At 48.1% G+C, this 244,214-nt stretch overlaps 4 protein-coding genes and 1 long non-coding RNA gene across 7 annotated transcripts; all 5 read right to left on the reverse strand.

Annotated features, from left to right (window-relative positions):
• Positions 1-4,205: 4,205 nt before the first annotated feature.
• Positions 4,206-10,930, reverse strand: LOC146041685 (uncharacterized). 2 transcript variants are annotated; one of them, XR_014463544.1, is made up of 5 exons: positions 10,861-10,930; positions 8,245-8,288; positions 5,548-5,580; positions 4,757-4,930; positions 4,206-4,448 (listed from the first exon to the last, which is right to left on the reverse strand). It is a non-coding gene; the product is annotated as an uncharacterized LOC146041685 (long non-coding RNA). The 2 variants fall into 2 exon arrangements; XR_014463543.1 differs by lacking the exon at positions 10,861-10,930 and having other exon boundaries at positions 8,245-8,407.
• Positions 10,931-16,592: 5,662 nt separating this feature from the next.
• On the reverse strand, positions 16,593-26,264 carry PSMC4 (proteasome 26S subunit, ATPase 4). The gene is made up of 11 exons (XM_083162056.1): positions 26,109-26,264; positions 25,155-25,253; positions 24,789-24,975; positions 24,344-24,490; positions 23,942-24,051; positions 23,747-23,840; positions 22,522-22,689; positions 21,520-21,596; positions 19,004-19,172; positions 18,348-18,403; positions 16,593-16,804 (listed from the first exon to the last, which is right to left on the reverse strand). Exons 1-11 carry the CDS (start codon positions 26,148-26,150, stop codon positions 16,691-16,693), a joined length of 1,263 nt encoding a protein of 420 aa, XP_083018182.1. The 5' UTR covers positions 26,151-26,264; the 3' UTR covers positions 16,593-16,690.
• Positions 26,265-31,953: 5,689 nt separating this feature from the next.
• Positions 31,954-39,706, reverse strand: TRNAU1AP (tRNA selenocysteine 1 associated protein 1). 2 transcript variants are annotated; one of them, XM_083162057.1, is made up of 8 exons: positions 39,554-39,706; positions 38,096-38,193; positions 36,349-36,448; positions 35,467-35,519; positions 35,274-35,330; positions 34,765-34,915; positions 32,534-32,567; positions 31,954-32,390 (listed from the first exon to the last, which is right to left on the reverse strand). In XM_083162057.1, exons 1-8 carry the CDS (start codon positions 39,575-39,577, stop codon positions 32,254-32,256), a joined length of 654 nt encoding a protein of 217 aa, XP_083018183.1. In that variant the 5' UTR covers positions 39,578-39,706; the 3' UTR covers positions 31,954-32,253. The 2 variants fall into 2 exon arrangements, with proteins under 2 accessions (XP_083018183.1, XP_083018184.1); XM_083162058.1 differs by lacking the exon at positions 35,274-35,330.
• A 10,414-nt stretch (positions 39,707-50,120) lies between these two features.
• LOC146041446 (zonadhesin-like) lies at positions 50,121-205,903 on the reverse strand. The gene is made up of 14 exons (XM_083161426.1): positions 205,873-205,903; positions 204,926-204,970; positions 201,906-202,094; positions 201,019-201,204; positions 198,970-199,155; positions 196,717-196,902; positions 194,596-194,781; positions 192,391-192,576; positions 189,942-190,130; positions 188,329-188,514; positions 182,820-183,005; positions 180,823-181,011; positions 55,574-55,762; positions 50,121-50,308 (listed from the first exon to the last, which is right to left on the reverse strand). Exons 1-14 carry the CDS (start codon positions 205,901-205,903, stop codon positions 50,121-50,123), a joined length of 2,322 nt encoding a protein of 773 aa, XP_083017552.1.
• On the reverse strand, positions 91,410-107,163 carry LOC146042134 (serine protease inhibitor swm-1-like). Its single transcript, XM_083162059.1, has 6 exons — positions 106,982-107,163; positions 101,561-101,606; positions 100,583-100,627; positions 98,125-98,313; positions 94,663-94,851; positions 91,410-91,832 (listed from the first exon to the last, which is right to left on the reverse strand). Exons 2-6 carry the CDS (start codon positions 101,589-101,591, stop codon positions 91,711-91,713), a joined length of 576 nt encoding a protein of 191 aa, XP_083018185.1. The 5' UTR covers positions 101,592-101,606; positions 106,982-107,163; the 3' UTR covers positions 91,410-91,710.
• Positions 205,904-244,214: the final 38,311 nt, after the last annotated feature.

Below are 244,214 nucleotides of genomic sequence, written 5' to 3' on the forward strand. Positions count from 1 at the left end.
AGGATTAAATGGCACATGCAAAACACTGACATGGCTATGGTCGACAATGAAAAAGGTTGACATGAGTTTTTGAAGATTTATTTTTAATTTTTTTAATTTTTTCATATTCATTGTCATGTGTCGACATGGACACCAATAAAGTGGCACACTTATGTCAACATTTACATGTGTTGACCTTTCTGTGTTGATTTTTTCTTGTGGCGATTCGCGTCACACCCCCCGCAACACCCCCTCCCGCGATTCGCGGCACCCCCCCGTGACCCCCCACCTCCCGCAATTCGCGGCAACCCCCCACCGGAACCCCTGTGAACCCCGCCCTCCCGCGATTCGCGGCACCCACCCCCGCGACCCCCCCTCCCGCAATTCGCGGCACCCCCCCCCCGTGATTCGCGGCAGCTCCAGAATTAAATTGCACATGGAAAACACTGACATGGCTATGGTCGACAATGAAAAAGGTTGACATGAGTTTTTGAAGTTTTTTTGTCATTTTTTGAATATTTTCATATTCATTCTCATGTGTCGACATGGACACCAATGAAGTGCCACACTTATGTCAACATTTACATGTGTTGACCTTTCTGTGTTGATTTTTTTCTTGTGACGATTCGCGTCACACCCCCCGCAACCCCCCCTCCGGCGATTCGCGGCACCCCGGCACCCCCCCGCAATTCGCGGCAACCCCCCGCCGGAACCCCCATGAACCCCGCTCTCCCGCGATTCGCGGCACCCACCCCCCGCAACCCCCCCCCTCCCGCAAATCGCGGCACCCCCCGCGATTCGCGGCAGCCCCAGGATTAAATGGCACATGCAAAACACTGGCACGGCTATGGTCGACAATGAAAAAGGTTGACATGAGTTTTTGAAGATTTATTTTATTTTTTGAATGTTTTCATATTCATTCTCATGTGTCAACATGGACACCAATGAAGTGGCACACTTATGTCAACATTTATATGTGTTGACCTTTCTGTGTTGATTTTTTCTTGTGGCGATTCGCGTCACACCCCCCCCACCCCCCCCCCGCAACCCCCACTCCCGCGATTCACGGCACACACACACCCCCCCACGATTCTCGGCACCCCACCCCGTGACCCCCCCTCCCGTGATTCACGGCACACCCCCTGCGACCCCCCCTACCATGATTCGCCGCAACCCCCGCCCCCGTAACCCCCCTCCCGCGATTTGCGGCAACCCACCCCGCGACCCCCCTCCCGCGATTCTCTGCAATCCCTCCCCTCCCGCGATTCGCAGCATCCACCCCCCCACAACCCCCCCTCCTGCAATTAGCGGCACCCCCCGCGACCCCCCCTCCTGCAATTCGCGGCACCCTCCGCGACCCCCCCTCCCGCGATTCGCGGACACCTAAGTTGCAATACAGGGCATCTTTCATACAATTCTAACCATATTTCTCATATACAAACGTTCACAAATTAAGGGGGCGCAGCCCCTTACGACGGTGTGAAGAGCGCCCGTAGGGCGCGATGAATCACCTAGTGTGTTATATATATATAGGGCATATATATAGGGCAGTACAGATGGTGTAATGGTTACATTACTGCCTTACAGCGCTGAGGTCATGGGTTCTATCCCCACCATGTGTTATATATACGGGGCAGTACGGATGGTGTAATGCAGTGGTCTCCAACCTTTTTCGGGGTGCGAGCTACTCGCGGCAAACTGAACCACCCGAAGAGCTACTAAAATTAAAAAATCTGCCTAATAACCAAATAATGCCCTTTACACATTATGCCACACACTGTAATGGCCCTGACACACTATGCCGCATACATAACTGTGCGCGCCAAAAATTGGTGTAGCCACATAGGGTGCATCCAATGAAAATGGGGTGATACACATTTGCCCCCAATAGTGCAATGCCATATACACATATGCCCAAATAGTGCCAGATACACATTTGCCCCCAATAGTGCCAGATACACATATGCTCCCGCGGTGCCAGGTATGCCCCCACAGTGCCAGAAAAAATAATACCCCCACAGTGCCATCTGTGCCCCTATGGTGCCGGATATGCCCCCACAGTGCCAGCAAGTAGTATGCCCCCACAGTGCCAACAAGTAGTATGCCCCCAGTGCCAGCAAGTAGTACAGTATGCCCCCACAGTGCCAACAAGTAGTATGCCCCCAGTGCCAACAAGTAGTATGCCCCCAGTGCCAACAAGTAGTATGCCCACAGTGCCAACAAGTAGTATGCCCCCACAGTGCCAGCAAGTAATACAGTATGCCCCCAGTGCCAACAAGTAGTATGCCCCCAGTGCCAACAAGTAGTATGCCCCCAGTGCCAACAAGTAGTATGCCCCCAGTGCCAACAAGTAGTATGCCCCCAGTGCCAACAAGTAGTATGCCCCCACAGTGCCAAGTAGTATGCCCCCACAGTGCCAGCAAGTAATACAGTATGCCCCCAGTGCCAACAAGTAGTATGCCCCCAGTGCCAACAAGTAGTATGCCCCCAGTGCCAACAAGTAGTATGCCCCCAGTGCCAACAAGTAGTATGCCCCCAGTGCCAACAAGTAGTATGCCCCCAGTGCCAACAAGTAGTATGCCCCCAGTGCCAACAAGTAGTATGCCCCCAGTGCCAACAAGTAGTATGCCCCCAGTGCCAACAAGTAATATGCCCCCACAGTTCCAGCAAGTGGTATGCACACACTCTCTCACACACAGCACACACACAGCACACTCACACACACACAGCACACTCACCATTGTGTCCGGTGTCGTCCTGCAGTGACTGTCAGTGTCTCCGCTGCCGCAGCTTCTCCTCTTCTCGGGGAAGGTGAGCACAGCGCACAACGTACATCTCTCCTACCCTTCACTTCCTTGTGACTGGGCCGTCCGTCGGCGTCAATCAAAGCTCGCGGGCCGGCTCCTGATTGGCTGCCGACCCGCGAGCTCTGATTGGCGGATAGGCGGCCAAGTGACAGGGATGCTCAGTGAGGGGAGGGATAGACGCGCAATGCGCTGCGCTCTCCTCCCCTCCCCTCCGGCTCATACTATCGTCAGCGCAGGCGGCCGCGGCAGGGAGAGACAGACAGGCGGGCGGGCGGGCAGCAGAGTGGTCGAGCCACCCGATTCGCTGCCGCGAGCTACCGGTAGCTCGCGAGCGACGGGTTGGCGACCACTGGTGTAATGGTTAGCATTACTGCCTCACAGCGCTGAGGTTATGGGTTCTATCCTCACCATGTGTTATATATACGGCGCAGTACGGACGGTGTAATGGTTAGCATTACTGCCTCACAGCGCTGAGGTCATGGGTTCTATCCTCACCATGTGTTATATATACGGGGCAGTACGGATGGTGTAATGGTTAGTATTAATACCTCACAGCACTGAGGTCATGGGTTCTATCCCCACCATGTGTTATATATACGGGGCAGTACGGACGGTGTAATGGTTACATTACTGCCTCACAGCGCTGAGGTCATGGGTTCTATCCCCACCATGTGTTATATATACGGGGCAGTACGGATGGTGTAATGGTTATAGCATTACTGCCTCACAGTGCTGAGGTCATGGGTTCTATCTCCACCATGTGTTATATATACGGGGCAGTACGGATGGTGTAATGGTTATAGCATTACTGCCTCACAGCGCTGAGGTCATGGGTTTTATTCCCACCATGTGTTATATATACAGGGCAGTACGGATGGTGTAGTGGTTACATTACTGCCTCACAGCACTGAGGTCATGGGTTCTATTCCCACCATGGCCCTAACTGTGCGGAGTTTGTATATTCTCCCCCCTACCTGCGTGGGTTTACTCCGGGTACTCCGGTTTCCTCCCTCAATCCAAAAATATACTGGTAGGCTAATTGGCTTCCAACAAATTAATACAGTATCTGCTTGTACATGTGGAAGGGAATTTAGATTGTAAGCTCCACTGGGGCAGGGACTGATGTGAACGTTCGACTATACTCTGTACAGCGCTGCAGAATAGAGATTGATACGAAATCCACATAAAACCAATCACTGCGCGTTGCTCTTCTTTCGTGCTAATCACAAGTGGGGCAGCCATTTTTTCTTACTCCACAGTCCCAAATGAACTGACGTAACAAATTCAAACCTACACAAAAGTGACTGGGAGACAGCAACCCATACAGACAGCATAGATAAGACTGGACTGTGACTGGAAATGATTGGTATTGAGGTGAATAATACTGTAGGGACAAAAACAGGTCCAAATTTCCGGATATAAACAGCAATGATCACAACTTTATTAGAACAGACAGAGAACATACATCATATGGCAGCAAGTTGTACATCTGTATCATGACGTGTGTGTCCTAGGCAGAACATTATTTAGAAATGTGCAGAGTGTATTGTTCTGTATATATGGGATTGTGCGGGAGAGGAGACATCATGGAACCTTTGTTCTCACAAGTAGGTTCACAACCGGAACATTCCTTATACTCCTTGCTGGATCGAGATCAAGTTCCTGAATGTAAGGAAGAAAAAACAAGAAGATCACAAATCCACAGTGGGCAGTTGTATATTGCAGATTGTGAACAATCGACGGAACCAACAGATTGTAAAGTAACAGTAAACATTGGGGGGCGGCACATGTAGCCACAGAATTGTCTTCTCAGCATCTGTGCTGCCCCCCAGAGGTGCGCTCAGCATGGAGGAGACCTTCTGAGCATATGAACACCATTGGCTACACCCTTCCTTCCCACTAGCCCCACAGCAACCACAACAGCAGTGACATCAATGGTTACACTACCAGCTCACGGCCGTCTTCCTTACATTAATGGCATTCTTTGGGATGAACGCAGTTTCCATTCCTGTGGCGGACATATCCATCAATGCACTGACACGCTCCAGGTCCTCTGCAAACAAAACGGCACCTCGGTTCTCGTTCACAGCGAGGTGGACAGTCCTTAGGGCAAGGCCTAAACACCTCATTAGCACCACAGTGACCTAAATTAAAACATGGGGGGGAAAAATGAGTAACCCCCGTGTCCTCTGGAGACGATTGCTTATATGTTATGCAGCAGCCTAGAGCGTAACATATTCAGTCATCTATAGTTACAAAAGGCTAACTACTCACCTCTATGAGGTGAAGAACTGCCAGTGACCACTAGGGGCCACTAAACGGACCAAATTACTCCTTTGTGTGCTAAAAGATGTCACCACAGAAAGTGAAAGCAACTTTTTCAGGGACACTGATCTGTTTCAAACTTGCTGGATTTAGGAGGTTATTCTTGTTGATTCGCAAGGCTGCGACGGTGTCCCTGCCCATCTCCCCCCCCCACATGCCTTCATGGGTGCGTGCAAAAGTGCGTCCAAAAGTTCGCTGTGGAATGCACAGTGGACTGAATGGATTTGAATAACCCCACAGAGAGAGGGAGCTGTGAAGACAGAGATTGGAGGTAGGAGCAGATAGGGACTGGGGTAGAGGTGGAGAGTTTGTGGGCCAAAAACTGTCACAGCTCAAAGTGAAAGTAAAAACTGTTGCAGCTCAAAGTGAAAGTACACTGCAGAAGGACTTTAACTAGTAATACAAGATTGTAAATGAAAAAAACTATTTTACAGACCTGGATTCCCTTCCACCAATGCCAAGCACAGAACTATAAGGTAAAAGAGTAAGAAGTTAACATTCAATAAATAGAATAATACAAACATAAACTAAATCTTTCAAACCTGCAGCAACTAAACACAGATATGGGGATCACATTTAAGCAGCCTATACCTGAATTGGCTGATGGTGGATCTGATCACCCAATCGGTTATCCGGGGCCGGACTGGGACCAGAAATCGGCCCTGGCATTTTGAGCACACAGGCCCACCTTTAGTAGGTGGGACCCTTGCACGGTGGAAAGGGGTTGTGGCCTCATGGAAGGGAGGCGTGGCATCACAAAAAGAAGGCATTACAAAATAGCTGAATTGCAAACCCCTGTCATTTAGCTGAGGACCAGGGCTTTCCAACGAACCCAGCCCTGTGTCTCTAGCCCCCCGGGAACCGGAGATATCGCCTGGCAAACCTGTAACGTTTTTTCCCCATAGGATAATATGGGACCCGTCAATTCCGACCCCCACCCGGTTCCGACGGTTGCCAGTTCCCGCCCTGGCATCACATAAGCTTATGGTTGATATCATTCAATTCCAAATCGCTGGGCCTTCAATATGATACCAAGCTGGTCCAAATCGGTCAATCGGTTCCAGAAATATTGTGTATAAACCGATTTTTTTATTTTTGAAATGTAATTTCATGGATGTTCATGATTTTGAGGGCAGATTACTCTGGAACCAAACGTTCCAGTTTCACTGGACCAAAATCATTCAAAGCCCACTCAAAAGTTCTTCAATATAATACTTGTCTCATGTAAATGGGTCAGTTGGTTCCGAAGATATAGCCGGTTAAATTAGATAACTGGTTAAAGGGGGGAGGGGTGGTTTTCTCTCCCCCTCACACCAGAAAATGCAGGGACTAGGCTGATGTAAAAGGGGCCAACCTGGGAATGCATTTTCTGGTGTGAAAGGGGTATTATTTCAAATAGCCGGGACCTGCAGTGCTCTGAATACAGCCAGGCTCTGCCACTGTCAGTGGCTATCACTTCTGCCTGGCGGCGGCTGTCCCCCATTTACCACGAGCATGTATTCCCCCTTGGCAATGAGCATGTAATCCCACATGGCAACGAGCATGGAACCTCTGGCAATGAGCATGGAACCCTTGGCAATGAGCATGTAGAGAAGCAGCACTTATGTAGCATAATTTTTAATAGGCATTATGGTGTTTGGCATAACACATAATGGACATAATGGCGTGTAACTTAACGTATAATGGACATTATGGTGTAAATGTTTAATGCGCGCCTTTGGTGGACAATGTCCCTGTTTATGAAGTGTATTGGGAATTTTGGCTTAATCTGTGTGGCATTATGTGAATTCTGGCTCAATCCATGTGGCATTATGTAAATTTTGGCTCAATCCGTGTGGCATTATGTGAATTTTGGCTCAATCCATGTGGCATTATGTGAATTTTGGCTCAATCCGTATGGCATTTTATGCATTTGGCTCAATCCGTGTGGCATTATGTGAATTTTGACACAATCCATTTGGCATTATGTGAATTTTGGCTCAATCCGTGTGTGTTATTATATAAATTGTGGCTCAATCCATGTGGCATTATGTGAATTTTGACACAATCCATGTGGCATTATTTGAATTTTGGCTCAATCCATGTGGCATTATGTCAATTTTGGCTCATTCCATTTGGCATCATGTGTAAGGTGCAAGTATAATGGGGTCTAGTATTTTGTTGCATAATGTGTAGAAGTTGTATATGGTGTTGACACGCCCCCTGTTGAGTGGCCACACACCCTTTTCTGGAACGCGCCTTTGGCGCGCGCACAACTACATCCTTCACTTTTGTCGCCATGGTGGGCCTGCGTACTTTAAATGCCAGGGCCTATTTTTAATTCCATTCCCACCCTCTCCTGCCGCTCTCTTAGCATGTACACTGGCACCACTAACACCGCCCCTCCCCCACCCAAACCCTTTTTTATCATGGTGCACCCCCTGTCATTTTATCCTGGATCCGCCCCTGGGTAACACCAAGAGAAAGCTTTGTCATTCAGTAATGACTCGAAATATACAAACCTATCAATGACTCAGGTCCATTATAAATCATCGCCAGCTTGTTGCAGTAAAAATAGTTAGGCCTGATTCATGTTTGTAAGATCTAAATCTCTCTGCACATTTACTGTTACATCTGCCCCACCGCAGTGCAGCGTAGGGGTGTTCAGTTGATTTTTTCCCTTTCCTTAAAGAGACGTGAATCAGGCCCAGTGTATGTATATAAATCTTAATTTATGCAAGAGGATTCAATGTTGCCATCTTACAAAGTGGGTGATTCAGGCTGGTGTGCAAAGCACATTTGAGGCCTGATTTTGGTTCACTTACAAAAGGAAACTCTCTCTCTAATGGACAAAACCATGCTGCACTGCAGGTGCGGCAGATGTAACGTGCAGAGATAGTTCGATTTTGGATACTGGCTGCTTTATTCTTACAACGCAATATAGATCTCACGTTGAAGTAATACCCCACTTAAATATAACTCTCTCTGCACATGTTACATCTGCCCCACCTGCAGTGCACATGGTTTTGTCCATTAACATACCAAATGTGCTTTGCAAACCAACCTGAATCACCCCAAAAATTCAATAAGAACATGTCAATGGTTCACACACTGCGGATAGTTACAATATACTATATATATACCACGGACTCACCTACGCCCACCAACAGAAGCAGAGTCTTCATTGTCTCCTCGTCGCTGGAAGTAAATTAGGCCGTGAGTGGTATTTGTTAATCAGAGAAATATACAGATAACAGGAGAATCGCAGAGACAATGGGGTATATTCATAGAACTGGAGATTGTGCCCATAGCAACCAATCAGATACAAGCTTTTGTCTTCTAGAATAGGCTAGATAAATAATATGTAGAGTCTGGTTGGTTGCTATGGGCAACATCTGCACTGCTAAAAACCTGCCCCTCAGTGACAGAGAGAGGAAATGGAGACAGAGGTAGTATGACAGACAGACAGAGAGAGACAGCAACAGAGGCAGCGTGAGAGAGAGAGCAGCAGAGAGAGACAGAGGTAGTATGACAGACAGAGAGAGACAGCAACAGAGGCAGCGTGAGAGAGAGCAGCAGAGAGAGACAGAGGTAGTATGACAGACAGAGAGAGACAGCAACAGAGGCAGCGTGAGAGAGAGCAGCAGAGAGAGACAGAGGTAGTATGACAGACAGAGAGAGACAGCAACAGAGGCAGCGTGAGAGAGAGCAGCAGAGAGAGACAGAGGTAGTATGACAGACAGAGAGAGACAGCAACAGAGGCAGCGTGAGAGAGAGCAGCAGAGAGAGACAGAGGTAGTATGACAGACAGAGAGAGACAGCAACAGAGGCAGCGTGAGAGAGAGCAGCAGAGAGAGACAGAGGTAGTATGACAGACAGAGAGAGACAGCAACAGAGGCAGCGTGAGAGAGAGCAGCAGAGAGAGACAGAGGTAGTATGACAGACAGAGAGAGACAGCAACAGAGGCAGCGTGAGAGAGAGCAGCAGAGAGAGACAGAGGTAGTATGACAGACAGAGAGAGACAGCAACAGAGGCAGCGTGAGAGAGAGCAGCAGAGAGAGACAGAGGTAGTATGACAGACAGAGAGAGACAGCAACAGAGGCAGCGTGAGAGAGAGCAGCAGAGAGAGACAGAGGTAGTATGACAGACAGAGAGAGACAGCAACAGAGGCAGCGTGAGAGAGAGCAGCAGAGAGAGACAGAGGTAGTATGACAGACAGAGAGAGACAGCAACAGAGGCAGCGTGAGAGAGAGCAGCAGAGAGAGACAGAGGTAGTATGACAGACAGAGAGAGACAGCAACAGAGGCAGCGTGAGAGAGAGCAGCAGAGAGAGACAGAGGTAGTATGACAGAGACAGCAACAGAGACAGCGTGAGAGAGAGCAGCAGAGAGAGACAGAGCAACAGAGACAGAGACAGAGCAACAGAGAGAGCGTGAGAGAGACAGAGCAACAGAGAGTGTGAGAGAGCAACAGAGACAGAATGAACACGTGACAGAGACAGAGCAAAAAGAGAGCACTACAGTGTTAAAGAGAAAGAGAGAGTGCAATAAAGAGAAAGACAAGAGAGCATGACAGAAATAAAGACAAAGCAACAGAGAGAGTGATAAAGAGGTAGAGAAAGGTTAGAGCAAAAGAGTGTCATAGGGCAGGATGTATTAATATACATCGCCGCCCTTCACCTAACAACCGCCGCGATGCTGCCGCATATGTACTAACATATGCGGCTAGCATCGGGTTGCGGTGACGGAGACCCCCGCGATACCTGTGATGTGGTCTGCGGGGGTCTCCGGCGGCCGCCAGTGTCTCCTTCTCCCCCCTGAAGGCGGATGTCCTCCCGGCTGTGACACCTGGGGGAGGAGGAGATCAAAGGAGGGGGGGGGGGGCATGCGGACGGACGGCGAAAGAAGCCCATAGGCTTCTATAGGGTATCGCCACCCAGAGGTTAAAGCGGCAATCATTTACACTGCAAAACCAGTTTGAGTGTAAAGCCGTGTACACACGGGGGCGATAGGGGCCGAAATCGCTGGAAATATGGTCGCTGGTGACCATATTGCCAGTGATGGGAGTGTGCCCCAGTGATAAATCGCCGGGTGCGTGCTCCCGTTTTCAGCCCCTTTCTAATCGCTGTTCGCAGGAGCTTGCTCCTGTGACCAGCTGATTACCTCTGCGGCACTGCCGGCAGAGGTTCCCTTTCATCAGCACTGCCGGCAGAGGTTCCCTTTCATCAGCGACCATCTCTGGTCGCTGATGAAAAGGAGAAATTGAGCAATATATCTCCCCCGTGTGTACAGGGCTTGAATGATTGCCGCTTTAAAAAAAAAAAAAAAACCTGGAAATTTCTTACCAAATCTCTCACTTTCTGAATCTCTCATCCTATTAAATTTCCCCCAGAGAGTGCACAACAGAGTAACAGTCAGGGTGAGATGTACTAAGCCATGAAAAGTGATAAAATGGAGAGTGATAAACCACCAACCAATCAGCTCCTGCCTGTTATTTTTTAAAACACAGCCTGTGACATGGCAGGTAGGAGCTGATTGGCTGGTGGTTTATCACTCTCCATTTTATCACTTTTCAAGCTTAGTGCATCTGCCCCCTGAGAGAGCTACAGAGTGTCGGAGATAACTACAGAAATAGGGCGACAGGGAGCGTGTCAGAGAGAGAGTGACAGAGAACATCGGTGAGAGTGCACACCAGAGTTAGAGACCGCGTCAGAGAGAGAGCAAGAGAGAAAGACAGTGACAGCGAGAGTAGGAGTTTGTATGTAATGTACCTCTAAGTCTTCAGCAGAATACGTCGGTCAGTGTCTGCGTTCTCCTTATCTCTGTTCGTGGCATTATATATACCAACGGAGGCGGCTGTTTTTCTTTGCTAATGTTTAATTGTAGTTCATAACGTGGGCGTTACTCTAATTATAAGTTATATTCAAAAGTCCTCTACACAGAGTCTCGCAATTGAAAAAACTAAATCACAAAATAAAATCACAATTGTAATTATTTACCCAAACTAATAATAAACATAATTGCATGTGTCATGTGTTCAGTGTCATATTCCGGTTCCCGGCGGTCATGTCACATCACCTCTGGGTCACGCAATATGAGCTTCACCCTTCTACATCACCAAAGCCCTTTCCCTGTGTGCTTTCTGGCTTAGGGATAACCATCGGTGGGGTATCCATTGATAGGTCATCTCGATGGTGTGAAACCACCGATGGTCATCCCAGGATTTCCAATTCAGTAGGCTATGGGCCAATAAGAGACCAGAGATGGGGCTATGTGGTAGGGTCCGGGGCGGAGCTAAGCACAGCTCCATATATATTCATTGCTGGTACATCATCGATGGTGAAAAACCTCCTGGTTTTCCCCCCATCGATGGCAAAAATTCAACATTGTTCATAGACCATCAATGTTTTTGAATTCTCTATGCCAGATGCCTATGGATGGCATGTGCAGTGTTTTCATCTGAGTGTGGCCTTCTATGTGGGCATTATTGTGCCTGTGTCAGGCCATACCGGCCCCCTGGCAAATACCAGTAAGGCTGGTTTGACCACACAGGGAGCCAGGCTGAGCTTCTAAGCACCGTGGCAGGTACACCCAGTGGCATATTTATAATGGTTGCAGTGACCAGTGCAAGCGCACCGGACCGCGCCTCGCCATCGCTGCTGGCCATCAGTGCTCCATTTCTAACCGACTCCGTCAGATCGCTAGAAATGAGGCTGAGATTGCCCATGTGTATGCCCCTTTAGATTTTGGGTGGGGTGTGTCCAATCTAAATTGCAGTGTAAAATAAAGCTGTGTAACATCTGCAGGTTACATGCAAAAGCAGCCAGTATTTACCCTGCACAGAGCAAATGTACGTGCTCCCCGTCACCAGGCGAATAGGTAGCAGCGTCAGATTTCCAGGTTATGCTAATCGGATTCTCCCCCCACCAAATTTATACCAGAGTTGCTAACCCGGGTTATAAGAAGTGGGTGAGGCCGAGGGGCTGACTGACTGGTGCCACCACCTGCGTATTCTGCAACTTTATGCAAAAGCTGCTACAAAGTCCCTCTCTGATGTACCTGTGCATATATATATATGGTCATGGGCTGAAACATCCACCATCAGCGTCTGTAGATGTAGAAATACCATTTGATCATGCCACCTAAACTGGCACTAGCCCCATGGCAGGTAGCTTCTGTACCCAGTTATGGCCTCCGGGAATGGCTGAGCGCCTCTGCATGTATCTTTTAGTGACACGCCCATATCTTACCAGTAACACAGACCATTGACATACATGCTACCCTGTTTCCCTGATAATAAGACCTACCCAGAGGCGCTGGAACGTTTTTAGGTTGGGGGGGGGCAAGATATAATCTCATTTTGGCGCCCCCTAAATTGCTATATGTTACCCCCGGGCACTATACACACTGGCAGCGGCATATATGCATGGGCATTATACACAGGGCAGCGGCATATATGCGTGGGCATTATACACAAGGCAGCGGCATTTACGCATGGGCATTATACACAGGGCAGCGGCATATACACGTGGGCATTATACACCGGGCAGCGGCATATACATGTGGCCAGAGACACCAGGACTGACATTAATCCAGGGGTTGTCATTTACTCGTAAAAAGTGGAAAAAGTGGCAGTGTCACCCCCAAACAGATTTATGTGATTATGTCTGATTATGATAATCAGACATAATTACATAAACCTGTTTGGGTGTGAATCCAGGGGTAAATGACAACCCCTGGATGTGTCAGTCACTGTGGAAGGGAGGGTGAGAGAAGCAGCATTGGCGGGCGCACATCTTCCCTGCCACCCGCCCGGCTATATTACTGATTAATCAGCTGCCCACCCGCCCGCCAGGCTATATAACTGATTTATTATCAGCCGCCCGCCCGCCCCTATATTACTTATGTATTATCCAGTGGTGTAGCTAGGTGCCACGGTGCCCGGAGCAAGGGCATGTTTCGCGCCCCCCCCCCCCAATTTGTAGTAGGTGAGGCTCCTGCTCCGTGAAAAGTGGGCACGGCCCAACATTATACCACACACCGTAATGCCCATTGCACATTTTAGCAAACTTTGTAATACCAATTACACATAAAGCCACATGCCATAATGACAATTACACATAAGGCCACACATGATGCCAATTGCATACTATAGAACACACCGTAATGCCCGTCGCATACTAACACACCGCAATGCCCGTCGCATACTAACACACCGCAATGCCCATCGCACACTATTTAACAAATCGTAATGTCCATTACACATTTAGCACATAAGTGCCACTTACCTACATGCTCGGTGCCAGGGGCTTCATGCTCGATGCCATGGGCTTCATGCTCGATGCCAAGGGGGACTGAAATTGCTCGTTGCCAAGGGGGACTGAAATTTGCTCGCAGGGCGGGAAGGTGTGAGTAAATGATAGTGCAGAGCAGGGAGGGTGGGAGTGATAGTGCACAGCAGGGTGGGTGGGTGAGTGAGGATAGAGTGCACAGCAGGGTGGGTGGGTGAGGATAGTGCACAGCAGGGTGGGTGAGGATAGTGATAGTGCACAGCAGGGTGAGTGAGGATAGTACACAGCAGGGTAGGTGGGTGAGGATAGTGCACAGGTGGGTGAGGATAGTGCACAGCAGGGTGGGTGGGTGAGGATAGTGCATGGGTGGGTGGGTGTTGGAGGATAGTGCACAGCAGGGTGGGTGGGCGAGTGCAGAGATTAGTGCACCCCACCCCACCCACAGTCGGCAAAGCAGCAGCGGTGCTTTCCGCGCACCCCCTCCCCCCTGTCGCCGGGGTTGCCCGCTCCCGGCTCCCTGCTGTGCACAGTGCTGCTATTCAAAAGTCACTCACATCTCCCGCTGGACCGCGCTAGCCAATAGGCGCTTGCGGTCCAGCAGGCAATCAACTGGTGGCTACTGGACCGCGAGCGCCTATTGGCTAGCGCGGTCCAGCGGGAGATGTGAGTGACTTTTAAATATACCACGTCTCCTGGGGGCAGCGGGCAGCGGGCAGCCGGCGGGGGAGCCGCACTGACTTGGGCACCTGAGCGGGCGTGATGGCTACGCCTCTGGTATTATCATCCGCCCGCCCTCCTATATTACATACCAGGCGCCGTGGATGGCTGCTGCTGCTGCCGCCGGGGAGATGTGTAGAAGACGCGCCCGCCAATCACAGTGTATGTGGAGGGGATGCGCCGGCAGTGATTGGCTGGCGCGTCTTATGCACATCTCCCCGGCGGCAGCAGCAGCAGCCATCCCCGGCGCCTGGTATGAAATATAGGCGGCCGGGCGGATAATACTTCTTTAATATAGGCGGCTTTAATATAGGCGGGCGGGCGGGCCGGACATACTGGCGCCTCAGTAATTTTGGGGGGGGCAAGCTGCCCCCTCGCCCCCCCCGTTCCGGCGCCACTGGACCTACCCCAATAATAAGCCCTACCCTTATTTCTGGACAACGGTCCAAAATAAGCCCTACCCCGAAAATAAGCCCTAGCTTAATCCCCATTTTGCCCAGTCCCTGTGCTAAACTCCCAGCTCCGCTAAACCCCCCCCACCCACCCGCATGAAATGGATGCTGCTGCTACAGTAGCAGCCCTGGTACCGCTGAAGCCTCTGCTGGCATCAGCGGTCCCAAGGATGCATTGTGCATGTGACGTCACTGCGCACCTCAAGGACTGAGTGGCGTCTGTTCACAGACGGGAGCGGAATGACTGAGCGGCTGCGGAGGAAAGGCTGAAAAATGCAGAAGGAAAGGAAAGCGGCAGTTGTGCTTAAAGTATAAGGAGATTGAGGGGCATGATGTAGCTAAAAGAAGGACTGAGGAGCTAAAATAAGCCCTACCCCAAAAATAAGCCCTCTGGTGTTTTTGGACTGAAAAAAAAAAATAAGACAGTGTCTTATTATCGGGGAAACACGGTACTGCCCAGGAATACCTACTACACAATACTGAAACCGTGCGCAGTGTGCACCTCAGCCAGTGGCTTAGCTATTGTGGCCGCAGCTCTGGAATGGGATCATTGGACACATTAGGTCTCCAAGCATTAGGTCAACAGTACTGAAAGTCGACATATCATTGCCTCGTCTGATGGGCTGGAGACGAGATCAGCACCCCCTGCTTGTTACCATGCAGGGCCACCCAGGTGACCTTCCACCCAGAGAGAGAGAGGACGGCTGATGCTGGAGATCTGTACCACCCCCCTCCCCCCACGTTGGTGACATAGGGCTAACCAGGAACCCCCTGTCACCGACCTCACCATCAGTAGAAAACAAAGGCAGCTCCAGAACAGAAGAGAGCTGTGGGTGCCTGTACTTGCGCCTGTCTCCCTTACTGACACCCTGCAGCGCGCCCCAGGTAAATTGGTGCATAAAGCAGCAAGTGTTGATAGATAGATATCCATCTATCATACACGAACCCTATGACCCCTGTATGTGTTTGTGAATCTTTGTACCCCCACTCTAAGCATGTCACCCTGTACTCTATATATATATATATATATCAATCACTCAGTAGCGCTGGCTGTTTACACCAGGGGATCAGATTCCACACTTAATTAGTATATACAATTTGAGTGGGGCTGCTGCCACCTACACAGAGAGATTGTGTATCTCTGAACAAAAACCTAAAAAAAAGGGTGTAAGTGGAGATGATATATCCCCACCAGGTGGCGCTGCTCCACTCAATAAGAGTAACAATAAGACACAATTAATCTTTTCTTTTAATAAAAGACCATATCATACATCAATAAACAATGCGCATTTTACATATGAATAATTACACTCAAAAAGGACATACAACATATAAGGCGTGGGCTGGCTCCAGGTACTGGTTCCACGCTTTTTGGATTACAAATACCCCACTGTGGAGCTGGACATATCTTGGGGTGGAACCAGTACCTGGAGCTGACCTCCCATAGCAGGGAGTAAACACCACACTGCAATACAACAGCAGCTAATGCTCAGATATAGGACCTGGTCACCTGCTTACATATCCATGTGGGACTGGTAACTATTTGCTCATTGAAAAAGGTTGATATTGCCTCATGATAATATATATGCAGGCTTAAGCCTCATAGCCAGCCCATTCCTTATATGTTGTATGTCCTTTTTGAGTGTAATTATTCATATGTAAAACGTGCATTGTTTATTGATGGATGATATGGTCTTTTATTAAAAGAAAAGATTAATTGTATCTTTCTAACAGTGTCTTATTGTTACGCTTATTGAGTGGAGCAGCGCCACCTGGTGGGGATATATCATCTCCACTTACACCCTTTTTTTTGCTCTGTGTAGAAGGGTGCCCTTTAATTGAGTCTGTCCGTCCGCCCCCCCTTCCCCTCCTATCTTAGGACTGTTATTCTATACTCACTTTATAAAATAAGCACGCACACACACATACACACACACACACGCACACACACACACAACAGAGTAGTACCCTCTACTACTAAGCTAAGGAGCGTTTACAACCATTTATGTGGTCACCAACAAAAACCTGCGCACTCGAACACAGAACCTTTCTAGAGCCTTTTATTCAATACAATGTCCAAATGTACTACGATAATGTGAGGAGACGGGAAAGGCGGGGATGCTGTAAGTTACGGCAGCCGGTTACTTGTAGAATTCGTGTTCTTGTTCATCCTTCTTGATGACGGTTTTGTACGCTTTCTCAAAGTCCTTGGCCAACACTATGTACCGATTCTCCCGCACCGCCAGCATGCCGGCCTGAGAAAGAAATGTGCCAAGGGAAACGTCAGATACCGATACAAGAGGATTCATCACTCACATCCTTAATATAGGGATGTTCCCAAGGTTGACAGTATACAGAAACGGTATATCCTTTTTTTTTTTTTAGTATGGGATTTAACCACCAGAAAAGTTCCTCTTGTGACCATTGTAGCACCACCCCTGCACCTTACAAAACCCATGTAGTTCCTCTTTCCTGCCGGGGGTATCACTCTCTGTTGTGCTGCCTCTAGCACAGTCTGGTCTGTATTTCAATGCTGATGTTGAGACCAGAGTGTGCAGAAAGCGCCAAAGCAAAGAGAGCCACACCAGGCTGGAAAGAGGAACTACATGTACAGGGCACTAGACTGAGCACTAATCCTCGGATCACTCTTTATTGCTTTGTTTCCTTCCTCTTAATGAGCGGATGTGATGTATAAATGTGGACAGGGCAGCAGGGTGAGCGGACAGGACAGCAGCAGGGTGAGCGGACAGGACAGCAGCAGGGTGAGCGGACAGGACAGCAGCAGGGTGAGCGGACAGGACAGCAGCAGGGTGAGCGGACAGGACAGCAGCAGGGTGAGCGGACAGGACAGCAGCAGGGTGAGCGGACAGGACAGCAGCAGGGTGAGCGGACAGGACAGCAGCAGGGTGAGCGGACAGGACAGCAGCAGGGTGAGCGGACAGGACAGCAGCAGGGTGAGCGGACAGGACAGCAGCAGGGTGAGCGGACAGGACAGCAGCAGGGTGAGCGGACAGGACAGCAGCAGGGTGAGCGGACAGGACAGCAGCAGGGTGAGCGGACAGGACAGCAGCAGGGTGAGCGGACAGGACAGCAGCAGGGTGAGCGGACAGGACAGCAGCAGGGTGAGCGGACAGGACAGCAGCAGGGTGAGCGGACAGGACAGCAGCAGGGTGAGCGGACAGGACAGCAGCAGGGTGAGCGGACAGGACAGCAGCAGGGTTAGCGGACAGGACAGCAGCAGGGTTAGCGGACAGGACAGCAGCAGGGTGAGCGGACAGGGCAGCAGGGTGAGCGGACAGGGCAGCAGCAGGGTGAGCGGACAGGACAGCAGCAGGGTTAGCGGACAGGACAGCAGCAGGGTTAGCGGACAGGACAGCAGCAGGGTTAGCGGACAGGACAGCAGCAGGGTTAGCGGACAGGACAGCAGCAGGGTTAGCGGACAGGACAGCAGCAGGGTTAGCGGACAGGACAGCAGCAGGGTTAGCGGACAGGACAGCAGCAGGGTTAGCGGACAGGACAGCAGGGTGAGCGGACAGGGCAGCAGGGTGAGCGGACAGGGCAGCAGCAGGGTGAGCGGACAGGACAGCAGCAGGGTTAGCGGACAGGACAGCAGCAGGGTTAGCGGACAGGACAGCAGCAGGGTTAGCGGACAGGACAGCAGCAGGGTTAGCGGACAGGACAGCAGCAGGGTTAGCGGACAGGACAGCAGCAGGGTTAGCGGACAGGACAGCAGCAGGGTTAGCGGACAGGACAGCAGCAGGGTTAGCGGACAGGACAGCAGGGACTCTGAAGCCTTACCTCTTGGCAGATGGAGTTAATATCTGCTCCAGAGATCTTATCAGGACGTGCGACATCTGCGTTCAAGTGGTCAAGGGTCCAAACATTCACCAGTTCTGAAGCCGAACCCTCCGTGTAACCACAGCAGCCATTACACAGCCCCAACCTCGCCACCAGGGCATCCAGGCACAATAGTGACCAGAGCTATTCAACAATAAGAAGGTGTGTACACCCGGTTGACATGCCGTGCGATTCGAGTCCCGATTAAAGTGAAGGTTGACCCGGACATTCTGCGGTGATGCAGTACGTTTAGTTGTAGCCTAACACTAAAATCATGTTAAAAAATAAATTGACTAAGTTGTAATATTAAATATACGGGTCACACATTAACCCTCTCAGTGCCAGCATCGCTGTGAAAACATCTGCTAAAAATGCCGGCGCCGCTCCCAGCGACTGTGCTTCTTTTGGGTGCAATATTTAACTAAATTTCCATGAATTGACTCGTCTGTATCTGTATTTATTTATACTAAAAGAACAGTCGCTGTGAGTGCCGCCGGCATTTTTAGCTGATATGTTGAGGATTGATTGACACTCCGAGGGTTAACCACCCCTGTGGATTTGGGGATGCCATGTGGTGAGCCCGGTCCCTAAGAGATTTGCAATGTAAGAAAGGATACAGTCTTCTAGGTCCACCTCCTCAGACAGGTTCATCTTGCTGCTGATGGTGGACAGGATGAGACGTTTCTGCCTGCGGTCCGGCAGGGGGAATTCTATTTTACGGTCCAGGCGGCCGGGGCGCAGGAGAGCTGGATCCAGGGTGTCCGCTCTGTTTGTGGCCATGATGACCTAGAAGAACACGAAGAATAAAACAAATGGAAGTGGGACTTATTACCCCCTTATCCTGCTGTGTCCTAGCACACAAGTCTGACTGCTGCAGATGACACGTAACCCTTAATGTTCTCCTCCTGACTACTTATCACAGGTTCTCAAAGTCGGCCCTCAGGACCCCACACAGTGCATGTTTTGTAGGTCTCCCCACAGAATGGCAATATTTCATGAAAAAGTCAATGAGTCAATGGGTATGGATCATTAGGTTACCAGCATTATGGTCGACATGAGTTTAGGTCGACATGGGTAAGGTCGACATTGAAAAAGTCAAAACATTTTTTTTGGTACTTGTTTCCTAGCACGGCCACAATCTTATGGATCGTGTACCTTTAAGTTAAGGTACACGATCCACACGATGGACCCGATTTCCTTTGAAATCAGGTCCATTTTGCCGGCTAAGGCACAATATCGGGGGCATCGCGTCGGTCGGGACCATTAACATTGGTCCCGACGCGACCGACGCGATGCCCCCGATTTTTCCATAGGCTTCAATGTTAAAAAATATTTTAACATTGAAATCGTGTCGGGAAAGGTAAAATATCGGGGGCATCGCGTCGGTCGGGACCATTAACATTGGTCCCGACGCGATGCCCCCGATTTTTCCATAGGCTTCAATGTTAAAAAATATTTTAACATTGAAATCGTGTCGGGAAAGGTAAAATATCGGGGGCATCGCGTCGGTCGGGACCATTAACATTGGTCCCGACGCGATGCCCCCGATTTTTCCATAGGCTTCAATGTTAAAATATTTTTTAACATTGAAATCGTGAGAAAATGTGAAAAATGTGAAATGGGCCAATATGACCCATTTCACATTATAGATGTCCCCGTCGTCACCCCACGATAGACGCCAACCCGAAGCGTGGCGAGCGCAGCGGTGCGCGTCCTCCGACCTTTTCATTCCCCTACTATCCACGTCGGCGTGGAGTTGAGAATAGAATAGTGTGGCGAGCGCAGCGAGCCACCGAGCCCGAAGCGTGGCGAGCGCAGCGAGCCCCGCGAGGGGACGCGTATAACTTCACAGGTATACGCGTCCCCTCGCCACGCTTCGGGCTCGGTGGCTCGCTGCGCTCGCCACACTATTCTATTCTCAACTCCACGCTGACGTGGATAGTAGGGGAATGAAAAGGTCGGAGGACGCGCACCGCCGCCCCTCGCGGGCTCGCTGCGCTCGCCACGCTTCGGGTTGGCGTCTATCGTGGGGTGGGGTTTACGCCGTTAAATTTGGGGGGGTTGGGAATATTTTACATTGAATCCAATGTAAAATCGGGTCCCAGGGACCCGATTTACATTTCATTCAATCAAAAAATCGGGTCGAAAATCGGTCGGTCGCGTCGATCGCATCGCATGCGATGCAATCGACCCGATTTTTCCGACACGGCCACCCCGATGTAAATCGGTGTGGCCGTGCTAGGAAACAAGTACCTTTTTTTTTACCGGAATTTCAACACAGTCGACAAACGCTATAACAAAGCAACGCGTGCACTCGCCATGCTTCTGGGCACGGTGCCTTGCTACCCGCAGCACACTATTTATTCTCCCGCCACGCCCTAGTGGATGGCAGGGCATGAAATACCGACTGTCAGCACATTTTTGCTCAAAAAAAACCATGTCGACCTTAAGTCATGTTGACTTTCCTGCATGTTGACCATCATGCTGGTGACCCAATGACCATATCCCGAGTCAACAATGGTATAGCTGGGAGCTCACCTGAACATGAGGGAAAGCAGACACTGGGGGAAATTTACTAAGATGTGTATTCTACTTCACATGTGATGTCGCTATGGGAAACCAATCAGATCCTGTCTACTATCTTCTAGAGCAGGGCTGGGCAACACCGGCCCTTCAGATGCGAATGAACTACACATCCAAGGATGCTTTGCATTAGTTTTGCTATGTGGCCATGTTGAAACTGATGCAAGGCATGCTGGGATGTGTAGTTCAACATCTGGAGGGCTGGTGTTGCCCAGCCCTGTTCTAGAGGGTGCTAAATAAACAAGTCGATTCTGATTGGTTGAACATAGCGACATCACATGTGAAGTAGAATACACATCTTAGTAAGTTTCCCACACTATGTTCCTCTAAAGCTAGGCGTTGCTGCATCTCATGTGTATACAGTAAGCTAGGTTTGCTCTGACATGGTCTCAGTGGCGCCTGCAGCAGCTGATGGAAGCCAATCCTCCAAGCACTGGTAACCACAGCCTTCCCCCCAGGATTACTGCTATGCAGAATATAGCCTGTTTCCAGCCCACGCTGACGGGTGGGATGAGGGATCAGGAATATACCTATATCTGGGTTCTCTCACCTTCACATTGACATTCTGATCAAACCCATCCATCTGGTTTAGGAGTTCCAGCAGAATCCTCTGCACCTCGCGGTCAGCTGTATAAACACATAAACCACAGATCAGTCCAAAGAATAACTGCGCAAGTATCGAAACTTATAGGACACGTTATACAGGGAGTATAATGTAGGAACCAAAATCCCATTACTAAGGAGGTGGTGCTGGCAAAAACATCTCCTGAAACCAGATGACAATCGCTGAGAATAAGCAACCGATACATTTCAGAGAGGAATCTATAGTCTTCACTGAGAAAACAGAGGCTTCCTTTTACGAACGATTCTAAATGGCAGATCTTAATCTGTAGCGAAATCGGTCAACCATGGGTTAGTAAAACAACCCCTAAATATATTCTGTATTTCTTGCGATAATGAGTGAACATAACCGGCGGTCACACATACAGAGAAGACAAAATACATTATCACACAGTTTTAAAACTATAGTACCATAGGGAACAAAAAAAAATAAAAAAAAATAATGGTTTTCTATTGGGGGAATTGATGAGTTTGCAATCAATTAAAGATCATTACAGCCAGACTAGATTAGAGCAGTTTATCCCCAATTTCCTAAATTACAACTCTTGGGGTCATTATGCCAAGTGTTGCTCTACACCTACAGTGGCCAAACCTGTCCTCAAGATCTACCAACGGTGCATGTTTTCCAGGCAACCTGTGGATCTATAGTAGGAATGAATGCAGCAGGTTTTAAAATGTGACAGTTAGTAATGACTACAGCTGTGCACCAGCTAGGTAACTTGGAAAACGTGGACCGTTGGTAGATCTCGAGGACCGGTTTGGTCTACACTGTACATTGATTTACTTTTACAATGACTGTTTCTATGTGATGGTGTGAGATAAAGGTTAAGTACACAAGGGCGGCTTACTACATGTGTTGTGGTCAAGTTATTGTGTAATTAAACAAACGGCACTTAGAATTAGCGTGAATATTAGAACACATTGCACTCACCTCCCGTCTGTGCGTCAAATCTCTTTGTGGCAATGGCATCAATTTCATCGATAAATATGATGGCGGGAGCATTCTCTTTGGCGAGTCGGAAAACATCTCTTACCATGCGAGGACCCTCACCCAGATACTTCTGGACAAACTCCGAACCCACCACACGAATGAAAGCAGCTGTGAATAGGGAAGAATGAGGCATGGTTGGTGAGGGGCATGGTCATAACCCCAAGACTCATCATAACTGGTCACATAGGTCAGCAACAGAGATAAACAGCAGAACCTCGAAGGTCCCCAAAACCCAGGCTCCAGTCATTTTTTTGTTCGTACATTACAGTTTACTCCGTGGACAGACTCTGCTTCCCCTACATAAGATTATGTTCCTTTAATAACTATTGTAATTGATCAGAACTGTACAGCCCAATGGACAATGCTGGCCTTATATAAATAACAGTAAATAAACCATTCCTAATAAAATTTCAGTGGTTCCAACTGAAATTATATTGCCCTGTCTTTCCATCCACATGATTTTAGTGGAACAATTGAGTCCCCGTCTCTCAGATTTAACCACCAAGCATCCCCTCTCTCGCTACTTCCTTACATAGTAACATACAAAAGAGTCCCCATCTAATAGTGATTGTCACAGTGTTTATATGATAACACAATCAGGGGTAAATATAACAGCTTGAGTTATACAGCCGTCGGCGAGATCATGGTGAGATTGCCCAAGGTTTTAAAGGGTCAATCATTTAAAAGGCAAAACCAACCTGGCTAGATGCTTTCCCTTTACAAACATCAGACTCATTGGAAAACTAGCATTTATCACCTCGGTGTATGAATGTCCCAATACAATGGGGTCTGGCATTCTAAAGCTGCAGAGCAGAACTAGAAAGCACTTCTATCCCAATTGTCTTCCCCACCCTTCAGCATATATAAGCTCTCAGGAGCAGGGCTCTCTGCCCTTGTGTGCTTTGCCTCTATTCTACAATTTTCGAAACTATACTTCCTATGACGGCACCTGAACCTTGATTTCTGCACCCCCCACATATGGCTATTTAAGTGCCCGGGCCTCTGATGCAGCTATGTTTATATACCATGCCATTACCCTACATTGTCTTGTATTGTATATCATTTTCTGGTCTCGCTTATTTGTTTACGTTCTCTACTAGGCGCCGCAGAACCCTTTTGGCACCATGTAAATAAAAGCAAATAAAAACAACAAGAAGTCTCACACCTGTTGTGTGATGGGCGACAGCTTTGGCCAGCATGGTCTTGCCGCAACCAGGAGGGCCGTACATCAGCACTCCTCGGGGAGGATCAATACCGATCTAGATAAGTGGAGAAGATATAAGCGTTCTAGTTCTCTGCTTCCATTTAGCACATACATGGCGCATATGCTGCATCAGTGTAAGTGCCGAGTCTCACACACCTGCTTATAGAGCTCAAAGTGCGTCAGCGGCAGCTCCACGGCCTCTCTGACCTCCTGCTTTTGGATGTCCATGCCTCCAATGTCCGAATATAACACGTCCGGTTTCTGGTCTGAAAGGACAAGACTGTGAATGAGATACTGATCTGGGTGAGTCACATTGGGGAGTGGGATTCTCTCATGTTTAATGGCTGCAGCCTGAAATCTGTGGGAGACTTGAATGTAAAAACCTGAAAGCTGGAGGAATCAGATTGCAAAAACTTAGTTGGCATTTTAAATCCAGCCCTATCACAATGCAAAAGCAACCTCGGTTACATTTTGTACACAGTGGTACAGTGATGAACAGTTCCCAATGTGCAGGGAGGGAGGACAATTACTGCCAGGAGACGAGCGACGGATCATTACCTGATGTGAGCATCATGATACTACTGTCGGCCTCTGGGGGGAGCACATCTACCAGTGCATTGCTGTGTTTGTGGAGAGCAACTGAGGCGTTTGGCTTCAGCAGTTCCCGGTCAATAGTGCTCAGTATCCGCACATAGTAATTCGATCCTAAAGAAATGGTTTAAACAGACAAATGTTAATACAGAAAACAATGTCAACTGCCTTTGAATCTAAGGGTTAATTTACAATAGTTTCTACCAATAAAAAAAACTAGGTGTTGTCTGTAGAAACTAATCAGTTTCTATAATTTTATAGGATGCAATAGAGAAATGATGGCCGTCACCGTAGTTGCTCTAGGCAACAACACTTAATATAGTATATATTATAGTTATAGTATAGTTATAGTAGCCACATAACCCCGTAAGCAGTCAGACTGCAAACAGCCTATCTCTGGGGCATTTCCTACCAGTTGTGGAGCCGACAATCGCAGTATTCTGGTCCACTGCCTCCAGGAACTGCCCGATGACCAGCGGGATACTCTGAATGCGCTTCACCTCCTCCTGGGCATGCAAAAACTCCTTTTTCAGGTTCTTCTGCTCATCCTTAATATATTCCTCCTGAACCTCTAGGAACTCCAACTCCTGCTGTAGTTTCTGTGACACAGAAAGAATCATCAGAAAGAGACACACGGCGGCTGTCTGATATCAATGAGACAGGCAGAGGTGGTAGCGGAGACAGATACAATGCATCGGTCAGAACTATTGCATCAGGTGCCTTCAGGAGCAGCAGAACGTCTGGAAAACCGTATGAGGGGTCTAAAGAGAGGGCTCACCTTATACCGGCTGTATAAATCCTCAAGATCTTCAGGCTCTGGACCAAGGAAAGAGAGCGCCGTAACTGGACGTGAAGCCACAAGGGAGGGGGCTTCATCCTGGGATGGACAAAACATTAATACATTTGAAAACTGCACCAATAATATAATAATCTGCACATTCTATGGCATTGTATTACAAAAATATGACGCTCGCCTATTGCTGGGAGAGCAGTGAATGGCTACCATTGGAAGTAGGGCTGGCCATCGAATAGTAAGTGATGCAGACACTGCTTCTAGGTAGTGGTGACTGATCATTGATGGCCTATAGCAGGCCTGGCCAACCTATGGCTCTGCAGCTGATGATAAACTACAAGTCCCAGCATGCCCTGCCATAGTTTTGCTATTATACCATGCTAAACTGTGGCAGTGCATGCTGGGAAGTGTAGTCCTTCAGCTAGAAATTAGCAAGACTGGGTCTATGGGTTTGATCCTGTCCGGCACATATATGGTCTGTGCAAAACATAGTTTCACCATCTGCGTCAGCCATCGCTAATATAACAACAGAGAGTGGCCATCGATGGTGAAACCATTACACTGCAGGTCCCTGACCATCGATGGTAGCTTGATGATTGAGGTCATCCCTACTTCTTGACTTCTGCAGGTGAAGGGGCTAAGATACACATCGGACACCCATTGGATACCAATGGGAAATCCATTTCGTTGGTGCTGAGAGCCCTGATGGCTGTCACCATTGCCCATCCTCATTAGGACGGTGAGTGGGGCCCCAGCAGCATACACAGCTGCACTGATACATGAGGGCCGGGGGGCTGCCAGGCGGGTACCCCATGATAGCTGCGGGGCATGTGCTTCCCCTGTGCCGCAGATCCGTGTTATCCCCAATCCCCCCTGAGCCGGCGGTCAGCTGCTCACAGCGGGGACCCCGGAGCTACATCCCGGGGGGGCGGCAAGTACCTGTGCGCCGGTCTTCTCTGTCACCACTCCGATCTCCTCCATTATCCGCCGATTCTCTGTGTCACTGCGGCGCTCACTGACACGCGTCACTTCCGGCGCCGGCCTGACGTCACTAGGAGGGCGGGGACACCGGCTACAGTCAGGGAGACAGTGGGTAAGCTACTGTCTGTCTTCTGCTTAGTGCTTACACTCAGTACTAGCACTCATCTCTCTTACCAAGTGGTGATCATAGGCACCCATAATGCAGGGGTTCCCACATGCCTAGCACCCTGGGATGCCTCAGTATGGGATATGGTCATTAGGGCAACACCTATTGTGTCGACATGCATTAGGTCAACACATGAAATAGGTCAAAATGGTTGGAAGGTTGACACATGAGATCGACAATGGCAAAATCGACAGACAAAAGGTCGATATGAGTTTTTCACTTTTTGTTTAAGCCGACATGTGACGACAAGCGGTAGTTCATGCATACCTCCCAACTTTGTAGCTGCAGAAATAGGGACACTCGTGCGGCGAAGCCACGCGAGCGTCCAAAAAGGGGGTGCGGCTTATGTAAATGAGTGGTGTGGCTTATGCAAATGAGCCGCGTCCCCGTTTTCAGCCGGGAATAGACGCTGTGCGCATGCGCACAGCGTCTATTCTGTTAAATTGGGGGGGGGGCTCCCAACTGCCCCCCCGCAGCGGGACACCTCCGGCCGCGGGCGGGACAGCGGGACAGGACCCGGTAATCGGGACTGTCCCGCTGAAATCGTGAGTGTTGGGAGGTATGGTTCATGCCCTACGATCCACAACGGTGTGGTGTGAGAATAAAGTAGCGCGCTCTGCCCTCTGCCCAAAGCATGGCAGGTGTACCTGAAAGACTCATGTCTACACTAATAATACCCACTGAGCCCCTATTATCACTGCAGTGTATACAATAATCGGTACTTGTTTCCTAGCACGGCCACAATCTTGTCCATCGTGTATCTTTAAGTTAAGGTACACGATGGATGCGATGGACCCGATTTCCTTTGAAATCAGGTCCATTTTGCCGGCAAAGGCAAAATCGGGTCCATCGCGTCGGTCGTGTGCATTAACATGGCACGCGACGCGACCGACGCGATGGACCCGATTTTGCCATAGGCTTCAATGTTAAAATAAGGCAATTTTGAAGTCTAGATTTAGACGTCTAAATTCAGACTCCCTGCAGTCCTGCGCACCGCTGACAACCCGGCAATTTACACTCCTCCGGCAATTTAGAAGTCTAGATTTAGACGTCTAAATTCAGACTCCCTGCAAACCGCTAAGATGGGGGCATCTAAATTTAGTAGGGTCTAGGGGTACACTATTAAACCTGTTCACAATGACACTAGTCGAGGTAACAGCTGTCGACCTTGATAATTCCACTATCCACGCCAACCCGAAGCGTGGCGAGCGCAGGGAGTCTGGATTTAGACGTCTAAATCTAGACTTCTAAATTGCCGGAGGAGTGTAAATTGTAAATAATCAATGTGAAAATCGGGTCCATCGCGTCGGTCGCATTGCTTGCGATTTGGTCAAAATCAGTGTCGCCGTGCTAGGAAACAAGTACCCAATAATCACCTATATTACCACTCTAATAATACCCACTGAGCCCCTATTATCACTGCAGTGTATACAATAATCACCTGTATTACCACTCTAATAATACCCACTGTGCCCCTATTATCACTGCAGTGTATACAATAATCACCTGTATCACCACTCTAATAATACCCACTGAGCCCCTATTATCACTGCAGTGTATACAATAATCACCTGTATTACCACTCTAATAATACCCACTGAGCCCCTATTATCACTGCAGTGTATACAATAATCACCTATATCACCACTCTAATAATACCCACTGAGCCCCTATTATCACTGCAGTGTATACAATAATCACCTGTATCACCACTCTAATAATACCCACTGAGCCCCTATTATCACTGCAGTGTATACTATACTCACACCATAATTGTTTCTCTGTAGCAATAGCTACTGAGCCATCTGGACCCATTTTTGTGCATTGAATATTAACTTCTTGTCTGTCTGAGACGATGACCTTCAACCCTTTCAGTGTACATATAGGGGTGTATTCAATGCACCCCGCCCACCTGATCTGAATATTATTTCACCAGCTTGGTCCCTGGTAGCCACAGACTGCAAACTGTAGGCACAATGAAGGTAAGACCTAAAAATTGACACTTATTGCTAGTCTTGGGGATGGATTTGGGGTGCGGCTCCCCTTGGGTTGGTGTAACCGAGTTGCTTTCGGGGTGGCACACCCTAACATTTATTTAGCACTATTTAATTTTCACTAATATTATACTTTCTCTAGCACTACACATTTTAACCTCTAGCTCCTGCTACTTTCTTATTAACACACTTCTAGCTTAGTTTTTTCACTTGTGTGCTGCCCTGGGGTGACTTGCTTATGCTGGCCTTTTTGGGGTTCCGCGCCCCAGATACAAACTTAGTATTAGGGACCCACCAGAATTGAGGTTACCGTGAAGCTGGTTGGTGGGCAAATATTTCTTGGCCAATTGATATACCAAGAACCTCTGTTATTGATTGATTGATTGATTAATAATATGGAGTGTGCATCTGCACCACGTGTTTTTCTTTGCAGAACTACAAGTCCCAGCATGATAGCACCTCCTGTATATTGGGTGTGCATTCTAAGATTCCCCCCCCCTATAAGTGTATTCAATGCAGCCGGCGAGGGGGTCAAATGGCGGGGATCGCCAAAAAACAAGCAATCCTCGCCGTTTAACTCCTGCACCGGATGCTCGCCCTATTCAACGTTCTGGAGGAATCCTTGCTGTCAGAGGACGGCGAGGTTTCCCCCAAACAGCTAGGCTCACGGCAAATACAGGTTGCCCGCATACCCCATTTCCCCCTCGCTCCAAAAAACGGAGCGAAGGGGAAACAGCGTATGCAGGAGGTTCAGATGAATACTGACTGTGCGAGTCCATAGCCAATCAGCACATCAGAACATTCACAGCAGCACAGAGAATCTCAGGAAACACACAAATCCTCAGGGGAAGATGCATTAAGCCTGGAGAAGTGATAAAATAGTGATAACGCACCAGTCAATCAGCTCCTAACTGTCAAGTTACAGGACTGGTTCAAAAGAATAACAGGAGCGAAGTGGCTACATCGTTATCACTAGAGACAGGATTATATGCATTTTGCCTATTCTCACTGGTTATTGCATATTTTACCTAAAATCTAGTATTGGTGCATATTTTAGGCCCCGTTCTCTTACCACCCGTGAGTCACAGCACTGCTTTGCCCTGCTGCTGCTGGCCAGGTAGTGGTAGAGTGTGCAGGCTGGTGCAATATGTGCGCAGTGTGGGGGACCTTGGATGTACGCGATGTCTGACACTGCTCTAGGCTGCCAATCCATGTTGATAAAAGTCAGTCGGGGCGGATGCCATTACGAAGCTCCTGAACCTTTGCCTGCCCCTGGCCTGGGACTTTACACCAAGAGACAGACTTCTGCAGCAGAGGAGGTGGGTGGAAGGGTTGTGACATCACGCGGCACGGAGAAAATGCCGTGACACAGTGAGTATGCGGAGGAGGGAGGATGCCTTCCACTGAGCTGCCCTCACACGCTATGCTGACATTTGACCCATCGGCGCTGGAGATGAGGGTCCGTGTAGTTGATGCAAGAAGAGCCTAGGACGCTGCAGTCTGCTGTAGCAGCCAAGAAGAACAAAAATTCTGTGTAAGGCACTAGACATCTGCAGATGCTGTGAGCCTATTTTTGAGGGTTATTTGCAACAAATTTTATGCTGATTTTTAAATAAATAAGTAAAAAAATACTTTTTATTATTTAATGTAGCATATTTTAACACTTTTTAATGCATATTTTAAGTATTTTTCATGCATATTTCAAGCTTTTTATATTGCATATAATCCTGTCTCTAGTTATCACCTTCCACTTTATTACATCTGCCCCTGAGTTACACATCCATGTGCTCTCCAGTCTGCACCCTTCTGTACCACGCTCATGCTGGGGTATAGATCATAGGGTCAAAAGGGTCTAGATCAGGGGTAGCCAACTCCAGTCCTCGAGAGCTACCAACAGTTCACATTTTCCAGACAACCTCACAGGTGCACTCATTACTGACTGACACATAAATGATCCACAGCTGGAGCCAATTATTTCTCCTGTGATTCTGTTGGTAGCTCTCGAGGACCGGTGTTGGCTGCCCCTGCACTAGATACACCAAAAGCTCAGCATGCACAAACTCGACAAGTGAAAAAGGTTGACACAAAAATAGTTAACACATGAAAATGTTGAAGTTTTTCCCATTTTTTTGTCAATTTGTACATTTCAGCACATTGTCCCCCAATAAGTGTACCACCTGGCATGCGTTGGGGCAGTTGCCTCGCTGTGATTGGCACACTTTACCATTACTATAGTCCACGTAGATTGTAAACTATCAAGAAGTAAAAATAAATGTAAAAAAGTATGTCAACCTTTTGTTTGTGTCGACCTACAGGGGTCAACCCTAAAGTCCCGTACACACGGGGGAGATATATTGCTCAGTTTCTCCTTTTCATTAGCGACCAGAGATGGTCGCTGATGAAAGGGAACCTCTGCCAGCAGTGCCGCAGAGGTAATCAGCTGGTCGCAGGAGCAAGCTCCTGCGACCAGCGATTAGAATGGGGCTGAAAACGGGAGCTCGCACCCGGCGATTTATCGCTGGGGCACACTCCCATCACTGGGAATATGGTCGCCAGCGACCATATTTCCAGCGATTTCAGCCCCTATCGCCCCTCTAAAGTCTATATCCCGTCCTGCTGCTACTTGCTCTTGATTGACAGATCACAGACGGACACCTGCACTCCACCTAGTATTTGCTGGCTACTTGAAGGGTGATTGACATCCTGCCACCACGAGGGGGTGGTAATAGAAAACGCAGGTGTTCACTGACATCAGCAACCGCATCCCACTTATATTACACAAAATGTGGCCATCCACTGTGGGGATAAAAGTGGAAGTTATAAAAATAAGGTATATTTTCTCAATCAGCATTGTGATCAATTCCTTAAGGAAGAAGCTATAGGACCACACACTGCCGAGACTGAATGAAATGGCGCTGCCTCACGCTCAGCTCCTGGACATCACAGAAATCCAAGTGGCCGGGCCGGTGACTGAAATCCAAGTGGCCGGGCCGGTGACTGGCCATGGTACCAACGAAAAACCCAAATTGGGAATGTAGTAGTAGGGTTATAATGTACAACTGGATAGGAAAATGATCATTGGGGTGGAGGTAAAGGCGTTTTCCTGTACCCCTATGGACCAGTCCAATCCTGCACATCAGCGCCCCTGATGTCTCTACCCCCTATCCTCCGACATTGACACAGTGAGACACTCAATTCAGGTCTTACAGCATCTTTCTACCTTTTATCTCCCCCTATTGTCTCATCACCTACATTTTGAATTTTGTATGGATTTGGTCCTATATCTTGCGTTTTGTGCGCTATTACCGTTGTATTGTATTACTGTTCCATTAGGTCGCTGGATATTTGCTATTTGATGTGTGTTTCATAACTTGTATCCCCATTGTTCACATTTTCGGTTATACAAAATACTTATTAAAAATTATTGATGTTATAATAGATTTAAAGAAAATGCCACACCATCCTTGTGTTACTCGAGGACTGAAGCTAACACCCCACTGGCCTATACCATTCTCAATAATCCCAGTAGTGTCTGTATAACTCTCACAGATGCCTGAACACACAGCAACAGAATCATCGGGGAGTAATGGATATAAACATTGAACTATAATCATCATCAAACCCCCCAAAATACAGACAGTCAGAAAATGAAAAATACAACTTTAATGACTTTCTCCCAACTGGCCTTGAATACGTCTCTCACAGAAAAGAGATTGATGGCTGGAAATAATCTTGGCTCTGTTGCGTTACTGTCAGAGGTTGTGTCCCAGTCACAGAGTCCATTACCAGTAACCACGGATACCTGGTAATGTCACACTCTAATCCGGTGCATCGCTCCGGCCTTTGTGCTGACATCGAGTTCTATCTAACAAACGTCTGATCAATGTGCGTCGATAAACCCAGCGATAGGACTCTTCGGACAGACAGTCTCTGTGACGGTGGTTCACAATTCTGATGGGAGTTTGGAGGTGACAGAATCCAGTGGCTGCCACTGACAGTTCATTAGAGCGTCGTACAGCTCCTCACTCTGCTCCATGAACTCTCTGTTGGCCTCATTCACATCCACCGGCGGATTAGGATCTGGGGGAAAGACAGACTTAACTATAATACCTTTATTACATGTCACCCTACTATTTATACAGAGGTGTAACTGTATGTACATAATGTTTGATGGCGGCACAACCGTATTACTGCTACTTATTGCTGGCCCTTTAATACTCTACCTTCCGAAGCCTCCTCTGCAAATCCATCGGGTGCCTAGAACAAAGCAGAGGGACTAGTAAGAGGTGATGAACAGTACATTCTAATAGCCAGAAAGGGCTTTCCAGGCTCTACATGGTAACTGTGAACTTATTAGGTCATTCTGATTATGGGACAACCGTATTGTTCTGCCGAGAACCATTTAAAAGGCCGACATTTGTCAAATCTGATTGGTTGCTGCCGGTTGAGCCTCCCATATCAGAAATACTTGGGAGCAGAAATAATTTGGCTTTTTCCGTATGTTGGGATATTGTATATCATAAGGAGAAATCGGGGCCGATTCACGATCATTCGCAGTGATCCGATGGTCGAGGTTTGCGCATGTATGTCTTCGTCCCGGTGCTCGCAAAAAAAAAGTCAGTTGAGTGACTTATTTGCGATGTTCACAGCTTACATAGCCAACCTGAATGAGGGCCATCGTGCCAATGGGACCCAAATATTTTTGCAATATTATTAATCATTTTTGTGAATGAACATTAGACAAATTCATTTTATAATTTGATTCCAGAGTATTTAATATGAGAGACTCAACCTGTGTAGGACAGTTCCTAGTTACCGTGCCAGCAATGTCCTTAACATGTAGTAAACTGGGGAACAGCACCACCCAGTGGCCAAATGTTTATGAGACACGACAAACACTACACCAAGCGGGAAATGTACTAGATGCGAGTCCTATGTCACCTGGGATGTTTCTAGCATCAACCAATCAGATACTATCAATTATCTCCTAAATAAATAAGTAGATTCTAATTGGTTGCCCAAAGCAACCTCCTATGTGAAACAGAACTCTATATTCGTAAATATCCCCCAAAGAGTGTTTTAAATGAAGGCCTCCAGCTGCAACTACATATCCCAGCATGCCCTAACAGCAAAGCTGTGGCAGGGCATGCTGGGATGTGTAGTACACTGAAGGTTATTTCCGTACTTTATCACATCAACCAATCAGCTTACAAGGTTGTTTCAAATATTCACTTCTACTAGAAATACAGTTGTAGCCCAGCAGTTAAGGTGCCCATACACTAGTAAGATTTATCTTCAGATCTGGCTGGTTGGAACAAAGACATGGTTATGGACGAGTGACAGTTTGTCAGTTCTCCAGCATTTCCAAGAAATGGTCAACTGTCATTTGCTCTCATCCATAACCATGTTATTGTTCCAACCAGACAGATCTGAAGATAAATCTGCGTGTGTATGGCCACCTTAACACTATACCGACTGAGGGGCAGATTTATTAAGCTAGGAGAAGTGATAAAGTGTCTGGTTTTTATCACCGGCCAATCAATTCTTACCTGTCATTTTTCAAACCAAGCCTGTAACTTCCAGGTAGGAGCTGATTGGCCGGTGATAAAAACCAGACACTTTATCACTTCACCGAGCTTAATAAATCTGCCCCTAGAGTCTCCCTACTTTGGAATTTTCTGGCTTTAAGAATATTTGCAAAATACAAAATGCATGTGTGTCATATACACAGTTTGTGTACATTGTACCATCAGAAAATAAAGAGGTGTCACTACGTCATGCTCAACAATGATTTGGATATTAGATTTCCGGATATGGGAGACAACCTTTACTACTAAATATGTACAAGATAAACAGAATTCTGCTGCCTTCCTGTATCGGGCAGGCATTTGTGTTTTCAACAGCCTCTCTTTGTGGCTTAATGGGATGTACAGGTGGGAGGGGCATTGACAACACTGCTAGTTTGAACAACATGAAATGCTTGATACAGAACCAGATGGGCATTAGTAACCCTACACACATCACTGCCCCCCCCCCCCCCCCCCCCCCCCCCCCCCCCATGGCATATGAGCACCAAACCCCATTAGGTATATCAGGTCTGAGATACAGAACACTGTCTTAGCAACATAAATGGCTTATAAAAAGAACAGCTTCCTTTATTCATTGTGATCCTGCACAGGGCTCTTGATACATAGGGGGGTATTCAATATCCGCCGCTATTTCCGACGGGGGGAAATAACGGCGGGCTCTTATAGTCAAACCCATTTTGTCGATAATGGACGAATCTCAACAATCCACGCCTGTTTTCGCCAATCGCCAGGAGGGACATTGCATCCCGCCTGGCGAGCAAAATGAAAACGGGCCAGGGTCAAGGCTGTCGGGAGGGATTGACAGTCCTGACCCGGGATTGAATACCCCCCCCTCCCCCATAGTCTCAACTCCCCGCCAGCCGTACCTGCCAGTCGTTTGCCGTGTAGCCGTACTGCTGGAAGCTGTAGCTGTTATTCTTCTCGTCGTACTTCCAGTTGGAGAACATCTGCTGGAATTGCTGAGTGTAGTAATTGAACGCCTGCACGTAGTCGGTGGCTGGGTTGCTCACTAGAGGACTGGTAGCAAATCAAACAAACAGAAAGGGGGATTTAAGACTATGACATTATGACACAGCTCGCGATGACATGAATGGCCCCAGAACTGTGTGTGCCACAGCATATATAAGACCTAGCACTTATTATACAGCTGCACGCACCTACACCCCCTGCGGTAACAATCTACACGGTATACTTTCAAAATATGCTGTTAGGATTTATTTTGGGGCTTCTTAAGGGCCATTTCCAGAAACAGTAAAGTTGCCTTTAAACAGAGGACAATGAATGGCCCCTTTAAACCCACGATCTAGAACTGGATGTTAGAGGCATGACTCCATGTAAAATGAAAGGGATAAATTGGTATGGTACACCAACTTACAGCTGTGCTACAGCCTCCGCTTCCGCTGAATGGGTGCTGCCAGGGTCATCGCTCTTACTGTTTAAAAAAAACTTATTGTGAAGTTGGAAGCCCCCAAAGAAAGCTCACAGTACTGTTATATCATCATCTCTCCTACATTCTCACACAACTCTAATAGGGTCACACAACAAAACGAGCTGGAATCGCCATTTACCTCTGGTCGGTCGGCTTTGTGTAAAGTGCGCGCTTCAGCTTAAATCTCTTTGGCTGCAAAAATAAAACACAGACGTTTAATACAGAAGTAACTTTAAAACGGTATACAATGAATTTGTGATTATCGTATGACTATAGTCATCGATAGATGGACAAAATGCCCATGAGAAGGGCATCAAATGCTGGTACTGAGTGGAGCAATCGGTGCTGGGTTATATGGAAACAAAGTTACTGCTTGGTTAAAAAAAAAAAAATAATAATAATAATAATAATAATAATTTAAGGCCCTTATTCAGATCTGATCTCAGTACAAATTTGTTCTCAAAATGGGCAAAACCATGTACACTGCAGGTGGGGCAGATGTAACATGTGCAGCAAGAGTAAGATTTGTTTGAATTATTTTGTTTCTGTGCAGGGTAAATACTGGCTGCATTATTTTTACACTGCAATTTAGATTTCAGCTTCAACACACCACACCCAAATGTAACTCTCTCTGCACATGTTACATCTGCCCCACCTGCAGCGCACATGGTTTTGCCCATTTTGAGAACAAATTTGTACTGCGATCAGATCTGAATAAGGGTCTAAATGAACAAGCTTATCCACATCTTTCTACTGAAGTAGTATGTAACGGTAGAAGCAGATGCTGGGCTACGATTATACGGTTTGCCCCCCCAAAAAGAAACCATTCGGCCCATCTAGTCTGCCACTTTCATTAAATTATTTCTATCTGCCGTCAAATGTTTCTAAGTATGTAATGGTTCAGCCAGATGTTTTATGCATATGAAAACCCAGCAGTATTGAGAAAATTACGGCTGAGATATAGGACGGGTGAAATATTATTATAAGTGAGGCACCATGCTATTAAGGTTTATGTACTCACGGGATTAGAGCCGGGAATCAATTTTCCATTCACGTTCACAAGACACCTTGAGGCGGCAGCTTGGTCGGGAAATTCCACGAAGCAATAACCAGACAACGCGCTGTGAAAGAGACGGAAGAAAGCGCGGTGATGCACATTTCACAGAGAACAGGAACCATCACAAACCAAAATATACATTTTGGGGGGATACATTTTCAAAGACATTTACGTATGACGGTGTTTTAGTGTGGCGTTTCCTTCATTTAGTGCCGTGGAATAAACCCTTAATCTATGCCCAATGTTTGGTGTAAAATCCTGCATTGTAGTCTCGTTCTATGTGACATCGCTATTTTCTTAACAGGAGCTTAAAATGTAGATATTTTCAATAAAATCTGTCATTGTTTTAGTTACTTAGGGCAGTATTCATTGAGAATATTCTCCGTGCATGGCGAGGTTTTTTTTTTCTCTCGCCATGCTCGCCGTGTTTTTGCAGAGATTCTCCATGTTTGGAGATTCTCCGTCACGGGACTTAAGAGAGTATTCAATGTGACTGAGACTCGCCACCCCTCGCGGCAGGTCTCAGCCAATCCGGCATCATGAGGTGACTGCCGCAGGGAGCCTGAGGACGGCGGCAGGCAGGGAGATGGAAGTCTCCCTGCCTGCCCCAGAACGTATGTGGGGGGGGGGGGGAGGCAGGCCCCCCGGGAGAGCCAGGCAGCACAGGCTGCCCCCCGGGAGAGCCAACAGGGGACCGGGTATTCACTGCACCCGATCGTGCATATGTAATGATCGGGTGCAGTGAATATATGAATATCTAATGAGTGGCTCTCGGCCCCCTGCTGGCTGTTATGTGTAAAATATATATATATATATATATATATATATATATATATATATATATATATATATATATATTTTTTTTTTTATTAAATATATATTCATGTGCTATAAGCACATGAATAAAAATAGCATGCCCCTTCTCAGAATAAAATTCCTGATTTTTTTACACCAAAATTAAAACAAGAAAACTTTTATTTTAAAAGTTCACATTCCACTTCTCCATGAAAAGATGGAGAATTGCTACACGGAGAGACACAGCGAAAATCACTTAGAAAGACGGCGAGAAGTGCACGTTGAATAGGGTTGTTCGCTTTTTGAGACCAAAATTCTCCGTCCAACGCGAGAAAAGCACAAACTCGCCATAAAACACAGAGAATTTTTCTCATTGAATACTGCACTAAGACATCAAGATAAAAAATAAGCTGTGTGATGAAATACTGAATCCCCACATCATTAATCTTTTGCAGTGCCACAGACTGCAGCAGTTTAGAGTTGGATACACACCAGGCAATTCGCTCCTTGACCATTATCATCAGCGATTTCCCTTAAACTTCCATAGAGCACACATGGAACAATATTGTTCAGTGGTGTCATTGGGTCTCCGCTCCGTACACGTTATAAATTGTGTGTGTGTGTGTGTAAAAAGACTTTCAGGGATGTGCAGCATTTATAGCAAGGTATGGGAACCAACACTGGAGCGTGAATTTAATTGGACGATAGTCTGTCATGTAATCAGGTGAAGAGTATGTACAGGGTATGACTGATTTCAATGGTGTTACCGCATACCGCTGTCACTGCAGGTATCCGAGTGCTGTGGATTTAAGCCTTTTATATCTAGATCACAATAAAGCATGATCTTGACATTTTTTTTTTATAAAAAATATTATTTTATGGAATGTGCAAATGGAAAACGCAAAAAAAGTGTTACCCAGTGAACCGATTCCGGATAATCTTTATACTCTGGGCCGACTCCCCCATCACTTGGAGAGCCTGCATAATGAAACTCTCGCTCATGTTCTCATCCACCTGTCAATCGTTAAAGAGAAGATCACATTATATATTAATTAGACAGACGTGGCCGATTTGTTAACAATTTGCCCTCTAATTCCACTGATTGAGCCCAGATTTACCATCACGTAGCGAGGTCACAAAACACACGTGAGACCAGGAGTGTCAAATAATAATAATAATAAAAGTGAAGCATAAAATAGTAATAATAAAACATATACAACCAAATACAATGAAAACTGCATGTAACACGTGCATAGATAATAACACTAGGAAGTGCCTTCACATCTTATACAAATTATATATTTATATTTATTGGCTGTTTACATTGGTGCATCCATAGTTATTTATTACCCACTTCATTTGAATTGATGCGTTTTGTGATTGTTTATATTTATTTACAAATGGGGTACAAAGTACACACTCACCTGCGAGGAGTATCCTGCTTACAGACACCTATGGATGGGGTAACCAGATATATACAGTAACCTATGATATTAAATTGGGTAACAGACACGGGATACAGACTTATGTGGAAGATCTACGTCAGAGGTATCCAAACTACGGCCTGCAGAACAAAGCACTCCACATATTCTCAAATAAGGCCCATGATACTCAGGCCCGCGGGGTGAGGCGGGTGATACGCAGGCATGTGGGATGAGGCTGGTGATACTCAGGTCTGCGGGGTGAGGCGGGAGATACGCAGGCATGTGGGGTGAGGTGAGACATACGATAAACAGACATATAGTGGTCATGCATCAGAACAGCCTGCATACGACCTGACCTTATGCAGGTCGTAATAGCGGTCAAACAAGCAACATGTGCTTTGAAAGCACATACGAGGTGGACCGCACACCGTACAGATATTCCTCACAATGTGCACATGATCCAAAGTACGACCCCTCAAAATTGTATGTTTGGGCCTGATAACGTTAAGGTGTATGGCCAGCAATACGGGTGAGGCGGGCGATATGCAGGCACACTTAAGGGTAAGGCGAGTGATATGCAGGCAAATGGGATGAGGTGGGCGATAAGCGACCCCTGGGTGATATGCAGAAATGCAGGGTGAGGCATATAATAAGCAGATATACGGGGTGAGACGGGTGATATGTGTTTATTCTAACACCTTCCAAAAGCCACGCAGTTCCCCCTTTCTGTCTGGGGGTGACGCTCTCAGCTGTGGTGCTTCTAGCACAGTGTGGTCTGTATTTCAGCACTGATATGCAGACCAGCCCTGTGCTAGAAGCACCAAGGAAGAGAGGCAGGGAAGGGGAACTGCACGGGTTTTGGAGGATGCAGGGTACTAGAATGAACACATGGGTAACACACAGATATACGTGTGTGTATATATAGCTGTAGGTTGCTGGGGCACACTCACATCCCCCATCCACAGGCTGGCCATCTCCGCTCCGGGACCCCGAACACCCGGCCGCCGGTCTCTCTTCTACACCGCACGGAAACTTCACACACCGCCGCGGCTGCCGCCTGCTGATTGGTTACCAGGCACTTCCGGAGTTGTGACGCTTTGAGCAGAAGGGGATTTAGGGGCTAAGCCTGTGCACAGAATGTGTCTGCAGTGCCGGAGGTGGTGGCCGCCATCTTCCCGGAGACCACAGGACAATATGACAGCTGTATACAACCAGGGCACATGTATTATGTATACACAGACATTTGGAGCAGTGGGTATAAAATAACATACCCTGACATTACTTATTGTTAGTATTACACAGATGTCCTATATTGGAGCCTTATTGTATTCACAGGACTGTGTATATTTTCCTTTGCACTACTACCTGTTGCCAGTGTGATTAAACAGAACAGCAGGGATTTATGGGTTTCACATTCTCTGCAAATATATACTGGATTATTTTCACCTAATATTACACTTATTTTTATTAGTTATGTTTTTTTTGTGTGTATGTTGTGTGAGTGCAAGGTTAAGATATTAAAAGTTACGTTTTAACTACCAATAGGAATACCCCAACTGAAACTTTGCTTTCCTCTTGTTTTCCTATTGTTCTTTCACCTAACTCTCGGGAGCATCACCGGAGCTTTATGTTATATATATGTGACTATTGCTGTTACACTATTATACAGGAAATATTAAAGATTATTTATTGAGTGTTTAGTATACTGGCTACTCACTTTATTAACCTCTCAACCTTCATTTTTTGGGTTGTAATCAGTGCACTCGCCAACCCCCAAGTTCTTGTTCCCCTTTTTGCAGGGGTGGGACTGGTCACAGTATCCCTTGTGCCCCCCCCCCCCCCCCCCCCCTCCCCAAAAGAAAAATAAAAAAATCTGTCTATGCTGTATTCTTCACATCCCCCATCTGTAAATCCTTTTTAATACTTTTCACCCCTCCCCCCATCCAGTTTGTTCTATAACTTGTCTAAATATATGTTCTATATTACACCCCAGACTTATTTATTTGCTGTACTTATTTCCCACGCTATGTTTGTCTCTTCATCCCCCCACCTATAAGCTATTTCATGTGTGCACCCCTTCTGTAAGTTTTTCACGTGCCTTCTCCCCACCCTCTTTCTCTAAGTTATTTCTTGTTCTCCACAGGAACATCAAAGATCCCGGCAGATCTAAGTGGGCAGCAACAGGTAACACTGAGCTGACCGTGGCGTAGCAATGCCACCGCAGCCCAAGAAATGGGGGGAACCAGCGCTGCAGTGGCACAGGTTTTCTGCAGATTCCATGCGGGTTGGAATCTGCTAATAAAAAAATCCTGATCCTCTAAAAATGGCCGGGAATCACACTGGACAACGAGCATGAAACCCCTGGCAACAAGCAAGAAACCCCAGGCAATCAGCATGTTAGGTAACAAATGAAAGTGAATGTATGGGGGGGGAGACTTTTCTTGGCGTGGTGGAGGGGTGCAACATTTCAACACATCTGTGAGCAGCTGTGAGTGGCAGCAAGCAGAGCCGGCCTTAAGCTGGGTACACATATATACAATTGTCGGGCTGTTCTTCCGTTCTGGGTCGGACGGCCGTTCAATTGTATATGTGTGTACGCTGTCCTGTACGAGCGATAAATGGCAAAAAACTGTCTTGACCGTCCATACTCGGTCGGTCGATGGTTCTTTGCTGTTTAATTTTCATCCGACAGGACGGCCCCATATCGGAACAAAAGTGCAGTGTGTACGCACGTTCGACCGATATGCTGCCGTCCTTGAGACTATACTGCCGTAACCAGCACCAGGCTGAAAGAGCCGGGGCTGGTATTAAAAAATCAGGAAACCCGACAAATAGGGCTTCGATGATTTTTTAAAACCAGCCCCAGGCCGCAGGTCCGGGGCTGGTTCCCAAAATACGGGGCACAAAATGACTAGGGGTTCCCCATATTTTAAGAAACAGCTCCAGGCCAAACCAGCCAGCAGGGTAATGCCACAGCCGGGGGACACTTATTATATAAGGTCCCGCGGCCAAAGCATTCAGCCCTCTGACCGGTCAGCCTGGCCAGGGGTCCTGGGGAAGTGGGGTCCCCCCCCCCAATAAAGGGGTCCCCCCTCCAGGACTTACCTGACCAGGCTGAAGCCTGGTGCTGTCCCCGGTGACCCTGTGCGGTGGTCACCGGGCTGATTGAAGTGTAAAAAAAATAGAATAAAAACTATTGTCTTTTATTGTAGAACTATGAGTCCCAGCAAGCCTCCCCTGCATGGAGAACCACAAGTCCCAGCATGCGGGGCATTAAAGGGCCCCGCTGGCACTTATAGTTCCACAGAAAAAAAAAAGTCAAATAAACACACTGACACACAATAAAAATAAAACTTTATTACATCCAAAGCCCATACATACTGATACTTACCTATCTTGAGCCCGTTGGTAGGTCCCTGGGTCCGGTGCCTTGGTTCCGGGGCTCCAGGGCTGAAGAGTCCGGGGTCCTGGATCCGAAGAAATCCATGGGGGACCTGTGGAAGGAAATCCTACTCACCCAGGTCCTCTGGCGATGATCTCCTCATCTTCTCCATCTTCTCTGTCTCCGCTGTCTCCGCCGTCGGTACACGATTGGAATGAAAGGCGCAGAGATGTTTCATCTTCCGCGCCTCTCATCCAAATGATTCTATTGGCCACCTAGCGGCCAATCAGGAGCCGAGAAAGTCGTAATAGAATCATTCGGATGAGAGGCGCTGAAGATGAAACAACTCTGCGCCTCTCAAAGTCCATCGGGTACCGGCGGCTGATGCGGCGGAGATGGAGAAGATGGAGAAGATGAGGAGATCGTCGCCAGAGGACCTGGGTGAGTAGGATTTCCTTCCACAGGTCCCCCATGGATTTCTTCGGATCCAGGACCCCGGACTCTTCAGCCCTGGAGCCTCGGACCAGCCCCGGAACCAAGGCACCAAACCGGACCCAGGGACCTACCGATGGGCTCAAGATAGGTAAGTATCAGTATGTATGGGCTTTGGATGTAATAAAGTTTTATTTTTATTGTGTGTCAGTGTGTTTATTTGACTTTTTTTTTCTGTGGAACTACAAGTGCCAGCGGGCCCTTTAATGCCCCGCATGCTGGGACTTGTGGTTCTCCAAGTCCCAGCTTGCGGGGGAGGCTTGCTGGGACTCATAGTTCCACAGTAAAAGACAATAGTTTTTATTCTATTTTTTTTACACTTCAATCAGCCCGGTGACCACCGCACAGGGTCACCGGGGACAGCACCAGGCTTCAGCCTGGTCAGGTAAGTCCTGGAGGGGGACACCTTCATTGGGGGGGGGGGGGTCCCCACTCCCCCAGGACCCCTGGCCAGGCTGACCGGTCAGAGGGCAGAATGCTTTGGCCGGGAGGACTTGTATAAAAAGCCCCCCCCGGCTGTGGCATTACCCTGCTGGCTGGTTTGGCCTGGGGCTGGTTCTTAAAATACGGGGGACCCCTAGTCATTTTGTCCCCAATATTTTGGGAACCAGCCCCGGACCTGGAGCCTGGGTCTGGTTTTAAAAAATCAGCGAAGCCCTATTTGTCTGGTTTCCTGATTTTTTAATACCAGAGCCGGCTCTTCAGCCTGGTGCTGGTTACAGCCGTGGGGGGGGGGGGGACCCCACGTCGTTTTTTTTTAATGGGTAAAAGGGTGACTAAAATGTAGACGCATAACCCATCTATATAGAAGTTCAGTCACCCTGCCGGCTGACTAAAGTTCTATATAGACGGGTTTGCGTCTAAACTTTAGTCACCCTGCCGGCTGACTAATTTTGCGTATATAGCGGTTTGCTATAATTATGCCCTAACCCAGCCCATTATCAAAATCCCGACGCCGGAATCCCGACTGCCGAAATCCCGACAAGGGGGGAACGTGGATCGCCCCCCCTTGCGGGCTCGCTGTGCTCGCCACGCAGCGGGCCCGGTGCCTCGCTACGGTCGGCACACTAATTTATTCCACGACACCCTCGAAGGGAGAAAGTGTCGGGATTCCGGCGTCGGGATTTTGAACGCGGGGTTCCTGACCACCGGGATTTACACTGCATCCCGTCCAAACTATGGCCCTCCAGCTGTTGTGAAATTACAAGTCCCATCATGCCTTGCTACAGTTTTGCTATTAGGGAATGCTAAAACTATGGCAAGGCATGCTGGGATGTGTAGTTTCACAACAGCTGGAGGGCCACAGTTTGGACATGCCTGGCATAATGTGTAAGGGTGGGGCATTATGGTTATAAGGACATTAATAATGTGTGTCATGTGTAAGGGGCATTACTGTGTGGTATTATCAGGGGTGCCAAGAGAAAGGGGTAGGGGCTACAAATTACCCTGGCCAAAGTCTGATGGAAGGGCCCAGTGGGGCCCCGGACCCCTCCCCTTAAGTGACAGCAGCAGCTGCAGCTCTTTTCCTCTGCCCAGCACACACTGCTTTGTGCTGGGTTGCAGTGTGGCCATGGAGGTGCTTAAAATACAATATTTTATCAGGATTTTTTTCTAAGAGTATAATGTGAATAATGTGAGGAGTAATGTATATAAGGTAAAGTGGTACTACTGTGTGATGTAACGTGAATAAGGGACACCATCGCATGATATAATGTGAATAATGTGAGGAGTAATGTACATAAGGTAAAGTGGTACTACTGTGTGATGTAACGTGAATAAGGGACACCATCGCATGATATAATGTGAATAAAGTGAGGAGTAATGTATATAAGGTAAAGTGGTACTACTGTGTGATGTAACGTGAATAAGGGACACCATCGCATGATATAATGTGAATAATGTGAGGAGTAATGTACATAAGGTAAAGTGGTACTACTGTGTGATGTAACGTGAATAAGGGACACCATCGCATGATATAATGTGAATAATGTGAGGAGTAATGTATATAAGGTAAAGTGGTACTACTGTGTGATGTAACGTGAATAAGGGACACTATCGCATGATATAATGTGAATAAAGTTGCACTACTGTGTGGCATAATGTGACTTGGGGGTACTATTGTGTGGCCATGTCCCTTCCCAGCAAGAACACACCCCTGTTTGGGCTGCGCACCGAATGTGTGCACTGTTTCTATTTAAAATATTGCGGGTAGAAGCACCAAAATGATGACTGATATGATGAGGGTTGATGGTGCTGGGAAAGGGGAGCAGGGTCAGAGGCGGAACTAGTGGCGGTGCTAGGGGGCACCAGGGCCGGATTAACAATGGGCCTGATGGAGCTACAGCTCCAGGCCCACTCTCTAAATAGGCCCATTTTGTAGCTGAGGGCCAGAGCTTTCCAACGAGCCTGGCACTGCGTTGCTAGCCTCCCGGGAACCAGAGATACCGCCAGGCAAAGCTGGAACGTTTTGCCCATAGGATAACATGGAACCCGCTAATTCCAAACCCACACGGTTCCAATGTCTGACAGTTTCCCCCTCCGGCATCACAGAAGCTTGAGGTTGATCTCAAATTGCTGGGCCTTCAATATGATACCAGGCTGGTCCATATGGGTTCATTGGTTCTAGAGATATTGCGGGTAAACCGATTTTTTTAATTTCTGAAATGTGATTTCATGGCTGTTTATGTTGTTTGAGGGCAGATTTCTCTGGAACCAAATGGCCCAGATTCACAGAACCAAAATTATTTGAAGCCCACATGAAAACGGGTCAGTTGGTTCTGAATATATAGCTGGTTGTTTAAAGGGGGGGGGGGGGGGTTATCTCCCCCTCAAACCAGAAAATGCAGGGACTAGGCTGGTATAAAAGGGGCCAGCCCGGGAATGGCCCTGCATGATTGTGGGACCATATTATTGGGTAAGTCCCTGCATTTTATGGTGTGAAAGGGGTATTATTTCAAATAGCCGGGACCTGCAGTGCTCTGAATACAGCCGGGCAGCCCCCTGTTCTCTGCCCAGCTGTCCTTTCTGCCCGGCGGCGGCTGTCCCCCAGTTACTGCGAGCATGTATTCCCCTTTGGTAATGAGCATGTAATCCCACATGGCAATGAGCATGGAACCCCTGGCAATGAGCATGGAACCCCTGGCAATGAGCATGTAGGTAAGCAGCACTTATGTAGCATAATTTTTAATAGGCATTATGGTGTTTGGCATAATACGTAATGGACATTATGGTGTGTGGCTTTAACATGTAATGGGCATTATGGTGTAAATTTTTAGTGCGCGCCTTCGCCGCGCAATGCCCCAGTGCTTCATTGCTCAATTTGTTTTGTATAGTGTTTATTTTGGGTCAATCCATGTGGCAAAATGTGAATTTTGCCTTAATCTGTGTAACATAACATGAATTATGACTCAATCCATGTGCCATAGTGTGAATTTTGGCTCAGTCCGTGTGAATTTTGGCTCATTCCATGTGGCATATTGTGTAAGAGGCAAGTACAGTATAAGGGGGTTACTATTGTGTTGCATGATTTGTATAAGGGGTATATGGTGTGGTAAACAGAGGTGAACACATAAAAGGTGCTGAAATGTTGTCTACCAAGTTTCGGCTTTCAGTATTTTTTTATGACTGGAGTGCCGCCTCACCCCGCAAGTATCTTAGGGCATCGGCATCCTGCAGGTGCACCTTTGGAGGGCACTCGCCAATATATCTCCCTGCATTTTTCCTATGCCAGCCCCCTGCCTTTTCCAGGCATATATAATTTGTTGAAAGTATTTAGACAAATAGAGACACACCCATGAGCAGACCACCCAAACAGAACACTGGTCACGCCCCCCACATTATTAGGTGCTGGCCACAACCCCTATCATTGCGCATAATAGGCCCTTGATAATTTTCAGCTCCAGGCCCATTTAGACCTTAATCTGGCTCTGGGGGGCACCAGCCAAAATCTTGCCTAGGGCATCATTTAGGCTAGGGCCGGCTCTGGCAGTAAGGATCTTGGGCCGCTGGGCAAGGGGTCACTTAGCGGAGGCTACAGGCGCCATCATGTGCCACTGAAGGAGGAGTTTGCAGAGGAACTGTAACATAATTTTTACTCAATAAAGACCATTTTATCTAGTGAACTTTATGAATGTGCGTAATTGAAGTGTTCCAGTTTAGTAACTGGCTGTATTTTAGACGGTGCCAGGGATATATATTTTTTAATCCATAATGTAACATGTTGTGTTATAGGGTGCTGTTGGTGGCACTTTTTAATTTTTTTTTTTTAATTATTGACACTTGCAGCTTCCCTCCTCCACAATTTAATAGGCCACATGACCACACATATAATGCAGAAAATAGTTAAAAAAGGTCCATTGGTGCAGATGAGCAGAAATCGGATATGGCTTAGTACACTGTCCGTTCCTAAGGTGCCTGTTAGTTTTAGAATAGGACCGCCTCTGTAAACAGTGAAAAAAAAATCACATTGCAGCTGAGCAGATCTATGTAGTGTGTGGCTGCACAGGATTGGATGTGTGGCTGCACACTTCATTGATGCAGCGTTGATTATTTTTTAACAAAGTAAAAGTAGCTTCATATAGTTAGAATTCTCATTGTTTTATTATGCAAGATCAAATAGCTCATTGCATAAGGTGTTTCACTGAAAAGCAACAGGTTATGGGTTTGAATCCTACGGTAGGTATGGCATTATATTGAAACGTGTAAAGGGTATTATAACTAAATAGCAAAAAGCTGTAAGGTTATATGCATGAATGTGGTATAAATATGTGTGTGCCAATACATCTTCTTGCTGTGTTGTATAAATGTGTCTGTATAATAGATAAATAATATCAGTTTAGTCATACCCCACCCCCACAAGGGCATGTCCCTAGTGGACAAATGGGTGGGTGGGGAGGAGGATTCTATCCCTGATAGGAGGACATCAGAGTTTATTTTGTTCAACTTGTTGTAAGTACTTTTATGCAGGGCTGCCACTAGTAATGTTGGGGCCCATGACTGACCTTCAGCCCGGGCCCCCAGCGGCACCCCCCCCCTCGCACGCGCTGGCACACCACCTCCCCCCCCTCCCCAATTACTTACCAGCGGTGGTGTCAGCGGCACAGCAGCATCTTCTCCCTCTGGGACTCGGAGCACTCACTGCACAGTGCAGCCTGCAGAGCCCCTCTGTATCCTAGGCTCGGCGATCTGCAGGCTGCACTGTGTATTGTGCACACCTGCCCACCGGGTGAGGGGGATTTGTGTGTGGGGGACCCCCAGAGGCCAGGGCCCGGGACAGCTGTACCCCTGGCACCCCCCTGTCAGCAGCCCTGCTTTTATACACCCAGTGCTTCCATTGAACCCATACTTATGGGTTCCTCCCAGTTGTATAGTCAAAAAATCAAGACAGCAAGGGTCCAAACTTTATTACAATGTGCAGAGAACATACATATGCAGGGCTGTTTCTATAGGTGGACAAGCCGCATGGCTTGTCAGCTACTGCTATAGCTGCCAGGCTCCATGCCAGCTCCACATAAACCCAGAGCGTTCTCATTAGCTCAGTTTTCAGGCTGTATGTATGTATGTATGTAAACACAAAAGACTAATTAAGTAATGTTTAATTGTAGTTAATAATGTTCTCTTAAATGTGGGTGCAAGTGTGGCACCCTATATTTTGCCAACATAAAAAGTGCCATACCTAGGACCCACAATTAGCAAATTCACTGCCATTAACAGTAATCTACATTAATGTCATGGAGAGAAGAACCTTGGAGAAATAAATTGAGGGGGAGAATGCACCAGCCAATCAGCTTCTAACTGCCATGTTACAGGCTGTGTTTGAAAAATGACAGTTTGGTTGATATTTCATCTCTGTCCATTGTATCACTCTCCAAAGCTAAGTACATTTTCCCTGGGTGAGTTGCATTCACCAAACATATTAATCTTGTCCGGACTAGGCAACGTTCCTAATGATCATAATGGTTAGGATTACTGCGCGCTGAAGTCATGGGTTCCATTCCCACCATGGCCCTAACTGTGTGGCGTTACCACCACCACCAGAGAGGCATGATTTATACAACCACTCTCCATTAAAGTTTATACCCCAAAAAGTCACCTCCTGTCAATCGCCCGGCGGCACCTTGACGCACACGCACAATGTGAGCGCAGTCTGCTGATAATCGCTGAGTTCCCTGGAACTATTCTGAATTAGACTCTTAAGTTGGGTACACACTGTGCGATTTTCACAATAAGGAGGGTTAGGGTTAGACTGCAGGGGGAGGTTAGGGTTAGGCTGCAGGGGAGAGGGTTAGGGTTAGGCTGCAAGGGGAGAGGGTTAGGGTTAGGCTGCAAGGGGAGAGGGTTGGGCTGCAGGGGGAGAGGGTTAGGCTGCAGGGGAGAGGGTTAGGCTGCAGGGGAGAGGGTTAGGGTTAGGCTGCAGGGGAGAGGGTTAGGCTGCAGAGGAGAGGGTTAGGGTTAGGCTGCAGGGGAGAGGGTTAGGCTGCAGAGGAGAGGGTTAGGGTTAGGCTGCAGGGGAGAGGGTTAGGGTTAGGCTCAGTGGTGCAAGTAGAATTTTTTTCTTGGTGGTACTGATAGCCTCCACCAAAAATGGGCATGGTCATGTGTCATCAGGGGGCGTGGTCACACAAAGCTAGAGGAGTGACTAAATGACAATAGAGGCGTGGACACAGGAGACAGGGAATGAGAAACAGGGAATGACTGGGGGTGGGTTGGCTCTTGCTTGGGGGAGAGCCAGGCAGCTTGTGCTTACAATAGTGGAGCCTGCTCTTCATGCTGTCGGTGCTGGTGATGCCTGTCAGTGTGACAGGCTAAATCAGCAGTAGCCGGTAGCTGCATACAGCACCAATCATAACGCTGGGTGGGCGGGCTGCGGATGCATTATATTTAGACTTAAAATGAAAATAGAAATGACGGTGGATCAGGGGTAAGTGGTACTGCGTACCTGCAACATATTTCTTACAGGTACTCCGTACCACGCCGTACACCCTTACTTGCAACACTGGTTAGGCTGCAGGGGAGAGGGTTAGGCTGCAGGGGGAGAGAGTTATGGTTAGGCTGCAGGGGAGAGGGTTAGGGTTAAGGATATGGTAGGAGCATTAGGGTTAGCAGACATGACCAAACTGTTGCCTCCCAGCTGTTGTAAAACTACATGTCCCAGCATGCCTTGTCATAGTTTTAGCATTCCCTAACAGCAAAACTGTGGCAAGGCATGGTGGGACTTGTAGTTTTACAACAGCTGGAGGGCCATAGTTTGGCCATGCCTGAGTTAGAGGGATCGGAGGAGAGGGTACATATATCTATCGAGCCCATGTTGGGATTCTGACCATCGGGATGCCAATGTCGGTATCCCTCCTGTCAGCCATTGTAATTACCCCCCGTCTCTACGCCACACGTGGTAGTGCCCTCATGTTGGATCTAATCCCTCCCCTCTCACACGACAGCCAATCAGCATCTTGAATAGGTTATACAGAGACATAATAGGGAGGATCTCAGCTTTATTGTGATGTGAAGAGAACACACTGCATACAACAACATATATGTCTGTATCATTTCCCGTAACCGGATAGGTTACAGCGTTCCGGAGGTGCCGCCACACCGCACAGCAGCCGCTTTGGTCACACCCCTGGCAGACATCCTCCGCTCTTACTTTAAGAAGAACATTGTGTAGGAAGAACACAGGTTCCGTCGCCATTGCGGACATATCCGGTCTTGCACTGGCATCTTCCAGGTAGGTGGCATTCCTTGGTGCATTTAATTTTTTGGTCCCAATTTTCACAGGTACGTGGGCATCTGGAAGGGCATGGCTTGTACTCCTCATTAGCATCAGTACAAACTCCTAAATTAGAAGAAGACAATGAGTAATTATTAATTAATCTATTAGTAATAATAGACCATGACCTGTTATACTCAGGCCGTGGCAACTGCGAACAATTGGGGCTGGTGCCAGCACTGTGGAACTGACGGCCGGGTGAGAATCATAGGATATACAGCAGGAGGCCATGCCCTAGGTGCACACTGACAGAGGTCCACATGCCCTAGGTGCACACTGACAGAGGTCCACATGCTCTAGGTGCACACTGACAAAGGTCCACATGCTCTAGGTGCACACTGACAAAGGTCCACATGCTCTAGGTGCACACTGACAAAGGTCCACATGCCCTAGGTGCACACTGACAAAGGTCCACATGCCCTAGGTGCACACTGACAAAGGTCCACATGCCCTAGGTGCACACTGACAAAGGTCCACATGCTCTAGGTGCACACTGACAAAGGTCCACATGCCCTAGGTGCACACTGACAAAGGTCCACATGCCCTAGGTCCACACTGACAAAGGTCCACATGCCCTAGGTCCACACTGACAAAGGTCCACATGCTCTAGGTCCACACTGACAAAGGTCCACATGCCCTAGGTGCACACTGACAAAGGTCCACATGCCCTAGGTGCACACTGACAAAGGTCCACATGCCCTAGGTCCACACTGACAAAGGTCCACATGCCCTAGGTGCACACTGACAAAGGTCCACATGCCCTAGGTGCACACTGACAAAGGTCCACATGCTCTAGGTGCACACTGACAAAGGTCCACATTGGTAAAAGGTGGTCATGCACGATGAAGTCCCAAAAATCGTAAAAAACTTATGTCGACCTGTAAGTGTGTTAAGCATTGCCATGTCAATGATGATTTTTTGATTGTGTTGACCTTTTGTCAGTGTCAACCTTGTGACTGTTGTTGACCTTTTGGTGTTGACCTATACATTATCGATTTATCATCCATATTCCATGAAGGTCAAACACGGCCTCCCTGCACCTGTGCTGGCCTATCTGGGTATTAGGGAAGGGCAGAGACCCTTGGAACTTATGGACACTCATTGCTGGACCCTTTCTTCCCACCAGAGTCCGCAGCCCGCACTGTATACAAGAGCAATGGTCACACCCCCGGCACACAGCCCGCACTGTATACTGCAGCAATGGTCACACCCCTGGCACACAGCCCGCACTGTATACTGCAGCAATGGTCACACCCCTGGCACACAGCCCACACTGTATACTGCAGCAATGGTCACACCCCTGGTACACAGCCCGCACTGTATACTGCAGCAATGGTCACACCCCTGGCACACAGCCCGCACTGAATACTGCAGCAATGGTCCCACCCCTGGCACACAGCCCGCACTGAATACTGCAGCAATGGTCCCACCCCTGGCACACAGCCCACACTGTATACTGCAGCAATGGTCACACCCCTGGCACACAGCCCACACTGTATACAACAGCAATGGTCACACCCCTGGCACACAGCCCACACTTTATACAACAGCAATGGTCCCACCCCTGGCACACAGCCCGCACTGTATACAACAGCAATGGTCACACCCCTGGCACACAGCCCGCACTGTATACTGCAGCAATGGTCACACCCCTGGCACACAGCCCGCACTGTATACTGCAGCAATGGTCACACCCCTGGCACACAGCCCGCACTGAATACTGCAGCAATGGTCCCACCCCTGGCACACAGCCCACACTGTATACTGCAGCAATGGTCACACCCCTGGTACACAGCCCACACTGTATACAACAGCAATGGTCACACCCCTGGCACACAGCCCGCACTGAATACTGCAGCAATGGTCCCACCCCTGGCACACAGCCCACACTGTATACTGCAGCAATGGTCACACCCCTGGTACACAGCCCACACTGTATACAACAGCAATGGTCACACCCCTGGCACACAGCCCGCACTGAATACTGCAGCAATGGTCACACCCCTGGCACACAGCCCACACTGTATACAACAGCAATGGTCACACCCCTGGTACACAGCCCGCACTGTATACTGCAGCAATGGTCACACCCCTGGCACACAGCCCACACTGTATACAACAGCAATGGTCACACCCCTGGCACACAGCCCGCACTGTATACAACAGCAATGGTCACACCCCTGGCACACAGCCCACACTGTATACAACAGCAATGGTCACACCCCTGGCACACAGCCCGCACTGTATACAACAGCAATGGTCACACCCCTGGCACACAGCCCACACTGTATACAACAGCAATGGTCACACCCCTGGCACACAGCCCACACTGTATACAACAGCAATGGTCACACCCCTGGCACACAGCCCGCACTGTATACAACAGCAATGGTCACACCCCTGGCACACAGCCCGCACTGAATACAACAGCAATGGTCACACCCCTGGCACACAGCCCACACTGTATACAACAGCAATGGTCACACCCCTGGCACACAGCCCGCACTGTATACTGCAGCAATGGTCACACCTCTGGCACACAGCCCGCACTGTATACAACAGCAATGGTCACACCCCTGGCACACAGCCCACACTGTATACAACAGCAATGGTCACACCCCTGGCACACAGCCCGCACTGTATACAACAGCAATGGTCACACCCCTGGCACACAGCCCACACTGTATACAACAGCAATGGTCACACCCCTGGCACACAGCCCGCACTGTATACAACAGCAATGGTCACACCCCTGGCACACAGCCCACACTGTATACAACAGCAATGGTCACACCCCTGGCACACAGCCCACACTGTATACAACAGCAATGGTCACACCCCTGGCACACAGCCCGCACTGTATACAACAGCAATGGTCACACCCCTGGCACACAGCCCGCACTGAATACAACAGCAATGGTCACACCCCTGGCACACAGCCCACACTGTATACAACAGCAATGGTCACACCCCTGGCACACAGCCCACACTGTATACAACAGCAATGGTCACACCCCTGGTACACAGCCTGCACTGTATACAACAGCAATGGTCACACCCCTGGCACACAGCCCACACTCAGGGGAGCTGAGAGAGGGGGGGAGCAGGTACTAATTACCCGGGCCCAGGCTTGTTGGAGGGGCCCTGCAGGGGCCCTGGTCCGGCCCCTTCCTTCCCCCTCTGTCCCTCCCGGGTAGCAACAGTAGAACACACTTCTACAGCATGTGCTGTTCTGACAGTAGGCTCAGCATGAGTGTCTCACTGACGGCGTGAGCGGTCATGCTGAGCCTGCTGTCAGCACAGCACATGCTGTAGGTGTGTGCTGCTGCCTCTGAGATTACAGTTTTTAGAGTTTTCTTTCACCCTCCTCTAAACATTTTGGGGGCGTGGCCTAAGTGTGGGAGGTGCCCACACCACACACTTAGGCCACACCCCCAAAATTTTACCGGGGCCCGGCATTCCTCTCGGCTGCCCTGCCCACACTGTATACAACAGCAATGGTCACACCCCTGGCACACAGCCCGCACTGTATACAACAGCAATGGTCACACCCCTGGCACACAGCCCACACTGTATACTGCAGCAATGGTCACACCCCTGGCACACAGCCCGCACTGTATACGGCAGCAATGGTCACACCCCTGGCACACAGCCCGCACTGAATACTGCAGCAATGGTCACACCCCTGGCACACAGCCCGCACTGAATACTGCAGCAATGGTCACACCCCTGGCACAAAGCCCGCACTGTATACTGCAGCAATGGTCACACCCCTGGCACACAGCCCACACTGAATACTGCAGCAATGGTCACAACACTGGCACACAGCCCGCACTGAATACTGCAGCAATGGTCGCACCCTGGCACACAGCCCGCACTGTATACAACAGCAATGGTCACACCCCTGGCACACAGCCCGCACTGAATACTGCAGCAATGGTCACAACACTGGCACACAGCCCGCACTGAATACTGCAGCAATGGTCGCACCCTGGCACACAGCCCGCACTGTATACAACAGCAATGGTCACACCCCTGGCACACAGCCCGCACTGTATACTGCAGCAATGGTCACACCTCTGGCACACAGCCCGCACTGAACACTGCAGCAATGGTCACATCCCTGGCACACAGCCCGCACTGTATACTGCAGCAATGGTCCCACCCCTGGCACACAGCCCGCACTGTATACAACAGCAATGGTCACACCCCTGGCACACAGCCCGCACTGTATACAACAGCAATGGTCACACCCCTGGCACACAGCCCGCACTGAATACTGCAGTAATGGTCACACCCCTGGCACACAGCCCGCACTGAATACTGCAGCAATGGTCACACCCCTGGCACACAGCCCACACTGAATACTGCAGCAATGGTCACACCCCTGGCACACAGCCCGCACTGTATACAACAGCAATGGTCACACCTCTGGCACACAGCCCGCACTGAACACTGCAGCAATGGTCACATCCCTGGCACACAGCCCGCACTGTATACTGCAGCAATGGTCCCACCCCTGGCACACAGCCCGCACTGAATACTGCAGCAATGGTCACACCCCTGGCACACAGCCCACACTGTATACAAGAGCAATGGTCACACCCCTGGCACACAGCCCGCACTGTATACAACAGCAATGGTCACACCCCTGGCACACAGCCCGCACTGAATACTGCAGCAATGGTCACACCCCTGGTACACAGCCCGCACTGAATACTGCAGCAATGGTCACACCCCTGGCACACAGCCCACACTGTATACTGCAGCAATGGTCGCACCCTGGCACACAGCCCACACTGTATACAACAGCAATGGTCGCACCCTGGCACACAGACCACACTGTATACAACAGCAATGGTCACACCCCTGGCACACAGCCCACACTGTATACTGCAGCAATGGTCGCACCCTGGCACACAGCCCACACTGTATACAACAGCAATGGTCACACCCCTGGCACACAACCCACACTGAATACTGCAGCAATGGTCGCACCCTGGCACACAGCCCACACTGTATACAACAGCAATGGTCGCACCCTGGCACACAGCCCACACTGTATACAACAGCAATGGTCACACCCCTGGCACACAGCCCACACTGTATACTGCAGCAATGGTCGCACCCTGGCACACAGCCCACACTGTATACAACAGCAATGGTCACACCCCTGGCACACAGCCCAGACTGTATACAACAGCAATGGTCACACCCCTGGTACACAGCCCGCACTGTATACTGCAGCAATGGTCACACCCCTGGCACACAGCCCACACTGTATATAACAGCAATGGTCACACCCCTGGTACACAGCCACCTTTCTCTTACTTTTATGAGGACATTGCTTGGGAAGAACACAGGCTCCTTCGCTGTTACGGACATATCCGGTCTTGCACTGACATTTTCCAGGGATGCGGCAGATCTCAATGCACCCTATTCCTTTGTCCCAATCATCACAGGTAGGTGGACAGGCGGAAGCACAATCCGTGTACTCCTCATTAGCACCAGGACAAGGGCCTAAATTAGAAGAAGAAAGACAATGAGTAATAGACCATGACCTCTTATACTCAGGTCGTGTCAGCAGCCCACAAAGCTCACAAATCCGTACTGGACTCCATTACTCATACAGGAAGACGTGAGACAAGCGGAAAGTAATGAAAAACATTAGGGGGCGGCACATGTTCGGTGGGACATAAGGATAAACAGGCTCTCTGCACCCATGTTCTGTCCCTCACGTGTGTGCACAGAAGACCAGAGGACTCCAGAACATATATTATAGTTGACTTCCTCTTACCACCAGACCCAACAGCAGCCGCATGGACCTCTACTACAGAGGTAATGGTGACACTCCTGGCTTACAGAGGCGCCCGTAACTGCGTCTGTTGACGGTTGCCCATCTGCCAGACATCAGCAGTTGTACTCTGAATAAGACCCCATGTCACATTCAATTAAATGTAACAGTGGGCCTTATTTTGGTTCATTCTTTCTGACAAAATCCTTCTTAGATGGACAAAACCATGTGCACTGCAGGGGGGGCAGATGTAACATGTGCAGAGAGAATTAGATTTGGGTGAGTAATTTTGTTTCTGTGCAGGGAAAATACTGACTGCTTTATTTTTACACTGCAATATAGATCTCACTTTGAAGTAAAACCCCACCCAAATCTAATTCTCTCTGCACATGTTACATCTGCCCCACCTGCAGTGCACATGGTTTTGCCCATCTAAGAAGGATTTTGTCAGAAAGAATGAACCAAAATAAGGTCCAGTGTCTTCAATATGTGGCCAAAAATCAATAATTATTTAAAAAGATATCAAATAAAATATGTCTTCCCCCAGAGACAAGTGCCAGCACTGGTGCTCATAACCGACGCTGCTACAAGCTAAATCAGAAACGGAAATGCAGATAGAAGCACTGGGATACTGCAGCCAGGGCTGGTGGGTCTGCTTCTGGGGAATCCGCAAGTGCCAGCACTGGTGCTCATAACCGATGCGGATACAAGCTAAATCAGAAACGAAAATGCAGATAGAAGCACTGGGATACTGCAGCCAGGGATGGTGGGTTTGCTGCTGGGGAATCCACAGCATACTGTTCTACATGGGCTGAATTTCCCAAGGGGGTTGTGCGATCAAACAAAAATGGTACCAGTAATCCCAGGCTGCATTTCAGGTATTTGGGAATGGCAAGTACAGTTGTACTACAATTATCGGAATACCCATGGCTGACAGAACATGCTGATATTGGTAGAACTGCAAGTACCAGCATGCCCCTAAACCGAACCCCTCACCTTAACCCTTCACCCTAACATTATGCCCAATCCCTCCTCCTAACCCCTCATTGGACCTTTTTATTGTGGACCCATACAAGAATAACTATATATTTAATCACATCCCCACTGTACAGGCCATACATATCCACTCTCTTTTTCCATCCTCCACTACATACATACATAATATAGAACACTACATTTTACTGACCTGGTTCTGAGCCGTAGTCCCCTTTCACCAAAGCCAGACACAGGACTGAAGGGAAAAGTAATAAGTTAAACAATTCTGCAAATAATTCTCCTTTAAAAGGAACAAACCACAGTGTGCACACTAACTAGTACTTTTCATTATTAATTGCTTCCATTGCTACCATTTATCTGGAGGGGAACAAGGCAGAACTGAATTCCACCACCTCAAATGGTAGGGGGAACTAGTTCACCCTCCACCACAGCCCTGCACAGTAATTTCAACAGAAAAGACTGTCCAAACAGCTTCCTTTTTTGGCGTGGCATGTGTGGTGTCAAGCCATCACAAGGAACTCTGTGGGTATAAAGTGTAAGAGGCACTACTACTGTGGTCATTGTGTATAAGCAACACTACTGTGTGGCATACATGTATAAGGAGTACTACTGTGTAGTGTAGCATGAATAAGAGGCACTACTAAGTGATGTGATATGATGTGAATAAGGGGAACTACTCTGTGTCATAACGTAACCAAGGGGCATTACTATGTGGTGTAATATGAATCAGAGGCACTATATGTGGTATAATGTGAATGAGTTTGTGCCACCGTGTGCATTTACGTTTGCTTTTGCTTTATGTAAGATGGTGTTTTTTTTTTTGTTTGTTTATTCTGAAAAATTCTATAAAAGACTTATGTGATAATGCAATAGCCTGCCAGCAGGGCTGCCATCAGAAATTGGGGGGCCTGGGACTGCCAATTTAGGCAGGGATCCCTGAGATGGATCAGCGCCACCAGCTCATTGCAGCTGGGGCACCAGGTGGCAGACAGAGAAAGCGCTGGTGGCATTTCACATATGTATCCAGCTGCAAGCCAATCGGAGCTCACGGACCAACAGCCAATCTGGAGCCGCTGCTGTAGTGCCTCCTTTTTGGTTGCCGTCCTGCAAGTTCTGATTGACTCACAACCGAGCAGTGTAATGTAGTCATAGCAGAACTCACCTGCTCCCACAAACTGAAGAACTGTCTTCATTTTCTCTTCTTATCACTGAAAGTAAATCTGAGTGTGAGCATTAATTGTCATCAGTACAGAGTAAGATAAGGGCCCATTTATCATTACTAAACCAGTCACGTCAGTCCCAGCAGCGTACCGCTATAGCGGAAAAGAGAGAAAAAAAAAAAAAAAACCACGAACGAGAAAGATAGAATAATAAAAGACCATTTAGGCTGAATTATACACATTTAATTGCAAACTAGAAAGAAGAGGATAGACCGCAAAGGATTAGAGGGGGAGAGCGTACAGGTGGCACCTGCAGTGCACATGGTTTTGTCCATTTGAGAAGGAATTTGCTTTTGCGAGTGAACCAGAATAAGGGCAAAAAGGTGTAGAGTGTTTAATATAGTATCTCTTGGTACTCTTTACCTAGCACGGCGCCCACGATCTTGATCGTGGGCATCGTGAGGTAAAAAATCGCGATGTCCACGATTTCCCCATTGAAAACCATGTTAAACATGGACATCGCGTCGGTCGCGTCGCGGCTGGCCATAAATGTGCACACGATGGCCGCGACGCGATGCCCACGATTTGCCATAGGAATCAATGTTAAAAGGCCCGATGGACACGATTTTCATGTTAAATGGCTGAATGGACCCGATTTTACCATAGGAAACAATGTTAAATGGGCCTTAGAGCCCAAATAGTTACCCTGAACTCTGAAATGGCCCCCCCAATTGTTTACGCCACCCCACGATCAACGTCAACCCGAAGCGTGGCGAGCGCAGCGAGCCCGCGAGGGGCGGCGGTACGCGTCCTCCGACCTTTTCATACCCCCACTATCCACGTCGGCGTGGAGTTGAGAATAGAATAGTGTGGCGAGCGCAGCGAGCCACCGAGCCCGAAGCGTGGCGAGCGTAGCGAGCCCCGCGAGGGGACGCGGATACCTTCACAGGTAAACGCGTCCCTTCGCGGGCTTCACAGGTGTCCGCGTCGCCATGGACACCTGTGAAGCCCGCGAGGGGACGCATATAGCTGTGAAGGTATCCGCGTCCCCTCGCCACACTATTCTATTCTCAACTCCACGCCGACGTGGATAGTGGGGGTATGAAAAGGTCGGAGGACGCGTACCGCCGCCGCTCGCCACGCTTCGGGTTGACGTTGATCGTGGGGTGGCGTAAACAATTGGGGGGGCCATTTCAGAGTTCAGGGTAACTATTTGGGCTCTAAGGCCCATTTAACATTGTTTCCTATGGCCACATCGGGTCCATTGAGGCATTTAACAGTAAAATCGCGTCGGTCGGGCCATTTAACATTGATTGCTATGGGAAATCGGGAGCATCGCGTCGCGGGCATCGCGGGTACATTTATGGCCGGCCGCGACCGACGCGATTTCCATGTTTAACATGGGTTTCAATGGGAAATCGCGGGCATCGCGTCGCGGCCAGACATAAATGTACCCGCGATGGGCGCCGTGATAGGTAAAGAGTACCTATCTTTAATAATAATAATAATAATAATAATAATAATAATAATAATAATAATAATAATGGTCCCAACTGGGTTAGCAATTATGAGAGAGTGGAAGCTAATCTAAAGTATATTATTATACCATATATTGATATAATGGGTTTATGTAGTTAACATCTGCATTTATATTATAATAGACTTTACAAGGTTGGCTCATAACAACAGGGCAATATAATCGCTAGTCCAATCACACAGGGATGCACGTCACATAAGCATTATGATACATAGGTCTGTGATTGGCTCATAGGGTAAAGAACGCTATCACTGGGAACTAAAAAAGGTAAATACAGCATGCATGTCCAAACTGTGGCCCTCCAGCTGTTTAACTGTAATGATGTGCCCCGGTGCTGGGAGTGCTCTCCTGCTCCCAGCACCAGAGCAACAGTGTGAGGGGGAGTGGAGTCCCCAACGGGACCAAGCTCCAGACAGCGCTGGGATCAAGACACCAATCCCAGCGCTGACAGTGTGGGCGGCGAAGCGGCGGTGGACAGAGCAGGGATTTGGATCCCAAATCGGGAGCCAATGGCAGACGGCCGCGGCGAGCTAATCAGCGCTTGCCGCGCCGTCCCCAAGCCCGACCCCGGCCTCTGACGTCAGGTGCCGCTGGGAGGCGAAGAAGAAGGAAGGACCCACGCCGGCGTAGCGCAGGAGCGCCCCGGCTGAAAAGTGAAGACGCCGGGAGGAGACCGTGGCGGCAGAGAGAAGAGCTCCGGCGGCCGCCGAAGACGCCGAGATCAAGAAGGAAGATCTCGGTGTCTTCTGCAGGAGGAGAAGAAGAAGCGGCGCCACCGCTGGCCAGGACTGGCCAGCGGCAGAAGACAAGATGGCGGCCATCCACGGAGCGGCCAGCGGGGGTGGGAACATCAGAGCTGAGGAAGCTTCCCCCTGCGGCCTCTCCCAACATCAGGTAGGCGGCCCCAGGCCACCTACGCCTACCCTAGACCATCGGGAATCGGGCGCTAGGCCCGTGGGCAGTGTCAGGCCCTTCTGGCCTGTGGGTATTATAGTCTGGCCCTCTCGGCCCGGGGCCTCTGAAGTGTTGGGCCCTCCGATTAAGTAGCTGGGCCCTCCTGGCCCAAAGGCTTTTCCTCACCCCCCAGTAGCCGGGCACTAGGCCCGTGGCCTCCATAAGCCAGGCCCCAGGCCTGTTTCCCCATTCAGGCACTAGGCCTGAGTCGGTTAGGAGTGTCTGTCTGAAGCATAAGTCACTTGGTGTAATTAATAGGCAGGCACTAGGCCTGCAGGTGAGTAGGGAAGGGCTCTAGGCCCCATATTGTGGTTTTCTGTGGGTAGTTGGGATTAGGAGGTGGACGTGCTCCGCGGCAGTCCCCTCGTGGGTTCGCAAGTAGTTAACGGGAAGCTTTAGAGTGTGCATATGCTGGCCAGCCCTAGGTAGGAAGGGAGTGTAACAGCAAAGTTAGGCAGAGATTGAAGGGACTGCTTTGTTGGTGAAATCTTGTACTGTGTTGTAGGTTTTCCGTGCAGGGCATCTCTGTAGAATTGTTAGTTTGTGTCACACTACACACACACAGTTAGTTTGAGGGCTGTGTGATGTAGTTACCCAGTTACGTGCCACACTAGTAAGCGTTAGGCCCTGCACAGTGTTGTTTTTGTGTTGTCTCTTCCTTACAGGGACCTGTAAGGGACGTGTTGGAGAGGGTACAAGTCTGACGACGGTGAGTGTCGTGTGTGTTTGTCTCGGCCTGTCTCTCTTCCTTCATCAATCCAGGACGTACGTGGACCTCGCATCTCCGTGCAAGTTCAAGGCCTCACCTAGGCACGCAAGTGCCAATAAGTGACACTCCGGGCTCTGAGGCAGTGCGCAATGAGGTTTCCTGAGCCCGGAGGGTGCCTCTGTAGAGACGTCGGGGGACGGAGGGCGCATCGGTCTTCATCCAGGAGGAACAGTTCTCACCTTCTCTCCTTCCTCCTAGGTGTTCGTGTCCGGGTGCCGGAGAATTACAGGACCATGGTTTGTCACGGCCTGAAGGTGAGAGGGTGCGGCGCCAGGTAAGTGGTCCGGAGACACCTGCACGGCAGCAGGCACCACACCGCACCGCCACAACACCCATCTCACATTTGGCGTAGTCGGCAGGATACGCACCGCGGACACGATGTGGAACGTCCCCAGGAAGACCCCCCAGCGGATTGAGTCGGAACCGATCCACCCCCGTGTGGCTGACGACGACGGATGGGTGACGGTGACAGGAGAAGAAGTTAGGATGATGGTGGAACAGTCGATACAGAGAGCCAAAGAAGAGCGCCGGGAGAAGGGGCGCAAGAAGGCCACTGTTACCCCCTGCAGGACGTGTCAGCAGCTCAGACACTTTGCTAGCGATTGTCCCTGGAGGGAAGCTGCGATAGAAGAAGTCCGGACGCCTCAGAGGAAGATGACCCAGATGGTCCAGGATGTCATTCCAAGACGTGAACAGAAGGTCACGGTGAAGAAGCAGCCCCGTTGTTTGCTCTGTGGGAATTATGGACACGAGCATAATAGCTGCCCATGGGAGGAACCCTTGAGTGAGGCAGACATTCACCGGTGTGAGGAATGTGGAGATCCGAGACATCTGCTCCCGGACTGTCCTTGGGTGAAAAGGCAGCCGAAGACCAAGACTACGGTGAGGCCACAGAAGGAGCAACGATGGGCATATGGGGACCCAGACCTTATGGCTGAAGAGTGGATGATAAGAAAAAAGGAAAGAAGACTGCGCAAATGTACAATATTTTAGATTTGTATTTAAAAGATTTTGAACATATGAACTCCCACTAAATATACATTTAATATTATTCAAAACACAATAAATCTCCACAATAATGCAATAAACGTTTCACCAGTTGTAATACCCTTAAAAAATGGGGAAGGAGAATAGAGATGGGGTATAGGAAGGTATAGGTAGAGGCTGTGACTGAACCAATATTGTAAGCAAAGTCCATACGGTACTGTATTTTGGTGGACCAAATTGATGTTTTTTTTTAGGCAGATGGATATTCTGATCCTTGATTGTCCTCCCTTAAGTAAATGTTGTAGTTGGGACAAGTTGGCATTAGGAGCCCCCTGGCTGTTCTGTAGGGAGGGTCCGGTTTCCTCCTCAGTAATCCGCCAGATGGTTTTAAGGGGATGCCTCTGGGTGATGGAATTAGTCCCAGGAATGGTGTCCACAAGATCGGAATTTTCAGAGGTTTAAGGAGAGAGTTAATCTGCTCGGTCTCAGGAATGTGTGGTCTCAGTCACAGGGATCACCAACGTGTTTCACTCCACTGGGGAGCTTTTTCAAGGTGTATTGAGCCACAGACATAGGTGGGTTTATATACCTTCACAGGAATGGTGGATGGGAGGGTACAGGGTTCAATCAATTAAACAAGTTGTATTAAAAAAAACAATAATCTGAGAGCAAGGATCAGTGAGCAGGAAACCTTGACATTAGGAATAACAGGATTATCAAAAAATGGAGTATTTTAAAGTACTGGAAAGACATTTATTCAATAAATATTTGCTTTAGGTTTCCGGATATCCGGAAGCGAGGTGTTTCCAGTATTTGGAACGCACGCCGCTTCCGGTCTTCTTGGACATGGAATGCTAGCCGGCATGTATAAACTGCGTCCTCGTCTTGATATCGGTACATACTTTTAGGTTATCCGGAAGTGACGTGCTCCCTGTAGTTGGAATGCACGGCACTTCCGGTTGTTATGGTGATGAAGCGCAAGCTAACATGTTTGAGCTGCGCTTTCAACTTTGGAACTTTTGCATATTAGTACAAAGGCGGCTGTCCGATTTTTATTCTGAGCACCGCCTAACCACTTATTTCTTTCATGTGCGGTCAGCATTGTATAATTCTATTCTATTTGATCCGTGCTATTCAGCCGGGCTGAAGCGATGTCGGCGGCCATCTTTGATTAGGGAAAATATAGTAATAAGTTTCACTTTTGAGCCAGTTAATCTTATTCATTTGTAAACATATAGAAGAGGGGGAAAAATAAATAAATAAATGAGAACTAGTGATGATACACAAGGCTAATACCTTAATATTTTTAGTTAATACATAGAGGTTTTTTTTGGTATACAGTATATTTTTAGTAAATCATGGAAATAATAACAGAGATGAGAGAAGGACTGTTTTCAGATAAAAGAATATGAGTCGTAGAAGAAGAAGATAGGTCGTAAAACATAATAGCAGTAATGATATTGGCCCTTATTCTGATTGGTGCGGCCGGATCCGATTATGCGGCCAGGACCGTGCGTGCGAAACCCCGCCTTCCATACGTAAGAAGCTGGCCGAACGGACCGCACGTGTATTTTTCACGGAATACGCCTCCTCCATCTAAGGGAACCTCCCCCATCATTCGATGGTCACAGACCATCGAATGCAGGACCGAGTGCTCCACCAGCTCCCGCAACCTCAGAGCACACGGACATTTTTCCGTGCAAAAGCAGGGATCTGGGCGGGCAGCTGACATCCGGCGATGTCATATGTCCGCCCCCTACACGTGCGTCACGGCCGCATTACCATACGTACGCCCAGCATTTGCATGGGAACGCCCATGAAACGCGGGGTGTAAACATATGGTAATGAGCCCAAATAGCCCTTCACGCCCCTCTCCACCCCCTGTTCGGATTGTTCACATATCATGCGGGATTTGGCCGTACGCCCCGCTCGCACATGCGCAGAGACGCCTCTGCACATGCGCAGACACAAAACACGGGCGGTCCGAAAACGCGGATATATCCGCACCGACCAGAATAAGGTCCATTGTTACAGGTGTTAATGCAAAAACGAAACAAAAATATACAGACACAAAACCAAACCCGAGTTTGGTGTAATCTATAAAGCATTTTTGGGTTGTAAAAGTTATCGTTGTAACAATTCTAAGCAGTTGATATTATTTGAGAATGCAGAGGGTAGTCTAAACATATTTTTAGTTATATGAGTAGAGTATGGTTAGCAATGGGGTTACAGGAATGAGTTCTTCTTAAATAATTGCATTGCGTTCTACTGCCTCATTTAATCCGTCAGGGTATATGGTCTGCATACGGAACATCCAATAAACCTCTTGTTTACACAACAATCGCAAAAAGGTAATAGAGAAGCGCTGGAAGGTTTACTTTTCCCTGCAGCCGTCTAGAGGGGATACTCAACCCCTCTTCAAAAGAAAAAGACAATAAATACAGGGGAGATGGCGCAAAGGGATACTCTGGATACTTATGATATATATAAAAAAAAAAAAAAAAAAAATCAATATAATTTTATTTATTCATAAAAAGAATTTCATACACTAAAAAGTGAGAGCACCGGCCGGTGAGATTTACATATGGTAAAAATACATCATATAAAAAACAATTGTAAAAAGCATGCTTTTTACTCTTTTTGATGTGCTTAAAATATTTTTTTGGCACAATATGGTACTAAGAGGTTAGTAACCACACTATCAACCTTTCACACTTATAGTGCGGATAGAAAGCAGAGGTTAACAAGCTGCAGGCTTTAGATTGTTAGGCATGCACGGGGTTAAATTTCTGTAAAGCAGGAATCAATAACAGTCTTTTATAAGACACTATGTAGCTGTGGGTGTAGATGTTAAATCACTTCCAAGAGTCACACTCCAATGCAATTAGGCTGCTGATTCCCAGCCAAGTATTAGTGGTCAGTCATTTAGCCATACCATTTTATGCTTTCAGCTGTTAGTAAGCTTAATAGGAATTGAAAAGGTTATACTTATGCTCCAGGATCCTTTTTGTAATCCAATTTGGGGGGAGGTTTGTCACAATGCCCACGCCGTGAGCGGGTCCCCGGCCGCTCTGTTAAGTGTTGTCAGCCTTATCCAGGACGCTCAGCTCCGGCTTCTCTCAATCGGCGGTGCTCCACGTGTAGCAGTGAGGGATTGTTTAGATGACGCGTTACCCCGCCTCCTATGGTGTCAGCGGCTTCATCAGATGATTGAGAGAACCCAGAAGCCGGAGCTGAGCGTCAAACAAAATCTAAAGCCTGCAGCTTGTTAACCTCTGCTTTCTATCCGCACTATAAAAGTGTGAAAGGTTGATAAAGTGTGGTAACTAACCTCTTAAGTACCATATTGTGCCAAAAAAATATTTGGTACTTGTTTCCTAGCATGGCCACAATCTTTGGGATCGTGTACCTTTAAGTTAAGGTACACGATCCCCGCGATGGACCCGATTTCCTTTGAAATCAGGTCCATTTTGCCGGCAAAGGAAATCCACGTCGGAGTGGAGTTGAGAATATATAGTGTGGCGAGCGCAGCGAGCCCGAAGCGTGGCAAGCACAGCGAGCCCCGCGAGGGGACGCGTATACCTGTGAAGTTATACGCGTCCCCTCGCCACGCTTTGGGCTCGGTGGCTCGCTGCGCTCGCCACACTATATATTCTCAAATCCACGCCGACGTGGATAGTAGGGGAATGAAAAGGTCGGAGGACGCGCACCGCCGCCCCTCGCTGCGCTCGCCACGCTTCGGGTTGGCGTCTATCATGGGGTGGGGTTCACGGGGTTAAATTTGGGGGTCTAGGGAATATTTTACATTGAATCCAATGTGAAATCGGGTCCCAGGGACTCTATTCACATTTGATTCAATTAAAAAAAAATCGGGTCGGTCGCATGCGACCAAATCGCATGCGATGGACGCGATTTTTCCGACACGACCACCCAGATGGAAATCGGTGTGGCCGTGCTAGGAAACAAGTACCAAATATTTTAAGCACATCAAAAAGAGTAAAAAGCATGCTTAGTGTAATTGTTTTTTATATGATGTATTTTTACCATATGTAAATCTCACCGGCCGGTGCTCTCACTTTTTAGTGTATGAAATTATTTTTATGAATAAATAAAATTATATTGATTTTTTATCATAACAAGTATCCAGAGTATCCCTTTGCACCATCTACCCTGTATTTATTGTCTCTTGTTTACACAGTTGTCCAAAACGGTCTCCCCCCGGGTGGTCCTTTTTATATGTTCTAAACCTAAAAGTTGTAGGCCTGTGGGGTCACCTGAGTGAACTCCATGGAAATGTCTAGAGACACTATGTGTTAAGACGTGTTTTACGATGTTCTTTCTATGTTCTAGAAAACGAACTTTGATTTTTCTGGTGGTGCGACCTATATATTTAAGACCTATACATCACTTCCGGATAACCTACAAGTATGTTCCGATATCAAGACGAGGACACAACTTATACATGCCGGCTTGCGTTCCATGTCCAAGAAGACCGGAAGCGGCGTGCGTCCCAAATACTGGAAACACGTCGCTTCCAGATATCCGGAAACGCAAAGCAAATATTTATTGAATAATTTCAATTTATTGAATGTCTTTTTTCCAGTACTTTAAGATACTCGTTTTTTTGATAATCCTGTTATTCCTAATGTCAAGGTTTCCTGCTCACTGATCCTTGCTCTCAGATTATTGTTTTTTAACACAGCTTGTTTAATTGATTGAACCCAGTATCCTCCACCATTCCTGTGAAGGTAAATAAACCCACCTAAGTCTGTGGCTCAATACACCTTGAAAAAGCTCCCCAGTGGAGTGAAACGCGTTGGTGATCCCTGTGACTGAGACCACACAAATTCCTGAAATCGAGCAGATTAACTCTCTCCTTAAACCTTTGAAAATTCCGACCTTGTGGACACCATTCCTGGGACTAATTCCATTACCCAGAGGCATCCCCTTAAAACCATCTGGCGGATTACTGAGGAGGAAACCGGACCCTCCCTACAGAACAGCCAGGGGGCACCTAATGCCAACTTGTCCCAACTACAACATTTACTTAAGGGAGGACAATCAAGGATCAGAATATCCATCTGCCTAAAAAAAAAACAACAATTTGGTCCACCAAAATACGGTACCGTATGGACTTTGCTTACAATATTGGTTCAGTCACAGCCTCTACCTATACCCCATTTCCATTCTCCTTCCCCATTTTTTAAGGGTATTACAACTGGTGAAACTTTTATTGCATTATTGTGGAGATTTATTGTGTTTTTAATAATATTAAATGTATATTTAGTGGGAATTCATATGTTCAAAATCTTTTAAATACAAATCTAAAATATTGTACATTAGCGCATTCTTCTTTCCTTTGTTTTGGGGTCTGACACCCCCTATTAATGTACTGCAGCTTGACAACAGGAACTCAGACCTCTGCGCCTCCAACAGGTAACCTAGTTACCTAAACCCCTTCTTTCTTGAAGAGTGGATGATCCTTGATGTCGGAGTCCAGAAACGGCCGGAAGATGCCAGAGAAATGGAGTGGAAGTGTCACACTCTTAGAAGCGCCAGCTGCAGAGTAACGTAGGCTGGGTGCTTTAACGTATGGGGGTTGCATCCACGACAGAATGGAGTGAAACAAATAAGATAAAATGAAGTTGATTTAATAAAAAAGGTATTGCAAGACAATGATACTGATGGCACAAAATATATATATGGCAGATAGGCAAATATAATAGTCAGTAGTCCAATATGTTATTGCAGAAGATGATGATGCTTGATACTTGAAAGAATATTGTAATCTTGTTTGAAGAGTGGAAGAATAAATAAAAGGATCGGATTGGATAATTGAAGATTGGAAGATTGGGTTGAGGATTGGATGGTTGGGTTGAGGATAGGATTGGATGGTTGGGTTGAGGATTGGATGGTAAATGAATAATGAAGATAATGAATGAAGAAGACTTGTCCTTGCTGAGTAAGATCGTAGTTGCAGACAGAGGTGACTGTGGAAGTCGATTTTTAAGGGAAAAAGGGAGGGGGATAGACCAGTGCACAGGTATAATGTAGAATAGTAAAGAAAGTATGTATGGATCCACAATGAATTAAATTATAAATACAAGTAAGAAAGACTTGTTAGGAATTATAGGTGTGGAGGTGCTCCCTAGAGAGTAAATATAAGTTATTTGGAAAAAAGAAGAAAAGACTCTCTTTTTGTCGGGGCACTCTTCGTAAAATAGTTTATTTCAAAACGTATATCAAGTTTTAAATCAGGTTTGTTGAGGGGGGACTTGATGGGTTTCTCAAATATGCATCATATAAAACAGTTTTAGTAGAACATATTATGAAAAGTCCAGGGAGTAACCCCTGGTATGAGTAATGATATCACTAAAATTAACCTTTATTATAATATCTTAAAATTAGTACTAGACATAGACACACAACAAATAACATACAAAGAAAGATACGTATACCCTTCAGAACTAGTAGGGTAGTTCACTTATAATAAGTGTAGGGGGGGTGCGTTCCTCCTGATGCCTGTATTGCTAAGAAAAAAGGGTTGTGATAACAACAAAGGCTATAGGCTGTACTAGTTTGTACCCAGGGGCTACAGTGTATACCATATGCATGAAACAAAATATTATCCTGTTTTAATAGTTGCGATTTACCTCTCAATGAATAATTTTGTTACACTGTATAGTATTCCTTTAGGGTAGTAGCACATTGCCTATAGGTCTAATAGCAGTCATAAATGGAAATACACCACCAGAGAAAATATACGCACTATTAGTATCTTAAAGTTAATAAATTTTCACAGTGAATAGTATCTTAAAGTTAATAAATTTTCACAGTGAATATCTCATATGTAGCTTAAGCGAAAATATAAATAGTAGGTATAAAAATAGATATTAAACAAAAAGGAATTTTTGGTTTAGTGAGGGGTCCCCTCCCTTGGTTTACAGGAGTGAGAAAAGGAACAAGAGAGAAAGAGAATAGGCCCCACAAGTTTCCTTGGTGTTAGTGCGCCAACTTTATATACCTATAGTGTGGCAGTGAGTACAGCTGTTCGCAGCTAGGTCTCCCTAGTTGTTACTAGTCATACTCCGCCACACCGGCTTCCACTGAGTGTGGTCAGTGGGCTTTTAAAGGTATTGTGGGACGTCGACCTTAATCCCTGTTATCCTTGAGGTGGCTGCTGCCCAGCTTTGTATACCTATGACAAGGTTAGGGGTTCAAAGGTTTCCTTCAGTGGGGTCACCCCCTCTGTGTACTAAGAAGGCCCCGGTTTTGTCAGCTTCCGTCAGTATAAAGGTATGCTGAGGGGCTTTTTTAGGTATTGCGGGTGAGCGGACCTCAGATTGCCTAGGATTTGGATAGGGATGGAAAGGGTGGTGGTTGCTGTCCAATTGATTTATACCTATGACAGGGTTGTGGGTACCATGGGTTTCCTCCCAGAGGGGTCACCCCCACTGTGTACTAAGATGGCCCAAATTTCTGTCGGCTTCCGTCAGTGTCTTCTAACACTGAGGGGCTTTAGAGGTATAATGGGCAAGCACACCCTCTAACTTGTGGGTATGAGGTTAGAGATAGCACTTTGATGAGGTTTTAAATGCAGAATCAAATATCAACGTTCTAAGCTGGAAAGCGATACTGAAATGTAATTAGAGCATATGATGAGTAAAAAGAGTTTATGCTTGTATATCTGTATGGAGCTCCGCTGTTGTGAAACAGTGGGGGAGAAAGGCGACAAGGGGAGAGAGAGAAAAGATAAGAAAAGAAAAGAGAGAAAGGAGAGGAAAAGAGAAAGAAGGGAGAGAAGAAAGAGGAGAAAGTGACAGGAGGGAGGAGACCGTGGATACCTCCTTGTTCACCCCGGGGGTCAGATCCGGGACCTCGCCCGAGTATGCGCCGCTATCAGGCTGGAAGGTAAGCGTGTAATGCGCCGGCTGCTCACGGAGAGGTGCATCAGCTGGGACCTGTAGTGCCGCTGCGTGTCTCTGCTCCTTTGCTGCGTGCGCTCCCAAAGCTGTCAGCCTGTTTCCACGAGCGCGTACTCCCGCCCGCTGTCAGATGCTGGGAGGGGAGTGTGAGCCCGGGACCTGGGGTGTCCTGGCGCAGCGGCGCTGCTAAGTAGCGTGTGAGACCTGTGGTCCGCAGCGTGTATCACTGCCTGCTTCCAGCCGTATGGAAGTGTCAGCGGTATGAGGTCTGACCGGGGGATGTCAGTGGGGACGTCCTTGGCAGTCCAAGTGTCCCAAAGCGCTGCTGTCAGCGTATAGGGTGACCACAAACGATCGTTTCGCCGTTAGGCTTTCTCAATGTGTGTAGGGGGTGGTTCTATCAGGTGCTCTTAAATAGCATGTAGATTGAAAAATCTAGTACTAATTGGTTAATGGGTGAGGGGGGAGTGTAATACTCTCACCTCCACCTGATTCATGGGAGAAAGAAATTGGGACAAAAATCCCCAGGTGTGTACGCTCTCAAGGGAAGATCATTATCATTCTCTCTAAATAAAATAAATTGGCTTGTAAATGATAGGTAAAGTCAAAATGGGAATAAACTTAATGCATAAGATGCGATGTATCATTGAATCAGATTTAACAAGAGTATGTTTCTCTATATATATATGCATTTTTTGTGTTGTATATTCAGATGGGCAAGTTAATGCGCTGCGAATATTTGCAGGAAAATAGACCCCAAGTATGTAAGGGGGAAGAAAACATATATAATATTATATACACAATAATATAGTATTATATTCTGAAAGATATCGAATGTATGTTCAAATGGCTTGTACATAGAGACTCCATTTAGCAATGACTTATATTGACAAGATAATGAATGAAAAAATGAGAAGATTTATGTTAAATAGCCCTGGTCAAATTATCAATGGGCTGAAGGAGTGCTAGTAAAATTGAAGATGTTTTTTTGGGAATGAAACCAATTAGAATGTGGGAATACCAGCTGATGAAAAAATATATATGAAATAAGTATCTATAGGTATTGAGACAGAAAACAGGGACATTGAATGATTTCTCACTAGGGGGAGTTTTTTATTATTATTGTTATTGTTTTAGGTTTAGAGATTGTATGACAGGTTGTATGGAGAAAAATAGTTTGAGATTGCTGAAAAGAATATAATTAGATTGTTCTTCATTAATAAACAGAGCGAGCTGTGCTGAAAATTGGGTGTATAACAGGTATATATATATGAAGATATGTACATATATCTTTATTGAAAAAGGGGAAAGGAGAAAGAGCAAGATTAATTAAAATTGAGAATTTGATGTAACAGATGGAGATAACATCCCAGGTGTCCTTGGTTGTTATGCCATCCTGGAATGAGGGTTTGTAGATGGTATGTCTTCAGAGGAAGGATCCGAAGGTATTGTTTTCATTCAGTCCCCAAGGATTAGTAGTGTTAAGTTCAAAGATCCATCTACATTCTTTCCTGAGGAGTTCCTTTGTGATGTCCCCTCCTCTGATACCGAGTCTTACACTCTCCAAGCCGAATATTTTCAAACCTTGGGGAGACCCTCCATGATTGGTCAGGAAGTGTCTGGCTACCGATGTCAGTTTCTTCATTTTATGTGTATCTGACTCGGCATTACGAATGTTGCCCACATGTTCTAGGAGTCTTAGTTTCAGTTTTCTGCTTGTCATGCCGACATATTTCATTCCGCATGGACAGACCAGGCAATACACTACTCCCAGTGTTTCACAGCTCATGAAACTCTCAATTCTCAAAGTTTTTCCAAAGCGATTAATTATTGTATTTTTCTTGGTAATATAACTGCATCCCTTGCATTTGCCGCATGGGAAAGTTCCAGTTATTTTGGGTTTGAATTTTGGGATTCTTTGAAAGTGGCTTTGTACAAGTCTGTCCCTCAAATTTTTTGCCCTCCTCCAACTGAATTGAGGGCCTTTGGTGGTAATGGTGTCCAGGTCTGGGTCCATTTGTAGGATTGGCCAGTGTTGTTTGATAATGTTTTGTAGCTCCTTCCATTCATCACAGAAATTTGTGATGAATCTGGTTGCTGATTCCTTGTTCTCTTTTTTGTTTGTTGGGAAAATAAGGCCTTCCCTATCTTGTTTGGAGGCCAGATGTTTTGCCCATTTGACCGATCTCTTGCTATAACCTCGTTCGACCAATCTGTTGGACAGTTCTATGCTTTGGTCCAAAAAGATCTCCTTGGTTGAACAATTTCTCCTTAGCCGTAGGAATTCTCCCTTGGGTATGTTCTTGATTGTAGGTGGGAAGTGGGCACTATCCTTGAAAAGAAGGCTATTGGTAGCTGTTTCCTTTCTATACAGTTTTGTCAGGAGTTGATGGTTATCTGAACGGTAAATGGTGAGATCCAAGTAAGTAATCTGGTTTCTACTAATGCAGTGGGTGAGTTTGAGGTTGAGGGTATTATTATTGAGTCTGTCAATGAATTGGAGAAGGCTTGTCTGATCTCCTTGCCATATCAACATAATGTCGTCGATATATCTTACCCAAGTGACAATCTTGCTAGTGTAGGGCTCATTATCTTCTGCAAAGACGTGTTCCCTCTCCCACCATCCGAGGAACAGATTAGCGTAAGTGGGCGCACACGCCGCGCCCATTGCTGTCCCTCGGATTTGCAGAAAATATTTATCGTTAAAGGTAAAACAATTCCTCTCGAGGACAAATTGCAGTAGTGTTAGTAGAAATTCTCCAAAGTCATCAATACCTTCCATGGTGAGGAAGAATCTGATTGCTGTGAGTCCTAGGTTGTGGGCTATGCTGGTGTACAGGGACTCAACGTCCAGGGTCACCAGCAGTTGGTCCTCCTCAAGGTAGATGTCATGAATTCTGGCCAGAATGTCCCTAGTGTCTTGTACATACGATGGTAAGGTTAAGACATGGTGTCTGAGATGTTTATCAAGAAATATACTAGCTTGTTCCGATAAGCCATCTATCCCAGAGACTATTGGCCTTCCAGGTGGATTTGATAGATTCTTGTGCACTTTGGGTAACATGTAAAAGGTTGCAGTTTTGGGGTGTTCCACAGATAGAAAGGAGTGTTCACTTTTGAGAATTGTACCTTTTTTGTAAGCCTCATTAATCATGCGGTCATATAGGATCTTGTAATTATTGGTGGGGTTAAACATCATCTGTTTATAGCAGTTGGTATCCAGAAGTTGTCGGTGGGCTTCTTGTATATAGAGGTCTTTGGGCCATAAGACAATATTGCCTCCTTTATCTGAAGGCTTGACAGTAACATCCTCCCAAGATGATATTTCCTTCAGAATATGTTGTTCTTCCGGAGTTACATTGGAGTTTTTGTTCGGCCTTCTTTGTGTTGTCAGTTGGTTCATGTCTCTGGAGACAAGGTCAAGGAAGATTTTGATCTCAGGACTGAGGTTCTCCTGGGGCATGAATGTACTTTTCTTTTTGTATATGGTTCGACTTGTTCTCCCTTCTTCATATGTGGGTGGATCTTGTAAGTCCTCCAGAATTTCGATCATTTCTAGATCTTGCTGTGTGAGATCTTGTTCTGACGGTGTGTTTGGGGGTCCATTGCTGTTTGGACTGGCTTGTTCCTTACTTGCAAAGTATTTTTTAAGCAGTAGTTTCCGGCCATATAAACGTAGATCTTTTTCCCACGTGAAACGGTTCATTGATGTGTTGGGGGAGAAGGATAGTCCCTTGCTAAGAATTTTGGTGTGTTCTGATGTGAGGCACCGATCTGTCAGGTTGATTACTGTTAGTTTGCCTTCCATGCTTACTGTACTTTCCTGATCCTCTGGGACTGTCGCTCGGGTTGTTGAAAGTCCCAAGTTCTTCATTCCCAAAAAAACATCTTCAATTTTACTAGCACTCCTTCAGCCCATTGATAATTTGACCAGGGCTATTTAACATAAATCTTCTCATTTTTTCATTCATTATCTTGTCAATATAAGTCATTGCTAAATGGAGTCTCTATGTACAAGCCATTTGAACATACATTCGATATCTTTCAGAATATAATACTATATTATTGTGTATATAATATTATATATGTTTTCTTCCCCCTTACATACTTGGGGTCTATTTTCCTGCAAATATTCGCAGCGCATTAACTTGCCCATCTGAATATACAACACAAAAAATGCATATATATATATAGAGAAACATACTCTTGTTAAATCTGATTCAATGATACATCGCATCTTATGCATTAAGTTTATTCCCATTTTGACTTTACCTATCATTTACAAGCCAATTTATTTTATTTAGAGAGAATGATAATGATCTTCCCTTGAGAGCGTACACACCTGGGGATTTTTGTCCCAATTTCTTTCTCCCATGAATCAGGTGGAGGTGAGAGTATTACACTCCCCCCTCACCCATTAACCAATTAGTACTAGATTTTTCAATCTACATGCTATTTAAGAGCACCTGATAGAACCACCCCCTACACACATTGAGAAAGCCTAACGGCGAAACGATCGTTTGTGGTCACCCTATACGCTGACAGCAGCGCTTTGGGACACTTGGACTGCCAAGGACGTCCCCACTGACATCCCCCGGTCAGACCTCATACCGCTGACATTTCCATACGGCTGGAAGCAGGCAGTGATACACGCTGCGGACCACAGGTCTCACACGCTACTTAGCAGCGCCGCTGCGCCAGGACACCCCAGGTCCCGGGCTCACACTCCCCTCCCAGCATCTGACAGCGGGCGGGAGTACGCGCTCGTGGAAACAGGCTGACAGCTTTGGGAGCGCACGCAGCAAAGGAGCAGAGACACGCAGCGGCACTACAGGTCCCAGCTGATGCACCTCTCCGTGAGCAGCCGGCGCATTACACGCTTACCTTCCAGCCTGATAGCGGCGCATACTCGGGCGAGGTCCCGGATCTGACCCCCGGGGTGAACAAGGAGGTATCCACGGTCTCCTCCCTCCTGTCACTTTCTCCTCTTTCTTCTCTCCCTTCTTTCTCTTTTCCTCTCCTTTCTCTCTTTTCTTTTCTTATCTTTTCTCTCTCTCCCCTTGTCGCCTTTCTCCCCCACTGTTTCACAACAGCGGAGCTCCATACAGATATACAAGCATAAACTCTTTTTACTCATCATATGCTCTAATTACATTTCAGTATCGCTTTCCAGCTTAGAACGTTGATATTTGATTCTGCATTTAAAACCTCATCAAAGTGCTATCTCTAACCTCATACCCACAAGTTAGAGGGTGTGCTTGCCCATTATACCTCTAAAGCCCCTCAGTGTTAGAAGACACTGACGGAAGCCGACAGAAATTTGGGCCATCTTAGTACACAGTGGGGGTGACCCCTCTGGGAGGAAACCCATGGTACCCACAACCCTGTCATAGGTATAAATCAATTGGACAGCAACCACCACCCTTTCCATCCCTATCCAAATCCTAGGCAATCTGAGGTCCGCTCACCCGCAATACCTAAAAAAGCCCCTCAGCATACCTTTATACTGACGGAAGCTGACAAAACCGGGGCCTTCTTAGTACACAGAGGGGGTGACCCCACTGAAGGAAACCTTTGAACCCCTAACCTTGTCATAGGTATACAAAGCTGGGCAGCAGCCACCTCAAGGATAACAGGGATTAAGGTCGACGTCCCACAATACCTTTAAAAGCCCACTGACCACACTCAGTGGAAGCCGGTGTGGCGGAGTATGACTAGTAACAACTAGGGAGACCTAGCTGCGAACAGCTGTACTCACTGCCACACTATAGGTATATAAAGTTGGCGCACTAACACCAAGGAAACTTGTGGGGCCTATTCTCTTTCTCTCTTGTTCCTTTTCTCACTCCTGTAAACCAAGGGAGGGGACCCCTCACTAAACCAAAAATTCCTTTTTGTTTAATATCTATTTTTATACCTACTATTTATATTTTCGCTTAAGCTACATATGAGATATTCACTGTGAAAATTTATTAACTTTAAGATACTATTCACTGTGAAAATTTATTAACTTTAAGATACTAATAGTGCGTATATTTTCTCTGGTGGTGTATTTCCATTTATGACTGCTATTAGACCTATAGGCAATGTGCTACTACCCTAAAGGAATACTATACAGTGTAACAAAATTATTCATTGAGAGGTAAATCGCAACTATTAAAACAGGATAATATTTTGTTTCATGCATATGGTATACACTGTAGCCCCTGGGTACAAACTAGTACAGCCTATAGCCTTTGTTGTTATCACAACCCTTTTTTCTTAGCAATACAGGCATCAGGAGGAACGCACCCCCCCTACACTTATTATAAGTGAACTACCCTACTAGTTCTGAAGGGTATACGTATCTTTCTTTGTATGTTATTTGTTGTGTGTCTATGTCTAGTACTAATTTTAAGATATTATAATAAAGGTTAATTTTAGTGATATCATTACTCATACCAGGGGTTACTCCCTGGACTTTTCATAATATGTTCTACTAAAACTGTTTTATATGATGCATATTTGAGAAACCCATCAAGTCCCCCCTCAACAAACCTGATTTAAAACTTGATATACGTTTTGAAATAAACTATTTTACGAAGAGTGCCCCGACAAAAAGAGAGTCTTTTCTTCTTTTTTCCAAGTGACTGTGGAAGTAACAGTCTGGAATGTAAAGCAAGGCGAGACCCCTTGGGAGGGCTAACCTTGCTGAATCCTCTTTGGAGGTAATGGAGTCCTTGACACTTGGAGCAGTTGACGATCAACAGGAGATCTTCTGTGAGTACGCTCAGGATTGTAGTGGACAACTACAGAGCCAGGCTGGAGCAATGATGCTGATGGATCGACATCATTGTACTGACTGCCGGTCTAGCCTGGTCAGTCAATACTTAAAAAGGTGGACTGTGCAGCGATAGGTCAGGCAATCTGACAGGGGGGGGCGGAGGCTCACAGGAGAGGCTGAGGTAACCAACAAGATGGCGCCCGCCAGAGTCTGTGGAGAAGAGTCCAGAATCTGAAGTGTTAGCCAAGCCTGAAGAACCAGATTTACAGGATGTGGAGCAGTGTTCGCAGTCGATCGCCCTCGGAGAAGAGGAAGAGAAGGTCCTGGAACAAGACCCCCTGCTGGAAGAACAGACTTGGATGGAGGAAGGAGAGGATGGTGATGCCATGGGAGGGACCGTTCCTAGAGATATGGAACCCCTGGAAGAGCCCCATGAAGAAGCTTGTCCGATGGTGACGATTGCCCAGGAGGAAAGAGATGCCCCGGAGGAATTTGCCATAGGTTGGTGTCAGCGCCACCCCATGGAGCCCGTGATGACAACCCAGACCAGGTGGAGGAAGAAGCATGGGTGGACGCTGCACCCATTGGAGAGGATTCTCCCTGGTGGCCTATGGTGAATGGCCATAACAAGCAGCCACTTCCCCAGAGGATCCGGAGAGTAGCGTCAGGAGGTACTGAGAGGAGTCCGGAGCCAGTAGAAGAAAGTGGGGTCACAGTCGGTCCAGGCTGGGCCCTTGAAGACTACTTCACTGGAAGGACCTCGGAATGCCCTGACCCCCAGATAATTGGTGAGTGAGGACTTTGTAGGGACTACAAAGGAAAAAGGGGGGGGGGATGTTATGATGTGTTGGGAGTGCTCTCCTGCTCCCAGCGCCGGAGCAACAGTGTGAGGGGGAGAGGGAGCGGAGTCCCCAGCGGGACCAAGCTCCAGACAGCGCTGGGATCAAGACCCCAATCCCAGCGCTGACAGTGCGGGCGGCGAACAGAGCGGGGCTTTGGATCTGGCGCCGCTGCGGCCGCCAATCCTAAGCGCAGCTCACGGCAGTTTAAATCTCCCGCCGTTCGGGAGCCAATCAGACGGCCGCAGCGAGCCAATCAGTGCTCGCCGCGCCGTCCCCAAGCCCGCCCCCATCAGACGCCGCCGGGAGGCGAAGAAGCAGGAAGGACCCACGCCGGCAGAGCGCAGGAGCGACCCGGCTGAAGAGTGAAGACGCTGGGAGGAGACAGCGGAAGCGGAGAGAAGAGCTCTGGCGGCCGCTGAAGAGGCCAGAAGATGCCGAGATCAAGAAGGAAGATCTCCGGCGCCTTCTGCAGGAGGAGAAGAACTGGCCAGTGGCAGAAGACAAGATGGCGGCCATCCACGGAGAGGCCAGCGCGGGTGGGTAGTCAGGCCCTCTGAAGTGTTGGCCCTCCGATTAAGTAGCTGGGCACTAGGCCGTGGCCTCCATAAGCCAGGCCTGTTTCCCCATTCAGGCACTAGGCCTGTGGCCACTGACAGGCACTAGGCCTGAGTCGCAGTTAGGAGAGTATGTCTGAAGCATAAGTCACTTGGTGTAATTAATAGGCAGGCACTAGGCCTGCAGGTGAGTAGGGAAGGGCTCTAGGCCCCATATTGTGGTTTCCTGTGGGTAGTTGGGATTAGGAGGTGGACGTGCTCCGCGGCAGTCCCCTCGTGGGATCGCACGTAGTTAATGGGAAGCTTTAGCGTGTGCATATGCTGGCCAGCCCTAGGTAGGAAGGGAGTGTAACACCAAAGTTAGGCAGAGATTGAAGGGACTGTTTTGTTGGCGAAATCTTGTACCGTGTTGTTTGCGGTTTTCCGTGCAGGGCATCTCTGTAGAATTGTTAGTTTGTGTCACACTACACACACATAGTTAGTTTGAGGGCTGTGTGATGTAGTTACCCAGTTACGTGCCACACTAGTAAGCGTTAGGCCCTGCACGGTGTTGTGTTTGTGTTGTCTCTTCCTTACAGGGACCTGTAAGGGACGTGCTGGGAGAGGGCACAAGTCTGACGACGGTGAGTGTCGCGTGTGTTGGTCTCAGCCGGTCTCTCTTCCTTCATCAATCCAGGGCGTACGTGGACCTCGCATCTCCATGCGAGGTAAAGGCCTCACCTAGGCGCGCAAGTGCCAATAGGTGACACTCCGGGCTCTGAGGCAGTGCGCCAATGATGAGGTTTCCCGGAGCCCGGAGGGTGCCTCTGTAGAGACGTCGCATCGGGCTTCATCCAGGAGGAACAGCTCTCACCTGCTCTCCTTCCTCCTAGGTGTTCGTGTCCGGGTGCCGGAGAATTCCAGGACCGTGGTTTGGCACGGCCTGAAGGTGAGAGGGTGCGGCGCCAGGTAAGTGGTCCGGAGACACCTGCACGTTAGCAGGCACCACACCGCACTGCCACAACACCCATCTCACATAACTACAAGTCCAATCATGCCTTGCCACAGTTTTGCTATTAGGGAGAGCTAAAACTATAGCAAGGCATGCTGGGTTGTGTAGTTTCACAACAGCTGGAGGGCCACAGTTTGGACATGCCTGCTTTACAGAGCTATATCACCCCGGTTCACTGACTATGTGGATAGGAAGAGCAATTAAAACCAATTACTACTGTCCAAGCACATGGTAAATATACTTTATGCAGGGATGTATCCTCCTGGCTCATTATACATACACATTCTATACCTTGGCGTATAAATCTATAGTCCACGCAAAAAATGACAAAGTCGCTCCTCAAGCGCCAGAAAAAATCCTGCAGCCGTTTGTCCTCATACAATAGTACAACTGTAATAGTAGCAAGACAATTTTAGAAAAAAAATCAAGAGATTTTATGAGGATTTCCTACAGCGCTGGACCTTTGGAATCAGTATCACCAGGATGATTAATTGTTTCTATAAGTGAATGCAGTCCACTCCTTCTTTAAAAGTTCAAGAAACAATTTATTAAAAAAAACTCCACTTCAAAAAAATCCACAAAAAAAATCCATAAAAAAATGCCACAAAAATGGCTTCCATATACCATAAAACATGCATCAAACAAAGTCACTCAAAAAAAAACTATAAAAAATGCATAAAATATATAAAAAAAAACCCCCAGAATTATTCCTTTTTTAACATGGTTTCTGCCTCCCAGGGAAATTGATGATGTGTGGATAACACAGACCAGACCTTTTCGGGGAGACTTGTGATTTTGTGATAAAAAGTTAATATCCCATAGGGAAAAGATGTAATTCCCGGGTATCTCCTATGAGGCCTTTTTACACAGTCTCATAGCCACCTCTCCAAGGCTTGGAGCACACAAATGGGGAAATATATAAGGAGATTGCTCTCACCACTCCGCTGTGCACACTGTCAGGAGACTTCTCCTTGGATGGGGAATGACACGGCCGGCCACACTGCCACTGCGGGTGTCCGTGCGGCCCCTTCTCTTCTGGATACCGTCTTAAGGAAGATGTACGCTCAGAGACTGCTCTGCCACTGCGGGTGTCCGTGCGGCCCCTTCTCTTCTGGATACCGTCTTAAGGAAGATGTACACTCAGAGACTGCGGTCTCTGGATTCCTGCCGTCTAGCGTACAAGACTCCGCTCACGGTGGATAAATGCAGGGACTGGAGATGGTCCCAGTAACCGTCTCTCACTACGGTGCGCTCAGCCGGCTGTAATCAGCTGTGCGCCTCCTGCTCCCTCCGTGAGCAATAGTCAGATGGCTTGCGGATAGGTGGTTAATGCGGGACTGTCCTTGCACCTGTCCGACCTCGGCCAGACAGACGCCGCTCAGCTGCCCGCTTACAAGCGCTCTCCTTCTCCTCTCCCACTGTCACCTTTTCTCCTTATCTGGGATTATAGCAGAAAGCCAAACGGGGAAACTCCAAAGCTGCTGCCGCCAACGCGTTTCTACCCTCTCAGGGTCTTTATCAAGGCACAGCTGGAGTTAGTATCTCCTGATTATTTATACCCTCCCTGAAAAAATCTGGTCTGCTGATTCCGGGGCAAATGTATACATGTTACCTGGTTCTCTTAAAGTGAAAAACCACTTTATCAATGCGGTCTCCACTTTGCATTATCTCTTTTATCGATATATCTCCAAGAGTACACAGGTGTCTTAAAATATTTATACAGACATACAATAAAAAGATTTATGGGCTAACAAAAACATCCTTCACAAGAAAAATAACTTTTGAAGTAGAGGCCGCTCATTAGGGTGGCCAATCCCGGGATCGGCGGGATCCCGGGATTTGGCCCTAAAAACACCGGGATTTCAATCCCGGGATTGGACTCTCCAATCCCGGGATTTCGGTATTAGACTGCGCATGCGCAGTCTAATGCCGGGCAGCGTCTGAGACCCTGCTCAGACGCTGCCCGGCTTCTCCCGTGCCCGGCAGAGCGTCTCTGCGCAGCGTGACTATGTCAGAGGTCACGCTGCGCAGGTCGCACAGCACACCACGCTGATCGTTTTGTTGCCCAGCTCCCGGAGGACCAGCCCACCCTACCCGCCGCCTGCCCAGCTCAGCTCCCGGAGGAGCAGCCCACCCTACCCGCCACCTGCCGAGCTCCCGGAGAAGCAGCCCACCCTACCCGTCGCCTGCCCAGCTCCCGGAGGAGCAGCCCACCCTACCCGGCCGCACCCGACACACATGTAAGTGGATATGTATATATGACAGGAAAAAATAGTGAAACATAATTACAAGAACCATTTTGTTTCGAACTCTCCATTTAACCCATTAGGCTGCAAAGTATCTAATTCATATATCCAGCGCATTTCTGCACGTGCTAGATCTCCCATTATATCCATTTTCCTCCAATTCCCTTTTATGCAGTCAATAATTTTAAAACTGACTATGTCATTGGGGGAACACTGGTGTGCTTTTTTAAAATGGGCTGACATGCAGTGGGACTCCACACCTTTTCTTAGGTTATTCAGGTGTTCTCTTAGCCTTATTTTGAACTGTCTCGTAGTTCTTCCCACATTGTTTCTTGCACGCACATTCTATTAAATAGATTACATTTTGGCTGTTACATGTGGCGAAATGTTCTATTTTGTATATATTTTTTTTGTGGTAGTCGACATAAAGGTGTCAATTTTATTCCCTTCTGACCCTTTACAATATTTGCAACCTGCGGGTCTTGTGCCGGTTGCAAATATTGTAAAGGGTCAGACACAACTAACTATGCGGATAGGTATAGCAATTTAAACCAATCACTACTGTCCAAGCAATACATCTGTGCACATGGTAAATATACTTTATGCAGGGATGTATCCTCCTGGCTCATTATACATACACATTCTATACCTTGGCGTATAAAACTATAGTCCAACCTCGCAGAGCCTTATATAATATATGCAGATTCCAAATGATAACTATTGATTCCAAAATATGAGTTCACTACTTGGAATTTTAGCTCCAATTATTTGATTGTTAATTTACAGGCAAAATCAAACCATACAGAATATATATATATATATATATATACACACACACAAACCTTCTTACTTATAACATAAAACAATTTACAGACAGGCAATTTCAACCAAAAATTGTACTTGCAAGTTACGTGCAGTGGTCACCTTCGCCTTCTTACTTCCTCCCACAAACTCTTGTCTCCCTCTAGCTGTCCTGGATTTTTGCTACTTCTCAATTTAGCTTTTTTATTCAAGACCTCTCAATGAAACCAGCACATTCCCATTGTTTCCTTGTAACTTTAACCATGTCAGGGGTGTATTTTGGTGTGATAGGATTTGGCTCCTGTTTATCAAATACTTAATTGAATTGTAAATGTGCTTGATTACCCAGGAGCTGTGACCAATTGTGAGTTTGTAGTAATACAATTGGTTTCCTGGCGTCATCACCTCTGGTCTGCAGTATAATTGAACATACTGGACAAAAGTTTGTTTGCATTTATTAAACATATGCAGAGTTTTGACCAGGGACTAAGGAACCCCAGTGTATACAGTATCTGCATATCATGTGGGCTATTATTCCATCAGTTTGTAACCTGGGAGGTTGTGTACATTAAACTTGTTTATACAATTAATAAAGTTATAAATCATACTTGCCTACCTGACCATCTCCATGTGGGAGAAAATGCTCTGTTTTTGGACTTCCCTGGTAATGTATGATTGCCATAACCTGTGCTGAAATACCTTTACCTAGCTCCCCACAGGTGATGGCAATCATACATTACCAGGGAAGTCCAGAAACAGAGCATTTTCTCCCGCATGGAGAGGGTCAGGTAGGCAAGTGAGGTATAAATAACTGGGAAACCAACAAGTCTCTGTCTATCTGCTAATGAGTAAGCCCTGGGGCCTAGACATACTGTATTGTTGTCGTTGGATTACAGCAGTGGTTCCCAACCTTTTTTGTCTCCCGTTCCCCTTGATTAGGCTTTTCATTTATGAGTACCCCCTCGTGAAATTTTAGGGGGCGTGGCCTAAAAAGGGGTGTGGCTTAACAGGGGCAAGTCATACTGGCAATGACGAGAAAAAAAAAAAGTGCAACCACTTGACCACAATATAAGCTCAGCCCATTCTGCGGACAGCATATAAAATAACAGAACCTTGTCAAATCTCTATTACTGAAGCAACAGACATTCCAACGGATCACGTTAGTCTTCCAATAGTGCCAGATACACATATGCCCCCAAAAGTGCCAGATACACATATGCCCCCAAAAGTGCCAGGTATGCCCGCACAGTGCCAGAAATGGGAATGCCACCACGGTGCCAGGTATGACCCCATGGTACTGGGTATGTGCCCACAGTGCCCCTACAGTGCCAGCAACAAGTATGCCCCCATAGTGCCAGCAACAAGTATGCCCCACAGTGCCAGCAATGCCCCACAGTGCCAGTAACAAGTATGCCCCACAGTGCCAACAACGCCCCACAGTGCCAGCAATTCCCCACAGTGCCAGCAACAAGTATGCCCCACAGTGCCAGCAATGCCCCACAGTGCCAGCAACAAGTATGCCCCACAGTGCCAGTAATGCCCCACAGTGCCAGTAACAAGTATGCCCCACAGTGCCAGTAATGCCCCACAGTGCCAGTAACAAGTATCCCCCACAGTGCCAACAATGCCCCACAGTGCCAGCAATGCCCCACAGTGCCAGTAACAAGTATGCCCCACAGTGCCAACAGTCCACATGACCTATTTAGACTCAATACTTTGATACAGCTCTAAGTCAGGACTACTGTGTCAACACGATTCCTAACTGAAAAAATGCATTTTAAATAATAAGCATGTTCCCTTATGAAACGAGTAAATTAATTTGCCCTTGAATGTATAAGTTTTATCACCAGCCCCGGATAAAGCATACAGCACATGTCCTCCACCTCCCCCGGCACAGGCAGCAGCAGGGAGGGGAAGCCGGAGGACAGGCACTGCAGCTGGGGCATCAGGCCAGGCAGCTGCGCACTCACGGAAAGAGCAGGAACAGCGCCGGACGCATAACTGCAGCTGTGCATGTGCAGGAGCTCTAATCTCGTATACTTTCTTCTTCGCCAATCACATGTGGCGCCAGTGACGTAACTCAGCTACAGGGCGAAGGATGGGACATAATTCATATTACACTGATGTTTCGCTTTGTGCGTCTCATTTTCCTTGAAACGAAACGGCGGAGGTCCCAGGTCGGCCAAGACTTGTTTTGTCCCAGTGCGCTCCCTGTAGGTGTGTAACGTATGCGAGGCGTGTGATTGGTGGGTTTTCAGGCAGCGAGAACATGCTGACAGTGTGTCACCTTATGAGTCCTGTGTGTCCCGGAGCGGCCCCAGCTGCGCAGTAGTGTGAGTGTCCCCTGCCTCCTCTCACAGGGAAGGAGAGTACAGCTGAGCACACTGCGTCGCTCTCCTTCCCTTCAGTGTGACTGGGCTGCCCGGCGTCAATCAAAGTTCGCGGGCCGGCTCCTGATTGGCTGCCGGCCCGCAAGCTCTGATTGATTGGCGGACGGGCGGCCAGTCACAGGGAATCACACTGAGGGGTAGGAGAGATGCGCAATGCACTCTCCTCCCCTCCAGCGACCTATCTGACTGCCGCGGCCGCCATTACAGGCCGGGCCGTGGCGTACCCCCCAGCGTGTGGACGCGTACCCCCAGGGGTACGCGTACCACAGGTTGGGAACCGCTGGATTACAGGAAACCTGGTGTTAATGAAATCAACCTGTCTCTACATACTGATCCATGGCCCTTATTCTGGTTGACTCACTCAGGCGTGGATTTGCACGGCAGACCGATGTTTTGTGTATGTGCATGCGCAGCAGCATTTCTGCGCATGTGTATGTGTCATGTGTGAGCGTGGGCTGGAGAGGGGACGTGAGGTGTCGGGCAGGGCCATTAGCATATGTGACCGCCCAGCGTTTTTAGGGTGTTCCCATGAAAACGCTTGGGTACACATGCAAATGCGTTCATGGCACACGTGCGGGCGTGCGGGGGGGGGGGCGGAAAGCTGACATAACCAGACGTCAGCTGCCCATCCAATTCTCTGGAAATCTGCACGCATATATACGAGTGATCACCCATTGCTGCAGTGGGGTGGGTGCCAGGCAGCGGGGCGGGCAGCGTGTCCCTGCAGTGTATGTGAGGTCCGCAGCGGGGTCCCTGTGGCGGATGGGTACTAGTAGTAGCTGCTGACCTCTCATCCGCCCCAGGGACCAAGCGCAGCACCGATCCCCACAAGGTACCGGCCGGGGGGGGGGGTGTGTGTGTGTGTGTGGACTGTGCCTCTGACCGACCAACTGGGGGGGTGGGGTGGGGGGGGGTGGAGTGGAGTGTGTGTGGGGGGGCCCAGGGGCGTAACTATAGCACCGCAGCCCCCGCGACCGCGGGGGGGCGCTGTGCATGTGCGGGCGCCGGGGACTGCAGTGCTATAGTTACACCCCGCTGCCCCGCCGCCATCCCCGCAGTCTTTACCTGTCAGTGTCTTCTTCAGTACGCGCTGGTCCCGGCTCCCTTCTTCTGCTGTGAGGACCACAACAAAATGTCCGCCCCAATGTAGCAGACAGTTCTCTGAAACTGTCTGCTGCATGGGGGTGGACATTTTGTGGTGGTCCTCATAGCAGAAGAAGGGAGCCGGGACTAGCGCGTACTGAGCGTAGGTAAGACTGCGGGGGATGGGGGGGATTGCATGGGCGGCGGGGCGGGCGAGGGTTGCTGCGGCGGTGCGGGCGGGGGTTGGTGCGGCGGGGTGCGTGGGTGGGCGGGTGGGCGCCCTCCCTTTAACGGCGGGGGGGCGCCCAAAAGCTAGTTACGCCACTGGGGGGGCCACAAACCTTACTCTGGCCCTGACCCTTACATATGCGTGTGCTTTCAGCATCATTTGATGGTCGGCGACCATCGGGGAGGTTCCCACTGGCACGCGAATGGATGTTGATGTAAAACATCCAATCGCATAAGATATTTCTACTTTAATATTTATTCATAATATACACTACGGAGGTCATTCTGATTGACCCGAAAAGCTGGGAAATTTGCAGCTTTGGGGGTCATCCAAACGCCTCCTGCACAAACGCGCCCCCTCCCTCGCACGCTGATTTCCACCGCACGCATTCGAACGGATGTTTAGCATAAACATCCAACTGCAGCCTTGCTTACGGGGACAAGATCATTCGATGGTCCATCCAATGAGTATGCAAGCGCTCGCAGATCTGTCAGCCTCTGACATCCGAAAGGTTCCCATCCCCCCACACCCGCATCACAGCCGCATTAGCATGGGAACACGCTGGGCGTTCTCATGGGCGCTAAAACTTGCCGCCGCTTCATGGCCCCAGCCCGCGCTGCTAGGTGTGAAGGGGCAATTTGCCGCGGTACTTGTTTCCTAGCACGGCCACAATCGCGGCCATCGTGTACCTTAAAGTTAAGGTACACGATGGACGCGATGGACCCGATTTCCTTTAAAATCAGGTCCATTTTGCTGGCAAAGGCAAAATCGGGGGCATCGCGTCGGTCGCGTGCATTAACATGGCCCCCGAAGCGACCGACGCGATGCCCTCGATTTTGCCATAGGCTTCAATGTTAAAATATTTTTAACATTGAAATCGGGAGCATCGCTTCGGTCTTGTGCCATTATAATGGCACAAGATGAGATGGACTTGATTAAGTCCATTTTACATAGGAAACAATGTGAAATGGGCCAATATGACCCATTTCACATTGTATATGGCCCCGTCATGGGTTACGCAACCCCATTGTGAGCGTGGCGAGCGCGAGGGGCGGCGGTGCGCGTCCTCCGACCTTTTCATACCCCTACTATCCACGTCGGCGTGGAGTTTAGAATATAAAGTGTGGCGAGCGCAGCGAGCCACCGAACCCGAAGCGTGGCGAGCGCACGCGTAATACTTGTGAAGTAATGCGCGTCCGCTCGCGGGGTTCCCTGCGCTCGCCACGTTTCGGGCTCGGTGGCTCGCTGCGCTCACCACACTATATAGCATCAACTCCACGCCGACGTGGATAGTGGGGGTATGAAAAGGTGTCCTCCGACCTTTTCATACCCCCACTATCCACGTCGGCATGGAGTTGATTTTATATAGTGTGGTGAGCGCAGCGAGCCACCGAGCCCGAAACGTGGCGAGCACATGCGTAATTCTTGTGAAGTAATGCGCGTCCGCTCGCGGGGTTCGCTGCGCTCGCCACGCTTCGGGCTCAGTGGCTCGCTGCGCTCACCACACTATATAGCATCAACTCCACGCCGACGTGGATAGTGGGGGTATGAAAAGGTCGGAGGACGCGTACCGCCGCCCCTCGCGGGCTTGTGGCACTCGCCACGCTTCGGGTTGGCGTTGATAGTGGGGTGGCGTTAACAATGGGGGGGGGGGGCATTTAACATTGTCATTACCTTTCAGGGAGGGGATACAATTAAAAATCGGGTCTGGGTGGGCATTTAACATTGATATCGCATTGCATGCCATTATAATGGCATGCGATGCGACGCAATATTAAATTTGTACACTCATCCCGGGAAAAGCCTCAAATTGGGTCCATCGCATACCTTAATTAGTGGTATGCGATGCGACGGGCGCCGTGATAATACACAAGTACCACCACTTTAGTTGAGCTGTTGCCTCAAGTTGTGTTATGTCGGGCAGGAGGCCCTCTATTGATTTTATTTGTAATTTCTCCCTGTAAGGTGTAGTAGGACTGAGAAAAATATAAAATATATGCAGTATATTTTATTAGTCTGATGTGAGTGATCTCAGGTTGTTGTGTTTTTGCACTAGCGTCAGTTAAACAAGCCTCAGTACACATACCTATGCTGACACAGTAATCATTCTACGTCAGGTAGTATACTGACAATTCAGTTCTATGTCAGAAAGGGTTGTAATATAACGTGGTAGGAATATACTATAAATGTCTATATTATTGCTTTGGTATACAACAGTGCCAGATTAAGCCTTCGGGGGGCCCGGGGCACTTTAGACAGTGGGGCCACCTTGCACTTGTTATTACTGGCCGCAAACTCCATGGGAGAATATTACACTGTCAAAACACACAGTCCCTCTGATTAAAAACCCTCCCATGACTAGGCTGCTGCTGCTACTGTTCTCCATGGGCCTGAGAAGCATGTAATTGGCTCAACCAATCAGAGCTCAGCACAAAAGTCTCAGCCTCTGCCCTCTGGTGCAGAGTGTCATGGGACTTAGTCACCTCCCAGTAATGCATTGCAGACTTGTGCAGTCAGTGTGCCTTGGCTCCCGATGCTCAGCGCCATTAATAATTGTCACATTGGCAGATAGGTGAAGCTGCAGCACTACCCCACTCCCATGCACAAAATCTTCAGCTAAAAAAAAAAAAAAAAAAGATAGAGGGGGCCTAGGTATACTGACCCCTTGTGCCCCCATTATAATCCGGCCCTAGTATACAATATAATCTTTAGAAGTATAGTGGGTGTTTGTCATATGAATATAAATGGTGGTAGGACAAGAAGGAAATATACACATACAAATATATATGTTCCCTTAAGCTGATTTAGACTATTTTAGTTTCTAATATATGTTTTTCCCAATAGACAAAGGTCACTACTAGTCCAGTGATTTTCAACCTTGTCTTAATCCTGGGACAATACATTCATGGTTGAGGTACATGTAGTATAATGTTACAGTCTGAACTTTGCACCTATAAAACAGCGTGCTCAGGAGTTCTGTGGACTATATTGGCCGGGACTCCATCAGCGTTAGAGAAGCCTCATTCTTGGGTGAAACACTGACTGCAGAAGGAGGGGAAATGACCACTTCCCTTATGAATTGTTTGACGGTCAATGATAGTGGCCGATCCTTGGCCATTAGGGCAGATGGCCCTTTGGTGAATGTTTTATTTATTTTATGCTATTTTTTTCTTGTAAATATTTTTCTGGTCTCTAGATTTTCTCTAGGACCCGTTCTTCTCCCCGCCACCATAGATAGAGGAGGTTTAACATTTTTCCATGAGACAGGCCGCCCTCCTGTAAGAAAATAAAAATCTGACCCCTTTAACCCCAAACTTCTGTTGTCTGTGTCATTCTTTCGGATAAGTGGTATGAATGATGTATGGGTGCATCTGGCTGGGTAAGGTGTATGATTTACTTAATGATCATAATGGTTAGGATTACTGCCCCCTGAAGTCATGGGTTCAATTCCCACCATGGCCCTAACTGTGTGGCGTTACCACAACCAGAGAGGCATGATTTATACAACCACTAACACCACGTTAATACCCCAAACTGTCACTTCCTGTCAATCACTTTGCAGAGGCAACCTTGTGTATGGGTACACAGCGGCACCTTGACGCACGCACAATGTGAGCGCAGCACCTGCGCAGTCTGCTGATAATCGCTAAGTTCCCTGGAACATCGGCTTTGCATACTTCTCTTGAGCTCGGTACACACTGTCTGATATTCGTTAACAAAATGCACAATAACGATGGGAAGGGTTAGGCTGCAGGGGGAGAGGGTTAGGGTTAGGCTGCAGGGGGAGAGGGTTAGGGTTAGGCTGCAGGGGGAGAGGGTTAGGGTTAGGCTGCAGGGGGAGAGGGTTAGGGTTAGGCTGCAGGGGGAGAGGGTTAGGGTTAAGCTGCAGAGGGAGAGGGTTAGGGTTAAGCTGCAGAGGGAGAGGGTTAGGGTTAGGCATCTGGTAGATAGCATTAGGGTTAGAGCAGGCATGACCAAACTGTTGCCCTCCAGCTGTGGTAAAACTACATATCCCAGCATGCCTTGCCATAGTTTTAGCATTCACTAACAGTAAAACTGCGGCAAGGCATGATGGGACTTGTAGATTCACAACAGTTGGAGGGCCATAGTTTGGCCATGCCTGGGTTAGAGGGATCGGGGGAGAGGGTACATATATCTAACAAACCCACGTCAGGATTCTGACCATCGGGATGCCAATGTAAGTATCCCTCCTGTCAGCCATTGTAATTACCCCCAGTCTCTACGCCACACGTGGTACTGCCCTCATGATGCTTATGAGATGGATCTAATCTCCTCCCCTCTCACAACACATGACAGCCAATCAGCATCTTGAATAACAAGTAATTTTATTAATTTTGCAAAGCACCTGATTGGTCAAGTTCACCACTATCTGCGTATACTGTACGTCACTAATAGAGAGTGCGTGTATTAGGTCACCGTCTATTATCCACATGTAACAATATAACCATGTATCTTGTCCTGCTTATTGTACCTGAGTATATCATCCACCATTCCCGCACAGAGATGACAATTCATCATTACAATGCAGTTATTGGTTCAATGATTACTGTTATACAGAGACATAATAGGGAGGATCTCAGCTTTATTGTGATGTGAAGAGAACACACTGCATACAACAACATATATGTCTGTATCATTTCCCGTAACTGGATAGGTTACAGCGTTCCGGAGGTATACAGATTCCGTTAAAAAATGGGGCGGGCGATGACGTCATGTGACGTGCAGGCTTTGAGTTTGCATGGGGACGCCCATCGTTTTTCTGGTGCAACCACCTTTTTTGTGGGCACACCTAGGAAACACTGGGCATCCCCATGTGTCAGCCCCCTGTCCTCCCCCTGCCCATCCCCCTCTGTGTGAACGCCCCCTGCCCATCCCCCTCTGTGTGAACGCCTCGATGACTGGGATAGCCACCATCGTACAGCGCATGCATATATTTGGCTATACGAATGCACAGAGCCGCACCATCGGTCCCCGGTCCGAATACACTGGGGACCAATCCTTACAGAATCAGGAACTAAGATTGCACCACAAAGCCAGCAGGTTGTGAATTGATAGAAAACTTTGGGGTCAGCGCAGGCCATTCAAGGTCAAACATGCCCTCCCAGCTCATGTGCTGAAACCCCCCCCCCCCCCATGTGCGCTCCGGAGGGCAGAGCCCCTTAATTCCCGCCACACCACAATGGTCACACCCCTGGCACACATCCCCCCGCCCTTACTTTAAGAAGGACATTGTTTGGGAAGAACACAGTTTCCGTGGCCGTTGCGGACATATCCGGTCTTGCACTGGCATCTTCCAGGTAGGTGGCATTCCTTGGTGCATTTAATTTTTTGGTCCCAATTTTCACAGGTATTATTATAATTTTATTTATAAGGCGCTACAAGTGTTTTGCAGCGCCGTACAAAGAAACAATACAGGGAGACAAAACTTAGCATAACATTGAATAAATAACAAAAATACAGTACAAATAAAGAGCACCACAGTTCAATACACAAGGTGGGCATCTGGAAGGGCATGGCTTGTACTCCTCATTAGCATCAGGACAAACTCCTAAATTAGAAGAAGAAGAAGAAGACAATGAGTAATTATTAATTAATCTATTAGTAATAATAGACCATGACCTGTTATACTCAGGCCGTGGCAACTGCGAACAATTGGGGCCGGTGCCATTACTGTGGAACTGATGGCCGGGTGAGGATCATAGGATATACAGGAGGTAAATAGCCATGCCCTAGGTGCACACTGACAAAGGTCCACATGCCCTAGGTGCACACTGACAGAGGTCCACATGCCCTAGGTGCACACTGACAGAGGTCCACATGCCCTAGGTGCACACTGACAAAGGTCCACATGCCCTAGGTGCACACTGACAGAGGTCCACATGCCCTAGGTGCACACTGACAAAGGTCCACATGCCCTAGGTGCACACTGACAGGTCCACATGCCCTAGGTGCACACTGACAGGTCCACATGCCCTAGGTGCACACTGACAAAGGTCCACATGCCCTAGGTGCACACTGACAGGTCCACATGCCCTAGGTGCACACTGACAGGTCCACATGCCCTAGGTGCACACTGACAAAGGTCCACATTGGTAAACGGTTGACATGCACGAGGTCAAAAGTATGAGAAAGTCCCAAAAATCTTAAAAAACTTATGTCGACCTGTAAGTGTGTTAAGCATTGCCATGTCAATGTGGATTTTTTTTTATTGTGTTGACCTTTTGTCAGTGTCAACCTTGTGACTGTTATTGACCCAGTGTATGTTGACCTATACATTATTGATTTATCATCCATATCCCATGAAGGCCAAACACGGCCTCCCTGCACATGTGCTGGCCTATCTGGGTATGTAGGGAAGGGCAGAGACCCTTGGAACTTATGGACACTCGTTGCTGGACCCTTTCTTCCCACCAGAGTCCACAGCCCGCACTGAATACTGCAGCAATGGTCACAGCCCGCACTGTATACAACAGCAATGGTCACACCCCTGGCACACAGCCCACACTGTATACAACAGCAATGGTCACACCCCTGGCACACAGCCCACACTGTATACTGCAGCAATGGTCACACCCCTGGCACACAGCCCACACTGAATACCGCAGCAATGGTCACACCCCTGGCACACAGCCCACACTGTATACTGCAGCAATTTTCACACCCCTGGCACACAGCCCACACTGAATACCGCAGCAATGGTCACACCCCTGGCACACAGCCCACACTGTATACTGCAGCAATGGTCACACCCCTGGCACACAGCCCGCACTGTATACTGCAGCAATGGTCACACCCCTGGCACACAGCCCGCACTGTATACAACAGCAATGGTCACACCCCTGGCACACAGCCCGCACTGTATACTGCAGCAATGGTCACACCCCTGGCACACAGCCCGCACTGTATACAACAGCAATGGTCACACCCCTGGCACACAGCCCAGACTGTATACAACAGCAATGGTCACACCCCTGGTACACAGCCCGCACTGTATACAACAGCAATGGTCACACCCCTGGCACACAGCCCGCACTGTATACAACAGCAATGGTCACACCCCTGGCACACAGCCCACACTGTATACTGCAGCAATGGTCACACCCCTGGCACACAGCGCGCACTGTATACAACAGCAATGGTCACACCCCTGGCACACAGCCCGCACTGTATACTGCAGCAATGGTCACACCCCTGGCACACAGCCCGCACTGTATACAACAGCAATGGTCACACCCCTGGCACACAGCCCGCACTGTATACAACAGCAATGGTCACACCCCTGGCACACAGCCCACACTGTATACTGCAGCAATGGTCACACCCCTGGCACACAGCGCGCACTGTATACAACAGCAATGGTCACACCCCTGGCACACAGCCCACACTGTATACAACAGCAATGGTCACACAGCCCGCACTGTATACACCAGCAATGGTCACAGCCCGCACTGTATACAACAGCAATGGTCACACCCCTGGCACACAGCCCACACTGTATACAACAGCAATGGTCACACCCCTGGCACACAGCCCACACTGTATACTGCAGCAATGGTCACACCCCTGGCACACAGCCCACACTGAATACCGCAGCAATGGTCACACCCCTGGCACACAGCCCACACTGTATACTGCAGCAATGGTCACACCCCTGGCACACAGCCCACACTGAATACCGCAGCAATGGTCACACCCCTGGCACACAGCCCGCACTGTATACTGCAGCAATGGTCACACCCCTGGCACACAGCCCACACTGTATACAACAGCAATGGTCACACCCCTGGCACACAGCCCGCACTGTATACAACAGCAATGGTCACACCCCTGGCACACAGCCCACACTGTATACTGCAGCAATGGTCACACCCCTGGCACACAGCCCACACTGAATACCGCAGCAATGGTCACACCCCTGGCACACAGCCCACACTGAATACCGCAGCAATGGTCACACCCCTGGCACACAGCCCACACTGAATACTGCAGCAATGGTCACACCCCTGGCACACAGCCCACACTGTATACTGCAGCAATGGTCACACCCCTGGCACACAGCCCACACTGAATACCGCAGCAATGGTCACACCCCTGGCACACAGCCCACACTGAATACCGCAGCAATGGTCACACCCCTGGCACACAGCCCACACTGAATACCGCAGCAATGGTCACACCCTGGCACACAGCCCGCACTGTATACAACAGCAATGGTCACACCCCTGGCACACAGCCCGCACTGAATACTGCAGCAATGGTCACACCCCTGGCACACAGCCCGCACTGAATACTGCAGCAATGGTCACACCCCTGGCACACAGCCCGCACTGAATACGGCAGCAATGGTCACACCCCTGGCACACATCCCCCGCACTTACTTTTAGGAGGACATTGCTTGGGAAGAACACAGGCTCCTTCGCTGTTACGGACATATCCGGTCTTGCACTGACATTTTCCAGGGATGCGGCAGATCTCAATGCACCCTATTCCTTTGTCCCAATTATCACAGGTAGGTGGACAGTTGGAAGGACAATCCGTGTACTCCTCATTAGCACCAGGACAAGGGCCTAAATTAGAAGAAGAAGACAATGAGTAATAGACCATGACCTCTTACACTCAGGTCGTGTCAGCAGCCCACAAAGCTCACAAATCTGCAATGGACTCCGTTATTCAGACAGGAAGACGTGAGACAAGCGGAAAGTAATGAAAAACATTGGGGGATGGAACATGTTTGGAGGGACGTAAGGAAAAACAGGCTCTCTGCGCCCATGTTCTGTCCCTCACGTGTGTGCACAGAAGACCAGAGGACTCCAGAACATATATTATAGTGGACTTCCTCTTACCACCAGACCCAACAGCAGCCGCATGGACCACTACTCCAGAGGTAATGGTGACACTCCTGGCTTACAGAAGCGCCCGTAACTGCGTCTGTTGGCGGTTGCCCATCTGTGACTTTATTCCTGACATCAGTAGTTTGCGGAATAAGGCTCTATATCAAATTAAATTAAATGTAACAGTGTCTTCAATATGTGGGCAAAAATCAAGGTACTTGTTTCCTAGCACGGCGCCCGTCGGGGTTGATCGCATGCCTTAAGTTAAGGTACTTAACGCATGCGAAGGAAGCGATGGACGCAATTTTCTGTCAATTACAAGCTTAATTGCCGGTAAAAGTGAAAATCGTGTTGATCGCGTCCATTGCGATCAACGCAATTTTCCCATAGAAAACAATGTTAATTGAGTTTTTAAGGTAAAATCGCGTTGGTCGCGGGCCAAGCCGATTTTACATAGGAAACAATGGGAAATGGGCTAATATGGCCCATTTCTCATTGTATATGCCCCCGTCATGGGTATTAAATATGGTTAATGCCCCCCATTGTTAATGCCACTCCACTATTGACGTCAACCCGAAGCGTGGCGAGCGCAGCGAGCCCGTGAGGTGCGGCAGTTCGCGTCCTCCGATCCTTTTCATACCCCCACTATCCACGTCGGGCTTGGTGGCTCGCTGCACTCGCCACACTTTATAAAATCAACTCCACGCCGACGTGGATAGTGGGGCTATGAAAAGGTAGGAGGGCTCGCTACGCTTTGGGGTGGGGTGGCGTTAACAATGGGGGGGGGGGCATTTCAACCATGAGGGGGGGTTTTCAATTAAAAATTGGGGTTTTGGGGCTTTTTCATAGAAATCAATGTCAAATTGGGTCTCAGGAACTAATTTACATTGATTCCAATGTAAAAATTGCGTCCATCGCATGCGATTTGGTTGGCATGCGATGTGATTGAGGCGATTTTTGCGGCCGTGATCGATACAATCAAAATCGCGGGCGCCGTGCTAGGAAACAATACCATCAATAATTATTTTAAAATAAATAAAGTGTGTCTTCCCCCAGAGACAAGTGCCAGCACTGGTGCTCATAACCGACGCTGCTACAAGCTATATCAGAAATGAAAATGCAGATACAAGCACTGAGTTACTGCAGCCAGGGCTGGTGGGTCTGCTGCTGGGGAATCCACTGCATCCTGTTCCACATGGGCTGAATTTCCCAAGGGGATTGAGCTATAAAACATAATGTAGGCAACCCTTACTCATTTACTAAAGCTTCTAAAACAGACAAGTGCTGGTGTTGCCCAGAGCAACCGATCAGATTCTACATGTCTCTGTTACAGTCTAGGAAATGATAGACAGAATATGATTGGTTGGTATGGGCGCTCCTCCACTTGTTTTGGAAGCTTTAGTAAATCTATCCCAAGAGCTCTTCATTTCCCCCTGTTTGCTATGTACAGTATGGGATCGTCTTAAAATGATGGCAAAACATTTGACTGAATCACTACTGGTACCAGAAGTCCCAGGCTGCATTTGAGGGATTTGGGAATGGCAAGTACAGTTATCTGAATACCCATGGCTGCCAGAACATGCTGATATTGGTAGAACTCAGAGGTTAAAGTGAGGGGGAACTGGCTGGAACTGAGTTCCACCACCTCTAATAGTGATGGAACATTTTAATCTCCACGTTTTCCCTGCACTGTAATTCTCACAGAAAAGCATTCTAGTTTACAAGGTACTGCCAAAAACCCTACCACTGTCCCTGTCCCTACCTAATGGGGGGAGGGGAGGGGGTTTAATTAGGTGGCATAGAGAAATGAGTTCCCCCACCTCTGCATGACCACTTTATGCCCTGGTAGAACTGCAAGTACCAGCATGCCCCTAACCCCTCACCATAACCCTATTGGTAAACCTAACCCCTCAACCTACCATTATGCCCAATCCCTCCTCCTAACCCATACCTCCCAACATGACCTTTTCCAGGAGGGACAAAATGCTCTATTCCTGACCAGAGACAGTTGCAGAGGTAATGGCTGTAGCACAGTCCAAAATTTAAGCAGGTGAATTACACCAACTGCCACCCCAAACACAGTCCAGGAGTCACTGACAGTAGGTGCTCCCCTATTTGTATTTTCGATTGCCCCTCCTCTGCTACTGCCTCTGGCAATGAAATCCAGGCACAGACCGTTTTGTCCCTCCTGGAATGGGTCCCCTTCATTATGGACCCATAAGAGAATAGAGAGAGAGAAGTACCACCGCACTCGCCATTCCTACGAATGGGGTGCAAACTGCGCTCACACTTCCCAGGTTGGGGTGCAGTGGCCTGTGACCACACACTCTAGTAAATACAGCACTCACCATAATAAACTAACTCACCTTAATATACAAATAATCAAATAATGGTGTTTTGGTTCATGAATTAGTCAATGCATTTAAGCTTGCAGCCCATCGCCAAGGGACCCCATTTCACTGCAAGTCCGACACTAACAACTCATCTCTTGGGAAACTGGCATGCGATTTGGTTGGCATGCGATGCCAATCAAAATCGCGGGCGCCGTGCTAGGAAACAATACCATCAATAATTATTTTAAAAGAAATAAAATAAAGTGTGTCTTCCCCCAGAGACAAGTGCCAGCACTGGTGCTCATAACCGACGCTGCTACAAGCTATATCAGAAATGCAAATGCAAATACAAGCACTGAGTTACTGCAGCCAGGGCTGGTGGGTCTGCTGCTGGGGAATCCACAGCATTCTGTTCCACATGGACTTTGTCAAGACCAGATATGGGGAAGCATCAGCAGGTTGTGAAGGCATACAAAACATTTGGGGCCAGTGCAGGCCATAGAAGGTCAAATATGTCCCCCAGTGCATGTGCTCCCCAACCCCCCCCCCCCACCCACCCCCCGCCCTCCTGTGTGCTCAGGAGGGCAGAGTCCCTTACTTCCCGCCACACCACATAGCAGCCGCATTGGCTACAACAGCAATAGTCACACCCCTGGCACACATCCCCCGCACTTACTTTTAGGAGGACATTGCTTGGGAAGAACACAGGCTCCTTCGCTGTTACGGACATATCCGGTCTTGCACTGACATTTTCCAGGGAGACGGCAGACCTGACTGCACATTAGTCCTTTGTCCCAATTATCACAGGTAGGTGGACAGTTGGAAGGACAACCCTTGTACTCTTCATTAGCACCAAGACAAGGGCCTACAAGAAGAGAAATGAGAAGCTCACATATACGCAATGGACTCCGTTACTCATACAGGAAGACGTGAGACAAGTGCAAAGTAATGAAAAACATTGGGGGGCGGCACATGTTCGGTGGGACATAAGGATGAACAGGCCCTCTGCGCCCATGTTCTGTCCCTCACGTGTGTGCACAAAAGACCAGAGGACTCCAGAACATATATTATAGTTGACTTCCTCTTACCACCAGACCCAACAGCAGCCGCATGGACCACTACTACAGAGGTAATGGTTACACTCCTGGCTTACAGAAGCGCCCGTAACTGCGTCTGTTGCCATTGCCCATCTGTGACTTTATTCCTGACATCAGTAGTTTGCGGAAAAAGGCTCTATATCAAATTCAATTAAATGTAACAGTGTCTTCAATATGTGGCCAAAAATCAATAATAATTTTAAAAGAAATAAAATAAAGTATGTCTTCCCCCAGAGACAAGTGCCAGCACTGGTGCTCATAACCGACACTGCTACAAGCTAAATCAGAAACGGAAATGCAGATACAAGCACTGGGTTACTGCAGCCAGGGCTGGTGGGTCTGCTGCTGGGGAATCTGCAAGTGCCAGCAGTGGTTCTCATAACTGACGCTGCTACAAGCTAAATCAGAAATGAAAATGCAGATACAAGCACTGGGTTACTGCGACCAGGGCTAGTGGGTCTGCTACTGGGGAATCCGCAAGTGCCAGCACTGGTGCTCATAACCGTCACTGCTACAAGCTAATTCAGAAACGAAAATGCAGATAGAAGCACTGAGTTACTGCAGCCAGGACTGGTGGGTTTACTGCTGGGGAATCAACATCATACTGTTCGACATGAGCTGAATTTCCCAGGTGGGTTGCACTATCAATCAAAAATGGTACCAGTAATCCCAGGCTGCATTTCAGGTATTTGGGAATGGCAAGTACAGTTGTACTACAATTATCTGAATACCCATGGCTGACAGAACATGCTGATATCGGTAGAACTGCAAGTACCAGCATGCCCCTAAACCTAACCCTTCACCCTAACATTATGCCCAATCCCTCCTCCTAACCCCTCATTGTAACCCTTTATTGTGGACCCATACAAGAATAACTATATATTTAATCACATCCCCACTGTACAGGCCACACATATCCACTCTCTTTATTTTTCACATTTTCCATCCTCCTGACCCCTTGCCAAACTGCTGGGTCACCATATCATACAGCACACCAGGACCCTTTACATTCTGGTGGAACTAATGCCTATTTCCCTGTATATTGTAAGCTTGCGAGCAGGGCCCTCCTACCTTTGACTATCTGTAAATACCCAGTTTGTTGTATTATTGTCTCCTATTGTCTGGTTGTCAGATCTTGCTAATAAGAAATAACTGTTGCAGTCTGTTATTGAAAAACCGTAACTGTTACAATAAGTAAAGACAATAAACAGAAGTTTGAAATCCTGCACCTAAAGAACAGAGGGGCAGATTTATTAATCTTGGAGAAGAGATAAACTGGAGATAAAACGGAGAAAAGGTAAAAGGGGATAAAGCACCAGCCAATCAGCTGTGTTTGAAAAAGACAGTTGGGAGCTGATTGGCTGGTGCTTTATCTCCTTTTACCTTTTCTCCGCTTTATCTCCAGTTTATCTCTTCTCCAAGCTTAATAAATCTGCCCCAGAGTGTAATGCATTGTTACTGAACTTACTGGATCATTCAGTAAAGAGTTTGTTGGACATTAGAAGACACATAGACACATAGGTGCACTATTCTATTAAAGGCAAACAAAAGGGATGTACCCGTTTTTTTTTTTTTTTTTTTTTACCAAGTTTATTTTCTTGATCACATCAATTACAGAGCATCCTCTCCCAAAAAAAAAAAAAAAAAAAAAACACCATATTCACAATTGAAGCCATGAAAATGGGTAATTTATCAGGGATTTTTTATTTTGCCAAAGTCACTTTGCACTAGGACAAGCTTGTACTCTCTTTTACTAAGCTAAAGTATATTAATGAACCACTCTAAGACATCCTGACATAATTATAACTAGATCGGAGCTTCTTCACAGTTTTCGTCATTTTCACCAAAAAAGTGAAACTTCAGGCCTCTTGCCAGAACAGAAGATGTTGATTTAGATCAAAAAGCTTTTGCACGTTTCCTATTCAGGTCAAGTCACAACTTTCCCACACTAGCCGATTTTGAATTTCTCAATTTCAGGTTTTTCACTACGCCCTAATATATATATCTATGCATTATAGAACACTACATTTTACTGACCTGTTTCTGAGCCGTAGATGCCTTTCACCAAAACCAGACACAGGACTGAAGGGAAAAATAATAAGTTAATATTCTAATGATAATGTCACATATTTTAAATTATTTAAACAATTCTGCACATAACTCTCCTTCTACTTTGAAAGGAACAAACCACAGTGCGCACACTAACTAGTACTTTTCATTATTAATTGCTTCCACTTATATTGAGGGGAACAAAGTGGAACTGAGTTCCACCACCTCAAATGGTATTGGGAACTAGTTGGCCATCCACCACAGCCCCGCACAGTCATTGCAACAGAAAAGACTGTCGAAAAAGCTTCCGTTTTTGGCACGGCATGTGTGGTGTCAAGCCGTCACAAGGAACTCTTACTGTGGGTATAAAGTGTAAGAGGCACCACTACTGTGGTCATTGTGTATAAGCAACACTACTGTGTCATGTACAAGGAGTACTACTGTGTAGTGTAACATGAATAAGAGGCACTACTAAATGATGTGATGTGAATAAGGGGAACTACTATGTGTCCTAACGTTACTAAGGGGCATTACTATGTGGTATAATATGAATCAGAGGCACTATATGTGGTATAATGTGAATGAGATTGTGCTACCGCGTGTAGTTAGGTTTGCTTTTGCTTTATGTAAGATGGTGTTTTTTTTTATTCTGAAAAATTCTAAAAAAGTCTTATGTGAAAATGCTATAGCCTGCCGTCAGAAATTCGGGGGCCTAGGACTGAAAATTTGGGCAGGGATCCCTGAGATGGATCAGCGCCACCAGCTCATTGCAGCTGGGGCTCCGGGTGGCAGATAGAGAAAGCGCCGGCGACATTTCACATATGGATCCAGCCGCAAGCCAATCGGAGCTCACAGACCAACAGCCAATCTGGAGCCGCTGCTGTGGTGTCTCCTTTTTGGTTGCCGTTCTGCAAGTTCTGATTGACTCACAACCGAGCAGTGTAATGTAGTCATAACAAAACTCACCTGCTCCCACAAACTGAAGAACCGTCTTCATTTTCTCTTCTTATCACTGAAAGTAAATGTGAGTGTGAGCATTAATTGTCATCAGGAGAGAGTGAGATAAGGAGAGAGTGAGATAAGGAGAGAGTGAGATAAGGAGAGAGTGAGATAAGGAGAGAGTGAGATAAGGAGAGAGTGAGATCTCCCTGTATGCATATGCCTGCCACCTGACAGGCATATGCATACAGACACCGGGGGAGTAGTGGGGGCGGCCAGCGGCAGCGGTGGTGGGGGCGGCCAGCGGCAGCAGTGGTGGGGGCGGCCAGCGGCGGTGGGGACGGGCGGCGTGTGCGGTGAGCGCAGTGTACTTACACATAGCAGCAGCAGCGGGGACGGGACGCGCAGTGGCGGCTATTATATTTTTAAAATACTTGTCAAATGACCGGCCGCTCTCTGATTGGCCGGAGAGCTCTCAGCCAATCAGAGAGCGGCCGGTCATTTGACAAGTATTTTAAAAATATAATAGCCGCCACTGCGCGTCCCGTCCCCGCCGCTGCTGCTATGTGTAAGTACACTGCGCTCACCGCAAACGCCGCCTGCTGCCGCTGACCCCCCCCCCCCACCGCCGCCCGCCCCCACTACCGCCGCTGGCCGCCCCCACCACCGCTGCCCGTCCCCACTACTGCTCACCGTGGTTTTTTTTACATGGGATAAATCGCATGCGATTTATCCCATGTAAAAATGGCACATCAAGTGCCAAATTGTATGTGAGCCTCCCGGGGAGCTGCCGGGCGGCTCGCAGGTAAATTGGGTCCGACTTGTCCCTAGGACAAGTCGGCCTAATGTATGGGGGCCTTAAGACAAGTCGGCCTAATGTTTGGGGGCCCTAAGCTGGGAGTTGTATTGGGATGTTGCTATGGGCAACCAGTCAGAGGCCCTTATTCAGATCGGAACGGTACGGCCCGCGTGCGGCCGTACCGCCGATGTTTTTGGTCTGCACATGCGCAGAGGTGAATCTGCGCATGTGCAGCCCCCTTCGCCGCAGACGGATTTCGTCCGCCGCAAAGGGGGCGGATAGGGGCGTGAGAGGCATCATGCCCTCATTTCCCTATGTGTACGCCCCGCGTTTCATGGGCGTTCCCATGCAAACGCGGGGCGTATGCATGGTAATGAGGGCATGACGCCACTCATGGGGGCGGAAAGCTGACGTCGCCGGATGTCAGCTTTCAGCCCCCATACAAGCTACCACACGGACGATTGTCCGTGTGGTCTTAGCTTGCGGGAGCTGCCGCGGCGTGCGGACCTGCCTTCGATGGTCGACGACCATCGAATGCAGGGGGCAGCTCCCACCATGGTGGAGGCGTAGCCTCCACCATTTTAATGCGGATCGCCAGCCGTCCGTGTACGGACGGCCGTGGCGATCCGTAGGGTGGGCGGGGATTGGTTTGTGCGGCCGGAGCCCCGTGTGCGGCTCTGGCCGCACCAACCAGAATAAGGGCCAGAATCCGCTGATTAATTATTTAGCACCATTAATCTAGAAGCTAATACATAGTATCTGATTGGTTGCCTATAGCAACATCCCATCTGAAATAGATCCCTCATCTTATACCCCTTTCAGACAGAAAAGTCTGAAAATCCCTGCAAATACATGGCATTTCAAATGCTGGGTCATTTTGCCGGGAGCAGCCTGACCCCCTTCACACAGAAGAACAAATTACTGAGTTGAAAATTTCTACCTGGTAATTTGCTGAATAACACGGGTATTTCTTCTGTGTGAAAGGGTCAGCACGGGTCATAAATCCCGTGTCCTGAACCCTGGTCAATTCCAGGGTCGGAGACATGGGATTTACGACACGGGTGTGCTCTTTCACACAGAAAAAGGACCCGTGTTATTCACAAAATTACCGAGTGGAACTGCTTCACCCGGCAATTTTTTTTTCTGTCTGAAAGGGGTATTAGTAAATTTCCCCTATAGTGTGTGCCCAGCTTTAGGTATATTCTTGCCCCAGTAATAATACTGACATTTTCTAATATGTGAATCAGCTTTTCCAGCACGTCCTTAGTATCAGATGTGCGATTTGGTTCATTAGAAATCTGAAACCATCCGAATATTGCAGATCTGATCTGATTTCCGGTTCGGATATCAGAACCAAACTGATTCCCAGCTCAGATCACCCCGTGGTTCTGAATTCAGAGTTATAATCCAAATTTTAGATTTTGGGTTGCAAAATTATTCCACATTTCTATCTTTTTATCCATTTTAAAGAAATGCAAAACCCAAGAATCCCATAGAAATTCCAAATTCTGGACCACATAATTACGTGGTTTATTGATTGCTGTGACATTAGCACGCAGATAAAGGACCTTATTCTGGTTCACTCGCAAAGGCAAATTCCTTTTCACATGGACAAAATCATGTGCACTGCAGGTGGGGCAGATATAACATGCAGAGAGAATTAGATTTGGGTGGGGTTTTGTTTCAAAGTGAGATCTATATTGCAGTGTAAAAATAAAGCAGTCAGTATTTACCTTGCACAGAAACAAAATACCTCACCCAAATCTAAATCTCTCTGCACAAGTTACATCTACCCCCTGCAGTGCACATGGGGCCTTATTCTAGTTCACTCTTTCTGCCAAAATCCTTCTTAGATGGACAAAACCATGTGCACTGCAGGGGGGCAGATGTAACATGTGCAGAGAGAATTAGATTGGGGTGAGTTATTTTGTTTCTGTGCAGGGTAAATACTGGCTGCTTTATTTTTACACTGCAATATAGATCTCACTTTGAAGAAAAACCCACCCGAATCAAATTCTCTATGCACAAGTAACATCTACCCCACCTGCAGTGCACATGGTTTTGTCCATCTAAGAAGGAATTTGTCAAAAAGAGTGAACTAGAATAAGGCCCAAAGTTTTGTCCATTTGAGAAGGAATTTGCCTTTGTGAGTGAACCAGAATAATGGCCAAAATATGTAGAGTTTTTAATATAGTATATAATAATAATAATAATAATAATAATAATAATAGTCCCAACTGGGTGAGCAATTATGAGAGAGTGGAATCTAATCTAAAGTATATTATTATACCATATTGATATAATGGGTTTATGTAGTTAACATCTGCATTTAAATTATAATAGACTTTACAAGGATGGCTCATAACAATAGGGCAATATAATCACTTGTCCAATCACACAGGGATGCACATAAGCATTCCGATACATATGTCTGTGATTGGCTCATAGGGTAAAGAACTCTATCTCTATCTGGGAAATAAGAAAGGTCAAATATACTTTACAGCAGGCATGTCGGTACTTGTGTAATATCTGGGCGCCCGGTTTTTTCATTGTATTGCATCGCATCGCATGCAATATAGTGGCATACAATTCATGCAATGCGATTTTTCATTGTAAAGACCCGATTTTTAATTGTATAGTCACCCATGGGTGATTTCATACCCCCACTATCCAACTACGCATGGAGTTGATTTTATATAGTGGGGCGAGCGCAGCAGCCACCGAGACCGAAGCGAGGGGACACAGCCCGAAGCGAGGGGACGCAGAATACATGTAAAGTAATCCTCGCTTTGGGCTCGGTGCCTCGCTGCTCTCGCCACACTATATAAGATCAACTCCATGCGTAGTTGGATAGTGGGGGTATGAAATCACCCATGGGTGACTATACAATTAAAAATTGGGTCTTTACAATGAAATCGCATCGCATGCCTTAAGTAGTGGCATGCGATGAAAAAAAATCGGGTGCCCAGATAATACACAAGTACCGGCATGTCCAAACTGTGGCCCTCCAGCTGTTGTGAAACTACAAGTCCCATCATGCCTTACCACAGTTTTGCTATAAGTGAGAGCTAAAACTATAGCAATTCATGCTGGGATGTGTAGTTTCACAACAGCTGGAGGGCCACAGTTTGGACAGGCCTGCTTTACAGAGCTACAGGGGCCGATGCAGGATAAAATGACTGGGGGGGGCACCATGATAAAAGAGGGTTAAGGTGTAGGAGGGGCGGTGTTAGTGGTGCCAGTGTACATGCTAAGAGAGCGGCAGAGAGAGGGTGGGAATGGGATTAAAAATAGGCCCTGGCATTTAAAATACACAGGCCCACCATGGAGACAAAATTCACATAATGCCACACGGATTGAGCCAGAATTCACATAATGCCATACAGATTAAGCCAAAATTCACAATACTCTTCATAAACAGGGACATTGTCCACCAAAAGCGCGCATTAAACATTTACACCATAATGTCCATTACATGCCATTATGTATTATGCCAAACACCATAATGCCTATTAAAAATTATTCTACATAAGTGCTGCTTATCTACATGCTCATTGCCAAGGGTTCCATGCTCATTGCCAGAGTTTCCATGCTCGTTGCCGTGTGGGATTACATGCTCATTGCCAAGGGGGAATACATGCTCGCGGTAAATGGGGGACAGCCGCCAGGCAGAAGTGATAGCCACTGACAGTGGCAGAGCCTGACTGTATTCAGAGCACTGCAGGTCCCGGCTATTTGAAATAATACCGCTTTCACACCAGAAAATGCATTCCCAGGTTGGCCCCTTTTACACCAGCCTAGTCCCTGCATTTTCTGGTGTGAGGGGGAGCGAAAACCACCCCTCCCCCCCTTTAACCAGTTATCTCATTTAACCAGCTATATCTTCGGAACCAACTGACCCATTTACATGAGGCAAGTATCATATTGAGTTTTGAGTGGGCTTTGAATGATTTTGGTCCAGTGAAACTGGAACGTTTGGTTCCAGAGTAATCTGCCCTCAAAAAACATGAACAGCCATGAAATTACATTTCAAAAATAAAAAAATCGGTTTATCTGCAATATCTCTGGAACCGATTGACCGATATGGACCAGCCTGGTATCTTATTGACACAAGCTTCTGTGATGCCAGGGGGGGAACTGGCAGCCATCGGAACTGGGTGGGGGTCGGAATTAACAGGTCCCATATTATCCTATGGGGAAAAACATTACAGATTTGCCAGGCGATATCTCCGGTTCCCTTGGGGCTAGAGACACGGGGCTGGGCTCATTGGAAAGCCCTGGTCCTCAGCAACAAAATGAAATGACAAGGGGGGCACGTCATTTCAGGGGCCCCCCCCTGAATCCACCAATGCAGAGCTAAATCACCCCGGCTCACTAACTATGCGGATAGGTATAGCAATTTAAACCAATCACTACTGTCCAAGCAATACATCTGTGCACATGGTAAATATACTTTATGCAGGGATGTATCCTCCTGGCTCATTATACATACACATTCTATACCTTGGCGTATAAATCTATAGTCCAACGTTGCAGAGCCTTATATAATATATGCAGATTCTAAACAACATGAAACTATTTACAGACAGGCAATTTCAACCAAAAATTGTACTTGCAAGTTACGTGTGAGGGTAAAAATGGACAGGTACCTTCTGCTGAGGTCCCAGAAACCTTCCCAGTCGTCACCTTCGCCTTCTGCCTTCCTCCCACAAACTCTTGTCTCCCTCTGTGCTGTCCTGGATTTTTGCTACTTCTCAATTTAGCTCTTTTATTCAAGACCTCTCAATGAAACCAGCACATTCCCATTGTTTCCTTTGTAACTTTAACCATGTCAGGGGTGTATTTTGGTGTGATAGGATTTGGCTCCTGTTTATCAAATACTTAATTGAATTGTAAATGTACTTGATTACCCAGGAGCTGTGACCAATTGTGAGTTTGTAGTAATACAATTGGTTTCCTGGCGTCATCGCCTCTGGTCTGCAGTATAATTGAACATACTGGACAAAAGCTCGTTTGTATTTGCTAAACATATGCAGAGTTTTGGCCTGGGACTAAGGAACCCCAGTGTATACAGTATCTGCATATCATGTGGGCTATTATTCTATCACATTAAACTTGGGTGGGGTCCTGGGGTGCACACCAATTGAGAGGTGCGACCCTGCGGAGACCTTTCAGTAGAACTGCATACAAAGTCGAAGGTGCAGGTGCACAAATTAAACTCCCAATTTAAAAGTTTTGCAATAAAATTTTGCATTTTTAGCGAGGTTCTTCGCTTATTTATGGCCATAAGTAACGGCTTGCCCACCGCGTCCAGGTTTATTGGAGTGCTGGATTTTCATGTAATACATGTGAAGTAATACGCGTCCGCTCGCCACGCTTCGGGCTTGGTGGCTCGCTGCGCTCGCCACACTATATAAAATCAACTCCACGCCGACGTGGATAGTGGGGGTATGAAAAGGTTGGAGGACGCGTACCGCGAGGACGGGCGCCGTGATAATACACAAGTACCACCACTTTAGTTGAGCTGTTGCCTCAAGTTGTGTTATGTCGGGCAGGTGGCCCTCTTGTGATTTTATTGATTTTATTTATAATTTCTCCGCGTAAGGTGTAGTAGGACTGAGAAAAATATGATGTGAGTGATCTCAGGTTGTTGTGTTTTTACACAAGTGTTAGTTAAACAAGCCTCAGTACACATACCTATGCTGACACAGTAATCATTCTACCTCTGGCAGTATACTGACAATTCAGTTCTATGTCAGAAAGGGTTGTAATATAACTTGGTAGCAGGGGCGTAACTATAGCACCGCAGCCCCCGCGACCGCGGGGGGGTGCTATGCATGTGCGGGCGCTGGGGGCTGCAGTGCTATAGTTACGTTACACCCCGCCGCCCGCCGCACCATCCCCAGTCTTTACCTGTGCAGGTGGGGGGGACGCTGCGAGGCGGCTGGGGGGACGGACGCTGCGGGGGACACAGCTGCGGCAATTACTTACAGCTGAGCCGGGCAGGGGGAGCCGGGAGCTGTCTGTACTGAAGAAGAAAAAAAAAGCCCATACAATGAATGGGCAGCCTGTGATTGGCTGCTGAGCGCTCTCTCAGCCAATTGCTGACTGGCTGAGAGAGCGCTCAGCCAATCACAGGCTGCCCATTCATTGTATGGGCTTTTTTTTTCTTCTTCAGTACAGACAGCTCCCGGCTCCCCCTGCCCGGCTCAGCTGTAAGTAATTGCCGCAGCTGTGTCCCCCGCAGCGTCCATCCCCCGCAGCGTCCTTCCCCCCAGCCGCCTCGCAGCGTCCCCCCACCTGCATTGACGGCTACCTGGGGGAGCGGCGGGTGAGTGGCTGGGCGCCCTCCCTTTAACGGCGGGGGGGTGCCCAAAATGTAGTTACGCCACTGCTTGGTAGGAATATACTATAAATGTATGTATTATTGCTTTGGTATACAACAGTGCCAGATTAAGCCTTCGGGGGACCCGGGGCACTTTAGACAGTGGGGCCCCCTTGCACTTGTCATTACTGGCCGCTAACTCCATGGGAGAATATTACACTGTCAAAACACAGAGTAAAGGCAGTGTAAACATGGTCATGAAAAGCCTGTGTTTGTCCCTCTGCACCTTACTCTGTAGGAGACCACACAGTCCCAGTGCTGCCTCTGATTAAAAACCATCCCATGACTAGGCTGCTGCTGCTGTTATCTATGGGCCTGAGAAGTATGTAATGAGCTTCACCAATCAGAGCTCAGCACAAAAGTCTCAGCCTCTGCCCTCTGGTGCAGAGTGTCATGGGACTTAGTCAACTCCCAGTAATGCATTGCAGACTTGTGCAGTCAGTGTGCCTTGGCTCCCGATGCTCAGCGCTATTAATCATTGTCACATTGGCAGATAGGTGAAGCTGCAGCACTACCCCGCTCCCATGCTCAAAATCTTTACCTAAAAAAAAAGCTAGAGGGGGCCTAGGGGTACTGACCCCTTGTGCCCCCATTATAATCCGGCCCTGGTATACAATATAATCTTTAGAAGTATAGTGGGTGTTTGTCATATGAATATAAATGGTGGTAGGACAAGAAGGAAATATACACATACAAATATATATGTTCCCTTAAGCTGATTTAGACTATTTTAGTTTCTAATATATGTTTTTCCCAATAGACAAAGGTACTAGTCCAGTGATTTTCAACCTTGTCTTAATCCTGGGACAATACAATCATGGTTGAGGTACATGTAGTATAATGTTACAGTCTGAACTTTGCACCTATGAAACAGCGTGCTCAGGAGTTCTGTGGACTATATTGGCTGGGACTCTGTCAGCGTTAGAGAAGCCTCATATAAAACAAGGGCCGCATAGGCCCGAGTGCATCTAAGAGCCTGTGAATTTGTGATTGTAAATAAAGCTATTGAAAGATAGGGTAGAGGCCAAAAGGAAATCACAGGTGAGTGGCAGCTAGATCTGCCTATTAGGTAGCAGGTGGGAGTGAGCTTAGAAGAGGGGTATATATAGGCAAGTTGCCAGGAAGGACTTCCTCTTTGAGTTTGGATTTGATCAGGACAGGACAGGACATGCTGAGATAAGTACCTCATACCTTCTCTAATCTTTCCTTTTCTCCTTCTTGCTTCCTACTGTGCCTGTCTCAGCTACCCTGTCAGCATGTCAGGCCGCCCAAAGAGATCCGCTCCCCCCCCCGCTGGCTTGCGGAGGCTGCTCGCCCGTTAGCGCATGTGGAGGGGTGCGGCGGAGGTAGCGTGCAGGTTAGGCCCAGTTACTCCACGGCCGCAGCGGGCAGCGCTGACGCCGGCACACATGAGGCATATGCGCCGGTGGATATGCCCCCAGCTTCCCAGGTGCCTGCTGTGTGCAGCAGTGCACCAGCTGACGGGGGGATGCCAGGCGAATCACTGCAGCGTGCGGACGCCGGACCCAACATCCACCTCCCCTTTGCCACGGTCCACGTCGGGCACCCCGCTGAGGGATGCCGGCTCCCCTAACAGGTTGCCCAGCCCGGTGGTTGCCCATAGCACCCCTGCGCACGCATCGGGTAGACGGGCATCCATTGCTGGTTCCCCAGAAGGGGATTGCAGGGGCAGCCCCCTGCAGGTGATCACGGGGGGGCCTAGTGTGGGGACATCCACATCGTTAGGGCCTGCCATATTTACAGGACATCCGGGCATAGGCCCTGGCTTACACCCGGCAGTCGGGCACCTGCTGTCTGGATGCTGGCACTGGGCCTTCTCGGGACGGTCAGAGCATGGCCCCTTCATATGTGCCCTCTCAGGGTTTCCCCTCCCCGATCACGGCCACAGCCGGACAGCATTCCCCTTGGCACCACGGTGCGGGGCCAGCTGGGCCCCAGCATTTCTCCGGCCAGTGGCACCAGCCTGTGGGCTCAGGTTTCCCTGCTCTCCCTATGGGTCCGGGCCTGCAGTCATTTATGCAGCACCAACCCCCTCCACAGGCCCAATCCACCTAGGCGTTCACGGGGCCACAGGTTCCCTGTTTCCCGGTTCCCCTGGCCCCACAGCAGTGGGGGGCCCAAGCATCTGGGGGCCACGGCTCGACATTCCCGTATTTTGCGCAGTCGGGCGGACATTTTGCACCGCATCCCGGGCAGGGTTTCACAGGGTATTCCACACAACAGTGCGGCCACTGGGCACCCACCCAGCAGCAGGCATACCCACCGAGCGGTTACCCTGCACAGCAGGAACAGCAGGCTGCCTATCATACCCAGACAATACAGGTCCCCACAGCCCCTCCCACAACTAGTGGTCGTGTTAGGGAAGATGATGAGGGATCTACTGTTTCGAGGTCCAGTGCTCATGTTATCCCTGTTTTAGCAGACATGACTACGAGTGGAGGATCGGTGGCGGGATCAAGCCGCTCTTTACGGAGGGTTTCAACAGCAGTTTCGGCCCCCAAACGGCCCGTCGTCCCCGCGGGCCCGTCCACATCCGGTGGGAACACGCCTCCAACCCCCTTGGCCCAGGTCGGTTCCAGCAGCAGGGGTCAGTCCGATGGGCCTTCGAGGCCTACAGTGGCAGATGCTGCAGCAGCCTTGGCAACACCTGCAGTTGAACAGGACGCGGGATCTAATGATGGTGAGAACACGGATAATTCTTTATGTGATTCCTCCTCTTACCACTCGACTGCTAGTAGTGGGGACGAGGGGACAGCAGAGCGCCCACGTAAGCTTGCAAAATTGGTGGCAAAGGCTGTAGCCAAACGAGTTAAGGGCCCCAAGCGCACGCGTAAGGACAAGTCCCCGGCCGAGACTCCTTCGGCGGGGGACATGGTCCACTGCTCTAACACAGCCGTGTCCAGGGGTTTGCGCAGGGGGGGGTAAAGGATAGGATCAAGAGGGGCAAGTTTGTGGACCTCTTTACCCTCACAGCAGACATGAAAAAGGACTTTGACAATGCTAAGAAGTCCTCAGCCAATGGGGAGCTCGCCTTTAAGAGCTTCCATAATTGTCTGAAAGGGTTCCTCATTTTTGCCTCTTGCTGAGCACTAGGCCTGAGGAGCATTTGAACATCATTCGTTACCTGTTCCTGGTTAACGAGGCGTTCATTAACTATAAAAACAGCGCCTGGCGAGACTATGACGAAAAGTTTCTTCGCGCCCATGAGGGGTCCACAACCATGCCCATGGGGTGCAAGCACGTGGAAATATGGATAGAGGTGATTGGGAAAGGACAGCCCTCTTCAGAGTCAATGGGTAAAAAGCCTTTTCTCAGGGGGAAGCCAGGGGGCAAGCCCGCGGGCAGAGGTAGGTGTTTTGCCTTCAACGACGGCAAATGCGACAGGGGGGCAAAATGCCGTTTGCGGCACGAATGCCGATGGTGCGGAGCCGGGCACCCAGGGAAATCTTGCAAGGCAGCGAGGACTCCTGAGCAGGGAGATGCTGGACCTAGCTACAAGTAAGGACCCGTCTCCCATAATTGTGGCCCAACTGGCCCACTGGTTGGCCTCCTACCCTAACAGGGAGGAGGCCCAATTTTTGTTTAATGGTTTTCAATTTGGTTTCCGTTTGCCCATCCCCGAGTCAGTTTTAGTGGTATCCAATAGAAACCTAAAGTCGGCTAGGGATTTCCCGGGGGTGGTAAGACGGAGGTAGGGTTGGGCAGGATGGCGGGCCCATTTCCGGCCGAACCCTTACCCCGCATGTGTTTTTCCCCGTTGGGAGTAGTGCCCAAAAAAGCACCTGATTAATACAACACCTGTCTTACCCCCACGGGCACTCCATCAATGATGCCATCCCCGAGGACCAATGCAGCTTCCACTATCAACTGTTTGATGAGGTGCTGGGTTTGGTCAAGGACTGTGGGCCAGGGGCCCGGATGGCGAAACTGGACATCGAGTCCGCTTTCTGGCTCCTCCCGCTACACCCGGAATCTTTCCGCTTCATGGGTTTCAGGCTGGATGTGGGCATTTTCATAGATAAATGCCTGCCGATGGGATGCTCGGTCTCCTGCTCCTATTTTGAGAAATTCAGTACCTTCTTACACTGGTGCATCCAAGAAAGCACGGACCGCAGCGGTGTGGCACATTATTTTGATGATTTTCTTTTTGTAGGACCAGGAGGGGATGAAACCTGCGCACACCTTTTAGCCAGGGCAACGAGCATACTCTGGTCTTTAGGGGTACCCATAGCTGAGGATAAAACTGAGGGGCCCACCACGGTGCTGTCATACCTGGGCATCGAAATTGACTCAGCAGTGGGCTGCTGTAGGTTGCCCGAGGACAAAGTAGCCAGGCTGCAAGCTCTCATTGAGGAATGCCGGCGAAAGGGGAGGGTTCGGCTGCGACTGATTCAATCTCTGCTCGGATCTTTCAATTTCGCTTGCCGCATCATCCCTATGGGGCGGGTGTTCTGCAGGAAACTTGAGAGGGCCACGGCTGGGGTGCGGGACCCCCTTCACACAGTTCGTTTAGGACGGGAGATTAAGGATGACCTGGGAGTCTGGTCCAGTTTCATGGAGCATTTTAATAGAGAGTTGCTATGGCCAGCCGACCCTTCCTCTAGCATCGAGCTACAGCTGTACATTGACGCAGCAGGGTCCACGGGCTTTGGGGCTTATTTTCAGGGAGAATGGTGTAGCGCCTCATGGCCGCAGTCCTGGGTTGACCGAGGTTACACGGTCAACCTGTTGCTGCTGGAATTGTTTCCTATCATTGTGGCGGCAGAATTGTGGGCAGGCCAGTTGGCGGATCAGAACATCGTGTTCTGGTGCGACAATTTAGGGGTGGTTCACGCCATTAATAACCAGAGGGCGGCTTCCCCCAAGCCTTGCGCTTATTGAGTTACCTGTTACTGCACTGTCTGCAAAACAAAATTCAGTTTAGGGCTTGGCACGTCCCGGGGGTAGATAACAGTATAGCAGACGCACTCTCGCGGTTACAGTTCTCGAGGTTTCGCGAATTGGCCCCTGGGGCTGCCCCCACCAGGCTTAGTTGTACCCCCTTTTGTGTGGCAGGTCATAGAGCCGGCATGAAGTCCCTTGCCCTCCTGTCTTTGGCCCCTTCCACGTGTAGATCCTATGGGGCAGCCTGGAGGGACTGGTCCACGTTTCGGGTCTTACCCGAGATGGGCGGTAAGTCGGTCGAGGACCGTTTACTCGCCTTTGTCTGGGAGCACCACCAAAAGGGTAGATCAAAGTCGGCTATGGCGGCGGCTTTGGCGGGGATAGCTTTCTATTCCAAACTGCTTAATGAACCAGACCCCACTAAGCCTTTTCTGTTGGCTAAGGCCATGAAAGGTTGGGCCAAGGCGCAACCGGTAGCCCCGGATGCAAGGCGGCCCGTGGATGAACACATGCTAGCAAATCTTATGCAGCGTTTATCCACGGTGGCTGTGAATGAGTTTGAGGCGGCTCTTTTCAGAGAGGCCTTCTCATTTGCATTTTTTGGCGCGTTCCGCGTAAGCGAACTAGTTGCGTCTAGCAAACAGTCGCAATCTGGCCTTCTCAAGGAGGAGGTAGTCCTGGGGGAAGGACAGGTCATGTGCAAACTGCGTAGATCCAAGACGGATGAAAGGGGAAGGGGTACGTGGGTTACCCTAAAGGCCCAGAGCGTAAAAGCTATCTGTCCAGTCGCTCTGGCAGAGGATTACGTGTCCTGCGGACTGGGTACCGCCATACAGTTTCTGGCACACAAGGAGGTGTGGCCTCTAACCCGATTCCAGTTTGCGGCTGTGTTTCGGCAGTGTGTGGGGGTTTTAGGTCTGCGGGAACGTGATTTTGAACGCATTCGTTCCGCATTGGGGCTGCAACTTGCGCAGCTGCAGCGGGGCTTCCGCCTTCCTCCATTCAAGTGGTAGGGAGGTGGAAGTCCTCAGTTTATAAAAGATATGTAAGATTGGATAGCTTGTAGTTAAGCTCCTGTTGCGCTGGCCCGAAAACGTCAGTTTACAATCAGTTCTGGAACGGCCAGCGTTCCGGAATCGACGGTGTGAAGGGAATTTTTTACTTTTTCCTCTGCAGTGGACTTAATTACAATTTGGCTGTCCCCCAAAGTTCACCAGAGGTTTTTTAAGGTTTTCCCCTTCACTCGGGCTATAGTCAATGGAATGGGATCATTCGTCAGACTGCATTTAGGTCTACAGTCATTAGGTCGACCCCACTAGGTCGACTGGCAGGAAGGTCGACCTGACTTAAGGTCGACATGGGCCAAGGTCGACATGACTTAAGGTCGAATTTGCATAAAGGTCGACATGAGGAAGGTCGACTGGTCATAAGGTCGACATGGGTTTTTCACTGTTTTTTTATCCGAATGTCGACACAGTCGACATGGACACAGTTGGCAATGAGAATCGGACCCTCGCATCGCTCGCTTCGCTCGCAATGCTTCGGGCACGGTGCCTCGCTGCGCTCGGCACACTATTTTATTCTCCCACCACGCCCTAGTGGATGGTAGGGCATGAAATACCGCCTGTCGGCACATGTCGGCTCAAAAAACAGTGAAAAACCCATGTCGACCTTATGACCAGTCGACCTTCCTCATGTCGACCTTTATGCAAATTCGACCTTAAGTCATGTCGACCTTGGCCCATGTCGACCTTAAGTCAGGTCGACCTTCCTGCCAGTCGACCTAGTGGGGTCGACCTAATGACTGTAGACCTAAGTTCATTCTAATAGATGACCGCATCCCATAGTCAATGCATTGCAGTTGTGTTTACAGTATATTGATTTAGGCTAACCAGTAGGTTTCTTCTTTTTCAGCCCCTCCCCCTCCCTCTCTAACTCTGGGCAGGGTTTGGTTAGTGGGGCACTCATTTATATTCTGGGCTGCTAGGCACCCATTGGCGGCCACGGCTCCGGTGCTGTCTCGGGCCCGAGCTGTTCATTGGTTCGGGGTTAGAGGTCTGCAGTGGGATAGCCTGTGGGAATTGCTGTCTGCCAAAACCCGTAAATGGGGCCGCCCTGATGTTTTAATCATTCACCTAGGGGGCAATGATTTAGTCAAGCGGACTGGCATTGCCCTTTCCATTCAGATTGAGGCGGACTTGCTTTGCTTGCAGTCTCGTTGGCCTGGGCTGTTGATTGTGTGGTCAGACAACGTTCCCCGCTTTCACTGGTGGGGCGGTCGGAACATGGTAGCCATTAGGAGGGCCAGGAGAAAGGTGAACCACGCCGTGTCACGGTACGTGGTGGCTAAGGGCAGTAGGGCAGTCAGGCATCCCACTATTGTGAAGGAGACCCCTAGTCTGTACAGGCCGGACGGAGTTCATCTGTCGGACTCGGGCATGGCCGTGTTTTTGCAGGATATTTTTTCTAGTTTAGTTTAGTTTAGCGTAGTTTGTTTGTTTTGGGTGGCCGGGCCTGGTTCCGCGTGGTGACCCAGCGGGGTCTTTGGAACCAAGGCAGTGGCGAGAAGGCGCTCTCGACCAGCAGTCAGGTGGGGTGTCAGGTGGTCTCTGTGAGGTATTGGCCCACCCCCCTGCCAGGATGGCGGGCGAGTCCCGACTCAACGCGGTGGGGCGTTGGGCACTTCCTGGAGGTGTCCTCGTCAGGCCATAGGAGGGGTGTGGCATACCCGTCACAGCGCAGGCTGTACCCACATTTGAGTGATGTTAGCGGATTGGAGCGACACGGTCGCTGCCATGAGTGGCATCCGCGCGGGGGTGCTGGTCTCAAGTGCTTTCTTTGCCATCCCTTAACAAATAGGGTCATACCACTTATAATAAATATTTCCATGACCTTTAAACTTACGCACTTGGTGTTCGTGTCTTATTTTAGTATAAGGTTTCAGTGTGAGTTATTTCTAGGCTTAAGAGTTAAGCAAAGGTATAGGCCAAGCAGCATAATTCACTAGGCGCCTTATTCTTGGGTGAAACACTGACTGCAGAAGGAGGGGAAATGACCACTTCCCTTACCAATTGTTTGACGGTCAATGATAGTGGCAGAAGGCCGATCCTTGGCCATTAGGGCAGATGGCCCTTTGGTGAAAGTTTTATTTATTTTATGCTATTTTTTTCTTGTAAATATTTTTCTGGTCTCTAGATTTTCTCTAGGACCCGTTCTTCTCCCCACCACCATAGATGGAGGAGGGACAACATTTTGCCATGAGACAGGCCGCCCTCCTGTAAGAAAATAAAAATCTGACCCCTTTAACACCAAACTTCTGTTGTCTGTGTCATTCTTTGGATAAGTGGTATGAATGATGTATGGGTGCATCTGGCTGGGTAAGGTGTATGATTTACTTAATGATCATAATGGTTAGGATTACTGCCCCCTGAAGTCATGGGTTCAATTCCCACCATGGCCCTAACTGTGTGGCATTACCACCACCACTAGAGAGGCATGATTTATACAACCACTAACACCACGTTAATACCCCAAACTGTCACTTCCTGTCAATCACTTTGCAGAGGCAACCTTGTGTATGGGTACACAGCGACACCTTGATGCACGCACAATGTGAGCGCAGCACCTGCACAGTCTGCTGATAATCGCTAAGTTCCCTGGAACATCAGCTTTGCATACTTCTCTGAATTAGGCTCTTGAGCTCGGTACACACTGTCTGATATTCACAGATGCACAAAAACGATGGGAAGGGTTGGGCTGCAGGGGAGAGGGGTAGGGTTAGGCTGCAGGAGAGAGGGTTAGGGTTAGGCTGCAGGGGGAGAGGGTTAGGGTTAGGCTACAGGGGGAGAGGGTTAGGGTTATGCTGCAGGGGAGAGGGTTAGGGTTAGGCTGCAGGGGAGAGGGTTAGGGTTAGTCTGCAGGGGAGAGGGTTAGCGTTAGGCTGCAGGGGAGAGGGTTAGGGTTAGGCTGCAAGGGGAGAGGGTTAGGCTGCAGGGGGAGAGGGTTAGGCTGCAGGGGGAAAGGGTTAGGCTGCAGGGGAAAGGGTTAGGGTTAGGCTGCAGGGGAGAGGGTTAGGGTTAGGCTGCAGGGGGAGAGGGTTAGGATTAGGCTGCAGGGGAGAGGGTTAGACTGCAGGGGAGAGGGTTAGGCTGCAGGGCAGAGGGTTAGACTGCAGGGGGAGAGGGTTAGGATTAGGCTGCAGGGGAGAGGGTTAGGCTGCAGGGGAGAGGGTTAGGGTTAGGCTGCAGGGGAGAGGGTTAGGTTTAGGCTGCAGGGGAGAGGGTTAGGGTTAGGCTGCAGGGGAGAGGGTTAGGGTTAGGCTGCAGGGGAGAGGGTTAGGGTTAGGCTGCAGGGGAGAGGGTTAGGGTTAGGCTTCAGGGGAGAGGGTTAGGCTGCATGTGAGAGGGTTAGGATTAGGCTGCAGGGGAGACGGTTAGGCTGCAGGGGAGAGGGTTAGGGTGCAGGGGAGAGGGTTAGGGTTAGGCTGCAGGGGAGAGGGTTAGGGTTAGGCTGCAGGGGAGAGGCTTAGGGTTAGGCTGCAGGAGAAGAGGGTTAGGGTTAAGCTGCAGGGGAGAGGGTTAGGGTTAGGCTGCAGGGGAGAGGGTTAGGGTTAGGCTTCAGGGGAGAGGGTTAGGCTGCATGTGAGAGGGTTAGGATTAGGCTGCAGGGGAGACGGTTAGGCTGCAGGGGAGAGGGTTAGGGTGCAGGGGAGAGGGTTAGGGTTAGGCTGCAGGGGAGAGGGTTAGGGTTAGGCTGCAGGGGAAGAGGGTTAGGGTTAAGCTGCAGGGGAGAGTGTTAGAGTTAGGCTGCAGGGGAGAGGGTTAGGGTTAGGCTGCAGGGGGAGAGGGTTAGGGTTAGGCTGCAGGGGGAGAGGGTTAGGGTTAGGCATCTGGTAGATAGCATTAGGGTTAGAGCAGGCATGACCAAGCCCTCCAGCTGTGGTAAAACTACATATCCCAGCATGCGTTGCCATAGTTTTAGCATTCACTAACAGTAAAACTGCGGCAAGGCAGAAAACCCGGCTGTGGGGGCGTGGTCACGGCGGCGCGTAGCTGAGGAGGTGGCTCGTGCCTTCCGAGGGCTCCCATGTTTGAGACATCCTATTGATCCTGCTGATCCCCCCCCTTCTCCCCCTACCCGAGTTTTTGTTGGCGGGCGGTGTGTCCTGGTTCGGTGGGCTGCGGCCGCCGGTCCGTGTCCTTCCCTTCGTGGTCCGGGGGTGGATGTGCGGCGGCGGTGGTCGCCGTTTGTCTCACCTGGTGCGGGGGGTTTGGCGCGGGCTTGGTGACGCTCCGGCTCCTGCCGCAGGACGTGTATCCGGAAGTAGCCCGGCCGGACGGGGTGAGGTCCCGGCTACGTCATCGGCTGGGCGCCGGCGCCGTGGAGGGTCGGGCTGAAGAGGGTGGCTGTCGGCGGTGTCACAGTCATTGTCTAGAGCTGACGCCAGTCATCTGACGCTGGCTCACTGTTCCCAGTCCCGCTCAGCCGCCGCGGTCGACCCGTTGGATCCCCAGCCCGTGGACACCCCAGCGTTTGGAGCCCCCTCTGTCTGGCCTGGGCCTGTACAAAGCAGGTGAAGATGCCCATATATCGAGATCATCACCTGAGAAACTCTATCGATGTGGTATGATCTTCCCTGAACTGCACGGTAAAAAGAAATAAAAAACAACACCGTTTGTCTACCTGGATGACTGCTGGTAAGTCCACACACGCTTATATCTAGGCTAAAGTACTTTTTTTTTTTTTTTTTTATTATTTTTTTTTTTTTTTTTTCATTGGGAACTGCTTCCATCTTAGCCCTTTACCCCCTTTGGTCTCTGCAGACCTGCCTGCCATCTAATACACTTTGCTCAGGTTACACTCTATGGTCCCTTGAGAAAGGGGGGGGCTACTCGGATAAAACCAGACTGTGATATAGGGATTGCGGAGCGTGTCCTCTGGGTGGTACTTGGTCTGTTGGTTGGCCATATAAGCTCAGCGTGTGTGGTGAAGTGCAGTGACTTCTTCGGCTGGTGATTGTGAATACCAGGATAAAAAGAAACTTCTAAGTGACATCTAACTCTTGTACTTCCACTCCTTGTTGCCGGTTTCTCTGCGTGGTGATACAAGGAATAGCTTGGCTTGTTTTCTGTTGCAGGCATGGGGAAAACTGGCCAAAGTGCTACGGCTGCTAAGCTTGAAAAATATGCCCGCTCACAACCTAAGAATGTCGGGGACTCCCGAGATAGTACCCCACAGACCACGCCGGTTAAAGGGGGCTCTAACCCAGGTCAACAAGGGGAGGTCACTCTTCAACAAGTTCTCGCTGCTGTTAACACATGTGAGACCAGACTCTCCGATCAAATCAACAAAGTCCAGGTAGATATATCCTTGTTACGTGACGATGCTCAAAAAATGCGAGATAGAATATCTGAAATTGAGTCACGTATCTCCAGTATGGAAGATCTCATGGTCCCAATGAAGAACCAATTCAAGGACACTATGAGTAAATTATCAGATATACAAAATAAAATGGCGGATATGGAGGGGCGATTACGCCGTAACAACATACGCTTTGTTGGCCTTGAGGAAAAGGTGGAAACGAACATGCCTGAAAAGTTCATTGAGGACTGGCTAGTACAGTGTTATGGGAAAGAGGCTTTTTCCCCATTTTTTACCATTGAAAGGGCTCATCGGGTCCCGTCACGACCACCGTTACCGGGGGGGCCTCCTCGCACCCTAATTGCAAAAACCTTACACTTTAAGGATCGGGACACTATTTTGAGACTTGCTAGAACCAGCGATGGTTTAACATACAATGGGAAGAAAGTATCCACCTTCCCAGATCTTCCCTACGCAGTTCAAAAGGAGAGGGCTGGGTATAGGGACATTAAAGCTCGCCTTCGAGACCTGAACTTTAAATACTCAATGTTATACCCGGCTAAGCTTAGAATTGTTGCTCAGAATGAAACTAAATTTTTCACATCACCAGGTGACGTGGCAGCATGGCTCGACCAAAAACATCCAGCCAAGAGAGCTTTGGCACCAAATTGACATTATTTGTTTGTTGGTTGATGAGGGTTCTTTTTGCCCCATCTATACTTGTATACACATTATTTTTTCTATCATGGTTTTTTTTTTTTTTTTTTTTCTCCTTCTTCCCTTTGTTCTTTTTTTTTTTTTTTTTTGCTTAGGTGTTGTTACTGACACTGTGCTTGGTGTCGTTTATATGGGATTTATCTTGGTTATTGCTCGCTGTCTCTATTATCGGACGTGATTGGGTGGGGGTGGGGGGGGATGGGTCGGGATAATTATCCTGGAAAGGGGAGCCCTCGGAGGACAGGGTCAGTCGCTTGGAGTTTGTGACTGATAGTAAAGTGTCCCGGTGTAAATGAGGGCCTTGTGGGTGAACGATGTTGGGGTAATAGGTATATCTGGGGGGGGTGGATATACAGGGTGGGGGGCGGGGGGTGGGGTTGTTTTTTATGTTGTATGTGGTAGCAGAGAGAAAAAAGTGTTCATAATTCTGGCCGGTTTGATCCTTGACCCTAGGTTTTTGCTTGTCTGGAGGATTAAGGTAGTAGTGGTGCTCCTGATTCTTTTGGGGGCTTGGAGGGGTGACGGAGCTAACTCCGATGGGAATTTTTTAACAAAGAGTATCTGTTTAAATGACTCTGTTTTTTTTGTCCTGGAACGTCCGGGGGTTGGGTGAGAAGATCAAACGTTCCCTTGTCCTGCAATACTGTAAAACCTCTCTGGCTGATGTAATATGTCTCCAGGAGACACATATGTCCGGGGACAAAACTATTGCACTTAGGCGTCCGTGGATAGGTAATTCCTTCCACTCAGTATTTACATCTGCCTCCAGAGGGGTCTCAATTTTACTTAAGAAGCATCTGGCTTGGGAGCTGGTTGAATCCAAAATTGATGAGAGGGGTAGATACATCTTTCTTGATGGATATATCAATTCTAAACGTTACTGTATATTGGCAGTTTATATCTCTTCTCCCTTCTCTTTTGAGATCCTTAGACAAGCGGTCGATTTTGCCTCGGCTCGGCCCGATAGCGGCATTATTTGCTTAGGGGACTTTAATCAGGTTATGAATCCCTCTCTGGACAGATGGAATAGTAAAACCAGAGCCGAGGGAAATAGATCCAATTTGGCTGAGTTTATGGCATCTGTCGGGTGGTGGGACGTCTGGAGGTTACGAAATCCTGATATTAGACAATATTCATGCTATTCATCCTCGTATAACACATTATCAAGAATTGATATGATATTTACTCCTTTAAGTCTTCTCACCAATATTAGTAAGGTGGAATACCACCCGCGAGGTATATCAGACCACTCGCCTATATCTATTAGTATAGAGGGTCAAATTCCACAGGGGTTCAAGTATTGGCGTTTGCACCCGTCTTGGTTAAAACATATTGGGGATATCGAGGAAATCCGGTTGTTGTCTTCTGAGTACTTTGATATTAATGTCGGGTCGGCTAGCCCTCTGACGGTTTGGGACACGTTTAAGGCTACACTCAGAGGTAATCTGATTAAAAAGATCTCTATGGTCAAGAAAAAATCTCGGGAAGTGGCCCTTAATCTTGAAGTCAAGGTGGCAGAGACCGAGCAGAACTACCTTTTACATGAAAATGAAGCCACCAGACTAGAATGGTTGAATGCACAGAGGGACTGGGTGGTACACTCCCAGACCCTGGCTAACCAACAGTTATTGAAACAGTCGCACCAATTCTATCGGAACATAGATAGGGCCGGTAGGTTTATGGCTTACCTTGCAAAAATGGATAAGTCTGACTCTGCTGTTGTTAAAATTCTATCTGAGGATGGGACGGTGCTGACCCAAGTTGATGAGATAGCCAGAGCTTTTCAGACCCATTTTTCTAAGGTATACCAGTCATACTTGTCCGCTTCAAACAATGCTATAGTGAAGTATCTTGACGAAATACAGCTTCCCATCCTCTCTTTAGAGGATCGGGAATACCTAGATTCCCCATTTACTATCCAAGAAATTGAAGATGTTATTAAACTTCTCCCCTCTAATAAGGCCCCTGGGATAGATGGGTTACCAGGTGAAGTATATAAGGATCTAGCCGAGATTTGTGTGCCCAGATTATTAGAACTATTTCAACAAATGGAGGTTGAGGGTAAACTAGCTGGCTCGATGGTAGATGCCATTATCACTCTTATTCCTAAAAGTGGCAAGGACCCTCTCAGGGTCGACTCGTACCGACCTATATCGTTATTAACGGTCGATGCGAAGATCTATGCCAAGATCCTTGCTAATAGGTTAAATAGAGTGATTGATACTATCATACATCCAGATCAAAATGGATTTATGTGTGGTAAATCAACGGCCATAAATATCCGTCGAGTATTTACCTATCTCCAGACGGCAGAACTGTTTGGGGCGGAAGTCGCAGTGGCCGCATTCGACGCGAATAAGGCTTTCGATTCGCTCGAGTGGCCTTATCTTAAGCAAGTTCTGGTGGCTTTTGGCTTTGGCCCAGCATTTGTGGAGAGGGTGCTTCTACTTTACAGATCACCCTCCGCTAGGATTTTGGTGAATGGTTTTGTTTCTGAATCTTTTCCTCTTAAGCGCGGGACTAGACAAGGTTGCCCCCTCTCACCGCTACTGTTCGCGGTAGCAATAGAACCTATAGCTTGCAAGCTACGTGCAGTACTCGGTGAGGGGGGCTCTGTTGGGAATATCATCTCCCTGTATGCAGACGACCTTTTGGTCGGAATGGCTGACTATGTTAACTCTCTTCCCCTAGTCCTTACTAACCTCCAGGAATTTGGGCAATACTCTGGACTTACGATCAATCATGATAAGTCGCATATACTCTGTACCCAAGGGGGGTCTTCGACTAGGAGGGAAATGTTGGGACTTCAGGTTGTTGATAAAATTAAATACCTCGGTATTGTAATCTCCCGGGACCCAGCTAGTTTTTTGAGTAACAATCTTGACCCCTTGATCGAGGTTACTAGACTCCGTTGTAAGAGCTGGCAAAAACTGCCGCTGACTCTTATAGGTCGAATCAATCTTCTGAAAATGTCCCTTCTCCCAAAATTTCTGTATATTTTTCTTAATTCCCCGGTATTTATCGGTGAACAGGTGTTCGGAAGGATCAACTCGGCACTTTCCTCCTTTATATGGAGGAATAAAAAGCCTAGAATAAAGAGACTCTCGTTAACTAGGCCCAGACGTCAGGGTGGTGTAGCATTGCCGGATTTCAGACTGTACTATTACGCCGCGCAACTTACCCACCTAGCCGGCTGGGCCAGAGATGATGAGATACCGAAGGATCTTCTTAGGTTGATTGGCAAGGTCTCCCCTGGTCTCTCCCCCTGGCAGTCTGTTCTAATACAGGACACGGGTCGGCTGGTTCCCCCCCTTCTTTAACAAGCAAGGAAGATATGGGGATGGGTTGTAAAGAAATCTAATATGAAGGTGATAGACCCAGACACTAATATATTTTTCTTACCCCAACTTAAAGATCTTCAAGCCCAGCAAGTGGGTAAAATATGGGGTAATTTTGGGATACGCTCGGTCCACCAGATTTTTGAAAATAATGTTTTGAAGTCTTTTCTTCAACTACAAGCCGAATTTGATCTACCAAAAGCCTTCTTGTTTAGATATTTTCAAATAAGGAGTGCCTTAGCTCATGAGAGTCGGGGAGACGCATTAGTTGTCTGTGATATCCCGACGAAAATATTAATTAAAAATCTCCCTTCGAAGAACAGACTGTCAAGATGCTATAAACATCTATTAGGATTTATGCATAGCCATGACCTGGATGGCCTGTACCAGAAATGGTGCAGGGATATTCCCGAGTTAAGCCAGGATACATGGAATCAAGCGTTATCAGCTCCGGCTTCTGCCACCAACTCGCTCCGTGTTCACCAAATCCAGGTGAACATGTTACATCGAATATACTATACTCCTGAAAAGCTCTCTAAATTCTCTCCTAATAACACCGATAGATGCCCTAAATGTAAAGCTCAGGGATGTAGCTTTTGGCACCTTATCTGGCAATGCCAGAAGGTGCAGTCATTTTGGCAGAAGATCCGGGGGATCTTAACATACTTAGGAATACCAACCGAAGTAATTTGCCCGACAGCCCTTATATTAGGGGTCTGGTCCCTCGGCCCAATTCCCCCTGAAACTAGAAAGCTAGCTGTAAATCTATGTGCTATTGCCAAGGTGGTAATTGCCAGGTCTTGGATGGCCCAGTGTGGCCCGAATATTCAGGAGTGGTATGGCCTAGTTGACTCAACCATGGATCACGAAAGAAACTTATATATGTCAAGAAATGCTGTCACGAAATTTTATGCAATCTGGGGCAGTTGGTATCACTATGGTCACACCTTTGTTAGAGATGCTGTCACTCATAAGACTTGATCAGCTGTTCCTTTGAATTGGAAGAAGACGGGGGGTACCCTGTAAAAGAAGGTCACACCTAAAACATAAATGTTATAATTTTTTTAATACACTGGTATTTATAGGTTCTTGGATTTTTTGTTGTTGTTTCTTTACTCCTCACTCAAAAATGGAGTCGGTTGACTCTTTCATTTTTTTCACGATACGTTAATTTTCACTAGGAGATAGGGTTATATGAGTAATATGCACACGTGCACTATACCACTGTAATAGGTTATTATGATCAATGGGAGGGGTTTATATGTGGTCCATGCCACCGGGGTACAGGGCACCACGGCCTACTACAACGGTTCGGAAGTTAGCTTAATAGTAAAAGGGGGGAAAGAGTTAAATGAGCAGGAATAAAGGAGTGTAGGGAGTATGGTGGTTAGGAGATACCGGAATTTGTTCAGTAATATTGTTTCTGTCGGTTGTCCGGCTTTCTTCTGAAAAGTACGGTTAGAAAATTGTTCTCTCTGCTTCTGGTTTTTTTTTTTTTTTTTTTTTTTTGTGTGTTTTCAATGTATGTTTGTGTAGTTTGTCTTTTATGTATAGTCATTAGTGCAAAATGGAACAGTGAATGTTTATAAAGGGGAAACGAAGGGAAATATGAAAAGAATTAATAGATTGTGAGGGGTTTTTTCCCACAGCATAATCCTGGTTAGAGATACGTATATGCTGTAAGCTATATGCCTTAGTGTTGGCTATGTATTTTATGTGCGGTAAGAAAACCAAATAAAGAATATTTAAAAAAAAAAAAAACTGCGGCAAGGCATGATGGGACTTGTAGTTTCACAACAGCTGGAGGGCCATAGTTTGGCCATGCCTGGGTTAGAGGGATCGTGGGAGAGGGTACATATATCTATCAAACCCACGTCAGGATTCTGACCATCGGGATGCCAATGTCAGTATCCCTCCTGTCAGCCATTGTAATTACTCCCAGTCTCTACGTCACACGTGGTACTGCTCTCATGATGATTATGAGATGGATCTAATCTCCTCCCCTCTCACAACACATGACAGCCAATCAGCATCTTGAATAACAAGTAATTTTATTAATTAAGCATCTGATTGGTCAAGTTCACCACTACCTGCGTATACTGTACAGAGTGCGTGTAATAGAGCTCACAGTCTATTATCCACATGTAACAATATAACCACGTATCTTGTCCTGCTTATTGTACCTGCGTATATCATCCACCATTCCCGCACAGAGATGACAATTCATCATTACAATGCAGTTATTGGTCCGAGGATTACCGTTATACAGAGACGTAATAGGGAGGATCTCAGCTTTATTGTGATGTGAAGAGAACACACTGCATACAACAACATATATGTCTGTATCATTTCCCGTAACCGGATAGGTTACAGCGTTCCGGAGGTATACAGATTCCGTTACTATTCCGGACATGCCCCTTCTTGCACTGACATCCTGGTGGACGGCAATCCATGGTGCATGCAGATTTTTTTTTCGATTTTCACATGATTCAGAACAAGCGGGAAGGTGCTATACTCCTGGTTGGGTCCGGCGCAAGATCCTGAATTAAAATAAAGAAAAACAGTAAAGTAACAAATCCACAGTGGACGAAGGGCCTGATTCAGTACCGCTCACTAAGCAGCTGTCGTTCACTGCTTAGCGAGAGGCATAATGCCACCCGCTGGGTGAACGTATGCCCGCCCTCGCCACCCGGCGAATCCCCTTGTAAGCATGCAAATGGATGTATAGCTGACACATCCAATCACATTCGAGAGTATGGGGGGAAGAATCCTTAAATTTTCCCCCATGCCAAATAAAAGCCAGTCAATACCGACCTCTATTTGGCTCGGAAACATCCAAAAATGGGGTGGGCAATGACGTCATGTGACATGCAGGCTTTGAGTTCGCATGGTGACGCCCATCGTTTTTCTGGTGCAACCACCTTTTTTGTGGGCACACCCAGGAAACACTGGGCATCCCCATGTGTCAGCCCCCTGTCCTCCCCCTGCCCATCCCCCTCTGTGCGAACGCCTCGATGACTGTGATATCGTACAGCGCTCCTGCGTATGCATATATTTGGCTATACGAATGCACAGAGCCGCACCATCGGTCCCTGGTCCGAATACACTGGGGACCAATCCTTACAGAATCAGGAACTAAGATCTCGCCACAAAGCCAGCAGGTTGTGAATTGATAGAAACCTTTGGAGTCAGTGCAGGCCATTGAAGGTCAAACATGCCCTCCCAGCTCATGTGCTGAACCCCCCCCCCGTGTGCGCTCCGGAGGGCAGAGCCCCTTAATTCCCGCCACACCACAATGGTCACACCCCTGGCACACATCCCCCGCCCTTACTTTAAGAAGGACATTGTTTGGGAAGAACACAGTTTCCATGGCCGTTGCGGACATATCCGGTCTTGCACTGGCATCTTCCAGGTAGGTGGCATTCCTTGGTGCATTTAATTTTTTGGTCCCAATTTTCACAAGTAGGTGGACAGTTGGAAGGACAATTTGTGTACTCCTCATTAGCACCACGACAAGCTCCTAAATTAGAAGAAGACAATGAGTAATAGACCATGACCTGTTATACTCAGGCCGTGGCAACTGCGAACAATTGGGGCTGGTGCCAGCACTTTGGAACTGATGGCCGGGTGAGGATCATAGGATATACAGGAGGTAAATAGCCATGCCCTAGGTGCACACTGACAAAGGTCCACATGCCCTAGGTGCACACTGACAGAGGTCCACATGCTCAAGGTCCACATTGGTAAACGGTTGACATGCACGAGGTCAAAAGTATGAGAAAGTCCCAAAAATCTTAAAAAACTTATGTCGACCTGTAAGTGTGTTAAGCATTGCCATGTCAATGTGGATTTTTTTATATTGTGTTGACCTTTTGTCAGTGTCAACCTTGTGACTGTTATTGACCCAGTGCATGTTGACCTTTTGGTGTTGACCTATACATTACCGATTTATCATCCATATCCCATGAAGGCCAAACACAGCCTCCCTGCACATGTGCTGGCCTATCTGGGTATTAGGGAAGGGCAGAGACCCTTGGAACTTATGGACACTCATTGCTGGACCCTTTCTTCCCACCAGAGTCCACAGCCCGCACTGTATACAACAGCAATGGTCCCACCCCTGGCACACAGCCCGCACCGAATACTGCAGCAATGGTCACACCCCTGGCACACAGCCCACACTGTATACAACAGCAATGGTCACACCCCTGGTACACAGCCCGCACTGAATACTGCAGCAATGGTCACACCCCTGGCACAAAGCCCGCACTGAATACTGCAGCAATGGTCACACCCCTGGTACACAGCCCACACTGTATACAACAGCAATGGTCACACCCCTGGCACACAGCCCGCACTGTATACAACAGCAATGGTCACACCCCTGGCACACAGTATACAACAGCAATGGTCACACCCCTGGCACACAGCCCGCACTGTATACAACAGCAATGGTCACACCCCTGGCACAGCCCGCACTGTATACAACAGCAATGGTCACACCCCTGGTACACAGCCCACACTGTATACATCAGCAATGGTCACACCCCTGGTACACAGCCCACACTGTATACATCAGCAATGGTCACACCCCTGGCACACAGCCCGCACTGTATACAACAGCAATGGTCACAGTCCTGGCACACAGCCCGCACTGTATATAACAGCAATAGTCACACCCCTGGCACACATCCCCCGCACTGAATACTACCGCAATGGTCACACCCCTGGCACACATCCCCCGCACTTACTTTTTGGAGGACATTGCTTGGGAAGAACACAGGCTCCTTCGCTGTTAAGGACATATCCGGTCTTGCACTGACATTGTCCAGGGGTGCGGCAGACCTCAATGCACCCTATTCCTTTGTCCCAATTATCACAGGTAGGTGGACAGTTGGAAGGACAATCCGTGTACTCCTCATTAGCACCAGGACAAGGGCCTAAATTAGAAGAAGAAGACAATGAGTAATAGACCATGACCTCTTACATTAGGACAAGGACCTACAAGAAGAGAAATGAGAAGCTCACATATGCGCAATGGACTCCGTTACTCAGACAGGAAGACGTGAGACAAGCGGAAAGTAATGAAAAACATTGGGGGATGGAACATGTTTGGGGGGACGTAAGGAAAAACAGTCTCTCTGCGCCCATGTTCTGTCCCTCACGTGTGTGCTCAGAAGACCAGAGGACTCCAGAACATATATTATAGTTGACTTCCTCTTACCACCAGACCCAACAGCAGCCGCATGAGCCACTACTCCAGAGGTAATGGTGACACTCCTGGCTTACAGAAGGGCCCGTAACTGCGTCTGTTGGCGGTTGCCCATCTGTGACTTTATTCCTGACATCAGCAGTTTTTACTCTGCGGAATAAGGCTCTATATCAAATTAAATTAAATGTAACAGTGTCGACTTCCGGGTGCGGCATGAAGGAGTGAGCAGCGTCTCCTCTCAGCTCCGTCGCCAGCCCAGCTACTAAAACCAGCAAACCTGTCGAAAACGCAGAGACCACGCTCCCGCTCCCCCAGGAGACCTGACACAGTCACAGCCCGCTCCATGGACGATCCTCCGCTGCCTCAAACATCCAGGTAACCCTGCTTTTACTATGTCTACTGCACCCACTGCCTTAAACCAAGGGGAACTAATAGCCATTATACAAGCATCCATGGCCCCCTTATTACAGAAAGCGGTGACCGATATAACAGCGCAGATAGACCGCATAACTGAAAGGCTGAATGAAGCTGAAGAGCAGATTAGCTCTAATATGGATGACATAAAAGCAATACAAAAATCGGTAAAGTCCTTGACAAAAACTAGCTCACAGTGGGAGGAAAGGCTGGAAAATATCGAAAATCGCATGAGAAGAAAAAATCTCAGAATTTCAGGGGTACCTGAAAGTATCAAGGGGCCGCAGCTAGAGACCATTTTTCGCTCCACCTTGCTTCCACTATTAACCCCTTCCCGACATTTGACGTATATATACGTCATGGCCGGGATGTACTTCCCGACACATGACGTATATATACGTCATGACTTTAAACTGTCACCGCGTCTATAGACGCGGTGACAGTTTAAACATGTCTGCTGTCCCTGACAGCAGACATGTCCCAGCATGCCCAGGGGGGGCGGCGATGCCTCCCCCCCATCGGCGATCGCTGCGATTGGCTGTTCAATGTGAACAGCCAATCGCAGCGTTTTCCTGTGTTACCGGCGAATCAGACGCTCGGTAACACAGGGATCAATCACCGCCGGGTGTGAGGGGGTGTGAGGGGGTCACCGGTGGTCACCGGTGATGACCACACCTCACCCCACCTGCCCCCAAGGCTGTGATTGGTCCGTCGGACCGACGGACCAATCACAGCCATGGCGCGTGATTTAAACTAACGGTGACTGCGCTGCAGACGCCATTCCGGTCTGGAATTGCGTGCAGAGCGGTCACCGTGCCAATCTGTCGTGATATACTGACCTGATCCTTGCCTGATACTTACCTGATCACCGCTGGTAGCGTGCTGCCAGCAGCTGGATGCTTCCTGGATCTTGTGACTTCCTGTGTGCTGCGGCTGCAGTGTCATAGAGTGACAGATAGTGAGAGATAGTGAGAGATAGTGACAGAGAGTGATAGAGAGTGCTATATTTTGTGTCTGCTGCCCCCCCTTTTGTGCTGATCAGTATATCTGTGCTGATCAGCAACTTTTTGGGGGTGCAGGGTTTTTTTTTTTATATATATACCTGTCAGTTGCACCAAAGGTTGTGCTGCCTGTGCAACTGACTGCTGCCCCCCCTTTTGTGCTGATCAGTATAAATTAACTGATCAGCAACTTTTTGGGGGTGCAGGTTTTTTTTTTTTTATATATACCTGTCAGTTGCTGTCAGTTGCACTGTCAGTTGCACCAAAGGTTGTGCACCTGCTGCCCCTCACTGGTAATCAGTGTCGCATCACTGATCACCTTTTTTTTTTATTGAGGGTGCTGTGGGGTCTTTTTTGATCAAATTCCTGTTGCCTTTGAGCGCTGTTCAGTGACGGACGTTACTGACCAACATCTGTGCTCAATTTTTGGCGCAGGACCTTTTTTTTTTTTTTTAACCCCTTCAAGGTTGTACCAAAAGCTGCCTTGAAGTTGCTGAGTGACGTACATCACAGATCAGCATTTTTGCCACAGGGTTGATCTAATTTTTTTTTTTTTTATTGGGATCAAATTCCTGTATAAAGTATTTTTTTTTCTGCACTACATACACACTACACACTACATACCCCCCCGTGTTGAAATAAAGTTTGTACCCCCCCTTCACTATACACGTGTTGAAACATTACACTTACAGAAACACAAAAATAAAAATGGCATCCCAAATGTCATCCCAAATGTCATCCCAGTCATCCAAAAGAATGTATTCAGCGGAGGCGGCATATGCCATGCTTGCCTCTGACTCTGACACAGCCAGTGATGCAAGCGGGGAATTTGAAGGATTCGTCTTAACCTCATCTTCCTCCTCTAGTGATGAGGGACCCCCTCAAAGATGCCCCCGTAGAGCAGCTGAGACCCCCCCCCAAATGATTGATCCCGTATGGACCCCACCACCAGACAATTTTGAGCCCCAGGTTCCTGAGTTTTTGGCCATCCCAGGAATCCAATTTGATTCAACAGGTCTCAGAGAAATTGACTTTTTCAAATTATTTTTCTCTGATGATTTTATAAATTTAATGGTGGACCAAATTAATTTATATGCCCAGCAGTTTATTGCTCAAAACCCCACGTCATCATTTGCTAGGTGGACCCCTGTAGATGCAGTAGAGATGATGACGTTTTGGGGTCTGGTGTTACATATGGGCATAGTAAAAAAGCCAGAAATTAGGCAATATTGGAGTACAGATGTTCTGTACAGCACCCCACTTTACCGTATGGCCATGACTCGGACTCGTTTTGAGACAATCCTTAAATTTTTACATTACACCGATAATGCACAGTGCCCACCCAGAGATGATCCCACCTTTGACCGGCTATTCAAAGTCAGGCCGGTCATTGATCATTTCAGTGCCAAATTTGCAGAAATGTACATCCCTGAAAAATGTATTTGTATCGACGAGTCCCTTATACATTTTAAAGGAAGGGTTAAATTCCGCCAGTACCTTCCCAGTAAGAGGGCAAGGTATGGCATAAAAATGTATAAACTGTGTGAAAGCACCTCAGGGTATACCCACAGGTTTAGGGTATATGAAGGGAAGGATTCAAGAATTGAACCGCCAGAATGCCCCCCCTCCCTCGTAGGTGTTAGTGGAAAAATTGTCTGGGATTTAGTGCACCCCTTCCTGGATAAAGGTTATCACCTCTATGTGGATAACTTTTACACTAGCATCCCCCTGTTTAAGGCCCTTGGTTCAAGAGGTACAGCAGCTTGCGGTACTGTGCGCAAGAACCAAAGAGGCCTCCCAAAAACGCACATTGCCCAAGTACTGAGAAGGGGTGAAAGCAGGGCACAATCCACCGAAAATATGTTGTTGGTCAAATATAAGGACAAGAGGGATGTCCTTATACTGACAACAATTCATGGAGACAGTACCACCTCCGTCCCTGTACGAGGTACCAGTACCCACACCTCAAAACCTAATTGTGTCCTAGATTACAATAAGTACATGGGCGGAGTGGATCTTTCAGATCAGGTACTGAAGCCGTACAGTGCCCTGCGGAAAACAAAAATCTGGTACAAGAAGCTGGCCGTGTATATCATCCAGATGGCACTGTATAACGCTTACGTGCTATTCCGTTCTACCAGCCAGAGGGGGACATTTATGCACTTTCAAGAGGAAGTCATAAAGGGCCTAATATTTGGGAACCAGCAGGCAGAGGGCCCCAGTACTTCTAGTACTGGCCCCCGTATTGTACCAGGGCAGCATTTTCCTAACGAAATCCGCTCCACTGCAAAAAAGGGCAGGACACAAAAAAGGTGCAAAGTTTGCTATAAAAAGGGAATAAGAAAGGATACTATTTTCCACTGTGAAACTTGCCCCGACAAACCCAGCCTATGTATAAAGGAGTGTTTTAAAATATACCACACATCTATGGATTATTAAGTTCATCATTTCACCGTGCTTCGGGGGGTCTTGCTAATGCCACATAGCACCCACCATTCATTCCACCAGAATCTGAGCTGCAAAATCCAAAAATCACTCCTTCCCTTCTGAGTCCTGCCATGCACCCAACTGGTATTTTTTGGTCACATATGAGGCATTGCCATACTCAGGAGAAATTGGGGCACAGATTTTGGGGAGCTTTTTCTCCTTTATACCTTATGAAAATGAAAAATTTTGAGCCAGAACTGCATTTTTGTGTAAAAAAATGTAATTTTTCATTTGCACAGCCCAGTTGTATCAAAATTGGTGAAACCCCTGGGGATTTGAAATGTACACTATACCCCTAGATGAATTCCCTGAGGGGTGTAGTTTGCAAAATGGGGTCACTTGTGGGGGGGTTCCACTGTATTGGTGCTTCGGGGGTCTTGCTAATGCCACATAGCACCCACCATTCATTCCACCAGAATCTGAGCTGCAAAATCCAAAGATCACTCCTTCCCTTCTGAGTCCTGCCATGCACCCAACTGGTATTTTTTGGTCACATATGAGGCATTGCCGTACTCGGGAGAAATTGGGGCACAGATTTTGGGGTGCTTTTTTTCCTTCATACCTTATGAAAATGAAAAATTTTGAGCCAGAACTGCATTTATGTGTAAAAAAATGTAATTTTTCATTTGCACAGCCCAGTTGTATCAAAATTGGTGAAACCCCTGGGGGTTTGAAATATACACTATACCCCTAGATGAATTCCCTGAGGGGTGTAGTTTGCAAAATGGGGTCACTTGTGGGGGGGTTCCACTGTATTGGTGCTTCGGGGGTCTTGCTAATGCGACATAGCACCCACCAACATTCCACCAGAATCTGTGCTGCAAAATCCAAATATCACTCTTTCCCTTCTGAGTCCTGCCATGCACCCAACTGGTATTTTTTGGTCACATATGAGGCATTGCCATACTCGGGAGAAATTGGGGCACAGATTTTGGGGTGCTTTGTCTCCTTCATTCCTTGTGAAAATGAAAAATTTTGAGCCAGAACTGCATTTTTGTGTAAAAAATTTAATTTTTCATTTTCACTGCCCAGTTGTACCACAATTGGTGAAACCCCTGGGGGTTTGAAATGTACAATATACCCCTAGATGAATTCCCTGAGGGGTGTAGTTTGCAAAATGGGGTCACTTGTGGGGAGGTTCCTAACTTTTAGCATCTTATGGTGCCTAGAAACCTACATGGTGCCTAAAAAATAATCTCATAAAAAGGAGGCTCCAAAATCAAGTAGGTGCTCCTTCTATTATGAAGCCTGTGGTTTGGTCAACGTGCACACTAGGGCCACATATAGGATATTTATGAAAACAAAAGAATTGGGGGAATCAATTTTTAGTCACATTTCTCTAGTAAAATCTACTGTGTTCCTTAGAAAAATGTATTAAAATTGAAAATCTGCAAAAAAAATGAAATTTTGAAATTTCACCTACACTTTGTTTTAATTCCTGTGAAACACCTAAAGGGTTAACAAACTTCCAAAATGCTGTTTTGAATACTGTGAGGGGTGCAGTTTTTGAAATGGCATCATTTATGGGGGTGTCTCACATACAAGTCCCTCAAAGTCACATCAGAACTGAACTGGTCCCTAAAAAAATCAGTGTTTGAAATTTTCTTGAAAATTTGAGAATTTGCTATTCATATTTTAAGCCTTCTAGTGTCCAAAAAAATTAAAAGGAGGTTGAAATAATGATGGAAACACAAAGTATACATATGGTCTATGTTAGTTATTAACTATTTTGAGTGGCATGATTATTTGTCTCACAAGCAGAAAATTTAACATTTTGCAAATTGCTAAATTTTCTATTTTTTTACAACATTTTGGTGTTTTTCACAAAAAAACACAGACTGTATCGACCAAAATTTACCACTAACTTGAAGTACAATGTGTCACGAGAAAACAATCTCAAAATCACTGGGATAAGTAAAAGCAAAAAAAAGTTATCCCCACTTAAGTGATACATGTCAGATTTGAAAAAAAGGGCTCTGTCAGGAAGGCAAAAACAGGCTGCGGCGGTAAGGGGTTAAAGCTAGAATCCCTATCCCCAGATATTGTAGTGGAAAGGATCCACAGAATGGGAGCTCTTTCTCCCCAAGCATCTAACTGGCCGAGGGTGATCATACTGAAAATTCTGAACTTTTTACACAAGCAAGAAGTCTGGACAGCTTCCAGAAAGGTTAACCCAATAAAGTGGGAAGGAAACACAATCAGATTTTTTCAAGACTTCTCCAGTGAAGTAGCTAAAGCAAGAAGAGCATTCACTCCAGTCTGCTCAGCAATGATTACAGCTGAGATAAGGTTTTACATGCTTTTCCCAGCCAGACTGCGAATAATAACTGAATCAGGTCCACAAGACTTTTTGGTACTTGTTTCCTAGCACGGCCACAACGATCATGATCGTGGTCATCGGGTGTAAAATCGTGGGCATCGCGGCCATCGCATGCACTAAAAAATCGGGCGCGATGGGCCAGACGCGATGCCCGTGATTTCCCCATAGAGAACAATGTTAAATGCCTCAATTTACCCGCGATGACCACGATTTTCCATAGGAAACAATGTGAAATGGCTCAATTTAACCAAATTATCATAGGAACAATGGTAAATGGCCCAAAAACACCCCTGAACATTGAAATGTCCCCCCAAAAGTAGTTTACGCCACCCCGCGATCAACGTGAACGAGAAGCGTGGCGAGCGCAGCGAGCCCGCGAGGGGCGGCGGTACATGTCCTCCGACCTTTTCATACCCCCACTATCCACATCGGCGTGGAGTTGAGAATAGAATAGTGTGGCGAGCGCAGCGAGCCACCGAGCCCGAAGCGTGGCGAGCGCAGCGAGCCCCGCGAGGGGACGCGGATACCTGTGAAGCCCGCGAAGGGACGCGTTTACCTGTGAAGGTATCCGCGTCCCCTCGCTGCGCTCGCCACACTATTCTGTTCTCAACTCCACGCCGACGTGGATAGTGGGGGTATGAAAAGGTCGGAGGACGCGTACCGCCGCCCCTCGCGGGCTCGCCACGCTTCGGGTTCACGTTGATCGCGGAGTGGCGTGAAATACTTTTGGGGGGACATGTCCATGTTCAGGGGTTTTTTTTGGGGTTTCTGGCCCATTTACCATTGTTCCCTATGATGATTTGGGTAAATTGACCCATTTAACATTGTTTCCTATGGGAAATCGCGGTCATCGCGGGTAAATTGAGGCATTTAACATTGTTCCCTATGGGGAAATCGCGGCCATCGCGGGTGGACCATTTAAGCATTTTTTGCCGCATACGACCCGACCGACGCGATTTTCACTGTTTTCAATGCATTTCAATGGAAAAATCGGGGGCATCGCGTCGGTCGCGTCGCAGGCCACTAAAAATTACACCCGATGGCCGCGATTGTGGCCGTGCTAGGAAACAAGTACCGACTTTTTTAAAGCCACGAATGCTAAAACTTTCCTATTGAAACAAAGGCTAATTAAAAGCCAGGATGATTTCCCTGATTATGCGGGGAAGAAACCAGGATAAACAACAAACCCGTACTATTTGATATTTACAGTTTGATACGCGTATTTTGGAGTATATGTTGATAGTGCCTTAGACGACAGGTTATTTCTCACAATTGATATAATATATATAGTAAGCTGGCTGGCGACAATGCCTAGCCGTATTTTGTTACAGCCTATAAGATAGGCTAACTATTTTCTTTTAAAACCTAGTTTTTTCTTTCCAGGAGGTACAACTGGAAGATTGTATCTCCGGGTCTGTTATGGAAGTCCGTGTTATGATTATAACACTGTATATTGCTGCAGTATTTAGAGATAAGTTTCCTTTTAATATGATTATGTTTAACAGTATTTGGTTATATGTTTATCCCAGTCCGTGTGCATTATATGTTTCCTGTATGTGTCTCCCCTCGCCCCCCTTTCCCTGCTCTCCGTCAATGGGAAGGTTTTATAATTACCCTTTAACGCCCACCCAATGTCACTGATTGTTGGATCATTAAACATAAGGGGTATACATACACCTGCTAAAAGACGCAAATTATTGACGTACCTAAATAAGCAAAATGTTAACTTGATATGTATACAAGAATCTCACCTGTTACCTGATGAGGTAAAGAAATTACAGATGTTTGACTGGGTAGTACTTGGTTCATCACATCATAACACAAAGTCGCGAGGAGTCGTGACATTAGCTAAACGGTCTCTGGGTATTCAAGTGGAATCAACAATCGCCGACCTAGAAGGCCGATAACTGCTTAACAGACTAGATATAGGAGGGAAAATTATCCATGTATGTAATGTTTATGCACCAAATCAATATAAAAAAGATTTTTTTGTTAAACTATTAACCATTTTACAAGTGTTAGATCCCTCAACTTTAATTGTATGTGGTGATTTTAATTTAATGGCTTCACCCTTGCTGGACAGGTCTCCGCCGCTAAAACGTATTCCAACCCCTCCGAAAATAGGGATTCCTGAATTTATGAAATTACTGAACTTAATTGATGTATGGAGGTCCCTCCATCCAATTGAAAAAGAGTTCACATGTATGTCCCTAACACATAGAACTTGGTCGAGAATAGATTTTAAATTCTTGGCTGAACCACTATTCCCCTGTGTAAAATCATCAGTAATTCACCCTCCGGTGCTTTCAGATCATGGCTTAAGGCCCCCATACACTAGGGCGACTTGTCCTTAGGACAAGTCGCCCCCGACTTCCCCCTGAGCTTCCCCGGCTGCTCCCCGGGGGAGCTTGATTAGATTGGCACTTGATGTGCCATTTTTTACATGTGATAAATCGTCTCGATTTATCACATGTAAAAAACCCGGGGAGCAGGGGGGGGGGCTACAGAGGTGGGAGCAGGGGGGCTGGGGACGCTGCGGGGGACAGCGTCTGTGTCCCCCGCTGCTGGGGACATCGTTTGTGTGCCCCGCTGCTGAGGACGCTGCGGGGGACAGCGTCTGTGTCCCCCGCTGCTGGGGACAGCGTTTGTGTGCCCCGCTGCTGAGGACGCTGCGGGGGACAGCGTCTGTGTCCCCCGCTGCTGGGGACAGCGTTTGTGTGCCCCGCTGCTGAGGACGCTGCGGGGGACAGCGTCTGTGTCCCCCGCTGCTGGGGACAGCGTTTGTGTGCCCCGCTGCTGGGGACGCTGTGGGGGACAGCAGCTGTGTCCCCCGCTGCTGGGGACGCTGCGGGGGACACAAGCGGCATAGAGCCGGGCAGGGGGAGCCGGCGGGAGCTGTCAGTGTTGAATAAAAAAAAAAAGCCCATACAATGCATGGGCGGCCTGTGATTGGCTGAGCGCTCTCTCAGCCAGTCAGCAATTGGCTGAGAGAGCGCTCAGCCAATCACAGGTCGCCCATGCATTGTATGGGCTTTTTTTTTTTATTCAACACTGACAGCTCCCGCCGGCTCCCCCTGCCCGGCTCTATGCCGCTTGTGTCCCCCGCAGCGTCCCCAGCCCCCCCTGCTCCCTCTACCGCAGCAGCGCCGCCCCACTAGGTCCCAAGTCGGGTGGTCGGACGTGCAGCAGGTCCGATCACCCGACGCAGATCCGATGCGCACGGGACCGCGCATCGGATCTGAGGGGACATCAAAACTAGCCGATTTTGGTCCGATTTCGGCCAGATCCGACTGATCTGGCTGAAATCTGACCAAAATCGGCTAGTGTATGGGGGCCTTTAGTTCTAACAGAATTGGTCTTAACAAACACACACAAAGGTAAGCCTTCATGGAGGTTTCCTTCCCATCTAACCCAGACGAAAGGGCTAAAAGACAGGCTGACAGATGCATGGCGTAGATTTGTAACGGATTATACCCCTAATGAGAAAGATATTGATTATAAGATATATTGGCAAACAGCTAAAGCGGTGATTAGGGGAGAAATTATAGCATATGTATCTGGGATGAGGAAACTTCATAAAGTAAGATATCTGGAACTACAACAAAAACTCACAGACGCTTTCCAGTCTTTCAAAAAACATCCTAATCCAGGTTCAAAAAAAATATATCAAGAATCTAAAGTGCAGTTTGAAGAATACCTAGGGCTGCAAGGAGATAAATATTTGTTTAACATTCATGCTAAATTTTTTAAATTTGGGAACAAGACAGGCCCCCTCTTAACAAATTTATTAAAGGGATCTAGGACGAAAACAATTGTTCACCCATTGGTAAGGAACGACGGCTCTATATCCACCTCTGCCGAACAGACAGCGGAGGTTTTAAAATTTTTTTATAGACAACTCTACACACCACCAGAGGCCTCTATGGCTGACTTGGCGGTCGAATCGAGTGCTGAGGACCATTCTTTATCAAACATGGGATTGGCTTATTGGGAGGCACTGACATATCCACAAATTTCAGAACTAGATAGAATTTCTTTAGAGGCCCCGTTTACAATAGATGAAGTCTCAAAAGCCATAAAGAATTTAAAATTGGCCAAAGCACCGGGCCCTGACGGGTACTCAAATGAATGCTATAAAACTATGGAACCCTTGATACTCCAGACCCTGACTAATTGTTTTAACCAAATAAGAACTGAGGGGAAAATGCCATTATACTTTGCTGACACAATAATTAAAGTTATACCGAAGGCTGGCAGAGATTTAAAATTGGCAGGCTCTTATCGCCCAATCTCTCTGCTAAATGCAGACTATCAATTATTCACTAAAATTTTAGCAGAGAGATTGAAGCCGATAATCTCCAATATCGTACATAAAGATCAGACGGGGTTCATATCAGGCCGCCACTCTACTTCTAATGTTCGCAGGGTCTTGGCAGCAATTTCTTATTCTAATAGTTTAGCGAAAAAGGGTGATGAACCACTTATGGTTCTCACAGTTGATGCCGAAAAGGCTTTCGACTTAGTTTTGTGGAACCACCTATATAGGACTTTGGAGAAATTTGGCTTTCCCTTACAATTTATATCCATAATTAAGGCGATAAATATGGCGCCAAGGTCAGCCATAGCTTGTAATGGCCTCATATCAGTTTATTTCCAGTTGGGAAGGGGTAAAGACAGGGGTGCCCTCTGTCACCGCTGCTTTTTGCAGTTGCGATAGAACCCCTGGCAATAGCAATACGACAATCCCCTCTCATACATGGAATAAGGATTTATTCACAGGAATTAAAAGTCGCGCTCTTTGCGGACGACACTTTGATTTTTCTGTCAAGGCCAACTAAATCTATCCCGGCCCTCTTACAGATGATCGAGTCCTTTGGGAGAACCTCTGGATATAAGGTTAACCTGTCTAAATCCGAAATAATGTTATTGGGAGGAGCGGAGCCGTCTTCCCTTGCTCAATTACACATTCCTTTCAGTTTTACTAAGTCACATTTTAAATATTTGGGAATTCAGATAAGCGCAGACTTAACTAAGTTATACCAGTTGAATTTTTCGCAAATAATAAATGCAATATCACTAAAACGAACTGCCTGGAAAGATCTACCGGTCTCTCTCTTGGGACGAGTGGAAATAATAAAATCTATTATTTTTCCAAAACTCTTCTACGCCATGCAGATGTTGCCAATCAAGCTATCTAATCCAGACATTGCTCGTTTAGAAGCCATGTTCTCAAGGTTTATCTGGCAGGGAAAAAGACCCAGAATAGCTAAAATGAAAATGAAAACCCCTAGGGACAAGGGAGGACTTGGTCTCCCTGATCTAAATAGCTACTCAATGTCCACTTTTTTTCGATATGTGTCAGATTGGATTTTAAACAAGTCTACCTATACAAACATAGAATTGGATCGGGCAGTCTTTCATCCTTATTCTCCGGGAGCCTTAATACAAACTAAAAGTAGAGATATACCGGTAAAAATTAGACTCAATATACTCTTCAAAGACACTTATGCTATATGGATAGCCACCAACAAAAAAACCTCCAGAAATCCGTACTTATCGCAATACTGTATATTAATTTATGGGGGAATCCTGCCTTTATGCCATCTATGTTAAGCTCGATATATATCAACTGGAGGGAACGGGGACTCGACCTGTCCAGCAAGGTATTCGACCCAGGAGGCACAATGTATGCATTCTCATTTCTTGCCCAGACATACCAGTTACCGCAATCACACTTATTAGCTTACTACCAGATGAGACACTATCTTAACACTATGAAAATACAATGTGTGACTCTTACCTCTTTCCCAATTATATCCCAAATCACCTCTATAGATCAATTATTGAAATATTTGGAAAATAGAATATATAAGATTAAATATTTATATAGAATCCTTGTGGAGAAGCTTACTGAGAACACAAAGCAATGGCAGCTTTTGTTACACAAGTGGTCTAAGGACATTCCCCAAATATTACAATTAGATGATCTAATAACCCTACAATCCCGATCCTTGAAGGTTCTTAGTTCAGCATATCTTCAAGAAGTTTATATTCGTACTCTCCATAGGGCATATATAACGCCTGATAGGCGCAAACATATGGTACAGGAAGAAAAGGGGAATTGTATTAAATGTAATTATGCTGTCGCTGATTTCGCCCACTGCATGTGGTCGTGCTTCAAAATCAGAAGATTCTGGTGGAAAACTCTTGACTTCATCTCTAACGTATTCCGAGTTAGATTTCCTATGGATCCTCTAGCCTTGATGGGTCTATCATTCAAATCTTGGCCAATGGACAAAATTAACAGAAATGAGACATCGCTACTTATCATCATACTTGCAGTGGCGAAGAAGTGTATATTGGTTCATTGGATTAAGAAAACAGCACCTCAATTAGCGTTACTCCAACAGAAATTACTGAAAATTCTATATTTTGATAGGAAATATGCTAAGATAGATCTTCAAAGAGGTGCTGAGAAATTTCTCAGAAAGTGGTCGCCATATATTGCTACATTAGAGGATAATGTGAAGAACCAAATTGTATCGATATTTGACAATGCTTAAATGTATACTGTTATGATTATTTAATTTACGTCTCACAATGACTCTTCTAGATGTTTTATTCTGTAACTTAGGATATCTATTTGTATTATTAGTAACTGAATGTAAAATTTAAAGTCAAAACAAGATAAAAGAACTAAAGAACTGAATACTTACCCCATGTATTACTCAGCTACTTGTTGCAAATAGAGGTACAGATTAAGAATAAATTGAATCCTTTGACCACGCTATATCAAAATAATCGACACAAAAATCTTAATGAAAGGTTTTATTGGTGTACAGATCAAAATATATACATAGCTCAATGTCACCTTTCCCATAGACATCTTTTCAACCTTACCCCCTCCCCTCCCCCCTTCCCTCCCAACAATTTTCAATGAACAAACCCAGTAAACATTCCTCCTGCTGTGTCCAGTCTATTGTTGATTGTTTGTCTTGTACTTGTCCTCGTCTTGTTAGTGATTGTTTAGTTGTACAATTGTTCATAAGGCATAAAGGTACAGGCAATCCGCCTTCTTCATTTAGGCTCTTAAAAGGAGAATCTCCTTTTATCTTCATAACCTATAAAACATTACAAGAAGATAAGAGATCAGTGAATTAAGACCAATATTAGATATGACCAGAAAAAGTTAATCGAAAACTGATCATTAAATTTATTGACTTATTTCCCACCTTATCACCCCTGCACATTATATTATCATTGAGGACATATGTGGCCCATAATAGTTATGTGCTAAGTTAAAACAAGGTGGATTGTAATTAAAAAATTGCTATAATGAATATGCATACCATATGCCTGTAAATTTTTGACATGTATTGTTTCCTACTGCTCGTCACAACTTGTAATTTTGAAAACTTTTAATAAAAAGATAAAAAAAAAAAAAATGTAACAGTGTCTTCAATATGTGGCCAAAAATCAATAAGGTACTTGTTTCCTAGCACGGCGCTATTTGGGGTTGATCGCATGCCTTAAGTTAAGGTACTTAAGGCATGCGAAGGAAGCGATGGAAGCGATTTTCTGTCAATTACCAGCTTAATTGCCGGTAAAAGTGAAAATCGTGTTGATCGTGTCCATCGCGGGCCACCCACGATGCGACCGACGCGATCAACGCGATTTTCCCATAGAAAACAATGTTAATTGAGATTTTAAGGTAAAATCGCGTTGGTCGCGGGCCAAGACGATTTTACATAGGAAACAATGGGAAATGGGCCAATATGGCCCATTTCTCATTGTATATGCCCCGTCATGGGCATTAAGAATGGTTAATGCCCCCCCCATTGTTAACGCCACTCCACTATTGACGTCAACCCGAAGCGTGGCGGTGTAAACTGCGCTCACACTTCCCAGGTTGGGGTGCAGTGGCCTGTGACCACACACTCTAGTTAATACAGCACTCACCATAATAAACTAATTCACCTTAATATACAAATAATCAAATAATGGGGTTTTAGTTCATGAATTGATCAATGCATTTAAGCTTGCAGCCCATCGTCAAGGGACCCCATTTCACTGCAAGTCCGACACCAACAACTCATCTCTTGGGAACCTGGCATGCGATTTGGTTGGCATGCGATGCGATCGACGCTATTTTTGCGGCCGCGATCGATACAATCAAAATCGCGGGCGCCGTGCTAGGAAACAATACCATCAATAATTATTTTAAAAAAATAAAAATAAAGTGTGTCTTCCCCCAGAGACAAGTGCCAGCACTGGTGCTCATAACCATACAAGCTATATCAGAAATGAAAATGCAGATACAAGCACTGAGTTACTGCAGCCAGTGCTGGTGGGTCTGCTGCTGGGGAATCCACAGCATCCTGTTCCACATGGACTTTGTCAAGACCAGATATGGGGGAGCATCAGCAGGTTGTGAAGGCATACTACAACATTTGGGGTCAGTGCAGGCCATAAAAGGTCAAATATGTCCCCCAGTGCATGTACTGCCCCAAACCCCCCTCCCCACCCGCCCTCTTATGTGCTCAGGAGGGCAGAGTCCTTTACTTCCCGCCACACCACATAGCAGCCGCATTGGCTACAACAGCAATGGTCACACCCCTGGCACACATCCCCCGCCCTTACTTTTAGGAGGACATTGCTTGGGAAGAACACAGGCTCCTTCGCTGTTACGGACATATCCGGTCTTGCACTGACATTTTCCAGGGAGACGGCAGACCACAATGCACATTAGTCCTTTGTCCCAATTATCACAGGTAGGTGGACAGTTGGAAGGACATGGCTTGTACTCTTCATTAGCACCACGACAAGGGCCTACAAGAAGAGAAATGAGAAGCTCACATATACGCAATGGACTCCGTTACTCAGACAGGAAGACGTGAGACAAGTGCAAAGTAATGAAAAACATTGGGGGGCGGCACATGTTCGGTGGGACATAAGGATAAACAGGCCCTCTGCGCCCATGTTCTGTCCCTCACGTGTGTGCACAGAAGACCAGAGGACTCCAGAACATATATTATTGTTGACTTCCTCTTACCACCAGACCCAACAGCAGCCGCATATACCACTACTACAGAGGAAATGGTGACTCTGCTGACTTACAGAAGCGCCCGTAACTGCGTCTGTTGCCATTGCCCATCTGTGACTTTTATCAAATTCAATTAAATGTAACAGTGTCTTCAATATGTGGCCAAAAATCAATAAGGTACTTGTTTCCTAGCACGGCGCCATTTGGGGTTGATCGCATGCCTTAAGTTAAGGTACTTAAGGCATGCGAAGGAAGCGATGGACGCGATTTTCTGTCAATTACCAGCTTAATTGCCGGTAAAAGTGAAAATCGTGTTGATCGCTCCATCGCGGGCCACCCACGATGCGACCGACGCGATCAACGCGATTTTCCCATAGAAAACAATGTTAATTGAGTTTTTAAGGTAAAATCGCGTTGGTCGCGGGCCAAGACGATTATACATAGGAAACAATGGGAAATGGGCCAATATGGCCCATTTCTCATTGTATATGCCCCCGTCATGGGTATTAAGTATGGTTAATGCCCCCCCATTGTTAACGCCACTCCACTATTGACGTCAACCTGAAGCGTGGCGAGCGGCGGCGATTCGCGTCCTCCGACCTTTTCATACCCCCACTATACACGTCGGCCTGGAGTTGATTTAATAAAGTGTGGCGAGCGCAGCGAGCCACCGAGCCCGAAGCGTGGTGAGGGGACGCGCATACCTCTGAAGTTATGCGCGTCCCTTCGCGGGGCGTGCTACGCTCGCCACGCTTCGGGCTCGGTGGCTCGCTGCGCTCGCCACACTTTATAGAATAAACTCCACGCCGACGTGGATAGTGGGGATATGAAAAGGTAGGAGGACGCATACCGCCGCCCCTCGCAGGTCTCGCTACGCTTCAGGGTGGGGTGGCATTAACAATGGGGGGGGGGGGGGGGCATTTCAACCATGAGGGGGGGCGGTTCAATAAAAAATTGGGGTTTTGGGGCTTTTTCATAGAAATCAATGTAAAATTGGGTCTCAGGAACCAATTTACATTGATTCCAATGTAAAAATTGCATCCATCGCATGCGATTTGGTTGGCATACGATGTGATCGATGCGATTTTTGCGGCAGCGATCGATACAATCAAAATCGCGGGCGCCGTGCTAGGAAACAATACCATCAATAATTATTTTAAAATAAATAAATAAAGTGTGTCTTCCCCCAGAGACAAGTGCCAGCTCTGGTGCCCATAACCGACGCTGCTACAAGCTATATCTGAAATGAAAATGCAGATACAAGCACTGAGTTACTGCAGCCAGGGCTGGTGGGTCTGCTGCTGGGGAATCCACAGCATTCTGTTCCACATGGACTTTGTCAAGACCAGATATGGGGGAGCATCAGCAGGTTGTGAGGGCATACAAAACATTTGGGGCCAGTGCAGGCCATAGAAGGTCAAATATGTCCCCCCAGTGCATGTGCTCCCCAACCCCCCCCCCCCACACCCCCCGCCCTCCTGTGTGCTCAGGAGGGCAGAGTCCCTTACTTCCCGACACACCACATAGCAGCCGCATTGGCTACAACAGCAATAGTCACACCCCTGGCACACATCCCCCGCACTTACTTTTAGGAGGACATTGCTTGGGAAGAACACAGGCTCCTTCGCTGTTACGGACATATCCGGTCTTGCACTGACATTTTCCAGGGATGCGGCAGACCTGAATGCACATTAGTCCTTTGTCCCAATTATCACAGGTAGGTGGACAGTTGGAAGGACATGGCTTGTACTCTTCATTAGCACCAAGACAAGGGCCTACAGGAAGAGAAATGAGAAGCTCACATATACGCAATGGACTCCGTTACTCATACAGGAAGACGTGAGACAAGTGCAAAGTAATGAAAAACATTGGGGGGGGGGCACATGTTCGGTGGGACATAAGGATAAACAGGCCCTCTGCGCCCATGTTCTGTCCCTCACCTGTGTGCTCAGAAGACCAGAGGACTCCAGAACATCTCTTATATATTTAGCCAGATCTGTCACTCAACCCCTGTGGAGAACGTTTCTGTGTAGAACAGTTTCACTTTCATGTGTCTGACGTTCCACCCCCTTGACATCACCTCCCCCCACCCAGCCAGGGCTACAGTACACGCCCACCATCCACCATTACTCCACAGCCACCATCCACCATTACTCCTGCACATCCCTACCCTCTGCCAGGACCCCCGCGACCCCCCTCCCGCGATTCGCGGGACCCCCCCTCCCGCGATTTGCGTGACCCCCCCTGACCCCCCCTGACCCCCCCTCCCGCGATTCGCGGGACCCCCCCTGACCCCCCCTCCCGCGAATCGCGGGACCCCTGCGACCCCCCTCCCGCGATTCGCGGAACCCCGTGACCCCCCCTCCCGCCATTCGCAGGACCCCGCACCCCCCCTCCCGCGATTCGCGGGACCCCCGCTTTCCACCCTCCCGCAAGTCGCGGGACCCCCGCGACCCCCCCTCCCGTGATTCGCGGGAACCCCGCGACCCCCCTCCCGCGATTCGCGGGACCCCCGCGACCACCCCGGTATCCGGACTATTGTTAGACAGCACTTACATCGACAGCCATTACATCGACACCATTAGTTCGACACCTCAATAGGTCGACATGGTTTTAGGTCGACATACCATTAGGTCGACATGTCATTATGTCGACAGCTCATTAGGTCGACAGCTCATTAGGTCGACAGCTCATTAGGTCGACAGCTCATTAGGTCGACAGTGTATATGTCGACAGTCAAAAGGTCGACATGGGTTTTTTCACTGTTTATTGAGCCGACATGTGCCGACAGGCGGTATTTCATGCCCTACTCTCCACTAGGGCGTGGTGGGAGAATAAAATAGTGTGCCGAGCGCAGCGAGGCACCGTGCCCGAAGCATAGCGAGCGGCTGCGGTACACTTCAAACTGTGTCCATGTCGACTGTGTCGACATTTCGGCCAAAAACAGTGAAAAAAACCCATGTCGACCTTTTGACTGTCGACATAGACTCTGTCGACCTAATGGCAGTGTCAACCTAAAAACATGTCGACCTAATGAGCTGTCGACCTAATGAGCTGTCGACATAATGACATGTCGACATAATGACATGTCGACCTAAAACCATGTCGACCTATTGAGCTGTCGAACTAATGGTGTCGATGTAATGGCTGTCGATGTAAGTGCTGTCTAATATCCGTCCCAGACCGGACCACCCCCTCCCGCGAAACGCGGGACCCCCGCGACTCTCCCGCAAATCGCGGGACCCCAGCGACCCCTCCCTCCCGCGAGCCCCCTCCCGCGATTCGCAGGACCCCTGCATCCTCCCCTCCCGCCATTCGTGGGACCCCTGCGACCCCCCCTCCCGGCATTAAAAGGGCCCCCCGCGACCCCCCTCCCGCGATTCACGGCACCCCCCTACTGTGATTTGCGACCCCCCTCCCGCAATTCGCGCCGCCCCCTCCCGCGATTCACGGAACCCCCCCGTAGCGCCCCCCTCCCGCGATTTGCGGGCCCCCTCGGCACTTCTCGCGATTTGCGACCGCCCCCTAATTCACACATTCGGGGACCCCACCTCCCGCGATTCATGCCCCCCTCACGCAATTCACGGCACCCCCCACACCCCCTTCCTGCGATTCGCAACCCCTCACGACCAGTGTTCCCTCTAAGCTGTGCGTGTGTGCGCGCGCACACAACTCGCCGAGCCCGCGCACAGACATTACAACTGAGCGCACAAAGGTTAAAATCTTGTATATTATAGTTGACTTCCTCTTACCACCAGACCCAACAGCAGCCGCATGAGCCACTACTACAGAGGAAATGGTGACATTGCTGACTTAGAGAAGCCCCCGTAACTGCGTCTGTTGCCATTGCCCATCTGTGACTTCATTCCTGACATCAGTAGTTTGCGGAATAAGGCTCTATATCAAATTCAATTAAATGTAACAGTGTCTTCAATATGTGGCCAAAAATCAATAATTATTTTAAAAGAAATAAAATAAAGTGTGTCTTCCCCCAGAGACAAGTGCCAGCCCTGGTGGGTTGGTTGGTGGGTCTGCTGCTGGGGAATCCGCAAGTGCCAGCACTGGTGCTCATAACCGACGCTGCTACAAGCTAAATCAGAAACGGAAATGCAGATACAAGCACTGGGTTACTGCAGCCAGGGCTGGTGGGTCTGCTGCTGGGGAAACCACAAGTGCCAGCACTGGTGCTCATAACCGACGCTGCTACAAGCTAAATCAGAAACGGAAATGCAGATACAAGCACTGGGTTACTGCAGCCAGGGCTGGTGGGTCTGCTGCTGGGGAATCTGCAAGTGCCAGCACTGGCGCTCATAACCGACATTGCTACAAGCTAAATCAGAAACGGAAATGCAGATACAAGCACTGGGTTACTGCAGCCAGGGCTGGTGGGTCTGCTGCTGAGGAATCCGCAAGTGCCAGCACTGGTGCTCATAACCGTCACTGCCACAAGCCAATTCAGAAACGAAAATGCAGATAGAAGCACTGAGTTACTGCAGCCAGGGCTGGTGGGTTTGCTGCTGGGGAATCAACATCATACTGTTCGACATGAGCTGAATTTCCCAGGTGGGTTGCACTATCAATCAAAAATGGTACCAGTAATCCCAGGCTGCATTTCAGGTATTTGGGAATGGCAAGTACAGTTGTACTACAATTATCTGAATACCCATGGCTGACAGAACATGCTGATATCGGTAGAACTGCAAGTACCAGCATGCCCCTAAACCTAACCCTTCACCCTAACATTATGCCCAATCCCTCCTCCTAACCCCTCATTGTAACCCTTTATTGTGGACCCATACAAGAATAACTATATATTTAATCACATCCCCACTGTACAGGCCACACATATCCACTCTCTTTTTCACATTTTCCATCCTCCTGGCCAAACTGCTGGGTCACCGTATCATACAGCACACCAGGACCCTTTGCATTCTGGTGGAACTAATGCCTATTTCCCTGTATATTGTAAGCTTGCGAGCAGGGCCCTCCTACCTTTGACTGTCTGTAAATACCCAGTTTGTTGTATTATTGTCTCCTATTGTCTGGTTGTCAGATCTTGCTAATAAGAAATAACTGTTGCAGTCTGTTATTGAAAAACAGTAATTGTTACAATAAGTAAAGACAATAAACAGAAGTTTGAAATCCTGCACCTAAAGAACAGAGTGTAATGCATTGTTACTGAACTTACTGGATCATTCAGTAAAGAGTTTGTTGGACATTAGAAGACACATAGGTGCACTATTCTATTAAAGGCAAACAATGTACCCGTTTTTTTTTTTTTTTTACCAAGTTTATTTTCTTGATCACATCAATTGTAGAGCATCCTCTCCCCCCCCCCCCCCCCCCCCAAAAAAAAAAAAAAAAACACATTCCGGAGAAAACACCATATTCACAATTGAAGCCATGAAAATGGGTAATTTATCAGGGATTTTTTATTTTGCCAAAGTCAGTCACTTTGCACTAGGACAAGCTTGTACTCTCTTTTACTATGCTAAAGTATATTAATGAACCACTCTAAGACATCCTGACATAATTTTAACTACATCGGAGCATCTTCACAGTTTTCGTCATTTTCACCAAAAAAGTGAAACTTCAGGCCTCTTGCCAGAACAGAAGATGTTGACTCAGATCAAAAAGCTTTTGCACGTTTCTTATTCAGGTCAAGTCTCAACTTTCCCACACTAGCCGATTTTGAATTTCTCAATTTCAGGTTTTTCACTCCGCCCTAATATATATATCTATGCATTATAGAACACTACATTTTACTGACCTGTTTCTGAGCCGTAGATGCCTTTCACTAAAACCAGAAACAGGACTGAAGGGAAAAATAATAAGTTAATATTCTAATGATAATGTCACATATTTTAAATTAATTAAACAATTCTGCACATAATAAGGGGAACTACTACTACTATGTGTCCTAACGTTACTAAGGGGCATTACTATGTGGTATAATATGAATCAGAGGCACTATATGTGGTATAATGTGAATGAGATTGTGCTACCGCGTGTAGTTAGGTTTGCTTTTGCTTTATGTAAGATGGTGGTTTTTTTTTGTTTGTTTATTCTGAAAAATTCTATAAAAGACTTATGTGATAATGCAATAGCCTGCCTGCAGGGTTGCCATGAGAAATTGGGGGGCCTGGGACTGACAATTTAGGCAGGGATCCCTGAGATGGATCAGTGCCACCAGCTCATTGCAGCTGGGGCTCCGGGTGGCAGACAGAGAAAGCGCCGGTGGCATTTCACATATGGATCCAGCCGCAAGCCAATCGGAGCTCACGGACCAACAGCCAATCTGGAGCCGCTGCTGTAGTGCCTCCTTTTTGGTTGCCGTTCTGCAAGTTCTGATTGATTCACAACCGAGCAGTGTAATGTAGTCATAACAGAACTCACCTGCTCCCACAAACTGAAGAACCGTCTTCATTTTCTCTTCTTATCACTGAAAGTAAATCTGAGTGTGAGCATTAATTGTCATCAGTACAGAGTGAGATAAGGGGGGGAAGAGAGAGAGATAAGGAGAGAGAGATAGAGATAAGGAGAGAGAGAGAGAGAGATAAGGAGAGAGAGAGAGAGAGATAAGGAGAGAGAGAGAGATAAGGAGAGAGAGAGAGATAAGGAGAGAGAGAGAGAGAGAGATAAGGAGAGAGAGAGAGAGAGAGATAAGGAGAGAGAGAGAGAGAGAGAGATAAGGAGAGAGAGAGAGAGATAAGGAGAGAGAGAGAGAGATAAGGAGAGAGAGAGAGAGAGATAAGGAGAGAGAGATAAGGAGAGAGAGAGAGAGATAAGGAGAGAGAGAGAGAGAGAGATAAGGAGAGAGAGAGAGAGATAAGGAGAGAGAGAGAGAGATAAGGAGAGAGAGAGAGAGAGAGATAAGGAGAGAGAGAGAGAGATAAGGAGAGAGAGAGAGAGAGAGAGAGAGAGAGAGAGAGAGATAAGGAGAGAGAGAGAGAGATAAGGAGAGAGAGAGAGAGAGAGAGATAAGGAGAGAGAGAGAGAGAGATAAGGAGAGAGAGAGAGAGAGAGAGAGAGAGAGAGAGAGAGAGAGAGAGAGAGAGAGAGACTGATATATAATAATAAGAGACCATTTAGGCTGAATTATACACGTTTAATTTCAAACTAGATAGAAGGGGATAGACAGCAAAGGATTAAGGTGCGTACACATGTACAGATTTTTCTGTCTGATCTATCTGATGGAACAAAAACCTGGAAATCTATGGGAGCATATGACAATCAAAAAATTGTTCCCAAACGCTTGAAAACAGACAGTGATCAGTCAGACAAATTGTTTAGATTATTCTGATATAACAAATTTCTCAAAGCATATATTTTTTTCTGTTTTCCTGCATTTGGGTGGAAATTGTTGATTGTCATTTGCTCCCGTACATTTTCAAGTTTTTGTTCCCACCAGATAGATCAGACAGAAAAATCTGTACGTGTGTACGCACCTTTAGAGAGGGAGAGAGCACACAGGTGGCAGCCAGGTGCGTGTAATGTGATTCTGAGGCTTTCGGACCCATGTCTGCCGTTCTCCTTATGTCAGTTTGCAGACTTAATATAACCAATTGTTTGTTTTTTCCTGGATCATAATGCATTGATAATTGTGGGTGTTGGCTTTGTGGCTATTGACATTTGTAATGCACAGGGTTTCACAATGAACAAATTCTAAACCAGACAATTAAACTTGGAGAACAGACAAACACGGTCAGTCCGACAAATTGGTGAAAGTCTTTTTGATTGAAACAATTTATGCAAATCCCTGTGTGTGTCCATTTTCCAGCCTTTGGGAATAAATGTTTACTTGTAATTAGTTCCCAGACATGGCTACATTTTCATTTTCACCAGACAGATTGGAAACATAATCTTATGGGGGGGATTTACTAAAGGCCCCCCATACACAATGCGATTTTGGGCCAATTCCACGTGATTTTGGCACTTGGGCCGATATATCGCTTGAAATCGTCCCAAAATCGCATGTGTGTGACATTTGATCCGATGCGATGCGTGGTCCCATGCACATCGGACCAGATCAGGAGGTCAGACGTTCAGCATGTACGAGGATGTCCAACCTTCTGCAGCGGGTAGGCAGCGGCTCTGAAATGAGTGCCCAGCCGGTGGTGTCGGTGACAGTGGGGCGGGCGGCGGTGATAATCAGCGTGCTGTCTCTGTGCAGCGGGCAGGCAGCGGCTCTGAAATGAGTGTCCAGCCGGTGGTGCCGGTGACAGTGGGGCGGGTGGCGGTGATAATCAGCGTGCTGTCTCTGTGCAGCGGGCAGGCAGCGGCTCTGAAATGAGTGTCCAGCCAGTGGTGCCGGTGACAGTGGGGCGGGCGGCGGTGATAATCAGCGTGCTGTCTCTGTGCAGCGGGCAGGCAGCGGCTCTGAAATGAGTGTCCAGCCAGTGGTGCCGGTGAAAGTGGGGCGGGCGGCGGTGATAATCAGCGTGCTGTCTCTGTGCAGTGGGCGGGCAGCGGCTCTGAAATGAGTGCCCAGCCAGTGGTGCCGGTGACAGTGGGGCGGGCGGCGGTGATAATCAGCGTGCTGTCTCTGTGCAGCGGGCGGGCAGCGGCTCTGAAATGAGTGTCCAGCCAGTGGTGTCGGTGACAGTGGGGCGGGCGGCAGTGATAATCAGCGTGCTGTCTCTGTGCAGCGGGCGGGCAGCGGCTCTGAAATGAGTGCCCAGCCGGTGGTGCCGGTGACAGTGGGGCGGGCGGCGGTGATAATCAGCGTGCTGTCTCTGTGCAGTGGGCGGGCAGCGGCTCTGAAATGAGTGCCCAGCCAGTGGTGCCGGTGACAGTGGGGCGGGCGGCGGTGATAATCAGCGTGCTGTCTCTGTGCAGCGGGCGGGCAGCGGCTCTGAAATGAGTGTCCAGCCAGTGGTGTCGGTGACAGTGGGGCGGGCGGCAGTGATAATCAGCGTGCTGTCTCTGTGCAGCGGGCGGGCAGCGGCTCTGAAATGAGTGCCCAGCCAGTGGTGCCGGTGACAGTGGGGCGGGCGGCGGTGATAATCAGCGTGCTGTCTCTGTGCAGCGGGCGGGCAGCGGCTCTGAAATGAGTGTCCAGCCAGTGGTGTCGGTGACAGTGGGGCGGGCGGCAGTGATAATCAGCGTGCTGTCTCTGTGCAGCGGGCGGGCAGCGGCTCTGAAATGAGTGCCCAGCCGGTGGTGCCGGTGACAGTGGGGCGGGCGGCGGTGATAATCAGCGTGCTGTCTCTGTGCAGCGGGCGGGCAGCGGCTCTGAAATGAGTGCCCAGCCGGTGGTGTTGGTGACAGTGGGGCGGGCGGCGGTGATAATCAGCGTGCTGTCTCTGTGCAGCGGGCAGGCAGCGGCTCTGAAATGAGTGCCACTGGGAAGGAGCCGCTGATTGGCTGAGAGTGCTCTATCTCAGCCAATCAAAAGCCAGACAGTCATTTTACATGTTATTTGAAAGATGTAACAGCTGCCACTGCCCACCCGCTGAGTGACAGCAAGCTGATTATCACCGCCGCCCACCCCACTGTCACTGGCATCCCCCGCTGCACCCCGAGACGCTGCTGCCAGCCCCCACTACCACCGCTGCTCACCGACACCGCCGCTACCCACCCCCCCACACTGCCCACCCCCCCACACTTTTTTTACATGTGATCAATCGCATGAGATTTATCATGTGTAAAAAAATGTCACATCAAGTGCCAAATTGGGGAGCTGCAGGGCGGCTAGCAGGAGAATTGGCTCAGACTTGTCCCTAAGACAAGTGGGCCTAATGTTTGGGGGCCGTAAGCTGGGAGTTGTATTGGGATGTTGCTATGGGCAACCAGTCAGAATCCGCTGATTAATTATTTAGCACCATTAATCTAGAAGCTAATACATAGTATCTGATTGGTTGCCTATAGCAACATCCCATCTGAAATAGATCCCTCATCTTATACCCCTTTCAGACAGAAAAGTCTGAAAATCCCTGCAAATACTGTGTCATTTTGCCGGGAGCAGCCTGACCCCCCTTCACACAGAAGAACAAATTACCGAGTTGAAAATTTCTACCTGGTAATTTGCGAATAACACGGGTATGTCTTCTGTGTGAAAGGGTCAACACGGGTCATAAATCCCGTGTCCTGAACCCTGGTCAATTCCAGGGTCGGAGACATGGGATTTACGACACGGGTGTGCTCTTTCACACAGAAAAAGGACCCGTGTTATTCACAAAATTACCGAGTGGAACTGCTTCACCCGGCAATTTTGTTTTCTGTCCGAAAGGGGTATTATATCACTACAAAGGTCACTGCTACATGAGAAGAATATCACAAGAATTACATTTTTTTATATTTTTTAGATGCGTATAGGTAAGAGAGTGGGAACACCAAATGAAAAAGGTAAAAAAAAAAAAAAAAAAAAATACGTGAAAAAATTAATTAATTGAGTGTTACAGCCTTGGTTTAAGATGATCTCAATATTGGGGTAATTTCCCCTGAGGCATTAGTATAACCAGGCTGTGATTTATATAAAGTGACAAATTGTGCTGAAAATATATTATAATAATCAATATGAACGTGAAAATTATATATAAATGGTTAAAATTGGCGAAATATAGTTGTTATCAGGTGAACAAGCTCAGGCGAAACGCGCGTCCAGAGACGGGTGACGGGCACAGATGGGCTAGATTGACGCTGGAGAATGGGAGCCAGAGGATGTGCACACTAAGTGATCTATTTCTTATGTCACTCTATACATTCTGATATGGCTAGTTCTTTTTGCGACTGTTGCACTTATATTGAACTGCAGAGTACTATTATCGATTCTGACTGAAGAGCCCATCCAATTAATACTTGTGTGCATTTAGCAAAATATTTATCTTTGTATTTTGGGGCCAATAATACTACATTTGGTTTAGGGCTGCAGCGCTCTCTCTCTTTTGATCTTTAAAGAGAACGTCGCAGGAAACCACTACTCACCCACATATTCACTGTGACACATAGGTAGAGCCATATATGGTATGTAGCTCTATATATATAGTAGCAAAAATAACAAATTGTGTCTAAATATCTGTGATGACTGTGTTGAATAATATGTTAACTGTATATTTATTAGAAAAGTAATTTGTTTCCATATATTCACTAGCCAATGATCTGCTTTAGTTATGGACTACAGCTTTGATCTATACTAAGGGATCAACTATATGAGTGCAACTTTGAACATAGTTCATAGGATTTGGCTAATATAATAAATCGCGTATAGTGGTTAAGAGATATGTTTATTATATAAATCAATAATCTTTCCCCACAAAGGGATCTTTTGTTATTTCCATATATAAGGGACTCTCATTGTACCCGGCTACAGATTGACCCCCTGCGCTGGATATTCTAACAGGGGTGATACTGGACCCGGGCTGCAACAGCAGATCCCTATTTCTCTTCCTTCCACTGATCTCCAATTGATCTCAAATTATACCACACCCCCTCATTCGGTCCGTTCACTGCCCAAAGGCACACGGCCGGAAAGCAGGAATGGTTTGAGAGTCAGGAGATCAACTTATATTCTTTATCTGCCATCCTATACTTGAATAACTCCTTCCTCTAGCTCCGCCCAAACAATCTATAGTTTAGACAGTGCGTCGAAAATTACCATAGGACCATAAGCCTTGGTAACCCATTTGTGACTGTCACCTGATAACAACTATATTTCGCCAATTTTAACCATTTATATATAATTTTCACGTTCATATTATTTATTATAATATATTTTCAGCACAATTTGTCACTTTATATAAATCACAGCCTGGTTATACTAATGCCTCAGGGGAAATTACCCCAATATTAAGATCATCTTAAACCAAGGCTGTAACACTCAATTAATTAATTTTTTCACGTATTTTTTTTTTTTTTTACCTTTTTCATTTGGTGTTCCCACTCCCTTACCTATACGCATCTAAAAAATATATAAAAAAATGTAATTCTTGTGATATTCTTCTCATGTAGCAGTGACCTTTGTAGTGATATGAGTAAGGGTTCTCTTATGCAGAACTAAAGAATCATAATAGATCATTTTAAGTTGTGCCCCAAAAAAAGAGTCATCTTTTTTCTTCTTTGTATACTATTGTAACTACCCATGACTCTCGGGAGCACCACCAACGAGAGGGATAGGACCAAATGGTCCAGTTATCATAAATATGTTGGTTTACTCAATTGTGACAATTTGAACAAATGTCAGTGCTAGTCACCCCCCTTTTTCCTACCTGTGAAAGGGGTATTAGTAAATTTCCCCCATAGTGTGTGCCCAGCTTTAGGTATATTCCTGCCTTAGTAATAATACTGACATTGTCTAATATGTGAATCAGCTTTTCCAGCACGTCCTTAGTATCAGAACTAGAGATGTGCGATTTGGTTCATTAGAAATCTGAAACCATCCGAATATTGCAGATGTGATCTGATTTCCGGTTCGGATCTCAGAACCAAACTGATTCCCAGCTCAGATCACCCCGTGGTTCTGAATTCAGAGTTATGATCCAAATTTTAGATTTTGGGTTGCAAAATTATTCCACATTTCTATCTTTTTATCTATTTTAAAGAAATGCAAAACCCAAGAATCCCATAGAAATTCCAAATTCTGGACCACATAATTACGTGGTTTATTGATTGCTGTGACATTAGCACGCAGATAAAGGCCCTTATTCTGGTTCACTCGCAAAGGCAAATTCCTTCTCACATGGACAAAATCATGTGCACTGCAGGTGGGGCAGATATAACATGTGCAGAGAGAATTAGATTTGGGTGGGGTTTTACTTCAAAGTGAGATCTATATTGCAGTGTAAAAATAAAGCAGTCAGTATTTACCTTGCACAGAAACAAAATACCTCACCCAAATCGAAATCTCTCTGCACAAGTAACATCTACCCCACCTGCAGTGCACATGGTTTTGTCCATCTAAGAACAAATTTGTCAGAAAGAGTGAACTAGAATAAGGCCCAAGGTTTTGTCCATTTGAGAAGTAATTTGCTTTTGCAAGTGAACCAGAATAAGGGCCAAAATATGTAGAGTTTTTAATATAGTATCTCCCTCATAATCAGGGAACTGTGGCCCTTATTCTAGCTCACTCTTTCTGACAAAATATTTCTTAGATGGACAAAACCATGAGCACTGCAGGTGAGACAGGTGTTACTTGTGCAGAGATAATTAGATTTGGGTGGGGTTTTACATCTGCCTCACCTGCAGTGCACATGGTTTTGTCCATCTAAGAAATATTTTGTCAGAAAGAGTGAGCTAGAATAAGGGCCTCAGTTCCTGCTAGAGCCAGCACAAAAATAGCCCTGCTCATAATAATAATAATAATAATGGTCCCAACTGGGTTAGCAATTATGAGAGAGTGGAATCTCTCTAAAGTATATTATTATACCATATATTGATATAATGGGTTTATGTAATTAACATCTGCATTTATATTATAATAGACTTTACAAGGTTGGCTCATAACAATAGGGCAATATAATCACTTGTCCAATCACACAGGGATGCACATAAGAATTCCGATACATATGTCTGTGATTGGCTCATAGGGTAAAGAACTCTATCTCTATCTGGGAAATAAGAAAGGTCAAATATACTTTACAGCAGGCATGTCGGTACTTGTGTAATATCTGGGCGCCCGATTTTTTCATTGTATTACATCGCATCGCATGCAATATAGTGGCATACAATTCATGCGATGGGATTTTTCATTGTGAAGACCCGATTTTTAATTGTATAGTCACCCATGGGTGATTTCATACCCCCCACTATCCAACTACGCATGGAGTTAATTTTATATAGTGTGGCGAGCGCAGCGAGCCACTGAGCCCGAAGCGTGGCGAGCGGACGCAGAATACATGTAAAGTAATCCTCGTCTGCTCGCCACACTATATAAGATCAACTCCATGCGTAGTTGGATAGTGGGGGTATGAAATCACCCATGGGTGACTATACAATAAAAAATTGGGTCTTTACAATGAAAAATCGCATCGCATGCCTTAAGTAGTGGCATGCGATGAAAAAATCGGGTGCCCAGATAATACACAAGTACCGGCATGTCCAAACTGTGGCCCTCCAGCTGTTGTGAAACTACAAGTCCCATCATGCCTTGCCACAGTTTTGCTATAAGTGAGAGCTAAAACTATAGCAAGGCATGCTGGGATGTGTAGTTTCACAACAGCTGGAGGGCCACAGTTTGGACAGGCCTGCTTTACAGAGCTACAGGGGCGGATCCAGGATAAAATGACAGGGGGGGCACCATGATAAAAGAGGGTTTAGGTGGGGGAGGGGCGGTGTTAGTGGTGCCAGTGTACATGCTAAGAGAGCGGCAGAGAGAGGGTGGGAATGGGATTAAAAATAGGCCCTGGCATTTAAAGTACGCAGGCCCACCATGGCAACAAAAGTGAAGGATGTAGTTGTGCGCGCGCCGAAGGGGGTGTGGCCACTCAACAGGGGGCGTGTCCTTGAGTGTAGTGTACAACACCATATACAACTTCTACACATTATGCAACAAAATACTAGACCCCACACGGATTGAGCCAAAATTCACATAATACCACATGGATTGTGTCAAAATTTACATAATGCCACACAGATTGAGCCAAATTCCAAAAATGCCACACGGATTGAGCCAAAATTCACATAATGCCACACGGATTAAGACAAAATTCACATAATGCCACACGAATTGAGACAAAATTCACATAATGCCACATGGATTTAGACAAAATTCACATAATACCACAGGGATTGAGCCAAAATTCACATAATGCCACACGGATTGAGCCAGAATTCACATAATGCCACACAGATTAAGCCAAAATTCACAATACTCTTCATAAACAGGGACATTGTCCACCAAAAGCGCGTATTAAACATTTACACCATAATGTCCATTACACGTTAAGTTACACACCATTATGTCCATTATGTATTATGCCAAACACCATAATGCCTATTAAAAAATTATGCTACATAAGTGCTGCTTATCTACATACTCATTGCCAAGGGTTCCATGCTCATTGCCAGAGTTTCCATGCTCGTTGCCATGTGGGATTACATGCTCATTGCCAAGGGGGAATACATGCTCGCGGTAAATGGGGGACAGCCGCCGCCAGGCAGAAGTCATAGCCACTGACAGTGGCAGAGCCTGGCTGTATTCAGAGCACTGCAGGTCCCGGCTATTTGAAATAATACCGCTTTCACACCAGAAAATGCATTACCAGGTTGGCTCCTTTTACACCAGCCTAGTCCCTGCATTTTCTGGTGTGAGGGGGAGAGAAAACCTCCCCTCCCCCCCTTTAACCAGTTGTCTCATTTAACCGGCTATATCTTCGGAACCAACTGACCCATTTACATGAGACCAGTATCATAGTGAAGAACTTTTGAGTGGGCTTTGAATGATTTTGGTCCAGTGAAACTGGAACGTTTGGTTCCAGAGTAATCTGCCCTCAAAGAACATGAACAGCCATGAAATTACATTTCAAAAATGAAAATAAATAAATAGTTTACACGTAATATCTCTAGAACCGATTGACCGATATGGACCAGCCTGGTATCTTATTGACACAAGCTTCTGTGATACCAGGGGGGGAACTGGCAGCCATCGGAACTGGGTGGGGGTCGGAATTAACGGGTCCCATACTATCCTATGGGGAAAAACGTTACAGATTTGCCAGGCGATATCTCCGGTTCCCTTGGGGCTAGAGACACGGGGCTGGGCTTGTTGGAAAGCCCTGGTCCTCAGCTACAAAATGCAGAGCTAAATCACCCCGGCTCACTGACTGTGCGGATAGGTATAGCAATTTAAACCAATCACTACTGTACAAGCAATACATCTGTGCACATGGTAAATATACTTTATGTAGGGATGTATCATCCTGGCTCATTATACATACACATTCTATACCTTGGCGTATAAATCTATAGTCCAACCTCGCAGAGCCTTATATAATATATGCAGATTCCAAATTATAACTATTGATTCCAAAATATGAGTTCACGACTTGGAGCTTTAGCTCCAATTATTTGATTGTTAATTTACAGGCAAAATCAAACCATATATATATATATATATATATATATATATATATATATATATATATATATATATATATATATATATATACAAACACACATCCTTACTTGAAATACAACATGAAACAATTTACAGACAGGCAATTTCAACCAAAAATTGTACTTACAAGTTACGTGTGAGGGTAAAAATGGACAGGTACCTTCTCCTGAGGTCCCAGAAACCTTCCCAGTCGTCACCTTCGCCTTCTGCCTTCCTCCCACAAACTCTTGCCTCCCTCTGTGCTGTCCTGGATTTTTGCTACTTCTCTACTTAGCTTTTTTATTCAAGACCTCTCAATGAAACCAGCACATTCCCGTTGTTTCCTTTGTAACTTTAACCATGTCAGGGGTGTGTTTGGTGTGATAGGGTTTGGCGCCTGTTTATCAAATACTTAATTGAATTGTAAATGTGCTTGATTACCCAGGAGCTGTGACCAATTGTGAGTTTGTAGTAATACAATTGGTTTCCTGGCGTCATCACCTCTGGTCTGCAGTATAATTGAACATACTGGACAAAAGCTCGTTTGTATTTATTAAACATATGCAGAGTTTTGACCTGGAAATAAAGCTGGGTACACATCTATACAATCCCTGTTTTCTTCTGACCGTTCGACAGACCGTAGACCCGTCGGACTGTCCACAAACAACAGCCGATACGTGCGTACACGCCTGTACAATTTTACTTGCGACGTCCGATGTACTCCCGTCCAAACAGTCGCAAGAAAAAGATTGTACCACCGTACACACTGTCTCGATTTGGGCTATTGACACGTCATATGTGAACAAAATTATCATAATGGGCTGGGTTAGGGCATAGTTATAGCAAACCGCTATATATATGCGAAATTAGTCAGCCGGCAGGGTGACTGAACTTCAATATAGACGGGTTATGCGTCTACATTTTAGTCATCCTTAAAAAAAAAACGACGTGGGGTCCCCCCCACTGCCGTAACCAGCACCAGGCTGAAAAGCCGGGGCTGGCATTAAAAAATCAGGAAACCCGACAAATAGGGCTTTGCTGATTTTTTTAAACCAGCACCAGGCTCCAGGTCCGGGGCTGGTTCCCAAAATATGGGGGTCAAATGACTAGGGGTTCCCCATATTTTAAGAACCAGCCCCAGGCCAAACCAGCCAGCAGGGTAATGCCACAGCCGGGGGACACTTATTATATAAGGTCCCCCCGGCCAAAGCATTCAGCCCTCTGACCGATCAGCCTGGCCAGGGTCCTGGGGAAGTGGGAACCCCCCCAATAAAGGCCCCCCCCCTCCAGGACTTACCTGGCCAGGCTGAAGCCTGGTGCTGTTCCCAGTGACCCTGTGCGGTGGTCACCGGGCTGATTGAAGTGTAAAAAAAAAATAGAATAAAAACTATTGTCTTTTACCGTGGAACTATGAGTCCCAGCAAGCCTCCCCGCATGCTGGGACTTGGAGAACCACAAGTCCCAGCATGCGGGGCATTAAAGGGCCCGCTGGCACTTGTAGTTCCACAGTAATAAAAATAGTCAAATAAACACACTGACACACACGAAAAATAAAACTTTAATACATCCAAAGCCCATACATACTGATACTTACCTATCTTGGGCCCGTCGGTAGGTCCCTGGGTCCGGTCCGGTGCCTTGGTTCCGGGGCTGAAGAGTCCGGGGTCCTGGATCCAAAGAAATCCATGGGGGACATGTGGAAGGAAATCCTACACACCCAGGTCCTCTGGCGACAATCTCCTCATCTTCTCCGTCTTCTCCGTCTCTGCCGTAGTCCACCGCATCAGCTGCCGGTACCCATCGGACTTTGATAGGCGCAGAGATGTTTCATCTTCCGCATCTGTCATTTGAATGATTCTATTGGCCGCCTAGCGGGCAATCAGGAGCCGACTTTCTTGGGACTTGTATAAAAAGTCTCCCCCCCCCCCTGTGGCATTACCCTGCTGGCTGGTTTGGCCTGGGGCTGGTTCTTAAAATACGGGGGACCTCTAGTCATTTTGCCCCCCGTATTTTGGGAACCAGGCCCGGACCTGGAGCCTGGGGCTGGTTTAAAAAAAATCAGCGAAGCCCTATTTGTCGGGTTTCCTGATTTTTTTATACCAGCCCTGGCTCCTTCAGCCTGGTGCTGGTTACAGCCATGGGGGGGGGGGGGGGGGTTAAAAGGGTGACTAATGGGTAAAAGGGTGACTAAAATGTAGACGCAAACCCGTCTATATGTGCTGTAGGAGAGATCATGCAGCTATGGAACGCCCACATTGGTGTTCCAGCATTGGCAGTATAGTCGCAAGGACGGCAGCATATCGATGGAACGTGTGTACACACTGCACTTTTGTTCCGATATGGGGCCGTCCTGTCGGATGAATATTAAACAGCAAAGAACCGTCGTCCGACCAAGTATGGACGGACAAGACCGTTTTTTGCCGTTTATCGCTCGTACGGGACAGCGTACACACCTATACAATTGAACGGCCGACCGACCCAGAACGGAAGTACGGCCCGAAAATTGTATATATGTGTATGCAGCTTAAGGAACCCCAGTGTATACAGTATCTGCATATCATGTGGGTTATTATTCCATCAGTTTGTAACCTGGGAGGTTGTGTACATTAAACTTGTTTATACAATTAATAACGGTATAAATAACTGGGAAACCAACAAGTCTCTGTCTATCTGCTAATGAGTAAGCCCTGGGGCCTAGACACACTGTATTGTTGTCGTTGGATTACAGGGAACCTGGTGTTAATGAAATCAGCCTGTCTCTACATACTGATCCATGGCCCTTATTCTGGTGGACTCACTCAGGCGTGGATTTGCACGGAGGACCGATGTTTTGTGTATGTGCATGTGCAGCAGTATTTCGTATGCGCTGGGTGCGTGTGAACTCATAGAAAATCACTTTGCTGGTTGCACGCTCCTGCCTTCGAGCGTGGGCAGGAGAGGGGGCGTGAGGTGTCGGGCAGGGCCATTAGCATATGTGATCTCCCAGCGTTTTTAGGGCGTTCCCATGAAAACGCTGGGGCACACATGCTAATGCGGATGTCAGCTGCCTGCCCAATTCCCTGGAAATCTACACCAGGGCCGGCGCCACCACTAGGCTAATCTAGGCATTTGCCCTAGGGCACCGGGCACTGGAGGCGGCATTTTGCCCCCCCCCCCCGTGCCGCAGGGGTACCTGTCCTGCGGCGCTGTGTATTTAAAGCTGGCGGCGGAGGTAGCGGGGGTCCCTGCAGTCCATTAGAAATAAGGGCGCTATCCGCCGGGCTATGCGGAAGCGCTTCTGTTTTGAAAACACTGGCAGCACGGCGCACGCTGATCTCAGCCAATCAGCGTGCTGCCAGTGTTTTTCACACAACAGAAGCGCTTCCGCATAGCCCGGCGGATAGCGCTCGTTATTTCTAATGGTCTGCAGGGACCCCCGCTACCTCCGCCGCCAGCTTTAAATACACAGCGCCGCAGGACAGGTACCCCCCTCCCCTGGCACTGGACAGCGCCGCAGGACAGGTACCCGCGGCACCGGACAGCGCCGCAGAACAGGTACCTCCCCCGGCACCGGGGCGCCCCCACCCCGACTCGCCTGGGCGGCTCCGTGCCTTGCACTGGCCCTGATCTACACGCATATGTACAAGGGGTCTGGAGCACCCTTACATATGCCTGCGCTTTCAGCATCATTTGATGGTCCGCGACCATCGAAAGATGGGGAGGTTTCCCACGGGCACGCGAATGGATGTACCGCCGCGAGGGGCGGCGGTACGTGTCCTCCGACCTTTTCATACCCCTACTATCCACTAGGGCGTGGAGTTGAGAATAGAATAGTGTGGCGAGCGCAGCGAGCCACCGAGCCCGAAGCGTGGCGAGCGCAGCGAGCCCCGCAAGGGGACGCGGATACCTGTGAAGCCCGCCGAAGGGACGCATTTACCTGTGAATGTTACCTCGTCCGCCGCCACCGCTTCGGGCTCGGTGGCTCGCTGCGCTCGCCACACTATTCTATTCTCACTCCACGGCCCTAGTGGATAGTGTGGTATGAAAAGGTCGGAGGATGCGTACCGCCGCCCCTCTCGGACTCGCTGCGCTCGCCACGCTTCGGGTTCACGTTCATCGCGGGGTGGCGTGGACTACTTTTGGGGGGACATTTCACTGGTCAGGGATGTTTTTGGGGCTTTCTGGCCCATTTACCATTCTTCCCTATGATGATTTGGGTAAATTGACCCATTTAACATTGTTTCCTATGGGAAATCGGGGTCATCGCGGGTAAATTGAGGCATTTAACATTGTTCCCTATGGGGAAATCGCGGCCATCGCGGGTGGACCATTTAAGCATTTTTAGGCGCACACGACGCGACCGACCCGATTTTTCAATGCATTTCAATGGAAAAATCGGGGGCATCGCGTCGGTCGCGTCGCAGCCCACTTAAATTACCCCCGATGGCCAAGATTTGTGGCCGTGCTAGGAAACAAGTACCAAAGTTTTACACCTGCGCTGCTGAATATATATTTTGTTATGCCTGTGAGTTTTGCTGAACAAAAGGACAACCGGAGACACTCATTAATAATGTAACAAAATTTTATGCATATAAAAAAGAATTTGTAAAAAGGTATATATTCTTAAATTGATACAAATATATTATTAAAATCAAGTACAATAAAGCATGCTCAATAGATATAAAGCAGAAGACGCTCTCCACTTAGATCACAGATAGATGTTTTTAAATGCTTAATAGCAAGGAGCAAAGATTATGCAAGAATTGCAGCCAGTCTTGTTAGTTAGCAGAAATAAGCTGTTAAATGGTGGGGGAAGAAGGTTGCGGGGAACACAAGCCAATGCCGATGGAGGTAGGCAGATAGACTATGCACAGAGGACAAGTAGCGTAACACCTTTTAGCGTGTGTAGCGCAGATGGAATAATTCAGGAGACGCACTTATGTCCTGGACCGTATGCTCACCCTCAAGTGCGTCTCCTGAATTATTCCATCTGCGCTACACACGCTAAAAGGTGTTACGCTACTTGTCCTCTGTGCATAGTCTATCTGCCTACCTCCATCGGCATTTGGCTTGTGTTCCCCGCAACCTTCTCCCCCCACCATTTAACAGCTTATTTCTGCATACCCCTTTTACACCAAGGAATAACCCAGGTTGGACCCAGGTCGGACCCAGGTCAGCGTTGGTGTAAAAGGGGTCAACCCAGGTCCAGTAACACTGGTCTCCTACCCAGGTCCTGACCAGGGTTGAACACTGGTTGGACCTGGGTCGTGGGCGGTGTAAATGGTCCCAACCCAGGTTAGGACATCTGGGTAGTGCTGAAAGGATACCAGAAGTGCTGGATGCCTTTCCACAGTGCGCTGCAGTGGCAAAAGACAGCAGCCAGGAAGGATACGGGCAGTGCACACAGAAATCATAATTGGATAATTGGATGCTGTATCATTTATATTATTATTATATTTTTTTGGGGGGGGGGGGGGGGCACATGGGAGATTCGGTCTACGGCTGCAGGGGAAGGGGCTGGGGAGAGCACATGGGTGATGCTGCACTTTTACACCCCTATGTGTGCTTGAGCAATGAATAAAACTTTTTGAAAAATATTTTACTAAATAAACAAACCAACATTTTTCAAAGCTAACTTGTCATGTCTTTTAATTTTTATTTTAAATCATTGAGGGAAGGTTGGTTGGCAGTTTATCCTAAAATGGACATTTTTAATGTCATCCATAGGGAAAAGCAGTGCTGACCCAGGTTCAGTGTAAACGGCGCAGACCTGGGTCCGACCTGGGTCACAGTGCTGTGTAAATGGGGTATGAAGCTGGGTCCAAACCTGGAAACTCCCATGTTCAAAGACCAGGGTCCGACCAGGGATTTTGGTGTAAAAGGGGTATTAAGACTGGCTGCAATTCTTGCATAATCTTTGCTCCTTGCTATTAAGCATTTAAAAACATCTATCTGTGATCTAAGTGGAGAGCGTCTTCTGCTTTATATCTATTGAGCATGCTTTATTGTACTTGATTTTAATAATATATTTGTATCAATTTAAGAATATATACCTTTTTACAAATTCTTTTTTATATGCATACAATTTTGTTACATTATTAATGAGTGTCTCCGGTTGTCCTTTTGTTCAGCAAAACTCACAGGCATAACAAAATATATATTCAGCAGCGCAGGTGTAAAACTTTTTCCTCCTTTTGAATCCTTTAGTGAGACCTAGCACGCTCACTTACACTTTGCGGCAGCTATTTATATACACATTTTTTCAACATATAATAAATTTTTGTTATTTTGGTTAAGCTTTTTGCTTTCACGAAACAGCGCCAGGATCTGTGAACAGAAGAGGCTCTCCTTTGGATCCTCCTACGTCCACAGAACCCCCCCCCCCCCCCCTTTCTCCCTTGTTAGAATAAAGAAATACACATTAAAGAAGGATAGCTCTATTTTAATTTTTGATTCACTTTAATGCACTTTTTCACATTAGTTTTAATATTTCGCAGTTGTTAATAGAATAAACAATAAAAGTTAAATTTTAATCAATTTTCTTGGGACACCCAAAACAATATATGATATGTATGCTGAATAAGCTAGATCTTGTCAGTCCAGAGTGCCCCTTGTAGGAATTCTGTCTGTATAGTTACACTAATTCCTGGGAAGCACCTCCCTATATATTCACACCAGAATTACGGTAATATAATTAATAGGGTACCTGACAATTACATATAAGACTGTGCAGATTAATTCTTCTTTGACTCTCTATTTGCTAAACATATGCAGAGTTTGACCAGGGACTAAGGAACCCCAGTATATACAGTATCTGCATATCATGTGGGCTATTATTCCATCAGTTTGTATCCTTGGAGGTTGTGTACATTAAACTTGTTTATACAATTAATAACGGTATAAATAACTGGGAAACCAACAAGTCTCTGTCTATCTGCTAATGAGTAAGCCCTGGGGCCTAGACATACTGTATTGTGGCCTTTGGATTACAGGAAACCTAGTGTTAATGAAATCAGCCTGTCTCTACATAATGGTCCATGGCCCTTATTCTGGTTGACTCACTAAGGCACAGATTCTCATGAGGGACCGATGTTTTGCATATGTGCATGCGCAGCAGCATTTCTGCACATGTGTATACTCTGGGTGCGTGTCAACTCGTAGAAAAATCGCTTCGCTGGTTGCACACTCCCTGCTTTTCAAGCAGGGGCTGGAGAGGGGCGTGAGGTGTCAGGAAGGGTCATTAGCATATGTGATCGCCCAGTGTTTTTAGGGCGTTCCCATGAAAATGCTGGGGTACCCCTGCTAATGAATGCGTTTGTGGCACATGGAGGGGGGGGGGGGGGGGGGGAAGCTGACATAACCAGATGTCAGCTGCCTTCCCAATTCTCTGGAAATCTACACGCATACGTACGAGTGGTCTTGACCACCCTTACCAGTGGTTGATTACTCACGGGGCGACAGGGGCGGTTGCCCCGGGCCCCCACACATTCTAGGGCCCCCACACCCACCACCCCACTGCTGCAGTAGGGTGGGTGCCAGGCAGCGGGGCGGGCAGTGGGTGGACCCAGTGCAGCACCGTACCGTCCGGTGTGTGTGTGGACTGTGCCTCTGACCGACGAACTGCCGGGCCGGGGGGGGGGGGGGTGGGGTGGTGGAGTGGAGTGTGTGTGGAGGGGAGGGGTGTTGTCCAGAGCCCCCACAAACCTTACTCTGGCCCTGACCCTTACATATGCGTGCGCTTTCAGCATCAATTGATGGTCGGCGGCCATCAAATGATGGGAGAGGTTCTACACTACGGAGGTCATTCTGATTGACCCGAAAAGCTGCGAAATTTGCAGGTTTTGGGGTCATCCAAACGCCTCCTGCACAAACTTCGCCCCCTCCCTCGCACGCCGATTTCCCCGCACGCATTCGAATGGATGTTTAGCATAAACTTCCAACCGCAGCCTTGCTTACGGGGACAAGATCATTCGATGGTCCATCGAAGAGTTTGCAAGCGCTCGCAGATCTGTCAGCCTCTGCTGACCTTAGATCTGCGGCGCCCTTGTATGGGAAGCTGACATCCGAAAGATTCCCGTCCCCCCACACCCGCATCATGGCCGCATTAGCATGGGGACACCCAGCATTTTCATAGGGACGTACATGAAACGCTGGGCGCTCTCATGGGCGCTACCCCTTGCCACCGCTTCATGCCCCCAGCCCGCACTGCTAGGTGTGAAGGGGCAGACGAATAATCAATTTGCCGCTCCCACTCACAAACAGAGCCTGCACATAACTACATAGACTCCATCCATCTTTTGGGATCATAGTGTGGACAGTGCAGGTCACATTGAAATCCCATTTGGGTTCATACCCCCACATGAGATCTGGCCACATAGGCAATTTATAGGTACAATTCTTATTCATGTGTGTTTCCTCTACCTCCTCCATGGCAGCCACACACTGGGTTCCTCCACACTGGGCAGTACTCATATAGGGAAGGAAAGACACGTCCCCTATATAAGGCCACTCCTCCCTTGCTCTGTGTCTTTTTTTTCCCTTTCAAACGGGCAGTACTGTGGCTTACCCCGTGAAGTTTTCCCGCTGGCGTTTGTTGCATCAGGCGGAAGGGAAGGTGGGAGCCGGCCTTCCGCGGGTTAATACCCGGGTGCTGCATGCCGCCCTGAGTGGCTTGAGCGGCGGCGTCCTCAGGCGCGTGGTGCGGCACGCGTTCCTGGCCTCCGTTCATCTGTGGAGAAAGGAGGCGGACGTCATCAGCGGGCGCCGGAGGCGGAAGGATGATGCGTCCTGTATGGGCGGAAGTAAGACGCTGTAAGGGCATAAAGCAGCAGCAGCAAGCGTGCAAACAGCGTCTGGTCCATAGCGCGGTTTGGCTTGGTTTTTCTGTGCTGTACAAATGGTTGGACTAGCAGGAAGCTGGAGCCTAAACAGCAGTCAGAGCGGCAGGAGCCTGCAGTGGCTACAAGGGCGCCCGCTGGTACCATGGAAGAGAAGCGGCAGTCTAAGAAGTAAGCCTGTGGATTTTTGCATTACCTAGCTAGAAGTTTATTGTTTTATTTTGAGTGTGATAGAGGAGTGAGTGATAAAGTTATGTGCTTCACTAAGGTCAGAAACCAGCAGGGAGAAGGAGCAGAGCAAGCATAAGAGAGTTCACTTATCTAAGTGTGCAGCATGTGACAAGAAACTCCCGGAAAAGCATGTGGGCAATTTCTGTGAAACATGTAAAGCACCACATTTGATTCCTATGTCCCAAATGACCAGTATGGTGGACATGTTAAAAACCGCACTAGCAGGCACTTTTGTGACAAAAGATGACCTGGCTAAATTAAACCAGGGGTGCCGACTCTCCCGGAATGGCCGGGAGTCTCCCGAAAATCGGGACCACCTCCCGGCCCCCCGGAAGGGTGGGCAACCCTCCCGGATTCAGGGGGGACCCCCCCTGTGCCCCAGATCGCGGAAATGCCGCAATCCTCAGGTCTCAGAGGAGGGGGCAGAGATAAAATGACACAATCGCGTCATTTTAGCCCCGCCCCCTCCACGGAGATACGTGAATTCGGCAGTTTGTCGTCATGGGGGCGGGCTTAGTGACGTCACACTTAAGTCCCGCCCCTTGAGCTGCTGCTGGAACTCTCCTCTCCGGGCTTCTCCCGGAGAGGATAATTATAAAGCCGGCAACCCTGAATTAAACCTAAAAAGGAGTCGGGCAGTATTATCTGAGGACTCTGATGGTTCAGAAGCAGGTTCTACTGCTGGCCCTTCTGGGGAATATCAGGACCCAGATGAAGAGGAGGCAGCTGATAAAGCAGATGCAGGTAATAATCCAGTTATGGTTGAAAACCTACTTGAATTGATTCACAAATCACTTAACACAGAGGACAAGCAGGATGACGTGGCTCTTCAAGAGCTCCTGTTTAAGGACAAGAAAAAGAAACTTAAAAATGTTCCTCTTTCTGAATCACTGAAAGAAATGATACAGGGTGAATGGAAGCACCCAGATAGGAAGATAGCTGTCCCTGCCAAGATAACTAAAATGTATCCTTTTGATGCAGGACAGACTGCCACATGGGATGAACTTCCTAAGGTGGACGCAGCAATTGCTTGCATTTCCAGGAAGACTACATTGCCACTGGAAGAGGCAAATGTCTTCAAAGACCCGATGGATAGGCAGGTGGAGCTGGGGCTCAGGAAGCAACATCTGACGTTAGGCGCTGCAACAAGACCAGCAGCTGCTATGGCAGTTACAGCCAGAGTGCTGAGAGGATGGTGCAATCAACTGGAAGCTGATGTTTTAAACGGCATAAGGAGATCCGAGTTGATCAAAACTATTAAAAACTTGCAATTAGCAGTTGAGTTTATGTGCGAAGCCTCGGTGGACTCAGTGAAACTTACGGCCAGGGCAGGGGCGGTAGCTGCAGTAACTCGGAGAGCGCTGTGGTTAAAGCCTTGGGCAGCGGACGTGCAGTCCAAGAACAAGCTGCTGTCACTGCCATTTGAGGGGAATTATCTCTTCGGTAAACAACTGGATGAGATAATTGCTAAAATTTCGGGGGGTAAGTCGGTGTTGCTACCCCAGGATAAGACAACAAAAAAGCCACCTCCTGCAAAGCCATTCAGACAATTTCAGGAGTTTAGGGGATGCGGCTTCTTACAGACCGGGTAGAAGCTACAGGAGGAGTCAGTGGCAAGCTAGAGGTAATTTTCGTGGCCAAAGAGTCCGCGATGGGAGATTCCAGCCGAAAAAAGACCAGCAATGACGCCGAGTCAGTGCGGGTAGGAGCCAGACTATTGGAGTTTTGCCAAACCTGGGAGGCATCCACGACAGACAAGTGGGTGTTAGAAGTAATGTAGTCTGGCTACAAAATAGAATTCTCCAAAATCCCAAAAAGTTTCTTCTTAAGTTCTCCAGTCCCAGTAAACAAGGAGGAGAAAACAGCCTTTTTGTCAAGTCTTCAATTAATGTTAGAGCAGGGGGTGGTAGTAAGAGTCAGTAGGTCAGGAAGGAACCGGCTGTTACTCAAGATTTTTCATGGTGAAGAAGGTCTCAGGAGGTTTTCGGACCATCTTGGATCTGAGGCGCCTAAACAGGTGCGTTCACGTAAGGCCATTCAAGATGGAGTCTATAAGATCCATACTTCCAAACATAAAAAAGGGCGTGTATGGCGTCCATAGACTTAAAGGATGCATATCTGCATGTCCCAATTTTTCCAGGGCACCAAAGGTTCCTTCGTTTTTCTGTGGCAGGAAAACATTACCAATTTGTGGCCTTACCGTTCGGCCTGTCCACCTCTCCAAGAACCTTCTCCAAAGTACTTATCATTGTGATAGCAAGAATAAGACAAGAAGGAATTGCTATCTGGGCCTACCTCGACGATCTCCTTGTAGTGGGGGATTCAGTAGAGCAGGTAAAAAGGCACATAGACAAAGTAATAGACTGTCTCAAACAACACGGGTGGCTGGTCAATCTCGGCAAAAGTCATCTGTCTCCCACAAAACAGATAAAGTATCTAGGGAGCGTGATAGATTCTCAAAGAATGACACTGAGCTTAACCGACGAAAGGAGAGTAAAATTAGTCCAGCAGGCGATGATAATGTGTCGGAGGACAGTTGTGTCGTCGGACGACTGTATGAAAATGCTGGGGCTAATGGCGGTTTAGACACGGTTTCCTTGGGCCAGGTTTCATACTAGAAAACTACAAAGGTGTTTCCTGGAACAGTGGAACGGAGACTCAAGAAACTTGTCCCAAAAGATTGTAATGTCAAAGTCAGCAAAGAGAGACTTAGTATGGTGGCAAAACAGGAAAAGACTAATAGAAGGGAAGTCTTTTATACCGGGCAAACAGGTAACAGTAACCACTGGCGCAAGCAGCTCAGGGTTTAGGTGCAGTTTGTGGTTCTCGAACCGCACAAGGCACTTGGTCAGCAGAGTGGGGCAGGAAACACTCCAACCTAAGGGAAATGGCGGCAGTGGTACTGGCGTGCAAACATTTCCAGGAAATACTCTTCCAAAGAGAAGTAGTAATACGATCGGACAATCGGTCAGTTGTGGCTTACGTGAACCGACAAGGAGGAACAAAAAGCCAGTCTCTGATGGAAGAGACGGAAAAATTGTTCAAGTGGGCCGAACGTTACATCACAAACATCAGCGCGGTGTTTCTAGCCGGCAAAGACAATCAATGGGCGGATGGTCTCAGCAGAGGAGATTGTGTCCCGAGTGGGGTCTCAACGGACAGGTGTTCAACGAGTTGGTGCAAAGATGGGGTATGCCACAAGTAGACCTTATGGCCACCTCAAGAAACAATCAGGTGCCAATATTTTTCTCAAGATACCGAGAATACGGAGCAGCACAAGTGGACGCATTATCAGTTCCATGGGACATGCAACTGGCGTATGTGTTCCCTCCTTTCAGAATAATCCCAAAGGTCCTGCTAAAGATTCAAAGGGAGAGTACTTTAGTGTTAGCAGTGCTGCCATATTGGCCAAGGAGGGCCTGGTTTTCGAAAGTTCTGCAGATGGCAATAGGTGGGCAAGTAAGACTTCCCGACTTACCGGAACTGTTGTTTCAAGGGAAAGTCTGGTGGTCTCAGCCAGAGTCTTGGAACCTGACGGCATGGTTGCTGAATCCGGGAATATGAAAGATCAAGGATTCTCGGATAAAGTAGTAGAAACATTATTGAGGGCAAGAAAAAGTCGGCATCTAGCTCTTATTACAGGATCTGGAAGAAATTTAGTTTCTATTGTAAGGGAGGAAGGTAAGCAATCCAGAAGAAGTGGCTACCTTATTGTCCTTTCTACAAGCAGGGTTGGATAAAGGTCTAGCATTGGCTTCACTCAAAGTACAGATCTCAGCATTGGGGGCCATTCTAGATAGAGATTTGGCTAATAATAGGTATGTGAGGAGATTTGTACAGGCGGCTGGAAAGATCAGACCTAGGATAAGGCAGCCGTTAGCTCCATGGGACCTTAATCTAGTTCTTGAAGTCTTGACGGAACCTCCTTTTGAGCCCTTGCAGGAAGTCTCAATTAAGTTTTTGACATAGAAGGTGGTGTTTTTAGGTACAGTGACCTCAGCAAGGAGAGTTTCAGAACTGCAGGCTCTGTGGGTGGAAGAACCCTTTTTGAAAATTTTTGAGGACAAATTAGTAATGCGCACAAATCCTCTTTTTCTTCTGAAAGTAGTGTCCACCTTCCATATCAATCAAGAAATAGTTCTACCTTCATTGTGTGCAGAGCCAAAAAATGAGAAGGAAAAGAGACTAAATACACTTGATGTAATCCGAGCATTAAGGATTTACATCCAAAGGTCGCAAGAACACAGAAAGACAAAAAGTTTGTTTGTCCTGGGTGAGGGTAAGAACGTAGGTCAGAGGGCATCAAAAGGTACCATCGCAAGGTGGATAAAAAATTGTATCCAGAAGGCTTATGAACTGAAGGGTGTAGAGCTCCCGAAGGGTCTGAAGGCCCATTCGACAAGGGCGATTGCTACATCATGGGCATAGAAAGGATCTGCCACAGCAGAAGAACTGTGCAAAGCAGCAGGATGGGCATCAGTTCATACGTTTGCGAGGCATTATGGAGTTGACGTCTGGTCCTCGGCAGATGCAAGCTTCGGGAGAAGGGTGCTCAGAGCTGTCATCTGAGGCATCACTCAAGAACAAGATTTATTTTGGAAAATCTTTTTCGTTTTTAAGAGCATCATTATTTCTCTTCATGGTTTGTATAAATATCCCTCCCTATAATATTACTGCTGGGGTAACACCCAGTGTGTGGCTGCCATGGGAGGAGGTAGAGGAAATATCAGATTCTTACCTGATAATATGTTTTCCTCTACTCCTCCATGGCAGCATATATTCCCGGCCCTTATGTGGGTTGGGGGTGTGAAGTGAATAACGAATTGTGTTTGTTTTAAAGCTGGAATAATGAAGACACAGAGCAAGGGAGGAGTGGCCTTATATAGGGGACATGTCTTTCTTTCCCTTTGTGAGTACCAGAGGCGGATTGGCCCACCAGGAAACCGGGCCATTTCCCGGTGGGCCGGACCAGGTTCTCATTGGCTGGGCCGCTTACCTTGGTTAGAAGCGGCCGCAGCCCAGCCCAGTGGCAAACGCAGGATTTTCAGAAGGGGGTTTCCAGAGGGGCGGAGCAAAGCACGGAGATGGACACTTAAGTGACCCAGTATATGCCGGGTCAGTTAAAGTATTATAGATAGACCAAATGTATATAAATAATAAAAACAAATATATATATATATATATATATTTATACATACATATACATACAGGGGCATCAACAGCAGTGTAGGCCCCTGGGCATAGCAATGTATTGGGGCACCTACCGATCCTCCAGCAGTAGGGGTGGGGGAAGCTTTGATGTCCCACAGGTGGTAGGGTGTATTATATCAACTGCTCAGCATGTAGGGCCTGGATCAGTAATTTTCACTAATTACCCCTTTACTGTACAGATGGTGGGAGATTGGGAGGGAGAAGGGGGCATTGGGATGAATGAAGGGGCCCTGATACATAACTTCCAGGGTAGTAGAGGATGTTTAATATGCAGAGGAGGGGTGTATAGTGGAGTGGGCTTATTATTCATAATTTTATGGTGGGAGGATAGCTTGCTCGACTGCAGATATCATCTCCAGTTCCAGGAAATGGATTTCTTAGATTGTAATGCAATTAAAAACTAGAGAATCCCACCTACCAAGCGGTACTGGGGACTAGGGGATGAGAGTTCAGGAGGCAGAGCAATCTGCCAATGAGCATATAAAACTACATACCAGGTGTGTGGAGCTGGAGCAGTAACCAGCTACTAGAAGGCTGATATCTCTGGTTCTGGGAACAGTAGAGACAAGCTACTAGTGTCCTTCAAAGGGGGAGAGTCCCAGCTTTTGGAATATACCCTCAGAAAAACTCTAAGTCAGACAGAACCTGAAAGATCTGACTGGGAAGAGCAATTAACAGGCTTGGATGGGGACCACTGCTTTGAAGTCAGATATCTCCGGTTCCCAAGGGCCGATTTTTAAAATTCTTGTACCCATGGAAAGAGGAGACCCTCAGCTTTTAGCCTAGGGCCCTTACACTTCTGGGGGGGGGGGGGGGGTTCTGGCTACTCGGAAACCCCCCCTGCGTGTGCTACTGCAGCCTGGTCACAAACGGCAGCATTGCCCAAAACAAATATGGCTGCAGCATATATGCATATATTAAATGCACATATGCGGTGGCCATATTTGTTTTGGGCTATGCTGCCACTGGGAAGAGATGCGAAGTATCTGGGCGGTGAGTAGTGTCCGCACACCTGCCACACCTCACCACTGGGCGGTGACTAGTGTCCGGACCCCCGATACCCACCCACCCACCCCCGGCAGTAGCAGCAGCAAAGCAACCCCCCCCCCCCCCGGCTGTAGCATCAACAACCCCACACCCCCCGGGCTGGATTCCAATCCCAATTCGCCCCTGGTGAGTACTGCCCAGTGGGGAGGAACCCAGTGTGTGGCTGCCATGGAGGAGTAGAAGAAAGCATATTATCAGGTAAGAATCTGATATTTATATGTCATTTGTATTTTTTTCCTATATTGATTCATATCATTATGCACAAATGTGCATTTAAAGTGTTTTATGATTTAATAATAAAAAATATAAATTTTAAGTGATATTCACTCATCATTAAATAAGAGCGATGGTAATTCTTTGTGTACAAACCTTTCTCTAGAGTGTGGGTCACCACTCTCCTAGATACCAATCCTTCCCTGTATTTAAATGTTGCAATCTTTTTAATAAAAGCATTGACACTGTAATGGAATCTTCATGCTCTATATAAGACGCTGTAACGGAATCTGCTGCGCTATATAAGTCACTGTAACGGAATCTGCTGCGTTATATAAGACACTGTAACAGAATCTGATGCGCTATATAAGACACTGTAACGGAATCTGCTGCGCTATATAAGACACTGTAACGGAATCTGCTGCGCTATATAAGACGCTGTAACGGAATCTGCTGCACTATATAATACGCTGTAACGGAATCTGCTGCGCTATATAAGACCCTGTAACGGAATCTGCTGCGCTATATAATACGCTGTAACGGAATCTGCTGCACTATATAAGACACTGTAACAAAATCTGCTGCGCTATATAATACGCTGTAACGGAATCTGCTGCACTATATAAGACACTGTAACAAAATCTGCTGCGCTATATAATACGCTGTAACGGAATCTGCTGCGCTATATAATACGCTGTAACGGAATCTGCTGCGCTATATAAGACACTGTAACGGAATCTGCTGCGCTATATAAGACCCTGGAACGGAATCTGCTGCGCTATATAAGACACTGGAACGGAATCTGCTGCGCTATATAAGACACTGGAACGGAATCTGCTGCGCTATATAAGACACTGTAACGGAATCTGCTGCGCTATATAAGACACTGTAACGGAATCTGCTGCGCTATATAAGACGCTGTAACGGAATCTGCTGCACTATATAATACGCTGTAACGGAATCTGCTGCGCTATATAAGACCCTGTAACGGAATCTGCTGCGCTATATAATACGCTGTAACGGAATCTGCTGCACTATATAAGACACTGTAACGGAATCTGCTGCGCTATATAAGACACTGTAACAAAATCTGCTGCGCTATATAATACGCTGTAACGGAATCTGCTGCGCTATATAATACGCTGTAACGGAATCTGCTGCGCTATATAAGACACTGTAACGGAATCTGCTGCGCTATATAAGACCCTGGAACGGAATCTGCTGCGCTATATAAGACACTGGAACGGAATCTGCTGCGCTATATAAGACACTGGAACGGAATCTGCTGCGCTATATAAGACACTGTAACGGAATCTGCTGCACTATATAAGACCCTGGAACGGAATCTGCTGCGCTATATAATACACTATAACGGAATGTGCTGCGCTATATAAGACACTGTAACGGAATCTGCTGCACTATATAAGACCCTGGAACGGAATCTGCTGCGCTATATAAGACATTGGAACGGAATCTGCTGCGCTATATAAGACACTGGAACGGAATCTGCTGCGCTATATAAGACCCTGGAACGGAATCTGCTGCGCTATATAAGACACTGGAACGGAATCTGCTGCGCTATATAAGACACTGGAACGGAATCTGCTGCGCTATATAAGACACTGGAACGGAATCTGCTGCGCTATATAAGACACTGGAACGGAATCTGCTGCGCTATATAAGACACTGGAACGGAATCTGCTGCGCTATATAAGACCCTGGAACGGAATCTGCTGCGCTATATAAGACACTGGAACGGAATCTGCTGCGCTATATAAGACACTGGAACGGAATCTGCTGCGCTATATAAGACACTGTAACGGAATCTGCTGCACTATATAAGACTCTGGAACGGAATCTGCTGCGCTATATAAGACACTATAACAGAATGTGCTGCGCTATATAAGACACTGTAACGGAATCTGCTGCACTATATAAGACCCTGGAACGGAATCTGCTGCGCTATATAAGACACTGGAACGGAATCTGCTGCGCTATATAAGACACTGGAACGGAATCTGCTGCGCTATATAAGACACTGGAACGGAATCTGCTGCGCTATATAAGACACTGTAACTGAATCTGCTGCGCTATACAAGACACTGTAACGGAATCTGCTGCGCTATATAAGATACTAACGGAATCTGCTGCGTTATTTGAGACGCTGTAACGGAATCTGCTGCACTATATAAGACACTGTAACCCTCTCTCACAACACATGACAGCCAATCAGCATCTTGAATAGGTTATACAGAGACATAATAGGGAGGATCTCAGCTTTATTGTGATGTGAAGAGAACACACACATATACATATACATAGGGAGTTTTAGCCCGGCACTCCAAGGATAACACAGTGCAGCTGCCGCGGGTGCCTTCCGGGCACAATGGATAGATAGTGATACGGAAACAAGCAGAGGCACTCCAGCGGTCTTGTGGAAACAACAGAGTTTACTGTGATGCTACGACGTTTCGGGGATACAGACACCCCTTCAAGTGTACAATAAAGTGCGCTATTGTACACTTGAAGAAGGGGTGTCTATCTATATATGTCTGTATCATTTCCCGTAACCGGATAGGTTACAGTGTTCCGGAGGTATACAGATTCCGTTACTGTTCCGGACATGCCCCCTCTTGCACTGACATCCTGGTGGATGGCAATCCATGGTGCACGTGGAATATTTTTTCGATTTTCACATGATTCAGAACAAGCGGGAAGGCGCCTGCTATACTCCTGGTTGGGTCCGGCGCAAGATCCTGAATTAAAATAAAGAAAAACAGTTAAGTAACAAATTCACAGTGGACGAAGGGCCTGATTCAGTACCGCTCACTAAGCAGCTGTCGTTCACTGATTAGCAGATCCCCTTGAAAGCATGCGAATGGATGTATAGCTGACACATCCAATCACATTCGAGAGTATGTGGGAAGAATCATTAAATTTTCCCCCATGCCAAATAAAAGACAGTCTATACCGACCTCTATTTGGCTCGGAAACGTCATGTGACGTGCAGACTTTGAGTTCGCATGGGGACGCCCATCGTTTTTCTGGTGCAACCACCTTTTTTGTGGGCACACCCAGGAAACATTCGGCATCCCCATGTGTCAGCCCCCTGTCCTCCCACTGCCCATTTCCCTCTCAGAGAACGCCTCGATGACTGTGATCGCCACCATCGTACAGCGCATGCATATATTTGACTATACGAATGCGCAGAGCCGCACCATCGGTCCGAATACACTGGGGACCAATCCTTACAGAATCAGGCCATAAGATCTCGCCACAAAGCCAGCAGGTTGTGAACTGATAGAAAGCATTTGGGGTCAGCGCAGGCCATTGAAGGTCAAACATGCCCTCCCAGCTCATGTGCTTCCCCCCCCGTGGGCGCTCAGGAGGGCAGAGTCCTTTAATTCCCGCCACACCGCACAGCAGCCACATACAACATCAATGGTCACACCCCTGGCACACATCCCCCGCCCTTACTTTAAAAATAACATTGTTTAGGACGAACACAGGTTCCATCGCCCTTGCGGACATATCCTGGCTTGCACTGGCATCTTCTAGGTAGGTGGCATTCCATGGCGCATTTCCTTGCTATGATCCAATTTTCACAGGTACGTGGGCATCTGGAAGCGCAATCCGTGTACTCCTCATTAGCACCAGGACAAGGGCCTAAATTAGAAGCAGAAGACAATGAGTAATTATTAATTAATCTATTAGTAATAATAGACCATGACCTGTTATACTCAGGTTGGCAACTGTGAACAATTGGGGCTGGTGCCAGCACTGTGGAACTGATGGCCGGGTGAGAATCATAGGATATACAGGAGGTAAATAGCCATGCCCTAGGTGCACACTGACAAAGGTCCACATGCCCTAGGTGCACACTGACAGGTCCACATGCCCTAGGTGCACACTGACAAAGGTCCACATGCTCAAGGTCCACATTGGTAAACGGTTGACATGCACGAGGTCAAATGTATGAGAAAGTCCCAAAAATCGTAAAAAACTCATGTCGACCTTCAAGTGTGTTAAGTATTGCCATGTCAATGTGGATTTTTTGAGTGTGTTAACCTGTTGTCAGTGTCAACCTTGTGACTGTTGTTGACGCAGTGTATGTTTACCTCAGCGGCGTAGCTACGTTTTGGGCGCCCCCCATTCAAACCCCCCAAATCCCCCGCAGCCTTACCTTTCGCACTGGTCCCGGCGGCTCCGTCCTTCTGCTGAGGACCACCACAAAATGGCCGCCCCCATACAGCAGACAGTTTCAGAGAACTGTGTGCTATATGGGGGCGGCCATTTTGTGGTGGTCCTCAGCAGAAGAACGGAGCCGCCGGGACCAGCGAAATAGGTAAGCCTGCGGGGGAGGTGTAACTATAGCACCGCAGCCCCCGGCGCCCCCATATGCACAGCGCCTCCCCCCCGCGTGCGTTGGCGGGGGCTGCGGTGCTATAGTTACGCCAGTGGTTGACCTTTTGGTGTTGACCTATACATTATCGATTTATCGACCAGATCCCATGAAGGCCAAACATGGCCTCCCTGGGTATGTAGGGAAGGGCAGAGACCCTTGGAACTTATGGACACTCATTGCTGGACCCTTTCTTCCCACCAGAGTACGCAGCCCGCACTGAATACTGCAGCAATGGTCACACCCCTGGCACACTGCCCGCACTGAATACTGCAGCAATGGCCACACCCCTGGCACACAGCCCGCACTGTATACAACAGCAATGGTCACACCCCTGGCACACAGCCACCTCCCTTACTTTTAGGAGGACATTGATTGGGAAGAACACAGGCTCCTTCGCTGTTACGGACATATCCGGTCTTGCACTGACATTGTCCAGGGGTGCGGCAGATATCAAAGCATGGTATTCCTTTGTCCCGATCATCACAGGTAGGTGGACAGACGGGAGCACAATCCGTGTACTCCTCATTAGCACCAGGACAAGGGCCTAAATTAGAAGCAGAAGACAATGAGTAATTATTAATTAATCTATTAGTAGTAATAGACCATGACCAGTTATACTCAGGCCGTGGCAACTGCGAACAATTGGGGCTGGTGCCAGCACTGTGGAACTGATGGCCGGGTGAGAATCATAGGATATACAGCAGGAAGCCATGCCCTAGGTGCACACTGACAAAGGTCCACATGCCCTAGGTGCACACTGACAAAGGTCCACATGCTCAAGGTCCACATTGGTAAAAGGTTGACATGCACGAGGTCAAAAGTATGAGAAAGTCCCAAAAATCGTAAAAAACTCATGTCAACCTGTAAGTGTGTTAAGCTTTGCCATGTCAATGACGATTTATCAATTGTGTTGACCTTTTGTCAGTGTCAACCTTGTGACTGTTGTTGACCTATACATTATCGATTTATCGACCAGATCTCATGAAGGCCAAACACGTTGTCCATGCACATGTGCTGGCCTAATTGGGTATTAGGGAAGGGCAGAGACCCTTGGAACTCTTGAACACTCATTGCTGGACCCTTTCTTCCCACCAGAGTCCACAGCCCGCACTGAATACCGCAGCAATGGTCACACCAGGGGTGGGCTGGGCCGGAGGGCAGGGTGCCATGTGCCCTCCGGGCCGCTTCCGGAACACTGCTGCGGCTACAGGAAAATGGCCGCCGGACAATTTCCTGTAGCCGCAGCCGTGTTCTGGAAGCCGCGGCCAGCGCAGGAGGGCTGCCTGGAGGAGGTGGATGGTGACCAGCGCGGCCCGCAGACAGTGACTGGCTAAGTGGCCCGGGGGAGCAGGAGGGCTGTCGGACCCCACCGGACACCCCCCCCCCCCCCGCCCAGCAGCAGCAGATGGAGAGACAGCAACAATGGTAAGTTGCTGGTGGGAAATTCTGGCACTGTGGGGGCATATGTGTCTCTGGCACTGTGGGGGCATATGTGTCTCTGGCACTGTGGGGGCATATCTGGCACTGTGGGGGCATATGTGTATCTGGCACTGTGGGGGCATATGTGGCACTGTGGGGGCATATGCGTCTCTGGCACTGTGGGGAAATAGCTGGCACTGTGGGGGCAAATCTGGCACTGAACATCACATTGTGCAGTGTAATGGGCATCATTGTATTGGGTGCAATGGGCATTACGGTGTGGAGAGCATTGGGTAATTGCCATAACAGTATGGGGTGCAATGGGCATCAAGGTGTGCGGCATAATGTGTAATTAGCATCACAATGTGCAATCTGCCGGTACATAATACAATTATGGTACAGGCCACGCCCCCTTATGATAGGCCACACGCCTAATTTTTCAGCGCGCCTCAGGCGCGCACAAGCATTCGGCCTTCCAGAGATATGGGGGGTATGGGCCAGTGCTCTGGATTTGCCCCCTAGGCTAAAAGTTGCCAGCCAGCCCCTGGGTCACACCCTGGCACACAGCCCACACTGAATACCGCAGCAATGGTCGCACCCTGGTAAAAACAGCCCACACTGTATACAACAGCAATGGTCACACCCCTGGCACACAGCCCGCACTGAATACTGCAGCAATGGTCACATCCCTGGCACGCAGCCCGCACTGAATACCGCAGCAATGGTCACACCCCTAGCACACAGTCCGCACTGTATACAACAGCAATGGTCACACCCCTGGCACACAGCCCGCGCTGTATACTGCAGCAATGGTCACACCCCTGGCACACAGCCCGCACTGAATACCGCAGAAATGGTCACACCCCTGGCACACAGCCCACACTGTATACAACAGCAATGGTCACACCCCTGGTACACAGCCGCCTCCCTTACTTTTAGGAGGACATTGCTTGGGAAGAACACAGGCTCCTTCGCTGTTACGGACATATCCGGTCTTGCACTGACATTCTCCAGGGAGGCAGATCTCACTGCACCCTATTCCTTTGTCCCAATTATCACAGGTAGGTGGACAGGTGGAAGCACAATCCCTGTACTCCTCATTAGCACCAGGACAAGGGCCTAAATTAGAAGCAGAAGACAATGAGTAATTATTAATTAATCTTTTAGTATTAATAGACCATGACCGGTTATACTCAGGCTGCGAACAATTGGGGCTGGTGCCAGCACTGTGGAACTGATGGCCGGGTGAGGATCATAGGATATACAGGAGGTAAATAGCCATGCCCTAGGTGCACACTGACAAAGGTCCACATGCCCTAGGTGCACACTGACAAAGGTCCACATGCCCTAGGTGCACACTGACAGGTCCACATGCTCAAGGTCCACATTGGTAAAAGGTTGACATGCACGAGGTCAAAAGTATGAGAAAGTCCCAAAAATCGTAAAAAAATCATGTCAACCTGTAAGTGTTAAGCTTTGTCATGTCAATGACGATTTTTTGATTGGGTTGACCTTTTGTCAGTGTCAACCTTGAGACTCTTGTTGACCCAGTGCATGTTGACCTTTTGGTGTTGACCTATACATTATCGATTTATCGACCAGATCTCATGAAGGCCAAACACGTTGTCCATGCACATGTGCTGGCCTAATTGGGTATTAGGGAAGGGCAGAGACCCTTGGAACTCTTGAACACTTGTTGCTGGACCCTTTCTTCTCACCAGAGTCCACAGCCCGCACTGAATACTGCAGCAATGGTCACACCAGAGACAAGCTGGGTCGGGGGGCAGGGTGCCATGTGCCCCCCGGGCCGCTTAGCCAGTCACTGGCTGCGGGCTGCGCTGGTCACCATCCACCTCCTCCAGGCAGCCCTCCTGTGCTGCCCGTGGCTTCCAGAACACGGCCGCGGCTACAGGAAAATGGCCGCCGGCCCCCTGCACTGAGGACAGAGGACTTGAGGTAACAGCCATAGCCGCTGCTAGCTTCAAAGCAGTACCTGCGACCAACTGCTGCTTTCTAAGACCCAGCTCAAATTTTCTCTCCATTGGGTCTTTAAATATATTGGCCTCCTCAAGGGGCAGGGTGGTCTTTCTGGACAGCCTTGCCACTGCTGCGTCCACTTTCGGCGCTACCTTCCAAGAGGCAACTTGCTGTTTGTCAAACGGATACATTTTACTAACCCTGCTTGAAATTACCAACCGTTTGTCCGGGTGTTTCCATTCCTCCGAAATTACTTCTTTCAGAGTATTGGACAGCGGAAACACTTTACCCTTGCGTTTCTGATCTTTAAACAGCATTTCTTGGAGGCTCAAATCCTCCTGTGGATCATCAATATTTAAGGACTTGTAAATCAAATTTAACAAGTTATCAATCATGTCAGGGTTCACTTCAGTCTCTAGTTTATCCTGACTAGGCACCTCATCTGCCTGATCCAAATCATACTCTGGCATGACTGCACTAGTTGATCGATGGACCGAGTCATCAGAGTCCAGTGACGTGCGGTGAGGTCAGTGCCTGGGGAGGCACTGACCTTCCCACACTGGACCACAGGCAGCCATTACCACCAAGTGCTGCGCACTCATACATACATACACTGGCACTGATACATACATACATACATACATGCACTAACGCTCTCATTCATACATACACTGACACTCATACATACATGCACTAACGCTCTCATACATACATACATACATACATACACTGACACTCATACATACATGCACTAACGGTTTCATACATACATACACTAACGCTCTCATTCATACATACACTGACACTCATACATACATGCACTGACACTCATACATACATGCACTGACACTCATACATACATGCACTGACACTCATACATACATACACTAACGCTCTCATTCATACATACACTGACACTCATACATACATAGCAGTGGCGACAGGGGCGTAAGTAGAACTTTGTATGAGGACACATCTGTAACTGCCTCACACATATATACATACAGTGCCTACTGTACATATATGCACTTGACTTTCACATGCAGGCACTGCAGCTCCCATTCATACATACATGCACTGACGCACTCATACATACATACACTGACACTCATACATACATGCACTGCAGCTCTCATTCATACATACATACATGCACTGACGCACTCATACGTACATACACTGAGACTCATACATACATGCACTAATTCATACATACACTGGTCCCATTCATATATACATTCCACCCACCTGTCACACTTAGGCCACCTTCCCCCAGTGACTGTAGGCAGCTACTACTGGGGACACTAACTAATTAGGGCATTTTACCGAAAGCCATGCTGCTGCTGCTCCTTAGTGCTGCTGCTGGCTCATGTCCCTGGTGTCGGCTGCTTCTGCCGGGTCACAGGTGGGCACGGTCTCCTCTCCTGCTGCGGCACCTAGGTCCAGCTGCTGTCAGGGAGGTGCGGGAGGGGGCGGGGGACTGCTTCCCGTTGGGAGGCTGAGTTTTGCTTCCCCCTTCCTAGAGTTACGGTGCCGGGGCTCCGCTGTTAAGGAGCAGTGGAAGTGCTCGCTGTGGGTTCCTGCTCGAGGCACGCAGCGGCGCATCTCCCTCCTGTTGGCCGTTCCCGGACATCCCCCCCACCCCTCCTCCTCCGCCAGCAGACTCACCTGTCCTTGGCTATCTCCCAGCGGCTCCGGACTCCCCGTGCTGCTGCCTCGTCACCAGGTGGGCCTTACATGTGTGTGATTGGACAGCGGATCCAGCACTGGATCCGCTGACCCGATCACATCTGGGGGCGTGCATTCATACTGGTGCCCCGGTCATTACGGCACCAGTATGAATGCCGCTTCCCCATTCATTTTCAATGGGCTTTTACAGCCCATTGCTGCACCCTGTCCCCTGCCTGCCCCCCGCTGCCCGTAGTTTTAATGTTAACAGCGGGAGGCACCTCTCCCGCTGCCTCCCACCCTCCTCACATGCAGCAGTCTAGAGGTAGAAATGATGAAAATAATAAAAGATATATAAATATCTTCTTTTTATTATTTACATCATTATGACAGGGGAGGCTCTGCCTCCCCTGCCTCCCCTGACTGCACGTCCCTGTCAGTGTCCTCACTGATGACGACATGCTTTCTTTTGGACGACCGTTTCTCCACATCCTCCTTTGCCACAAACTTTTCTGCTAATGCAGATGTTAACATTTCTACTAGGCTCGACATTTGTGCTGGCTGCAGTTGTTGGGGGGGGGGGGGGGGGGTGTCTTACAACCTTCACATAGGATGCCCACGTGTTTTTCAGGTAACACTTTTTCACAGGCTGCACACTTGTCTAAATGAGGCCTCTTATGCTTGGACCTAACCTCCTTATCCTTGCTGGTCTCTGACCTAAAGGGAGAACCATACTATTACTCATGTAGGCGTATATGCAAAGGTGGACACCCCTAAAACTATGGCTTACCCTGATTTCCTCACAGCACGCCCATCATCCTCCATGGCAGCAGTGCGCAATTAACTCTAAAGGAAGAAAAGGGAAAAATAAACTAAACAGCTTCCCCCACTAACTACCTAAGTCCCGGATAACAGAGCATGTAGAAACAAAACATGCGCCCCCCGGCGCCTTACCCCGTTGTCCTGAGACCTCAGATACCGCGGCGACACCAGCGCTGACTCCTGCATCTTGTTTGAACGCAGACGCCGGCTAAATACGCTTCCGCTTGCGGCGGAAGCACGTCACTCACCGGCGCCGCGCACTGCCGCCGACGTCCGCCCGCTCTGTGCAGACGCACGCGGGCCAGGCAGTGACGCGGCAGACGCTATCCCGCGCCGCCATTGATGCCACTCCTGCGGACGCCACCGCCTGTAGCTGCCCCCGGGGGGGTCCGCATGCGGCCATTTAATTTGAATCCACCGGGTGCCCCGACTGGATGTACAGTCTTCTGCAGGGGGCCAGAGCCGCCGCAGAGACACGCCTGAGCCGGGTAAGCCAGTGTCCACCTCCCATCATACCTGTACCTGCACTTACCCGGAAAGGAAAAAGAGGAAGGAGGAGGGGCCCTTTTATAGGGGCTGGTGTCTTTCTTCCTTTCCAATGCACTACCCAGAGGGGAGAAACCCATGAGTGAGGGCTGCCATGGGGGAGGTAGAGGAAATCCTGGTACTGTGGGGGCATATGTGTCTCTGGCACTGTGGGAGCATTTCTGGCACTGTGGGGAGCCAGGGCCGGTGCTAGGGTGTCCGGCGCCTTCCTGCAAACCATACATTTTGCGCCCTTCACATTGCCATTGCAACAAGCTGCAGCCCGATTATGGGAGTGTATTCAACATGCGATCCTATGGAGGATCTCGGGTGCATTTACATGCATGCATACACCATCTCAGTGCTGTGTCCGCAAAATGTTGCAGGCACTAAAGGTGCCCATACACACTGCGAGAATCGAATACATTATGAGCTAGATCGCATCGCATGGCATGCATGCAATGTGTGTGCGATGCGATCCAAAAGCAGTACAAAAAGTATGTGCAGCACTCGTGACTGAGGGGGAAAGGAGGGGAGAGAAGGAGGAGATGGAAGGAGAGGGGAAGAGATAGAGGAGAGGGGGCGGCCCTGGCACAGCACACTGAGAAGAGGGAAGGAAGGGGAGGCGTTTGTCATTTGATTGACAGCTGACAGGCACAGGGAGCAATGGATAGGGGGTGGATCCAGACATGACATCCAGGCAGTCACAGACAGCGCAAGTGTCCATGAGGAAGAAGGGGGCAGGTCGCAGGAGGAGGAGGAGGAGGACAGTGTGCGTGGTGCAGGGAGCTGCTCAGACTCTCCATACTGCCGCCCGCTGTTAGACAAGCGCTGTGGGCGGCATGCAGGAGGCAGTGACAGTGAGGGCTGAGGCAGCTTTAGCAGAGCAGGGAGGGAGACAGCGCCTTTTCAGCATGGTGCCTCCCTGCTTTGCAGGAGCTGCTGAGTGGGTAGCACTGGCCCTGGTGGGGGTATATGTGTATCTGGCACTGTGGACATCACATTGTGCTGTGTAATGGGCATCATGGTATGGGGTGTAATGGGCATTATGGTGTGGGGAGCATTGGGTAATTGCCATCACAGTATGGGGTACAATGGGCATCAAGGTGTGCGGCATAATGTGTAATTAGCATCACAATGTGCAATCTGCAGGTACACAACACAATTATGGTACAGGCCACGCCCCCTTATGATAGGCCACACGCATTCGGTCTTCTAGAGATGGGGGGTATGGGCCAGTGCTCTGGACTTGCCCCTAGGATAAAAGTTGCCCGCTAGCCCCTGGTCACACCCCTGGCACACAGCCCACACTGAATACAACAGCAATGGTCACACCCCTGGCACACAGCCCACACTGAATACTGCAGCAATGGTCACACCCCTGGTTACACAGCCCGCGCTGTATACAACAGCAATGGTCACACCCCTGGTACACAGCCGCCTCCCTTACTTTTAGGAGGACATTGATTGGGAAGAACACAGGCTCCTTCGCTGTTACGGACATATCCGATCTTGCACTGACATTGTCGAGGGACGCAGATCTTAATGCACGCTATTCCTTTGTCCCAATCATCACAGGTAGGTGGACAGGCGGATGCACAATCCGTGTACTCCTCATTAGCACCAAGACAAGGGCCTAAATTAGAAGAAGAAGAAGACAATGAGTAATTATTAATGTATTAGTATTAATAGACCATGACCTGTTATACTCAGGCCGTGGCAACTGCGAACAATTGGGGCTGGTGCCAGCACTGTGGAACTGATGGCTGGGTGAGGATCATAGGATATAAAGGAGGTAAATAGCCATGCCCTAGGTGCACACTGACAGAGGTCCACATGCCCTAGGTGCACACTGACAAAGGTCCACATGCCCTAGGTGCACACTGACAAAGGTCCACATTGGTAAAAGGTTGACATGCACGAGGTCAAAAGTATGAGAAAGTCCCAAAAATCATAAAAAACTCATGTCAACCTGTAAATGTGTTAAGCTTTGCCATGTCAATGACGATTTTTTGATTGTGCTGACCTTTTGTCAGTGTCAACCTTGTGACTGTTGTTGACCTTTTGGTGTTGACCTATACATTATCGATTTATCGACCAGATCTCATGAAGGCCAAACACGGCATCCATGCACATGTGCTGGCCTAATTGGGTATGTAGGGAAGAGCAGAGACCCTTGGAACTCTTGAACACTTGTTGCTGGACCCTTTCTTCTCACCAGAGTCCACAGCCCGCACTGAATACTACAGCAATGGTCACACCAGGGGCGGGCTGGGCCGGGGGGGCAGGGTGCCATGTTCCCCCCAGGCCGCTTAGCAGTCACTGGCTGCGGGCCGCGCTGGTCATCATCCACCTCCTCCAGGTAGCCCTCCTGCACTGGCCACGGCTTCCAGAACACGGCTCGGCTACAGGAAAATGGCCGCCGGCCCCCTGCACTGAGGCCATTTTCCTGTAGCTGTGGCCGTGTTCTGGAAGCCGAGGCCAGTGCAGGAGAGCTGCCTGGAGAAGGTGGATGGTGACCAGCGCGGCCTGCAGCCAGTGACTGGCTAAGCGGCCCGGGGGAGCAGGAGGGCTGTCGGACCCCACCGGACACCCTCCTGCCCAGCAGCAGCACATGGAGAGACAGCAACAATGGTGAGTTGCTGGTGGGAATCTCTGGCACTGTGGGGGCATAGCTGGCACTGTACATCACATTGTGCGGTGTAATGGGCATTACGGTGTAGGGAGCATTGGGTAATTGCCATCACAGTATGGGGTGCAATGGGCACCAAGGTGTGCGGCATAATGTGTAATTAGCATCAGAATGTGCAATCTGCCGGTACACAATACAATTATGGTACAGGCCACGCCCCCTTATGATAGGCCACACGCCTAATTTTTCTGCGCGCCTCCGGCACGCACAAGCATTCGGCTTTCTAGAGATGGGGGGGGTATGGGCCAGTGCTCTGGACTTGCCCCTAGGATAAAAGTTGCCAGCCAGCCCCTGGTCACACCCCTGGCACACAGCCCACACTGATTACAACAGCAATGGTCACACCCCTGGTACACAGCCACCTCCCATACTTTTAGAAGGACATTGATAGGGACGAACACAGGCTCCTTCGCTGTCAAGGACATATCCGGTCTTGCACTGACATTCTCCAGGGAGGCAGATCTCAACACACCCTATTATTCCTTTGTCCCAATCATCACAGGTAGGTGGACAGGCGGAAGCACAATCCTTGTACTCCTCATTAGCTCCAAGACAAGGGCCTAAATTAGAAGCAGAAGACAATGAGTAATTATTAATTAATCTATTAGTATTAATAGACCATGACCTGTTATACTCAGGCCGTGGCAACTGCGAACAATTGGGGCTGGTGCCAGCACTGTGGAACTGATGGCCGGGTGAGAATCATAGGATATACAGCAGGAGGCCATGCTCTAGGTGCACACTGACAAAGGTCCACATGCCCTAGGTCCACACTGACAAAGGTCCACATGCCCTAGGTGCACACTGACAAAGGTCCACATGCCCTAGGTGCACACTGACAAAGGTCCACATGCCCTAGGTGCACACTGACAAAGGTCCACATTGGTAAAAGGTTGACATGCACGAGGTCAAAAGTACGAGAAAGTCCCAAAAATCGTAAAAAACTTGTGTCAACCTGTAAGTGTGTTAAGCTTTGCCATGTCAATGATGATTTTTTGATTGTGCTGACCTTTTGTCAGTGTCAACCTTGTGACTGTTGTTGACCTTTTGGTGTTGACCTATACATTATCGATTTATCGACCAGATCTCATGAAGGCCAAACACGTTGTCCATGCACATGTGCTGGCCTAATTGGGTATTAGGGAAGGGCAGAGACCCTTGGAACTCTTGAACACTCATTGCTGGACCCTTTCTTCCCACCAGAGTCCACAGCCCGCACTGAATACTGCAGCAATGGTCACACCAGAGACAAGCTGGGTCGGGGGGCAGGGTGCCATGTGCCCCCCGGGCCGCTTAGCCAGTCACTGGCTGCGGGCTGCGCTGGTCACCATCCACCTCCTCCAGGCAGCCCTCCTGTGCTGGCCGCGGCTTCCAGAACGCGGCCGCGCTCTGGAAGCCGCGGCCAGCACAGGAGGGCTGCCTGGAGGAGGTGGATGGTGACCAGCGCAGCCCGCAGCCAGTGACTGGCTAAGCGGCCCGGGGGAGCAGGAGGGCTGCTGGACCCCATCGGACACCCCCCCGCCCAGCAGCAGATGGAGAGACAGCAACAATGGTGAGTTGCTGGTGGGAAATCTTGGTACTGTGGGAGCATATCTGGCACTGTGGGGGAATGTGTGTCTCTGGCACTGTGGGGGCCAGGGCCGGTGCTAGGGTGTCCGGCGCCTTCCTGCAAACCATACATTTTGCGCCCTTCACATTGCCATTGCAACAAGCTGCAGCCCGATTATGGGAGTGTATGCAATATGCGATCCTATGGAGGATCTCGGGTGCATGTACATGTATGCATACACCATCTCAGTGCTGTGTCCGCAAAATGTTGCAGGCACTAAAGGTGCCCATACACGCTGCGAGAATCCCATACGTTATGGGCTAGATCGCATCGCACGGCATGCATGCAATGTGTGTGCGATGCAATCCAAAAGCAGTACAAAAAGTATGTGCAGCACTCGTGACTGAGGGGGAAAGGAGAGAAGGAGGAGATGGAAGAAGAGGGGAGGAGATAGAGGGGGCGGAGTGTTGAGGACTGGCAGCGGCCCTGGCACAGCACACTGAGAAGAGGGAAGGAAGAGGAGGTGTTCATTTGATTGACAGCTGACAGGCACAGGGAGCAATGGGTAGGGGGTGGACCAAGACATGACATGTCATCCAGGCATTCACAGACAGCGCAAGTGTCCGTGAGGAAGAAGGGGGCAGGTCGCAGGAGGAGGAGGACAGTGTGCGTGGTGCAGGGAGCTGCACAGCCTCTCCATACTGCCGCCCGCTGTTAGACAGGCGCTGTGGGCGGCGTGCAGGAGGCAGTAACAGTGAGGGCTGAGGCAGCTTTAGCAGAGAAGGGAGGGAGACCGCGCCTTTTCAGCATGGCGTCTCCCTGCTTTGCAGGAGCTGCTGAGTGGGTAGCACCGGCCCTGGTGGGGGCATATGTGTATCTGGCACTGTCGGGGCATATGTGTATCTGGCACTGTGAACATCACATTGTGCAGTGTAATGGGCATTTGCCATCACAGTATGGGGTGCAATGGGCATTAAGGTGTGCGGCATAATGTGTAATAAGCATCACAATGTGCAATCTGCAGGTACACAACACAATTATGGTACAGGCCACGCCCCCTTATGATAGGCCACACGCCTAATTTTTCAGCGCGCCGGAAGCGCGCACAAGCATTCGTCCTTCCAGAGAGATGGGGGTGTATGGGCCAGTGCTCTGGACTTGCCCCCTAGGCTAAAAGTTACTAGCCAGCCCCTGGTCACACCCCTGGCACACAGCCCACACTGAATACAACAGCAATGGTCACACCCCTGGCACACAGCCGCCTCCCTTACTTTTAGGAGGACATTGATTGGGAAGAACACAGGCTCCTTCGCTGTTACGGACATATCCGGTCTTGCACTGACATTGTCCAGGGAGGCAGATCTCACTGCACCCTATTCCTTTGTCCCAATCATCACAGGTAGGTGGGCAGGCGGAAGCACAATCCGTGTACTCCTCATTAGCACCAGGACAAGGGTCTAAATTAGAAGCAGAAGACAATGAGTAATTATTAATTAATCTATTAGTAATAATAGACCATGACCTGTTATACTCAGGCCGTGGCAACTGCGAACAATTGGGGCTGGTGCCAGCACTGTGGAACTGATGGCCGGGTGAGGATCATAGGAAATACAGGAGGTAAATAGCCATGCCCTAGGTGCACACTGACAAAGGTCCACATGCCCTAGGTGCACACTGACAAAGGTCCACATGCTCAAGGTCCACACTGACAAAGGTCCACATGCCCTAGGTGCACACTGACAAAGGTCCACATGCTCTAGGTGCACACTGACAAAGGTCCACATGCCCTAGGTGCACACTGACAAAGGTCCACATGCCCTAGGTGCACACTGACAAAGGTCCACATGCCCTAGGTCCACATTGGTAAAAGGTTGACATGCACGAGGTCAAAAGTATGAGAAAGTCCCAAAAATCGTAAAAAACTCATGTCAACCTGTAAGTGTGTTAAGCTTTGCCATGTCAATGATGATTTTTTGATTGTGTTGACCTTTTGTCAGTGTCAACCTTGTGACTGTTGTTGACCTTTTGGTGTTGACCTATACATTATCGATTTATCGACCAGATCTCATGAAGGCCAAACACGGCATCCATGCACATGTGCTGGCCTAATTGGGTATTAGGGAAGGGCAGAGACCCTTGGAACTCTTGAACACTCATTGCTGGACCCTTTCTTCTCACTAGAGTCCACAGCCCGCACTGAATACTGCAGCAATGGTCACACCAGGGGTGGGCTGGGCCGGGGGGCAGGGTGCCATGTGCCCCCTGGGCCGCTTCCAGAACACGGCCGCGGCTACAGGAAAATGGCCACCGGCCAATTTCCTGTAGCCGCAGCCGTGTTCTGGAAGCCGCGGCCAGCGCAGGAGGGCTGCCTGGAGGAGGTGGATGGTGACCAGCGCGGCCCGCAGCCAGTGACTGGCTAAGTGGCCCGGGGGAGCAGGAGGGCTGTCGGACCCCACCGGACACCCCCCGCCCAGCAGCAGCAGATGGAGAGACAGCAACAATGGTGAGTTGCTGGTGGGAAATTCTGGCACTGTGGGGGCATATGTGTCTCTGGCACTGTGGGGGCATATGTGTCTCTGGCACTGTGGGGGCATATGTGTCTCTGGCACTGTGGGGGCATATGTGTCTCTGGCACTGTGGGGGCATATGTGTCTCTGGCACTGTGGGGGCATATGTGTCTCTGGCACTGTGGGGGCATATCTGGCACTGGGGCAAATGTGTCTCTGGCACTGTGGGGGCATAACTGGCACTGTGGGGGCATATGTGTATCTGGCACTGTGGGGGCATATGTGGCACTGTGGGGGCATATGCGTCTCTGGCACTGTGGGGAAATAGCTGGCACTGTGGGGGCAAATCTGGCACTGGACATCACATTGTGTGGTGTAATGGGCATCATTGTATGGGGTGTAATGGGCATTACGGTGTGGAGAGCATTGGGTAATTGCCATCACAGTATGGGGTGCAATGGGCATCAAGGTGTGCGGCATAATGTGTAATTAGCATCACAATGTGCAATCTGCAGGTACACAATACAATTATGGTACAGGCCACGCCCCCTTATGATAGGCCACACGCCTAATTTTTCAGCGCGCCTCAGGCGCGCACAAGCATTTGGCCTTCCAGAGAAATGGGGGGGTATGGGCCAGTGCTCTGGATTTGCCCCCTAGGCTAAAAGTTGCCATCCAGCCCCTGGGTCACACCCTGGCACACAGCCCACACTGAATACCGCAGCAATGGTCGCACCCTGGTAAAACAGCCCACACTGTATACAAAAGCAATGGTCACACCCCTGGCACACAGCCCGCATTGAATACTGCAGCAATGGTCACACCCCTGGCACACAGCCCACACTGAATACCGCAGCAATGGACACAGCCCGCACTTTATACAACAGCAATGGACACACCCCTGGTACACAGCCCGCACTGTATACAACAGCAATGGTCACACCCCTGGTACACAGCCACCTCCCTTACTTTTAGGAGGACATTGATTCGGAAGAACACAGGCTCCTTCGCTGTTGAGGACATATCCGGTCTTGCACTGACATTCTCCAGGGAGGCAGATCTTATGGCACGCTATTCCAATGTCCCAATCATCACAGGTAGGTGGACAGGCGGAAGCACAATCCCTGTACTCCTCATTAGCACCAGGACAAGGGCCTAAATTAGAAGAAGACAATGAGTAATTATTAATTAATCTATTAGTAATAATAGACCATGACCTGTTATACTCAGGCCGTGGCAACTGCGAACAATTGGGGCTGGTGCCAGCACTGTGGAACTGATGGCCGGGTGAGGATCATAGGATATACAGGAGGTAAATAGCCATGCCCTAGGTGCACACTGACAGAGGTCCACATGCCCTAGGTCCACATTGGTAAAAGGTTGACATGCACGAGGTCAAAAGTATGAGAAAGTCCCAAAAATCGTAAAAAACTAATGTCAACCTGTAAGTGTGTTAAGCTTTGCCATGTCAATGACGATTTTTTGATTGTGTTGACCTTTTGTCAGTGTCAACCTTGTGACTGTTGTTGACCTTTTGGTGTTGACCTATACATTATCGATTTATCGACCAGATCTCATGAAGGCCAAACACGGCATCCATGCACATGTGCTGGCCTAATTGGGTATTAGGGAAGGGCAGAGACCCTTGGAACTCTTGAACACTCATTGCTGGACCCTTTCTTCTCACCAGAGTCCACAGCCCGCACTGAATACTGCAGCAATGGTCACACCAGGGGCGGGCTGGGCCGGAGGGCAGGGTGCCATGTGTCCCCCGGGCCGCTTCCAGAACACGGCCGCGGCTACAGGAAAATGGCCGCCGGCCAATTACCTGTAGCCGCAGCCGTGTTCTGGAAGCCGCGGCCAGCGCAGGAGGGCTGCCTGGAGGAGGTGGATGGTGACCAGCGCGGCCCGCAGCCAGTGACTGGCTAAGTGGTGCGGGGGAGCAGGAGGGCTGTCAGACCCCACCGGACACCCCCCCGCCCAGCAGCAGCAGATGGAGAGACAGCAACAATGGTGAGTTGCTGGTGGGAAATTCTGGCACTGTGGGGGCATATGTGTCTCTGGCACTGTGGGGGCATATGTGTCTCTGGCACTGTGGGGGCATATGTGTCTCTGGCACTGTGGGGGCATATGTGTCTCTGGCACTGTGGGGGCATATGTGTCTCTGGCACTGTGGGGGCATATGTGTCTCTGGCACTGTGGGGGCATATGTGTCTCTGGCACTGTGGGGGCATATGTGTCTCTGGCACTGTGGGGGCATATGTGTCTCTGGCACTGTGGGGGCATATGTGTCTCTGGCACTGTGGGGGCATATGTGTCTCTGGCACTGTGGGGCATATGTGTTTCTGGCACTGTGGGGGCATAACTGGCACTGTGGGGGCATATGTGTATCTGGCACTGTGGGGGCATATGTGGCACTGTGGGGGCATATGCGTCTCTGGCACTGTGGGGAAATAGCTGGCACTGTGGGGGCAAATCTTGCACTGGACATCACATTGTGCGGTGTAATGGGCATCATTGTATGGGGTGTAATGGGCATTACGGTGTGGAGAGCATTGGGTAATTGCCATCACAGTATGGGGTGCAATGGGCATCAAGGTGTGCGGCATAATGTGTAATTAGCATCACAATGTGCAATCTGCAGGTACACAATACAATTATGGTACAGGCCACGCGCCTAATTTTTCAGCACGCCTCAGGCGCGCACAAGCATTCGGCCTTCCAGAGAAACGGGGGGTATGGGCCAGTGCTCTGGACCTGCCCCCTAGGCTAAAAGTTGCCAGCCAGCCCCTGGGTCACACCCTGGCACACAGCCCACACTGAATACCACAGCAATGGTCACACCCCTGGCACACAGCCCACACTGAATACTGCAGCAATGGTCACACCCCTGGCACACAGCCCACACTGAATACCGCAGCAATGGTCACACCCCTGGCACACAGCCCACACTGTATACAACAGCAATGGTCATACCCCTGGTACACAGCCCGCACTGTATACAACAGCAATGGTCACACCCCTGGTACACAGCCCGCACTGTATACAACAGCAATGGTCACACCCCTGGTACACAGCCACCTCCCTTACTTTTAGGAGGACATTGATTGGGAAGAACACAGGCTCCTTCGCTGTTACGGACATATCCGGTCTTGCACTGACATTCTCCAGGGAGGCAGATCTCACTGCACCCTATTCCTTTGTCCCAATTATCACAGGTAGGTGGACAGGCGGAAGCACAATCCGTGTACTCCTCATTAGCACCAGGACAAGGGCCTAAATTAGAAGCAGAAGACAATGAGTAATTATTAATTAATCTATTAGTAATAATAGACCATGACCTGTTATACTCAGGCCGTGGCAACTGCGAACAATTGGGGCTGGTGCCAGCACTGTGGAACTGATGGCCGGGTGAGGATCATAGGATATACAGGAGGTAAATAGCCATGCCCTAGGTGCACACTGACAAAGGTCCACATGCCCTAGGTGCACACTGACAAAGGTCCACATGCCCTAGGTGCACACTGACAAAGGTCCACATGCTCAAGGTCCACATTGGTAAAAGGTTGACATGCACGAGGTCAAAAGTATGAGAAAGTCCCAAAAATCTTAAAAAACTCATGTCAACCTGTAAGTGTGTTAAGCTTTGCCATGTCAATGACGATTTTTTGATTGTGTTGACCTTTTGTCAGTGTCAACCTTGTGACTGTTGACCTTTTGGTGTTGACCTATACATTATCGATTTATCGACCAGATCTCATGAAGGCCAAACACGGCATTCATGCACATGTGCTGGCCTAATTGGGTATTAGGGAAGGGCAGAGACCCTTGGAACTCTTGAACACTAATTGCTGGACCCTTTCTTCTCACCAGAGTCCACAGCCCGCACTGAATACTGCAGCAATGGTCACACCAGGGGCGGGCTGGGCTGGAGGGCAGGGTGCCATGTGCCCCCCGGGCCGCTTCCAGAACACGGCCGCGGCTACAGGAAAATGGCCGCCGGACAATTTCCTGTAGCCGCAGCCGTGTTCTGGAAGCCGCGGCCAGCGCAGGAGGGCTGCCTGGAGGAGGTGGATGGTGACCAGCGCGGCCCTCAGCCAGTGACTGGCTAAGTGGTGCGGGGGAGCAGGAGGGCTGTCGGACCCCACCGGACACCCCCCCGCCCAGCAGCAGCAGATGGAGAGACAGCAACAATGGTGAGTTGCTGGTGGGAAATTCTGGCATTGTGGGGGCATATGTGTCTCTGGCACTGTGGGGGCATATGTGTCTCTGGCACTGTGGGGGCATTTCTGGCACTGTGGGGCATATGTGTTTCTGGCACTGTGGGGGCATATCTGGCACTGGGGCAAATGTGTCTCTGGCACTGTGGGGGCATAACCGGCACAGTGGGGGCATATGTGTATCTGGCACTGTGGGGGCATATGTGGCACTGTGGGGGCATATGCGTCTCTGGCACTGTGGGGAAATAGCTGGCACTGTGGGGGCAAATCTGGCACTGGACATCACATTGTGTGGTGTAATGGGCATCATTGTATGGGGTGTAATGGGCATTACGGTGTGGAGAGCATTGGGTAATTGCCATCACAGTATGGGGTGCAATGGGCATCAAGGTGTGCGGCATAATGTGTAAATAGCATCACAATGTGCAATCTGCCGGTACACAATACAATTATGGTACAGGCCACGTCCCCTTATGATAGGCCACACGCCTAATTTTTCAGCGCGCCTTAGGCGCGCACAAGCATTCGGCCTTCCAGAGAAATGGGGGGTATGGGCCAGTGCTCTGGATTTGCCCCCTAGGCTAAAAGTTGCCAGCCAGCCCCTGGGTCACACCCTGGTAAACAGCCCACACTGAATACCGCAGCAATGGTCGCACCCTGGTAAAACAGCCCACACTGTATACAACAGCAATGGTCACACCCCTGGCACACAGCCCGCACTGAAAACTGCAGCAATGGTCACACCCCTGGCACGCAGCCCTGTACTGAATACCGCAGCAATGGTCACACCCCTGGCACACAGCCCGCACTGTATACAACAGCAATGGTCACACCCCTGGTACACAGCCCGCACTGTATACAACAGCAATGGTCACACCCCTGGCACACAGTCCACACTGTATACAACAGCAATGGTCACACCCCTGGTACACAGCCCGCACTGTATACAACAGCAATGGTCACACCCCTGGTACACAGCCCGCACTGTATACAACAGCAATGGTCACACCCCTGGCACACAGTCCACACTGTATACAACAGCAATGGTCACACCCCTGGTACACAGCCCGCACTGTATACAACAGCAATTGTCACACCCCTGGTACACAGCCACCTCCCTTACTTTTAGGAGGACATTGATTGGGAAGAACACAGGCTCCTTCACTGTTGAGGACATATCCAGTCTTGCACTGACATTCTCCAGGGAGGCAGATCTTATGGCACGCTATTCCAATGTCCCAATCATCACAGGTAGGTGGACAGGCGGAAGCACAATCCTTGTACTCCTCATTAGCACCAGGACAAGGGCCTAAATTAGAAGCAGAAGACAATGAGTAATTATTAATTAATCTATTAGTAATAATAGACCATGACCTGTTATACTCAGGCCGTGGCAACTGCGAACAATTGGGGCTGGTGCCAGCACTGTGGAACTGATGGCCGGGTGAGGATCATAGGATATACAGGAGGTAAATAGCCATGCCCTAGGTGCACACTGACAAAGGTCCACATGCTCAAGGTCCACATTGGTAAAAGGTTGACATGCACGAGGTCAAAAGTATGAGAAAGTCCCAAAAATCGTAAAAAACTCATGTCAACCTGTAAGTGTGTTAAGCTTTGCCATGTCAATGACGATTTTTTGATTGTGTTGACCTTTTGTCAGTGTCAACCTTGTGACTGTTGACCTTTTGGTGTTGACCTATACATTATCGATTTATCGACCAGATCTCATGAAGGCCAAACACGGCATTCATGCACATGTGCTGGCCTAATTGGGTATTGGGGAAGGGCAGAGACCCTTGGAACTCTTGAACACTCATTGCTGGACCCTTTCTTCTCACCAGAGTCCACAGCCCGCACTGAATACTGCATGCCATGTGCCCCCCGGGCCGCTTCCAGAACACGGCCGCGGCTACAGAAAAATGGCCGCCGGCCAATTTCCTGTAGCCGCAGCCGTGTTCTGGAAGCCGCGGCCAGTGCAGGAGGGCTGCCAGGAGGAGGTGGATGGTGACCAGCGCGGCCCGCAGCCAGTGACTGGCTAAGTGGCCCGGGGGAGCAGGAGGGCTGTCGGACCCCACCGGACACCCCCCTCCCCGCCCAGCAGCAGCAGATGGAGAGACAGCAACAATGGTGAGTTGCTGGTGGGAAATTCTGGCACTGTGGGGGCATATGTGTCTCTGGCACTGTGGGGGCATATGTGTCTCTGGCACTGTGGGGGCATATGTGTCTCTGGCACTGTGGGGGCATATGTGTCTCTGGCACTGTGGGGGCATATGTGTCTCTGGCACTGTGGGGGCATATGTGTCTCTGGCACTGTGGGGGCATATGTGTCTCTGGCACTGTGGGGGCATATGTGTCTCTGGCACTGTGGGGCATATGTGTTTCTGGCACTGTGGGGGCATATCTGGCACTGGGGCAAATGTGTCTCTGGCACTGTGGGGGCATAACCGGCACTGTGGGGGCATATGTGTATCTGGGACTGTGGGGGCATATGCGTCTCTGGCACTGTGGGGAAATAGCTAGCACTGTGGGGGCAAATCTGGCACTGGACATCACATTGTGCGGTGTAACGGGCATCATTGTATGGGGTGTAATGGGCATTACGGTGTGGAGAGCATTGGGTAATTGCCATCACAGTATGGGGTGCAATGGGCATCAAGGTGTGCGACATAATGTGTAATTAGCATCACAATGTGCAATCTGCAGGTACACAATACAATTATGGTACAGGCCACGCCCCCTTATGATAGGCCACACGCCTAATTTTTCAGCGCGCCTCAGGCGCGCACAAGCATTCGGCCGTCCAGAGAAATGGGGGGTATGGGCCAGTGCTCTGGACTTGCCCCCTAGGCTAAAAGTTGCCAGCCAGCCCCTGAGTCACACCCTGGCACACAGCTCACACTGAATACCGCAGCAATGGTCACACTCTGGAAAAACAGCCCACACTGTATACAACAGCAATGGTCACACCCCTGGCACACAGTCCGCACTGAATACCGCAGCAATGGTCACACCCCTGGCACGCAGCCCGCACTGAATACCGCAGCAATGGTCACACCCCTGGCACACAGCCCGCACTGTATACAACAGCAATGGTCACACCCCTGGTACACAGCCCGCACTGTAGACAACAGCAATGGTCACACCCCTGGTACACAGCCACCTCCCTTACTTTTAGGAGGACATTGCTTGGGAAGAACACAGGCTCCTTCGCTGTTGAGGACATATCCGGTCTTGCACTGACACTGTCCAGGGAGGCACATCTTAATGCACGCTATTCCAATGTCCCAATCATCACAGGTAGGTGGACAGGCGGAAGCACAATCCCTGTACTCCTCATTAGCACCAGGACAAAGGCCTAAATTAGAAGAAGAAGACAATGAGTAATAGACCATGACCCAGGGCCGGTGTAAGGCTTCTCAGCACCCTAGTCAAAACTTTAACGTACTCTCCCCCCCCCCCCCCCAAACACACACCCATACTGCCACCAATACCCACTTTCCAACCCCTTAAGGCATACTTGCCTAAAACTCCAGAATGGCATGGAGGCTCCCAAAAATCAGGTGGTCCTCCCAGCCCTCAGTGAAGGTGGGCAAGTCCCCTGCTTTCCCTGGAGGCCTACCTTTGCCACCCACAACAGAGTGCAAGGAGGAGGGGGCAGCAGGGAAGTATGCCTCAAGGGAAAGTATGGAAGTGAGGTGTTAGAAGTTCCACAGCTGCCACTTGCATTAAGTACAACAAGGATCCTCATAGACATCACAGACTTGGTGGCGCCCCCCAGATCTTGGCGCCCTAGGCAGCTGCCTAAAGCTGCCTAATGGTAGAGCCGGCCCTGCCATGACCTCTTATACTCAGGTCGTGTCAGCAGCCCAAAAAGCTCACAAATCTGCAATGGACTCCGTTACTCAGACAGGAAGACGTGAGATAAGCGGAAGTAATGAAAAACATTGCGCCCATGTTCTGTCCCTCACGTGTGTGCTCAGAAGACCAGAGGACTCCAGAACATCTATTATAGTGGACATAATAGTCACACCCCTGGCACACATCCCCCGCCCTTACTTTTAGGAGGACATTGCTTGGGAAGAACACAGGCTCCTTCGCTGTTACGGACATATCCGGTCTTGCACTGACATTTTCCAGGGAAGCGGCAGACCTGAATGCACATTCGTCCTTTGTCCCAATTATCACAGGTAGGTGGACAGTTGGAAGGACAACCCTTGTACTCTTCATTAGCACCAAGACAAGGGCCTACAGGAAGAGAAATGAGAAGCTCACATATACGCAATGGACTCCGTTACTCAGACAGGAAGACGTGAGACAAGTGCAAAGTAATGAAAAACATTGGGGGGGGGGGGGGTGCACATGTTCGGTGGGACATAAGGATAAACAGGCCCTCTGCGTCCATGTTCTGTCCCTCACGTGTGTGCACAGAAGACCAGAGGACTCCAGAACATATATTATAGTTGACTTCCTCTTACCACCAGACCCAACAGCAGCCGCATGGACCACTACTCCAGAGGTAATGGCGACACTCCTGGCTTACAGAAGCGCCCGTAACTGCGTCTGTTGCCCATCTGCCCAACATCAACAGTTTTGAATCTGCTGAATAAGGCCCCATGTCACATTCAATTAAATGTAACAGTGTCTTCAATATGTGGCCAAAAATCAATAATTATTTAAAAATATATAAAATAAAGTATGTCTTCCCCCAGAGACAAGTGCCAGCACTGGTGGGTTGGTTGGTGGGTCTGCTGCTGGGGAATCCGCAAGTGCCAGCACTGGTGCTCATAACTGACACTGCTACAAGCTAAATCAGAAACGGAAATGCAGATACAAGCACTGGGTTACTGCAGCCAGGGCTGGTGGGTCTGCTTCTGGGGAATCCGCAAGTGCCAGCACTGGTGCTCATAACCAATGCGGATACAAGCTAAATCAGAAACGAAAATGCAGATAGAAGCACTGGGATACTGCAGCCAGGGATGGTGGGTTTGCTGCTGGGGAATCCACAGCATACTGTTCTACATGGGCTGAATTTCCCAGGGGGGTTGTGCTATCAAACAAAAATGTTACCAGTAATCCCAGGCTGCATTTCAGGTATTTGGGAATGGCAAGTACAGTTGTACTACAATTATCTATATCTATAGATCTTCACTGTACAGGCCACACATATCCACTCTCTTTCTTTTTCACATTTTCCATCCTCCTGACCAAACTGCTGGGTCACCGTATCATACAGCCCACTAGGACCCTTTGCATTCTGGTGGAACTAATGCCGATCTGCCTGTAGATTGTAAGCTTGCGAGCAGGGCCCTTCTACCTTTGACTGTCTGTAAATACCCAGTTTGTTGTAGAATTGTCTCATATTGTAAAGCGTATGTATATGCTGCACTATATAAGAATCTGTTACAAAAAATAAATAAATACCAGATACCAACCAACACTTTGGAGGTTCCTGCTCAATCATCTGACCACCATCCTTCCCAAACAATACCTGGAAGTCCACGGCTCAATTTACCATCCACCTGGATATTACCTGGAAATCTGGCCGCGAGGTTGAAGGTAGGCTCACACAACATCAGCCACTCCCTCGGTGAGCCCACAGGAATACAAATCGCCGTCAATTTGGACTCCATATTTCTTATGGGACTACTCAGTGTGGACAGTGCGGGACTTTAATCCTCCACCCCGGACGGGGTTAAATACCAACACGTGAGATCTGGTTATCTTATACTGCTATTATCAAATGTTTATGTGCATACATTCCAATTGCACCTACTTACAATGCATATGCTATGGGAAAATTAATGCTGCTATATATGTATTTTAATTATTGTTTTTAATAAATTGTTGTTACTTTTTTGGGTACTTGTTTCCTATCTGGGCGCCCGTCGTGGTGATCGCGGGTACATTTATGTCTGGCCGCGACGCGACCGACACGATGCCCGCGATTTCCCATTGAAACCCATGTTAAACATGGAAATCGCGTCGGTTGCGTCGCGGCCGGCCATAAATGTACCCGCGATGCCCACGACGCGATGCACCCGATTTCCCATAGGAATCAATGTTAAATGGCCCGACCGACGCGATTTTACTGTTAAATGCCTCAATGGACCCGATGTGGCCATAGGAATCAATGTTAAATGGGCTACAGAGCCCAAATAGGCACTATTAACCCTTAAATGTCCCCCCAAATTTTTAACGCCACCCCACGATCCACGCCAACCCGAAGCGTGGCGAGCGCAGCGAGTCCGCGAGGGGCGGCGGTACGCGTCCTCCGACCTTTTCATGCCCTACTATCCACTAGGGCGTGGAGTGAGAATAGAATAGTGTGGCGAGCGCAGCGAGCCACCGAGCCCGAAGCGTGGCGAGCGCAGCGAGCCCCGCGAGGGGACGCGGATACCTTCACAGGTAAACGGTCCCTTCGTGGGCTTCCCAGGTGTCCGCGTCGCCATGGACACCTGGGAAGCCCGCGAGGGGACGCGTATAACTGTGAAGGTATCCGCGTCCCCTCGCCACGCTTCGGGCTCGGTGCGCTCGCCACACTATTCTATTCTCACTCCACGCCCTAGTGGATAGTAGGGCATGAAAAGGTCGGAGGACGCGTACCGCTGCGCTCGCCACGCTTCGGGTTCACGTTGATGGCGGGGTGGCGTCAACTACTTTTGGGGGGACATTTTTATGTTCAGGGGTGTTTTTGCCCCATTTCCCATTGTTCCCTATGATAATTTGGGGAAATTGATCCATTTAACATTGTTTCCTATGGTAAATCGCGGTCATCGCAGGTAAATTGAGGCATTTAACATTGTTCTCTATGGGAAAATCGCGGGCATCGCGTCTGGCACATCGCACCCGATTTTTTATCGGCCGCGATGGCCCCGATTTTACCCCGATTACAATCGTGGGCGCCCAGATAGGAAACAAGTACCCTTTTTTGTAATCTGATTCACTCATCTTTAATTGGTAGCGCTGCTTTTTGTGCTGTTTTTTTTACAGACAGACAGACAGACAGACAGACAGACATACACACACACACACACACACACACACACACACATTATAGAACACTACATTTTACTGACCTGGTTCTGAGCCGTAGTCCCCTTTCACCAAAGCCAGACACAGGACTGAAGGGAAAAATAATAATAAGTTAATTAAACAATTCTTCTTCTACTTTAAAAAGGAACAAACCACAGTGCTCACACTAACTAGTACTTTTCATTATTAATTGCTTCCATTGTTACCATTTATCTGGAGGGGAACAAGGCGGAACTGAGTTCCACCACCTCAAATGATAGGGGGAACTAGTTCACCCTCCACCACAGACCTGCACAGTAATTTCAACAGAAAATACTGTCCAAACAGCTTCCTTTTTTGGCGTGGCATGTGTGGTGTCAAGCCATCACAAGGAACTCTTACTGTGGGTATAAAGTGTAAGAGGCACTACTTCTGTGGTCATTGTGTATAAGCAACACTACTGTGTAGCATACATGTATAAGGAGTACTACTGTGTAGTGTAACATGAATAAGAGGCACTACTAAGTGATGTGAATAAGGGGAACTACTATGTGTCCAAACGTGACTAAGGGGCATTACTATGTGGTGTAATATGAATCAGAGGCACTATATGTGGTATAATGTGAATGAGATTGTGCTACCGTGCGTAGTTAGGTTTGCTTTTGCTTTATGTAAGATGGTGTTTTTTTTTTATTCTAAAAAATTCTATAAAAGGCTTATGTGAAAATGCTATAGCCTGCCAGCAGAAAATGGGGGGCTTGGGACTGAAAATTTAGGCAGGGATCCCTGAGTTCGATCAGTGCCACCAGCTCATTGTAGCTGGGGCTCCGGGTGGCAGCCAGAGAAAGCGATGGCGGCATTTCACATATGGATCCAGCCGCAAGCCAATCGGAGCTCACAGACCAACAGCCAATCTGGAGCCGCTGCTGTAGTGCCTCCTTTTTGGTTGCCCGTCTGCAAGTTCTGATTGTCTCACAACCGAGCAGTGTAATGTAGTCATAACAGAACTCACCTGCTCCCACAAACTGAAGAACCGTCTTCATTTTCTCTTCTTATCACTGAAAGTAAATCTGAGTGTGAGCATTAATTGTCATAAGTACAGAGTGAGATGAGAGAGGAGTGAGATAAGGAGAGAGTGAGATGGAGATAGAGATAGAGAGACTTATTCTGGATCACTCGCAAAGGTAAATTCCTTCTCACATGGACAAAACCATGTGCACTGCAGGTGGGGCAGATGTAACTTGTGCAGAGAGAATTAGATTTGGGTGGGGTTTTGTTTCAAAGTGAGATCTATATTGCAGTGTAAAAATAAAGCAGTCAGTATTTACCCTGCACAGAAACAAAATAACTCACCCAAATCTAATTCTCTCTGCACATGTTACATCTGACCCCCTGCAGTGCACATGGTTTTGTCCATTTGAGAAGGAATTTGCCTTGCAAGTGAACCAGAAAGAATAAGGGCCAAAAGGTGTAGAGTGTTTAATATAGTATCTCTATAATAATAATAATAATAATAATAATAATAATAATAATAATAATAATAATAATAATAATCCCAACTGGGTTAGCAATTATGAGAGAGTGGAATCTCTCTAAAGTATATTATACCATATATTGATATAATGGGTTTATGTAGTTAACATCTGCATTTATATTATAATAGACTTTACAAGGTTGGCTCATAACAATAGGGCAATATAATCACTTGTCCAATCACACAGCATACCTCCCAACTTTAGAAATTCGTCAATCGGGACGATGCTCCTGCGCGCCGGAGGCCACACCCCCATTTTGCCGCTATGGGGGCATGACCCAGAGGCTCTGTGAGCCTCTAGCCATGCCCCCAGTCCCCTGGCTGCAGGAATAGACGCTGTGCGCATGCGCACAGCGTTTATTCCCCGCTGCTTAGCAGCTGACAGGGGGGACTCCCAACAGCCCCCCCACACCGCGGGACACTGCCGCCCGCGGGTGGGACATCGGGACAGGCCCTGACAATCGTGACTATCCCGATAAAATCGGGACTGTTGGGAGGTATGCACATAAGCATTCCGATACATATGTCCGTGATTGGCTCAGAGGGTAAAGAACTCTATCTCTGTCTGGGAACTAAAAAGGTCAAATATACTTTACACCAGGCATGTCCAAACTGTGGCCCTCCAGCTGTTGTGAAACTACAAGTCCCATCATGCCTTGCCACAGTTTTGCTATAAGGGAGAGCTAAAACTATAGCAAGGCATGCTGGGTTGTGTAGTTTCACAACAGCTGGAGGGCCACAGTTTGGACATGCCTGCTTTACAGAGCTATATCACCCCGGCTCACTGACTATGCGGATAGGAAGAGCAATTAAAACCAATCACTACTGTCCAAGCACATGGTAAATATACTTTATGCAGGGATGTATCCTCCTGGCTCATTATACATAAACATTCTATACCTTGGCTTAAATCTATAGTCCAACCTTGCAGAGCCTTATATAATATATGCAGATTCCAAATGATAACTATTGATTCCAAAATATGAGTTAACGACTTGGAGCTTTAGCTCCAATTATTTGATTATTAATTTTCAGGCAAAAGCAAACCATACAGAATAATTTATATGTTGACATATATGCTATTTTACATTTTTTTATATATATACACCTCCGTACTTAAAACATGAAACTATTTACAGACAGGCAATTACAAACAAAAATTGTACTTACAAGTTACGTGTGAGGGTAAAAATGGACAGGTACCTTCTGCTGAGGTCCCAGAAACCTTCCCAGTCGTCACCTTCACCTTCTTACTTCCTCCCACAAACTCTTGTCTCCATCTAGCTGTCCTGGATTTTTGCTACTTCTCAACTTAGCTCTTTTATTCAAGACCTCTCAATGAAACCAGCACATTCCCATTGTTTCCTTTGTAACTTTAACCATGTCAGGGGTGTGATTTGGATTTGGCACCTGTTTATCAAATACTTAATTGAATTGTAAATGTAATTGATTACCCAGGAGCTGTGACCAATTGTGAGTTTGTAGTAATACAATTGGTTTCCTGGCGTCATCACCTCTGGTCTGCAGTATAATTGAACATACTGGACAATAGCTCGTTTGCATTTATTAAACATATACAGAGTTTTGACCAGGGACTGGAACCCCAGTGTATACAGTATCTGCATATCATGTGGGCTATTATTCCATCAGTTTGTAACCTGGGAGGTTGTGTACATTAAACTTGTTTATGCAATTAATAACGGTATAAATAACTGGGAAACCAACAAGTCTCTGTCTATCTGCTAATGAGTAAGCCCTGGGGCCTAGACATACTGTATTGTTGTCGTTGGATTACAGGGAACTTGGTGTTAATGAAATCAGCCTGTCTCTCTACATAATGGTCCATGGCCCTTATTCTGGTTGACTCACTCAGGCGTGGATTTGCACGGCAGACCGATGTTTTGCGTATGTGCATGTGCTGCAGCATTTCTGCGTATGTGTATGTGTCATGTGTGAACTCGTAGAAAAATCGCTTCGCTGGTTGCACGCTCCCTGCTTTTCGAGCAGGGCCTGGAGAGGGGCGTGAGGTGTCGGGCAGGGCCATTAGCATATGTGATCGACCAGCGTTTTTACGCCGTTCCCATGAAAATGCTGGGGTACACATGCTAATACGTTTGTGGCACACGTGCGGGGGGTGGGGGGGGGGGTTTAAGCTGATATAACCAGATGTCAGCTGCCCGCCCAATTCCCTGGAAATCTACATGCATATGTAAATGTGGCACCCTGAAGTGGGTACCACTCAGGGGGTGGTGTAATAGTGACCCCATCGGCGCCAAGAGCCCGGAAGCAGGACTCACCCGGGTCATCAGCGGCAGGAAGGAGGTCAGCGGGGATTGGAGAGAGGTGAGGCCGGAAGCTGGAGGAGAGGAAGAGGCAGGAGGAGCGTGGCGAGAGAGCTGCCGGGCATCAGGGGAGCAGCCTGCGGTGATCCCAGCATCTGCGGCTTTGGACTGCGCAGACCCGGCACGAGAGGTTCTTTGTTAGTTTGATTCAATATTTGCAAGGCTGATACATTTATTGTTGTAAGATCACATTGTTTAACTTTTTATTGCAGCGATTCGTACGGCTGTCCTTGGGGAAGGTGTAGTCGTATTTGCCTGTGTTGAGTGGCGAGTAATAAACTGTAACCTATTTAATTGCAGTTGCTCCTTTTTATTCTGTGTCCACTATTGCCGTATAATTCCCTGGATAAAAAGACCTAAATCCTTGCGGGTACCACACATGAGTGGTCTGGACCACTCATACATATGCCTGCGCTTTCAGCATCATTTGATGGTCGGTGACCATCGGAAGATGGGGGAGGCTCCCACTGGCACGCGAATCGATGTTGATGTAAAATATCCACTCGCATAAGCTATTCCTACTTTTATATTTATTCATAATATACACTATGGAGGTGATTCTGATTGACCCGAAAAGCTGGGAAATTTGCAGATTTGCGGGTCATCCTGCACAAACGCCGCCCCCTCCCTCGCACGCCGTTTCCACCGCACGCATTCGAATGGATGTTTAGCATAAACATCCAACTGCAGCCTTGCTTACGGGGACAAGATCATTCGATGGTCCATCAAAGGAGTTTGCAAGCGCTCGCAGATCTGTCAGCCTCTGCTGACCTTACAGCCGCCAGGTGCCCGTCCCCCCACAACCGCATGAGAGCTGCATTAGCATGGGAACACGCTGGGCGTTCTCATGGGCGCTACCCCTTGCCACCGCTTTCTGCCCCCAGCCCGCACTGCTAGGTGTGAAGGGGCAATTTGCCGCTCCCACTCACACACAGAGCCTGCACATAACTACATATGCGCAGTCCAAAACCATCGCTCCCCTGTGCGAACGCGCAGGGGAGCGTATGGATCAGAATGAGGGCCTATGGTTAGAATCACGTTACATTAATGATGGAATCGAAATAATATCTCTATTTCTATGTACCTATATAGATACTGCGCACACGCTGGTCCTGGTGCCTGTAACTTACATTGTACAGGCGCCGGGACCAAAACTGCTTCTATGGGCTGTTGCCCATGCAGCCCATAGAAGTTGGCTGCATGTGTAGTACAGGTCCCGGCGCCTGTGCTGTGATGAGTGACAGGCGCCGGGACCGGGACAGGAGAGGAGGCAACAGCAGCGACAGGGTACCCAATAAGGTACGAGCCGCCGCTGAGTAGGACTGATAAAAATATAAAATATATGCCGTATATTTCATTAGTCTGATTTGAGTGATCTCAGATTGTTTTGTTCTTGCCATAGCTTCAGCTTCATGTGCTAGCGACCAGCTGGAGGGGGGGGGGGTGGGGGTGGGGGTGCTGTTGCTTACCCTGCCAGCCACAGACGCTGCAGCTGTCATAGCCAGGGGCGTGATGATGTAATCCAGGAGTGGTCGCGGCCATTGTCAAACTGTTCAAAGCAGCGGCCGGCCGTATTTTAATTGGGCAGGACAGCCGGGCAGCGGCGGCCCAGCCATGGGGGGTACAGTAGTAATTGTGCTCCGGCCCACCGGGAAATCACCCAGTTTCCCGGCGGCCCAATCCGCCCCTGGTTCGGTGGACTATATTGGCCGGGACTCCATCAGCGTTAGAGAAGCCTCATTCTTGGATGAAACACTCACTGCAGAAGGAGGGGAAATGACCACTTCCCTTACAAATTGTTTGACGGTCAGTGATAGTGGCAGAAGGCCGATCCTTGGCCATTAGGGCAGATGTCCCTTTGGTGAATGTTTTATTTATTTTATGCTATTTTTTTCTTGTAATTATTTTTCTGGTCTCTAGATTTTCTCTAGGACCCGTTCTTCTCCCCACCACCATAGATAGAGGAGGTTTAACATTTTGCCATGAGACAGGCCGCCCTCCTGTTAGAAAATAAAAATCTGACCCCTTTAACACCAAACTTCTGTTGTCTGTGTCATTCGGTACTTGTGAGTTATCCGGGCTGCCGATTTTTTCATCACGCCCGAAATCGTGGGCATCGCGTCGGTCGTGGCCGTTATAAGGAGCCGCGACGCGATGCCCACGATTTCCCATAGACAGTAATGTTAAAAGACACGATGGACCCGATTTCCGACCCGATTTCCCATAGACAGTAATGTTAAAAGACGCGATGGACCCGATTTCCCTTAGACAGCAATGTTAAAATAAAATGACCATGTGAAATTGGCCAATATGGCCATTTCTCATTGGATATGTTTTAAAAAAAAAGGTTTCATGGCCCCCCACCACCGTTAACGCCACCCCGCTATTGACGCCAACCCGAAGCGTGGCGAGCGGCGGCGGTACGCGTCCTCCGACCTTTTCATGCCCTACTATCCACTAGGGCGTGGAGTGAGAATAGAATAGTGTGGCGAGCGCAGCGAGCCACCGAGCCCGAAGCGTGGCGAGCGGACGCGGACACCTTCACAGGTATCCGCGTGCCCTTGCGGGCTTCACAGGTGTCCGCGTCCCCTCGCGGGGCTCGCTGCGCTCGCCACGCTTTGGGCTCGGTGGCTCGCTGCGCTAGCCACACTATTCTATTCTCACTCCACGCCCTAGTGGATAGTAGGGCATGAAAAGGTCGGAGGACGCGTACCGCCGCCCCTCGCGGGCTCGCTGCGCTCGCCACGCTTCGGGTTGGCGTCAATAGCAGGGTGGCGTTAACGGTGGTGGGGGGCCATGAAACATTTTTATGAAACATTTTTTTAAAAAACATATTGGCCAATTTCACATGGTCATTTTATTTTAACATTGCTGTCTATGGGAAATCGGGTCCATCGCGTCTTTTAACATTACTGTCTATAGGAAATCGGGTCCATCGTGTCTTTTAACATTACTGTCTATGGGAAATCGTGGGCATCGCGTCGCGGCCCCTTATAACGGCCACGACCGACGCGATGCCCCCGATTTGGGGCTAAATCGCGGGCATCGCGTCGGTCGGGTGTCCTTAAGTTAACCAAACTTAAGGACAAAATCGGCAGCCCGGATAACTCACAAGTACCTGTCATTCTTTCGGATAAGTGGTATGAATAATGTATGGGTGCATCTGGCTGGGTAAGGTGTATGATTTACTTAATGATCATAATGGTTAGGATTACTGCCCCCTGAAGTCATGGGTTCAATTCCACCATGGCCCTAAAGGTTTTTACAACCACTCCCCACTAACACCACGTTAATAGAAAAGAAACCTTGTGTATGGGTACACATTGGCACCTTGATGCACGCACAATGTGAGCGCAGCACCTGCACAGTCTGCTGATAATCGCTGAGTTACCTGGAACATCGGCTTTGCATACTTCTCTGAATTAGGCTCTTAAGCTCGGTACACACTGTCTGATTTTCATTAACGAGATGCACAATAATGATGGGAAGGGTTAGGCTGCAGGGGGAGAGGGTTAGGGTTAGGCTGCAGGGGGAGAGGGTTAGGGTTAGGCTGCAGGGGGAGAGGGTTAGGGTTAGGCTGCAGGGGAGAGGGTTAGGGTTAGGCTGCAGGGGAGAGGGTTAGGGTTAGGCTGCAGGGGGAGAGGGTTAGGGTTATGCATCTGCTAGATAGCATTAGGGTTAGAGCAGACATGGCCAAACTGTTGCCCTCCAGCTGTGGTAAAACTACACATCCCAGCATGCCATGCCATAGTTTTAGCATCCCCTAACAGCAAAACTGTGGCAAGACATGATGGGACTTGTAGTTTTAAAACAGCTGGAGGGCCATAGTTTGGCCATGCCTGGGTTAGAGGGATCGGGGGAGAGGGTACATATATCTATCGAGCCCATGTTGGGATTCTGACCATTGGTATGCCATGTCGGGATCCCTCCTGTCAGCCATTGTAATTACCCCCCGTCTCTACACCACACGTGATACTGCCCTCATGTTGGATCTAATCCCTCCCCTCTCACAACACATGACAGCCAATCAGCATCTTGAATAGGTTATACAGAGACATAATAGGGAGGATCTCAGCTTTATTGTGATGTGAAGAGTACACACTGCATACAACAACAACATATATGTCTGTATCATTTCCCGTAACTGGATAGGTTACAGCGTTCCGGAGATCCCGCCACACCGCACAGCAGCCGCTTTGGCTACATCATCAATGGTCACACCTCTGGCACACATCCCCCGCCCTTACTTTAAGAAGGACATTGTTCAGGAAGAACACAGACTCCGTTACTGTTACGGACATATTCTTGCTTGCACTGACATTTTCCAGGGAGGCAGACCGCAGTGCACTCTGTTCCTTGGATCAAACTTTCACAGGTTAATAGACAGTTGGAAGGACAATCCTTGTACTCCTCATTAGCACCACAAACAGATCCTAAATGAGAAGAAGACAATGAGTAATAGACCATGACCTGTTTTACTCAGGCCGTGGCAACTGTGTACAATTTTGGCTGGTGCCAGCACTGTGGAATTGACGGCCGGGTGGATATAGGATATACAGGCAGGGCCGTTTCAAGACAATTTAGCTCCCAGCTAAATTCCTCAACCTAATGCTAGTACTAACCCTAAACCCTCAACCTAATTCTAGTCCAACCCAAATCCCTCAACCTATCACTAGTCCTAACCCTAATCCCTCAACCTAATGCTAGTCCTAACCCTAATCCCTCAACCTAATGCTAGTCCTAACCCTAATCCCTCAATTTAACACTAGTCCTAAACCTAATATCTCAACCTAAAACTAGTCCTAAATAAAATGCCTCAACCTAATGTTAGTACTAACCCTAACCCCTCAACCTAATGCTAGTCCTAATCCTAATCCCTCAACCTAACACTAGTCCTAACCCTAACCCTAAACCATCAACCTATCCCAACTGAAACCCCTCAACCTAACGCTAGTCCTAACCCTAATCCCTCAACCTAATGCTAGTCCTAACCCTAATCCCTCAATTTAACACTAGTCCTAAACCTAATACCTCAACCTAAAACTAGTCCTAAATCAAATGCCTCAACCAAACGCTAGTACTAACCCTAACCCCTCAACCTAATGCTAGTCCTAATCCTAATCCCTCAACCTATCACTAGTCCTAAACCTAATACCTCAACCTAATGCTAGTACTAACCCTAATCCCTCAACCTAACACTAGTACTAACCCCTCAACCTAACGCTAGTACTAACCCTAACCCCTCAATCTAACGCTAGTACTAACCCTAACCCCTCATTCTAACGCTAGTCCTAACCCTAATCCCTCAACCTAAAGCTAGTACTAAATAAAATACCTCAAATTAATGCTAGTACTAACCCTATACCCTCAACATAATGCTAGTCCTAACCCTAATCCGTCAACCTAATGCTAGTCCTATCCCTAATCCCTCAACCTAATGCAAATCCTAACCCTAAACCCTCAACCTAATTCTAGTCCAACCCAAATCCCTCAACCTATCACTAGTCCTAACCCTAATCCCTCAACCTAATGCTAGTCCTAACCCTAATCCCTCAACCTAATGCTAGTCCTAACCCTAATCCCTCAATTTAACACTAGTCCTAAACCTAATATCTCAACCTAAAACTAGTCCTAAATAAAATGCCTCAACCTAATGTTAGTACTAACCCTAACCCCTCAACCTAATGCTAGTCCTAATCCTAATCCCTCAACCTAACACTAGTCCTAACCCTAACCCTAAACCATCAACCTATCCCAACTGAAACCCCTCAACCTAACGCTAGTCCTAACCCTAATCCCTCAACCTAATGCTAGTCCTAACCCTAATCCCTCAATTTAACACTAGTCCTAAACCTAATACCTCAACCTAAAACTAGTCCTAAATCAAATGCCTCAACCAAACGCTAGTACTAACCCTAACCCCTCAACCTAATGCTAGTCCTAATCCTAATCCCTCAACCTATCACTAGTCCTAAACCTAATACCTCAACCTAATGCTAGTACTAACCCTAATCCCTCAACCTAACACTAGTACTAACCCCTCAACCTAACGCTAGTACTAACCCTAACCCCTCAATCTAACGCTAGTACTAACCCTAACCCCTCATTCTAACGCTAGTCCTAACCCTAATCCCTCAACCTAAAGCTAGTACTAAATAAAATACCTCAAATTAATGCTAGTACTAACCCTATACCCTCAACATAATGCTAGTCCTAACCCTAATCCGTCAACCTAATGCTAGTCCTATCCCTAATCCCTCAACCTAATGCAAATCCTAACCCTAATCCGTCAACCTAATGCTAGTCCTATCCCTAATCCCTCAACCTAATGCAAGTCCTAACCCCTCAACCTAATGCTAGTCCTAACCCTAATCCCTCAACCTAACACAACTCCTAGCCCTAATCCCTCAATTTACTGCTAGTCCTAACCATAATCCCTCAATCTAATGCTAGTCCTAACCCTAACCCCTAATGCTAGCCATAACCCTAATCTCTCAAATTAATGCTAGTTCTAACCCTAATGCTAGTCCTAAATCTAATCCCTCAACCTAATGCTAGTCCTAATCTTAATGCCTTAATCTAATGCTAGTCCTAACCATAATCCCTCAACATAATGCTAGTCCTAATCCTAATGCCTCAATCTAATGCTAGTCCTGACCCTAATCCCTCAACCTAATGCTAGTCCTAACCCTAATCCCTCAAACCAAATGCTAGTCCTAACCCTAATCTCTGAAATTAATGCTAGTCCTAACTCTAATCCCTCAAACCAAATGCTAGTCCTAACCCAAATCCCTCAACCTAAAGCTAGTCCTAACCCTAATCCCTCAACCTAATGATAGTCATAACCCTAATCCCTCAACCCCTCAACCTAAAGATAGTCCTAACCCCAATACCTCAACCTAATGCTAGTCCTAACCCTAATCCTTCAACCTATCACTAGTCCAAAACCTAATACCTCAACCTAAAGATAGTCCTCACCCTAATCACTCAACCTAATGCTAGTCCTAACCCTAATCCCTCAAAGTAATTCTAGTCCCTCAACCCCTCAGCCTAAAGATAGTCCTAACCCAATCCCTCAATTTAATGCTAGTCCTAACCCTAATCCCTCAACCTATCACTAGTCCTAAACCTAATCCCATTAACCTAATGATAGTCCTAACCCTAATTCCTCAACCTAATGCTAGTCCTAACCCTAATAGTAATATCAACATTTGTACTACAAACCGACCAAACCAACATTTTAAACAATGTTGACATTATAACGTCTACATTATCACCGCACACCCAATATATGGTGCTGGCATTGGATTCATATGGATTTTCCACCTCAGGCATTTCCAATAATAGTAGCGCAGACCCTTAAGAGAATGACTATATATATTATATCTCTTATATATTTGGCTACATCTGTCACTCAAAGTGTGTCTGAAGCTGTAATGCTGGGTGGAGCCTCTGACTCACATGACAGAGAACCAGCCCAGTGAGCCCACAGACAGTGCCATACACCCTCTGCCTCTCCATGTTACACAGCAAAGACACAGCTACTCACCAGACACACCAGGTGAGCGCCCCACACCTCCATACCTCCCAACATGACCCTCTCCAGGAGGGACAGAATGCTCTGTTTGTGGACTTCCATCTTAATTTATGATTGTCATCACCTGTCATTTTAAACAGAGTAGTTGATAAGAAAGGTGTTTAAGCACAGCTGATGGTAATCCATAAATTAAGAAGAAAGTCCAGAAACAGAGCAATGTGTCCCTCCTGGAGAGGGTCATGTTGGGTATGCACCCCCCCCCCCATTCACGGCATCCCCACGATTAAATGGCACATGCAAAACACTGACATGGCTATGGTCGACAATGAAAAAGGTTGACAAGATTTATTTTTCACTTTTTCAATGTTTTCATATTCATTCTCATGTGTCGACATGGACACCAATGAAGTGCCACACTTATGTCAACATTTACATGTGTTGACTTTTCTGTGTTGATTTTTTTCTTGTGGCGATTCGCGGCACCACCCACGTCCCCCCTCCCGCGACTTGCAGCACAACCCCCGCAATTCGCGGCACCCCCGGTGACTCCCGCGATTCGCTGCCCCACCCCGTGACACCCCCCTCCTGCGATTCGCGGCACCCCGCGACCCCCCCTCCCACGATTCGCGCCAAACCCCCGGGTCCCCCCTCCAGAGGTTCACGGTGCACCCCACGACCCCCTCTACCACGATTCCCCACCCCTGACCCCCCCTCCTGTCATTGCGGCAACCCCCCGCGACCCACACTCCCGCGATTCACTGCAACCCCCCGCGCCCCCCCTCCCACGATTCGCGGCTCCCCCCCCCCGCAACCCCCCCTCCCGCAATTCACGGCATCCACCCACGACCCCTCCTCCCGTGATTCGCGGACACCTCTCACCTCCTCCCTCCCCCCCCCAACCCTGCGCGTGATTCACGGCAACCCCAGGATTAAATGGCACATGCACGGCTATGGTCGACAATGAAAAAGGTTGACATGAGTTTTTGAAGATTTATTTTTCTTTATTTGAATGTTTTCATATTCATTCTCATGTGTCGACATGGACACCGATGAAGTGCCACACTTATGTCAACATTTACATGTGTTGAACTTTCTGTGTTGATTTTTTCTTGTAGCAATTTTTTCCAGTGACAACTATGAACTATGTGCACGTCAACCTACACATCATCAACCAATTCTTTGTATAATATATAACACCTGTTCTGTTTTACTGTAGGTGTTTTAAGTCAGATCTTTTACTGCTACTATTACTGTTTATGTAAATGCATTCTGAATGACAGCAACATCCTACCATCCTTCTACAATAATATATAACCAACTAGGTGATTCATCGCTCCCCTTGCCCCCCCCCCCCTCCCGCAATTCACGGACCCCCCTGCGCACCCCCCCTCCCGCGATTCGCAACCTCCCCTCGCGCAATTCACGCCCCCTCCCACGCTTTGCGGACCCCCGCCCTCTCCCGCGATTCGCTGACACCTGCGCCCCCTCCCTCCCTTGATTCACGGCACCCCCTGCGCCCCTCCTGCAATTCACGGCACCCCTAAGCCCCTCTTTAGTCCCCCGTATACTCACACACCCCTATCACTACCCAGCTTCCTGCTCTCCTGAACCGTAACTTCCACCACTGGGGAGTCGCTGACGCTGTTTTGCCCACATGCCCCTATCATGCCTCATAGCCCAGCCTACTGCTCTCATGCACCCGAACTCCCACCCAGTAGGAGGAGACACTGACTAAGGGCCACCATCCTGTACTCCTGTACTGCCACGCTGGACCCTCACCCACTGGCAGAAGCTGCACAGTATCTCCCACCCTCCTCTTTAGTCCCCTTATTCCCACACCTCCCTATCACTACCCAGCCTCCTGTTTTCCTGTGTCGTGACCTCCGCCAGTGGGGAGCCGCTGACTCAGAAACACCCTACTATACTATTGCACACACACACCTAAACAACATGCACACACAGCCCCCCCCCCACACCCACAAATGTCACTGTACCATCCACACTATCAATGTACATCTTACTCTGTAACTGCTTTTTAATTAAACAAAACAATACACACCCCCTTCCACATCATATGCTCTCTATGTAACACATTTCACCTATAACTCAAGTTGCAATACAGGCCATCTTTCATACAATTCTAACCATCTTTCTCATATACAAATGTTCACAAATTAAGGGGGCGCAGCCCCTTACGACGGTGTGAAGAGCGCCCGTAGGGCGCGATGAATCACCTAGTGTATATATACATACATATATACATTATAGAACACTACATTTTACAGACCTGGTCTGGAGTAGACCCCTTTCACCAAAGCCAGAAACAGGACTGAAGGGAAACATAATAATAAGTTAATATGCAATACTTATTTTCAATTCATTACATAATTCCTCACATAATTCTCCTTCTACTTTGAAAGGAACAAACCACAGTGTGCGCACTAACTAGCGCTGTTCATTATTAATTGTTTCCATTGTTACCATTTATCAGGGTTTAAGTAGGTGAGAATGAGGTGGAACTGAGTTCCGCCACCTCAAATGGTATGGGGAACTAGTTCACCCTCCACCACAGCCCTGCACAGTAATTAAGACAGAAAAGAATGTCCAAACAGCTTCCTTTTTTGGCACGGCATGTGTGGCGTCAAGACATCACAAGAAAATATTACTGTGGGCATAAAGGGTAAGAGGCACTACTACTGTGGCCATTGTGTATAAGCAACACTACTGTGTGGCCTACATGTACAAGGAGTACTACTGTGTAGTGTAACATGAATAAGAGGCACTACTAAGTGATGTGATGTGAATAAGGGGCATGACTGTGTGTCCTAATGTGACTAAGGGGCATTACTATGTGGTGTAATATGAATAAGAGGCACTATATGTAGTATAATGTGACTAAGGGGCATTACTATGTGGTGTAATATGAATCAGAGGCACTATATGTGGTATAATGTGACTAAGGGGCATTACTATGTGGTGTAATATGAATCAGAGGCACTATATGTGGTGTAATATGAATAAGAGGCACTATATGTGGTATAATATGAATCAGAGGCACTATGGGCCTTATTTTGGTTCATTCTTTCTGACAAAATCCTTCTTAGATGGACAAAACCATGTGCACTGCAGGGGGGGCAGATGTAACATGTGCAGAGAGAATTAGATTTGGGTGAGTAATTTTGTTTCTGTGCAGGGAAAATACTGACTGCTTTATTTTTACACTGCAATATAGATCTCACTTTGAAGTAAAACCCCACCCAAATCTAATTCTCTCTGCACATGTTACATCTGCCCCACCTGCAGTGCACATGGTTTTGCCCATCTAAGAAGGATTTTGTCAGAAAGAATGAACCAAAATAAGGCCCTATGTGTGGTATAATGTGACTAAGGGGCATGACTATGTGGTGTAATATGAATCAGAGGCACTATATGAGGTATAATGTGACTAAGGGGCATTACTATTTGGTGTAATATGAATCAGAGGCACTATATGTGGTATAATGTGAATGAGATTGTGCTACCATGTGGAGCCATTTCAATTGGAGGTACTATTGTGTGACCCCTGTCCTTTTATAAAGTATAGTAGGTAGGGTACAAATGTATAGTTTGCAAGGGGTTGCCAAACACACTGACAATGGGCAAGGTTTATGCAGTGTTAATGGCTGGGGAAATTAGTTCCACCACCTCTCCAGGACCATTGTAAACCCTGCCACGTATGTTACCACTTGCAGCCTGACATACAGTATGTTACGTTTGCTTTTGCTTTATGTAAGATGGTGGGTTTTTTTGCAAAATTTGTGAAAAGGCTTATGTGAAAATGCTATAGCCTGATAACAGGGCTGCCATCAGAAATTGGGGGGCATTTCACATATGGATCCAGCCGCAAGCCAATCGGAGCTCACGGACCAACAGCCAATCTGGAGCCGCTGCTGTAGTGCCTCCTTATTGGTTGCCGTTCTGCAAGTTCTGATTGACTCACAACCGAGCAGTGTAAAGTAGTCATAACAGAACTCACCTGCTCCCACAAACTGAAGAACCGTCTTCATTTTCTCTTCTTATCACTGAAAGTAAATCTGAGTGTGAGCATTAATTGTTATAAGTACAGAGTGAGATAAGGGCCCATTTATCATTACTACAACAGTCACGCCAGTCCCAGCAGCGGAAAGTTATAGCGGTAATGAGAGAGAAAGAAAGAAAGAGAGAAAGAAAGAAAGAAAGAAAGAAAGAGAGAGAGGGGCATTGATATCTACTAACTAGTCTTAAGGCCCAACGAACGGGCAGAAGTTTATGTTTTTGCAATTCTCAAAAGTTTTGTGGAAATGTTTTTCATGTAATGGACCTTTATAGGTCTTTAACCCCATCAGTGGGATGGGTGGAAGTTTCTCAGGCTGAGCAGCGCAGGAGCAGGCTCTCTTGAGAAATTGCCCAGCATGCCACTGTAAAGAAAGGGTGCGGAAGTGGTGCCTCCAGTGGTGAACCACTGGCGCATCACCATCCCCACTGTTACTGAACCTCCCAAAAGTTGCCGATCCTCCCCGTCAGGGACGATCAGGTCCGCTTGGGAAGGTTTGCCCGCACTTGGCTATTTGTGTGTTTGGGCGGCCAAAGACGGGAATGTTCGAACAAAGGAACAGCTGAGCGCCCGTACATCCAACGCTCCCGAGGCCCGCCAAGTGGCCCCGAACTTCTGCAAGCGGTTCCGACCAGCAGAAGCCAGCAGCAGCAGCCCCAGGGGTGCAGGGGCTGCTGTAGAAGGCAGCGTCTGCCCCTTCTGTGGTGAGTATTCCTGGGGCAGGATAAAGCTGTCCTGGTAGGTCTGTCCTGCCCCAGGAAGACCCACCAATCAAGAAGTTAAGGGTCCACTTAAGGGGGTATGTTTAATGTGTTGTATTCAGTGCCATCAAGAGAGGGGGTAGGTGGGTAGTTTTTACCCAGGACCGGGTCTGTTGGAGGTCCCCAGGTTCCTTGACTCCCCACTGCAGAGACTGGGCAGTGGGATTAGAGAACAGAGGTTGCTGCAGCAGCACAGCCTCTCTCCCCAGCTCTGTACATGATGCTCAGTGTCGTGTGCTGAGTGGGGGAGACAGGCATCTGCAGCACCCTGTGTGCCGGCACACAGCCCATACCTCCCTGCACAATTTTTTTACAGGGAAGTGGCCACGCCCCCTTCAATTGGTTACATCCTCAATTGACCACACCCCTTTTTACCACAGTCTGGCGTCTCTTTCAGCAGCCCTGGTTGTATTAAGAAAATCATAAGCTTTCCAATGACATATCACAATGCATGAAAACATGACAAATAGCACGGACCCTTAGATAACATAGAATTTGACGGCCGATAAGAACCACTTGGCCCATCTAGTCTGCCCCTTTTTTAAACATGTTACCTCAAACCATATTTGATCCTAATTTCTTTGTAAGGATATCAATATGCCTATCCCAAGCATGTTTAAATTGCTCTACTGTATTTGCCTCTACCACATCTGATGGGAAGCTATTCCACCTATCTACTACTCTTTCTGTGAAGTAATTCTTCCTCACATTTCCCCTGAATCTTCCTCCCTCTAGTTTCAGTGCATGTCCTTGTGTTCTGCTGCTCCTCTTCCTGTGAAGAATGTCTCCCACCTGTACCTTGTTAAAACCCTTGATATATTTGAAAGTTTCTATCATGTCCCCCCTTTCCCTTCTCTGCTCTAAACTTTACATATTAAGATCTTTTAATCTTTCCTGGTACGTTTTGTGATGTAGGCCATGCACCATTTTAGTTGCCCTTCTTTGTACACTCTCTAATGTATTTATATCGTACCAATGAAATATACAGTGGCATTATTACTTCTTTCTTTCTACTGCTGATACCTCTCCCTATGCAGCCAAGCATCGGACTTGCCTTCTTCATTGCTTTGTTACATTGCCTACCTGCTTTTAAGTCCCCTGAAATAGTGACACCTAGATCCCTCTCTTCCTCAGTAGTTCCCATTATAGTGTCATTTATATTAGATTTAGTCTTTGGGTTTTTGAGAAACCTAAGCCATTTTGACAGCACCCTTAAGTAGTAGTACGTTTATTTATAAGGCGCCGCAAAGTGTCCGCAGCGCCGTACATAGCAAACAAAAAAAAAAAAAATTACAAGGTAACGTACAGGGTGTGTTGAAAGATACAGTATAAATAGGGGTATAGCTGGTAGAACTAAAATCAGCATCAGTTCAGAAGTAGGTGTCAAAATTGTCAAGGAGACTGAAGATGAAGCAGAGGAAGGGAAGAACAGGACAGGAGCACAGGTGAGGTAATGAGGTAGGGTGAGTACGTGAGGAAGGAGGGCCCTGCTCATAAGAGTTAACATACTAAAAATAGGTGGGTGGACGAATGAAATACAATAGGATAAGTAGGAACGGAGGCAGGATAGGAGGATCAAAAGAGGTTAGGAGGAGGGATAGGCTAGTCGAAAAAAGTGGGTTTTGAGGGAGCGCTTGAAGGAGGTAAGGGAATCAGATAGCCTGATGGGTGGCGGGAGGTTGTTCCAGTGCAGGGGGGCAGCGCGAGAGAAATCTTGGACACGGGAGTGGGAGGAGGTGATTAGGTGAGAGGTCAGTCGGCGGTCAGCGATGGAGCGAAGAGGACGGGAGGGAGTGTGGATAGAGATCAGTGAAGAGAGGTAGGGAGCTGTGGAGGAGGAGAGAGCCTTGTAGGTGGTGGTGAGGAGTTTAAAGAGAACTCGGAAAGGAATGGGGAGCCAGTGAAGAGATAGACAGAGGGGGGAGGCGGAGGTAGAGCGGCGGGAGAGGAAGATGAGCCTAGCAGCAGCGTTAAGAATGGATTGGAGAGGTGCGAGGCGGGTGAGAGGTAGCCCAGAGAGAAGGATGTTGCAGTAGTCAAGGCGGGAGATGACAAGAGAGTGAATGAGAATTTTGGTCTCGTCAGTGGAGAGGAATGGTCTGATGCGTGAGATGTTGCGTAGGTGAAAGCGGCAAGACTGTGAGAGAGCACGAATGTGGGGGGTGAAAGAGAGGGAGGAGTCAATGATGACACCGAGGCAGCGCGTTTGGTCGGTGGACGTGATCTCGGTTTCACCAATGCTGATGGAGATAGTGGGAGAAGAGGGGATGTTCGGGGGATGGAAGATTAGAAGTTCAGTTTTAGCCATGTTTAGTTTCAGGAAGCGTTGGGTCATCCAGGCTGAGATGGCCGTGAGGCATTCGGAGACCTTGGACAGGAGTGATGGGGATAAGTCGGGGGAGGAGAGATAGATTAGGGTATCATCAGCATAAAGGTGGTAATGAAAACCATAGGAGCTGATGAGGGTGCCCAGAGAGGTAGTGTAGAGGGAGAAGAGGAGAGGGCCAAGGACTGACCCTTGGGGAACACCGACTGGCTGGGGGGTAGTAGGAGAGGAGGAGCTCGGAGTGGAGACGGAGAAGGAGCGATCGGAGAGGTATGAGGTGAACCAGGAGAAGACCGTGCCAGTGATGCCAAAGGAGCGGAGGGTGTTGAGCAGGAGAGGGTGGTCAACAGTGTCAAAGGCAGCCGACAGATCAAGCTGGATGAGGATAGAGAAGAGGCCTTTGGATTTAGCCGATAGTAGATCGTTAGTGACTTTGGTCAGGGCAGTTTCAGTGGAATGTAAAGGGCGGCAACCCTCTCATATATTGAAGGGCTAGGACTGATGCTATTAGAGACCCTAAAATATACTAGGACCTGATCAAACTTTATTGTAACTCGAAAAAAAAAAAATAGGTAAAGCTAATCCCCCATTGTCTCTATCTCTCCAGAGGGTTGCTAATTTAACTCTAGGGCGCTTGTTACCCCAGATGAAAGAGGATAAAATACTATTTAAGCTTCTAAAGAATTTGTCTTTAATATATATTGGTGAGTGCTGAAGTATATACAGGATTTTAGGTAAAGTAACCATTTTAATAGGATTTACTCGTCCAGTTACTGACAAGGGGAGTCTAGACCTACACCTACACTTTGTCCTCACCTCCATTAGTGCCAGAGAGATATTATCCTTAAAAAAGTAATCTGCGTTCCTCGATACCTCAATCCCTAGATATTTAAAACTGGAGACCTTCTCCAGGGGCATATTAGCCCAACGGTCACTCAGGTTGTCTTTATCTACAGACAAGAAGTGGGATTTACTCCAATTTATTGTGAGCCCAGGGAATTCCCCGAAATGACTCAGTTGCTCAATTACTTTCAAAAGATCCCTTCTTGGATCAGCCATACCAACCAGCAGGTCATCTGCGTATAATGAGACCAGATTATATCTCATATCTACCACCGGATCTTGACAGCTCAGCCTTGATCTTAATAGGCAATCTAATGGTTCTATAGCTACAGCAAATCTAAAATTAGAGAGGGGGCACCCCTGCCGGGTGCCTCTATACAATAGGAATGGGGGGGGGGGTGTAAACCCGTTAACAGAAACCCTTGCTCTTGGGTTCTTATATAACAGCGTCATCCATTTGATAAACCCTGGACCAAATCCAAATGCGTTAAGAGTACTCCATAGATAGTACTCCATAGATTCAACGGAATCGAATGCCTTATTCCAGAGACCAACCCAGCATTCAACCCTCTTACATTCATGTGTTGAATATATGAGAAGACCCTTCTTAGGTTGATCATAGTGGATCTCACACTTATGAACCCTGTTTGGTCAGGGTGGACAATATCAATCTATTCGCCAACACCTTTGCAATTATCTTCGCATCGGTTGGAATTAACGATATTGGTCTATACGAGTCCACCCTGGTCAAATCTTTTCTCTTTTTTTGGTATGACAACTATGGAGGCTTCAGCCATCAAAGAGGGCAGATCATTCTCGACCATCATATCTTGAAAAAGAGCAACCAATCGAGGAGCCAATATTTTATCAAATTTTTGGTACACCTCCCCGGGTAGTCCGTCAAGACCTGGGGCTTTTCCTGATGGTAAGGATCTAATTACTCTTTCTACTTCCTCAGATTTGATGGGAGCATCTAAAAAGTCCTGAGCTTCTAAGGATAGTCGAGGAAGATGTCACAACTGAAGAGCTGGATGAAGTCGTGTGGTGTGTAGCAACCGGAGACGGACCAGAGGAGGAAGGATTAAATCGTGCAGGTTTAATAATAGAATTCATAAATGGAACAATACACACTTGAATACTTTCTTTAAGTGGCAGTTAGTGGAAATAATAATTGAGCCAGCACGGCACTTTGAAAGAAGAAAAGATCATTTAAATAATGACAGTTCAAGGCACTGAGGACGGCAGGCTGGGGTCTTGAAGAATGAGAGGATCCGGAAAGAGAATGTACTTGATGGTATGAAGGATCCTTGAAGACTGAAAGAAGATGGATGATGACTGAAGAATGAAGAATTTGCTTGGAAGCAGAAGACTTGAAGAGCGAGGCCAGGGAGCTCAGGGATGCAGGCAGGAACCAGACTGTGGAGAGAACTGGCAGCGATGGGGTTAAGCAGAACCTGGATCAACCACAGAGTACTGGAAGCAAGGCACCAAGTCAGGAGAGGTGAGTCAGAGAGCCGGAGTCAGCTGGGAGCTGTGAACGCCTCTGGAGACTCTTTGTACTGACACTGAACAGGCCTAGGCAGATCCCCTATATCCCTAGAGGGTGGCTGCCATTGGCTGTCAGGTCAGTATGGGCGGAAACCTCAGCATGAGCCAATCTGCTATTTGCCCTTAACCAAGATGGCGGCGCCGGCCTCCCGGCGCCCCTACAGCACACACCGCTACACTTGCCAGCGTCCCACTCTGCCTGCTGCCCACCAGACTGCCGCTGCCTGCTGCCGCTGACCTGGAGACCACTACACGCTAGTCGACGGCGGGCGCGGACGGGTGAGTAGTATGCCCGCCGCGCACCGCCGCGGTTGCGTGTGACAGAAGATCTATTGCACCCAAAAAGGCCAGTATTTCCTCATCTCCCACTTTCAGATGTGATTAATACACTGTACTAAAATGGGCAACAAACTCATCCACTATTCTGCGGGTGGAGGTCAGAGTTTCCCCTGAATCCGTTCTGATTTTAGCTATAACATTAGATGGTCCATCCTGTCTCAATAAGTAGGCCAGAAATTTTCCCAGGGACTTGTTTCCTAGCACGGCGCCCACGATATTAAGTCGTACGACATATAATCGTATTGCATGCCATAAACCCGATGCAATGTGATTTAAAATTGTATAATCCCCTATACGATTTTTAATTGTATAAGCACCCTAATGGGGGCTTACAATGTTAAATGCACCCCCACGCCACCTCAGCTATGAACGCCAACCCGAAGCGTGGTGAGCGCAGCGAGTCCGCGAGGGGCGGCGGAACGCGTCCTCTGACCTTTTCATACCCCCACTATTCACGTCGGCGTGGAGTTGATTTTATATAGTGTGGCAAGCGCAGTGAGCCACCGAGCCTGAAGCGTGGTGAGTGCAGCGAGTCCCGCGAGGGGACGCGTATTACTTTACATGTATTCTGCGTATGCTCGCCACGCTTCAGGTTCGGTGGCTCGCTGCGCTCGCCTCACTATATAAAATCAGCTCCACACCAACGTGGATAGTGGGGGGATGAAAAAGGTCGGAGGACGCATACCGCCGCCGCTCGCCAAGCTTCGGGTTGGCGTTCATAGTGGGGGTGCCGTTGGGGGGTGCTTTTAAAATATAGGGGGCACAGTTAACATTGAAAACACCCATTAAGGTGCTTATACAATTTTAAAACGCATACCATTGTATATGCAATACAATGGTATACAATGCGATGGTATACAATTTAAAATTGTATACCATCGGCTGCCATCACGTAATATCGCATTTCATCGCATACCATTGTATGCCTTATGGTATGCTATGGGCGCCGTGCTAGGAAACAAGTACCTTTTCCCACTTTATCGGAACTAGATTACCAATGAAGTGAGCTTGAGAGAAGTCTACGTCCTGCAAATATTCCAGCCATTCTACCTGTGCTCTTTGCCATTCCATCCTGTCAGAATCTATCAGATATAAGGTTTCTAAATATATCATATGCGCCTCTAGGTCACGCGCTTTCTTCCGGTGTGACCCGTTAACAAAAGAAATCCTCTTAATGAACACACCACGCAAGAAAGCCTTAAAAGCATCCCAAATGCACGTATTTAAAGCAGATCCTTCATTCATTTAAAAAAAGGCCATCATTTCACCCTCAATCTCTTCCAGATTGATCTGTGAAATCCAGAAAGGCTGAAGATTCCAGTACTGAAATCCCATCGTTTCCTCTAGGTCTAACTGCATTGTTACCGGAGAATGGTCCGATATTCCCTGAGCCTTGTATTCAATGTGTGTAATCTTATTCAGTAACGTCTCTGATGTTAGAATCAAATCTATCCTAGAGAAAACCCTGTGCGTTGCTGAGTAACTTGAGAATTGAAGGAGGTCTGGATGTTTCGATCTCCATGGATCCTTCCATCCGATCCCCTCTATAAATTCAGCAAACCTATTCCCTTCCTTGTGGGCTTCTCTATCAACCCTGCTCCATCTATCTAGCTGAGGAGAAATGGTATTATTAAAATCCCCTAAACAAATCATTTGTTTCTCTGGGAATGAGGTGGTGAAGTCAACCGCTGACCTCAGCACCTCATATGAAAAGGGAGGTGGAATATTATAATCTTTAGAAGAAGTATAGTGGGTGTTTGTCATATGAATATAAATGGTGGTAGGACAAGAAGGAAATATATATATATATATAGTCCGGGGTGTGTCCACACCTATGCAGGTGTCGAGACCGGAGCAGCTGCTGCGGTCACCCAGGGCTTTCCTTTCTGCTCCGCAGTTGATTTTGTTGAACTACAGGAACCTTAGCCTCTTGAGAAAGATCGAAAGATCGAAACGTCGGGGCATATTTCCTATATATACCTGTATATTGATCCAATGTGACTACGTGTGAAAAATTAAAAATCATACTTTTGGATTTTACAAAATCTGTTTGGACTTGTCAGGGGCAAACGCAGGATTTTCAGAAGGGGGTTTCCAGAGGGGCGGAGCAAAGCACGGAGATGGACACTTAGGTGACCCAGTATATGCCTTGATGTCCCGCGGGTGGTAGGGGGTATTATATCAACCGCTCAGCATGTAGGGCCTGGATCAGTAATTTCCACTAATTACCCCTTTACTGCACAGATGGTGGGAGATGAGGTGGGAGAAGGGGGCATTGAGCTGAATGAAGGGGCCCTGATACATAACTTCCGGGGTGGTAGAGGATCTTTAATACGCAGAGGAGGGGTGTATAGTGGAGTGGGCTAATTATTCATAATTTTCTGGTGGGAGGATAACTTGCTTGACTGCAGATATCTCCAGTTTCCGGAAATAGATTTCTTAGATTTTAATGGAATTAAATACTAGAGAATCCCACCTACCAAATAGTATTGGGGAGTATGAGATCGGAGTTCAGAAGGCAGAGCAATCTGCCAACGAGTATATAAAACTACATACCAGGTGTGTGGAGCTGGAGCAGTAACCAGCTGCTGGAAGGCTGATATCTATGGTTCTGGAAATAGTAGAGACAAGCTACTAGTGTCCCTCACAGGGGGAGAGTCCCAGCTTTTGGAATATACCCTCAGAAAAACTCTATGTCAGAAAGAACCTGAAATATCTGACTGGGAAGAGCAATTAAAAGGCTTGGATGGGGACCACTGCTTTAAAGTCAGATATCTCCGGTTCCCAAGGTCCGATTTTAAAAATTCTTGTACTCATGGAAAGAGTGGACCCTCAGCTTTCAGCCTCAGGCCCTTAGACTCCTGGGGGGGTTTCTGGGTACTCGGAAACCCCCCCTGCGTGCGCTACTGCTTGTAAATAGGAGAGTGCCGGATACTCAACACCTGCATAGGTGTGGACACACCCCGGACTATAATTGGATATTCGTTCTACACGCATCTCCTTTATCTGGCACCCCGTGTTATCCCAATTCTAAAGTGCGAGTGCGGTCTCCACATGAAACTATATATATATATATATATATATATATATATATATATATATATATATACACACACACACAATACTGTGGGGACCGGCCCTCCACTCAATCAATCTCTTATGCTGCGGTGCCTTCCAAGATCCAAACCAGACCCAATATATGCGATGTGTGGGCGGCACTCAAACAGACTTTCCAAGGTAACTTTTAAAATAGCCTTTATTCTCCGACGGCGTTTCGGGGCAATACAACCCCCATTTTCAAGGACAGACAAAACATAACTGTGCATAATACACTTAAATACCTACAATACCCGCCCCCTCCCCCCGAGCCCCGGACACTCCCCACTCACCTGTCCTGCTGATAACCATGTGTCACCATCACTGCTGCTGGACTCCGTGTAGAGGTGTGCCACTGTACAGTTTCCCCTAGGAACTCATCTCTCACCAAGGGCGTAACTACCATAGGTGCAGGGGGTGCAGCTGCTATGGGGCCCAGAGCTGAAAGGGGCCCACTTTGCCTGTCAAAGCATCATATGCTAAATACATTTTTCAGCATTAGGTGATAAACAGGGGCCCTTAAAAACTTTTGCTATGGGGCCCACATGTATCTAGTTAAGCCACTGTCTCTCACACAAGAGTTCCGGGTGCCGCACTGTGTCCAGCTCCCCCCGGAGGTTCAGTCACATGATGCGCTTCACCCAATGGGATTCTGACCATCGGGATGCCATGTCGTTATCCCTCCTGTCAGCCATTTTAATTACCCCCAGTCTCTACGCCACACGTGGTACTGCTCTCATGATGCTTAGGAGTTGGATCTAATCCCCTCCCTTCTCACAACACATGACAGCCAATCAGCATCTTGAATAACGAGTAATTTTATTAATTTTGCAAAGCACCTGATTGGTCAAATTCACCACTACCTGCGTATACTGTACGTTACTAATACAGAGTGCGTGTAATAGAGGTCACCGTCTATTATCCACATGTAACAATATAACCATGTATCTTGTCCCGCTTATTGAACCTGCGTCTATATCATCCACCATTCCCGCACAGAGATGACAATTCATCATTACAATGCAGTTATTGGTCCAAGGATTACTGTTATACAGAGACGTAATAGGGTTATTAGGAAGACCCTGGACCAGGCGAGGTTACCTTCCGATTTACGTGATTCAATCCATAAAGATGATTACCAAGTGGAGTTTGAAGGTGGGTGATGTGAGAGATCTCTCAAGAAAGGAGATGGGGAAGAGGATCTTGCAGACCTACTTTTATGCTCCACTGGCTTTGAGAGATTGCCCAGGGGATGTCTGTTCAGCTGGGTGGAAACTGCTTAATGAGCAGAGGATCCCACTGAAGTTTAGAGACATTGCCTGGCTTTCTTTCCAAGGGAGACTTTACGTTAAAGGGAATGTTAAGTTTCGAGGTGCCAATACCCGTGATTGTCCATGTGAGGAGTGTCCTGGGGAGGAGGAGACGATGGACCACTTCCTTCTTAAGTGTCCCTTTAATGTAAAAGTTTGTCATGAGGTTTCAGAGGCTCTAGGGATCCCTTGTCTTTCGGGGCGAAGTTACCCGGAGTGGTGCTATGGGGCATTCAAAGGTTATGATCATTTTGATGTGTGCACAATTTATATGATTAGTTTAGCAGTCAGGTTTCACATATGGAATGCACGGTGTCATATAATTTTGAGACAAAAAACCCTCCCTGTTAGGATGGTGGTGGGTCTTATTCTACACGAGGTGAAAGTGATGATGGAAATGGAAAAGGAGAAATTGGATGCCATCAGCTGGTCTCGACTATGGGGCCAGTTGAAACCTCCTTAGTAGGTGGCATACAATGGAACCTGGAACATACTGGGTTACTTTTCTTCTTTATTGCACAGTTAGGAGGGAATGAGAATATAAACAGTAAAAGACGGGTTTACATACATTTTTTAGCTAATACTGGATTCTTTGTTTAATTATAAGTGTAGGTGGTGAAAATGGAGGGGGGGAATGGATTAGGAAAAGAAAGTAGTCTTGTGGGTAAGGGTTATGAATGTATTTTTGTATTAAAAGGTGGTGGATTTAGGGGTGATGGTGGTGGGGATGGATGATAGGTATGGATGACGAGAGAATGTTTGAAGATGGTAGGATAATGAGAGATTGGTGGTAGGTTATAGAGAGGAATGAAAGAGAGGATATTTGGGGAGGTTTGGGTAAGCAAGGGTATGAATCAGTGTGAAAGTTGTGGTAAAACAGATAAGAGGAACTCAGGATCAGGATAAAGTAAAAAATAGGATATGGAATTATTGTAAATAGTAAAAAAAATTGTAGGTGAATTGATTGTTTCTATATTTGTAAATATTGGAAAAGAAGAGTATGTATATATGATGTATATATTTGTATTTAAATGACCTCACTTCCGCTCACATTTGTGCCGTATCTCGCAGATCCCACTGGTGCACGCTCCCTCCTCCACCTGTCAGTCCCTGCCGGACTGCGCCTCACCATTAGTGGCGCCTAGCTTATCTTGAGCTCCCGACTTCCCTACCAGCAGTGGCACCGGGCACACATCGTGTTCCGGACGTGATTGCCGCCTATCAACACATTGTCCATCAATATAAGCGGAGCTCTCCATCTGCCGGGCAAGTGAGAGGGTGAAAACCATTAACCATCTCCAGTGGATTTCATTATATCAGCAATATTTGACTAATATTTACCTCCAACAAATGGACACTATGCGTGGTAACATACACGCTAACTCAACTAACATCACTTGCTATCCCAGCTTGGGTAACACACACGCTAACTGAACTAACATCACTTGCTATCCCAGCTTGGGTAACACATGCTAACTGAACTAACATCACTTGCTATCCCAACTTGGGTAACACACACTCTAACTGAACTAACATCACTTGCTATCCCAGCTTGGGTAACACACACTCTAACTGAACTAACATCACTTGCTATCCCAGCTTGGGTAACACATGCTAACTGAACTAACATCATCCGCTATCCCAGCTTGGGTAACACACACTCTAACTGAACTAACATCATCTGCTATCCCAGCTTGGGTAACACAGCTACTAACATCTCTTGCTGCTTTCTGCTTATACCACTTGGTCTCATTACCGGCTTCCTCCATTCTAATTCAATTGCATCAATTCATTGCATAGACTCTACAGCTGGGACGCCAGCTCTATATTATGGTCAGGCTTCAGTAAGGCGAATTTTAAGCTTCCATTGATATATATTGTTTTTATACCCTATTATACCAATTTATGGTGTTTATCTCTTTGTATTTTATCTTCTTGTTTTCATAAAGTGTTTTATTTAAAAATATGTGTCCTGTATTCATTGTTTTTAGCGTGAGCTTAATCATTTAAAAATGTAAATACTAACGCTATATATACCCTTCTGATGCCCACTTTCCAGCGCAGTGCACAATTTTTGCTTTCTTGGTAACCCTCTTTAGAGTGTGGTAGGCTCTTGGCACTTGCAGCAGTCAAAGGGGCCATTTCTATATATTCTCTTATTTGAGTCCTTATATACTACTAGGTGATTCATCGCGCCCTACGGGCGCTCTTCACACCGGCGTAAGGGGCTACGCCCCTTAATTTGTGAACATTTGTATTGTGAGAAATATGGTTAGAATTGTATGAAAGATGCCCTGTATTGCAGCTTCTGGCAGTGGGTGAGGGTCCAGCGTGGCAGCACAGGAGTACCGGACGGTGGCCCTGAGTCAGTGTCTCCTCCTACTGGGTGGGAGTTAGGGTGCATGAGAGCAGGAGGCTGGGATATGAGGCATAATAGGGGTATGTGGGCAACACAGCGTCAGCGATTACCCAGTGGTGGAAGTTACGGTTCAGGCGAGCAGGAAGCTGGGTAGTGATAGGGGTGTGTGGGCATACGGGGGACTAAAGAGGGTGGTGGACACTGTGCAGCTTCTGCCAGTGGGTGAGGGTCCAGCGTGGCAGCACAGAAATACAGGAGTCAGTGTCTCCTCCGACTGGGTGGGAGTTAGGGTGCATGAGAGCAGGAGGCTGGGCGGTAAAGCATGATAGGGGAATGTGGGCAACACAGGGTGAGCGGGTCTCCACTGGCGGAAGTTACGGGGCAGGAGAACAGGAGGCAGGGCAGTGTCCTCCCACATTGATGGCAAAAGTATTCAACATCGGCCATAAACCATAGATTATTTGAAAATCATTGATGGTCGATGGGCATCCCTAGAACTGGAGGAGGGTGGGGGACAGTATGCAGCTCCCGGCAGTGGGTGAGCGTCTCCTCCCACTGGGAGGGAATGAGCGTGCATGAGAGCAGGAGGCTGTATAATAGTGGTATGTGGGCAAGACATTGATAAAAGTTGTGGCGCTGGTGCAGAGGGCAGTGGGGAAACCTGCAGTGGGGCAGCCAGGGCCGGATTTCCCACCTAGGGGCGGTACCTGCTTGTGGTGGTACAGGATCCCCCATTGTCACGGGGGTACGTGAAATGCGGGAGCGGGGGCCGCGGTGGTCCGCTGGGGGGTGGAATTGCCGGAAGGGGGTCTGCAAATTGCGGGAGGGGGGGTGGTGTGTGGGGATCCGCGGTTAGCGGGAGGGGGCGGGGGTCCGCAAATCGTGGGCGGGGGCGCGGGGGGGCTTGAGTCGTGGGAAGGGGGGTCCGCAAATTGCGGGAGGGGGGTTGTCGGGGTTAGTGAATTGCGGGAGGGGGGGTTGCGGAGGTCCGTGAATTGCGGGAGGGGCGCGTGGGGTGCCGTGAGTCAAGGGGGGGTGGTGCGGGGGTCCGTGAATCACGGGAGGGGTCATGAATCGCAGGAGGGGGGGGGGTCGTGGGGGGGGCTGCGAATTGCAGGAGGGGGGGTGTGGGGGGTTGCCGTGAATTGCATGAGGGGGGCGTGAATCAAGGGAGGGTGGGCGCAGGGGGGTGGTGCGGGGGTCCGTGAATCGCGGGAGGGGCCATGAATCGCGGGAGGGGGGGTCGTGGGGGGTTCCGAATCGCAGGAAGGGGGTATGGGGGGTGCCGTGAATTGCGTGAGGGGGGCATGAATCGCGGGAGGGGGGGTCCCCGAATGTGTGAATTACGGGGCGGTCGCAAATCGTGAGAGGTGCCGAGGGGGCCCGCAAATCGCGGGAGGGGTTCGCTACGGGGGGTTTCGTGAATCGCGGGAGGGGGGGTCGTGGGGGGTTGCGAATCGCAGGAAGGGGGGTGTGGGGGGTGCCGTGAATTGCGTGATGGGGGCATGAATCGCGGGAGGTGGGGTCCCCGAATGTGTGAATTAGGGGGCGGTCGCAAACCGCGAGAAGTGCCGAAGGGGCCCGCAAATCGCGGGAGGGGGGCGCTACGGGGGGTTCCGTGAATCGCGGGAGGGGGCGGCGCGAATTGCGGGAGGGGGGTCGCAAATCACAGTAGGGGGGGGGGGGTGCCGTGAATCACGGGAGGGGGGGTCGCGGGGGGCCCTTTTAATGCCGGGAGGGGGGGTCGCAGGGGTCCCGCGAATCGCGGGAGGGGAGGATGCAGGGGTCCTGCGAATCGCGGGAGGGAGGGGTCGCTGGGGTCCCGCGATTTGCGGGAGGGTCGCGGGGGTCCCGCGTTTCGCGGGAGGGGGTGGTCGCGGAGGTCCAGCGAATCGCGGGAGGGCGTGGTCGGGTCTGGGACGGATATTAGACAGCACTTACATCGACAGCCATTACATCGACACCATTAGTTCGACAGCTCAATAGGTCGACATGGTTTTAGGTCGACATACCATTAGGTCGACATGTCATTATGTCGACAGCTCATTAGGTCGAGAGCTCATTAGGTCGACATGTTTTTAGGTTGACACTGCCATTAGGTCGACAGAGTCTTTGTCGACAGTCAAAAGGTCGACATGGGTTTTTTCACTGTTTTTTTTGGCCGAAATGTCGACACAGTCGACATGGACACAGTTTGAAGTGTACCGCAGCCGCTCGCTATGCTTCGGGCACGGTGCCTCGCTGCGCTCGGCACACTATTTTATTCTCCCACCACGCCCTAGTGGATAGTAGGGCATGAAATACCGCCTGTCGGCACATGTCGGCTCAATAAACAGTGAAAAAACCCATGTCGACCTTTTGACTGTCGACATAGACACTGTCGACCTAATGGCAGTGTCGACCTAATGAGCTGTCGACCTAATGAGCTGTCGACCTAATGAGCTGTCGACCTAATGAGCTGTCGACCTAATGACATGTCGACCTAATGGTATGTCGACCTAAAACCATGTCGACCTATTGAGCTGTCGAACTAATGGTGTCGATGTAAGTGCTGTCTAACAATAGTCCGGATACCAGGGTGGTCGCGGGGGTCCCGCGAATCGCGGGAGGGGGGTCCCGCGAATCGCGGGAGGGGGGGTTCGCGGGGGTCCCGCGACTCGCGGGAGGGTGGAAAGCGGGGGTCCCGCGAATGGCGGGAGGGGGGGTGCGGGGTCCCGCGAATGGCGGGAGGGGGGGTCGCGGGGGTCCCGCGAATGGCGGGAGGGGGGGTCGCGGGGGTCCCGCGAATGGCGGGAGGGGGGGGTCGCGGGGGTCCCGCGAATCGCGGGCGGGGGGGTCGCGGGGGTCCCGCGAATCGCGGGAGGGGGGTCGCGGGGGTCCCGCGATTCGCTGGAGGGGGGGCGCGGGGGTCCCGCGATTCGCGGGAGGGGGGGCGCGGGGGTCCCGCGAATCGCGGGAGGGGGGTCGCGGGGGTCCTGGCAGAGGGTAGGGATGTGCAGGAGTAATGGTGGATGGTGGCTGTGGAGTAATGGTGGATGGTGGGCGTGTACTGTAGCCCTGGCTGGGCGGAGGGAGGTTATGTCAAGGGAATGGAACGTCATACACATGAAAGTGAAACTGTTCTACACAGGAACGTTCTCCACAGGGGTTGAGTGACAGATCTGGCTAAATATATAAGAGATTACAAGCGCCAGGGTTCTCTAGAGCGTGAAAGAAAAAGAAATTGAAGGGTCAGCACTGAGTGTTTCCCTTCTAGAGCGCTTAAATAGAGTTGCTGCACTTAATTAGACCTTGATAAAGCTGGCGGCAGCCCAGTGAAATGCGTTGGTGGTACTGTTTTGCTGCAGATCTGGGGAGACACTCGATTCATCACCTGCTCACTATTCTGACCACCGGGTCCCTAACCATTTGGAAAAACCATCGGCTCATTCCCTGCCCATCGGATAGAAATCACCACGAGGTTGAGGGTCAGGCTTCCAACAATCGGCCACTCCCTCGGTTGGTACACAGGATCACACACTGCCGAATAATTTAGACTCCATCCATCTTTTGGGAATTTCATAGTGTGGACAGCGCCGGTCACATTTAAATCCTATTTGGGTTCATACCCCCACATGAGATCTGGCCACATAGCCAATTTATTGGTACAATTCTTATTCATGTGTGTTTCCTCTACCTCCTCCCATGGCAGCCACACACGGGGTTCCTCCCCACTGGGCAGTACTCATAAAGGGAAAGAAAGACACGTCCCCTATATAAGGCCACTCCTCCCTTGCTCTGTGTCTTTTTTTCCCCTTTCAAACGGGCAGTACTGTGGCTTACCCCGTGAAGTGTTCCCGCTGGCGTTTGTTGCATCAGGCGGAAGGGAAGGTTAATACCCGGGTGCTGCATGCCGCCCTGAGTGGCTTGAGTGGCGGCATCCTCAGGCGCGTGGTGCGGCACGCGTTCCTGGCCTCCGTTCATCTGTGGAGAAAGGAGGCGGACGTCATCAGCGGGCGCCGGAGGCGGATGGACAGCTATCTTCCTATCTGGAATAATCCCAAAGGTCCTGCTAAAGATTCAAAGGGAGAGTACTTTAGTGATAGCAGTGCTGCCATATTGGCCAAGGAGGGCCTGGTTTTCGAAAGTTCTGCAGATGGCAACAGGTGGGCCAGTAAGACTTCCCAACTTACAGGAACTGTTGTTTCAAGGGAAGAGTCTTGGAACCTGACGGCATGGTTGCTGAGTCCGGGAATTTGAAAGATCAAGGATTCTCGGATAAAGTAGTAGAAACATTATTGAAGGCAAGAAAAAAGTCGACATCTAGCTCTTATTACAGGATCTGGAAGAAATTTAGTTTCTATTGTAAGGAGGAAGGAAGCAATCCAGAAGAAGTGGCTACCATATTGTCCTTTCTACAAGCAGGGTTGGATAATGGTCTAGCATTGGCTTCACTCAAAGTACAGATCTCAGCGTTGGGGGCCATTCTAGATAGAGATTTGGCTAATAATAGGTATGTGAGGAGATTTGTACAGGCGGCTGGAAAGATCAGACCTAGGATAAGGCAGTCGTTACCTCCATGGGACCTTAATCTAGTTCTTGAAGTCTTGACGGAACCTCTTTTTGAGCCCTTGCAGGAAGTCTCAATTAAGTTTTTGACATAGAAGCTGGGGCGAATTTAGGGGTCAGACCGCCCCTAGGCACAACATTTTTGGCTGCCCCCCACCCCCCCTATTTAAATGTAATCATTATTAAGTTAAAAGTCCTAACTAGTATTTCACAGATTTTATCATAAATTGTAAAAGTTATATTTTATTTTTTATTAAGTGACTCTTAAAGCACATTATTTTTTTTTTGGTATATATATATATATATATATATATATATATATATATATATATAAATCCAAAAGAAGCAGCACTCAGGAGGCAGTTTCAAACATACAAGTCTGTATTGAAGCAACAAGCTTTCGGGGTGTGACCCCCTTCGTCAGGTACATACAGCAAATAACAAGCAGTGAACTTACCCCTGATATACCCCAAGACAGGTCTGACTCACCCACGTATGCTGCCGCCGGCGCGAAGCGCTGAAACAGGAAATCAATCCTGTGGTATCCGGTCTGTTCATTGCTAAGCAACTGGAAAGCTTGCGTCTCACCTCGTATGAGGAAGTGCGCGCTTCACGTGTGACAGTGGAGCGCACACGTAGCATGAAGCCGGGAACCAAGAGAAGAGGACAGGTTGCTAAGCAACCATGAATACAATCCTCATAGCGCTGTGGCCAGGCGCTGTATGCACAGTAGCAGCAGTAGGCGGGGAACCAGACCTGTAACATAAAAAGACACCATGAGTGTTATAAAAAAATAAGAAATAAAGAAAACACTGTTAAGAAATGAATAAACAAACATATTACATTGAAGAAACAATATAGCGAAAGAGAGAACATAAATCACATAATGGCATTCCAGTTGATCTTATCATTAAGACCAAATGGATGAGTTACATTCAGTTTCAGAATCCATTTGGATTCAAGTCTAAGGAGCTGTCTGGCACGATCGCCTCTCCTCAGTGACTCAGGGATGTGATCTATAATGAAATATTTTAAGGAGGTCAGTGGATGACGAAGATTCTTAAAATGGCGAGCCACTGGTTGGTCAATGGTTTTACCCTGGAGTGACCGATCAATGGCAGATCTATGCTGACCCATTCTGACCCTAAACTGGCAGGTGGTTTGGCCAACGTAATAGAGCCCACACGGACACAAAATGATATAAACAACATAGGGTGTGCGACATGAAACAACGTGACGTATGGAAAAGATTTTATCAGAGTGTGGATGTTTAAAATCCTTACAGGATACCATAAATTGACATGTCACGCAGTTCAGGCATCTGTAACAACCTGCTGCTTTAAAGGTGGTATTAGGTGCTCGAGGAATGCCCATGCCAGTAATTTCTGTTTTAACCAGCCTGTCACGTAAGTTAGGGCCCCTTTTAAAGGCTGCCATGGGACGAGATGTGCGAAATCCTGGCAAATCTAGATCAGATCTTACAATGGGCCATAAGGATTTGGTGGCATAGCTTAAAACAGGACTGGCAGTAGAGAAAGTGGTGGTCCACGGTATCACATCAGTGAGTGGACGTGTTTTTGGCTCTAGCAATTTTGAGCGTGGCATGGACATGACCTTGTTTTTTTGGGCAAGAAGAAGGGCTGGGTCGTAACCTCTAGCAAGGTATTTATTGATGAGTAGGTCCAGCCTATCGGACAGCACAGAATGATCACTGACAAGGCGGGCTACCCGTATCATTTGAGAGAGCGGGAGTCCACGCTTGAGGGCCGGAGGGTGGTGACTGTTGGCCATAAGGAAAGTATTCCTAGCTACATCTTTCGAAAAGATGTCAGTGATAATGTGATTATCCTGGATGGACACTGCCACATCGAGGAAATGGGCCAGCGTGGTGCTACATTCGTAAGTGTAGCGAATGGGTGACTCAAGTGAATTAACAAACCTCATCAACACATCGAATTCCTCCTGCACACCCGTCCACATGATGAAAATATCATCAATGTAACGGGTGTACAGGAGTAAATTCTTACTGACCTCCGGCCTGTTGAGAAACACCTCCTCCTCCTGACCAAACATAAAAATGTTGGCGTAAGACGGCGCCACAGCAGATCCCATGGCGCAGCCACGTTTTTGTAAGAAAAATTGGCCATCAAAGAGGAAGTAGTTTCTCTCAAGGGTCAGGGACAGAAGCTGTAAAAAAAGGTCATGCTGAAACAATTTAGGGTCAAGAAAATCCAAAAGAAATGATCTCATAGCCTGGAGACCCCCATCATGAGGGATGGAGGTGTACAGGCTATTGACATCAAGACAACACATAATGGTGTTATCAGGGACAACATCAATGCGGGCAAGGAGATTTAGAAAACTGGTGGTGTCTTTCAAGAAAGATTTTTTGCATAGCAGAAGGGGCTGTAGTAAGTGATCCAACAATTTTGCCACAGGTTGATAAAGTGAGTCTCTGGCCGCGATGATGGGGCGGCCAGGTGGGTGGATAGGGTCTTTGTGTAATTTCGGCAAAATGTACAACAAAGGCACTGAGGGGAATTCCTTGAACATTTGTTTGCAGACTTTGGCGGAGAGTATCCCATTGTTGACAGCAGTGGTCAAGATGGTAGAAAGTTCTCGTTGGTAACGGATGGTGGGATCGTTCTGCAATTTTTCATAGACTGCCACATCACCCAATTGCCGATACACCTCAGTTCTATAGTCATTTATGTCCAGAATGACTATAGCACCCCCTTTATCCGCGGGGCGGATTAAAATGTCTTCATATTCAGACAGCTGTTTAAGGGCTCGAGACTCCTCAAATGAGAGGTTTTTACGTACTTGTCCCGGAGCAGCCATAAATCTAATTGCTGACTGGTCCAACAAACGTCCAAAGGTCTTCAGTGACGCGTTGGATGAGGGGGGATCGAAGGTAGATCTGGATAAGGTATTGGCAAATTCTGATACAGGATCAAGGGGTGCAGCAGATGTAGAGTGTTGAAAGAATTCCTTCAGCCGTAATTTCCGCATAAAGCGGTGTTGGTCACATTTCCAGCTGAAATCATCAAATGAATTGGTCGGCACGAATGACAAGCCCCTATTAAGAACACCGATTTCTGTTGGTGTCAGGGTCCTTTTAGACAAATTGTAAATCAGGGTCTCTTGTTGGCCGGAATGCGCGGTGGATTGCGTCTCACTTCTTTTGTTTTGTCCACCCCTGCGGGTGGCCGGCCTTTTGTGGCGGGTTTGGTAGCCGCCAGGCCCTGAGCTAAAGGGACCTGTTGTGACCCAGAGGCTTCATCAGATTCGGAAAACTGGAAATCACTATCACTGATTGCAGTTGATCCAGATGCTTTATCGTTAGAGCGTTTCCCTCGATTATGCCATGGTCTGCGACGGCGGCCTCGATTATCAGAGCGTTTAGAGGCGGGATCGCCTGATAGCCAAGAATAGACACGGTTCGTCTCATAATCGGTGTCTACAATGCATTTCTTTTCTCGCTTGAATTTAAGTAATTCTTTTTTATAAGCATTGCATTGTTCATCCAATTTATCTTTCCAACTTGTGTTGGCAGGATCATCAAAAGTAGCCGCATGTTGGGAATAGAAGGCATTGATCTTCTCTTTAGTGGCCTGGAGTTCATGGCCCGCTTCCTCCACAACAAGCACCATTAAGTCCAATGCACAGTGATTTAATATGCCAACCCATTTGCGAACAAATTCTGGGTTTTGGCGTCCAATAGTAGGGGAGTTATGGACTCTAAACCCCCGAGGGATATGTCTGGCACGGTAATAGTCAGATAAGGTTGTTCCGTGAAGCAAGAAATCAATTCTTCTGCGATGGAGTTTAAACAGATGGCGATGTAATTCATCGATGTTGGGAGTGTTGTCCTCATCATCGGCATCAGCATCGGCATCGGTGTTAAATAGAATGTCCGTAATCTCAGCCTCTGTATATGTAAAGGTATATGTAAAGGTAGATCCCACGGGCACGGAGACATTAAGACAACCGGGTGCATCCTGTGAAACTGGGACATCAATGGAGTCCATCATGTGATAGAAAAAAATACGTGGGTGAGTCAGACCTGTCTTGGGGTATATCAGGGGTAAGTTCACTGCTTGTTATTTGCTGTATGTACCTGACGAAGGGGGTCACACCCCGAAAGCTTGTTGCTTCAATACAGACTTGTATGTTTGAAACTGCCTCCTGAGTGCTGCTTCTTTTGGATTTCTGCATAGTTATTATCCAGGCACCGGGGCCCATTATCAAGGAGATCAATTAAGGAGTGCCGGTCGATTTGGATTTCTATATATATATATATATATTTTTTTTTTTTTTTTTTTTCACTCAAATTTAACTGTAGCCCACCTTATTATGTTTTTAAGCAGCCTGCGCTGCTCACTGTCCTAAAGGGAGGGAGGCCGGCAGTTGGAGGACCTTTATTAGAGGTGTCTCAGTCAGTCTCTCTCACAGTCTCACACTGTGACTGACTGCGCAGGGAACTGTGCGCCGCTCAGCTGCTGTACCCGCCCATTGGATACACAGCAGCCAATAGGCTGCGTGTATAGGGTAGCCAATGGGCGCAGGCGGCAGTGAGCCCGAGCCAAATGCCGGACGCGCAGGAGGACCATCGGACCCTTCAGATTACCGGTGATGTAATGTGCATGGCAGTGCGGGTGGGTGACGAACGGCGCTGCCGCTGACATATGATAAATCATGGTGGGGGCGGCGCAGCTCGTCACTCGCCGCTGCCCACCCGCTCTGCCATGCCTCTATTTAACAGAATGTCAGCCTGCCTTCCGCCCTTAATTGGTGCCGCCCTGCTGCCCGTGCCTCACGGGCCTAGGCACAAATCCAGCCCTGCATAGAAAGTGGTGTTTTTAGTTGCAGTGACCTCAGCAAGGAGAGTTTCAGAACTGCAGGCGCTGTGGGTGGAAGAACCCTTTTTGAAATTTTTCTGAGGACAAATTAGTAATGCGCACAAATCCTCTTTTTCTTCTGAAAGTAGTGTCCACCTTCCATATCAATCAAGAAATTGTTCTACCTTCATTATGTGCAGAGCCAAAAAATGAGAAGGAAAAGAGACTAAATACACTTGATGTAGTCCGAGCATTAAGGATTTACATCCAAAGGTCGCAAGAACACAGAAAGACAAAAAGTTTGTTTGTCCTGGGTGAGGGTAAGAACGTAGGTCAGAGGGCATCAAAAGGTACCATCGCAAGGTGGATAAAAAATTGTATCCATAAGGCTTATGAACTGAAGGATGCAGAGCTCCCGAAGGGACTGAAGGCCCATTCGACAAGGGCGATTGCTACATCGTGGGCAGAGAAAGGATCTGCCACAGCAGAAGAACTGTGCAAAGCAGCAGGATGGGCATCAGTTCATACGTTTGCGAGGCATTATCGAGTTGACGTCTGGTCCTCAGGAGATGCAAGCTTCGGGAGAAGGGTGCTCAGAGCTGTCATCTGAGGCATCACTCAAGAACAAGATTTATTTTGGAAAATCTTTTTCGTTTTTAAGAGCATCATTATTTTTCTTCATGGTTTGTATAAATATCCCTCCCTATAATATTACTGCTGGGGTAACACCCAGTGTGTGGCTGCCATGGGAGGAGGTAGAGGAAATATCAGATTCTTACCTGATAATATATGTTTTCCTCTACTCCTCCATGGCAGCATATATTCCCGGCCCTTATGTGGGTTGGGGGTGTGAAGTGAATAACAAATTGTGTTTGTTTTAAAGCTGGAATAATGAAGACACAGAGCAAGGGAGGAGTGGCCTTATATAGGGGACGTGTCTTTTTTTCCCTTTATGAGTACTGCCCAGTGGGGAGGAACCCAGTGTGTGGCTGCCATGGAGGAGTAGAGGAAAGCATATGATCAGGTAAGAATCTGATATTTATATGTCATTTGTATTTTTTTCCTATATTGATTCGTGTCATTATGCACAAATGTGCATTTAAAGTGTTTTATGAGCATTCATTTTTAATAATAAAAAATATCAATTTTAAGTGGTATTCACTGATCATTAAATAAGAGCGATGCTAATTCTTTGTGTACAAACCTTTCTCTAGAGTGTGGGTCACCACTCTCCTAGATACCAATCCCTGTATTTAAATGTTGCAATCTTTTTAATAAAAGCATTGACACTGTAATGGAATCTTCATGCTCTATATAAGACGCTGTAATGGAATCTGCTGCGCTATATAAGACGCTGTAACGGAATCTGCTGCTCTATATAAGACGCTGTAACGGAATCTGCTGTGCTATATAATACACTGTAACGGAATCTGCTGCTCTATATAAGACGCTGTAATGGAATCTGCTGCGCTATATAAGACGCTGTAACGGAATCTGCTGCGCTATATAAGACGCTGTAACGGAATCTGCTGCGCTATATAAGACACTGTAACGGAATCTGCTGCTCTATATAAGACACTGTAACGGAATCTGCTGCGCTATATAAGACGCTGTAACGGAATCTGCTGCGCTATATAAGATGCTGTAACAGAATCTGCTGCGCTATATAAGACGCTGTAACGGAATCTGCTGCTCTATATAAGACACTGTAACGGAATCTGCTGCGCTATATAAGACGTTGTAACTGAATCTCTGCTGCGCTATATAAGACACTAACAGAATTTGCTGCGCTATATAAGACACTGTAACGGAATCTGCTGCGCTATATAAGACACTGTAACGGAATCTGCTGCGCTATATAAGACGCTGTAACGGAATCTGCTGCGCTATATAAGACG

The sequence above is a fragment of the Crinia signifera genome, chromosome 19 (assembly GCF_055691185.1).
Source record: "Crinia signifera chromosome 19, ASM5569118v1, whole genome shotgun sequence".
NCBI lineage: Eukaryota > Metazoa > Chordata > Amphibia > Anura > Myobatrachidae > Crinia > Crinia signifera.

What these genes read in the sequence shown, in the direction of transcription:
- PSMC4 (XM_083162056.1), bottom strand. Translation starts at nt 26,150, where the DNA reads ATGGAGGAGATCGGAGTGGTGACAGAGAAGACCGGCGCACAG. An exon ending in GATTGTCGGCTCCACAACTG is followed by an intron (nt 24,491 to 24,788) that starts GTAGGAAATGCC and finishes CCATTTCTTTAG; the next exon opens with GATCGAATTACTATGTGCGG. An exon ending in ACTTTGAGCTCTATAAGCAG is followed by an intron (nt 23,841 to 23,941) that starts GTGTGTGAGACT and finishes CCACTTATCTAG; the next exon opens with ATCGGTATTGATCCTCCCCG.
- TRNAU1AP (XM_083162057.1), bottom strand. Translation starts at nt 39,577, where the DNA reads ATGGCCAGCCTGTGGATGGGGGAT. An exon ending in CCAGCCTGTGGATGGGGGAT is followed by an intron (nt 38,194 to 39,553) that starts GTGAGTGTGCCC and finishes AACGATTGACAG; the next exon opens with GTGGATGAGAACATGAGCGA. An exon ending in ATCCGGAATCGGTTCACTGG is followed by an intron (nt 36,449 to 38,095) that starts GTAACACTTTTT and finishes TCTCTTTCACAG; the next exon opens with CGCGTTGTCTGGTTATTGCT.
- LOC146042134 (XM_083162059.1), bottom strand. Translation starts at nt 101,591, where the DNA reads ATGAAGACGGTTCTTCAGTTTGTGGGAGCAG. An exon ending in TCTTCAGTTTGTGGGAGCAG is followed by an intron (nt 100,628 to 101,560) that starts GTGAGTTTTGTT and finishes TTTTCCCTTCAG; the next exon opens with TCCTGTGTCTGGTTTTGGTG. An exon ending in CAAGCAATGTCCTCCTAAAA is followed by an intron (nt 91,833 to 94,662) that starts GTAAGTGCGGGG and finishes CTTCTAATTTAG; the next exon opens with GAGTTTGTCCTGATGCTAAT.
- LOC146041446 (XM_083161426.1), bottom strand. Translation starts at nt 205,903, where the DNA reads ATGAAGACGGTTCTTCAGTTTGTGGGAGCAG. An exon ending in CAAGCAATGTCCTCCTAAAA is followed by an intron (nt 201,205 to 201,905) that starts GTAAGGGCGGGG and finishes CTTCTAATTTAG; the next exon opens with GCCTTTGTCCTGGTGCTAAT. An exon ending in CTATCAATGTCCTTCTAAAA is followed by an intron (nt 188,515 to 189,941) that starts GTATGGGAGGTG and finishes CTTCTAATTTAG; the next exon opens with GCCCTTGTCTTGGTGCTAAT.